Here is a 288,358-nt window from a genome sequence, read left to right as displayed (position 1 = left end):
TTTCATCTGCAGTCCCTAGACAGATGGTAAAAAGTCACCCCAAAAGGGAGTAAAATTACATATTTACATAACAATATAAAAATTACAATACATTTAGTAAGAAATACTATTATGTTAAAATATACGATCGAAACACAGCAAACCAACAATCAAACGAACATCAGACAAAAACATGACACATACACACACACACACACAAGGCAAGAAGCCAGCAGTGGGCAGCGAGAGCAGGTCTAGAAGTAAGCACACTATGGTATAGTAATATGGAGCACACTTTAGGCTGAGATTATCTACAAAATTAAAAAGTAATCTAGTTTTTTTCAATTTCAGAGAGGCTAGCAATAGCAAGCTAGCTTTGAAAGCATGAGATCCAACCCTCCCTTTAGAGTGTCTCCAAAGCCACGCCTTCTTCAAAACACATTTATGCGTATAGAGTCTGCAAAGTGTCATGCAGTGTTACATTACCTCATGTCTCAAAGCACATAACATTACAATAATAATGAATGTAAACAACTTACAGAGATCTTATTTGTACCACCTGACTGCTGCAGATTCGCTCCAGGTAGAATGTTAAGGTTTGCCATCTCGTAATTACACTTATGACATGGCGTGAACGCAGCATAAGCTCATTATTTTGGTTCAGGAGGAGCTGTAAAATGTGGCTGCTCAGTGACTGTTTATTACAACTCTGCAGCCTTATGCTAGAAGGGTGCAAGGAGGTATGAAAATACATATTACAGGCAGGTTGCACATCCTATTAATTGATTTGGACCGAATGCAATGATTGGACGAATATTTTTTGGTAATGAGAATTCCACAGTAGTGTTAGGTAAAAAATATATATATATTTAGACCATATTGATCGTTATCAGGATGTGAAAAGAGTTTCAACCAGGATAACAAAAAGTGTCTATAAAAAATTGCCTAGCTTACCTTTAAGTTTGCTTTTTGAGCTGAATTGTAGATGAAAAAGTGGTGAAAGGAATTAAAATACAGCACTGTCTTGCAAAATCTATAATAAATCAAAACACAAAAAGTGCAAAAGAAAAAACAGCAAAATGTTCCTTTACCCTGGTCATATAGATTAGAAGCTTTTGCACAAATAAACAGGCATGCGGCTATAAGCAAGCCAAGTCAGCACTTCCATTAACATTATTTCCTCCCTGGAAAAGCGAACCACAGGAAATAGATTTCTGACTGCACTAGGTAGTGTGCTGCATACAAACAGACCTCATCATCCAGGGCTCTATGTGTGTGTTTGTGTATATTATATCAAATTATTTTAAAATAATCTGTTTTTTTGTCTTGTTTTGCAGTAAAAAACATACAAAAAACTAAACATCCTTAAAACAAGATAGTACTTGAAAAATAAAACTAGTTTACATATAAATTAGTTTTAAGCATAAATCTATTATAATGTTGAGATGCAAGGGTAAAATACCTTAATTCAGATTGCATTCATAATATCTCTAATGTCTTGTTTTGAGTCAAATAATATTTTTTTTCTGGTCAACAAGACAAAACATTCATTAGGAAAATATTTTTTTCCCAGCGTGAAATACACTCATAGTGTGGACCAAGTGTGACTCCATGTGGACACTTTTTTTGTGGGACACATGATGACAGAAGACCGAATCCAGTCCAACTGAAATTTTTCATTGGATGAAATGAGGAAGCAGAGCTTTCCATCCACCCACAAACACACACAGATTCACTGATTTCATCTGCCCTGGCGCTGCCTTTAATGCAATTTTACCTCTGATCTTTTCACATCATTATATCAAAAGCATTAAAATCACCATAAAGTAACACACGGTTATGCAGTTGTGTGTGAAAATGGCTCGTCTGGATGAGATTTTTCTTCAGTAGCTGTGCCGTGGACTCTGTAAATGAAGGTCTGACGGGGAGGAACTCGCTTTGCCTCATTCGTGAGGGGAGTGTTAAAAACGCTATAAAGTTGGTAATGGAATGAAGGGAGCATATGAAAAATAAATGGAGGGTGAGAAGGAGAGGGAGTGAATGCCAGTACTCTTGGGGTGTGACGGTTGAGATATGAAGGTTGTTGTTCGTTTGTGTCTGTAAGCCATAGAGGGTCAGTTTCATTAAAGGCAGTGATGCATTGAGGTTACATAGCCATGAAAATAGAAAATATACTGATCATACACACAAATACAGTTTATCACTGGAGATGCAGAAGAAAAAAAAATGTGCAGTGACAGAATTAAAACATGATATACTGTCTGCCATCAGATGATACAAAAAAATAGATAAGTTCAGATAGCTGGGAAAAACCAGAAACTGAACAGGTAAGGAGTGTGTGGATCAAAAGTTGTTTTGAAGAATATTCAAGTTGAAAGCAGCAGTGACCAGAGGCTGTCAAATTCAGAAAAGGACAACAAATCATCATGAAAGAATCATGAAAGTAAAGTACATGTCTATTGCTCTATATTCCAGAGCTTTGCGTGAGGAAAAGACTGAAATTTATGTAGGGATGGACCAATATGTTGATGTGAAGGCAAATATTCAAGCAAAGTTCCTGATCGCATGGATTCCTGAAATGATCATGAAAATTCTGCGAACAATGGTAAATGTGACCGTGTCATGGTTGGTTGTGGCAAGGAGACAGATGTAAGATCTAATGCAGCAGTCATTTTATTTCACAATAACAAACGTATGAGAACTGGAGGAGCGCAGCAGCACAGGATAAACTCAGGAGAATAGGACAAACAAAACCAACTTAACATTGATGTGAGAAAGGACAGGGATGAACTGAAACTAATTAACTGGGACAGAAACAGGTGTGTACTATTTAGGAACCATGGAAACAAGCAAGAAAGGGAACAAAGACCACAACTTTACTTCATATAACAGACAGAATCCCAATTTACATGACTTCAGACATCTTGAAATAATCTTCACAGAGCAACACGCTAACTTGGCTAAAAGCACTCTCTCTTTCCGTGTCACATTTACATTCACTGAGACACGTGATATTTGTTCTGCATTTTCACATCAATAAATCAATAACATCTATATTTTCAAGTCATTAATATTTAAATTATTACTCACTGATAAATCCCTCTCAAATCTAATTTGTGGTGAGTCTGGTGACTGAAGATTGCACCAGGTTTAATATTACTGCCACGAAATGCCATCAGTTATCACATTTCTAGAGACCAAACATGATGTGCCAAGTTTAAATATGTCGGTATAACATTTGAGCGCAATCGAGGAAGCAAAGTTTAGCAACTAAATTTAACCAACTATTGAAAGAGGTAATTGACCTAATTTATACTATTTTTAACCTTAAAGTTCAAAGGAAACACTGATAATCCATTGCTACATCCAGGGCCGTAGCTAGAGGTTTCAGGGCCCCCTGAAAAAATATTGATGTGGGCCCCCACCACCCTCCACCAATATCATATACTGTAAATAGATGAGCATGGAGGCCCACATATAACAGAAGATGGTGATGTTGTTGTAAAAAATTATTTTAAAAGTTAAATGTTTATATAAAAATTACAACAAATAAAAACTTAAAAAAAGCAAGAAATTGTTAAATAATAAAACCAATTTAAAAAAAAGTAACAGCAAAATAATGTTTTTTCTTTCAATCAGTTCAATTCATAAATCAAAAAGTAAACATTTAGAAATTGACAAGAATGCAGTCAAATTTTACAAATAAAATAATTTATTGTCTTATTTTTTAATAAAGATCATATGGAACTTGTAATATTATTAAATAAAGCTAATAAATGTATTCATCCAAGTGCAGTGGATGCATCCAACGTGCATTTGACTCACCGCTTGTATTCCTGTTTTATTGATGTAATAAATACATCATCAGCTGGCACGTCAGGTGAATAATGAAATGCGTCGTGACTGGTGTCATTTTTTTTTAACTCTTTTTACAATAGTGTAAAAAGACAGGAATTTTGACCATGTAATCATTGGTCGACTGTGGTGCGCGCCGATAATGAAAAGTGACAATAGCCTACCCGGCAGACTGTAGACGGTATAGTTTTCTTATTCCCAGCGAAATAACAAAACAACCTGTCTTTAACGTCTTGATCGACTGGGATACAACAACTCTCCTGGCCTCCCTCTCCTTCTTTTAATGGCGCTTCTGGTGCCCTGATTTATGTTTTCTTTTCCCCGAAATTTTCAGTCAGTTAGTCGCCTGCTCTTCCACAAAGTTCATCGTTAACTTCAGGCACTGCCGCCTCAACTCTGATTGGTTCTGTTCACGAGCTGGGGTGGGACTTAAAATCTTATTGGGTCCATCTGATGTTTGTCACTGACTGAATAATTAATAAATACTTTAGATCGGACTAAACCATTTTTAGGGAGGTAAGAGAAGCAGATATTTGGAAAAAATATTTAACCAAATTGCATGTTTTTGTGGTTTTCATTTAAATCTCAGGCATACAACTAATATAAATATTAGAATTGTTCATACAACAGGGGCCTATATAGTATAACTGCTGGATTTTGTGGGGCCCTCTGGGCAGCGGGGGCCCCTATAATTGTCACCACCTTTCACCCCACTAGCGACGGCCCTGGCTACATCAGATCTGGCCTTGATTAAGAGCTGCTGCTGAGATATTTCTTTCACAAACACGACAGCTCGCAAAATGAAATATTTTGACAGCCCATGGCTGAATGTGACACACAAGGTTTAGTCTCTTTGCATTACAAATGTGTCTTTTCAGAACACTCACTATAGTCGCATTCATGTGGAAAACACTTGGCGATGAAGTGTAGGACTTGTAATGTAGAGTGTGTGTGTCTTTTTAGGGTTGACGAGCAATGTGAGTCTGTCCTGTTGCATGTGCTGTCATCTAATATGATTTCATAAGCTGTCTGACACACACACACACACACACACACACACTAAAGAAAATGTGGCAGTGAGGAGTTAAAATTTCCTCTAATTTCTGTCCGTCTATGGAATAAGAATGTGTGTGAGACCAATCATTACTTAACCATGACATTTTTAATATGACAGTTATCAAATATGCATCACTTCCTTCAGTAGCCATGCATTTGAGTCCTGTGTGAATTAAATCAAGGCTGTCAATTGGCAGGTCAAAGTAATATGTATATAAATAAACTATAATTATATAATAATTATTTTCATGTTTTAGCTTTAATTGTAATTAATTAAAAATAATTAAATGAAGATAAGAATAATAGAGTAACTTGTGGCCATTAGATGACAACAAATGTCATTTAAATGTAAAAACAGGGGAAATGCATGCAATATCCAATATTGGTCAAGTATATACACAATAACCGATGCATAAAAATAAAAAAAATAAAAAAAAAGTAAAATAACCAATGTGGTTTGCTTTGTATGTCTTTCTTATTAAATCATAATTTCATCAACCTGCTACAATCATGTTTTCTCATATCAGAAAATGAAGCATTGTGTTATGCTTCTTTCTGCACTTTATTCAAATTTGTTTCAAACTGCTCTGAAATTATCACTGAAAGCACTCGAGCTGAAGTCTCCGTTCAGTGGGTTTCTATACAACTCTGTCTAAGTCTCACTCTTCAAAGTGTGAGTGATGAATGGGTCTGTTTACCAATCGCTGTAAACAGTGGAGCGAGGGAGGGCAAGGATGAGCAAGAAAGAGAGAGATAGAAAGAAAGACTGTCTAGCAAATATGTGAACTCTATCGCAAAACAAAACCATCAATCATGCTCTGAACGCTCCACTCACTCACTCACACAGACACTTAAGTTATGGCAGATGAATGACTATCCTTATCAATAAATGACAGTGCTTTTATATTAAACTTCATTTCACTAATTACAGCATTACATTATTTTAGCTTTAAATCACAATCTGATTGTTTGCATTTGAGATCTTCATAGTGCATCTACACAGGTTCACTTCAGAGATTGTTTATGCTAAAAGATGCACAGTATTTGGCAAGCTCGCAGTATTTTGCAGAAACCAAATCCAATAACCAACATCAAATAACAGTATACAGCAGTAAAACAGAAAAACAGAAATGAAAGAAACTCAACACCAGTGCACAGGGAGACTGTAAAGAGCAGAATAGCTGCAATAATATCTCACATGGGCCATTGGTTGGCATTGACCCTATTTTCAATAGGTTGGGCTGAGAATGGAGAAGAGAAATATAAACCTCCTCTGTCTTAGTTTTTTTAGCTAATACATTGACACAATAGCTAATACAAAAGACTAAAGGTCTTGCTCTTTGTGAATAAAACTGTTCATGTCTACAGTGAACAGCTGAGCGTTTCAAAATGTGACATTGTGAAATAATAATTATCACTTCATTCTGTATGTTGCACTATCATATATAAGTTTAAAGAAATTAATATACTTTTATTCAGCAAGGATGCATTCAACTGATCAAAAGTGGCAGTAAAGACATGATGTTACAAAATATTTCTATTCCAAATAAATGCTGTTTATTTGCCAAAGAAATCCCAAAGAAATTTCTGTTCATCAGAGATTCCTAAAAAAAAAAAAAATGTATCAAGGTTCCACAAAAATATTAAGACATTTTTCTTGAGCAGCAAATCGGCATATTCAAATTATTTCTGAAGCTATGGCTACTAAAAAATGATGCTTTGTCAGCACAGAAGTACATTACATATTCAAATATGTTAAAATAGAAAACATTTGTTTAAAATGTATGTTAATATTTCACAATGTTACTGTTTAACTGTATTTTTGATTTTTTTTTAAATGCAACCTTGGTGAAAAATCTTCCCAACCCCAAACTTTCAACGTTATATGTAAAAATGTGAGTGTGTCATTAGCTGAAATATGATGTACAGATTTATGAGTCAAAGCTCTTTGCACCTGGAGATGACTTTAAAGTGTGTCTAATCCCCTTATGGTTAGCGCACTGCTAATCAGCGCCTCAGAATGTACGAGTAGGCGCTAACACTTAAAAACTGCCACACAGGAGCAAAGGTTAGCTCTAAATACAGACTGAGTTTGATTTTAAAAGGATGAACTGTCAGTCACAGCTTTAAAGAAATGGCATTTAGAAATGTTAAGTGTTTCCTCTTAAACCAAAGGACACACAAACGCGCGCACACACACACACACACACACACACACACACACACACACACACACACACACTTTGAGTCTTTGCTATTCTCTCTCTTGTTCAGGCACATTCACTCCAGACACTCATCTTTTCTCTCAGCAGGATGTCTCAACAAAGACTGATTCTTATAAGAAGGGCGGTCAAAAGTTTCCAGCAGCAACAAGGAGGACAGGAAAAATGAGAACTGAAGAGAGTGAAAATGATGGAGAATTATACTCCCACATTGCTACACTTCAGTCACTTAGGAGTTTAGGATCAACCTTTGTTCTGTTCCAAAACCTAGTGCCTAGGGAGCTATCATAGGGGTATTCACTTTTTCACTGCATTTACGGAAGTGCAAAAGCCTTCCAAGACACATCTGAAATGGATAAAAATCCTTAAGAGGTGGTTTGAGACAAAAGATGACTGGGTAGTAAGTCAAAAATGTATCAAGTTAGATCAACATGAAGCACATAATGAATCAGAGTTTTATTCCAGTGACAGTACCATTCGCACAAACAGACATGCAAAAGGCTTTAAAAAGAAACAATCATGCAGGACTCAATAGCAAGCAGAGACTGCTGGATCAATGAGATACATGCTCAGTTATAATCCAATACACTCACAAACTTCTGTCAAAGGTAGAGACATTTATATTTAGAGGAATACAGATGTCAGAAATGGTTCGACTGAGATCAACACACTGTCACCAAGCATTGGATGGTTTATTTCTACATGCAGTAAACAAACTGTCCATTTGCTGAGATCCACCCCTCTTGGTTAATGCTGCTTGTTCAGAGAAATCTTCACAGAACGGCCCACAGAAAAGAACTAGAGATTTCTGTGCATGTTTTTTGTCAAATTAATTGATATTATTCTTTTGTGGACTGGAATTGAGTGTGAAACTACAAAGCATCTTTTATCTGCCATTTTGTTAAATTACGCAGTAATGTGATTAAACACTGCAAAGAATCGAGGCAAATTCTTATCACAGTTAACTGAAAAGATAGAGGCCTAATTTGAAATTGATTACAACTGATAACACTGGTTAGTGAACAGAATTGCTCCTAACGTTTCTACAACACACTCAATATGATAATGTGAACGCTCTTTATTGTCACCCGAAAAAAAAGAAAAAGTTTTATCTTAAGATTTCAGTAAAATGCCATTTAAAATCATCCAAACACACAGGATTTCAATAGATTAATATATATATAAAAGTTTGTCTGATAATATGGCAACATTAGCTAAAGAAGGATTGGTCAGTAAGGTTATTAAAATAGCCATTCATATAGCCATTGATGTATCTGTGACCGATGGACCATGGAGAATTCAGCTACATTATTTCCATGACTAGATTACAATACATTTTTGACAGAAAATCTTTGTTTTCTCCCTCGTCTCGGTTCAGTGATGTTGTGCCATTGTTAAACTGCAGCTAAACTCTATTGATTTTGTTTCTCAGCGCATAAATATTGATTTTCGCCATGACTTTTCATTTAAACACTCGCTCAATGACCCTAAACTTATCCTGTAAGCAATAATATGTCCTGCAAGCAAATATATGTGATGTAGCATAAAGCTGTTTAAATTCATCTCTTCAGCTTTTTCACAGTCTGTAATTTTAGTTTGAAGCTTTCAGTGTGTGACATAAACTACCCTGTGGCTTTCATTGCTGTCTGTCTTTATATCAACCACACAATGCATACATTGCATAATCAGGGGCTACTACAATGTCAAAATCTTCATAATAGTCTTTAGCAAGAACTTATAGCAAAGGCTGTGCAAAACATAGCTGAAATGCCCTGCTGCTTTGTTGCGGTCCCAGGTACTGAACATCAGCTTCTAGCTGGTAGCTTCATCTCTGGGAAAACAGCACAGCAGAAATCTAATGCCTCTAACGCAGCTCAATCTCAGAGATGCGCAGTTCAGACTCAGAGCTGTATGGCCTAGAGTCTTTAGAGTGAACTTCAAAACAGGAAAGAAAAAAAAAAGAGAGAAGGGAATAAGGAAGGAAGGAAGGAAGACCAGTTTCACATCCTTTGTCAACAATCTCCATTTAATATTCATTAAAGACCTTTCACATGACCACATCAAGGCTTTAACAAATCTCTTAATGCCTTTGACTTTGTGCCATAAAACTCAATGTAACTAGATACACGTCTCTCTTTTCTGAGGCTTGTGAATAACACTGTTTGACACTTCGCTCTTTGAGTTCAATGTAATCTGACAAGATGCATGAAAGGGCATTTGTCGCCTTGTAACCGAAGTAGCAACAAATCATTTCTTCCGTATTGTGACTATACATTTGAGTGCAATGGATTACCCAAAATAATAAAACATAGGGCGGGAACTTGGTTCTATCCATCAGTTGTTGATTGTATGGAGGCAGTATAGCCTATTTCGCTGGTCATGTGATCTCAACATGTCTGACATGAAATAGTGTACATTTTTAAGGGGATAGAATTTGAAATACAAGCAGTAAGAAAACAGCTATTTGAGGAGTAACCAACGGCTGTTGCCAACAGCATTTACTGTACTTAGAAATCTGCCATTTCACACTGCTGTCATTAAACAATCACAGTAATAAAGCTTACAACTACAAAACTTACCAGATATACAAATATAAAATGTAGGATACACACAAAAAGTAGGCCTATACTGTAAATTTCGCATTGTTAAAAGCATAGCGCTTACTGATGTTGTATAATCAATGGACCTAAACAAGGGTTTTAAACTTTGCCAGCTTGGATTATTCCGGATACATTTGAAAACGGCTTTTTCGTTTCAAAGCGCTCTCCGTCCACAATAGCGTTTCAAGCATTTTCCAAAAGTTTCTCATCCACACTAACGTCTGAAAACGCAAAATTCACCTTATCGTGAATGCGTAAACCTTCACAAAAGCTCAGTGAGATGATACGGAACAGACATAAAAAAAAGTTATCAAGCAATTCTTCTGGCAGGATCATTTTATTTAGCAAAATATCTCACCATTCACTGAAACATCCAGGTTGCATTCAGTCACCATTATATGTTTGGTCTAAAACGCAACTGCTCTCATGTTTTGACACAGGACAGCAGATAGGTAGATTATGCGTCACGACTAAACATGCGTCATTGTTTTCAAACCCCACATTTTCACAGTCCACACTACAACGCTAAAACTGCGTTTTCAAATTCATCTACTTTGGAGAGCGTTTTCAAAAAGCTAATAAAAAACGCCGTCTCAGTGTAGACGAAAGGCCAGATTCACAGAAAAAGATGCGTTTTCAGTGTGGACATGGCCTAGAAGACTGTTACAAATGTTATGCTATTTCACTATGTGAAGCTGTATACTGTCTTTACCAGCAAACAAAACCCTTAAAAGTTTGTAACATTCAAGAAACATCACACAAGAGTCATGTTGTCGATATTCTAATATTTAGATTGCGGGGGTCATATTGCTCTTCAACATTTAATATTTGTACATAAGTTCATTTTGAGTAACTTTCAACATTCCCAGAATCCCAGGTAATTTGCTGGTTTTGCTTCACCAACAACGAAAATAGTCCCAAACGAAGGTAGAGTTTCGGAAGATAGAAACCGTCGTGCATTTCAAAGCAACACCTTGAATGAGTGAATTAATTATTTTTTTTATTTTTTTTGCGTCTGTGTTTTGAAGGAATCGTTTGAGTGAATGATTGAACGACTCACTCACTGGGTGCTTCTTAAAAGGAAGGCTGCGTCCTGCCAAGGATCGAATGAAATTATTGAACATTTTATGGTCCTGCTCCTTCCACTTTCAGACCGCTTAATAGTGATTGCTATCAGGATATGAGGAGACTTTCAATCAGCATAACAAAAAAACATTTCTGTAGAGAATCTTCTATATTGCACCTTTAACACCATACCACTGAATACCTGCCATTAAGTTGTATATTCATTTTTAAAAAAAATCCACATTATGTTATTTTTTACATTAACAGAAATAAAATAAAATATAAAAAAACTGAAACTTTTTTTTTCTGCTAGTTTCCAAGGGAACATGTATTATTTTAGTTTAACTTGATGTAATAAAAAAAGAATAAAAAACGATTTAAAACTATTAAAAATGAAAAAACACACTATAAAATTACTAAAACTTTAAATAAAATTACAATGAAAACAGAAAAATAAAAATGGATTCAAAATATTAATAATGCTATAATAGTATCAGTGATCCTAAAATAAAAAAACAAATTCCTCCTGTGTTTATGCATTTTATGGAACTTTCTGTGTGGTAGTAAAATCTGAACCTAGTGTCTAGTTTGTGTGTGTGTGTGTGTGTGTGTGTGTGTGTGTGTGTGTGTGTGTGTGTGTGTGTGTGTGTGTGTGTGTGTGTGTGTGTGTGTGTGTGTGTGTGTGTGTGTGTGTGTGTGTGTGTGTGTGTGTGTGTGTGTGTGTGTGTGTGGAAGGTCCTCATCCAGTGATGTGGATTGAAGTCCGTCTCAGTGGCGACATGCTTGATGGACGTTGGTTTTAATTTGGCACCTTGTTTGTGGCTCTGATTGATAAATGGAAGTGACTAGACTAGAGCAAACGCACACATCTATTAGAGGACGAGCATCACGCCACTCTCTGATCCCTCTCTTAGATACACACAAATATATCACCCTGCTCGCACTTTTCCTTCCAGTACACCCTCCATCTCCGTTTATCTCTCCCACACAAACGTCCCTTCTTCCTTCTGTCTGGTGAAAGCTAATGAAAAGTGTGTGTATGAGTGTAGTAAATAATAGAGTATGTTTGTCTGCTAATTCATTTCCATGGTAACTAAGTGATAGAGATTACCAACACTTTGTAGTTACTTCAGTTACCAGGTGTTTCTTGGCAGACTAACTGTACACTTCGTTTTTCTGTAGATGAATTTACTTGTGAAGCAAAATCGCATATTAAAACTTATTTTCAGAGACCATATCTTGGTTTTCAAATTGTAATTATTTGTATTTATTTAAAGCATAAATGTATCACAATTAAGTGTGGTCTACGATTAACATAGTACTAAAACTATTTGCCAACAGAGTAAGAAAAATAAAAGTTAATTCAAGACAAATTTTACTGCACTTGTACTTAATTGTAAGCTAATTTTTGTTTTGAGGGTCGGCTAAGTAAAAAAGCTAATTGATTAGCTTCCTAACAATTTGTTTAAGATGCTTGCAAATTAGTATCACATTTAAAAAATGGTCCATTATGCAATTATGTTTCATAAAGTGTATTATATTATGCAAATTACAAAGTTCATAATATTGTGATTTCACATTAGACTGACAGTCGTAGCTGCTAATGGGTCAACTGAGCTAACAAATTCATATTTCAGGATGCATAGGATTGACATTCCTGGTCACCATGCAATAACCTTTGCTTTAGCCGCCCAGTAACCTACAGTAATATAATTTTCCTCTTTGTATCTGCTCATACTCCTACACATTAAATTATAACCCTATACATATGGACTCTCATTAGCATTGTTTGTGCATCAACAATTAAATATTGAGGAGAAAATGCATTAAAATGTACATTAAGTTGAAGAATTGACAGGTACTGTAGATATTTACATCAGGATAATGTCTGGAAATCTGGCTTAATGTATTTAAATTCACTGTAATGACAGTGTTGAATAATGCATGAATTTTATTCAGCTGGTTGACATATGTGCTGAATAATCAAGTAAATATTTCCCACAGCGATTAATGCGAAAAACGATAGAATCTGGAAAGAGAAATAAGAAAAATAACTTTCCACCTAATGCAGTTAAACAGTCATGAAGATGCATATCCGAACTGATTTGCACACGCTATTTCTCTCACATACACCCTCTCTCCCTCACACACATTTTCACACGCACACACCGGCTTCTGACACATTGCTCTGGAGATTCATTTAGAAAGGTGCTCATAAGCACATATACTGTTATGAACTGCTCTGAGACAAGAAGGTTGAGATCCAAATGCAGTATTTATTGAACAGGATAATCCAAAAACATAATCCAAAGTACAGGCAGGCAGTCCATACAAACAAACACAACAAAGCAGGAAACACAGGCAAATGAGTAATCCACAGAACAGGCAAGAAATCCAAAACCAAGAGACATGAAACCAGGGAAAATGCTTGGAATTGCAGTGTGACACTAAACAAGACTTTGCAGATAATGAATGAGAAAACCAGGCTTATATGGGGTGAGCTAAACAAGATAATGAGACACAGGTGAATGTGATAATGGATGATGAGTTATGGGAAATGTAGTTTGTGAGGGAATGACAATAGTCTGATGTGGAGTGCCCTCTGGTGGCTCTCAAGGGCACTCCAGCTGGTGACGTTACACATACACACATGTAATCTCAGAGGAGTTGTTGTGGGATCTTTGCTCCGCCTGATGCAGCACTCGTTTAGCTAAGTGTGCTCAATGTTAATGCTGAACCATTTTTATGTGACGCTAAATTATTAAGGTTCATTAAAAATTCATAAAACGTAATAACCTCTGAATGCAAGCTTGAATAATGGAGGGGGGAATCGTTTCAAACTAATTTTTTTCCCAGCTACAACTTTGTCTGGGCACCAGTATTAAAATAGACAAGTACAGAGAGAGGAAAAGAAAGAGAAAGAGGTGCACAATATATTATATCAGTCAACATTGGATATTGCTTGGGTGTTAACTGTTAAGTTTATTCACTATGTTGTTATTTGAGATGTTTTACAATGGAAGAGAGTGATTGGATTGAAGATTCGGGGGGAGCAGTTGATGGAAGCTTGGAGAAAGTGGGATGACATAAGCAGTGTGGAGAGAGAAATGAGGGACACACTCCTCATCTGCTCCAGGCTTTATGCCACATGCTGAATTACAGTGATTTATATGCCGATATATCCTACAAATCCATCTCTCTCTGACATTCACACCTCCATCCTGTCTGTCATTCCTTTAATCTTGATGTTTTCTCCTCCCCTCTCCTCCCTCATGTTGTAATCTCTTTCCATATGTTTAGAGGAGGAACCAGGGAGGAGCAAAAATAATGTTTGTCATGCAAATGAATAATTCACAGTGTAGCGTCTGAAGGTAAAACCTTAAATCACCTACAGTACGTGGTGATAATATAAAAAAGGGCTTCTAATATTATTTATTTGCTTAGCAACTTTCATACAAACGCAGCTCAAGTGCTTCAAAGGTCAGGGTATAAAATGTTTAGAAAAAAGAAAAATAATACACAAGAACGACTATGAATGTTAGCTAATGCAAGCTAATGAAATGTAGTAATAATTAAAAAAATTATTAATTCAATTCAATGATTTGGGGGGGAAGGCTCAAAAAGCTAATTTAAACATTTTCTTAAAAAAATGTCTTAATAAAAAATTAAGAAGCGAGAGTTAGGCCTGAAAATATGCAATAGGATATACTCTTAAAAATAAAGGTTCTTTATTGGCATAGCTTCCATGAAGAACCTTTATCATCCATGGAACCTTTCCAGGTTCTTTATAGCGGAACAAGGTTCTTTAGATTCTTAAAATGTTCTTCACACTGAGAAAAATGGTTCTTTTAAGAACTGTTCACTGAAAGGTTCTTTGGGGAACCAAAAATGGTTATTCTATGGCATCGCTGTGAAAACACCCTTTTGGAACCTTTATTTTTTATAACAAAATAAGTCAATGGAAAGTCCCAACCATGACAGAATAACATACACATGAATGTGCGCACACTACAGGGTCACCACCTCTCCTGTTCATTTATCTGTGCTCTGCTCGCTGTCAATTCGAATCTGCTGTAATGGTCCGCCTTCCTTCACTCTTTTCTTTGCTCCCTCATTTGCTCTCTACAAGGGTCACCTCTCTAACTGCATGTCTGCTTCCATTTCACTCCTCTTTTCTCTCTTTCCTTTGCTCTCTCTTTCCCTCTGTAATAGAGGTTGTCTGTTAGTTGGCCTAATTCATAGCTATAGAACTTTAAATTGGTTTGAAAGAATAGAAACAGAAAGAGCTCTGTATGCAAAATCTAGTTCACTTTCATTGATAATCAATTCTATGCTCAAACTTCCTGTTCAAGTTTATATCTTCCGATATTCTCTCGGCCAACCTCTTTTGGAGGTCAAGCTTTCCACTTAAAACTCCTACCAATTAAAGTTAAATCATCTGACCTCATAAATATTTCATTGAACACAATCTTTTTCATTATTCATGTGCCTTCTGCAATTTTCTTAAACTCTTTTTTAATTATTCAGAACTATGTACTATTTTAGTGCATTGTTACAGTTGTTAATTTCATTTTTGTTTGACTGAGACATTTAAGTCATCATGAAGTCAAAAAATTATACTATTTACTTTCATAATACACATACCAGGAACTATTTTGCCAGTGCATGTTATTCGAAGGGGGGTGTTTCCTTAATCTTTTATCAATATTTAATAACTTGCTCTGCAACCACCTTTTTGGCCCTTGCACCAATCTCTTTTAGGCTCTGTCCCAGATGACATTGATGATTTGCAGCATTAAAGGGATGAGTAAATCATGGGCTAATTTAAATTTTTGGGTGAACTATCCCTTTAAATACTTTATCTCAAAAAAAATTTTTGGCAATTGCTGTATGAACACAAAAAAGTCATGGACATGACTTGAACAGGTTAAAAGGTCTTTAAAAAATAGTCACACCTAGCGGTAAAAAATTACCGCATTGGAAATGATTGGGAGAATTTCACCTAGTGAAAACTTTAAACGCACGGCCAAATAAAATCATACTGAAAACTAATTTTTGAGATATCAGGCTCAAATTTTGAACATGGTTAGATTTATGGCTTCGATTTTCTCACAGTTCTAGAGTAAAAAATGTTTTTGAAAATATATTTCATATAAAAATACATTTTTCATAACAATAAACGTAAAATTCCGTAACTTTTTTTTTTATGTTCACTTTTTACAACTTTTTTCACTTCAGCAATAAACTTGCCACGTGTCATCTTTGAAAAGAGATCAAACTTAAGTCTGTGCTCTAAAGCATTCAATATTTACGACAGTTTAAGTTGGACATTTAATTTCAGGTCTATGCTCAAAGTAAATAAATGGATTATAAATACAGCGAAAATATAATTTAGTACCATACAATCCCCTAAACATACAAAATATTAAATAAAAAAAAACATTATCGAACTTAAATATAGTAGACTAAGTTACATTAATTTCAATGAAAAATAAAAAAATAAAAAATAAAAATAAAAATGCAGGTCATTTTTGACCGACACGCGAAGAGGGTAAATAAAGCTCTCATATTTCAACAGGGCATCTTGCTTTATTATTATTTTCTTAAATAATCAAACTTCAACATAAGGGCATGCAGATTCCTTAAGCACAGCTGATGACGCTTATTGCACGTAACGCAAATGTTTTAAAGAAATTATCCATATGAAACCATAATTTAGGCCTACAAAGTATTATGAAATCATTTACTTACGGTTTGTGATGCTGCTGTTGTCAATCCAATAACTACATTTGGCTGCTTCATATTTTAGGCTACAATGTACGGTGGCCCAGCGCACAACACAACGAAATTTAAAAAGCAAAAATAAGTCACAACACAATGGAGATAAGCCACAACACAACGGAAATGCTCCCGACCACTAGAGGGCTCTCGGAGCGCGATTAAGTTAGTTTTCCATGCCACTGTTCTATAGAGTCAGCAGTCTTAATAGAATATATCAACACCACGATTAGTTTTAACAGTATGCTAACCATTGTATATGGACATTTATTCATTCAAAATCACCTACTTGCATTATAGTTGCATATTTATACTCTAGAATGCTTTGACGCGCTTTCACGGCGCATGATCCCTAAGAGATCCCTAAGTTGTTAAAACGTATAATTTGTATTAATTAAAATTACTTTTAACATTCAAAAACAGACATGTTCAAAATCCAAAGCTTGACTGTATTGGTAGTAGCCTAGACTGACTTACTACAGGTGACTCCCTTCATGTATTTACAGTAAACAATTATGTTTTAGGAAATTTCTGTAATATAATAAAGTTTTTTTTCTTTTATCATGTTTCAAAGGTTGTAGTTCCTATTAACCAGACTGACTTTCAACAGGTGAAATTGTGCCAATACTGTACAGTACACAATATGTTTTTTATAAAAACATTAGGCCTACTGTAATTCACCTAAAGGTTTTTTTTTTTCATGTCCAAAAGCTTGTGGTAGGTTCTGTTGTGTTTGGTAAGGATCACACTGACACAGAGAGTAGCATCAACTTATCGTAACTTTTAACTTAAATCTCACTGTCCTTTCAGACCAAAGTAAATGAACGCGATTAGTCAGGCAGAACAGAATGCTACCAGCACAATCAAACTCTATGCATCACTGAACACTAACTTAATGCATTATTAAACCCCACTTGAGAGAACACAACAGGTTCCTAGTGACCAGACTGACTTATTAGTGGTGAAATTGTGCCAATACCTTCCTGTAATTCTGCAATTCACCAAATGGTTTTTATTATTATTTATCAAATTATATTGTGATAAAATTATACGTTTTAACCACTTGTTGGAATTGCCAGACGTTTCCTTAGGAATCATGCTATGTGGTAGCGTGTCAAAGCATTCTTGAGTATAAATACGCAGCTATATTTCATGTAGCTGATAAAACTAATCGTGGAAGACTGCTGACTCTATAGAACAATGGCGAGTAAAACTAACTTTACAGCGCTCCGAGAGCCCTCTAGTTGTCGGGAGCATTTCCGTTGTATTGTGTCTAATTTCCGTTATATTGTGGATTCATTTCGTTGTGTTGTGAACTTATGTTTGCTATTTAAATTGCATTGTGTTGTGCACTACTGGGCCACCGTAATGGGCCTCGCTTAACAAAATGCTCCGAACAAACTAATCATCCGACGGGACGCAATTAAAATAAACCATCCACTTGTTTCCGATGATGGGATCCTTCTGAAGTCAGAACAGAGATGCAAACGAGCTGTTTAAACGAAACGCGTCAAAGCGAACCTTCTTTCACTCTTCTATTTGTCCTGACCATATAAAAAAAAAAAAAAAAAACTCCTGAGAGACTCGAGTGCGTGGAGCATGTCAGAAACTGAACGCTCAACTGTATAGGCTACTGTATCCAGTGTAGACAATGTCAGTGACAGGTTCTATTTTCTTTTGACGTGGCACAATGCTCACATCTAGGCCTAGTGTAGGCAAATTTTAGGAATTAAGCGAATGAATGCCATGGGGCCAATGGGGCGATGGATAGCCTAGTTATTCGTCAATGTCTTTTATGTCTTATGATGTCTGGAGGCAGGCATATAAAAATGTATTTGCCCGTGTGACGTCAACGGTCACTATCAAAACTAGCTGTTTTTTGAGCTTGATTAAATAAATGCTTTTTTATTTTAATAATGCATTTAACTTGCAGGATGTTTTAATGGTAGCCTACAAAGACCTCAAAGATCAAGGTAAATTTTGTTTCTAATGTCATGTCCCCTTTAATATCCAATAGCCTATGACTCATAATGAAATGAGTTCATTTCACATATTACTCAAAGTTCATTGTACTTAAGTATTAATTGGTATTAATGTTTTTAATAAGTATTAATAACTTATTAAGCTGAATTTAAACTGAATGAGTTTACAGAATGAGCAGATTTCTAGTTCCCAGCATGTCAGAGGAGAATAAATGTTGAACTTAAGTGATACGTTGTGTGTTTTTGCACAAGATTAATATTGATAGAGACATGTTATTGTTTTAATGTTCTGTTATGTGGTTAGTTAGGTTGAGGATGGGCTTCAATTTTTTTTTAGCATATGCTGCATATTGCTTATAGCACATGCAAGTGTACAGTGATAGTCTCTTTGGTATATGCAAATGTGCTTTTGCTTAGCAATTAATTGGAAAGTTTTGAGTTCAAGGTAGGGTAGGCAATTTCGGAGAGGCTAGCAATAGCAAGGTAGCTTTGAAAGCATAAAGATCACCCTCCCTTCAGAGCGTCTACAAAGCCACGCCTCCTTCAAAACACATGAACACGCACAGCCAGAGCATTGTCTGCAAATTACCTCATGTCTCAAAGCACATAACATTACAATAGATGTGTTCGCCTTGAAGCGGTGTTGTGCAAACCGATCGGTGATGCACTGTGAGAGCGTTTAGAGAGCAGACGGCTAAGCATGCTTTAGAATCGCTCTCAGTACTTGATGTCATACACCAATCGGCCTGCACAGCGCTGCTTCAAGTCAAACACACCTATTGCAATTTTTTGACCAACATTTTTTGGTCCTGAGACCTCCACAGAAGATATATGTTGGCCAACATTTTTCAATATTTAGACCACTTCTGTTATTGATTGCTATCAGGATGTGAAGAGAGTTTCAACCAGTATAACAAAAAGTGTTTATGAAAAACATTGCCTACCCTACCTTTATGATGTTTAATTGTACAAGTTATTTTAGTCAATTTATATCATGTAAATTGTAATTAATATGTTTGTGTAGTATAAAATCCAAATTTAAAATTTTACTGATTTAATCCTTGAACTTAAAATTTTTTAAGTAACCTATTACCTACATTTTTTTGAGTCATGCCAACTTATTAGGGTTTCATTGAACAGAATTAAACTATAAAACAACGAATATATGAAGTCATTTTTGGAAACTTATAGAGGAAATCAAATGTTTTGTGCTTTGTTTTTACGATACTCCTGTTCCATTATAACCAACTGAACATTGTTTCTGCATATTTATGGGCTATTGAGTTTGTTATGGTTGTTTTGCTCTGCAGCTGGATATAAGTCAGTCTATTATCTACTAAGTAGAGGACAAACATCTCCTTCTTTGTCCCTCTCTCTATGCACACAATTACAGCTGTTCCATAAATTGATATCCTCAAAACAAGTCTGAAATGCACTTTGTGGTAAGCCCAATTTGTATTACTCAGAATAATATAAAAGAAATACATGAGTGAAATCGAGCATCTATATTTGTGTGTGTAGGAGATTGAAAAGCTCCAAAGGCAAAAAACTCACTGAGAATGAAAATGTCCGTTTTTATTTACACCAAGACGCCCTAGGTCTTTCAAGGATGTTCTTTTCCATGGCAGCCTTGTAGAATTTATGCTGATGAGAGCAGCTCTGCAAAAGGCCCATCAATATCACACTAGAACACATTCTCAAACACCACGATACTTTCGCCTAGAAATATCTCCTCTCCTCTGAAGGCCAACCTGGAAATTCACAGGTTGTATATTTCTTTTACAAGTGACAGGAAAAAGCCACAAATTATCATAAATGCAGACAGCGAAATGCATTAAGCAGTAAAAGACCCATTCCTGTAATTTCCAATTGAGTTTAAGTTAACAAATTTTAATTAAATGCCACCATCTAAATGAGGATGTTGTAATGTGTATCATCAGTGTGATTAGATCCGACTGATAATTTATGGATGTTTGGGAGTTTGTACGATGTGTTGCCATGTGCCTAAATCTCTCTAGATTTATCAAATCACATACTTTTGATCCTCTCTATCTGTGGTCTGTAGATTGTCTCCCCGAATCTGATTGCTGCTCACAGGTGAAGTAAAATTTCAGAGATTGCATGGACCCACAGGTGTGAGAACACACTTTTGGCCTCCATCTCAGATGATTATGTAGCCTAGAGGCCGCCAATTACGTTAGGTGGCACTGGTGAGAATGTGATTGCAGACCCAAGTCCCTGCAGAGATGCTTCACCACAAGAGCCTGAAGACACACTGGGTTATGATGTTAATGAAAATACCAACAAAAAACAAAGAAGGTTACTTAAAGATGCTTAATGTTTTGACTGTACTAAAGCATAAAAACACCATAATATGTTTTCATATTTAGGATGCTAAGTTCACATAAAGCTACAGCCAGTTATTTTACTTTGAAATGTGCGTTCCGTGTCGGAATGTTTGTTTTTGTTTTCGGTCTGTGTGATTTCGCCTGCTGCCAATTTACCCAATAGTATGTCGACACCCGGGTTGCCAAGTTGGCGGAAAAAACAGTGTATTGCAGCCATGGAAGCCAGCGAACAAACTAGGTCAGAGATCGCAGGTTCTACCCGACCTAAAAATCCTCAGCATCCATCTAAAAATCTCTATGAACGGGAGCATATTGTCAATTGCGCTCACTCCTATTGCTTGTCCTCAATCTGGAAACTCGCGTGAGCATCGAGTCTTAGGAAGAGGGCAGGGGAAACAACCCTTTCCAATATTTTGAATTTGGGTTAGAGATACTGCACCTTTAAAACAAGTAAGGTTGGGAACTATTAAAAATAGAGAACAAGTGATGATCGCTTTCTCTTTGGACATGCATTCTAGCACCATAACAGATGGAAAACTTAACTAAAATACATAAAATCACTGCTTTGCTGCTGCTGAATCTATACACGAAACAAATTTTTTTTTGTCATTTTTACTTTGTAAAAAAATCAAAAACATACAGCATAGCCACTGTAGTCTGATTCCTGAATGGAATGATTATTTTTATTGAATCAAAAACTGTGCAACGATTCCCAAACGAATGACTCTCATGAGACTTTTTTTTTTACTTAATTAACTTAATAAGCACGAGAAGTGTAGTCCAATTCCTAAACAAATTAATCTTATGAATCTGTTATTTTTGTATATTGAATTAAAAATGACAGAGCATCCGAATAATGTTATGAGTCGGCACATATTGACCACAAAGGGGGCACTCAAGCACCCTTCTGAAACCTAAAATGACAAATGGGACACCCTACGGTCTCATGGACTTAAAGGACACGCGCACGCGGCAGCCATTGTAAGTCCACAAGCCAAGTGCATGAAGTGTGCCATTTGGGACAGGGCCCATGAACAGTGTAGTCTCGAGCAAATTACTCTAATTAGTCTTTCACCGGAATCAAAAACAGCATGAGCATTGCAGTCCGAATCCCAATTTTGTTTTACTTCTGCTGGATCTTTTTAGTGAATAAAATTTACTGTGTTTTCTTGTACTTAATGCTCATGACTCTTGAGACTCAAGTAAACAGTGTTGGTGGTAACGCATTACAAGTATCGTGAGTTACGTAATTAGATTACTTTTTAAGTAACTAAGTAATGCATTACTTTTAAATTTAAATTGGTCATTTGGCATAAACGTGTGTAAACATTTGCTAATGAAGTTCTAGACTAAATGTGAGCATGCATTTATTTACTCATCTTACTTGCATAAAAACAGATTCAGTAATAAAAACAGTGAAATGTAAGAGTATTGAACTTTCTCCTGCTGCAATTCAGAATGGCAGCACGGCTTATTCATTTCACTTTTGGAGTTACTAAACAACAAACAAACAAACAAGCCCAGCCAAGATGATAAAAAGTAACACAAAAGTAACAACACATTGCTTTCTATAAAAAGTAACTAACACAATTTGTTACTTTTGTAAGGAGTAATACAATATTGTAATGCTTTACTTTTAAAGTTACTTTCTTCAACTGCAAATAAGTGTAGTGACTGGTGGTTCATATGACGTTATGAGTTTTGCTGTGGTTAAAAAAAATATTTAAATATGTAACCACATTTTTTGTTTGATTATTATTAGTATGTAATATAAGACCAAATATTGGACTGTGTTTATGCAGTGGACTCAGAGAAGTCATTGAAAAGTATATGTAAACATTAAATAAAACATTGGAGATCCTCGAAGTATTCCTTCCACTCAGCCTCCCTGGGAAAGTCTATGCCAGGGTACTGGAGAGGAGAATCCGGCCGATAGTAGAACCTCGGATTCAGGAGGAACAGTGTGGTTTTCGTCCCGGTCGTGGAACACTGGACCAGCTCTATACCCTCTACAGGGTGCTGGAGGGCTCATGGGAGTTTGCCCAACCAATCCACATGTGCTTTGTGGATTTGGAGAAGGCATTCGACTGTGTCCCTCGCGGCGGCCTGTGGAGGGTGCTCCGGGAGTATGGGGTCCGGGGCCCTTTGCTAAGGGCTATCCGGTCCCTGTACGACCGGAGCAGGAGCTTGGTTCGTATTGCCAGCAGTAAGTCAGACTTGTTCCCGGTGCGTGTTGGACTCCGGCAAGGCTGCCCTTTGTCGCCGGTTCTGTTCATAATTTTTATGGACAGAATTTCTAGGCACAGCCAGGGGCCGGAGGGGGTCAGGTTTGGGGACCACACACGATTTCATCTCTGCTCTTTGCGGATGATGTTGTCGTGTTGGCCTCATCAAACCAGGACCTCCAGCATGCACTGGGACGGTTTGCAGCCGAGTGTGAAGCGGCTGGGATGAAAATCAGCACCTCCAAATCCGAGGCCATGGTTCTCAGTCGGAAAAGGGTGGTTTGCTCGCTTCAGGTTGGTGGAGAGCTCCTGCCTCAAGTGGAGGAGTTCAAGTATCTTGGGGTCTTGTTCACGAGTGAGGGAAGGATGGAACGGGAGATTGACAGGCGGATCGGTGCAGCTTCTGCAGTAATGCGGTCCCTGTACCGGTCTGTCGTGGTGAAGAAGGAGCTGAGCCGCAAGGCGAAGCTCTCGATTTACCAGTCAATCTACGTTCCTACTCTCACCTATGGTCATGAGCTGTGGGTCATGACCGAAAGGACAAGATCCCGGATACAAGCGGCCGAAATGAGCTTTCTCCGCAGGGTGGCTGGGCGATCCCTTAGAGATAGGGTGAGAAGCTCGGTCACTCGGGAGGAGTTCAGAGTAGAGCCGCTGCTCCTCCACATCGAGAGGGGTCAGCTGAGGTGGCTCGGGCATCTTTTCCGGATGCCTCCTGGACGCCTTCCCGGGAAGGCGTTCCGGGCATGTCCCACCGGGAGGAGACCCCGGGGAAGACCTAGGACACGCTGGAGAGACTATATCTCCCGGCTGGCCTGGGAACGCCTCGGTGTCCCCCCGGAAGAGCTGGAGGAAGTGTCTAGGGAAAGGGAAGTCTGGGCATCCCTGCTTAGACTGCTGCCCCAGCGACCCGGCCCCGGATAAGCGGTAGAAGATGGATGGATGGAAATAAAACATTAACATTTATTTAAATTTATTTACCAAATTTATCTCATCATTTGTATTTCAACAAAACTTTACACTTGAAACGACTTCCATCATAAACTTCATTTTTCTTCATTCTACATTTCTTATTTTGTTTTAGAAACCATAAGTACGCCTGAAAGAGACTGTCTCCAACCTGACCTCCAACCTCAGATGTGCTAAAGCTTCTTAAAGCCAGGACCAAAACTCATACAGAGTGTGATTGGCCATAAATAAGACATTCCGGTGCTCTGATTTGACGTAACATTGAAGCATTTTATAGCACCAAAACTCTGAATGGATTTTACACATATATAAACACAAATGTTTTTGGGTGCTGATTTGTGGCTGTTTATAGTCTGTTGGATCGGAGAGATGAAAGCAATCAAACCCACAGGTTGGTTTATTACTGGCTACTCGCCTCCACCCCAACCAATCACCTCTCCTTCCTCCCGTATAATCCATCAAGATTATTCCACTTCTGCAGATATAATGATTAATAAACATCCACAGCATGCTGACAGAGCCCTTCCAGAGGCTCCTTAATCTGTTTCCTGTCGCACTGACGACAGCTCGGGCTGTCACACAGGAAATTGGAAAAGCTTGTGTTTGGATGCATGCAGGAACACCTCGCTAAGATTTTAGACAGCATTTATCAGCCCGACAGCTCTGCAAACTCTCGTCCTCTCCTTTTCTTTCTACTGCTTTTTCCCATCAGCTGCCTTTTTCTGACAGCCTGGTTCACACTGTCACTTCCACTGAAGCAAGTCTGTATGTTCTGTATGAGTTCTTTTCCCTACTTCCCCTCAATCCTGTCATTCATGCCTCTACTTGCTGTTATCTTGTGCCGTCCCTCTCTCCTGCTGAATTGAATGAGTGGTTCTTCACCCTCCTTGCCCCCTTGCTCTTCTCTCTCTCTCTCTCTCTCTCTCTCTCTCTGAGTACGTCTCAGTCAGCTCCCAAGGTCAGTAGTGCACTGCCTACGGAGTGACCCAGCATGGCTGTCCCAAGAATCATGTTTAAAAATATTGAAATGTCCCTCAAGTTGCCAGAGGACAATCACTTTTTCTTCAGATTTTAATATATATATATATATATATATATATATATATATATATATTTCCTTCCTTATGTGCATTATAGGTAAACAATCCTGCAAAAGCATAAAATAATTAGAGCAGTGTTATTTTAGTAGTGTAGTTTTGTCAATAGTTATAGTTTGATATTATTTTTATATTTTCTGTTTTCACTTTAATTTTAGATAAACGTTTTGTTTTGTAGTTTTTTTTTAAATGTGGCTATACATACATTTTTATTTATTAATTTTAGTTTATTTATTAGTTTTATTTATTTTAGTAATTCAAGTTAAACTACACAAAAATGAGAAATGTTGCCTATAAAATAAAACATTGCAATTTATTTCAGTTAACGTTTATTTTATTTCAAGTAGCGGAAATGTTTTTATGGTTTTAGTTTTAGTAAACAATAATAACCCTGAATAAGAGTTGATAGAAGAAGATTAGAAAGACCCCATTTTATCTCTATTTATTTGTCAATTTATGTTCAGCAATTTTGTACTATTTGTTTTATGGCTTGCTTTATTTTATTTGTGTAATGTCTGAATTCATTTTAATTTGCAACCTCATAATCATGCCACTTAACCAAGTCACCAATGTACCATGCAAATTTTAAAAGAAGCCGCTTGCTAGTGCCCAAATTTGTGCAATGAGATGCAGCCTCTTACACTTTTAATTTCCCTTGATATCCACTCTCTGTTTTCCTGTTTATGAGCACTTTTGCAATGATTCAGATCCTCTAGTCACCTCTCTTCGGCTGGTTCCCCCAGACGCAACCTGAGCAGGACAGAGTCTGACTACAGCTGATAATGGAGCTGCTGATAGAGGATATGAGTCTAGGCTGTGAGCATGCAGGTGTCAATCCTCCACTCTAACGCTGTACCACAGGCAGAGCGCAGATGGGTGTAATGTCCCAGAAGACACAGCTTCAGATCATAGCCCTGCAGCTCTTCACTGCCAATGTTGCATTTTTATCTTTTGATGGGGTAATTTCATGCGTGGGCTTAAACATCCAAAATTAGGCCCATAGCCTACTTATAACATATGCTTGATAAAATAGCCATAAAAAAGGATTAGGCTACGTTATCCAAAAATACTCACTTTCATGTTCCAAAACCATATGACTTTATTTTCTGATAGGGGTATTGTCGACATGTCTAAAACTATATCTAGGCTAACGTTATGTAAAATATCTATAAAATCTGTTGTTTTGTGGGCTACTAAACTGTGGTTGTCATACTCACTAAGTGTTAATAAAGGCACGATTGTACATTAATCTGAAAATAATGAAGCTATTAAAAATGTGAAATGTTTTGAATCAGATACTGGCTGCTACAATAAATTGTATATTTCGGATATATTCCTTATTGTCTTTGAAAATTCCCTCTTTCAAAAAATAATAATTGTATTTTTTTGTAATTTATCAAAGATCAACGATCTCTTCTATAATTTTGGTCAGGCACAAGTTTGAACAGCCCGCTTACGCTTAAGGACCCCTCAGCATCCGAACATGGCGGCGGTCACAAGGCTGTGCAGTGTCCTCCGGTTGTCATTTGAAGGTGCGTTTTGATTAGAACTCTTGTTGAATTAACTTTTTTTTTATAACTCTATTGAGCGTATGTCTTTATGTTTGGTGAGAGATAATGTAAAGAGTGTGTAGATTATAAGAGGTTTAGACATCCCTGCCAGAGCTGTCAGTCAGTTGTCATATTGACCACTGATATTTGATGCATGTGTTACTAGTTACAGTATGTGTCATATTATCTTCAGTTGTTATATTGTGTACACTATGTCTTGTCTATATTATTTTAAATAAGTATGAGATGACATTATGTGGAGAACTTCATGTAAGCAGTTGCTTAGTATGGGAAGTGTTCATGTGATATACCATGACTAGTGTATTCAATAGCCGTTTCAGAAACTTTGATATCATATCTTTGGGCTTCTTTGTTTTTATCAGAAGTGTAAAAAGTACCTAAAAGCAATACTTGAGTAAAATTACAGATACCTTAACCTTACAGTGAAAATGACTACATTACAAGTTACTTAAAAGTCATTATTCTAATACGACTTAAGTCCTATGCCCAAGTTCACAGACAAGGCTTAAGCCTAGTCCCAGACTAAATACATGTTTGAGTCTTTATTGAAAGCAACCTTGCACTGTATCTTAAAATGTGTCAGTGCCACAGTTTTTCCTACTTAAATCTACTTAAATGTCGTAATTTAGCTAAAGCTTAATCCTGACTTAAAGGCACACTATGTAAGATATTTGCATCAAAATATCCAAAAAACACTAAAACAATGTTATATATTTTGTTGATTTGTGTACTTGCATTATCCGAAATGTTTCTAAGAATCCAGATAAATAATCCGTTTTAAACAGAACACGGACTGTGTCCGTGTGTCGCCTATCAATGACATAATACCCACGTTACACTCGATTTCCACCAAAGACGGTTTAATATATTATGTGTTTTATTAGACAGGTGAGCAACTGTTTGGATACATTCATCGACAGAAAGCGAATCATTGTTATACAGCTCAACACAGTTAGTCTTTTGTTTAAATCTCGTTTTCTTGATTTACAGCGAGTACCATATTTACCATGCCTAATATCGATCTAGCTCACTGCAACAAGTGTCTCATATAGTAGCCGCCGAGCGAACGTACAGAGTAGCATTATAACAGCTTTTATCACACTCAAATGTATCTAATATGATAAAACAGCGCTGCGTTACCTCACATACGCATGGCCGGAAGAAGCGGAAACGGTCGTCTGCGGGATAATAAAAGCTCCACTGCTCTCGAGCTGTGTGTCGTGCTTGTCTCTCATTAGCAGTTGCTCCAGCGGCATTGTTCCGCTCCAACGGCTTTCGTAACGTTAATACATTACCAGTCATCCATGAATTTGATTTCTGCCTGATGCCTGTCATATTTTCCACTGGCTTTAGAGGTGAAGACAACAACAAGACAACCATGATTCAGCAAAATCATTACATAGTGTGCCTTTAATCAAAGCCCTTTCTGTGAAACCGGGCCTCAGGGTATCTGATATTAACAGTACTTAAATATTTTACTTGTACTGAATATAGGCTCAAAGATGCACTACTCAACACCTAAGAGACATGCCTGTGAAAAACAAGAAAGCAATCATGTTTATTTTCTAAAGTCGAAATAAAACTGAACAATATTGCAATTGACTTAACAGCCTGTTAAACGTCTACTACGAACACTCAAGTCTCAGTTAATGATGTTGTTTGTATGTAATCTTTTTGACTGAATATGTTTGCAGAGATTTAGTATGCACATTGTATGTTCACATTTTTCTCTGAAAAACAAAGCTACAGCCAGTTATTGTACTTTGAAATGTGCGTTCCGTGCCGGAATGTCTGTTTTTGCTTTGGTCTGTGCCATACCGCACTTTGTCAATTTGCCCAATAGTATTTCGACAGCCGAGTTGCCAGTTGGCGGAATACGCAGCGTATTGCAGCCATGGAAGCCAGCAAACAAACTAGGTCAGAGATCGCAGATTCTACCCGACCTAAAAATCATCGGCATCCATTTAAAAAGCTCTATGTCCAAAGGCATGTTAAAACGCTGATAAATTAACTCATCAACTTGGTGTGTATGGCTCGTCGCCCTACATTGTCACCTGCGCTCATTCCTAATATTTCAACTCAATATTACATACTGCACCTTTAAGCTCAAGTGCTCAAAAAGGGCACAAGCAAACCAATATTCTTCAAAAAGGTTGCTTCAATATAACGGATAAAAAAATTAATGTTAAGTAAAATTAAATAGTCAAAATTAAAGGTGCAGTATGTGATTTTTAGTGGCATCTAGTGGTGAGGTTGTGAATTGCAACCAACAAAAGTCACAGTGGCTGACAGGAAAATATGTCGTCGTCTGAGACAGCAGAGAGTAGCCAGTTAAACAATGAGGTTTCTTTACAAAGATAAATTAAGACATTATGTTTACTTAATTATTCAGTAAAACGATATGTTATTGCTAATATTATTGTTACTTGTTCATCATTGTGTCAGTGTTTTATTCGCTGACTTTAGCTAGCTTCTTTGCACGAAGAACAACATAGTGACGAAACGCATTTGTCCATTTAGGGCTACTGTAGAAACATGTCGCCGCAAAATGGCTATTTCAATGTAAGGGGACCCGCGGTGTATGTAGATAGAAATGGCTCATTCTAAGGTAATAAAAACATAATGGTTCATTATATAAGATCTTTATACACCACTGAAAACATAGTTATGTATATGATATTGCATTTCTGTCAACAGATTTCTCCTAAATATTACACAATGCACCTTTAAGTAGTCAAAGCCTACTTGCACTGGACATGCTGGTTTCGGCCTCATCACCGGCTGCAGCCATGTACATCTCCATGCATCTCATTTATGTCATTTATGTCAGTCAAGATACGTTAAAAACGGACACGCGAATAGAAATGGTGGCTAGCGACAAAAAAAAATCTGTCGCGTTAATTTTGATCATGGCTTTTCTTAAAAAAGAAAACTGAAAAATAAAACAAAGATGTGTGTGGAGCAAGTGGTGGTTTGTTGTTGTCTCACTAATTGAGTCATCAGGTTTGACAGTCCTATTGGTGTTTTGATTTGACGGTTGTTGTCGAAGTCACTGCAGCACTGTGTGTCAAATCTTCTGACACTGCCAGAATTTTAATGGAGATAAAATTTTATTGCAATGGTCATTAATGGGCTGTCTGCGAAAACGTCAAACTAGTGATCAAAGACTACATATTTTAGCCTAGGATCAAAAGAATCTTTTAGGATTCTCATAATTTGTATCAGACTGCCAAATCATGGCTAAAATTGTACAGTGTGAAACCTGCTTTACTCATCAAGGCAAGGCAAGTTTTTTTATATAGCACATTTCATACACAAAAGTAATTCAAAGTGCTGTACAAACAGGAAACAAATGAATAGGAATAAAAATGGCCTAAAAATTGTCTAAGAAATAAAAATATATTTTTTTATTGTACATCACAAATGTACTGGAGCAAAGAGTACTTATTCAAAAATGCTAATATCTTTGATACTCAATCAAACTACAAAATAGTTATAAATATATAGAGTGTAGTAACTAATTACATTTACTTAAATACTTTACACCACTGGTTTTTATTGTCTTTGGAACTCAGTAATTTCTCTGTATCTTAGGTGATCTGATGCAGTGATGGTTAACAATTTAAGTGTTTGGAGTAGATAGTGAATTTTTTTTTTTTTTTATGTCACCACAGTGAAATCAAAATTGACGATTCTGTGCACATTATTATTATTTTTTTAAGTCATGATGTGCCTTTGTCATTTTTAATCAAAATAACTTCCCTCTTGCAGAGACATCTCTTCTCTATTGATGTGTTACTGCTGCAACGGCGGGGCAACCTGTCATTCACATGTCACAATAGCAAACCACAGTCGTTTCCCAATGGACTAAATCAAGACTCCTGCCCTACATTTTCTCTTGTTTAAGAAGCTGCTTCACTCTGATATACGCCACAATAGGGAAGAAAAGACTATTGAAACTTCCGTTTTACGCCGACTTTAAGAAACGTCCTGTCCTCTGTCTCTCTTGTCACCAGGTGTCGGAGCACTGAGAGCTCTAGGGGACGCTGCTCACCTCTCCCACTTGGCCAGACGCAGTCCCACCCAGTATGCTCCAGTCACTGCCACCCTGCAGCAGAACAGACATTCAAGCTTCTTCAACAAATGTAAGCATGCTATTATATGCTTTGTTTAGATGATTTTAGACGATCCCTGCATGTACTGTACCATATTGGCTTTAAGTGTCTGCTAAATGACAAGTTTCCAATCCTCATAGCGCAAAACATCTCAGCATCTGTCGGGTTCGGGTAAGAAGTGATTCGGGCCGGCTACAGATTTTAGGACTCTAGAAGACCTCTAATCTGCAGTCCACAGCAATTCATTTATGGACTATGAAGTTTTAGATTTTATTTTAAACTTATTTTTCCGATGGTAGCAAAATTACTTATAGATCATGGGGCATGGCTTGCTTCTACATGAATCTTGCTAGTATGGAGAATATTGTAGAAGTGATGCACAGACAGTCTTTTGCGAGTTAACAAACCATCTTTGCTGGACCATGAAATCTGAATATAAATATGACTCTTAATTTGAGTGAATTAAAAAAAACGTCTGCTTAAGAGCCCCTTTATTCTAATATATGCAACATCGTTTGTTCCCGCATCTCTTTTGCTTGTCTGCTTTCATAAGGACCTGCTCCATGAACAGTTTTTCATTAAAATAGTGCAAGCTTAATATAATTATACAATTATAAAGAAAAATCTGTGCATCCAAAAACTTTTTGTTTTGTTTTAAACTTTTAGAACTGCATAGGGATGTGCCTTCAGCATCTCTCTTGCAGATGGTGTGGTTGAGTCTACCAGCATAAGTGCGTTTTTGAATGCTTCGGTTTTATGTGCGTCAGTGTGTATTGGGGATGTTTGGTTGTCAGATAGAATTATGAAATTTCTTGAACTGCTTTTGTTAGAATCGGATGCTTCATTAGGCCTGGCAGGCCTCTCGGTCTCATCTAATTAAGTCCTAATTAAATCAAAACAACATCAAACAACTCCCAATGTCCCAGATTACCAACCCCTCTCCACACACACACACACACACACACATCCACACATCATACTTGCATGGTAAAACCAACAGCTGAAATTTACATTTTAGTGTGCAGTTGTTAAATACACAGGTTAAAATGATACCAAGGGTTTATTATTTATTCTTTACCTTATTTGAGCATGTTCGAGTGCTAATAGACTGTGATGTGTTGCTGTAGGTGTGTGTTGTTTTTTTGTTTTTTTTTATTTTTTGTTTTTTTATTCACATCCATTTATTCCCTTAGTGACAGCGGATGAGCTTTGGCGGGGTGTCTTAGCCGAGTCCGGTGCTGGTGCCAGAAAGGGAAGAGGAAAGAGAACCAAACGTAAAATGAAGAAAGATCTCAACAGAGGCCAGAACCTTGGAGAAGGTACATCCCACTTTTGATCAATTTACTACTTCCTTACTAAATAAACATTTTAAAATCTTACTGACCCTTAGCCAGTTTAACAGTAGTGTACATGGCCATTTTGCCACTCGAAACAGGCTGTTTTTGCTACTGTTTACTACTTTAAGACTTTAAGAATTATCTCTGTTATGATTATCTAATCCTCACCATTGTAGTTCACACTACCGTTCATCAGAAACACTGTATAAGCATGCATTGATATATAAGTGTGGACAAGTAAATGGCGATATACCATTTTATGACATGTTTTTGCAGCATACAAATGATCTGAGTGAACTGAGTGAGCTTGTGTAGTGAACTTTTAAGGCAATGTATGTCTGCATTAGAGCTGTGCTATTCTGGATAAACTGAGAATCAAAATAGAGATCACTATTCTGAATAGACAACTAAACAAATGTACTAATGGTTCTGACATAATGTTAATTCTTTTTTAAAAATATTTAATTAATTTGAATTCATTAAAAAAAGCAGTTTGAAAGAATGATTCAATGATTCGCTCATAAAGACTTTACTTGTTTCATTTCTTTACTTGTTTCATCCGGATAATTAAGCATTTTGGAACAGTCACTTGTTGCTACCTACTGGTGTAACAATTTAATTGATACAATATTTATTTGAAGTGTCAAGTTACTTTCAAAAGGTGATTTACTCTATTGCTATCGTAGACATCAGTGTTTATGTCTGGACTATAAACTTTTATCCAAGTACTTGATCATTTGAATGTTTTTAACACATAATGATATTGCATTTTTGAAAAGACTGTTTGTGAAGACGTTTCATACCTATACATGACAACTGTTCTCTCTGGCTCAGTGGCAGCACCAATTCAAATTTCGAAGTTCGCTGCGATCATACTTGTCAGGTTTAAAAGACATAGCCGAATCATCGTCATTTAGGAATAAAAGCATGTGGGTGTTTGAATCAAGACTGTGATTTTTTTTTAACGATTAATCTTGCATCTCTGGTCTGCATAGTACATCAAACATTAAGGAAAATGCTGTTTAATAATAAACTCTAAAAAAAGAACTACTTTTATTACCCACACCAGATTTGTTTTTCTCTGGACAGATTTAAGGCCAACACTAGATTAAAATGGCTATAAACAGCAATAACCATTAGCTGTCCATTTCTTGAGGTGTTTGCGCCCACCATTCCAGTTAATGAATATCAATCACGGCTTCAAGTTTAGAGGTTTATATCTCCCGTTGGAATCTAACCATCTTCTAAGCTGACATCACTCACTGAGTGCCACAGTTATCGAGTGCCATTATTTACTTTCACTTAAAAATACCTCAGGGGAATCTATCGATTTATTTTTCTCCCTTTCTTACACTCTCTCATGGCGGCTTTTCTTGAAAGAAGGTAGAAACCTATAGTAACATTAAGTGCATGCACTTAAATGGTTTCTTGTGTCCTCTTCAGGTCGTGCTGGCTACCTGTGGCCCGGTCTGAATACTCCGGTGTATAAGGATGGGTCCGTCCAGAAACCCTCGCAGCGGGGAGAGGTAGAGCAGAAGGAGCTGGCAGCAGCCCTGCAACGCCAGAGGGATGAATGGGAAAAACGCAGGAAGACCAAGATAAAGAAAGAGAGAGGCTGGACCGGCTACTCCTGGGGTGGGATAAGCCTTGGCCCGCTGGATCCGGGGCCCAACGGAGGTGTGTACCTTTTTGATTTGTCCCATTCTACTGAAAATTCTTGGTCAAGGAGATGTATAGCTGTATACTTGATTTATAATGAATGTATCTGAAATGGGCAAACGCTTTTATTAAAAAGGGTGTGTACACAATCTTTGACCATATAGTAAGATGTATGGCGCAACACCTGCATCTACACGCTTCGGTTGCTTTAACACTCAGACACTGTGAAACGAGATGCAGAAAGTGCAATCTCCTTGTAATTTACACAGCTGTTCATCTCTGTTCTGCCGCTCACCATCTTGCCGCGCAAATGTATTTCCTGCCGTCTGTTTGGCCGATGGGATGTAGTAGGTGCAATCTCTAGTAGTCGTGGTGATGGATTGCCCAGCGACGGTGAGGCCTGGAGTCTAAATCATGTCTAGATCTGTTCCAACAACTTCTCACCCCTGAGTCACAACAGCAACACCCCCTCCTTTAAATCGAGGAAATATGCTTGTCTCAGAGGCAAAATGAAACACCTGTAATGAGTTACTGCAGCAACCGAAGAGCCCTGGGGTTAGAGGTCATAACAAAACACTCACCTAATCTCATTTAACACGTTTGCTGTCCCTGATCAAAAACAAATAGGCTGTGTGAGCCCTTTTCACAATCTCAACCTGTGCTAATGACTTTTGGTGTTTATTGTCTTTTATAAAAAGGTGTGACTGTGCTTTGTCCTTTTTTTTCTTCTTTTAGAAACTTACGAAGATTTTGACTCGCGCGTCATAGAGGTGAGTACGAACTGAACCATGTATTTTGTAAACATGAAACTGCATTAAAATGTACTTATCCCCCCCCCCCCCCCCCTTAATTTGTTTAACATTTTTGTAGTTTATAAAGGCCGTTCTACAGATGAATGTTGCAAATTAGCTTTTGTACAAACACTATGATACTTGCATTGAATTGCAATGGTAATTTTCCAGTTGTTTTTATGTGTATTGCATCTCTCCCTGTTCAAATAAACCATAAATAAATTCATGAGTGAAAGGGAAAATACTTCATCAGGATTTGATTTGATTGTGAATTGTTATTATAAGTTAATATTATTTTCCCCTACCAACGACAAGAGATTGAGTTTTTGTGCTGGTTTGGCCTTTCTGGTTGATTTATCTACACAGCAGCTTGTTTTTTTGTTGTTGTTTTTTTAGAAATCAATACTTTTATTTAACAAAAATGTGTTAAATTGATCAAAAGTGACTGTAAAGACATTTCTAATGTTACAAAAGATTTGTCAAATAAATTGTTCTTTTAAACTTTTTATTCATCAAAGAATCCTGAAGAAATATGGTCACTGTTTCCACAAATCTGTTTATAATTAAGCAGCACAATTACTTGATAAAAGTAAGAAATGTTACTTAAGCACAAAATCAGCATATTAGAGTGATTTCTGAAGGATCATTGAAGACTGGAGTAATGATGCTGAAAATGCAGCTTTGCCATCAGAGGAATAAATTACATTTTAAAACAAATTTAACACTTACATTTTCCCTTGGCTTCTCGTCACAGTGCATTTTTGGATTGCTTTATCCACAAAGGATACACACTGTGTTGCCTTAGAATTGCCAAAAGGAAGTAAAATGCTTCAAGAGGCAGCATCATTTTGCCTACTATTTGGAAACAGCCTTTATGTCGAGAAAAGGCCTTAAAATGCTGCCTAGAAAAGTAGCTAAATAGGTTTTGGAACAGAGCTAGTGTGTTAGTGATGATGTCAAAGAGATGTTCTTTGGAGATATTTGCAACATTTCATCTTTTTTGAATTCAAGAGAATCAAGAGAAAGTGTTTATCGTTTGGTGTGTGTATCTCCCTCGTGTATGTGATTGCATGTGTGTATTTCAGAGCTTCTGAACCAGTCTCTTGAACTCCTAAATGGGAGGCAGTCGGGGCACAAAATTTGCTCTGCACAAAATTATCATGTAGTGTGTAGTATCAGGAGAATTATCTAATTATACACAACAATGAACGTTTGATAAACAAATCTCTGTGTAGAGCCCCTGGCTGGCACCACAAGACTCATTTGGCAGAGAAATGTTGCTGAGTTTAGAAAGGAAATCAGAACAACAATTCACCTCGGGTCCTCATCTCTCTTTCACTCTTTTTTTGCTCTACTGCATTCTCTGTCTTTCTTTTGTCCTCTGATTCTTTCATTTACATAAAGCTTTGTTGGCAAAGAAGTGGACAGCTTTACAGCCAAAGCTTTTTCTTCCCTATCTGAACACTGCAAAGGAATCAAAATGAAGGCTGATGATTTTGGGGAATTGTCCTCTTTTTTTCTTTTCTTCTCTTCTCTTTTTAGCTGTGTTTCAAAACCTAGGGATCTGCCTCGGTGCTGTGGTAGATTTTCCTTACGCACCTGCCCTAAGTTACCTGAGGGCGTCACCTTATCGACACCCAAGCGTCTCTTAATCGACACTTACAACTTTATATACTCTACTGGGCGTCTCCTCTTCAATACCTGCTTCAAGTCGGACAACGCCTTGCCCCTTTTGAACACTTGGGAGTAAGGTCTCTAGTGTTCCACTTAAGCACCATCACTTCAGAATGGAAATAAGATCTTTAGTGCTCCAGGAAACACTGTCACTTGGGAATGGAAGTAAGATCTATAGAGTCTAGTCAGCCGTGCAGCAGTAATCAAACAAACTCTGAACAATGCCTTTGAATATGCTTTAATCACAGAGAATGCCTCAGATCAAAAGAGTACAACAGTTTTTATAGAAGTGTATGGCAAAGGTGACATGATTCATTACATTATTTTATCTTATATGACTGGTTCTTATGTATAAGTCTTTGTTACTTGGTAAAAGCAAATTTGGATTCCTTGATACTCAAGCTTGTTGCTAGGGTCATGAAGTTTTATATATTATATAGTTTTTGTATTTACGCTGCCGTTCAAAGGTTTTGGATCAGTAAGAAGTCTTTTCTGCTTACCAAGGCTGTATTTATTTGATCCAAAATACAGTAAAAACTGTAATATTGTGAAAAATTATTACAATTTAAAATAACTATTTTCTATTTGAATATATTTTAAAATGTAATTTATTCCTGTTTTGGCAGAGCTGAATTTTAAGATTCTTTACTCCAGTCTTCAGTGTCTCATGATCCTTCAAAAATCATTCTAATATGCTGATTTGGCCTTCAAGAAACATTTCTTATTATCAAAATTGCTTCTTTTTTTTCAGAATTCTTTGATGAATAGAAAGTTCAAAAGAACAGCATTTATTTGAAATAGAAATCTATTTATGAGTGTCTTTACTGTCTTTTTTGATCAATTTAATGCGTTTAATGCTTGCTAAATGAAAGTATTAATTTCTTTCAAAAAAGAAAATCTAACCCCAAACTTTATTTTTTGTGCAAGGTGGAAACATACTTCCATGGTGTTTAATTAATTCAATAATTACTGAATCAAATCCACCTTGGATTTATTTTTTCCACTGAGCTTGTCACCGTGCATTATAGGATTGCTTACTCTATAAAGGTTGCTTGCGATGCTGCCAAAAGGATGTGTTTTAAGAGGTTGCGTAATTAAGTTTTTTTGAAACAGAATTCACGTCAGGAACGTTGCTGTGATGCCTTAAAATACTGCCTACAAAGGCAGCTCTCAGGGGTTTAGAACAGAACTATTCTGTTGCTCTGTCTTTTCCCATCTCTCTCGTTCTGTCATTTTGATTGACGTTTTAGGGCCGCTGGCAAAAGTGACTAGAATGAACCACCACATACTGTGAGTCAGACCCCCTCAGTCTTTTGCAATGTCCAGCACATTAGCTCTGAGTCTGGAGAACAACATATCGCATGTGACCGGGCACATGGTGGCGTGTTGTCCTCACATTACCCCCAGAGCTTATGAGAGAACCCAGTACACGCACAAGTGGGCTTGCACAGAAATGAAGAGTTTTTGCTGTTCTCCAGGACCTCCGTCTCTGGATGCAGATTAATTTGAAGTGGTTTTGAAAAGCTTGGTGACATTATCAGACATGCATATAAAGTGCTGTGTTTTTCCTTTCCTCCATTTCGCAGTCTCCTGGGTGTCCTAGACAAGGCACAAGTAAAGTCTGAAGGGCCCAAGTACTTATAAAGCCACATTAATTAAGCCAAATATTTCCTGTAAACCCAAGAACTTCTCCCAAGGACACACAATGTCTGCCAAGAGAGAGGGAAGAGAGCCATAGTGCTCTAGAGCGGATGATACATGAGCAAGACTGAGAGAGCGAGACAGACAGAGCAGGGCAAGAGAAATGGCTGATAGTTAAAGGAAAGTGATAAAAAGATTGAATGGTTATGAAGATAAATTAAAGCAAGAGGAAGAATTTTACAGTTTTAGGCTCCCATATGCAGTTCATCATGTCTTGTAATAGTTAAATGATCTCATTCCCCTTTACCGTATCTTACACACCATTTCACAGTCACACTTAACATTGTCAAGTTAATTACATTGTTATTGTCATACTACTCTTATATACTACTACATTTTACACCTTAAAATTGACTTGGTCTAATGCATTTAAAAACCTAACAAACAACCAATTTTAGATGTAGCAAGGCCAATGAATCTGCAAATAATGCAATGCTTTTTAACTTTCGTTGCAATTATTATAATTCATTAAACAATGGCTACCATCAACTGTTTGATTACCAACATTCTTTAAAATATTTTCTTTTGTGTTCAACAGAAGAAAGAAACTCATACAGGTTTGGAACAACATGAGGGAAGGTTATGGAAACTAACAGTTGTCATTGTAAATACACAATACTAACAAGAACTGTTAATAAAACATATGGACGCTGATCCTGATGAATAGAATGAACATCATACCTGCATTCAAATCCTAGTTTATTGGTACTTTTTGATAATTTCATGACTCACTAATGGACAACGTAACTGATGTTGCACTCTCGTAATTTAACCGCAAAAAAAAACATTCATTGTGAATTGGCCCTAAACAAGTTAAGAAAATATTGTTAGAATAATGACACTGTCCATAATAACCTGTCGTGTTTTTAGAATGCCGTGTCATGCAAAAGGCTTTGCAAAAGACTCTAGCGCATCGGTAAAAAACATCCTTCTAGCGGGTTTACATAGAAAAGTACACTGTAAAAGTAGCGCAGTGGAATGGAAAAGTGTGTTCTGTCTGACAGAAGAGCAAAGTCTTTTCAGAAGAGGCAACAGCTTTCATGCACTTAATTCTAAATGTTTTTTTTTATGCAAGACTTTTATTTTGAAAGGAGTTTTGTTGTTGTTTCTTTGACTACACTCCATGACCCACTCAAAACAGTCTTGCGACCCACTTTGGGGTTGTCCCACCGGTTGAGAAACACTTCTTTATTCTGTAGCCAAGGTTACATTGTCTACATATTTTTACACTGTAGTCCAGATTACTTTCTAGACCTACTTTCCACTGCTCAGTCCCATACATGCATCATTTCATTACACATACAAACAATTTCTCACCAAAGTGGTTTACATTGTGCTATGCCCTCTTTAGCATGTATTAAAAGATACAAAATGAGCACTGTGACACCCAAATTTGCAACAGTATAGGAAACAATTGGAAATTATTTCTAATTACAAATGGGATTTGAGAAGAGCTATATTATATAATCTTGGTTCACTAATATGTCTGACATATCTTTGTTATGAGGATGTAGTACATGTAATTTATAATGGCTGATTAGCAAAGATAAACACACTCATGTGCATTTTCTTTTATCTCTGAGCAGCATACAGAGGTGTAGTTGTTGCATTTCATTAAAATGATAATTGCGGGTTAGGACAACGGTTGCAGTGATTACATAATGACATGACCTAGACCAAGTACAGCTAATGAGCAGATGTGTACAGTTATGTGTCCATGCAAACCTTTGTGTTCGGTTTTCCTTCAGATTAACTTTTTGCTTTTACTGAATGTGGTGTGTATGTGTTTGTCTAAGCAGTCTGAACAGATGGCATGTGCTTCAGCATCACACTGACCAAATGCAGGTGGGAGTCTCCCCCACCCAACTCTCCCTCTCTTTTTAAGTAAACATTGTTGTTCTTTTTGTCCCGTCATCGTTTTTGTTTAGTGCTTCCATTTGAATAGCACAGTGTGCCATTACTGAGACCTCAGTGATCTAGAAAACGAGCAAATGACTACAGTGGATCTTAGAGAGAGTGTCACCAATTATAATATCTAGCGATTTAAGTAAGTGTGAGATAATGAAGTAGTCACATGTATTTCATTGGATGCACAGTGGTTCTCAACCTGGGTGCACTAGAGATGCAGATTGGGTTGTAGGTGATTGTTTACATACTTGGATTCTAGAAATAACCCATTTATCGATAGACCTTTTACTGGCTTGTATTGAGGTAAAAAATAATGACTAAGTAGTAAAATTAGTTAATCTTAACAGTGTAAATGGATCATTTGGGGTCAGTATGATCTTACTGACCCTAAGCTTTTGAGCAGTGTTGTAGTTTTTCAGTTATGCACTTGTAATGAGATCCCAAAGTGTAGAGTTTAATTGTATGAAGTTGGATTTCAAAAAGTGACCAAAAGTGTAGAGAAGAATCACTGATAAACAGAAAAACAGCTGAACATGGGAAATTAAATGATACTGAAGATTTAGGACCACCCTTGGCAATCTTATGCATGTGTGCCACCATTGGCATGAAAATTTGTAACCACTGGCGCAAGAGAGATTAATACTGTTTTTTTATTTAGCTGTTTACTATAGAGATGTTAAACTCCCTTGTGTTTGCATGTGGAAGTACCTCTTGTGGTAATCCTTATCCTCACACAACTGTATGAAAGCCAAATAATCCAAATGAACCATGCAGCGTGGATAAACCATGTAAACTGGCCTAGTGGGTTGCACAGGGGCACTTTGAGTGATGTAGTTATTTTGCTGTCAGAATAATACTTTATTATAAAAAAGAGGAGACTCTACTGCAACCAAGGGTTTAAAGCAAGGCTTTACTGCAACCAAGGGTTTAAAGCAAGGCTTTCTTGCAGAATATGACGAGTATGTATCGATACGAATATAATAATGAAACAAGATATGGCACTTCAAAGGGTTGCCGACTGCTGGTTTAGAACATAATCAGCTATATAACTTTTGTGCTTGAGCTCTTTGAACAGTCTTAAATCCACCCTGTAACTTCATCTGAACATGTTTAGTTCTTGCCAGTGGGTGGCTTTTTCTTTCAGCACAAAGATCTCATCATATCAATAATACTCCTACAGCAAACCTTACATAACAGATTTCAGTAAGGAGCGGGAGCAAGAATGCTTTTATTCTGTATTACTTTATACTATACAATTACACACACATCTACAGCAGAGAGAGAGACTGAGAGAGAGACTGAGAGAGAGACTATGACTGCAAAGTTTTTAACACAAGGTTTGTGTTCTCGAGCCACCAGGCACTGTTGTTGTGCGGATGAGCGGGCCGGAGCGCGTTAAGGGTTTTCTTTTAGAACGGTGTCGTGTTAGCGGCTCCTAAGTTAATAACTGATGACAGTCCATATTGTTAAAAGCACTATATAAATGAAGGTGACTTGACTTGACTTGCAGTATTTCAGATGCGTTTCAATGGAACATATTAGCCTTTTCTAATAGGTTTGTACTGCCTCCTGCTGGTTGCTTTAAGGAAGTACACTTAACAGAAATCGAGCCCCTGCAGCTATTGGCAATCATGTGTGATGTTTGTTATTTGATTGACAGGTCAAGAGCGTGTTTAACGTCACAGCCAAAGAGAGCAGGAAGAGATCCATCAGTGCTCTGGTCGCTGTGGGCAATGGAAATGGAGTCGCAGGTAAATCCGGACATGTGCACCTTTAATGATGATTCTCTAGCCTGAATTTCTTAATCTAGATTCAGGTCCTGTATACATTTTGTGTTGTTGTTTTCAGCATTTTTAGCAATAAATTCACTCATATGAAAATAACACAGCAATCCATATCTTAAAAATTGATTATTATTTATAAACAAAACATAAGATTAATGCAATTCCTGTCCTTCATAAAGTTAGAAAGCCTTGTGTGTTCACAGCAGGTGTTCTTTATTAAAGTAAAGTATGTTAAGTGTTCAGATAACTCACTGACTAGTCGGTTTTGAAAATATGCACTTGTGCACTTCTTAAGTCTGGAGTATATGGAATAATGCAGTAGTTTAATATGAGGCTGGGAAAAATACAATGGCCATAATCAGTGTCGATGAGCTGTTTTGTTCTCTGCTTCTCTGCAGGGTTTGCACTGGGGAAAGCAGCAGACAAGAACACCGCACTTAGAAAAGTAAGCCACAAGTCACATGCATACATTATTTCACGCCCACCCAAAGTCACATAACGGACACTCATTGGAGGCACAATTCTCCTCTCAAACTACCTGAGGTTAAATGACTTGCTCAAGGGGACAATAATGACAGAACTGGGCTGTGAGCTCAAGAACTCCTCAGTTCCCATGGCACATTTTGAACCTTCAGCATTTCAGTGTTAGAGCTACCAAATCAGGTTACAGTGAAATCATCTTGACATTAAATACGCTGCTTTGTTTTACAGGCAAAGAACCGAGCCATGCATTATCTCTTCTACATTGAGAGATACAACAACCATACCAGTGAGTCACACTCTACTCTGTGTGCGAGTGTTACACACGTGCGTCACTGTCTATCATATAACAAACAGACATTGTAAATCACTATATGTGCTCTTGTGCAGTTTAAGACGATTCTAGCATCATTAAGGGGGGAGGGATATTAAATTCATGTATATTGAATTCATAACACTTTGAAGTAATACACTTTAATAATATTTCACAATGTTACTGCTTTTATTGTATTTTTTTTAAATCAAATTTGGTGAGCAAAAGACTTTTTCAAAAACATAAACTAAACTTTTCAACAGAGGTTTATACTCGAGAGAGAAAGTGTCATATGACTCTGAGTTTGCAGACTTCTCTTTCTATGTGTTGTCAATGTCTATCTTTTCATCCTCATGTGCAGTATATCATGACATGGAGTCTAAGTTTAAAAGGACCACACTCAGAATGAAGAAACAGAACAAAGGTAACTCACACACAATCAATCACAGTTTGCGTAATAACAGAGCTGTGTGCCCAGTATGTTAGAGCTTATCTTGTATGTTTTGCAGTATGATTCTTTTCATATAAGAGAATCTGTTTCCACATACATCCATCACATTTTCAAGTCCAAAACCTAGTAGCATGCTACTGTGCCCACATTGGATCAGATTTTGAGGGGAACGATCTCTGATTTTGTGACTGTGTGCGTCACTTGTGACGTCAGTCAGTACTGCATGTTAATAGTGCAAAAATAGCAGTTATAAAAAACTTTGTCATTTCAAACTGTCAAGCACATGTATCAGATTTTCCTTCACGTCTAGTCTGAGCCACAATGGATTTAATGATTTCAGACATCAGAGCTGAAATTATGATGTTCGTATTTGAGATGGAGTTCTGAGTTCAGCTCTGATGTGACTCAAATCCTCAAGAGTCCACGTCTTACCTCTGACACTTAAGTAATGAAACCTGGCGGGAACTGTTATGATTGGACCTGAAACTCACAGAGAACCTGATCTGCCACCTTTTCCATCTGTAGACTCTGTCTTGTAATGTGTTTAATATTTTTCCTTGAACACAGCCGTGGGATCACACTTACTCTGGATGTCTGTTCTTTTGCTTTCTCTCCTCCAGTGTTAATCTCACCCATGAAAATGTCAATTGACTAAGGTTTTTTTGATTTCAAGATGAAACTAGATGTGCAATGTGATGATAAACAATTTTAATAAAAATGTACCATTAATGAAAATGTCAAGATAAAAAATAGCAAGGTATTAATAATGCACATGGTCTGTAATGTACTACCTAACCACATACAGTATAATGGTCTTAGTTAAAGAAATAGTACACCCAAACAATTGTATTCCACCATCATGTCATTCCAAACCTGTTTGACAATTTTTTTCCTTTGGAATATATTTTGAAGAATGCTGGTAATCAAACAGTTTCGGTTACTGTTGACTTCCACTGTATGGCCCAAAAAACAATGGAAGTCAATAGGACCTGAAACTGTTTTGTTACCCACATTATTAAAAATGTCTTCTATTATGCTTCACAAAAGAACGAAAGGCATAGAGTGACATGAGGATAAGTAAATGATGACAGAATGTTCATTTTGGGTGGACTATCTTTAGATGTTATTTTTGTTGAATAAATTTTGCCATATAAGTCTCAATAAAATTACCTGATATTAATGAAAATGACAGTATTGACAAAGTCTTGACTAAATTTTGTTTTCAAAAGTAAAAAACGAAATAAATAAAAACTTTACCTTCTCCCTTTATTGTTTTCTCTCTATCAGGTTATGGTCTGCATTGTCATCGGGCAGTGATCACTCTCTGTAAACTGATTGGGATAGAGGATATGTACGCAAAAGTAGACGGTTCGGTCAACCTCCTCAACATCACCAGGGCTCTCTTCCATGGCCTGGCCAATCAGGTGAGAGATAATAACAGTACCATAACCTATAAGATCAGTCTTTGTACACGTCTCAGTGGCTTGTTTGAAATAGTGACTGATTTTGCCAATTATGGTGTGTCCCTGCATCAACATCTTTGGTAGCCTATTTACTGACTATTTGCTTAAAATATAGCGTTTACTTGTTGAAAAATACTTGCCATTGTTGTAATTTTTATGATAAAACTTAACTGGTTTAAATAAGTAGCTGTAGTATTATTAAAGGTACACTATGTAGTTTTTTTATTTTATTTTATTTTTATTTTTTAAGTATTTTATTAGCTAAAATCAATATTCATAAATATGTCCGCATTGGTGTAAAATTCCCTCTTCCAATGATCTGACTTATCCTCGTAAGCGAAGAATTTCTTATCTTTATTTACATTGGACGGGTAAGTCCTAGGAGGCTTCAATGTTGTTCCGCCATTTTAACCAACTATAATAGCAGAGATGGACAAAAAGCATTAGCCTACCTCAACGCGTTTCCACAACGCGTTTTCGTTCGGAACCAGCATCACGTGACTGAAACCAGCTGAAGCGGATAAGGAGATCAGTGAGAGGCGCTTGTCACTGCCCCAGCAAATTTGAAAGGCTGCACTGCACGGTACTTCATAATGCAGGATCATACTTATGCCGAGCCACAGGAGAAGGAATTCTCGTCATCAAAAAAGCATGACCAGCGAAACCTCATCACCCAACAGAAAACTTGATGAAGTGCTATTGGAAGACATGTTGTCATAGCTTCTTGGTACATAACAGCTACCGTTAGCGAGGCGCTAGAGAGCACTATTCGTCTGAATGCAAAATACAATTTCACCGCTAGATGGGAAAAAATCCTACACAGTGTACCTTTTAAGATTACTGAGATTTAACTGGTATATGTAAATATTGACTAAAGAATTTTTGGCATCATGATGAACTTAACCCTACCTCTAACCCAACCATTAAAGGAGAACTCCACAGTAATCGATTGTCGAGTTCGCGCGCGTGATCATAGGTAACTAAACATATGCGCGTGAACTCGACAATCGATTACTGTGGACTTCGACCGAAAACAGGATGTAAATACAGGTATGTGCGCTGGCTGAAATAACATAATTTTTATTCATATCTTTCACATCTACTGCAGTCAGATTCACCCGTGTTCACTCTGAAGGAATCACTCACAATGGCTGTGCACTTGTAATGACACATCAAGGATGTTAAGAGGCTAAAAGCAGGTTTAAAACTTGCCCCATTGAAGTCAACAGGGTGCAAATTTTAAAAAGAGGATAACACGGTGTAAGCAACACTGATTTTTGTTGTTGTTCTCTGTATCAACAGCACTCCAAATTTACAAAAAAATGAGCTCAATGTTAAAATTGACCGGAGTTCTCCTTTAATTACCTCTTAAGTCAGAAAGATATTATGGGTAAATAACAATGTTGTTTAAGCCCCTACTCCATTCTTTATTCTCACACTAAAATCAGATTGATGGTTGATGGGACTGTTCTTCCAGGAACACGTGGTTGCGCCAGTCATGTATTTGATAGTATGTAAGCTGTCACAACAAGATGTTACTGTCTTTTCAAAGTAATTTACCTTAAAATAAACTAATAGAAGATGAATTATTTCATCTGAAATGCTACTCAAATGTGCAATCAAAGCAAAAAAGTGCTAGTATCCTTTCTCTCCAGTGGGCCAGATGTTGTTTTTTTGTGTTTTTTACTCAAATGATGTTCACCTGCAGCATTTGTGCTGTGTTTGATAACCCTTTTTTAAAGTAATGGAAAAGCAATCAGGCTAAATCCATGTAATTCCAGTCATCACTGCAATCCCGAGTCCTCTCTCATTGGATCCCAGAAGAAGTGGGAATTGTGCAGAGAGAGATCACTGGTATAGACTAATCCATTGTTCACTAGGACCTTAAGTATGCATGATCACAAACTAAGGACACTCTAAACTGGCTTGGAACTGACGTCCTCTCCCCTGTCCCTCTACAGGAGACTCATCAGAATCTATCTGATAAAAAGCAGCTGAATGTGGTGGAGTTCAGGGCCGAACAGGGCCCTCTGCCCATCGTGGTGGCGCGACCGCAGCTCGGTGCCCGTAAGGAACCTGAAGCGGAGGACGATGTGCCCAACCCACGTCTGCACTGGGCTGATGTGAAGGCCGCACAGGGTGTTAAGAGATCAGTGTGGGCAGAGGTTAAAAGGACCATCTGGTGATCTGAACGAGGATGTCCAGCTAAAACGCACTGCAGGCCGACTCTCTAGTACGGAACTGACAACCGTTTGCTGGGAAGAGTGTTGGGGCATGTGCTTGGATTGGAACCATGCTGCTAAACTACCATTTCACCAAACAGTTAAAGTCCAGAAGGAGCCCCAGAAATGTGTTGATGTGTCCATATACATGAACGAAGAGCGTGGAAGTGAATGTAGACTTTGTACTGTAAATGCACCAATAAATCTACATTAAAACCCCTTTACATGTCAGCTTTTTTTATATATATCTATCTATAAATTACAGAAACGTCTGTCTGTCTGTCTGTCTGTCTGTGTGTGTGTCTGTTAACCACATATCTCTCGAACCGTTAGTCCGATGGATTTCAAACTTGACAGGTGTCTCGCTACGGGCACGAGTAAGTGCAGTGCCAAGTTTGACGTTGTTTGGATGAGAAATGCTAAAGATATCGTTAAAATATATCATTTTTAAAAGGTTGTGGTTTAAAAATAAACATTCTGACATAACCACTCAGTCAGCTACACTGTTTACTTCTGAATATTATAGTTTGGTTCCAGAACGTGATAAATCCATTTTGATTAATTTGAGTAAAAATGTGTTTTCTTTACCAAGAAAGTGTCAAGATGAAAACGACTATTTTCTATTTCAAACTTTCACATAGCATCTTTAGGTTATAATAACATAAAAAATTCAAATCCAGATTTTGATTTTCAAAGATCTATTATAAAAACGGATTATTTTTCCCCAAAAATGCAATAAATTCATGACACTTTTTTTTTCAAAATGCAGTTAATCCATTGAATCAATATAAAAGTTATTTTTTATCATATTGAAACTGTTGAAATCAGCCATCGCTAAGAAATATCTCCTGAACTTTTTTGACGGCGATCAGCTCACAAAAACTGATTTTGCACGGGCACTTTGCACTGCTCCCTGAATTGACGCGCTTATTCATTTGTGGATGTTAATTGAATCTGTAAGTCAGCTATGCTGTTTACTTCTGAATATTATATTTCATTCTGGTGTGCTTAACGTTATCGCTACTGTGTAATAGTAGCCTATGCTATTCACCAACTAAACATATCCTATTCAAAGTGTTCACAGTCTCTTTCACGGGCATCATTTGTAGTAGCCTATTCACAAACTGTTTCCTCAAGCATAGCGTTTTCTCGGAGTTCACTGTGTGCTTTCTACCATGCACAAATAAAATGTCACTGAACTTTTGCTGTGTAATTGTAACAATGAGCACTCAAACACACCAAACCAGCAATTACTAAAAACACACTCAAAAACTGATTTTGCACGGGCATTTTGCACTAGCACTTAGAAGGTTGTGGTATACATAAACACTCAGTCAACTACACTGTTTACTTCTGAATATTATAGTTTATTCACAGCCATCATTTGTAGTAACCTAGCCTGCACCCTGAATTCAATGCATTCACAGTCTCTTTCACGGGCACCAAACCAACAATTACTAAAAACACACACAAAAACTGATTTTGCACGGGCATTTTGCACTAGTCTATCTATAAATTACAGAAACGTCTGTCTGTCTGTGTGTGTGTCTGTTAACCGCATATCTCTCGAACCGTTAGTCCGATGGATTTCAAACTTGACAGGTGTCTCGCTACGGGCACGAGTAAGTGCAGTGCCAAGTTTGACGTTGTTTGGATGAGAAATGCTAAAGATATCGTTAAATATATCATTTTTAAAAGGTTGTGGTTTAAAAATAAACATTCTGACATTAGAGGGTTGTATCGGTCAAAGAAGGCCCCAAGAAGGTTGTGGTTTAAAAATAAACATTCAGTCAGCTACACTTACTTCTGAATGTTATAGTTTGGTTCCTTCTGAATATTATAGTTTTCTTTACCAACAAACCAACAATTACTAAAAACACACACAAAAACTGATTTTGCACGGGCACTTTGTACTGCTCCCTGAATCGACGGATGTGGATGTAATTCATTGTGGATGTAATTCATATTCATTTGTGGATGTAAATTGAATCTATAAGTCAGCTATGCTGTTTACTTCTGAAAATTATATTTAATTCTGGTGCGCTTAACGTTATCGCTACTGTGTAATAGTAGCCTATGCTATTCACCAACTAAACATATCCTATTCAATGCGATCACAGTCTCTTTCACGGGCATAATTTGTAGTTGCCTATTCACAAGCTGTTTCCACAAGCATAGCGTTTTCTTAAATATCATTCTGACATAAACACTCTGTCAGCTACACTGTTTACTTCTGAATATTATAGTTTGGTTCCAGAACGTGATAAATCCGATTAAGGTTGTGGTTTAAAAATAAACATTCTGACATAAACACTCTGTCAGCTACACTCTTTACTTCTGAATATTATATTTTATTCACGGCCATCATTTGTAGCAACCTAGCCTGCTCCCTGAATTCAATGCGTTCACAGTCTCTTTCACAGGCACCAAACCAACAATTACTAAAAACACACACAAAAACTGATTTTGCACGGGCATTTTGCACTAGTATATATAAAAAGCTTTTTGCACAGAATGCGTTTTTGCGTTAAAAATGTGTGAGATTCTGCACAACGATCACATTGATCGAACGTGTCCATTAAGCACATATTAACAGACAATTATTGAAAAGCAGCACTGTGGAATGCAAAATTGCATTCTCTGTCAATGGTCCCTTACATAGTACATCACTGTGTTACTGTATATGTAAAGATTTGCACTCAGCTTTATAATTGAGTTAGCTGACACAATAATCAAATGCAAAGAGGACATTATATTGTATTCCAACATTGGTGATCTTCATTGGTGTGCAGGTAATAACAGCTCAGTTTCTATATCATCTCATACTCATAGCTTTAATAAAGTTAGTTTTGTTAGTATTATTTTGAAAGCTGGGGTTAAAAGTTCAAATCCATATTTTCTGTGATTTTTCAGAGGATGTGCTTCACCTTCACTCATTTTAAATGAGTGCATTTGTCTGTTTTTTGGAATCCATTTCATTGGGTTGCTTTTTGTTTTATCCATACACAGAATATGAATTATTAGGACTTGCCTTACTTGAACTTGTGAAGGACAACTGCAGCATTTGTGTGTGAAAAAGCAAGTTGTGACACTTGAATGCTACTCTCAAAATCTGGTCTCACATCATGCAAGCAAATTACACTTTACAAAATGCATTCAACATCAGAAAATATTGAGACCATGTAACTGACATAATTTGCCTGTATGTATCAAAATGCATAATTTACTGTATATAGTCATATTTACAGGCCAAACATTATCAGACTCAGGAATTAATTGCACAGGGAATTACGTCTAGTTCATATTCTTTTATTAAAATATTATATTGTTCATAATGTGTGTAGTAGCTAAATATACAAAAATTGATTTATCTGTTACAAGAAGTATACAAAAAAAAAAAAAACTCATGTTGTTTCTTCATCTGCATCTACACAGGGAGTTATCATGCTAGTACAGATACCATTTTAAAAAGTTTCCCTTCTCCCAAATATAAGAAAGCATCATCATTACAGAAGCAAGAGATTCATCTCTTTCAGCCCCCAGTAGTTTTACAATGTTTTTCGATTTATGTCAAAATGATTTCCTTTCTTTGATTAGAAGGACTTCCACCGCACAGCAGAAAGGATGCAGTGGATGAAGTAAAGCAATGTGGCAATATAAGAGAACACCTGAAGGAGAGAGAGGGCAAAAATTCAGTCAAACATTTAAACTTTAAACGGCTTTAAAAATCATTTTAAAAATGAAAAATGTACATTCATTTTTGGATTTGCTAAAGATCACCTTTAACAGTGTTTATAAATGATTAGTGTTCCCTCATCCTCTCCTCCCTTACCTGTAACCTTACCTCGTGGGTCAAAATGACCCGAAGCCCGAGTTTGTTGTCCAGAAAGCTTATATCACTTCATTTGGATATCTGTCCTATTTTGTAAAGCAATTTTTTGGAGATTTTTATAAATTTTATTTACCTCTAAATTACAAATATAAATTTATAAAAACGGATAGTTCCAGTCCTTGACTCTGATTGGTTGAGCCGCGTTCAAAGCCAATGTAAATTCGCCTTTACTCAACAAACATACACCTGACCCGCATTACATTAGTATTACTGCGCAACTGCCATTTGTGATTCTTTGTTGCTGCATGTGTTGCTTAGCAACCTCTTTGGAACTACATTGCTTGGCTGAGGAATAAATGTGTTATACACTGATCTATATATAGATCAGTGGTGTTATAACATATTTTTTGTTGCTGGTGTTTATTTTATGAATAAAATAAATATTAAAATGAATATTTTTATGGAGTAACCGTCGTGCCTAGCAACGCCCCTTAGCTGTTCTAAATCCACTGTAAAACACGGCTTCAAGGGACTTATTGCTTAATTAAGCACATTCTTCACATTATTACAACTTAAATACAAAATGCAATTGCAGTATTTACTATGCAAAAAACTTCTCAAAAAGTCTCACACTGGGTGTCTCTGCTGAAAAATATTATTTCATGACTCTTGCCACTAGATGGCCTTATAGCTCTATATAGAGCACATAAACTGTTCCCCCCTAAAGTCAGTTTGCTTCAGTATGCATTCAGGTATATATTTAGACATTATTAATAGTAAAGTTTTTTGCATTTTTAGTAATAATAAGAATGTAATAATTCAAGTTAGTAATGTGGACAGCAGAAAAAAAAGAAAGTAAGTAAAACCTTGAAGAATATTTATTTAAAAATGCTGTTACAGCTTCAAAAAATGCTGTCATACTTTCACCATTTATTTTGCATTTGGGTGGAGGGAGTGTTGTTCTGCATTGTTAATGTGTTCAAATCTAACCACTTCATATCTGTGTGCAGTCTGCATTGTGATTTTTATTTTAAAACAACAACAACATTGCCCCGTTATATGACCCCCCCCCCCCCCCCCCCCCCCCCCCCCCCCCCCAAATTCATTTTAAAGGGATTCCTAGTTGTGTGAGTGTGAGTGTGTGTGTGTGTGTGTTTGTATTGAACCACGAGTGAAGGATTTGTTACTATTTTTATAAAACCACATAAACTCCTCAAATTAATATTGAAAATATTTTTTTCAAAATGAAAAGAAAATTAGTTTTGGGTCAATATGACCCGAGGAGAGGATGAAGATTAACTTTATGTGAGCGCTAGATGACGTTAATCTAAATATAAAATGGGGGAAATGAGCATAAAAAACAACAACAACAACAACATATAACAACAAAGTGTGTGTATTTTGTGCTTACCACAGCTGCAATGTTGATTTGATAGTACTTAAAGAGAAAGCCCGTAAATTGTGGAAAAGTTGGCATATGCACGTTGATGGTCACAAAAGCCAGGATCACTGAGGCGCTCAGATAGAACATAACAGCAATAAGGTGATAAATAAAGTCCTGCACACAGAAGACATCATCAAAGCCAGTTTGTTTATATATATATATATATATATATATATATATATATATATACACACAGTATATATATATATATATATACACACACATATATACATATATACACACACAAAAGTGATTACTAAATAAATTCGATTAATTAATTGATTATTAAACTTTATTTTTGGTTTCCATTTTGGGGAGGGTGTTTCAGTGTTTCGGTTTAAATAAAAAGTCTACTATTAATACAATTATACAAGAAAACAAACACTATACCACTTTTGGTTTCGTTTTTTTGAATTTTCATTTTAGTGCATCACTAGTATAAATGTATTAATGTGATTTAATGTGCCAAATTAATGTGACAACTTCTAAATTAACTGGTTTCAAGTGAAAAATGTCACTTAATTTGAATATCAACCTGACAAATTACATTAACGTCGTTTTTGTGGGTTAGATAAAGTAGAAATAGATCCTTGAAATTATTCCAGATTACCACTTTTTTCCAGTGTATGTTTTAGTGTGTAACTGTGTGTGTATATTTTTTAAGGCCCCCCTCTGGACACCAAATAAAAAATGTCCTAGAGGCCCAAATGACACACATACACACACCCACAAACTCGCACTATAATCTGCTCTCTGCTCACCGCTGTAGCCCAGGCGCTGCTGTTTTTGTGCCCTCCACATGCGAAGATGATGAGCCAGAGGAAGGTCATCACAAAGCAGAAGACTGATACAAACATCACCCATCCCTGAGGGTTATTAGGAGCCACATATGTCGACGCCACCAGGATCCATACTAACCCTCCAAACACCTGTAGGACAAACACACACACACATGCAAATTCAGTATAGTAATTTGCGCATGCCCATGGTTAGTGCAACTAACCAGACTAGACCTTTCAATTTAGGACCGGTTAACACACTTATTCTTATTAACACACACGTTAATGATAAACTCACTCCACATAACTTGTACACAAGACAAACCCTGAGAGAGTCTAGAATATACTGTAAAACAAAGTCTGTAAAAGACTGTCTCTAGTCTCACATAGCCTGCGTCCAAAAACTGTAAAAACAAATAACAAAGTGTAATTGTCAAAACATTTGGTAACTAAATAGAATTTTATGAAGTTTAGTGACAACATGTTACAATGTTTACATTGTACAGTGACTGATATAGGATACAGTTTTTATTATTGCTTGACAAAAATTTCAAGATTTCAATTCCATTCTTCAATACTGACTAATTTGGATACATGTTTATTTAAAATTTTATTTAAAAAAAATAATCTCACCTAATGCTGTAAACATAGAGGGCCCAATCTGCTGGTATTATTAAAAATAACATTAAATTAAATATAATGCAGTTTTTGTTATAATAACAATTATTTAATGACATAAGTAAAAATATAATAAATATATAATATAGTGCTCAGCAAAATCTCCTCTCTAGCTATTTTTTCTATTCAATTAACATGCTATGGTCGTTAAATGGCTTTCCTGTGGTAAATGTAACGTTATGTGACATAATTGTTCTCCTGCTGTTATATTGACCTCTTTCCGTGGTTGAAAAACACTAATTGGTCGATATTATGTATACTTTCGGTAAGTTGTACTGCATCTTTAAAAAAAAAAGTAACAGATGATCGGTTCATGTGCACTTGAACTGAGGCGCTCAGCGATCTGTCACGTCACATTTACAAGCGCCAAACGTATTTTTGTCTGAATTTCGTAATAAAATTGACGGAATCTAAGAGCTGAGAATTAGTTTAATATCAAAAGTACCTCTTTGCTCCACAATTTTTCTGTGCGTGAGAAAATGGATGTGTGGCGTGAGAGCGTGTGAAAAGTGTCAATTGCGTGAGTCTCACGCTCAATGCGTGAGAGTTGGCAGCCCTGATAATATACAGCAAAATAGAGCTAGCTTTATAACTACAATAGTAATTTCTCGCTAGAAATGACATCGTAAGTGGAAAACGTTTATCAAAAATGTAGCTACATTTACACACAAAATGATGACCAGCCGCAACATTCAGACGCCATCTTTATTTTTCTAGCTCAACTGTCACAGAATGGAAAGCACAGGATTGTGGGATATCAAAGGCAACCAAGGATAGATCTATGCTGCCTTCAATAATCGATCAAAATGAAGGTATCTCAGGAGACAGGAAGTGAAATTAACATTGCATTCGGACGTGCCTTGACCTTGGTATGCGTCCTCTGAGGGCAGCATTTACCAGTTTTCGGACGCAGCCTCAGTGGAGGTGACGTCTGAGGCAGAGGGTGTGTGACTCCATCAACTCCCTAGCTTCCTAGGTCGTGAATCTGTATATTGTGGACACAAATTCAGGCACTGGTAATGACAGTAAGGATGCTGGCTCACTACACATTGGGACACTGATGACTCATTTCTGTCGACATTACATCCTCACTGTACATCACTAGGCCTACTGGCAATTATGAACTGACATTATGTTTGAGGGCAGGGCCGGCGCTAGCCATTTGGGTGCCCTAAGCACAAATGCTTGGCGATGCCCCCGCTCCCCCAACCAACAAACACCAAAGGAATAACAACCATTCCGATTTTCTTAGTTAGGTTCTCTTTACTTCCAAAATAACTGCTGCAAAGAAATAATTTTACATTAACAATGGCACCAAACATGAAAAGAAATAAATAATATAAAGGTTAAAATTATAAATACCAAAAACCACCACAATTACTAAAAACACAGATTTGGAACTGAACAATGTAAACACAGAAAGTTAAAAGTGCAAAGGTCTGATGAGGCACAATATAATAATTCTGTACATAATTTGACAACTCTGTGAATATGAAAATATACAAACACTGAGATTGTGGGGGGGGGGGGGGGGGGGTTTCTTCTAATTGCAGTTTCAAAGTTTTTTTTTTTTTAAAAAGAATCAACATGCAGGGCTAAAGCCCCGGATCTTTTGCACTACTAGCGACGCCCCTGGACAGGCATACACGCATAGGCGTAATTTGCGGGTAGGATCATGTCCCCACCACTATTTTCTAAGGTCGATATTGTCCCCACCACTTTTGAAACATCTCGCGGCACGAATGTACCAATACAAACAAACAAAACATCTCCAGTTAACCAGCAGAGCATTCATTTCATTCTTTTTTTAAATAAGAGGCGATCTAACGCTGAAATGTGTTGTTTTTTTAAATCAACTGATCAAAGTGCTCGTTGCCGCTGCGATCAGTGGCGCGGATACTATGTTTGTTTCTGGCTCGCGCACAGCCTTCACTCAGACGCGCGTTTCAATCCGTTGTGGAGACTCTCTATTCGTTCCGGTGCAATTAGAAAACAAAAAGCACAAAAAAGTGTCCCTACCTGATATACAACCACTGAAAAACATAATCGGTTTTGAAGAAAAAAAAAGAAAAAAAAACTATATGAGTGCGGATTAGAACTCAGAACCTCTGATACGCTTGGCAAAAATTCTACCCCTGGACCACTTAAATACACGCTTAATTTTCGTCGGATCAACATATAATAGGCCTCATTGAACGACCACTTAAACCCAATCAATGTACTATTTAAATCGATGGTAGTGTTATATCTGTTTTATGATTAAGCATTGCGTCCGTCCCCGCCCACCCTCCCCCATCCCATAATCGCATAATCGAACAGACCACTGGGAGGTGGGGAGGGGGGGCACCAGAGGGAGACTGGCACAGGAGATTCACCTTTTTCTCGACTAATTTGGTCTAGGCCTATATTAGTTTTGTATTGCTTTTGTATATTAACATGCTTTAGACATATTTTATTTGTTATTTATACTAGTAGCCTATTGTGAAGATTTTTCACGACCCAGATTTTTTGGTGCCCCCCCAAGCACTTGGTGCCCTACGCGCAGTGCGTGATGTGCGTGTGCGGAGCGCCGGCCCTGTTTGAGGGTACGTTTACATGACAACGATATGCTTAAAACGTAGAGTTTTAAAAAATAAGTTTTTCCTTTGAGTTTTCCACGTACAGACAACACCATCAAAATCCGTGTAAACAACAAAAACTCTAATCTGTGAAAACGATGACGTCATGCACATGCATATTACGCATTCAGTCTATAGTGTTTCATCGCCATCTAATGGCCTAGCAGCAGAATACAGCATTTTTAGGCACTGATTAGCTAGCCTACTATTAAAGTCCATATCACCGTCTGTTCGTATTGCTATTAACATTTTCTCAGACATTCAATCTGATGCAATGAGACGTTGAGACCCGTTTTCAGAGGTGGACAAAGTACACAACTTCCTTACTTGAGTGAAAGTACAGATACTACTGGTCAAATATTACTCCGTTACAAGTAAAAGTTGTAAAGACCGATTTTTACTTCAGTAAAAGTACAGAAGTACTCGTTTTTAAAAGTACTTAAGTTTCAAAAGTAAAAAGTAAATGTCAATGCATTGTTTTATTATTGTTACATTGTTGTATGAAATACTTGTAGCCTACCTTATGCCTCTGAATCTATGCCTGCCTACCCTCATATCAATATTAAATTTATTTCTAACACAGTTCCAGTGTGATTGAATGTGAGATTGCATAAGTGCATTCAGTAACGTCCACAATGGTTGTTATCTATAAGCTATAGTGTGCCCCAAAACAATGACAAAATTCGCATTTATAAGACCAAACCCAACGTTGAAAATGAAAATCAGGTTGATGTCAGAATCCACCGTCAGATTGACGTTAATCTCCAACGTTGGACAGATGTTGTATTGTGGTTGAAAATGAAAATCGGGTTGACGTCAGAAACCAACATCAGTCGGGTTCCGACGTCAACCCGACTTTCATTTCCAACCAAAATGCAACCCCTACAACCAAAATCATCCCCTGACTGAGGTTACTTTATACTCAAGGACCTTGACCTTGACAGAAATGTAGTGGAGTAAAAAGTAGCCTACAATATTTGTCTTTCAAATGTAGTGAAGATAATAAAATAATACGAGTTCAAGTAAAATACAGATACTCAAAAAGTGTAGCCTAAGTAAAGTAGGCTTACTCAAGAAAATGTACTCTGTTACTGTCCACCTCTGCCTGTTTTCCTGTTTGTTCACGTGCTCGGTTGATCTTACATTTATTCTAATTTATTGCCCCGCGCTCATCAGTATTCCATGTCCACGCTTTTTTTTTTTTTTTTTTTTATGTAGGCTATTTGGTATTTTTTAATCTCTAAAAAAAAAAAAAAATAGGCTAGCTTACATTATGTTGTCTGACAGTGACAGGCTAACTGTGCATCACTGGTCCACGTATTTATGTTTACCATATGTGAAATTATCTAAATGGCCAACTGTAACAGAGAATCAAAACAAAGAACAAAAGATGAACAAGCACGCAAACTCACCGTCTGTTTTCTCTGTGTCTCTTGCACATATCCTCCAAACAGACAGACTCATATCGCCTTTCATTTGAGCTACTGAATCTGATACATGACCTAAACTCACATTCATGCCCTTCATAGCTTCTACTGAGCTCAGACAAGAACCACAACCACAAAACAAACTCCTCTTTTTTAAACACCATTCTTTGATCCATCGTTACAGGTTAATTCTGGAGTATGGGTTCCGTAAGTGTATTGTGTGTCCCTCATTAACCTCGGTGTCAAATGCTGCTGTTGTGGAGGTGCTGGGCTGAGACCTCATGTCACCAGAAACCCGCAGTCAATTACAGTTTGTAGTAAAATATATATAAAAATAAAAAAATAATTAGAGAAATAGAATAGAATAAAATTCTAATAATTAAAATGTAATAATCGTAAAATAATTTTTATTTGAACTTCCCTTCTCCTACCGTTCCATTCTCCTATTTAATATAAATAAAACTAAATAGGCTATATAACTATATAGTATATATCAAATTTTACCTTGAACTGTAAGCTCTAGCCTAAATATATAAATATTTACGTTTCGCTTTAGCCTACTCTTTTTCCATTTCCATTACCTTCAAATGTTAAAATAGAAAGAAAAAAATGCTTCATTAAAAATAAATATAAAAATAAATAGCTAACAAAATTACAGAAATATTCTGAAAGATTATTTTAATATTTACCTATATTCATCTGATATGCTAGCTTACAATAACTGGATAAAAAAATAAAAAAATGTTCCGCATTAAATGTTCCGTTCACGCACCAGTTCGGGCAGGTAGAGGATGTCCGGTGCGGTGGTGCAGATCCGGAGTCCGCTGGGCAGGCTCGACATCTGCTGCGTGACCGCTGCCATCGTCGCGCTCCCGCTATCCTCAAGAGGAATGAATGGAGTAACGGAGCCACGGGCGCGTCTTTTCAATGTCCACTGGAGACCTGAAAAACCTGCTCTGTGTGAACACACCCTACGCGAGGAGAGCAGCGTACCTCTCCACTTTCACTGAGCGGGCTGTGATGTTGAGGAACGCGGGTTTCGTGTATGTGGGTGCAGTTTGGCAACGGGTTGAGTAATACTGAACTCAGGTCAATCAGCTCAGTTGTTCGCAAACACACAGACACACTTGACTGTGGAAGGGAAGATGTTTAGCCTACTACTTAGTGAATAAAGTTAAAAACAGTCAAAATCAGTTAACAATGTGGCAAAATTATTGCTGTATAAAACAGTTATAAAGACCGATAAGGACAAGGAGTGTCCTTTTTCTTCAAGGACATATAGTTTTCAATTATGTCGGCATCATAACTTTAAATAAACATGTATAAAAATAGGGTGAGGTCCAACATTAATCAGTAGCCTAGGCTAGGCCTTAGCCTACTGGGTGGAACACGATTCTTGATGCCCTTACGAAATATATAGCTGGGTGATTCTTAGACTATGGCCACTTTTATGTACTTTGGTCATATTTTTAAAAATACATACAATTTTGGACAAAATCCTCTTTCTTTTTCAAACTAACAATAAAACCTCCTTAAAAACTTTTTACTACCTTTCTATTATGATTTTTTCATACTTTTCAACCTCCTTATAGGTGTCAAAATCACTGTTTTATCCTTGTCGCACACCCAGACTTTTTAACTTCAACAATGAAAATACAGTTTAAAAGTATGACTTATCTGGTAACTATTAATATACCTAAATTAAGCACTAGTAAAATAATTAAAATACATTATAGTATTTAATGTGAGACCACCATCAATATTACTTTTTATACAAAATATAGCTGTCGCACAGTATTGGTGTCATTTCCACCACAACACTGTAATGTCCCTTTAAAAAGTTTGTGTGAAAGATTGTTTAGGTGGTTTCTATGGAAATGTTCAGAGACATCAGAGCACATGTTGGACATGGAGGCAATTGTAAATTTTCATCAAGAACAAAATAAGAAAAATCAAGGTAAATATTGCTTGATCAGTTAATATATTTATTCTACGTCATTTCCAAACATGCTGTACCTTCAAGGGTGTTTTTAAAAAGTTAAAAATTTTAAGTTAAATAAGAGTATTTTACATACATGAAATGCTAAGTATTAATTCAAAGCTAATCAGTGAAGCTATCTTCGATTTTTTCACAAAAAACTACAGAAATGTCATTTCCACCACAGTCATTTCCACCACACTGCCCTCTGTGGTGGAAATGACAGCATGTGGTGGAAATGACATTTATGATTACAAAGTACAATTGATATAGATTGCAAGAGTAGATTGACTTTGTGAATTGAGTTTACTGAGTGTGATGAGTTTAAGAGTTTTTCAAATAAATATTTCTCTAAATATTACTGTTTCTCTACATTAACGTTAATTCATTGTCATTTCCACCACCACCCTGTCATTTCCATCACCACACATTTTTTAAAACATTTAAAAAGTTCTCATCACACATTAAAAATGTATTCACAATTTACGAGACCATGCTCTACTTAATATAAAAATTCAAGTTATTTTTTTTTCTAATAAGCTCTTGCCCAAACCAATATTAAATTTCAGAGTGTGACAGGTGTACAGTTCACCATTTGGTCCTTAGGTCAGTTTAATTTCAATTTATCTCATTGACAAATGTATAATTATTGTACATTGTGGAAAAACTGATAAAACTAGTTACAAAAATGATCTTAGACAATTCTTGAGTGGCATAAGTTATTCTGTTTTTAAATAACAGCTGTATATAGAGATGTGGTGGAAATGACATTTGTTCATTGCAGGTCGGAAAAAATGTAAAATATTAACAATTTCTCTTGTAATCTAAGTTTGTCCTCTTACAGACCTTAAAACTAGACAAATTATTTAAACTTATGAGACTGTGTTACGTGACTTTTGAACAAGTTTTTTTTATTCAACTTCACAAGCCTAAAAGTGCCCCTAGTTGAAGAAACGCCCAGCTACATCTTTTGACTCGTGATTTTCTTAAACATCCAGGTTGTAAAGTGTTTAAAAATGCATTTTGTAACTTTTTTGGGTTAAAAATTATCCAAAATAATTTGTGCCAGTGTTCAAAACTACCTGCTTGGCTTGCCTTAGCTCGATTCAAAACGGTAAGCTTGTAATAGGCCTAATGTTTTTAATTCCAGAGGTATGGCTATGGATTTCGGTGGGAAATTCGAGCATATCTTTGTGTCATTACATCACATGTCATCTGTACACAAAGAAGGTGTCCTGGCAAGTAGGCTATATTGCATGTGAGGATGTTAGAGGTGGAGATTTATAGCCTTTTCTCACAGCACTTGATATAATAAAACTTATCAATTTGATGGCGGATCCAGAAAGGTTCAAGACAATCACCAGTGACAACTGCTATTCACCCGTTGTAAAATGCAAAAGACTTTGTTCGGAGTGGCTACAGAAAAAAGAGACTGCAACCGGGCCCATGCGAAAACAAGGATAAATAGCCTATCGAAGGGCATTAAATGTAGTCACGCAATGCTGATGTTGTTAAAATTAACAATTTGAGAACAAAGTAGCCTATAATTTGCACGGTTTGATGTGATATGAGCTACCGTTATATTTAATCAGCGCGATTTACTGAAATGCTTTTTTTCCCTTAGTTAGTCAGAACAAAAGTGGATGTTACTTGTTCAGATGACATTTTGATGACATGAAAATTCTATGTTGGTCATACTCAGGGGTTAAAGTGGGCCGGAAATCTTAATGTTAATTCATGTTAACACCCCGTTAATGTGGGCCGGACAGCATTAAATAGCTGTCAGTGTAGCACCCCTGAGCCATCGTATTTAATCAAAAAATATCTTAATTTGTGTTCTGAAGATGAACGAAGGTCTTACGGGTTTGGAATGACATGCGGGTGAGTAATTAATGACAGAATTTTCATTTTTGGGTTAACTATCCCTTTTACATGATGAATATGTATATGGTATAGATCTTCTCAATAAACATAACAGGAAAACAGCAGAGGTTTGTGATGTATAAAAAGGCAGCCCTCACTAGGCAAGGTTGCCCTTCGCTGAAGAAAACTCTGATGTCTGTATGTGAATGGCCTTCTTGCAAGAATAAAACTCAAGAAAGACATGGTTTGGTCTACCTGGTGTATTGCAACTCACCACAAATAACTGTATATTAAAATTTCCATAACTATTGGTGCAAACAGGGATAAAAGTAACCCATGCCCAAATATAATGCTGGATTCTGCCTAATGAGAAATGTCTGCCCATTCCGTGTCAGCCAAAAGTGTCATTCTTGAGAGATTTGTCTGTCCTGGTTCATCCTATAGAGTTATTTTTGAAATTCTTGTCTGCACTGCCCAGTACTCCAGCCCTGTGTACACTGTCTCCTCTCAGCCCTTCAGCTCCTCCCGCACTGGCTCCACCTCCCCGCCTGGATATGTCTTGGGCTTTGTATTCACCAGTCCAGCCCTTGAGTGTCTACCCACTAGACTACCTGCCCTACAGGACCTTCGTCATTGCCCGGTTCCTACAGTCCCTCGCCTCCACCTGGGTCTTATCTCCAGCTGGCTTTGTCTCGTTCTGTTCAGTTTCATCTGGCAAGGCTCCCCCCATGGCTCCTCCATCCCTCAACTCTGCCTTGGGCCTGCGTCCTGGCCCTTCTGCTGAGGGTTCCACCCTGGCTCCTCCCTCCTTCATCTCCACCCTGGCCCTGCTTGTCCCATGTCCCTGATCTGTGTCCGCTGCTTAGGCCCCCACCCTCCCTCCATAGTTGGACTATAGTTTCAGCATGGGGACGCGCCTTCCGGGAGGGGGCATGGGACTAGGTCAACATACACAAGCATGGAACAGAAACAAATCAAAACAGAATATACACGTTACATTACACTAACGTGTATATTCTGTTTTGCTTTGTTTCTGTTCCATGCTTGTGTATGTTGACCTAGTTTCCTTGTGTGTGCCAGTTAGCCTAATTAGGTTCACCTGTTGTTCATTTAGTTCCCTTGTTTACCTGTGTATTTAAGTCCTCAGTTTCCTTTTTTCAGTTGTCCGTTCTCCATCTTATGTTTGGTTGTTTTGTTCCTGTGGTTCAGTATAGTAATTTCTGAGTGTTTTGTTTTGTTTAATAAAGAGAAGACTGCTGCAACCGGATGTGACACCCACCCATACGGATCAGTATCTTCTGTTTGATTCACACCACTTGTTAGAACATTCACACCTTGCAACATTGAGCAGAGAGTGTACCCACATATCCTGAGGCCAGAGAACAAGAAAATAACTACATTAAACATGCTAAAGGAATGTGGTTATCCAGATCCAGGGAATTTTATTAAAACCAATATAAGATGAAAAAAGGAGGGAGAAAACAATCAAGTGAGAGGGTGCGTACTGTCCATAAAAAACATGTGGTCATTCCTATGTGACTGGAGTATCTGAGAATTCAGAAGGGTATTCTCCAGGCATAGCATCCCTGTGCATTTTAAACCAACGGCAAATGTCCGGTCCATCGAAAGGACCAGATTCCCAAACACCTGTTGTTGTTCCCAAACACCAAACTGTGTCACCCCACTGTATGAAGAGATCAGTGTTCTCCACAGCAAGAGGAGGAGGGGCACCACTCTAAGCGACAGGGAATACTATAAGCTCTGGCAAGAATATTATGTGGACAACTTGGTAGTCATGTGACTTCGACATGTGTGCAGATCATGTAACGTGTGTATATTTGCCAGAGTTACTTCCTGTGTTTTCAACTGAAGATGGTGTTTGGATAAATATAAAAGTGACTATAAACACTTCATAATCTTTAGACCAAAACTATTCTTAAAAGATCATCTAATTCTCAGTTTTAATCTGTTGCAGAATGCTCTAGAAGCATTTGGCCATGCAGAAGCGGTGCGAACATGTCTCTCCTCCCAGTTTTATACTGAGCACCTCCTCAAAAATCCCATTGTTGGTTGATTAAAAATGGGTGGCTAGTTAAAGTAGGAGGTGTGCTCCTGATGTTCAGCTGGTTAGTTGGCTGGTTAAGGTAAGGATCTATCCCCAATATTCACTTGATTGGTTTGAGGTTGGTTTGTTTGCTTTAGAGATAATCGTTTTGACTGATACCCAGCTAACAAGGAACGATCTCAGAACTTTGCTAATGTTCTAGCAAGGTTCTCTCAAAGTTATGAACAAACGTTCTTCCAGTAATGTTAATAGAACATTTGTTCAGAGTTATCTGGTCTTTAAAAATATTCTCAAAATGTTAGCACAAAAATGCTTTTTTTATACATTGTTCATGCAAGATTCTGAAATGGTTTAGTTAGATGTTCGTATAATATTTCCCATAGCCTTCCCATAATGTCTGCAAAATGATCAAATGGAATGTAAATAAGGTTTTTGTAACTTAATGGGAATGTTAGCAAAATGTTTATAGAACATATTTTTGTTACCTGCGTATTTTTTTTTACAGAAATTCACACTTTTTCACTAAATAGGGTTATCGGCTCTTAAATATCTTGTTTACCAAAAATGGCACCATCTGGCCATCTAAGTCTTGAAAAACAGCATCAAGCAGTGTCATTACACCACTGTGCATTCAACAGGAAACAACATTGTTTACAGGTAAAGTAACTTAATATTTAATGTGCTATTTGCATAAATTATTTGAAATTCAAAGCAAAAATATTAGTCTCCTAACTCCAGACTGTTCACCTTCAGACTGTTCACCTTGGCTATTGTGTCAAACACCAGAAATGGAACAATAAGTAAAAATCTGCATATCTTTCATAAAAACAATCTCATCAATATGTAGTCTGTTATTTAGTTCATTGAGGGTTTGGCGGTGATGTTCTGTTGAATGAGTGTTTTAAAGGGCTTTAAATTGGACTACACAAGTTCAAGAGGACTTCCATCGGAGAGCAGAGAGGACTGCATGAATCAGTACAGTAATGTGACAATGAAAACCATCACCTATAAACAAATGAAACACACCTTATGCTGCCCTCCAGTTAATTCACATCAATCATTATAATTACATTTAGGCCTTGAATAGTCTGGCACCTGTAATGTTTGATCCAAAAGTTCCAGGCTACACACTAGGCTACATAAAGAGCCAGGGCAATGTAAACTTTTGAACAGGACAATCAGTGTAAATTGTTATTATTTTGTTCTAAAGGCAGTACTAAATAATTTTGACCAAAATAAGAACAATTTACACTGATCATCCTGCTCAAAAGTTTACATCTCCCTTAATGTAGTATGTTGCCTTGAGCATCAATGAGTGATATAAAGATTTTACTTTCATTCTGTGATGAATGAGTCTTACCACAGCAGCAATGTCTAGCTGGTACACTTTACCCTGTCCTTGTTTTGAGATTGTGACATTAGCCAAAAGCACTCAGATAAAAGAATGCGGCAATGCCACGATATCCAACATCCTAAAGAGAGCAGAATACAGAACAAAAGTAAGAACCTATTAAAATGTCTAGGTCTACATTTGAATTAATGTTGGTCTGAGAAACCAAACTTTGATCAAAAAAGTACTGTGGTGGAACCATGGTTCAGTAATGGTACCGTATGATAATATTGTGGTACTCCAGCGAATACAGTAATATTACTATGCATGCTGTCTCCAAAATTAACTATTGTCCATGAATTTTCTTGGCGATGATTTTTACGTGGTAGGTCGCCAGGTCTTTCCCCGACCCTCCACATTACGTGGTTTGGGACTCATACCCAAACACACATTTACACTCTTCATGTTTTTGGATTGTGGGGCAAACTGGAGCCCCCAGAGGAAACCCACACTGACACAGGGAGAACATGCAAACTCCAAACAGAAAGGACTCCTGGATTAGCCGGGGCTCAAACTGAGGACCTTCTTGCTATGAGGTGACAGCGCTACCTATAACAGCTAACAAAAATACATTCTACAGTTGTAATTGAAATTATTCAATTCAGACTTTCAGCTGTTTGCAATGAACAAATGTGATTGAAATTTTCAATTCTCAACACAACAAATTTTTCAAGTGGTTCCAAATTCAACTGAAAATGCAACTTTTAATGACTTCTGCAGTCTCAAAATTATTCAACCCCTTCAAGGCAAGCATCTTTAGTATTTAGCAGAACACCATTTTGCTGTTATGACCTGCTGCAAACGAGATATGTAACTAGACACCAGCTTCTGGCAGAGTTTCCGAGGAATCTTAGCCCATTCCTCATGAGCAATGGCCTCCAGTTCAGTAATATTCTTGGGTTTGCTTGCTGCAACCGCCGCCTTCAAATCCCACCAAAGATTTTCTATGGGGTTCAAGTCAGGTGACTGTGATGGCCATTGTAGAATCTTCCAGGACTTCTTCTGCAACCAAGCCTTGGTGGAATTTGAGGTATGCTTGGGTCCTGTTGGATGGTCCAATGATGCCTAAGCTTTAGTTTCCTCACTGTCGGCATGACGTTTTCTCCTAGAATTTCCTGATACTTCAATGAATCCATCTTGCCTTCCACACGCTGCAGGTTTCCAGTGCCAGAGGATGCAAAGCAGCCCCAGAGCATCACTGAGCACCACCATGCTTAACTGTATAAATAGAGTGTTCTTTTCAGCATTATGCTTCAATCTTCTTCCTCCAGACATACTGCTGATCCATAGGGCCGAAATGTTCCAGTTTTATTTCATCGCTCAACAGAACAAAATCCCAAAATGTCTGTGGCTTATTTATATGATTTTGAGAAAATTTCATCTATTGGGTCAGTAGTGGTGTACGACTTGAAGTTCTGGCATGCGTTTAGTACGCGCCTTACTGTGCAAGCTGAAACCTCATTGCCTGGCGCCACCAAGTCTTGCTGCAGGTCTTTTGCAGTCACTCAAGGGTTTTTCCTGAACTCACCTTCTCAGAAATCTGGTTGCAGCCGCTGATAGCTTCCTTTTTCTCATGTCCAGGAAGTGTAACCACTGTTCCTTTAACTTTAAACTTTAAACGAACTATGCTTCCAAAGGTGTCTCTATAGGAACATTTAGTGCCTTCTTACATTTTTGTATTCTGTTCCTTGTTTGTGAAGGGTGATGATATCTTCCGTTAACTTTTTGGACCATTCTTTTTACTTAGCCATATTTGTAACATGCAGTCAAACATGACACTCAACAAACCTAGCCAGTTCAGGTATTTCATGTGTTCTAGCTCAAACATACCTAGTGCAACTAATGAAGCCCTTGATTAGTTGCATCAGGTGTGCTTGAGACAACACCTGTTTTGCAGATTTTTGCTGTTGGGAGGGATTCTATTCAGGGGGTTGAATAATTTTGAGACTGCAGAAGTAATTAAAAGTTGCATTTTCAGTTGAATTTGGGGAAACTACATGAAACATTTGTTGTGTTGTGCTATTTCAATTACTTTTGTTTGATTTGTTCATTGCAAACAGCTGAAAGTCTGTAAATTTTGCAAATAAACCTAATTTGCAATGGGGGTTGAATAATTTTGATTACAATTCTATATTCTAAGAACATAGAAGCATTTAGCTAATGTTCCCATTAAGTTATGAAAACATCATTTTGGAATGTTTTTTTTCAGGTTCAAAGCATCCAGTTTTTCAAATGTTTTAATACAATTTTGAATAACATTTGAACAATTTAACAATATCATTTCTTTTTTTTTTTAAGAGTAAGCATTTAGGAAACTTTCAATTTTAGCATTTTGCAAACATTATGGAAACTTTTAAATAAAACTCTGTATGTTCTGAAACAAGAAGCAAGTCATGTTTTAAAAAAGTTTCATGAACATTGTATTAATACAATTTTTGAGAACATTATTAAAGACCAGACAAGTTTAAATTAACATTATATTAACGTTACTGGAAGAATGTTCATAACTCTGAGAGAATCTTGCCAGAACATTTTCCAAAGTTCTGAGAATGTTTAATGTTTGCTTGGTATATTCAAGGTATTAACGATTTGTATAACAGTATTTTATAACAGATGTGAATCTCATACTGTTCCATTCACACAGCAGCTGATGAGCCGTTTAAATGTAAATTCCAGTGTCTCTGCCCTCATCATCCGGCTCTGGCAGGATACTTCTGTGAATCCTGCTGGTGTTTTAATTAATTTAATAGGTGTGGCAGGCAAATAATAGGCAAATTATGTCACTTGTTAGCTCCAAAATAAAGTAGCCAGAGATTTTTACTGGATAACTTTAGGAGAAAATGCTCTTCCTTCAATATGTGCATCAATAATCTGTCGCTCATTTTTGTGTGGATCTATCAGGTTATTCAAAAATACATAAAAAATGCTGAAATACTTTTTGAAAATGCTGAAATACTTAATATAAAAAGTCGAATTAAAATTCTGATTTTTATTTTGTTTTTGTAAAACACTAGTGGTTCTCAAGAATGAGAGACTGTCATGTTACCTGTCCATATTGGCATCCATCTAATTTGGTTTCTACCAAATGGAGGATAATTTGCACCAAAATACCATAGAATAGCATTTTATTGGACAAATGGGAAGGTTTTTCTCCTTCCTTTTAAAAGCTGATATGGCTATTAATTTTGCTATCTTATAGGCACGGTTATAACTAAGGTTAGCTGCAGTTTATTACTTGCATTTAACATTGTTTTTTTCCCTGCAGTTCACCAATAGACATGAGAAGCCCTGTAATTAGCACAATGAGCTCTATAAACGAACAAGTTCCATCACCATAATATATTTCACTATAATTAATTTCTTTCTCAGTATTAAAAACTTGTTTTGTGTCTTACATGGCAACTGGGTTTAATGCTACTAATGAAACTGATGTTTAGTCCTGACACAAATCCTTAGCTATCTGCTTCAGCAACTGTCAAAAACACAATACATGCCATTTCCTGTAAGTCTCTTGTTTCATAGTAGTTACATATAAGAAAATAAAATATAATTGGTCACAAGGTGTGTCACACAATAAAGTTTGATTAGCCAAGTTAATCCAAATTGTTTATAGGAAATAACTGCCTTGACTCATCTGACACATGACAAATTTATTTGAAATGTAAAAAATAAATTAGGTTGTAGATCATTAAGGCATCACGCTCACTGAAGAAGCCATTGCTTGTGTGTGGTAAGATTGAAAGTTGAAAGGAATGAACTGAGACTTCATAAACAATTTCCTTATTCATACTGTCCCTCCCTATCCTGTTTTCTGCAATATTTGCACTTCTCATTATTCAAACCTACGTGTTCCATTGAACACTCTATGTTGAGAAAAACTGGTCAGATTAGATCTTCTAAATCTAGATCTTTTTATTAAAAATAAACATTTTCTCCAAACTCAATGTTTCAACAACAAACTAAAACAAAAACTAAATCTTCTGAAATTAAATGTAAAATTTTCCCTCATCAATGCATTTGCAGTACAATGTCCTTTTCTTAGTACCAATATATTACAGATAAAAAAAAGCTGAAAAAATCTATTAAATATTGCACATATAACAACACTAGATATACGTTTAGATTATGAAGGTCTAAATGGCTGATTTGAATAGTAACATTGGAATACATAAAGCAAGCAAAACAAATGAAAATATATAGTCTAGATCAACTTTAAAATCCTAGAGGCAATATTGTAATATTAGCAATTCTGACAAATGGGTGTTTGGTTGCCTTCTGTTGTATTGTATTTTTGTAGTATATTTCTTTAACAAAACTATTTTGACCAAAACTAATCACAAACTGAAAGTAAAATAAGTTACGTAAGTCCAAGAACTGTCCAGGTGCTGCAGGACATAATGCAAAGCCAGATTTACATCATTAACTACAGCAAGTGAGATGTGGTTTTGATTGGATGCAGGAGGATGTTGGGAGCCATATTAGAAACCTAATGAATGAATGTGTTGGTTAAGCTTTTGTGTTTCTTATTTTCTGCATGATCACACCAAATCAATTTATTTCTCTCATTTGAGTGAATTGCAGCAGTAAGCATTTGTGTGAATGAAAGTTTGGAGATTTGCACATCTTTGTGTATTTGTAAATCATGTATGCACGAGTGGACGAGTATCTGAGCAGCAATGTTCAGTTTGAGATGGTGAAATATATGAGCACAAACTAATGATTAGTTGTTGTTTTTCTCAAAGGTGACTAACAGCTCATTACTAAACAAGTTCTCCTTGAGTAACCCGCTGACTTAAATGCACAATAGTAAAAACGCACACTGCAAAAATTGTATCTAAAGCCTTCCATTTTGTAACCTAATTTTTAACCACCAAGCTACATCACCTTCTGTTCTGTCTAAGACAAACCCTGTTTTTCATACCCCATTAAGATTTAAAAATTTTTAGCAATAGATTTAATTCTAGAACACTCTATGGTCATCTGAATTCAACTGATTACTGGCTGCCTCCCTCAATATCAGCTAAACCTTAAGCACTCATCTAGTCTGGTTATACCAAGAGGAGTGATGCCATAGCTGGCAAACATTCTCAACTCTGGCTTAGGCATGCTCTCACACTCCCCATCAAATCCTGATCCAGACCCCTCAGAATGTACATCTTAATGAAAGGTAGATACTGCCGTTACATACTGGTACAAACTGGCCTGATGTAAAGCATCTACTGTACCTACCCAACCTCAGGTAGTGAATGGCAGTGTATCACTGTAAACCCTAGCGCTCAAAATAATTAACTGGTTTGAGTAGGACAAACTTAAATTAAGCTAATTAGTTCAGTCAGATTAACTTTTATAAGTATTTAGCACTTTATTTTTCTTTCAAGTTCACAGAACTGATATATTTTAAGTAAACTGAACTGTTTCATTGTTTTGAGTTTTATGAAATTATTTCTTTGAACTTAGACGAACTTAAGCTCAACTGAAACTGGGCTGGGATTTCTATTTCCCAGCATGCTTTGCCCATGGCACTCGAAAGGGAGAGTAAATGCTGTAATTAAGTGTAATATAATGTTTTTGTGTGTGTGTGTGTGTGTGTGTGTGTGTGTGTGTGTGTCTGCAAGATTAATGTTAAGGGGGAGATTTAGTATGATTAATGTTTTGTTATGCTAATTTAGAATAATTTTTGTTAATGCATTTTAGGAGGGTTACCGTCATGATGACAAGTGGTGCATGCAGCTTGGTTTGAGAGCATGTCAATGCTTAATATTGCAGCATTCATACAGCAAAGTTAAATGCATGTGTCCTGTGTTAATAGTAAAACTATGCTATTGTTAACATGTTAGCATTTATTGAACTAGTTTGTTATGACCAGCTAAGTTTATAACAACAACAATTTTCACATTGAGGTTATATTACATTTTTAAGTTAAATGTCTGGCTTAATGTACTCAAACATTTCACGATAAGAACTAGTAAAATGTATGAGTACAAAATAAAAATCTGCAAGTTCTGCTTACTTAAACTTTGAATATTTGAAACTTAAATATTTTGAGGCAACTGATTGCCTCAAAATGTGTGTGATATCCACAGGCAGAATTGTATACTGCATTGATGCTCAGAGGAAAAATACATTTAGAGCACCATACATTTGAGTGAGCCCTTGAGCAAGTTGAAAAAAGAGAGCAAATAGAGAGAATAAAAGGAACTCCCTTCAGGGCCCTCTGTTTCAGATAGAAAATATTTACCATGTGGAAACAATTCAGGTGAATGTTTAACCTTCAGATCCAGAGAGCTCAGTTAACACAAGAGCAGCATGCCTGTGTGTGTGTGTGTGCACATGGTAAACATGTTTCACTGATAAAATGTTAGGTTTCACTAGCTTTTGCAATCCCAGACTTAAAGAGATACACATCAGCTGGCTCAAGAGAGAGATGTCTGCAAACACGCACACACTTACAAACACTCTCTCTCTTTCCTCAGGGTGAGAGGCTGTGTGTCGGACAGACCGGACAGAAACTTTTTTGTCTGAGTGGCTGGCGGATCTTGTGTCTGATGAAAACACACATACACACCTGGTTGCTCATGGGAACACTTGTAGCGTTGCACAGCTCCAAACAATACTTGTTTGTTTCTCTTCTGATCTGGTTACCTAAGGTAACAATGACATGAAATTTTTATGAACGATAATGGTTTTCTTTTGCTTCCTGTGGTAGCCATGGTTCACCATCACTTTTGTGTAAATATTAATAGGACTTTCAATCGATTAAAACACTGAATCAAATTAATTACAATATGCTGACCAAGATATTGTGAAGATATTTTAAGACATTACTGTGACACATGAAAGTACTGAATAGATACAGACTCCATTAATACAGGCTGCACTCCACTGGAATCTTTTCAGTTTTTGAGATATGGAAGTCTGTTGTGAGATAAAAATGTAAAATTAGTTATAAAGTCACAATGTGAGTATTAAAGTCCCAAATACAAGATATAACGAGAAATACAGTTGCTGTAAGAATTTTTTGTCCTGGCTCAAAATTAACTGTACGTTTACGTTTAATTTTACATATCCTTCAACCCTAAAACAGAACACGCATATTCAAAATATGGGTGACATGAAAAATCAAATGCAGAAAATGCCTTAAGATTTAAATTGTGAATTGGGCCGTATTTTTAAGGACTTTTCATAGTACATAATTACACTGTGAAATATATTCACAATTACAAGAATTAAAACAAAGTCCTAAAAACTTTTTACTATTTTTTTTTACTCTGATGATGACCTACGAACCTTGTGACCTTGAGCATTGCTCCATGGGAATTGTGCCTGCAAATAGTACACCGTAATGTATATATCGCTAAAAGTGGAGTAATTTTGCATGTCTCTTGTTCAGGGTTTGGGGATATTAGCTATAACAGATCAAATGTGATTTTGGGGCCACAGCCACTTCTGCTTTTTTTTGTTAAAGTTAAAAAAGTTAATTTTGACTTCAGCTAAAGTGACTATCAACACACAAACACATATTCACAGATACAGACAGTATTCTCTTTAGATTGATTTAGAATTAGAATAATTATCTCCAGCATCTATCATCTCTGTGTCTGTGTCTGTGTGTGTGTCTGTGTGTGTGTGTGTGTGTGTGTGTGTGTGTGTGTGTGTGTGTGTGTGTGTGTGTGTGTGTGTGTGTGTGTGTGTGTGTGTGTGTGTGTGTGTGTGTGTGTGTGTGTGTGTGTGTGTGTGTGTGTGTGTGTGTGTGTGTGTGTGTGTGTGTGTGTGTGTGGACTTTGGGCTCAAATGCTTTTCTATCACCACAGCAGCAGGTCACCCGGGCGTGTCATCTTACTAACTCGGGTTTCATGAGCAGTGGTGAAATGTGAACACTCTGGAATCCCTCCCCTTCAGACAGTCCTGAGACACACCTGCACACACATAAACACTCAATCTTCCCCAACAATGTACTGATGAAATTAATCAACTTATTAAAAGGCTTTTCTGTCTTACAAATTGAGGATGGAAGAATTATTTTAACTTCTGCCTTTACAGGTAACTTCCTCATGATTGGAATAAGCGCTGAACTATTACTAAAGAAACTCTGCTAATGGAGAGGGTGGAATTCTAACTGGTTAATATTAAAATATGGAATGTGGTCAGACTAGTCTCTATTATTTCTCTATAAACACTGGGAGTGTGGAGACAGAAACCAACTGGGAAAAATACATTCCTGGTCAAACTTTTTTTCAGCACACACAGACAGACTGTTACAGCATAATTAATTATGTAATGTAATATTTAATTATGTACATAACTTTTTACATTTAAGATTATGCATGAAATATTGTGAAAATATAACAGATAAGTGTTCATTTTTGTCCTGGAATGTCAGAACCAGAATGTCAGAGTTATAATAATAAAAAAAATCCTCATTTACTCACAAAAAGATAAAAAGAAGATATTTTGAAGAATGTTTCAACTTTGTTTTAGATGTTCAACAGAAAACAATAAGTCATACAGGTTTAGAATGACATGATGGTGAGTAAATTACAGCATTTTCATTTTTGGGTGAACTATTACTTAAGGCGCAAATAGTGGATTCTGACGTTAACAATGTTGCATTTTGGGTAAAATTATCACATTTTGGATACTTTGAACTATTTTTATAAGTTCATCTATTTTGAAAGATTCCTCTGAACTTGTTGAAGTGCTTTCTGAGATTGCCTTCTTCAGGCAGAATCATGTGATTCTGATGCCAAAAAAGCATCTTAAAGGTCAGCATAATTAAGTTATCTACCTTTTTGAACAGTCTTTGCATCAGAAGTGTGCCTATGACACCTTAAAATGCTCCCTTTGTAGGCAGCACACTAGTTCTTGGAATAATTTACAGCAGAATCAAAGTCTCAAAGAGTAACTAACTAAAAGTAGTTAATGTAGCTAAAAGCTAATGTAGTTGAAATTTACATTAGCTAATAAGCAAATTTTTCAGAAGCATATCTGATTCTTTAGCTGCTCTGATTGAAACTATATCATGTTTAAAAAGATATTCGAAGAGCTTCAATGTAATTTGCAATTTTTGTTACTAGCTTGTAATGTTAAACAGTAGCTTGCCTGTAGTTTAACTACCGATTGTAAATTCTAAGTAGTTTGTAACTCATATTGATCAGTCTCTACTGGAATATTGGTTGCAGAACTATAGTGTACAGAACATATAATTACTTATTACAGCACAGAAACATGTTACGTGTGAGCTGCAGCTGACTTATATAATACAGTATAAGAAGACTAAAATGTATCTGGCATGCATGAAACCTCTTCCTGTCAGTGATAATACGCTAATCTTTTTCAGAACAATAAATGCTGATTCATGTCTCCATCTTTGTAAGCATCTGACACCACACCTCGGGATGGCTGGGTGAGGCGGTGAGGCAGACACAGAGAGAATGGGTACTGTTTTCTAAGTGTGCAAGATGTTTTAAAGGAGTGGCATGTTTAAATAAGAGTCTTCTATTGAAGATGGAGGGGTGTGTACTTAAACCATGGAGTTATGCTTATGTGTGAGAAACAACAAGAAAAAAGAAAGAGGGAGGAGCTGTACTCAGGAGGTGTGGTACTTAAAATTAGGCCATTATTTAAGGTACAGAACACACACACATACACACACACACACACACACACACACACACACACACACACACACACACACACACACACACACACACACACACACACACACACAATGTTTGGCATGATTTCCCCATCAACAGAACTATGAATAAGCTTTCTGGCCAGAGAGTGAAAGATTAAATAGTTTTATTTATATTTTTAATACTTAAATACATTTTGAAAAGACACTTATCTTTTGGAGGACCATGTGATAGGTTTGTCTCTAGAGTCAATGCTGGGCTCTGCTGATGAGGTCATAGGTGACCTGTGTGATGTCAAAGGCTTGATGTGAACATTGGGAGGACAGCATTGTTTCTACTGAGATTTTTTGGGAAGGGCTGTAGATGATACGAGCACGTTGAGACTCCACTTCCTCATCCGCCCAGCAGGGAGTGGGCATCTCCGCAGAGTACAACAATGGAAACACACTGGCCATATAAACGCTCACAAACATCTGCTTTAACACATTGATATCCCTCTGCAATACACAGAAACACATTGTATGCAAACAGCATGAATAAACTTTATAATCCTAGTACTGTGGCAATTGTGTGACATTCTCACACAAAATCACATACACCTTTACCTTATCAGATCTTCTCAGGTTTCTCTCTGATTCAGTCCATGATTTCTGTAAAATCAGGTTCAAGTTTAATACTTTTTAAAACACCTACCCCATATTATACTCCCATGTACATGATGATATAGTTTTGTCCCCAGAAGTTAATTTAATCTGAAAAAAAAAAAATTCCCTTTGGTTCTCAACTGGAAAATCAAAAAAATATAAATGCATTTTATAGTTACATTTTATATTTCATTTTATTTTCAATTATTATTAATAATTGAACATACTATTAGTATGTTAATTACTTACTATTATTGTTTTTTAAATCATTTATATTTAATTCTTAATAATTCAAATAATTATTATATTTAATGATAACACATATTTAATAATTAATTAATTTAATAATAGTATAATATTTTAATCAATTCTAAACATGCAAAAAAAAAGTTCTTTAAGGGTGGGGTTCAGGTTAGATTGTAGTAACTATACGTATATAGAAACGAAAATAAATAAAAGGTTTATGTTGAAATGAAAGTTTAGTAAATGCTAAGTAAACGTGTTTATGTAACCAGCCTCACCCTAAACGCATCCATCAGGTCTGGCTGATCTAGAACATCAGGGAAGGAGGCTAGAACTGAGCTGCAGATCAGATCTGGGATGGAGAACACAGAACCAATCTAAAGTTATTTACATTCACTTTTACATTCACATTTTCATTTCCATGTGTGTTTTACATTTACATTTGCTTTCATGCCAGACCCTTTCCTACCAAAGAAAACACATATAGTGTTGTGATGTGACAGGAACCTTAGATACACATTAGATACACGTCAAGCACAAAGACAAAATATGTTTATGTGTGTGTTACCTGCATTACACATGGTGACTCTGTCAAGTAAAAGAGCATCAGCGAGTATTTGCCTGTATGTTGCCAGGAGGTGCACTGTGGACAGACTTCCTACAATAGTGTCTGGCAGCAGACTTATGAAAAAAAAAACATTTAGGGAAACAAATATTTAGTTACAAGAACATAATTGCTTTTTCATGAATATTTATCAAAAAACAATGTGGAATCCTACAGCTGGCAATAAAAATTAAAGTATACACACTACTGTTCAAACGTTTTGGATCAGCACGATTAAAAGAAAATTAATTTAAAGTAATTATGCATTAAATTGTTTAAAAGTGATAGTACAGACATTTATAATGTTACAAAAGAGTTCTTTTCTGATTATGGTTTCCACAAAAATATTAAGAAGCACAACTGCTTTCAACATTGATGATAATAATAAATGGTTCTTGAGCAGCAAATCAGCATATTAGAATGATTTCTGAAGGATCATGTGACACTGAAGACTGGAGTAATAATGCTGATGCTAGAGTAATAATTCGGCTTTGTCATCACAGGAATAAATTACATTTTTAAAATGTATTAAAAAAGAAAGTTATTAAATTAATATTTCCTAACATCACTGTTTTACTGTATTTTCAATAAAATAAGTGCAGCCTTGGTGAGCTAAGGGACTTATTTCAAAAACATAAATAAAAAAATTGGTCACACTTTAGATTAGGGTCCAATTCTCACTATTAACTATGACCTTTGCCTCAAACTCCTAATTACCGCTTATTGATAGTTAGTAAGGTAGCTGTTAAGTTTAGGTATTGGGTAGGAATTGGGTAGGATTAAATGACGTAGAACATGGTCATGCAGAATAAGGCATTAATATGTGCTTTATATGTACTAATAAACAGCCTATGTCCTAATGATATAATTACTAGTAAGCAACTACTTAATAGTGACAAATTGACCCTAAACTAAAGTGTTACCAAAAACTCTTCTGAACATTAATGTATACTCTGGTGTGAAGGCATTCTTACTTCAGAAGCACTCTGTTGCGTGTGTTTACTGATTTGAGCTTAACAACAAGCTTTGGCACCTTCCTGGACAGCAACATCTGCTGAAACACACCAGTGGGATAACCTGAGGAGAGAACAGAAGAGAATGGCTTGTATGTGAGAGAGTATGGGTATTTTTGTGAGAGAACGTTACCTCTTTTGGTAGATGTGGTATCCATATCGGTGTCTCTCTCAAATGGTGTGCCACCATGAATAGTAAGTTCTTGTGTCCTGCACACATGCATATACACATGCATATGTAAACAAGTATGTAAGGAAACAAAAGAACTAATGTGCATCAGTCAAATTGTAATAAGGGAATGTGTGCGTACCGTAAAGTAATGGGTGCTCCACTTTCATCAAACAGTTTAAGGAACGCCCAGCCACAGCTGAGGTCTCCTCTCTCCCCTGTGGACTGAAACAGAGCACATATACTTTTACACCCTCAATAGAACCATTGAGAAAAACAGAACCCTCTTGTCGCTCCAAACCTGTATGACTTATAAAGGTCTATATTTTTTATAAACCTCTCAGAGTTTTTGTCCATACAATGAAAGTCAATGGGCTCCCATGTTGTTTGGTTCCCAATGTTCTTCAAAATATCTTCTTTCGTGTTCCGCAAAAGAAAGAAAGTAATTCAGGTTTGGAACAACATGTTGGTGAGTAAATGGCAGAATATTTCATTTTTGGGTGAACTATCCCTTTAAAACAGAGGTCTTCAATCCTACTCCTGGAGGGCCACTGTCCTGCAAAGTTTAGTTCCAACCCTAATCAAACACACCTGAATCAGCTCATCAAGCTCTTCAGAATCGCTTGAATATTCAAAGGCAGGCGTGCTGAAGCAGGTCGGAACTAAACTCTGCAGGACAGTGGCCCTCCAGAAGCAGGATTGAAGACCTCTGCTTTAAAAAGGACCTATTATGCTTTTTACTTTTTCAAAAAATTGTATTGTATAATTTTGCTATTTGGGCATGTAAAAGGTCTGCAAAGTTACAAAGCACAAAATCCACTCCAAAGGGAGATAGTGTCTATATCAGTAAGCACTGTTTCTGAACTCCTTGAACAACCTCAATTGTAGTCTTGAGTTTTCTTCCGGTAACATACACATCACAATATCCCTCATTTAAAGCTACAATATCTAATTTTTTTCGCAGCTAGGGGTCGCTAACCTCTTACAATAACAAAGGCGTAGATTGATGACGCAGTGATAAGCGGAATCATGGAACTTGCCGTCATGCTGATCTAATAATGTTTATGGATGAGTGAATACATTAATGTTTTTTAACATGACTGTGGTATGAAGCAGGGCACGATTGCTAATGAGAGACAGATATCAGCACCACACGCGAGTCCCGCGTATATAAAGGAATGAGGACATTTAATTCTACTGAACTACCCGCAAGTGCTGAATTACTACTCACACAGGTCAGTTTATTTGACGAATTTAACTTGTGAGGTAACGCAGCGCTGTTTCACTTGGTCTAACGTTACACTATCATACTAAGCATTTGAGTGTATTGAAAGTTATAATGTTTTTCTATGTGTTAGTTTGTTGGCTATATGAGACTAGCAGTAAGCTAGATCAACATTAGAATAACATACTGATCATATTCTAACATTTCATCATGTTAGGGTTAGCTACTGTATATAAAGCGGAAACCAGGGATAACACGGATATTACTTCAAAATTGTCAAAATTGACTATTTAAAATTGTGAATTTCTCTGAATTTACAAATTCTTGGAAACATGTAGGATAGTATAAGTACATAATTGAAAAAAATATAAAACACTGTGCAAGTGGTTTTTGGATATTTTGATACAAAATTCGTACATATTGTACCTTTAAATAATTCGTTAAGTCCGTGAGACCGTAGGGTGTCCCATTTGTCATTTTAGGTCTCAGAAGCCCCCTTTGCGGTCGATATGCACCCTCGATGCGCACTTCTACCGAGCCCGCACTGAAGCGAGCTCCGCAGCAGACTTCTTCCCGACAGTCAAAGCGCACAAAACGTCACAAAAGTGCGGACTCGTAGGAAGACCGAGAGTGCTTAGGGTGCCATTTGGGACAGGGCAGTTATGGTAAGGGACATGACATTTCCAAAACACACTTGAAGCGGTTGACCAATCACAACATACAGGTCCAACTGACCAATCAGAGCACATTGTGTTTTTGGAAGGAGGGGCTTCATAGAGACAGTAACTAAATAGAGTGTTATTCCAAGACAAACTGGGAAGAGGAAAAGGTGCTGCAACAAATGTAAAATATGTGCAAAATGTAAAAAGCATGAAAACCTATTCCAGTAGACCCTGAAAATCTAAATCAAGACTTTGTAAAAGGGTAAGGCCTCTTTAATAGAGATAATTGTGTGCGTTTATGTAAATATATGAGAGGGTAGGAGAAAACAGTTCTTTTGTCTTTCTGAGGTTAGATCAAGGCCATGTCCTCTGTGGTCAGAGTTTGCCATATAATTGTTTAAATGATAAGATTTTTTTTTGCAAGGAACTATTGCTTACATTTCTTATGTAGGTCACACCCAATTCAAACAGAATTCCAAGATCAGGAGATTCAGAGTCACAACGCAGGAAACAGTCTCCATCCAGTAGACAGGGAAGCATCCCAGTCATCTAAAATACACACATACAGGAAAAATACAGATAAAAAAAAAAGACAAACTGTTAGATTCCAGAACTGTATTTCAGATTATATTACCATTATAACAATTTGATTGTAAAGTTGAATTGATAAATGAACATGAATTTCAGAATGTTTTAGTATTTGGTTTGCCCCTCTTGTGCCTGCTGCCTTCAAGCTTGCATGAGCTTCACAAGTGTGTAAAACCTGATGATCATGTTCTCCAGCATCTGTGCTTCATTGGAAGCAAGAATATCTGACTGTCAGTACAAAGAGTCACATTATCAATATCAAATATTTACTTCTTTGCTTACTGACCTAGATATAGTATTTTAAATTATAAAAAAAAAAATTCTTCGAAATGTCAATATTAAAACCTTGTTTATTTTCAAGTTTAAATAAGATTTCAAATCCCAGATTTTTAATGTGGCCTCAGAAGTTTGGACATGTGTTTAAGTGTACTTTAGTCTTACCCGTGGAGAAAAACTCCATGTCTTTTGGCTCTTGAAGTTATAAGTGGCTCTGACTGTGTGAATGTTACTCAAAACCTGATGGGGGGGGGAGAGAGAGAGAGAGAGAGAGAGAGAGAGAGAGAGAGAGAGAGAGAGAGAGAGAGAGAGAGAGAGAGAGAGAGAGAGAGAGAAACAAACAAACAATGGCACCATGTACACAGCATGTCACACAACACCTGTTTACAATAAACATGGGGAAGACAAATGGGATATTTTAAGGTACCTTTCATGACACCCAAGGTAACATTACAAGCAAGTAAATAACAATAAACAATACAACACCACAGACGCAGGTTACATAAAGAACGTCATAAAAAGGCCTGAATAAAAAGTCTTGAGATGAGATTTAAAAGTATGGAGACTATCACTATTGTGAATATCAAGGGAGATACTTCACTGGAAGCCAGCGCAATTGCTGTAGAACTACAGAAATGTACTCCATAGAAGGAGTTCTAGAAAGAACCATTGCTGAACCAGGTGAAGTTTATAAAGGAATTTGGAAGGGAGACCAGCACTGTAAAAAGTGAACAGTTGGATCAACTTAAAAAAATTACTTCAATTGGTAACACCTAAAGAAATTAAGTTTTCTCAACTTAAATTATCACGTTTTTCACGATAAAATGTGATAATTTAAGTTGAGAAAACTTAATTTCTTTAGGTGTTACCAATTGAAGTAATTTTTTTAAGTTGATCCAACTGTTCACTTTTTACAGTGAGTGAGGAGAGCTTTACAGTAATCATTACATTTAGTAACCAGTGCATGAATAAGGATTGCAGTGCTATTCATTGTGAGAGAGGGACGAAGACTATTAATATTACATAGATGAAAGTATGCAGTACGTGTGATGTAATTAACATGAGCTTCAAAGGATAGAGTGCTATCGAGGATGGCACCCAGACTCTTATAACCTGTGGGGGAAGAATTGTTTTTTGAGTTTTCAATAGCCACAGAAAAGCAATCAGATTTTGTCAGAATAGATTTTGTGCCTACAAGGAGGAGTTCAGTTTTATCACTATAAAGTTTTAGAAAATTAGCTGAAAGCCAGTCTTTAATTTCAGCCAAACAGCTGGACAGAGAAGGTGGAGGAAAGGAACTTGAAGGCTTAGAAAAAAAGAAAGATGATTTCATCAGTTTAGCAATGAAAATAGATACCATATTCCCAAAATATAAGTAAACGAGGAAGTAAACAATGAAAAGAAAAGGGCCCAAGACAGAACCCTGAGGAATACCAATTGATTTTGACTTTAGATGATTTTAATTGGAAATTTTAAAGTTGAACGAACTGTGTATGAATACTTTAAATTCTTGACGATAAGTAATCAGATAGAATTCACATTCACAGAGAATTCATAGAGTTGTGAAAGACAAATATTGTAGAGATACCAGGAATAAAATTATTAAATTGTTAACACTCAAGACTCAAATATGCGGTCTAGTATTTTACACTCATACTTTTGGATTGCACCTGTTTTAATTCAAGCACCCAAGCCATTAATACAATGGTTCTTTATTATTTGTTTTTTGTTACAAATAATCCACCCTGATTACTGTTCCACATGAGTAACACATGATGTCAGAATCATTACTCAAGCTTTTCCTCAAAACATTAGTATGTAAATATCTCTCTTTTAAGGTCAAAATCATTTAAGGGCAATCATTTTGGTTGTAGATCAACCAGTATGTATGTGTGTGTGTTACCTGGGTTCCATTAAATGCACAGAGCCGAACGTGCCTGCTAAGCACCTGTAACCCGACCCCAGGGGCTGGGATCATTCTACAGCTCCACAGGGTCAGGGTTAAACTCACTCTAGATGGGCGCCCGTGAACCTGGACAAACACACACTCACCTTATAAATGTATAATAATATTAATAATAATAATGCATTGAATTAATATAGCACTTTTCTCAACACTAAAATAGCTTTATATATGGTCGGGAGGAACCTCCTCAACCATCCACTTGAATGCCCATCACTATATATTTATATATGCATATTTAAAAAAACATTATAATGTTTTTTTTTTCCTTCATATAATTAAATAAATATTTTTAAGGCAAGACACCCCAGGTGAATAGGGTAAATATTTAAACTAACACATATCACCATACTTCCCCAGTTGGTTGATTACATTAAGAATTGCAAACATTGTTGTGCTGAAATATTGTTTAAATATGCAAATGAGGCAGTATCTAATTAAATATGGACTATTTTGCATACATTTCCAGAACACTGAATAAGCAAGGTTCAAAATTCCTGTTTCATTTTATTGTCATATCAGAGTTATTTGGATATCTCATTTTATCACTCCATAAATCAGAAAATACTGTCAACAGACAGAAAAATCAAATAAAAATCACCATGGTTTTAGGAATGAAATGTTGTATGAGATCAGGCAAATGATATATGAACAAATCTGTCTGTAAAAATCGCCAGAACATAGATAGGAATAAAACTGTAAAGTTTGGTGTAAGTGCTAATGAAGTGGAGATTTCTGACTCAAAGCGCAATAAAATAAACACATAAAAGTGTATTATGGATGTTTTCCTTCCACTACTACAACACTTCATAAACAGCCAAATAGCCCAAAAATCACAAAATTGGCCAGTGCATGAAAAAAATATGTTTATGTGCCTGTAGTGTCTTGCCTTAAATGAATGTACATATTTTGTTATACATAACATTTTGTAAATGTAGCTAGTGTTTGCTTTGCAGTTAGGTACCTTGCCTGTGTCTGGGTCCATATGGAGATCTTGAAAGGAGAGTTGTGATTGGCTAAGCTTGGGCTGAATGAAGTGACTTGCTCTGTAAGATGTCCCTGCTCAACACAAACACACATACAAACAGTACATGTATAATACAAGTATAATATACGATTATAAAATCTGAATTCTTACCAGATGTTATAATGTGGTATAAATCACACAAACTGCCTTCTGGTTAACTAAAAACTGTAAATGGCCTTCTATCTATAGGTTTTGCAAAATATAGAGACAGATAGTGACCTTCTTCTAGGTGTCTGGAGAGATTGGAAGGTCTGAAGCCTGGAGGGATGGCACCCATCGCTGACAGCACATCAGTAGCATCTATCTGCAGACACAACATACAAGCACACTTCAGTTTGTGTCTGTTAATAAAACATGGGTGCATTAGTATTTAGATGATTAAAGGTGGTATAAAAATGGAGGTTGCGATTTTTCTACCCCATTGTGACGAATATATCTGAGTGAAATTTTTTTTCTTGAACAAGAAAAAAAGTAGGGCAGGACTTGATTTCTTTTTTTGGATCTCATGTGAATGACAGGTATTTCCCACCCACGTCAACAAAGAAGGGAAGAGATGGGGAATGAGGGAAATGAATGTATGTTTTTAAATCTGTATGTAGGTATGTATAAACACAGTATATTTATATACATTTCACTCTTTCCTCTCTCTCTCCCCCTTTGTCTCATGTCTTCTTCAAACACTCTGCTTTACATATATACTTCAGCACATACAAGATCGAGGTAAACATGCACAACACAACCTAGCACCTACACTTCACATCTAAAACCTACTTTCTTTTTTGTTTGTTTATTAATTTGTTTGTTTTCAGGTTTGTTTTGTATTTACGGTGCTGTCCTCATTTATTTTGTCTTATGTCCTGTCCTACAAATAAAAGAAAAAAAGAAAAAGAGAAGAGATGTCGTTGTAAGAAGGAAAGTTATTTTGATTAAAGATTACGAAGGCAGTTCAAGGCACAATAATGAAAAAATTATGTGCATAGATAAATTATTTATAAATAATACTGAAATATTCCATAAAAAAATAAGATTAGTACATTTTGATTTCATTGTGAATTTAAGGATAAAATTATCCAAATAGAATATACCTCAGTAACAGCCTTCCGGACTGTGTTCCAATTGGATGTTTTGCTAGTTGGAAAAGAGACAATATTTAATCATTTTCTTTAATAAAGACTTTATTTTAACTTAAACTTGTGTTTAATTCATTTCAACTGGAATTAATTAGGAACTATATTCAATGCACTTTAATAAAGAAAAAGAAAAAGCACAGACATGCAAAAAACATTTCAACAAATTGTGAAAACAATGCTGCTCTCTAGTGGAGAGAGAGGGGACATTACCTGGACTTTATGTCAGACTCCTCCTGTTCCTCCTCACTCTCCACCTCATCTTCATTCTCTCTCTCACTATCCTTCTGAGAAGACTTAAAGTTAAAATACATCTGCAGATGTAATTCATCCATGTTAATTATCTAAACACTGGTCTGGTTTCCTATGTGATTGCAAAAATATATATAAAAAAAGTTTATTTTGTATTTTTATAAAAGTGCACAACCTGCACCAATCCCTAACTGTTCTGAAACATGATTCAGACAACGTAAAAGTACAATATAAATGTTATATAAATACTTTAAATGCATAATGTTAACATCTCAATCAAATCGGTAATAAAACAGTATAAAAACCATACACTGACTGCAAGAAATCAGTGTTTACATGAGATCTGAAATGCAGTTTTTCCTCTAATCTTGATGTCCACATTTACACTAAATAAACTGACAAAATGCTGATCTGAAAAGCAAAACTGATCAAATATGATACCTCATCAGGCTTTTGAAGAATGCTTAATTGTACATCTCTCAATCATTATCGCATTGCATTGATCATAAAATGAACATTTAAATGCATGGATGATTTCATTTAAATACAATCTTACTAAGACATATTATTGGGAGATATATAGTTACAACTGATATTTATATGCATTTTATGGAAGAACTTATAAAAATCGAATTGATTTACATTACAATCCATCAGAATTTAATCTTACCTTTTGGCCATACAAATGTCAGCAACTGCACCAAATTGCACATTTTTGCTTCTGAATAAATTGGGGGTTTTTTTCCTCCTTGAGTATGAGCTCCACATTCTCCTGAATCATACTATATGAGTCATAAATGTCTGATGTATGTATGACTCAACAAAAAAGACAAATGTAAACTTTTTAAAAGATTTTCTTTTGTCTGTAGGTTCAACAAACTGATCCTTTTCAAAATATTAGATTTTTCTGACAGGCTTTACAGGGTTAAACCATTTATGGCATTTCCCAACACTAAAAAACACAGTTTACGGCCTATATGTTTATGGTCACTGTTTATATGACCTTACACGCTATCAAACATACTCACTGAGTATCTGTGATATTATACAGACCTTGAGGAAGGTTTTAGGCACCAGGCCCTTCTGGCCACTTGAGTTCTGAGCCAGCCACCATCCATCCTTATTCTTAGAGAGAACTTTCAAAACCTCTCCTTTCTGACACAACACAAAAAAAGAAATTTCTCAGTGCAAGAAAATAACTATTTAAATGTAAGCATTTAATAACTAAAATAAGATGCATAGATGATTACCTGGATGCTGAGGTCCCCTTCCTCCTCTCCTGTAAATGCACTAAGAGCAACATAGGAAACAGTCTCCTGTCCTGTGGCAGTTTGACCGATATCTGTATCCTCTTCATCACTGTCAGCATCATCATCATCATCTTCATAATCATCATGCGCTTCTTCTTCTTCTGTATCTTCATCTTCAGAGCTCTCATCTTTTTCATCACTATTTTCCTCATCGCTCTTCTGTTCTGTCTGGGAAGAACTAGGTCCGGCTATCCTATGGCCAGGAAACAAAGACACCAGTACTGTTTGAAAAGAATCCTTAAATATAATTTTATTTTCCAATGCATAAAGGTATATCTAAAAATGGTTTGCGTAATAGAATGTAAAAAAAGGCTGTAAACTCTGTTAGAATTAATTTACGAAGTTACTTACTCATCCTGAGGTTGCAGCTGAAGAGCTAGAGACTGTAGACGCTCATGCAAGTTCAACAAACGCTTCTCCTCGTCCATCTTACACTGGTCATAGTTCCCCACTGGAGCAGGCTCATCTGCCTACACACATGAAAAATTATATTATATTATATTATATACCGGTAATATATATATATATATATATATATATACACATACAATTCATGTAAGATGTATTGACAATACAAGTACACAGACATAAAGATTTACTTTAGATAATTTCTTCAGAGTCTTCGTCATTTCCTCCACTGCGCGCTTTAACTCTTTGCACCTGGAATGCAAACAACATTATAAATCACATTGGATATATGCAAAACAATATAGAACACAAGTACGCATAATTCAACCTGGTTAATTTAACGTTAGTAACGTTAGGTGTTCAAAAACAAAACAGATAGAAGTCTTCTGTACCTCTCAAAGGTCTCAGTCCAATCTGACGCATCTGGTTGAGCAGCCTGCTGTACCAAAGCATCCACCTACAGGACAGAATAGAATAGAGATATAATGTAAAACTCTAATGCGCACCAGCAAACGAACAAACATTCGCTTCAATCAGTTCAACCTTTCTCTTGATGACATCCGTATCTCTTTGGACCGTCTGAAGTGGTCCTCTCTTTTTCGGAGGCATCTTCTATTCGTCTTCAACACAATACGACAGCAGGTTTGACACAAACTGTATTTTAAATGCGAGATTTAAACAAACGTCCCACTCGTGCTCAGATTTACTGAAACAAAACGCAACGGCGACGCCATCACAGACACAGACGCTCCGGATAAGTTGCTAAGATACTTTACGTGACGTTTTATTACCTCATCACTGCGCGCGCGAGAAGACGTCTGCGTCTGTGAATTTTATTTTGAAACTTATTTTATCTGGTAAATTTCACATGACTTGTCTAAATCACGTTTAATGTTTTTATAACTTAATCCTTTAAAGCATTTTCAAAGTCGCTTTTGCATTTGTATTCATTATAAACTTGTTTTGCGATGCAGAAAATTTCGGAGGACCTAAACATCCTGCAGTATGGTTTCATTATGGCTGACACTGACCCCCCTGCTTCATTCCTGCTTTGGGCTGTGATTGTCTAATCTGGTAAAACAGGTTTCCTGGAAAAGCAAGTGGTGCTCACTGCTCACTCACTGCAGAGCCAAAATGGCGTCCAGCTCCACCTCTCTGGACGTCGTGGGTTGAGCTTGACCTAGTCCAGCTCTGTGGATCTAATGGAGAATGTGGTTGGACCTTCTATCTAGACCCACCCATTACACCCAAATTACATCTAGAGAGGGGGAGCTGGACTTCAAGTTCACACTAAACCCATGGTTCTGTCTCTCAAGAAAGTGCCCACACATGCTCACCGAAAATGTCTAGAGCAGGGAACCTATGCAGTTTCTACATGAACAGTTTCCCTAGTCCTAAAAAACTTTAAAATATCAGGGAATTTGAACTGTGTGAATTCCAGGTCTGAAAAGTTATGTCATAAAAAGTTACCAGCTTGCTGAGAAGATATGGAAATCTATATAGACAATATAAATAAGCAAAGATATCCCAGAAACACATTTCTTGATTTGAGGTTCGGTCAGTTCAATAAATGAATGTAGGAAATATAGTTGTTTACTTTTCAGCTTACTTTTATTGGATCTTGATGTCTCAAAAGTGAGCAAACGTCAGAACAATAATGTGCATATTACATTTTGAGTCAACAGTTAATAAAACATTTTAATTATTTTTACGGTCACAGAAAAGGAGAAGGCACAGACATGGAAACACTGATTTATGGCTTTAACAAACAATTTTTCTCAGTGTTTGAAGTCCTTGAAGGTTGTATTGCTGACTGTCCTCCAGAATGTAGACTAGACTGTCTTTGATCCCAGGCTTGCTCCTGCTGAGAGCTCCAAAAGAGGTGCTGTTGCAGACTCGTTCTGTTTGAGAAATCAGTGCCTTGATGACCAAAGTCACTAGAAAACGAAAAAGAAAACCGATTATAGCTACCAACGAAAGCCATTTATCCTAAAATTATGCAAGGCGCATGTCTCATCTCACCAGGTCGGTTGCGTGATATTTTGTATCTGTCATGACAGGTCTAGCTTCTTCTGTGTTTCTGCGAGTTTGTCCTGTAACCGCTTTTTCCGCCAGTCCAAGAACCTTCTTCGCATTCTATTTGCCTGCCAGCCTGCAACAAATCCCGCCGCAAATGAAACGACTATAGCGACCTGTAACGTCCTCTCCGACAGATCGGCCATGTTCACCTCAGCTGCTGCTGCTGAAGGAAACACGCGTGTGAATGGATCACGTGACATGGCCGTAACCTGCTGCGCGACCGTGACGAAAATTTGTAGGCCAACTAAATAAAAACTACATCTACCACAACGATAACAATTGTAGGTCTTGTTTAGAAAACACATCTGCTCCAAAATTCTCGTTTCAGGTACGACTGTGCACCATTTATATTGTAGAACAAGTAGAACGTGAAAGTGTCTTAAAGAGATGTTAACTGAAGACCTTATAAACAAAAAACCCACTGAAAATTTCAGGGGGTAGCCGCCTACTAATTGCAGAAAATTGCTTGGCCTAATTCTCTTCCAGGTTTTGAAATAAAATGTATCTACCAACTAAAAGTTGAATATGTTCAGTTAGGAAGGGCATCTTTTTATCATTATTTTTGTAATGTCTGTTGCCTGAGGATAAGAGATAAGAGACATGGCTGCATCAGTAGTGTGAACTATGCAAAAGTGGGCCAGTTTTTGGTAGATATGTTACGGAGGACTGATAAAAGCTTAAAGGGTTAGTTCACCAAAAAATGAAAATTATCCCATAATTTACTCACCCTCAAGCCATCCTAGGTGTATATGACTTATGTCTTTCAGCCAAACACAATCTGAGTATATTTAGAAAAATATTCTGGCTCTTCCAAGCTTTATAGTGGGAGTGAATGGCACCATTTTTTTAAGCCCAAAAAAATTACATCATAGGCGTAATTTACGGGTGGGACACTTTTTCTCAGGATCTATATCGTCCCCCACCACTTTTTTAAACATTATAAGGAAAATAATGAGGAAATAAATTTCACATTTTTAGACGTGAAAAATCTCGACACTAACAATAGTAGATCTCATTACAAGACTAATTAAACCCAATGTAACGTTACTAAAAAAAAAATTATTTACAGACATCGTAATGTTATTTTTTTCACACACCTGTCCCACCCACTTTTTAAAACAAACTTGCGCCACTGGCTTCCATCCATCATAAAAGTAATCCATACGGCTCCAGGGTGTTCATAAAGGCCTTGTGAAGCGAAACAATGTGTTTTTGTAAGAAATATATAATTATGACTTTAAAAACTGTAATCACTGGCTTCAGGGAACGATCGGTTCACTTCAGAAGGCCTTTATTAACCCCCTGGAGCCATATGGATTACTTTTATGATGGATAGATGTGCTTTTTGGGGCTTCAAAATCTACCATTCACTCCCATTATAAAGCTTGGAAGAGCCAGGATATTTTTTAATACAACTCCGATTGTGTTTGGCTGAAAGAAGAAAGTCATATACACCTAGAATGACTTGAGAGGGTGATTAAATTATGGGTCAATTTTCATTTTTTGGGTGAACTAACCTTTTAATTCAGTCAGGCCTTGTGTGTTTTTAATACCACAACCCCATGCACATTGATGTATAATTTAAATGTCATTTAATGCAATGGTCAGCTTGATAGATCAGTTTAGACCAGCTAAAAATTGATCAACATAATCTAGCTAGAATCCAAGTAAAGCCGGGTAACCATCAGAAGTGTAACCCATAAGCTACCATATTTATTGTTAGGTTTCAAGAATTAATTTGATTTCTCATTTGTCTGTGGATTTTCTGTTTGCTGAGATCAGTTAAATATTGAAGCATGACCTGATGATTTTAGACAATTATTACAGACTGCTAGATTTTTTTTTTTTTTTTTTTTTCTTCTTCATATTCAAGAGTCAATGAATCACAAAACTCATTTGTCTCACTCGAAAACTAATTTGTCTTGCCTATATTGATAATTTTCTGTATTCTTCTGAAGGGCATTTTTCAGGATCACCTTTCAAGAGCACGTTAAAGACAGTAGGCTACATCAACTAGCATCATTTAAAATCATTTTCATAACATTTATTTCCTTAACAATGATTATTTCTTCTTCGTTTTCATTACAATTAGTATTTTTTAGTAATAAGACGTTTCCGAAGGAATTTCCTCAATGGCTGAAGCCTGCAGATGAGGGGGATTCACGCCTTGCGGGTTGCTACGCAACAGCCGTCCTCTGTCACGCATGTGCGCGGTGCATAGTGGGAGTATCCGTGCGATGCTGAATCAGTGCAGGAGCGGAGGAGCAGAGGAGGCTGAAAATGGTGCAGCATCAACCAGGGGAAGAGGCGCAGCGGTCGCGCCAACGGAATTATGCGGCTCTCCTTAAACTCTCACTTTGAGATTTTACTCCGACGACAGAAGAACAGGTTAGTAGATCGTTTTTTGTTTGCCAAAAGATTTTTTTAAACAAAGCGCTGCTCAGTAGCAATCAGCTTGTCCCGTGTATGTTGGCACCTTGTCAATTAGTGATGCTGCGCTGGCCCAGGTGCCCAACCGGGCACGCGAAACAAAATCTGTCACGGTCTTGACAAACTGTTAAGGCACTCGGGCCCGAGTCAAAAATAGAAACTAACCCATATTATATATATATTATTTATGCTTAAGAAAAATCATGAATAATTTACATTACATGCCACATAATGCAGCTGTACGTCAACAGCTCACGTGGCCTGTCATTGGGAGTTGTAGTTTTTCAGAGTTGACAATGACCAGTTCCGTATATGTCTATTGTCTCATTGATGAACGACATATCCCAAAGTGCTTTTCGCTTCAGGCTCGAGCAGGGGAATGTGCTGATGATTGTTAGGCATTGCCCCAATGGACGGTGATCAAACGACGGTTTGGGGGCGGGGCTTAGCCTTCAGGGCTGCTCATTGGATGAGACCGTGTTTGGGTGGGGTCCGTGCAGACGGGTCCTTTTGGCACTGCGGAGAAAGAAGCTGAAGATGTCAGGAGACTGAGCCCACGCAGTCCTGTGCGCCTGACATTTAGTTAACTCAGAATAATGAAGTGCTCTCAGCAAATTCTTATGCAATCAGAATGTCATTATCATTTTGGTAAAGTGTAGGCTACGAGTTGTCCAGGCAAACAGGTGGAGAGCCTGCTGCATGATGAGACTGAGGTTTATCCTTTGGACCCTGCACTTAATTTAATAATAAAGCCAGGTTTTTTTTTTAATCAGGTGTCTGTGTATAAGATATTCAGCATGAAACACATTTAAAGATATTTCAAACCATCTGACTGAACATTATCAAATGATCTGTTAAGCATTATATAAAGTAATGGATTTAATGTAAGTTGGGCCTATTATGTAGCCTAGGCTACTGTAAAAAGTGTTATAGAATATGAGTAATTTTTATTGTACAATACTGAATTAAAAAAAAAAAAAAAAGTATGAATTACTTTATAGTGATATTATAACTGTTATATTCTTGCAATAAATTGTTAAAATTATGTTTTTAGTAAAAAGGTACAAATTAACTTATAATTTATGATAAATAGGCTTTCCCACAATTCTTTGCATGATTGTCTCAGTTGTTTAGATTTTATTTAGAGAGTTTGTTTTTGATTAATCATCATGCTTTTTGTTGCAAGCTTATTTGTTATGTAATGTTTACTATGCTTACTATAAAAGTTATTTTATATAATGACATATATAATTAGGGAGAGTAAAATACAGCGAACAATATGACATCCCTTAGTGCTTGTAACATCCCTTTTTATGTTTGTAAATGTTCTGGCAACCACAGCTGCCAGTTTTTACTGTACATTGCCATAACGTTACTATGCATTATTTGTATAAATGATACATTTATCTGACATTTAAAGCATTTACCTTATATGTGTTTTTGAGCATTGCATTGTAAAATAAGTTGATAAATTTTTTCTGATGGTATAATTATGAATAATTATGTATACTGAAATACCATCCTGATTTGCTGTTCTGGATGTTAAGGGTGGAGAATAAGACGAGGTATTCCCTAAAATACCTAGGCCTACATGGCTATGCATTAACTTTCTCAGATGAAGGTGTCAGAAGTGTTAAGGTGAGAGTCTTTTCAGTTTTAATTAATTAGATCCATTTATAACCCATTGCATTCTTTAGAGAGAAAATTCAATTTAGGTGAGAGTGATTGTGTTTTATAACGGTAAACAGAAAGAAATGTCTGAAATATGTTAAGGATTTAAGCATACTCAGAGTATGCGAATATAAACTAGAAGCATGTGAAAAATAATCGCTGTTTCCATTTTTATATGGTTAATAAGTGCCTGTAACATTATGAGAGCATGCTTAAGGGTGTAGTCCAGTTCTGACAGACAGGGCCTCTGTGTCTGACCGGCTCTAGTGGATACCTGATACTCTGCTGCAGACATTACAGAAATCTTGAAGAGGCGGTAGAGGATTTATTTTCTTGTTCAGGGTCTTTGAATATGTGTGAATGTTTGCAGAATTCTCTGTTTTTGTAAACAGCATGTTCAACAATGGTTTAAGACTGTTGGAATGAATGAAATGTATGTTATTTTGGCCAAATGTATGACCTTAAAAAGGGTTCATTGATTATGGAAAAAAGCCCAGGCCCAGATTATGACCTCCAGAGAAACATATGTCTGTTCCTTCTGGTGTCTGTATTGTATTCTTCATTCTGATAGACACAGTGCTATTTTTGTTGTCACTTGTCTTGTGTTGGGTTGGTTTTGTAGATACTTCTTTTGTGTTTAGAGCTTAAAGATGATGATTTTCCTTAAGCTATTCATTTGCATTCAAGTTTTTTTTCTGAATGTGTCAGTTCATTATTATTTTAGGGGAATACTTTCATGTCAGGATTTAAACCTGGAAAGTTTAAGTTAAAAAAAATAGAAAGGTTATTACAAATGAATGAGGAATATGTACGATTTTGTAAGCAAAATGAGAATATACCAAATACGAAAGCATTCTCAAATCCCTGTTATTTCTTTCAGTTTTTTTTTATTATTTTCACTCATATTTTTTACTCAAATTATAATTAATAATAAAAAATAGTTGTATTTGGACTCCACAGTGCAATATTTTAAAATGCAATATTGTGGCATACTAGTCTAGCAGTTGTGTGACTGTGTTTCAGGTAAATGGCAGGGTTTGGTAAAGTTCTGGCCAGCCGATGCAGTGCGTAGGGCCCGTTGTCCACGGCGACGAAAACATGAACGGGGCGGGGGAGCAGGTCGACATCTTGCCCCCCAACTGCTTGGTGAAAGAGCGCTGGAAAGTGGTAAGTGTGTGTTTGTCTATATTTAGGTGGGAGTGTGTTCATGGAATAAAGATGCCTAAAGTGTCTGTTGCCTTTGTGGCCTAATCGCACAGGACAAAATGGTCCACATATGACAGCAGATGCTTTTAAATCAACTCAGTCTGGCTTCTCTCCAAAATTATCCCAAACCATTTGGTTGTGGGCCAGTTCATAGCACTTCTCCTTCAAGCAGATGTCCTCAGAAATGATTTGTGACTGTTTTACTGTAATAATATCTTTGATGGGGATGGTGGTCCGTAAAACAGAGTCTGACTCATTTGTTACTGGCTTAAACTGAATCCTGTCATAACTCACGTGATAACGCATGTTTAAGCCAAGATTAATCGATATGTTCAGCGCATGCTACTAGAATTGAAATGCAGGAATTGAATTAAATCTTTCTTGAGTTTAGTAATATGCTCAGAGATCGGAGCAGCTCAAATAACTTAGGCAATCAAATTGTGTGATACAATTTACTGCATGTAAAACAAATCCTGCCTGTTACAATCCACAAAAGCTTTTCTCTTCTGTGAATTTAGCTGTTTTAGCTGAACTTGTCCTGTTTAGCTAAGGGACTTTCTCAGGGCATGTTTATTTACGATGTACATTCAAAATAAAGGTTCTTTATTGGCATCTTTGAATCCAAGAAGGAGCTTTAACATTAATTTTCATTGCACAAAAGGGCCTTTATAGTGGAAAAAAGGTTCTTTAGATTATTAATACGTTCTTCACACAAATTTCTTTGGGGAACCCAAAATGGTTCTTCTATGTGGCATTACCGTGAAAACCATCTTTGGAACCTTTTTTTTTAAGAGCGTATATTGTGCGAGACCAGCTCTGACTCAAAGCATGTGGAAATGATGACACACAGGTTAAATCAATGCTCTGCTATGACTGACCTTGCTATTGTTTGTGCATTCAGCTGAAGAAGATTGGGGGTGGAGGGTTCGGGGAGATATATGAGGCCTGCGACCTGTTGTCACGGGAGAATGTGGCTCTTAAAGTGGAATCCGCCCAACAGCCCAAACAAGTGCTAAAGATGGAGGTTGCTGTGCTAAAGAAACTTCAAGGTGAGGAGACTGAGAGGATGTGTATGCATTTAGTGTCATATTCAAGTTAGCTAATCAGTTAGCTGTTGACGAACAGCACAGGTCATTGTGTCACTTGCAGCATCAAACTGTATTTGAGTTAAGCCATTATCCATCTCATCCATCTCCAAGACACTAAGGGCCAGATTTACTAACAGCTTGGCGCCAGTGCAAACCCTCTTTTGGCGTTAAAAAACTACTGTCAGGATGTACTAAAGACACACAGGGAGAAATTAGTGCTGAAAAGGCGGGGACAGGGTTGTTTTTGTGGCTGACCTTATTGCACATGCATTTGTAGGAGTTTCCCTTTTAGATGCAACATTTATGGGAGGGGAGTATTTAAATGAATCACGCAAGGTGATTTACTATGGTTTGCGCTAGTCAATTTACTGGTGTTTGCGCCATTATTTAACCCCCCAAAAAAGCTTGGTAGATTGTGTTTGTCATTATGTAAATGATCCGGCTGCATCTGTGTTCTTTCATTTGCGCATCATCAGTAGATCATGCGCAGAACTTTCCACTCCCATCGCGCTTTTATGGGATTGAACTCTCACACTAATTTGCCCTGTTTAGTAAATCTGGCCCTTAGTGATTTTGTTCCTCGTATTTTTGTTTTAGTGGCTTAATGCAAGGAATATTCAACAAATGTGTCATAAAACAACATTTAGGTATCCTCTATAAACTTCTGATCAGTGTTGATCTTCACTGAATCAGTGTTTTCTTTAGTAGGCATATTAGAATGATTTCTGAAGGATCATTTGACACTGAAGACTGGAGTAATGATGCTGAAAATTCAGCTTTGCCATCACAGGAATAAATTATATTTTAAATTATATTAAAATGGAAAAAGTGATTTTAATTTGTGATAAAATTTCACAATATAACATTTTTTATTGTAGTTTTAATCAAATAAATGCCGCCTTGGTGAGCATAAGAGACTTCTTTCAAAAACATTAAACATTAAATATGGGGTAGTGTACAGTACATCTTTGTATTTAGATAACAAGGCATCAAGCAGGATCTGGAAAAATATGTGACAGTTCATCTGTTGTTAATATGCCCATCATAATGTTTTCAGATGTGCACATATGAAACACACACAGAGACACACTGTGACTTTCATGCCTGTCAAGGCAGTTAGCCTCAGCTGTAGTTCAGGCATACCACTGGGAGTCTGTATGACTAATGAGCATGAAGAATTGAAGGAAAGTGAGGTTACCACACTTTTTCTCCCTCCCTCTCTTTTTCGCCGCTCTCACATGTCTTTATAACCTTCATGGAGGACATGCTGGAATTCCTAATGTCACCGCCTCTGTACCTGCTTGCTGAATGTGTTTCGTATGTGCGAATTAGTGAAAAAGCTGTAATATGTGTGATTTCAGTGGAATATCTGCTTTCATTTCTTGTGCAGGAAAGAATCATGTTTGCAAATTTATTGGATGTGGAAGAAATGACAAGTTCAATTACGTTGTCATGCAGTTGCAGGTACGGTATTTTTTTAAACTTCTTATTCTTGTGTGTGTGTGAAAGAAACTTCAGCTGATTCTCTCTTTCTGTAGGGAAGGAATCTGGCTGATCTCAGGAGGAGTATGCCTAGAGGGACGTTCAGTATGAGCACGACTCTACGGTTGGGGAAACAGATCTTGGAGTCCATTGAAGCCATTCACTCTGTGGGCTTCCTGCACCGAGACATTAAACCTGTACGTCTCACTGTTTCCATCTCTTATCTTTCCCAATCCATTTACCTGGCTTCTGTCAACTGATTCTGGTCTCTCTCTTATCCTTAGTCTAATTTTGCCATGGGCCGATTGCCGTCTACCTGTAGGAAGTGTTACATGCTGGACTTTGGTTTGGCACGACAGTACACTAATACAAATGGGGAGGTGCGGCCAGTAAGTATTGCTTTTGCTTTATTTTGTGGTACATTCTTCTTCTTCCTTCTTTATATTCACTCAAATACTATTTGTGTTAGTTTTTAAATGTTTTATTTCAATGGAAAGTACCTTATAAGCAACATTTTTCACATTTGTTTCTTGCATGTGCAGATTTTATATTTAGTTGTGATGCTTTATGTTTCAGGAGTTATTTCTAGGGATGCACCGATAGCACATTTCTGGCCAATTCCATTAAAGGGTTAGTTCACCCAAAAATGAAAATTATCACATAATTTATTCACCCTCAAGCCATCATAGGTGTATATGACTTTCTTCTTTCAGCCAAACACAATCAGAGTTATATTTAAAAATATCCTTGCTCTTCCATGCTTTATAATGGGAGTGAATAGTTACTGAGATTTTGAAGCCCAAAAAAGTGCATCCATCCGTCATAAAAGTAATTTGTATGGCTCCAGTGGGTTATGTATCATGCATCCCTATTTATTTATTTATTTTATTTGCCTTTCACTAATAAATGTTATTATTTGTATGTTTGAATTCATTTTTATGTTTCACTTTTCTCAGTTTTGTTTTGCAGTTCTGTTTTGGCTCTCATGTTGAATCGCATGCTCCCCCGCCAAAGATGTTTGTCCCTGTTACCATAGCGACAGTCATATTGTGAGTTTTCCAAAATTTTGGAAAGATTCCTTCTTTACCCTCTGAAGGCTTTTAGAAATTACACAATCCTCCCTAATGGTTGTGCCCTTAAATTTCAAATGCTGAATCCTGCAACGTACCCCTTTGGACATATCCACACACCCCTGCCGTACCTTCTCATACTGTACCTGCATCGAACACCTTTACTATCTCTATGTAAGAAACTTCCTGTGTCTTAAATTAATTAGACTCAATCAGGCTAAGAATCCCAAAAAAGGTCAAAAAGTTATGAAAAGTAGCTATACATAATTCCTGTTGCTCCACCCTTCCTTATATTTCCTTTCCATGTTTGCTTTGTTTTGATTATGTATTTACTTATTCCAACCAAAGTGTTAAAGTATAAAATGAAAGTGATATGAATTCTTATTATGAGACTCTTTTAAATGTTCTGCTTTAGCCCAGGACGGTGGCTGGGTTCAGAGGAACAGTACGCTACGCTTCCATTAACGCTCATAAAAACAAGGTAAGTGTAGTGTCAGCTTCAGAGAGGACGCCCACTGACCAAGCACAATCCAAACATATTCATGAAACATGTTCATTTGGCTTTATGCAATATCTAACTGTATGATTCTTGGCCAGAATAAGATACAATGAGATTTATTTATTATTTTTTTTAAAGAAGACCAATTTTTTCCCCTTCTTAACAGGAAATGGGTCGTCATGATGATTTGTGGTCGTTGTTTTATATGCTGGTAGAGTTTACTGTTGGACAGTTACCATGGCGTAAGATAAAAGATAAGGTAAGACAGTTGTTTCACACTCACATTAGCCAGGGACTATGAAGAAAATAGAACTGAATTGAGTGAATTAACCCTTGTTGTACTCAGTCTTAAGAGCTTTTGTTTAAAATATTTAAAGCCTTCAGAGTTGTTAATTGTGTCTATAATGTGTGTCTGGTGAACAGGAGCAGGTGGGACAGATTAAAGAGCGCTATGAGCACAGGATGCTGTTGAAACACATGCCTGCTGAGTTTCATGTCTTCTATGACCATGTTCTGGATTTGGATTATTTCACTAAACCTGATTATCAGGTAAACCCTTCACACACACCTCTAATCACCCACTTCCTGTGCTCTTACCTCCTTATTGAATTTTTTGTGTGTGTGGCAACAGTTAGTTAGACCAACTGCTAGATGTTTGTACATAGCTTAATGAGCATATTGATTCAATTTGGGAAATATTTTTTGTGGTTGTCAGAGAAAAAAGATGAAGGAATATATATATATATATATATATATATATTTATATACATCAAAAGTGACAGTAAAAACATTTATAATGTTACAAAAAGATTTTTACTTCAAATAAATGCTGTTCTTTAAAACTTTCTATTCATCAAAGAATCCTGAAAAAATCATTGGTTTCCACAAAAATTTTAAGCAGCACAACTTTTGTAAGAACACTGATAGTAAGAAATGTTTCTTGAGCACCAAATCAGCGTAATTTAATGATTTCTGAAGGATTATGTGACTAGTAATGCTGAAAATTCAGCTTTGCCATAACAGGAATAAATTACAATTTTCAAATATGTTAAAACAGAAAACAATTGTACTGTATGTTTAATCAAATACCTGTAACTGCAGCCTTGGTGAGCATTAGAGACTACATTACAATTACATTAGAAAAAACATTACCAACCCTAAACTTTTGCACGGCATATATATACAATATATATGAAGACTTCAGATGCAAAAGCCTCTAAGTCTGTCTAAAGTTTTTGTTTAATATTAACATTTTTATCAGGCTCCTATAGGTTTCTACCCAAGTACCGGCATTTCTGAATGGGTTGAGGCTGGGATTTAGTGAGTCTGAAGTGAAAGTATTTGATGAACGTATACCATGTGCGGAGAGCATTCACTCAATATTATTATCTCATTTTTGACAGAGGTGACTTTCAGAGGCTTTTGCATCGGAGGTCTTCATATATATATATATATATATATATATATATATATATATATATATATATATATATATGAAAAATTAATTTTCTTTCTTTTCTTCTTCCTGGTCTAGTTGCTAATGTCAGTATTTGAAAACAGCATGAAAGAAAGGGTGATAACAGAAAATGAGCCGTATGACTGGGAAAAATCTGGAACAGATACGGCCCTCCCCACCAGCACACACACACCACCGCAACAAAACACACGGCAAACTGCTGCCATCGTGGGGTAAGATTACGCTTATTACAACAGTATCAGACCATTTCCACAATGGGATTTGAAATGACTGTGATTCTTATATGGTTTTGAATGATATGGATGCCATTTTGATATGGCTTTGAATGGTCTCTCTCAGGGTGGTGAATGTGACACTGGTACCTGGTGAATTACCGAGGGAAAACACTGATGATGTTCTGCAAGATGAACAATTAATTGAAGATGACCAAGAGAACGCCCCACCTGCTTTGATACCCAGGAGGCCTAGCGAACCTGCTCCAGCCCCACCTGCTGGTGAAGGATGGGATGAAACTGACTTCAATCGTAACAAACTCAGGATCAGCATCAGTAAGGTACTTTTTTTTTTATGTATAATGCCCAATTATTCAAATTAATTGGATTCTAATTAGTTTGAAACATGCTTTTAGATCAATTAAGTGTTTAAAACGACTTTTCCTCCTAGACACAAGTAGCATCAGAGGATGGGGAAGAGCCTGCCGGAGGAGGGAGGTCAGTTTCCCCAGCGAGGGGCGGAGAAGCAGACGCTCAGGCCCGCCCTCCAAGGTACCGGAGAGTAAACAGCCCAGAATCAGACCGCCTGTCTGCTGCAGAGGATAGAGGAGATGGTGCAGATAAACGGTAAAATTCATCACTCTATCCCTCTGGCTGACATTTAGCTTTCTAAAGGACACTCGACCTCATGTGTCTTGTTGGTAATAAAAGCATTCAAAAGTGGCTTTCTGAGAAGAAATCATGTAAGGTTTTTGTTTTGTACTATAACATTCTTCACTGACATTTCGGGTGGCATCTGGGAATTTACTGAAAGGAAAGTGCATGCTTGTCTTATTATGGAAACATATGGCATTTTTAAAAAATCAAAATGGCTTGGCATGCCAAAAAAAAATTCTTAGGAAAAGTTAAATTAAAGATTAACGCAGTTTTTAATGGGTATAATGAAGTATAATCTTAAGATATTTTTTTTTTCAACCCTTTTTGTTGACATGTTTGACTAATCTATCATTAATTATATAATTATGAAATTATCTCATAGGACTGTTAATTATTATTAGAGATAAATATTATAATATTTGATATAGTAAACATTTGACCATATTTATTGGTGTCTAAATTATTAATTATTAAATGTAATATTAAAGGTTTACAGAAATAATAGCACATTGTAGCTAATTATGCCAAACAACATTTGAACACAGTAAATTTCAGAAAATTTGTTTTAGGGATATAGAGATTAAAGCGTCTGACTCGATGAAACACAAATATAAATTTATTATAGTTATTTTGCTGTAATTTTATTCAAAATTTATTTTTATTGTGGATAAACATACACTACCATTTAAAAAATTGGGGGTAGGTAAGATTTTTTGAAAAAAGTATTTTGTGCTTCTCTTAAGCTACATTGATTTTTTGAATATATGTAACATTGTGAAATATTAATAACATTTTAAAATAACAGTTTTCTATTTTAATAAATGTTTTATGTAATTTATTCCTGTGATGGCAAAGCTGAATTTACAGCGTCATTAGTCCAGTCTTCAGTGTCACATGATCCTTCAGAAATCATTCTAATATGCTGATTTGCTGCTCAAGAAATTAAACACCAGTACTTTTGTGGAAAGCATTACACATTTATTTCAGGATTCTTTGATTAATAGAAAGTTCAAAAGCACAACATTCATTTGTTCCTTTTCATTTGATTACCTGACCTCCATTGAAAGACCAGGTAACCATAACTTAAAAGATCAAATGAATGTTGTATTCTTTTATAACATTTTAATTGTCTTTACTGTGACCTTTGATTTATGAAATTTAAATTAAACACAATTTAATGCATCCTTGCTGAATACAAGTATTACTTTCTTTAAAAAACAAAACAAAATAACAGTAGTATTCTGTAGTTAAATACTTTTAAATACATTGTTGTTCAGTTGATTCTGTATCTTAGTCTTTGTGTGTTTTGTGGCAGCTCTCGTTTGGACATGCTGGGTTCTCCATCCAGGCACGTCTATTCTTCCCAGCCTGCTCAGATGTTCTCTTTAGACGCTGGACAGGGAGAAAGACTGGCCGGTGGCCGCCATGATGTCTCTGCAGACGGTGACCAGGAGGCCCACAGCAATGCCTTCATCCGCTCAGTCCCGCTAGCAGAAGAGGAGGACTTTGACAGCAGGGAGTGGGTGATGATTGATAAAGAAACTGAGTTGAAAGACTTCCATCCTGGGGCAGAGCCCACCACCTCAGGCACCACAGATGAGGAACCAGAGGAATTACGCCCTCTTGAGGACCATGAGGAGAGAAGAAGGAGAGGAGCGGTGCACGGGATGGGTGGAGCTGAGGCTGTTGTACGGCCCAAAACTCAACGTGGGGTGATGATTGTAGCAGAGGAGCAGGGTCTGGGACCAAGCCCCGCCCATTCACCTTGTCACTCGTTGCCTCAAACCTGCCCAAGAAGGAGGGAGTCGGAGCCGTTTGGACCTGATGGCCCGGTAAGTCACACCTGGGTGTGTATGTGTGGGCAAGTGTGTGTATTAATGAACCTTATCACTTTATATGTTTGATGATCTTTAGCACCCTGATAACAGCTTTTTGAAAGCTTAAAGGGATTGTTCACCCAAAAATGAAAATTCTGTCCTCATTTACTCACCCTCGTGTTGTTCCAAACCCATAAGACTTTGGTTAATGTTCACAATACAAATTAAGATGTTTTTAATGAAACCTGAGATGTTTCTGTCACTCCATTGAAAGGCCAGGTAACCATAACTTAAAAGATCCAAAAAGGTTAAGGCGTCGTAAAACAAATCTATATTAATCAAGCGGTTTCATCCAAACCTTGTGAAGAGATATGATCGCTTTATATGATTTTACAGATTTAAATTAATTTTAATGTATGGGTTTTCATGCATCACGCACACATGAGAACCAAGCGCGTGAATTTATATGTGAATAAAAGCCTGAATAAAATCTTTAATTAAAACTATCTTAATTTGTTTTTCGAAGATCAACCAAAGTCTTATGGGATTGGAACAACATGAAGGTGTTTTTTTGGTTGACCTATAATTTTAAGTCTAGTTTGAAATATAATTTATTGCATGTTATAATTTTTTCACATGCCATTGGTCTGCGAGTACATGCTTGTTTTCCACAGTCAACATGAATTTTACTACACAGCTCATTTTAGTTTTGTAATGTGACAAATCTGAGTGAAATAGGATATTCAACAACAACAAAAATTACTGTAGCAAATGGGCTGAAAGGATTGTCATTTCAGAGGAAGAGCAATTATTATTTTTTACTTTTTATTTGTTATTTAGGCTTTTTAGAATAACGATGAATAGATCAAATTAATAGTTTACTTTATTAAAAGTAAAGATGGCCATTTTTGATTTCATGTTGTCTTTATAAGCCTTTTAGAGAAAGACTACATGCTTCTAAGGACCCAACACCTGTCTAATTTATGTCTGTACTCGGTACACTGGTTTGTTTTTTGGTTTTGTTCCATCTTTGTGAATAAACACAATAAACAATAAATAAAACGGTAACAGCTTACAACAAGGGTGAACATTAGTACATGCATTTGGTACAGAATTTATTAATATTATATTTATAATATATTACCTTTTTGGGGTCGATAAGGTTTTTTAATGTTTTTGAAAGAAGTCTCTTCAGCTCAATAAGGCTGCATTTATTTGATAAAAAAAATATATTATTACAATAAAAAAAAAAACAGTTTTCTATTTTAATATATTTTAAAATGTAATTTATTCCTGTGATACAAAGCTGAATTTTCCAATAAATAAATAATAATAATTGTGTACATTTCAAGTTGTATTCATTAATTTAATATGAACGAATGTACAAGTGTTGTTGTACATGATATCCCTTACTGGGTGCTCTAGTGTGTGTGTGTGTGTGTGTGTGTGTGTGTGTGTGTGTGTGTGTTTAGGTTGTGTTTAAGTGTTAGGATATACTACTAGCATTTGCTCCTAGCTGCTGGGTGGGTTAGGGTATTTTATTTTACATTTTATTTTTATTGTACAATGTCATATTTTACATAATGACATTACCAAGTCAAGAAAAAGTAAAAAAAAGTCTCTTTTAAGATACTCATAACTTGTATTGCAAGATAATTAGCATACATTGTTTGTAAATGAGTGTATGTACGCCCCCCTGATGTATATGTGAGTGTGTTATGTAATCCTATACATTTGTGTTTAGTTGCATATTTTAGGGTTCTATGGGTGTGTGTGTGTGTGTGTGTGTGTGTGCACGTCATGCTCAACAGTTTACAGCCAAGCTTAGTTTGCTCATTGGTCATACGGTCGCCGTGATTTTGCCAAGTAAGACATGTTCCTGGATCAACATATTTTGTTGATCCTGGAATATCATTTCTGTCTGAAAATTTTGTCCTAATCCCTATCTTTACTCAGAGGGATCAAAAATGAGAGGTAAATGATAGGTGAATAACACTGATGTAGAAGCACCTAACCCTGGTTGTAAGCCTAAACTAGACATAAACTGTAATCTTGTCCCCAAAAATCTGATTGGTTGATCGGAATGTTGTTCCAGGATCAACAAAGACGTTGATCAAGGAACATGTTGTACTTGGTGAAATCACGTTCACCTCGGTGGTCCAGGGGTCTGTGTGCACACGGTGGCTCCTTCACAACATGTAGAACATACATTCACTCACACCTAAGCTTAATCAAGCCTGTCTTTAGCGTTTAGACAGATGTGGGCTGGTCTTGTCCTCTGAACGAGTTACAGCACATCTATGTGTTTGTACCACCCATTTGATATAATGTATCGTATATCACTTGTTTTTTATTGGTGTGCTTTTGTGTGTGCATCACACATCACACACAAAAAAGACAAAAAACACGATTTTTTTCAATACTTCGCGTTTTAGTTTTTCCTCAGCCTGATTCCTCTTTTCCTCCACTCTTATTGGTCTTTTTCAGTTGGAGGAGGACAGGCCACACCCACATCACTCATTCCCGAGGCCCGCCCATTTGAGAAGACTGGCGTCGTACGTGTTTTCCTCCAATACCATGGACACGGAGCACTTCCCCCACGACCCCGCCCTCGGGGCAGCGGCCATTCAGCGCAGCCGCTCAGCTGAAAGCAGCCCCGCCCACCGTCACGCCCATCGCAGACACATGCCCCTGTTGCAGGGCAACCCCAGAGCCCGGCATTCTGTACTAAATATACCACGCCTACACATTCAGCAAATGCTGGCCAAACTTATGAACAAGACATGATTCACCCACCATCAACGTACACAGATGCACACGTGTGGTGCCGTTTTAATAGAAGAGGAGTACGGTGCCCGCTTTTGTGCCCATAGATGAAAAGAAATCATTATGGAAGCTTGGGCAATAAACTTGGTCTGTGATTGTGAGATCCGTGTGCGTGTGTGAGAGATTGTGTGTGTGTGTCAGCGAGATATGAGATCCTCTCTAGCTACACTGAAAGGTTTATTGGATATTTTAAATTAAACGGTTCACCCTAAATTACAATTGTGTTATCATTTACTCACTCTCATGTTGTTCCAACCCCTATGACTTTTGTGGAACTCAAAAGAAGATATTTTGAAAAATGTCCAAAAGTCAGTGCTGTTTTTGGACCACATTGTTCTTCATTGCATGGACGAAAACAAATATCTTCTTTAATGTTCCACAGAAGAAAGAAATTCATACAGGTATGGAATGACATGATGACAGAATTGTCATTTTTGGGTGAATTTTCCCCTTACTTGGGACAATTGGAGAAAGATAAATTATTCTCCAAAACAAAGCAATTATGTACAATGCTGTAAGATGTATTTACTCATAAAGACACTGTACACTAAATATTTTGTAAAAAAAAAAAAAAAAAAAAAAAAAAAAAAATCATTTTTACCTCCTTAGAGGATGTTTGCAGAGCTGCTGGTGTCAGGTGGGACGGGCACATTGACTAAAGTGATGAGAATATAATTTTTTGTTGTTGTTGTTGTTGCTTTGGCCTCTTAGAATCTCATAACACCATCATGTTCTGTGTAAGAGGACAGATGTGATATTGGCTGATAGTGTGATTGCGTTTTCAATGTTGAATGTCGGCCAAAAGCAGTTACTTAAAAAGGGTGCGTTCACCTGCTGTTTGTTCGTATAGGACACTAGAAGGACAGTGAGTGCTTGCTAAGCTATTTTTGCACAGTCTGTTCGCATCAATATGATCTCAGCATATATAGAACCTGTCAAATGCCACAACATGCACCTCCAGGCGGGATGAATGGCTTTCTTAAGCAAGCATGACAGAATTTAAACTGATGGATCTTTTTATATAGATTCTCATTGGGGTCTTTCGTAGCCGAGAGAAAGTGTGACATTAATCATATACAGCATGTGCAGGGTTCAAAGGCTTTGGACCTATAAAATAATCCAGTTGCTTGGATCCTCTGGCATTTCAAGCAGAGTGTTTTCAATTTATAGAAGAGAAAATGAGTAAAGAAAGAGAGAATGAGTTGTGTGTACACATGTCCAATGTGTGAGTAATAGGCCTGAATTAAATGCTGTGCATGGATAAAAGTATGTGGACACACATTTCTATTTAATGAATTTGGCTGTTTCAGCTACATCCTTTACTAACAAGGCTGCATTTAACTCTACTTTTTTTATGCCCTTCCCTTGCTAACTTTCCCCCATCTCGTTTACACGGATGTGCATCATTGCTTAAGTTGCGCGATTGCCCACCACTGGCGGAACCCTTGCAATGTGTTTAAATGCAATACTTCTTCTTCTTGTTCTCCTTCTTCTTCTTCTTCTTCTTCTTCTTCTTTCTTCTTCTTCCGCCTAATTTTGCACACAGATAGAGGACAGTCTGAACAATAACGACAGCAATTTTAGAGTCTCTAACTCAATCCCTCTAGTGCCACCAACTGTCCAAATTTGCACTCACATTTATGCTAATACTGTTTGAACCTTAAGGGCTAGAAACTAAAAATCTGCCATTTTGAACTTTTGCGAACTCCTCCTAGACCGTCCGTCCGATTTTTACAAAAATCGAACCAGATGATCTTTAGACGATGCAGACAAAAATTCAGTTTTTTTCAATTCTGAATTCAAGTTGATTTGTCAAACCGTTCTCGTATAATGGTCAAACAGATTTGACGAAGAATACGCCAAAATAGACATGAGGCTGTATCTCCGCAATGCTGTTTCGTATCCAGACCAAACTTGGTACGTATAATCACAAGCATAACTTGAGGGTATGTGCGGTGTTTCGCCACTGTGCCACCTAGTGGTCAGGAGATAAGAAAATGGATATTTTTGCTTATAACTACTGAAGAGTTTGACCAAAAATCAAGAGACTGGTCTCTTATGATTTGGTGCAGCATGCCTATTGTAATGATACTGCTCTTAATAGATTATCTGAGTCATGCTGAGAAGATAGATACCAATTTTGTCAGACTTCACTTTTTCCTGTCCTCCATTTTGATTTTCTTTAAAAACTTAATTTTTCGAACTCCCCTTAGTTCATCCGATTTTCACCAAATTCGAGTCAGATCATCTTAAACCTATGTCGGCAAAAAGTTGTGGATTTAGTGTCAATAGACAAAACCATTTTCGTATACTGCATCAATGCATTTGATGGCATAATTCCAAACTGCATCTGAGGCTGTATCTCTGGAAAATATTTGACATATTGACACCAAACTTTATGTGTGTAATTATCACTCAAGACTGACCACACCCGATCAATTTGGTGTCAGTGCCCCCTATTGGTCAACAGTAGCAATTACGTTACATTACAAGTGATTGTATTTATGGGCTTTGAACAATTTTGCTTAAAATCATCTACATGGTCTATGGATCTGCCTGAAGCGTACATATTGAGTAGATTTACTCCCTTGGTAAAATTAAGGAGACGATTGTCTGTCCAAATAAACTTCCCTCGCCCACTTGACAAAGTTAAACGCATAATGGCGATGGGGATCCCAAAGAGGGGAAATGCTTAGGGAAGTTCACGAGTATATGTCTAAAAGTGGAGTTAAACGCAGCCCAGGTATACAGCCGTACAACCTCCTCCTAAACATTTTTAGGTAAATGGCCATGGTTTAAAAAATGATATGCTTAACAATTGAATGTCGGTTTGGTGTGTGTTTACATACTTTTGGTCATGTAGCCTAGATTAATTGTGATATCACATTGTCTTCCATATTAGCTATAAAAATAAATTTAAAGATGATTTTCTCTGCCATAATTATTTAAGTCGGTATTACATAAACATATGCATATTGCTTTCAGATAGAGGGATATTAGGTTCTATGTGAACTTAAGCAGTGTTTATCTGAGGGCAAGAAAGACATAAACAACATCCTCTATGTCAAGACATCTGACTAATAGTTAGTGAGTTGAGAAATTTCTAAAGTTCTGGAATAGAGATATATTATATATATTATATATCAAAGTGCAATAGAGATCAAGGCAATAGGAGCGTAAAAGGAAGACTGAGCCTCTTTCTTTGGTTTTGTCACACATGCATTAATGGTTTGATGCACACATGCAGATATTTGAACTTGACTATAATTTATCATTCAGCAAATGAATGTTGCCATTTTTGTTCCTGGGCCTAGACTTGACATTCTACGTTAGTGTTTAAAGTCACAATAGTCACATAAATCAATGCATAAATAAGCTTTTGAATGCAGAAGCGCAGTATCGGTGTCATAGAAATTAGATAACATATTGTGTAGTAATCAAGCACGATGCAATAAACTGACAAGTGTTAAGTTTTTTTTACAAATACATACATACTATTATAATTTTTATTAATGTTTTGAATTAGCTTTTATTTTTATACTTGTTGTCTTCTTTTTAATTTTAGTTTAAGTTTTAGTAATTTTGTTATGCGATTTTGTAATTTTTATTTAACTTATTTTTTTGGTAATTTTAGTACTTCAACTTAAACATTTATTTCAGTTAGTTATTATTTCAGTAACATTTCTAATTTTTAATAGTTTTCATTTTAGTTAACAATAAAACACTGGTTCTGATTGGCTGATTGTGTCAGACAGACAAGTTGGTTGTGCCTGGTTAGTGCACAAGTGTTAGATATTTCCTATGAAAAATTAAGTAGCATTCACACATTATTGAAATTATCGCTTTAGCCTCAGTTCAGTTGAGATATGTACATATCTGTTGGGAGATTGACTTTTTGTCAGTGTGTTAATGTTTCACTTAAAATTCATGCTGTAGAAATGCTATATGACTCAATGCTGGATATCAATGCATATGCGAACCATCTTGCTGAAGATGTAGAATTTCTTCTTCTTAATCTATAATTTGCCTTGCTGGGCCAACTGCACCAAACTCTGAGTGGTAAAAAAAACATTATTTATGTAATATTGGTTTGGAACTCAGTGTTCATAGCAGTTGGCTCCTGGCATCTGTGCTGCTTTGCTTTGGGTGTTTTAATGCAATTTACACCAACCACTGTTTATCTGGAATCACCAATGTACTGTAATGTGTATTTTCAGAAGAGTTTGTAGTCTGAATTGTGTGAAACAGCTGATCCAAATGTCTTCCTAACGGAGAAGAGTAGCACAGACTGAATGAGTGTATATATGTATACAAAAGCTCAGCTGTAAATGAACCCGGGTTTTTATTTGTTATGCAGGATAATAGTACCTGTAATAGTAAGGATTTCTGCATCCCAAAGATTGTTAATTGATGAGGCATCAAATACACTACTGTTTAAAAGTTTGGGGTTGACGATATTTTTAATGTTTTTGAAAGAATTCTCTTATGGTCACCCAGGCTGCATTTATTTGACCAAAACATAAATACAGTAAAAACAGTAATATTTTGAATTTTTTTTTATTATATTAATTGTAATGTAATGTAATGTAATGGCAATGCTGAATTTTCAGTAGCCATTTCCCAATGTCACAGGATCCATCACAAATTCTTCTCCTTTTTTCATCAGAAATCATTCTAATATGCTGATTTGGTGCTCAAGAAACATTTCTTATTATTATCAATGTTGAAAACAGCTGTGCTGCTTAATATTTTTGTGGAAACCGTGATACATTTTTAGGAATTTTTGATGAATAGAAAGTTCAAAAGAGCAGCATTTATTTAAAATATAAATATTTTGTAACATTATAAATGTATTTACTTTACCTTTTGATCAATTTAATGCATCCATTCTGAATAAAAGTATTAATTTCTTTTTTAAAAATCCAAAACTGACCCCAAACTTTTGAAAGGTAGTGCTGATACACATTTGATCAGATTTAATCTTGACAAGACAAATATCTTTTTATTAGTATATTTAAATTCTTTCAATTTCTTATGAAGAAATTTTGTGTTTCCACGCTGATAAAGATTTAAAGAGTCACAAATTTCTTCTCTGCTTTACTGAGAGACTGTAAATAATGATGTCCATTACTTCTGAATCTTAGTGTTGTTACATGTAGTACCATGTTTTATGCTAAATTCATTATAAGCCGAACAGCTTTTCATTGCAGTCCTGCTTCATGCCATTCAACATTCATAACCTCTCACATTCTCTGTCTCTAACTGGGTCAATCTTTGAGCTTGTCTGAACTCCCCAGAGACAAACCTTGAGCAGCGTGAAACAGCGTTTAGCAACGTCTGTTTGTATAGAAAAACGTAAAAATGTATTCTTTCTATCTATTTAATAACGTGCTGGGAAAAGTCTAAAACCATGTAGATGGCTTCTCACACATCAGTATTGTTATGAAGAAATTTGAAGACATTTTTTGAGTCAAAATTTATATCATACGCTGGACTTTTTATTGCTGATAAATGTTACTCGTCATCATCAGCTAATCCCAGACCTGCTCATAGAAGCGTTACACGTGTGAATCAGGGTCAAACTTCAACTGCAAGAGTCTTTCACAAAATAGCTAGTGCAATAAACACCATAGGGACTATATAGTAGACTTAATAGTATTATGTACAAGCATGTATTTTTGGCTTTTGTAAAAGTATAAGTCTTTGGACAGATAGCTGAACATGCTGCTGTACTAACACATTCCTCTGTCTCATTCTCTCTGTTTGTGCCCATCGCTGTACATACTGTTGGCTGAGCACTGTCTTAGAGTCTACACTTGAAATCACAAATGGGCTAAATCATTTAAAAAATATTACACTGTAAAATGGACTTTTGTGCCTTTTTAACTATGTATGTCATTCTAAAAAGACAATCCTGCAAAGCTTGTATACAACCAAATCACAAGTAAATAATCAGAAAAATGACTAAATTGTGGTCTCTTCTCTCACAATGTGGTCCAAAATTGTTTTTTAATTTCTGTATTCTTATTGTGCATATAAAATTATATTTTAATTACTTTTATTTATTTAAATATATATATATATATATATACAGTTGTGATCGAAATTATTCAACCCCCATTGCAAATCAGGTTTATTGGCAAAATCTACAGACTTTCAGGTGTTTGCAATGAACAAATCAAACTAAAGTAATTGTATGTATGCAGTATGCTTCATTCTTCTTCCTCCAGACATACCGCTGATCCGTAGGGTCGAAAAGTTCTGTTTCATCGCCTCACAGAACAGAATCCCATTACTTCTGTGGCTTATTTATATGATTTCGAACAAATTGGAGCTGACTTTTCTTGTGCTTTTGGGTCAGTAGTGGTGAATGTCTTGGAGTTCTGGCATGGAAACCGCATGCGTTTAGTATGTGCCTTACTACCTAAGTCTTGCTCCAGGTCTTTTGCTGTCATGTCAATGCATATTAGTAACATGCAGTCAAACATGACACTCAACAAACCTAGCTAGTTCAGATATTTCATGTGTTCTAGCCCAAGAACACCTGGTGCAACTAATGAAGTTCTTGATTAGTTGCATCACGTGTGCTTGAGACAACACCTGTTTTGCAGATTTGTGCTGTTGGGAGGGATTCTATTCAGGGGGTTGAATAATTTTGAGACTGCAGAAGTCTTCAAAGTTGCATTTTCAGTTGAATTTGGGGAAACCACATAGCTGAGCTATTTCAATTACTTTTGTTTGATTTGTTCATTACTGCAAACAGCTTGAAAAAGTCTGTAAATTGTGCCAACAAACGTGATTTGCAATAACGTTCTGTTGTTCAAAGGTTTAAGCTTTTTTTGGAAATGAATACTTTTATCCAGCAAGGATGCATTAAATTGATCAAAAGTTCAAGTTTTAATCACTTTTTATTATAATTTTCGAAATTTTGAACTTTTGATCAATTTAATGATACATTTTTGATCAATTTTCAATACATACTACCATTCATGATACTTTTATTCACCAATAATGCATTAAATTGATCAAAAATCAATCGCAGCATTAGTTCTGGCAGGTTACATCAGTCAAGCTCGCTTACCCTAATTAATTACCCTCCTCCATCCCCAGCTCCTCCTCTCATCCAGTCAGGACTTGGCCTTCTGATATTCCTCTTCGATTCAGACTCATTTCTCTTGAATCATGTTGTACATTACATTATTGAACATTAATGATTTCTGCAATACATTTATGTTGGTTCTGTTCTGTTTACCCTAAGGGGGGTTATTGCTGCTGTCCCTTCTCTTGTCCTTGCTAGGCTGCAGGGAGTTCTTCCCAGAACAGAACCATACCACCAATCCAAACTGTATGCTAATTTTCAATCATCTTTGATGATAGTGGTCCTGACAGAAGTTGTATATGAAATTGCATTAAGCAAAAAAATATTTATTTTTCTAATACTAATACTAATTTGAACTTATCCAGCTCTTTTAACATTACTTCGCTCATTTCTTTTCTCTTTTTCTTGCATTGTTACAGGAGATCGCAGTGGCCGAACCTTCACCGTCTTCCTCTCAGACGCGTATGAAGCGAGTTGACTTTGTGTCCGGTGTGTTGATGTTTGACGATCTCAGAGATGAGGGTGCAAAGGATGGAGGTTCTGGTAGTGAAGGAAGCCCGCGCAGTAGTGAGGGAAGTCCGGAGGGCGCTGCGTCTACCCTACTCGCCCCCGCCCACCGGGACCACGACCAGGAAGAGGGCTCACGCACGCTGGTGCTTGTGTCTGCTGGTAACGGGCAAGTCTCACCTGGAGACGGGCAGGGAACACTCGCCGCATTGACACCGCAGGGAGAGCGGCCCATACCAGAGGAATCCGAACCTGGGACTCTTTCCTCTGTTATTAGGTCTGAGCCCAGACCTATCATCATGACATCTGCAGCTGTAATCACCAGCGGTTCTTGCTCGCCGCCTTTCACCAAGGTGGAACGCACTTTCATCCACATTGCTGAGACGACACATCTCAATGTCATGACAGCCAGACATCGCCCGCCTGGACTGGATGAGTTGATACCTAAGTGTGAGGTGACGGGTGGAGAGAAAGAGGAGAGGGAAGGGGTCAGTGAACGAGAGCAAAAGGAGAGCAATAGAGAGAGGATTACAGTAGAACGGGAAGAGGATGAGAGGAAAAAAGAAGAAAGTGAAGCTGAAAATGGCAGACAGGCTGAAGAAAAAGTAAATAAAAGTGGCAGAGAGGAAGCAGAGACTGTGTTTTTAGCTGAGTCACATGACCAGCCAGAGACTACAGCCATTGAGGAGGAAGTCTCCAGAGAAACCAAAATGGAAGTCGGACCAGAAGGTGTCGTGCCAGAAGTCGACCTGCAAAGGGAACAGGAGCAGGAAGAGTGTCAATCTCCGACCCCTGAACAAAACAGAGATACAGAGGTGGAGGATGAGAAGGACATGTCTCCACCGGAGGGAGAGTCACCCAATAGAAAGCCAGTCCCACAGAGGCAGAGCCGTATTCCTGTTCTTATGTCGGAGGAGGAAATGGGCTCAGACAAGTCATCGCAGAGCCAGGAGCAGTTGCAGCGAACTCGCAAAAGCCGACAACAACAGCTGGCCCGCTTTGTTCTGGAGCGCAAACAAACACATCTGATTCGTTCTCGCTCCGCCTCCTCGCCCTCCCCTACACTCTCAACCACTGCATCTGAGGATGAAACCCACCAATCAGACGACTCTAAGAGAGGAGAGAGAGGAGCAGATGGGAGAATTAGGAGCAGAATCCCTCGGCCTGTCACACCCATCAGGGGGTCTTCTGACCAACTGGGGGGCACGACCCTCCTGCCAACCCAGAGATCTGTGTCTTTCATTCAATACAGGTTGGTGGAACAGAATTGCAATTTAGAAGTCATTCATTTGAATCTACACTACCAGTTAAATGTTTGAACACACTGAATTTCACTGGATTTACGTTTTTTATGATCTTATAAACCTTTCCATCTAAAGGCCTAGGGATATGTGTTTGTGATATATGTATTTATATATCAGTCAAATATAAAATGTGCCTGCCAGAACCGATAGACTTGTGGGCAGTGCAGTTTGAATCCCATCTCGTGGTCCACTATAATATATAATGAAGGAAAAAATGCAAAAATATTTTTTTTGATAAATTAAATAAATATATATGTAACAAAATGATGTACATATATATTTTTTTATTATTTTTTTAAGCTGGACCTTTTTTTTTTTGTTAATACATAATTCCCTTACTCCCTCCGTGGAAAACAATTATAAAAGAGTATAAAAAATAAGTATAGCAAAATTTAATGAATTATAAATATACATAACAAAATAATTATTAGCTATAGTTTTTATGATTCTTTCCTGGTTTAACAGTACTCTCTAATTGTGGGTTATAACGCACAGAAAGTAAAAAATTTAAAGGATATTAAAAAAACTATATAAAAATATACAAAATACATAGCTGCCTGTATATTTTAGGACAGAGGCATCATCACATTTGGATGTCTGTTTATAAAATCTACTTACTTTCTTGAACTTTCTTGCTCGTAATGTGAAATGTAAAGTTATGAAAACTGAACCTCAGATTTAGCTTGGGACTTTTACTGACTATGTAAGGAAAATTATACAGACTATCCTATAATAGCTCTGAGTGATATGACTCATTCTTTCCTCTCTCCAACAGAACCAAAAGTTCTGTCAATCCCAGGATTCAAAAGTCTGCAAGTCTGCACACAAATATCCATCAGCAGCCACCTAAACCTCAGCTCCGCCCCTCAAAAACACTTCCACCCCGTCCTCCATTTTCAGGCCCCTCCCACTCACAGGGAAGTCGGACCGCCACACGTACTATTACTCGTACCTTAACTCTTAATTCCACTCGAAGCATAAGCACCTCCCCTCGGAGCCACGCCACCTCTCGCACCGACAGCCCCTCGCCTCAGCGCATTCGCCGACAGCCTATAGCCAATGAAACGCAACGACAGCCCCAGCAGCCCAGACCTCCTTGCCCGTCGCAGTCCAAATCCAAACCTCAGGACTCCACCCCCAAAAAGAGCAAAACCCACCCATCAACCTCATCTCAAAAAGCGAAGAAAGACCCACCGGACTCAAAGACTACAACGAGATAATTACACTGCATTCCTCCAGATGATCTTCATCCTCAGCATCATCATCATCATCACAATCATCAGTGTTGGACTGCACCTCTCACAACACACAACAGATTCAACCAAACATGTTCGTTATTCAGCCAAGTGACTGCAGCAGCTACTGAAATACCTCTGATGAGGAGAACCTCTGACATTCATTCACACAGTGAGTGTACAAAACTGTGTGAGGGGAGGGCGAGTTGTCATTAATGAAGTGTGTTGGACTGATGAACACACCTCACATGCCTTAAACCTGCAAAGGAAATAATTGCTGCCATCACAACAAAGCTTCCACAGGCTCTATCCTTCTGTCCATGGCGCTAATGTCACTATCATGTTCAATAATACAATCAATCCCATTGTACAAGTTAGAATCGGGTTTTACTGCAGCTTTAAAGCTTTTAAATGCATTACTGTACATGCCATTTATTTTATTTGAATATCACTTCCCAAACTGTTTTTGACTAACATCACAATATCAGAAACTGGAAAAAAGATAGCTTTATTTAAACTTACAAAAATCTAAAATGTATCAAAAGTCCCAAATTGTCTAGTTGGTGTTTGGGACAGCCTCAAGTCAATTACTGTGTGCTAAAATTTGTATTTATCTCAAACATAATTATAATAATCATATGCACCTAGACTTGGTAGTTCTGTGCAGAATATACTGGGGGGAAAATGTCATATGGTACATAAATCTGGTATTAATACCTAAATGTAATCTTGATGACTAATGTTGCTGCTACAGTTTGATGTCAATCATTATAATCATCTTGGCCCCGCCCACTGTATGTGTTTCTCTCTCTGATCAATCCACCCGTGACACCCGTCTGCTAAATTTACTTATAACCGGATCCCGGACCAGCGGTATGCATTTGGAAATGCTTGTTCTGTTTATCGTCTTTTGCAAAACTGTAGATAATGTAAGCAGTACTTTTGAAAAACAAATTTATATTTTTGTTCCAAAAAAACAACAAAAGATGAATGGATGAAAATAGGATTAACTTAGTTGCATTTTTCTCAGTCTCAGACTGATCTGTATGCAACTTTTGCAGTTCAAAGAACACTGGAGGAAGCTGAGTGAAGGTCAAAGAGAACATCAAAGCTTCTCAAAAATGACACACACCAAGGAGAATAAAGCAGCATGTCTGGGGTGTGTAAATGTGCTCTAGGATGTTATTTTTTATGCAGTACTGTTACTCCCGAGTGTCTACAGCATGTGTTCAAAGGCCGGTAATCTGACGTGGAGTTTAAATGACTAAGGTGCTATAAGAGTTTTCCTTCATGCCTGCTCTAGTCATTGGTGTTTTTCCCCATCCTGTGCTTGGAATAAAACCCGAATATTCATGAAGATTGTCAAATCAACGGAGGAGAGGAGAAAAATGTCCTTAGTGCACACTAGCCAGTGTTATATGTGAGTTAACTTAAAGGGAGTGCTTGATTTGAACCATGCCCCACTGCAAAACCATTGCATGCTGTTGTTTGGATGAAATAAAAGGAAAATACTTTCTGCTGTACAGAATGTTCCATCAGCAGAGAACTTTGAAGACTCTCTCTGCTCTTAATACAGGCAAGATGTGAGGAAAGACATCTCCTCGTGGTTGGTCATCTCTTTTCAGAGTGTCGCTTTAAGAGAATAATGCATGAATGTGTTTCATGAATCATGATTGACTAACTTATACTAAGGAGCAGCCTTTCTGAGTTATACAATTTAAAATTATTACAAATTATCAATGATGCCATTCAATAAACGCAAGTTTCATCACTGTTTCAGTTGATGGTTTTGTATCTTTTTGCTTTCTTTTCAGAAAAGAATAGTGGATGTTCTGCATAGGGAATCTGCATGTCCTGGCTGTGTGAAAGTGAGAGTGAATTGAGAATCATCTGCACAAGATTTAAGCAATAACAGAGAAGCCAGAACACTATGTGATCACATCATCTTTGATCTTATTGTCCTTAAGACTAGAGCAAGCATTACTACAGTATTCAAGATGTTTCTGTTAACCATTTCCTGAAAATCATTAATAATGGTGGGGAAACAATAGGCTAGCAATTAGGTTCAAAAGTTTGGGCTGCATTTATTTATTCAAAAATACAATAAAAACAGTAATATTGTGAAATATTAATGCAATTTAAAATAACTGTTTTCTATTTGAAGGTATTTTAAATTGTACTTTATTCCTGTGATGGTAAAGCTGAATTCCCAGCAGCCATTACTCCAGTCTTCTGTGTGCATACCTCATACCGATCCAAGCTACATGCATCATCTAATTTTATACTAAATGTCAATAATAGTACAGTTGACAACATTATGTAATCGCATCTGATCTTTGTGTCCCTCAGACTGGTTCAAGGATCACAGCCAGAAACTGTTGGATCTATTAACCTTTTTTAACCAACACTTATAACATTCATTCATTGAAAATGTCATTTTAAAGTCTAATCTCTGGACAGAACAACCTTTTCAAGCACAAACAGTTGTTAAGATGGGATTTGGGCAAAAATAAACTTTTAAACATTGTCTAATCTTGCCTTTACAGGTTTGGATTCCGTCTGCTACTTTACTTGGTCAGTTCATGTTGCTGAAGTGGTTTTGTGTAATAATTTGATTGTATAATACCTGTCAGTGGTCATTACAGTGATTGCAGGTTAACTGTTCATCATCATATTCCAGTGTGATTACTCTGATTGGGATTTCAGTGTGAAGGGTTTTACAGCGAATCCCTGTGGTTAAATGTCTCTCTCGGTTTCCTGTGAGGATTTTACAGAAAAAGCTCTAATTCTAAATTCTGATTGTGCTTTGTGTTGTATATCATCATGACAGTATTGTAGAGACATTGTACCGTACATTATACTGTAGTGTAAACGGATGGATAGTGAGCAGAAATGACTGGGAAAAAAGGTTACTCAGCCAAAAACAGCATATCTCTCTGTGACTGAAGGAGGCAGAGAGGGAGGAAAGATGAAGGGAGTTTGGGGAGGGACTTCATTTAGCCTTTATTTGAAGTACTGTTCATTGTTATCCTCCAATATCATTCTGTCTGTTTTGACTCTGCTTGTTGAAGCTCTTCACCATCACGGCACTCTACAAAGATCATCCACCCACTTCGATAGTCAAGCTGAAGAAGAGGTGAGTGTGAGTGTTTTTTTAACATTGATGGAATAGTATCATAGTGCTTTTAAAAGCACAAAAACACAAAAATTATAATTTATTGAATAAAAGTCAACATCTTCACAATGGACCATTTTTAAGAAAATATTCTTTTCGTTTTAAGTCCTGACTGAAGCTGAAAGTGTTGATTAATGTGAGGATTTTTTGTTGTTGCTGAGAGGATAAGCAACTCGAAACATTAAAAAACTAATACATATTTGCAGTGTCTGCCATTATAAATAATGGAATGAAACCATTTACATCGAACAACTACTATTCTAAACTTAAAATCAAATGTGTTCAGCTGGTGTGTGTCTCTACAGCTGTTCTCAGCATTCAAACAGAGTTCTGTACCCCCTGCGGTCCATTGCCTGCTATGAGGGTAATGTAGGGTGAAGGAATGGACTTCAAAAGAGTTCATGCTTCACAGAGTCCAACAACCCAAGTAATAGTTTATTACAGAGTAATTGAAATGGTCTGTGATGAAGTTGTATCACAAACAGTCTCAACGATTTACTAATGGATTTATGATTAAATGATTTGTCTCTCTATATAGTCAATGATGTAACCTATATTTGGGATTAGAGGGGTATATTTTAAGAATGCATCTAACAATGATCCTTGCTCTGAATTGTTCTTACAAATATCTATTAATAAATATCATTTTATTTAATGACCCGGGACGTCATTCACTGCCCTTCCCCCTCATTCATCTTTTTAAAGATAGACATCAACCTTCTTAGTATTCTTCAATCAATTCATTATAAACAATATATATAAAAAAATAAAAATAAATAAAAATTAAAAAAGAATGCCTGTTTTCTATCGACCCGAGGTGTGTAACAGTGTAAGTATTATTTTTTCTTCTGCAAAACAATAATTTAATCTTTGATGACTGAATAAGTGCAATTCACTTTTATTCCACAAGGTGGCAATGTCTGATACACAATGATGAAGTGACTTTTCACTCATAGTTACCTCAGGCAGAAAACAAAAGAATAGGAAGTGTCATCTGCAAAACTTGAAAAAATGGCTCAGCGATTTACTGTACAGCAAGTACTGAACGCAATCAAATATAAGTGTCACTGTCACTTGATGGTGGATCTGGTGAAGGAGCTGTCAGCTATCCAAATATTGATTTTGAAGATGTTAGTTTTAAGAATATGAGAAAGATGCTGTATGTACTGGGAAATGAGCTCTGATGAGGACAGTGGTGATTGTATAAAACATCTGCTCAAACTGAACCTTTCCAAGATCCAAAAGGTAACAAAATATGCTTTATTTTCTATCAGGAGAGTTTTATATCATCGTGACAGGTAGAGATCTGCCCATGATTGAATATAGATCCGGGTCGATAAAGACCCAAATATGTAATAATGATTGGCAAAACATTCATGCATTTAAGGGTTAAAAAAGTTATTATTGTAATTATTACACACACATAAATGTATATATAAATAAATATACACTACAGTTCAAACGTTTTGGGTTGGTGAATTATTGTTATGTTTTTGTAAAATGTCTCTATAACTATTTTATTTTAAGATGTAAGTTAATTTATTCCTGTGATGGCAAAGCTGAATTTTCAGCATCATTACATCAGTCTTCAGTGTCACATGATCCTTCAGAAATCATATATGCTGATTTGCTGCTCAAGAAACATTGTTGTTTTTATCAAAGATGAAAACATTGTACTGCCTAATATTTTTGTAGAAACCACAATACATTTTTTTTTCATGATTCTTTGATGAATAGAAATTTCAATAGAGCAGCACTCATTTGCAACAGAAATCTTTTGTATCATTTAAGTGCCTTTACTGTCACTTTTGACCAGTTTAATGCATCCTTGCTGAATAAAATTATTATTATTATTATTATTTATCTCACTGATTCCAAACTTTTCAAATAACATGAACCTTTATTCAGTTATATCATATTGATGTTTAATTGTCTGAGATTCCAGGTGACAATGAAGTTTGACAGTATTCTGGACAAGGCAGATGGGTTTGGCCGTTACCAGATTGCACTGGCCTTGCTGCTGTTCATACCTCGCATCACTATCCCATGTCACTTCCTGCTGAACAATTTTATAGCCGCCATCCCGTCTCATCACTGCAACATCAGCTCCCTGGATGCTGACGGGAACCTTGGGAATCTGAGTCGAGAAGAGAGACTGACTGTCAGTATTCCTGCACAGGAGGATGGGACTCCTGCTTCCTGTCACATGTTCTCGTATCCTCAGTTCCACCTGCTGATGAACTCCTCCAGCAGCACAGAACTTCCTGTAGTGGAGTGTCAGAATGGATGGGAGTATGACAACAGCACATTCATCAGCACTTTCGCCACACAGGTAAAGTCTCATGACGGTGTATACCATAGATCCTTCTCTGCCCTCTCACCACTCACAGTTTTTTTCCTGTTTCTCTCTCTTTAATTTCTCAATCAGTTTGATTTAGTTTGTGACAAGAGGGGACTGGCGAAAACATCAGTCACCATTTTTTTTTTGGGCGTCATGACCGGAGCTGTGCTCTTTGGAGTGCTCTGTGATAAGTAAAAAAACAATATCCTCCTTTAAGAATCTTTCTGCAGTGTGATATAATAACACAGAGAGATAGTTTAATGAAACATTTCATATTATGAATGCAGTATTAATGCTCTGAAGGGTCATTGCTCATGTATGTGTTGTTTTCAGGTATGGCCGTAGGAGCATGTTGCTGGTGTCCTATGTGTTATCTATAGTGTTCAGTGTTGCTAGTGCTTTCTCAAGCACCTACATCATGTTTGCTGCCTTCCGCTTCCTGACTGGATTGGCATTGACGGGAATCGTCAACATACCTGTTGGGCTCAGTAGGTCTTCTCTGAAACCCAACTGCCTTAATTCTTCTTTGCGCTGTATTTTTCCCTCTCCATTGTATCCCTTCCTAGGACTCAGAGACATTAAGCCGTTTGTCCAGTCTGAACACTTTAGGGTCCAAAATGAAAAAAGTCCAATCTTAACAAGGTCAATCATTTGACTGCACTGACATTATCGGATAAGTGAATTGAGCTGGATGATGACCCTTCTGTAGAGCTGCTTTATAGCTGAATCAAATTTGTCGTGATGCTGCTTTAAAACTATCTGTATTGAATATATGTAACGGAGATTATCTACTCTGTCTGAAGATGCGTAATAGCGCCCTCTACCCTATAACAGTGGAAGCGTTGTCTCATAAATGACAAAAATTTCGTCATCGGCGAGGAAAGAGTTAATGATTACATTTGATCTGTTCTGCAGGTATTGAGTGGGTGGACACTAAGCACCGTACATTTATCGGGGTGTTCGGCAGTATTTCCTGGAGTTTAGGCAACATGCTGCTGGCCGGTTTTGCCTATATGGTCACTGATTGGAGGATGCTGATTATTACTGTCACTTCTCCTCTTCTTCTTGCTACAGCAACCTGGTGGTAGGGGAACACCATTATATCCTGAGTCTTCCTCACAGTCAGGGCCTGTTTGTAAGGTCATGACATGTTTTTCCTCAGCTGGAAAGATTTGTCTTTTTTTCATTAATTTAATCTTTTCATTAAATTATTTTTAAATGTAATTAAATTCATGAACAAAATGTCTTCACTGTCACTTTTGATCAATTTAATGCATTTCTTTCAAAAACATAAAAAAAATGTATGTTTCCAAACTTTTGACAGGTACTGTACATACATACACACACACACACACACACACATATATATATATATATATATATATATATTGGTTAATAAAAGATTGGTTAATACTTTAATAGGTGGATCCCTGAATCAGCACGATGGCTAATAGCCAATGGAAAGGCAGAAACAGCATACAAGTATCTGCAAAAGTGTGCTACTTTTAACAAAAGACGAGACTTCAGTTCTAGAGTCAAGCCAGAGGTAAACAGGGTCTCATTTGCCATCCATGTTTGCCATCATTTAGATATTTGCAAAGAACTTATTTCAACAGTAACACCATTATTTCTATCTCAGTCTCTGTCCACTGCAGCAATCATGGATCAACAGGGTCACAGTTACACTTACTTAGACCTAGTCAAAACCCCACAGCTGAGGAGACTCACACTCTTTACTGGAATAGTGTGGTAGGTTTTTGTGTGTGTACTAATTTAAGTATTTTATTTTTCGAAATGAAGAAAGTGCCTCTTTTTAGTGAATATATGGAAGCAACAAGCCTACGTTCATCTTCCCTTTTTGTAGGTATGGAGTTTCTTCTACATACTACGGCATCAGCTTAAACATCACCGGCTTTGGGCTTGATCTTTACCTGACACACTTCATTTATGCAGCCATAGAGGTGCCGGCAAAAATCCTCATCTACTTAAGTCTCAACAAAGTCGGCCGTAGAGTCACTCAGAGCGGGACACTGGTGCTCACAGGATTTTGCATACTCATCAACATCATCACACCTACAGGTTGAACACCTTTAGTTGCAAGTACACTTTAAATCAGTGGTTCTCATCAAAAAATAGTTTCACGACTATGGTTCCAATAGGGTTAAGGTTAGGATACCAAAGTTGGGATACCACAATACATACGTGCTATTAAATTTTAATTTCTCAATACATACGCTTTTAAAAGGGGTGAGAAAACACTTGATGATGATGTCAAAAGCCAGTCAAACTATTAATTTTGATACAAATCATAGAAACTGGCCAGATGGAATGATTATCCATCCATGAAAATCATGAACAAAATTCTACAAGTCTAGATTTAATGGTGCTGTATGTAAGTTTTTGACTGGTCTAAAGCATAAAAATACCATAATATGTTTGCAGATATTTAGGATACATGCTGATTTCACATACTTGTTTCTCAGAAAAACAATGGTACGGACAGTTATTCTACTTTGAAATGTGCATTCCGTGTCAGAATGTCTGTTTTTGTTTTGGTCTGTGCGATATTGCACGTTGCCAATTTACCCAATAGTATTTGGAAAACACAGCATATTACTGCCATTGAAGCCAGCGAATAAACTGGGTCAGAGATCGGCACCTCAGCACCCATCTAAAAAATCTCTATGAATGAGAGCATATTAAAACGCGATAATCAACTCATCATAAATCGACTCATCAACTTATAAGTGAGTATAACTCTTTGCCTTCCATTGTCAATTGCGCTCGCTCCTGTTGCATGTCCTCAAACTGGCGACCCGCGTGAGCATCGGGTCTGAGGAGGAGGGGGCGGGGGAAACAACACTCTCCAATATGGTCTGCAGTACCCATTTCAACCCCTAGCTGTCAATCTTACATACTGCACCTTTAAACACAGGTACACTCACAACAAGGATATACATAGTTTATCATGACCACAGTTCTTTTTGTATGGTGAATTAGTTGCCTTCGAAACCACTAAAATGCAAATCTTAAGATATTGCAGGTATATTAATACATTTAAATGCTTAGTTTCAAGGACATTTTCTTTTTAAGGACAAATTTTGATACTGTTTTGAGTCGCACTGTGGATCCATCATAAAATCTAGTCTTAAAGAACCACTGCTTTGCCCAAAACAGTTTTGCCCATCTTTTATGAATGGCATAGTATGACGTGATTTGGTTGCCTGATGATTTTCTCTGACCTCTTCTGTGTGAATGTCTGTGGGTTTAGAATTCTGGACTTTTCGGACTGTGATTGCAGTGTTGGGTAAAGGACTTTCAGAAGCTTCGTTCACAACTGTGTTCCTTTACACCACTGAGCTCTATCCTACAGTCATGAGGTTAGAATCTACCATGTCTCTTTTCGAATTATTAATCACTCTCGTTTTTGAAAATGCTTCTGTTATCTCCCTTTCACGTCTATAGGCAGAATGGGCTTGGCTACACCAGTTTTATGGCACGTTTGGGTGCATCCATTTCTCCTCTCATCATACTCTTAGAAGACAAGTGGACGCTCCTCCCAGAGGTCGTTTTCTGCACATTGGCCATCTTTTCTGGTCTCATCGCTTGGCTTCTCCCTGAAACAAACAACGCAAGATTGCCAGAAACAATAGAAGATATTGAAGAGATGAGGTATAAGAAAAAGAAATGACAGCAAATACAAGACAAAATGTTTTCAGCTTTAGTTTGTTGAATTGTATTCTGTTTGTTTTTCTCATTTTTAAATTCACAATCATTTGCTTTTTTATTGCAGAAAGAAACCTTTTCACAACAGAGGATCAGAGTAACATTCCTTTAAAGTTGCCCATCTCTACAGACACTACGCAATGATATGCAAATCACTTCAAAAGCACAAATCACAGTAACAAGTCTCATAAGCTGTACTTGATATCATATCCCACCTTTTGTATATACAGTGCTATGCATAAGTTTAGACACCCATGCTAAAGTTGACTAAAAAGAGGAATAAAAAATCATCTTTCGGAAATTGAACTTAATGCCTTAATTAAAAAAATTAGGAAAAATCCAACCTTTAAGGACACCAATTTTCTTTGTGAATGAATAATGTATTGTAAATAAATAAATGTTCTTCCTTAAAATACAGGGTGCATAAGTTTGGACACCCCTATGTTAAATTCCCATAGAGGCAGGCAGATTTTTATTTTTAAAGGCCAGTTACTTCATGGATCCAGGATACTATGCATCCTGATAAAGTTTCCTTGGCCTTTGGAATTAAAATAGCCCCACATCATCACATAGCCTTCACCATAACTAGAGATTGGCATGGAGTACTTTCCATAAGATCATCTCTCAATGCAAATCAAACCAGCTATTAGGCTAACTGAAATAAAACCATGCCAATCTCTAAGTATGGTGAAGGCTATGTGATGATGTGGGGCTATTTTAATTCCAAAGGCCAAGGGAACTTTATCAGGATGCATAGTATCCTGGATCCATGAAGTAACTGGCCTTTAAAAATAAAAATCTGCCTGCCTCTATGGGAATTTAACATAGGGGTGTCCAAACTTATGCACCCTGTATTTTAAGGAAGAACATTTATTTATTTACGATACATTATTCATTCACAAAGAAAATTGGTGTCCTTAAAGGTTGGATTTTTCCTATTTTTTTTTTTAATTAAGGCATTAAGTTCAATTTCCAAAAGATGATTTTTTATTCCTCTTTTTAGTCAACTTTAGCATGGGTGTCTAAACTTATGCATAGCACTGTAACTAATAAAACTTGAGTCATGGTATACTGTTTTACTTACCTCTAGGAATTGAGAAATCTAGATACAGTCTTTTTTGCCCATGCATTACCTATATTTATATACATATTTAGTTAATCTCTTTCTTTTTAAAGAGGACCTATTATGTTTTATTTTACATTTCAACTTTCTTTAGTGTATAATGTTCCTGTTTGAGCAGGAAAAAGGTCAAAGTTACAAAGCACAAAGTCCACTCCATAGGGAATTAATCTCTATATCAGGAAGCATTGTTTCTGAACTCTCTGAAATGCTTTGTTGTAGTCTTTCTTCCAGAGTTTTCTTCCAGAATCATACACGTCACAATATCCCTCATTTAAATAATTCCTGCCCAAGTCATACGCAAAAAAGGGGAGGCCTGGTTGAGTTGTGTTAGTAGTGTGTTGAAACTAGCTGTTATAGTAAGGGGTGTGGCATTTCTGAAATAGCTCGAAGCGGTTGACCAATCACAACACACTGGTCCAGCTGACCAATCAGAGCACATTACGCTTTTCAGAAGGAGGGGCTTCACAGATATATGAACTTAACAGAGCGATACAGACAGACTGGGAAACCAGGTGCTGCAACAATGTAAAATATGTGAAGAATAATGTGATTTTTGAACATTCAAGCTTGAAAACCTTTTTTAGGAGACCCCAAAAACAAAATCCAGACATTGAAAAAGGGCACAATATGGCTTATTTAAGTCTGTTTCCCAGAACCATGGACAGCACCCACTCAGACCAGGATTAGTATCTGGACTCTGTGTGACAAACAGCACCCTGGACAGCGCCACATTTTCCAGACTTCTGTTAGTTAATGAGCTGTGGAAGTGGCAACACTCTCATGTAATTGACAACTGCCACCAAAAACCAATACATCACACATATTCTCTTCATAAGTTATTATACAGAGTGAACACAGCTCATGTATCCATGTTTATCATTAGAAAAAAACATACTGTGATTAAAAAAAAATGTTTTTTAAAAAAACATTTTTGCTCGTTATCTAAACTTTATAACAAGTGATACTGCTATAAACATGAAATTATAGAGAAAAGACCTGAAAGCAGACAGGCAAAACATGCACCCAACTTTATGCAGTCATACACAGTTGTTTAATTAGATTGTATTCAATTCTAATGTTTCATGGCAGGGAGTGAGAGCGGATATTGTGTTTTTCACACCTATAGCTTTCTGCATTTGAAAAACTTTGATGAATCTTTGCTGGACCTGAACATAACTTATGTGAGTTTATGTTGCTATATATTCAGTCCTTCTAATAATGGTACGGTCACAGAACCTCTAGATGGCAGTAGTGACAGAGAAAGAGTAATCATTCTTTACATGTGGCTTACAGTGCTGTCAAAAGGTATGGATTATAATAGGCAAGAACTGTATAATGTACACTACTGTTCAAAAGTAGTATTATTATTTGAAAGAAATTCATACTTTTATTTATGCTTTAAATTAATCAAAAGTGACAGTAAAGAGTCTCACATATTTTATAAAAGATTTATATTTCAAATAAATGCTGTTCTTTCGAATTTTTGAAAATGATCACGGTTTCCACAAAATTATTAAGCAGCAAAAATATTAACATTTTTAACATTTAAAATTATAATAAGAAATGTTTCTTGACCAGCAAGTCAGCATATTAGAATGATTTCTGAAGGATCATGTGACACTGAAGACTGGAGTAATGATGCTGAAAATTCAGCTTTGCCAACACAGGAATATATTACATTTATTTTCAAATGGAAACCAGTTATTTTAAATTGAAAAAATATATCAGAAAGGATTGCTGGTTTTACTGTAGACTATATTTGATCAAAATTTTACATTTAAACTGTAATAATATAGTATAATATAATAAATATAATATAATATAATATAATATAATATAATATAATATAATATAATATAATATCTGCCTTTGTCCCCAGTTTGTCTATGTATTGTTCAACACTGTTGTCATTTATTAAGCGGGCAGTCAATCCAAATGAGGTCAGGCCTTAAGTTCCGCCACTGTTTAATCACTGTCTGTGTTAGATGTTAATTTACTAAAGGAAAATGCTAATGATCTACATGCTTAATGATCTACATCAAATCAGTGAATGTGTAAGTAGACTTACTGTTGGACGAGCTCAAGTCCATATCACCCTCATTGCTTCTTTTGAGCCACATCAGAAGTTTAGATCAGCAAAGATGAAGTTTGAGAACCTTTTGGCTGAGGTTGGGGGGTTTGGAAAATACCAGATCAGTATCATCGCCCTTTTGGTGATTCCGAGAGTCACGCTGCCGTTTCACTTTCTGTTAAACAACTTTATCGCTGCTATCCCATCTCATCACTGTGACATCAGCTCTCTGGATGCTGACGGGATCCTTGGGAATCTGAGTCGAGAAGAGAGACTGACTGTCAGTATCCCTGCACAGGAGGATGGGACTCCTGCTTCCTGTCACATGTTCTCGTATCCTCAGTTCCATCTGCTGATGAACTCCTCCAGCAGCACAGAACTTCCTGTAGTGGAGTGTCAGAATGGATGGGAGTATGACAACAGCACATTTAAATCAGCCTTGGCTACTGAGGTAATTCACTTCATATGTTTTTTATTCAAATGCATTTTATAACTATACAGTATACTTTAATTTTAAGATTGTTAAATATTGTTTTCACAGTCATTCTCGGCCTAAATAAATGTTAAAGCTGAAGTGTATGTTTGTTTTATGTTAAAATTATAAGTAAGCCATTTTGGGGGTTTCCCTAAAACATTGGCTCAACAAATGGCATGAGTTTGGGGCGGGATTTTTTTTTTCTCTGGCCAATGGCAGATGAGGGGTGTTTAAATTCTGTTTGGTGATGATAGCAGTGCAAGAATTACATCAGCTTTTAAAAATCATGACAAATGCAAGTTTTGAATAAAGAAGAGTTGAACATCTGAATTAGACATTAAGCAGAATTATTTCACTCATCAAAAGGAAAATTATATCTCTCTGATACTGTGTGTGTCCCTCTTTCAGTTTGAATTGGTGTGCGACAGGAAAGGTCTGAATAAAGCCACAGCCACTATCTTCTTTGTTGGTGTGATGGTTGGAGCAGCTATTTTTGGCTGGCTGAGTGACAGGTGAGACCTTAGACTAAGATCTGGCCCTTCAAGAGATGAAGTAAATGGCGATGTCACATAATCATTATTTGAAGCAGTTCAACTACAGTCCATTGTTTTGTAAAGGCCACACCACAAACAAAAAGTATCTATGTACATTGAAGTTAGTTAAGTATTTATAGACACATATTGTAAGTAAACAATATGAGTTTATAAATAAAAAATAACTGTTCTTAGTTACAATTTAATCAGAAAAATATTTTGCACAAACACAATGAGGTTTTGAATAAATTGTCATCTCAATTAAGGTTGAAAGTTGAATAATACATTTATGCAACAAAAATGCTTTATTTAACATAATGAGTTAAATGAAAATCTAGATATATTGCAGGAATTCAAATGACTCATGATTCATGAATCATCCGAATAGAGCAATTCACTAAAAGGGAGGTTTAGGGAGGATTAGCCTATTCACTAAAACAATGAATCAGAATTACATACTTACGGAATGAATTTACTGTTTAGGTGACAGGTTTGTTGTTTCCTTAAAGCTATTTAAAAAAGCGATGTGGTGTTTTGGTCACTTAATGCAGTCCGTTAGAAAAAGTAACTCGTTCTGGAAAAGCTACACTACTTTAAGAACAGCTGAACTACTGTCAAGCTACTGAAAAACAATAATAATAGGTAGCATGTTTTTTTGTTTTTTTTGTCACTTCCCAACACTGTAGGCTACTTAAGTATTGTGGTATATCTCATGGGTTCCACATCTGTCAGTCACTACAACGTTATGTCGACTGACAAATGGGGTCTCACTTTGGAACCCCAATCACCTCTGAGATTTAGGAAAATGGCCAATGGAATTGGTGAGTGGAATTTGCTTTGGAACCGAGTGGTTGCACAGTGATCACTCTTCCAATGACCATGCAATGAGTGTGTTACGGAGATCATTCTATGCTGGTGGAGAGGGGGCATTCAGTGGGTTTCGCCATTCTAAAAGAGCAGTGCACAGTTAAGTGCAATGAAATCCCCTTGGACACTTCAGAGCAAAGAGCTGATTTTCCTAAAAGAGCAATTACGTTCGGTGAGCGTCTTTTTAAAGATATCTTTCTGTCCTTGTGTTTCTGGATGCGGTGGTTTCCTGTCTTCATCTGATGAGAGCATGCTGAGGCAGCATTCATGGATGGCTACCTGTGAGGGCATGACCATGTCGACACTGTGGTTGCGACTCTCTTTCCTCATGAAGACTGGAGTCCCCTCTGCTGTTGCCCATGCAGAGCCATAGGCATGGCTGACACTCTGGTTACAGTGGGAGCGTTTTCTGCCGGGCCAGTCCCCACGGAAAGGTTGTCGAGCTCATCCCCTCCTGGGATCTCTCTGTGGTCCTTTCTGGTCTGCAGAGAGCTCCCTTTGAGTAGTCAGTTGAGCTTAAGAGCCAGTCTCTAAATACAGCGCTCCTGACCGCACTCACTTCCATCAAGAGGGTGGAGGAACTACAGGCATTTTCTGTCAGCGAATCATGCCTTGAGTTCCCCAACCCAGATACGTTGCGTTTACGTGCCCTGTGCATTTACGTGGACCACACACAGAACTTCAGAAGCTCAGAGCAGATCTTTGTCTGCTTTGGAGGTCAGCAGAAGGGAAAGGCTGTCTCCAAGCAGTGGTTGGCCCACTGGATAGTGGATGCCATCACCTTGGCTTACCAATCCCAAGACGAGCCATTCCCCCTCGGAGTGAGGGCCCACTCCACTCGAAGTCTAGCCTTCTCCTAGGCATTGGCAGGCAGTGCCTTTTTGGCAGAGATCTGCAGAGCTGTGGGCTGGGCGACACCTAATAACTTTGCAAGATTCTACAATCTCCGGGTGGAGCTGGTTTCTTCCTGTGTGTTAGGTACAAACAGATAATGTGTAGGAAGGCTGGCTCGGTGTCTCACTTGCAGCGCCTGTCCCCTCTAAGGGGGGGATACGAGCGCCATTTTGGCTCTACAGCTGAGTTCCGTGCTTGGCAAACCCTGGATTGAGTTTCCTCAGAGCATCCTTCGGCAGTCAGACCAACGCCGAAGGTGTTGAAGGTGTCCAACGCCAGGTCCAGTACTCGAGTGCATACCCGCTCGGTCAGCCTCTGTACTGGACTAGATGCCTCATGTGTTGTGATTCCCCCTTGGTAATCCCATATGTGTATTCTTCCACGGTACGGTTTCCCTCTCTGTAAACCCTTGTCTTTCCCTGGGCAGATTTACCATGCCCCGTCTCTGTGTTTGTATTAATTCAATCCCTGTCTAGGCAGGACCTAACGCAGAGGCCTTTTCCATATGTTGCATGGCCCTGGCCTTGTCCCTTCTATCCCATTGGCATGGAGGACTAATATTCTGGGCTTACGTGGCATGCAGAGTAGGTTATGACCTACGCTAGGGCACGCTACAGCTTGCCAGCATTTGCATTTCCATCACTTGTAACAAAGTTCAGTGGTTGTGGTGTTTTCCATATAGACCCCATTTAGACCCCATAAATGGCCGGTGCCTTTGTCTCTGCTCCTCAGCATAAACCTGAATGAGTGGATGCATGCTGCCATTTTATTTACCCTTATGTGCAGGAGAGTGGCTCAGCATGCAAATTCCACTCACCAATTCTATAGGCCATTTTTGTAAAAATTTAAAGGTGATTGGGGCTCCCAAGCGAGACCCCATTTGTCAGTCGACATAACGTTTCTGTTCCCTCCACCAGTGAACAAGGGTTATATCAGTAACCAAGATGTTCTGTTTACCTAATTCCAGGTACGGTAGGAAACGAATGCTGATGATGTCTTACTTAATATCCATATCATTTGGAGTGGCCAGTGCATTCTCTCAGTCCTTCATCATGTTTGCTATAATGAGATTCTTCACTGGAATGGGCCTTACAGGCATCAGCATAATCTCCATTGTCCTGTGTGAGTGCTCTAGATGCCCGGACTTGGGCGACTAATTAATATGTATTTTATAATTAATATGTTTATTTATTATATAAATATAAATTTATTCACAATCACAATTACCAGATTACTTCACAATTATACAGTGGCTCTGTCTTTGTTTCTAATTTGCTTTTTCTTAACGCTCCTTATGAATCAAAAAAATGTAACAAGTCAGTTATATGAGTTAATTAATCAATTAATCAATGAATAAACGTTTCAATGACTCGCTCATAAAGACAGTCACTGTGTCCGAATATGCTTAATTCCATACTGTAAAGTATGTGAATACAGTCCTGCAAAAGAGAGTAGTATGTCCGAATTTGAAAAACAGTAGGCAAAATTACGCGGATGACTTAATACTCCTGCTGAGATTCTGGAGTGTGCATTTGATGGACACTTTACTATTGTATTCCATGTAGCCATGAAGGAGTTGTAAGGAAAGTTCCAAAAGTAAGTTTCAAACTAAATGTTGTACCAACTAGACAGTATGCAATTTCAGTCAGCTTGACACTTGTTTAATATCTGAATGAAGCAGCGTTTTTGAACAAATTGATTGAATGAATGATTCAATGACTCGTTTTGTTCCTGTATGAATCAGTGTTTTGAGTCGATTGAATGATTGAAAAGGCACTTGGTCTAAAGATGTAACTTTGTAGAAAGTCACTTAAAGATCTTCATCTCTAATGTCATATCTGACAGTCTATTTTAAATAATAAAACATTATTGTTATTGTTCATCAGGCGTAGAATGGGCTGATATTGCACACAGGACGATTGCTGGTGTTATAATCAGTCTTGATTGGTCTGTCAGCACTATGATATTGCCTGGCATTGCTTATCTTGTCAATGACTGGAGGAGTCTGATCATCACGGTAACAGCTCCCCTCGGACTGGCATTGATCACATGGAGGTAAAATGTTACTATGATTGATTCTCATGTCCACTTGTCCCAAATCACATAATTCTTGTTTGCTAGGTGGATCCCAGAGTCAGCACGATGGCTCATAGCCAATGGACGACTGGAAGAGGCCCATCTTTATCTGAGCAAATGTGCCTCAGCTAACAACAGGCAACACAACCTCAGAGATATCAAACCAGAGGTAACTTTTTAATATGTGACATTGAGAAAGATCCAATTTTCGGCATCTTCCTAATGCTTTTGAGAACATGACTTTCAGACCCTTGCTAATGTTATAATTGCTGAGGACAGAGGTGACAAGAAGTACTCATATCTGGATCTTGTGAGGTCTTCTAAGATGAGGAAACTGGCTCTGCTTACAGGAATCACTTGGTGGGAATGTTTTACCTAGGTTATAGACTTTATGATGGCTAAAATTATGGTTTGCTCTTTAAAATAAAATCTGAACAACCTGGTTTACTAAGAGAAGATATTGAGGTAAATTGTTTTTGCAGGTTTGGAGTGGCATTCACTTACTACGGTATCAGTTTGAACATCAGTGGATTTGGGCTGAACCTGTACCTCACCCAGTTTATTTATGGTGCCATAGAGATGCCATCAAAACTGGTGGCCTATGTGTGTCTTGATAAACTAGGCCGCAGGTACAGTCAGGCGGGAACGCTGATTACAGCAGGGGTCTGCACTGGAATCACTGTCCTTATTCCCAGAGGTAAAGGATAGAGAACAATCATTTATTAGGATTCTACAATCATGTGTGACTGTGAATGTTTTATTTAGTTTATTCAGTTACAGAACAACAATATATTGGAATGTCACAGTCATAAAAGACTAAAAGTCATCCATTGTGATATCACAGTCATGTGTTCAGCATGTCAATCATTTAAAAAATTTACATTTGAGTGAAACGGCTTTTTGAACAAGAAAAAATGTAGGGTGGGGCTTGATTTTGTCCACCAGGAATTGATTGGATTGTTGTGGTTTGCTATTGCTGTAATCTCATGTGAGTAAAAACATCATTGGAGAAGAGAAGAGATGTCGCTGCAAGAGGGAGGGGAAGTTATTTTGATTAATCTAGGGCACATGATTTTTTAAATAATGATGTGCATGGAAAAATCATTTATAATACATCCTGCTATATTCCTACAAAAAAAAAAAAAAAAAAAAATTCCATTTTGATTTCATGGTAACTTTAAAAGGCTTTTTGATTTCAAAATGAATTGTGTCAAGTTAACGTTGAAGTATGTATTTTTTCTAGTGTTAAAATGCTTTATCTTATCCCAGTTTAATTTGCAAAGGCAAATATAATTTAGCCATTTATGGGCTGATTTTTCTCCCAATTTATGCCAAGTAGCTTCGTATTTAATAAAACACATTTTCCTGTGGCTCTCAAAATATTAGTTACATTTTAGTTAAACATTTCAGTTATGTCATTTATGGTGAATGGCTCAGGAGATGGCACAGACATTTCACACTGAACTTCACCTATGTAAGAGTCAGATTCTCCAGCTGTCTCTGTTTCTGTCTCTAGATTTGTTGCTGGCTCGTACAGTGATTGCTGTGCTGGGTAAAGGATTCTCAGAGGCCTCCTTCACATGTGTTTTCCTCTATACCACTGAGCTGTACCCGACTGTGTTACGGTCAGTTTATCATTTGCAAATGCTCTTGATGTTTGTGCATAATAAAATGCGATTTAAGCTCAAATTTGTTCAGTAAAGAAATAGGTTATTAACACTCTTTCTCTTTTGACCATAGGCAGAATGGATTAGGCTATAGTTCATTTGTTGGTCGTGTTGGTGTCTCTTTAGCACCTCTTGTGAGCCTCCTGGACGAGGTGTGGCTCCCTCTGCCACAGGTCCTGTTTTGCTCTGTAGCCGTCACTGCAGGCTTCGTTGCGCTGCTCCTCCCTGAGACCCACAATGTGCGGCTTCCTGAGACTATTGAGGACATTGAGAAAACTAGGTGATTGATCATTTTCTACTATACTACTACTACTAGAATGAAAGATAATAAAAATGATTATCATAATATAGTTTTCATGATACTTAAAATATCTCACTGTGTTTAAAAGGAACTTGATATAAAAATATTAAATACATATTTTTGTTTAATTAACTTAAACCACTATGTTTTTTCTCAGGAAAAGATCAGTGTGTTCACAACTTGAATATCAGCTTGGAAATGAGCTCTACAAGGAAACAAAATGAATCTAACCTGTAGAGAAGATGAATCTAATAAAAATCAAATTCATCACTGAAGTCTCTTGGTCTTAACTTACTCTTAACTACTCTTCCGACAATCTACAAAGCCTTTTCCTGTAAATAAACTCAAGAAAAAAAAAGAAATGTCCCTTTTTCAGGATACTGTACTTTAAAGATGATTTTGTAAATATAAGTTTATACGTTTTTATAGGGTTTAAACAATTTTTTTCATGCTTATTCCATGAACCATGAAAAAACAGAAGGCATGAGGACTGCAAATGTAGCCAGAGCAATAAACTGCAATGTCCGTTATGTAAGACGCTTAAGACAGTGCTATAGGGAAAAAGGAAGGACAGCAGCTGATCGTCCTTGCAGTGCCAAACCACATGTAACCATATGTCCTCCCAGACTTGTTTGAGAACAAATGTCTTGGTAGAAGAGTGGGCAGTGGGAACTGGCAAATCTGGCTCAGCCCATGAGGATGAGATGCACTGTACTTAAAGCAGCTGGTGGACACACCAGATACTGACAGCAACTTTTGATTTTGTAATTGACTGCTACCCCTGCCCCCTGTTCAGTGACTTATTGTTCCATTTCTGTTTGTCAAATGTCTGTGAAATTTGTTCAGTTTGTTTCATTTGTTAAATCTTTTTTTTGTACATACAAATATTTACACATAATAAGACATTTGCTGGAAAAAAGGCAGTTTAAAGTGGGAGGACATATCCTTTTTTTTTGTTTATATACAATGCTGTTCAAACATTGGTTTTAAGTCTCTTATGCACATGTTGAATTTATTTGATCAAAACATCAGTATTGCAAGTATTAGTAAATATTAAAATAACCTTTTTATTTTAGTATATTTTTAAATATAATTTATACCCTACTCCAGTCACATGATCCTTCAGAAAATGTTCTAAAATACTAATTTGATGCTCAACATTTCTTATCAATATTGAAAACAGTTGTGCTGTTATTATATTAAGATTTTGTGGAAAGAACAGAATTTATTTGGAGTAGAAATCCAACATAAATGCCTTGTAAGATAAATGCCTTTTGATCAATTTAATGCATTATTGCTGAATAAAATTCATGAAAAAATTCATGCTAAACAACTTGTCAGTTTAAAGAATCAAAGTGAACGGACTATGGCTGCCAAATAATTTGAAAGAAGCAGTTAATGTGTCCGAGTACAAAGTCAGCATGAGCTCAGAATGACAAAGCAAGAATTAACTTATTTTATAAAATGTAAAGATTCAACCAAAGGGTTTAATTTTTACAAATGTTCCACAAAGCTTTAGACATCCCCCCCTGTTAACCATTTTCTTCCCTTAGAGTGTTATGATTGTGAGGTATGAACTCAACGTCCAGGTGAGACAGATCCACAACCAGGTCAAGCACAACAGAGCACAAAGATGAAGTTTGAAGATCTTCTCTCAGAAATTAATGGATTCGGAAGGTTTCAGAAGATGGTCCTGATCATCAACTTCTTTGGTCGATTCAGTCTCGCGTGTCATTTCCTGTTAGGCAACTTCATTGCTGTCATCCCGTCTCATCACTGCAATATCGGCTCTCTGGATGCTGGCGGGAACCTTGGGAATCTGAGTCGAGATGAGAGACTGACTGTCAGTATTCCTGCACAGGAGGATGGGACTCCTGCTTCCTGTCACATGTTCTCGTATCCTCAGTTGCACCTGCTGATGAACTCCTCCAGCAGCACAGAACTTCCTGTAGTGGAGTGTCAGAATGGATGGGAGTATGACAACAGCACATTCATCAGCACTCTCGCCACACAGGTAGTCTCTTGCTTTTTATGTATCGCTGATTTATTGTACTCTATTCTAGTTGTGGCCTCTTTCTCGCTCTATCTTTCTGTTCAGTGGGATTTAGTGTGTGACAACAGAGCACTGAGCAGATTGACAACCACCATCTTCTTCATTGGGGTCATGTTTGGAGCAGCTGCTTACGGGAGCCTGAGTGCAATGTTAGTGCAACTAAACTGGATATAAACATTGATATGGGTTTTTACCATCTCAAAATGAATAATTTACTTATGACGCTCCAAACCTATATGAGTTTTTTCTGTGGAACACAAACAGTTCTGGTAACCATTCATTTCCATTATTTGGTCAAAAATAAAATCCACAAAAATATTCCAAAAGTTCCAAAGAAGAAAGTCATACAGGTTGGGAAACGACATGGTGAGTAAATTCTGACAGTAAATGCTGACATTTTTGGGTGCATTTTGGCGACCCTTTAATTTCCAGTTGCATTAGAAACACACTGGCTTAAAAATGATGTGTTTGTACTAGCACTAGAGTGTTTCTAAATGGATACGTCTTATTCTACACAGGTATGGGCGTAAGCCGATGTTGCTGGTGTCGCATATATCAGGAATGGGTTTTGGATTGTGTAGTGCTTTTTCTTCCTCCTTCACCATGTTTGCAGTGCTGAGATTCTTCACTGGATTCACCATCACTGGCAGTGTCATCATCTCCACTGTACTCAGTGAGGAGAACCTTTCTATTTTAAATTGTTTTGTTTTTGTTGTGGTTTTAAAACAGCACGTAGTGTTTCTAAAATGAAGACATGTAAGTGATGAGTGTGTGTGTTGGTTCTTTTGTTCATTCATTCTTTATCAGATGTGGAGTGGGTGAGCATTGAGCACAGAAAGATTGTAGGGGTGATAGACAGCCTGTCTTGGACATTTGCCTTCATGAGCTTTTCACTGATTGCATACTTTATTCGAGACTGGAGATGGCTGACAGTTTCCATCTCATTGCCCACCATTATTGCCATAATCACTTGGTGGTGAGTATAAATAAACCGATACTAAGTAGATGTCTTAAAATATCTCTAAGTCATTTGGTACATTAAATATGCCTTTTCCAAGAAAGTCGCTTGCAGATCAAAATAAAAGCAGTACATTCTCAATATGAAATAATCATAAATGTGAATAATGTTATAGGTGGATTCCAGAGTCGGCTCGGTGGCTGATTGCTAATGGGAAGGCAGATAAAGCTTATACTTATCTTCATAAATGTGCTGTCATGAATCGTAAAAAAGAAGCCACTGCTAGGATCAAACCTGAGGTAAGAGATTCCAGAAAGAAATCTAAAATGTCAGTAAAAATATCAGCAACATTTTTTGCTAGCAATGAATGGTACAGTATAGGGTCATTCCGAGTAAAATCAACCACATTTCAGAAACTTTCTTGGCGCAAATTTTTTATTTGATTAATTTTTTCTCTGTAGAAAGACCAAAATAGTGATGAAAGCCAAACTATTAAAAGTCACAGATGTACTGAGTAATCCACTATTTTGTAGAAGAAAATGACAATTATTTTCACCTGAGATTTGGAGCCAAATTAGAGCCAAATTCCTCAATTTTAAAGGCCCCCAATGGTTCAATCCCAGAGATTTGGAGATCTTAATGCGGCTCCATGAGTAAATTGGTAAATTGTACACACTTTCAGTGGTCAAAAACCAAACGTGGGTTACTTTCCATACAGCTGATACTTGTTTTCTTTTAAAGAGGAATATCTGAACATAATGTTTGTTCTTACTCAGTAAATATACATCTGTGACATTTAATATTTTGGCTTTCATCACTATTTATGTTTGTCTTTAAAGCAGTGAAACATAACATTGAAAAAGGAAAAAAAATGAAGAGTAGGTTGTTGATTAGATGGAGGCAGATCTGAATGCGAGCTTGCAGTCGAAAGGGGCAGGTTTAAGCTTATGAAATAATTGGAGAAGTCCAGCATACATCATCAGAGAGTCTGTCATTTCTAAAAAATAAAATAACACATTGTTTACAATGGTGTTAATAGGGTCTGTGTTTGTTTTCTTGCTTTTACTTTAGCATAGTTTGTTTTTCCTCTCTCTGTCTAGGAGTTGGCTAAAATCGTAGTTACTGGAAGAGGAAACAGGAAGTATTCATACCTGGATCTGATCAAGACTCCTAAGATGAGGAGACTGGCTTTACTCACAGGAATCACCTGGTGTGTCAAATCACAATCACAAACACACACCACAGTGGCATCAGTAAAAGGGTGTTCAGATTAATCTAATTTTGCACGTTCCTTCTGCTTTCTAACTGCCAGGTTTTCTGTCGCCACTGTTGCCTATGGAATTAGTTTTAACATTTCAAGCTTTGGACTAAATATGTACCTCACTCAGTTTGTGTATGGTGCAATTGAGATTCCTGCCAAATCGAGCATCTATTATCTGCTAGATAAGTTTGGAAGACGCATAACTCAAGCTGGATCCTTGCTATTGGTTGGAATCAGCCTCATGATTAACATATTCATACCCAAAGGTGAGAGACTTACAACTTATTGACTTTTTGACATGAAGAATTAAAAATAACAATGTAGGTTTGATGAAAAGATCCAGTGCAACAATGATTTCTCTTGCTATTCAGATAAGACAGTGGTTCGTACGGTAATAGCCGTGCTGGGAAAAGGCTGCTCCGCCACGTCTTTTGGTACAGTCATTTTATACAGTTCTGAGCTTTACCCCACTGTTTTAAGGTAGGAAAACGAACTTCATGCTCAGTTGTACGCAAGTAAAACTATATCCAGCATCAGCTATCAACTAATTATTTATGTATTTATTGAAATGTTGCGCTGCCCGTAGGCAAAATGGGATGGGCTATAATTCCTTCGTGGCACGTCTCGGTGTGTCTGTGGCTCCTCTGATCTTGCTATCGGATGATATATGGAGCCATTTCTCTCAAGTCATCTTGTCTTCTATTGCACTCTCTGCTACTTTCGTGGCTTATCAGCTACCAGAGACACGAGGCAGGTGTCTGCCGGAGACTATAGAGGATGTTGAGGGAATCAGGTAAGGTTATGTGGAAAAACCATTTAGTCTATGTATTGTGTTTCCATGAAACTGAACCCTTAAGATTTAACATGTGCTTCTCATCTCAGGAAGGGCACTGATGGCTCACCACTACAAGATCGAAAAATGGAGGAAAAAGAAGGTAGTCGGGTGAAATGGAAAGATGATTTAATTTTGCAGAACACATAACTATAGCATCCATAGATCCATAAAATTTCCTATTTATGTGTTACTCTATCATTTAATTAAACAATTTTAAGAGAAATTTGAAGGGAGGTGTTGCATGTTTTCTCATTGTGTTTACTGTTTTAGTCAGAATTGTGTGGACTCATTATTCCACATGGGCATATCATAGAAATAGCTCAAAGGCTTTTCACTCTGTCATTCTCACACCTTTATTTTGATAAATTAATTCATCAACATAATTTGCTTTAAAGCAAAAATTGGTTTCACAAAGCGAGAACTTATTCCAGGATAAATTCAATTTTGTAAATTTCTAGTAAATTTCTACAGGACAACAAATAATTGGTGCCTATAGAAACATGGTTTATAAAATCAAGGCTTGGCACTGGTTTACTAACTTCATAATTAGTTTATCAAAATGCTTCATCTTGTATGATTGCGAAGACATGTTACACAACTTGAAGCTTGAGTTTACTGTTTGTTAACCAGTAATCTGGAATGCTGCCCTAGTGATTATCAATAAGTGTTTATAAAATGCAGAATGTTAGTGTTTATCTATAGAGAAGAATATTAATAGAAGTGATTTCTTTCTTTGAGTCTATTTTTTTTTCTTTAAGTACACACAATGTTAAATGTCCAAAGGCTGCAACATTGATTTAATCCTCTTGATACAGAAGTTTTTTGAACCACAAATTCTTTGCACAAGAAGCATGTTGGATAATAGCAAAGGTAACATGAGAAGATGGTGTTTTATAACTTGCAATCAGAGACAAAGTTTGCCTTTTTTCTGAAAACTCATCAAAAACAGACTGAAATTGTTTATGACATATTGATTCATGCATGCACAAAACAATAATGTATACTAGCCAAACTGTGCTAGTGTGAATGCCAGTTGCTGACAAGATACAGTAGGCTATCATTGGTAAGGAAAGGTGTCAATGTCCGCACACATTAACCATAAGCGAACTGCACACATGGCGAGACACTCTTTAACAACAACTTACAAATCATTCACCACAAGCTACTATGGATGAAAGATCATATGAAGATATGGACACACACACATTTCAAACACAGACATACAACCACAGCAGTTTTATTAATGACCAAAGTACAAGCTGCATCTGACTTCCAGTTACCAACCTTTGATATCCCATAAAAGCTCAGCACTTAAACCAAGCATTTTGTAAGACGACACAGAGGGAATTCTGTGCATCAGTAAAAAGCATGAAGTTTGATGATATAATTGCGGAGATCAATGGCTTCGGCAGGTTCCAGAAGATGATTATTTGCATCAGTTTTGTAGGACGATTCACTATACCGTGCCACTTTCTACTAAGCAACTTTATCGCCGCCATCCCGTCTCACCATTGTGACATTAGCTCTCTGGATGCTGAGGGAATTTTTGGGAATTTGAGTCGGGAGCAGAAACTTGCTGCCAGTATTCCAGCGCAGGAAGATGGGACTCCTGCTTCTTGTCTCATGTTTTCTTATCCTCAGTTCCATCTGTTGGCAAACTCCTCCAGCAGCACAGAACTTCCTGTAGTGGAGTGTCAGAATGGATGGGAGTATGACAACAGCACATTCATCAGCACTCTCGCCACACAGGTTATACTTATACACATTATACTTCCAATTATTGATTATTGTGATGTTGTATACCAAAATGCATTTAACTCAGACCTAGTTCCACTTAACACAGTATATAATAGACTTTGCAGATTTGCTCTTGGATGCCCTCATCAATGTATAATGTATAATGCATTTAATTGGCCATCTCTAAGTACAGAGTAGAAGAAGACACACTCATTGGCTTCAATTTATATTTAAATGCATTTACTTCAAGTATCCTCCTTACTTAAAACAGTATCTTGTACCTTATACACCAAATTATGAGGTGCAGCACTCTACTCAACTTTATTTCACTGTCCCGCGAGTTAAAAAAACAATTGGCAAAAGAGCTTTTAAGTTTAAGGCTCCAGATTGGAATAATCTATCTGTGGAAATAAGATCAATTTCTTTACTTGGTTTGTTTAAACATGCCTTGTCTGCTCACTTTAGGATAAATTGCCTTTGTTACTAAAGATGCACACAATTTTCAGATCTACTGCGCATACCTAATGTTTATATCCGACTGTCACTCTCAGAAAAAAAGGTACAAAAGCTGTCGCTGTGGTGGTACCTTTTCAAAAGGTACACTTTTGTACCTAAAGAGTACATATTAGTCCCTCAAAGGTACATATTAGCAGAGGTGGGTAATCCAGGGGCCAAAGAGTAAAAGTCCTGCCATATGTTTATTCCACCCATAAACTCAGTCAGCTGATTTCACTAATTAGTTCTCTCTCCTGCTGAAATAGCAAATACAGTTGATTGGAATAAAATACTGAGGAGGACTTTTACTTTCTGAACCTGGACTTTACACCTCTGCATAGCAATGCCACATGTCAGCCAAGAGCAAAGAAATAAACCAGAACTGGACATTATCGTAGCCAAAAAATCTGTGTATATTAAATATGGAGTAATTTCAGCCACAGCCTCAGATGAAATCAACTGAAGAGAAAAGAAGACATTAAATCTGTGAAGATCTCAGCAGAGGAGGATTAAACAACTCCACAAACAGCATTACCAGCTTCACTTATTACTAACCAGACTGACTTTATTTCTGTCAGACGTCTACAAAAGTTTTATTGAGAATTAACAGGGGTTTAACTCTAATGTGTTTCATTTGAAGTCACCATAACAGTGATTAGTGTTTCCCTTAGTTGGGCTCTTAACTCTTATTATATCTTTTGTCTTTGTTGGCTGTTGTGACAGTGTGTTTGTCAATCACATTTACAGCAGCAAAGAAAGCTAAATTGACTTGAGATCAGATGAAGATAGTTTCCTGTTGATGATTTGATAATCATCATGAAACGACCTGATTCACTAAGGTTTTTATAATTTAACAATTGTGTTGTTAAATGAAAACACAAGAGCTGTTAGTTTAGAATAATGTGTCAAATGTAGAGAACTGTGTTTAGCATTTTGCAAAAAAATAAAAATTAAATTGTTTTACAATTGCAAACTAGTGTAAACGATATAATGTGCTAGCAGTTTTGCAGACTTGGTCTGAAGATTAGGTATATGAGTGACCACTTTTAGTGTTTGGAATTCTGTTTAGTGCTAGGAATTCTGCATGTGCAAGTACAATAAAAAATAAAAAATAAAAATAATAGCAATAGTTTTTCAGTCATTTGCATATTCTTACCTTACCTTTAAGTTTTTTCCCCTGCCCTTGACATCCAACCAATAAATAAACAAATGAATCTGTTAGTTGGGGAATTTGAGGGGTAACGTGACACATTAATGGTTGCAGGTTCATGCACATCTACATTTAGTTTTCAAAGTCTTTTAGTTCATGAAGCAGTTCATCACAACAGTTACTGTTTAAGAAAAGTTATTTCCCATCTCTCTTCATTTCACAGTGGGATCTAGTATGTGATAACAGAGGTCTGAATAAAGCTGTGGCCACCATCTTCTTCGTTGGAGTGATGTTCGGAGCAGCTTTTTATGGAGGCATGAGTGACAGGTGATGTTTCATTAAAAATAGAACTGTGTATTATAATAAATGATGTACATTTTATGAACACAGCCAAAAGCATGAAATGTTCTGTATAAAAAACATACTCTGTTTGGCATGTAGATTTGGGCGTAAGCCAATGCTGCTGGTGTCGTATATATCAGGAATGGCTTTTGCATTGGCCAGCATCTTTTCTTCCTCCTTCATCATGTTTGCAGTGCTGAGATTCTTTAGTGGATTCACCATCACTGGCATCGTTATCGTCTCAACCGTACTCAGTAAGAACCTCTCTCTCTCTCAGTCTCAATGCCTCAGATTATGATTGAAAGAAAACAAAGGAAAAGGGCCTTATCGTATATACGTGTTTTTCTCCAGATGTGGAGTGGGTGGACATTCAGCACAGGAGACTAGTATGTATAATTGACAGTATGGCATGGGCTTTTGGGAGCACCTCATTGTCTCTTATTGCGTTCTGTATCAGAGACTGGAGATGGCTGACAGTGGCCGTCACTTCACCTTTACTACTGTGCACAGTCCTCTGGTGGTAATGGGCCTTACATATTCTTTCTGTCTAATTTAAAGCACAAATTAGTCAGTACAGCCTACGTCCAAGTACCCAGATTCTGAAGTGCGCATGGAGACTTTACAATCCCATGAGGACACGGGGTGATTTATGAATGGCAGTGAAGCAATGCAAATCACGCCATAGGTTACATGAATTTTACATCTGAATTTCATTCCTACTACACACATTCATCCTATAAAACACACTTTTTTAAGTACATTTCAAACCAAATGTAGCACCTACTTAGTTTGCGCTTTCGGACCCAGCATCGTTTTTTAAAAGATGAACATTTAACTTGAGTGCCACGTTTTTAGAATGGCGTGTCAAACACGTCTGTCTAGTATAGTGCATGTTTACTTAGAAAACTATGAAAAAGCAGAGGATTGGTTTCTTATCTAGGTGGGTTCCAGAGTCAGCTCGGTGGCTGATAGCCAACGGGAAGGCAGAAAGAGCTCATTATTATCTTCATAAATGTGCTGTCATGAATCGCAAGGAGGAAGTTATCTCAAGAATCAAACCTGAGGTGAGAGAAAATATATATTTTCGATTTTACATGATGGATTGACAAATGGTCACTTTAAAACAACTGTCTGTCAGTAGGCTAACTATAGCTCTGTCTTTCTTCTATAGGCTCTCTCTATCATAATAACAGATCAAGGAAAGAAAAATTATTCGTACCTGGACCTTGTCAGAACCCCTAAGATGAGGAGACTGGCTATGCTCACAGGAACCATTTGGTGTGTAACTGGTTTTGCGCAACAAACTTCCGTATTCTGTAAATCAGTTTGCATCGCTTCCATTCGTTTGTGTGCTTTATTAAATATAGAGAGCTGTTTTACTCAAAATGTCTTCAAATAAGTGAGCAAAGATAACAGATGTCCATCCCATATGCAGATTGATATCTAAATGTTCTATATATATATTTCTTCTTCTCACTAAAATTCGGATATTGAAATTGAAGAAAACACCAACAATGAAAATAACTAGGTTAGCTGATTACCTTAAAAGCCCATAGAATCCGCCATTAACACTTTCTCAGACAAGCTGATGCGATGAGATTTGTTTGCGCATGTGACGTTCGACTTAAAGCCTAGTGAATCCTCTAATGAGCATGTGCTAACTTAGTGCAGTAGTGCCCGCCCACTTTTTCAGCAGTCTTGGTTCTGGAAGTAGTTTTTTAAAACGTTTTCATTAAAGAGGTAGGCTATAAGACATGTACCAAACCAACCAGCTAAGAGGTGAATCACAACATTAAAAACATTGATTTTAAGGGGAAAAAAAGTATTTGAAAAGACAGTGTACTTAACGGCTTTAATGAGGGAAAAAAAATAGAATTGCAAGAAGCATTGCAAATTATATAATCCAATTAAAAATGATGGAGAAATATAACAGTTTTTGATCTTTCTCACCAGATAAAGTAAGTTAAAATAAAGCGGGTTGGTGACTTCAGTGAAAGCATATACCATCAATTAAAGGAGAACTCTGGTCAATTTTAACATTGAGCTCATTTTTTTATAAATTTGGAGTCAATACAGAGAACAACGACAAAAATCGGTGTTGCCTGCACCGTGTTATCCTCTTTTTAAAATGATATAAGTTATATGAGTGATTCCTTCAGAGTGAACACGGGTGAATCTGACTGCAGTAGATGTGAAAGATATGAATAAAAATGATGTGGACTGAAATCGACTACTGTGGACTTCGACCGAAAACAGGATGTAAATACAGGTATGTGTACTGGCTGAAATAACATCATTTTTATTTTTATTTATATCTTTCACATCTACTGCAGTCAGATTCACCCGTGTTCACTCTGAAGGAATCACTCACATTGGCTGGGCACTTGTAATGACACATCAAGGATGTTAAGAGGCTAAAAGCAGGTTTAAAACTTGCCCCATTGAAGTCAACAGGGTGCAAATTTTTAAAAGAGGATAACACGGTGTAGGCAACACCGATTTTTGTCGTTGTTCTCTGTATTGACAGCACTCCAAATTTACCAAAAAATGTTCTCCTTTAACAACCAGGTTGTTCACAGAAAGTCTGTCTTTAAAGGGATAGTTCACCCAAAAATTATCCCATAATTTACTCATCCTCAAGCCATCCTTGTATATGACTTTATTCTTTCAGCCAAACACATTCAGAGTCATATTAAAAATATCCTGGCTCTTCCATGCTTTATAATGGGAGTGAATGGTAGGCCTACCTTAATTTTTGAAGCCCAAAAAAAGCACATCCATCCATCATAAAAGTAATCGATATGGCTCCAGGGGGTTAATCAAGGCATTCTGAAGCGAAGCGATGCGTTTTTGAAAGAAAAATATCAATATTTATAACTTTATAAACTATAATTACTGGCTTTCGTTAACGACTGTATGCAAGTCTAGTTCCAGCCCTGCGTCGGGTCAGAGGTCACTCTTCTGCTAGAACTCGACTTGCGTACGGCCGTTACTGGAAGCCAGTGATTATAGTTTATAAAGTTATAAAAATGCATTGCTTCCCTTCAGAAGGCCTTTATTAACCCCCCAGAGCCTTTTGGATACTTTTATGATGGATATTCACTCCCATTATAAAGCTTGGAAGAGCCAGAATATGTTTTAATATAACTCCGATTGTGTTTGGCTGAAAGAAGAAAGTCATATACACCTATATGGCTTGAGGCTGAGTAAATTATGGGATACTTTTCATTTTTGGGTGAACTAACCCTTTAGCAGTTGATAAGTAATTGTTTAAAATCCATTTCTCTGTTTAAAAAAATAAAAATTAAAAATTAATGGGATTTTTACTTCTGGAACCTGGCTGTTGAACTCTATTAGCCTTCAGTTGCACTAGATTAGAGAACATGGACAGACTTTATTGTTTGAATAATAAATTATCTTTAATGACTTTTCACCTCTTGCAGGTTTTGTGTTGCCACTATAACTTATGGTATAAGCCTCAACATCACTGGCTTTGGACTAAATATGTACCTCACTCAGTTTGTGTATGGTGCCATTGAGGTTCCATCCAAACTGATCGTATATTACCTGCTGGAGAAGATTGGCAGACGTAAAACTGAAGCAGGAGCTCATCTATTGGCTGGAATCAGTCTTATGATCAACATATTCATACCCAAAGGTGAGACTAGCAAAACCAACCCATGATTGCACAATATCACACGAGCAAGAGTCCTGTTGTTCTCGCATATCTAAAACAGCACGACTGCTTTTATGCAACAGATGAATAAACAAGATGTTAAGTCTGCATTAGGCCTACATTTTAGACACCATATTGACAGTTACCTTGTTTTTTGCTCCGCCAACGAAAACAGTTCCAAACAAAGCCAAAGTAAAATGTTGCAAAGTACGAGCAGAGTAGTGGTGTTTTGTTCCTGAATGAATCAGCAATTTTTGCCTTTATTTTTAATAGGATAGTATAGAATGGACAGGAAGCAAGGTGGGAGAGAGGGGGACGGGATCGGGAAAGATCCACGAGCCAGGATTTGAACTCGGGTCACCCGAAGCGCAACGGCGCTATATGTCGGCGCTGCCCATGAGGCTATCGTGCCGACGAATCAGCGTCTTTACATTAACCTCTCTCATAAAGACATTACCTTGTTACGTTCCTGAATAAATCAGCAATTTCAGCAGTCGGTTGTACAGTATGTACATGTGATTAAATGACAGTCACTTAAAAATCAACATGGTAGGCTGCTCAGTCGATAAGATAACTGTATAGCCTATGAAAACACTGTAATTGTTCAATGGACACTGTAGAAACGGCATAAGCGTTGGACAACTTGAACTCATTAGGGAAACTAACCACTAGAGGGATTACATTTGTTTATTCAGTCACACACACTGTGCTCAATTTCATCTCTTTCACACTCAGATCAGTGGATTGGTCGTACTGTGGTGGCAGTACTGGGTAAAGGTTTCGCGGTTGCTGCTTTTTCTACAATTGTATTATACAGCTCGGAGCTTTACCCCACGGTTCTCAGGTAACAGAATATATGATTAAACGTGTATTTTACACTTCAAACTAAAATCTTTAAATTACTTAATTGTTAGATTACTATTATTATTAGGCTATTATCTAAAATTAAATTATATTTGCATTATTTGATATATAACTGCACTAACAATGTTGAAAACAGTTTTCGCTGCTTAATTTCTGTAATAAAATTTAAAAGAACCGTATTTATTTGAAATAGAAATTTTGTAACATTATAAATGTCTTTACTGTCATTTTTTATCAGAACTGAATAAAGTAGAGCTTTTTTTTATTATCTTTCTTACCCCAAACTTTTAAATGGTACTGTATAAAAAAAATATTAAGCAGCACAACGGTTTTCAACATTGATAGTAATAAGAAATGTTTCTTGAGCAGCAAATCAGCAAATTAGAATAATATCTGAAGGATCATGTGACACTGAAAAGTGGAGTAATGATGCTAAAAAAACAAAACAATCAGCTTTGCCAACACAGGGACAAATTGTATTTTTAAATATATTAAAATATAAAAAGTTCTTTAAAATTTCAGAATATTACTGTTTTTATTTTTAAGTAAATAAATGCAACCTTGGTGAGCATAAGAGACTTCTTTAAACAACATATATACACACACACATACATATAGATATATTATATATATATATATTATATTATATTATATTATATTATATTATATTATATTATTTTATTTTATTTTATATATATATATATATATATATATATATATATATATATATATATATATATATATATATATATATATATATTATTTTTTTTTTTTTTTAACTTTTGACCGCAAAGTACAAAATGTATGTCAATGCATAGTATATAAATAAAGAATTTATTTGATTGGGTCCTATAGGCAAAATGGGATGGGCTATAACTCGTTCCTGGCCCGTCTGGGTGTGTCTGTGGCTCCTCTAGTCCTGTTATTGGACAGTTTCTGGGGTCACTTCTCTCAGACCATCCTGTGTTCTGTGGCATTCGTCGCTTGTCTGGTGGCTTGGCAGTTACCCGAGACACGAGACAGGTGTCTACCCGAGACTATAGAGGATGTCGAGGGTACTGGGTGAGTCATAACCTGTATTTTGTTTTGCAGCTAGAAGACTTGTATTTAACACACTGCTGAACATTTGAGTAACTCTGTCGAGTCAAGCATGTAAAACACAAACCACTCAATTATTTTAAGATTATTTTCAAGAGAATTAGCTTGAATATTGGGATCAATATAGGTACATTTAATCTCTATTAAAAACACACTAAAAGGAAACATACAAGGAAAGTTGAAGTTGTGTTCATTAACCAAATCAATCATGTGTTTTTATCATATTGAATAGGAAAAATCTCATTAAACATCATGGCAAGCAGGAAGACGTGGAGAAAATGAAAATGAACGAACCCACTGAAGACCACTGAGATTTGTGTACTTTCAATCCTTTTACCAAATTTATAATACAGACTGATGTTCTGTTGCTTAGTGTCATGTTCAGATTCCAAGAACAAGTGTCATGTTCAGATTCCAAAAAATGAAAGAACAATTCTAAAGTTATTTTAAAATAGTTTTTATTAGTTACAATTTTTTTTTAATAAGATTTACAAATTTCTCCAGTGCCATGTAATAATTAGAGACTTCCTAAATAAGATTAAATGGAGTTGTGAATGAATACACTGAAATTGTGAATCTGTGTTTGTGAAAGAGAAAAACAGAGAGAGAGAGAGAGAGAGAGAGAGAGAGAGAGAGAGAGAGAGAGAGAGAGAGAGAGAGAGAGAGAGAGAGAGAGAGAGAGAGAGAGAGAGAGAGAGTGTGTGTGTGTTTGAGTGGGGACTGTTTAATATGAATTAATTTTTAAGATGCCAGTGGCCATTTCTGATTATCAATTAGAATACATGCATATGCAATGACATTTGCATATATCAAATGAACCTTTACACTTTACAATTTTACTCATGTAAAAAAAAACAACAACAACAACACTTCAGTACCAAATTAAAAAAGAGCTTTTTCGTTATGACTTAATGCTCACTTGGCATTTCATTCTCTGCATTTTCTTTCTCGTATATGTAACAGCCCACCTTTCCAATGTTCACACCTTTTGGTCCAAAAAGGTACCCATAGCAGGGCACATGGCAGTACGGGCTGCCCTCATGCTGCAGAAAATAGAGAAAATAATAGAATATTATTAGGGAGTCCGAATTAATGAAGTAATCATTATGGTAAATATTCTACAAATATTACACAATATATCACTTATCAACATTATATAAGAAGAACTCAACTATTGATCACATAACTTTGAGTTACATTCCAGTGTTAGCTACTATTTTAATTTTGAATATGAATTTAATATGAAATAATATAAACTTTAAACACTTTTAATAGAAGCAGTAGGCTGAACAATGCGTTTATAAGTACCTCTGCATGACCACCAGGGGTCAGTGTTTTCTTGCACCTCACACAGCGAAGGCAAGGCCTGTGCCAGTTGCGACCCAGTGACATCACCTTCTCAGCTGCAGCATTAGACCATGACATCACCACAACACAAATGACATCATATCAATCTATCACAGCGGTTTTTAATAATTATACATTAAAAACTAAATAAGATGTGTATATTCTATAAAAAAGAAAAAATATATATTTAAAAACATTATTTACAATTTGTAATATTTTTTTATTTTAAATATATATTAATTTATTTCAAATATATAATTTGATATATAAAATATATGTAATAAACAAAAAAAAAATATATATATATATATCATTTTAAATAAAATTTGTAAGTGTCATTTTGTGTTTGAGACAAAAAATATATGGCTAGAAAGAACCACAAAGTTCAAATGTTGCACAAGTAACCACCATAAATCAAAAATTCTTGCTGTTCCCTTTTAAATAGACTTAAAATCTTAAAAAAGACCAAAGAATGGTCAGACAGAATGCTTGCACACGTACAGTATCTACCACAGAAGCACAAAACCACACACACACACACACACACGTTTCCTTCTTTTATGGAGACTTTCCCTAGACAATGATTTTCATATGTGCAAAACTGTATATTCTATACCCTAATGCTAAACCTAAACCTACCTATCACAGAAAACAGAAAACATTTTTAGAAATTTAATTTTGTATGATTTATAAGCTGTTTTCCTCATGGGGACCAACAAGTACTGGTATTACTATTCTTGTGGGGACATTTGGTCCCCGTAACATAGGGAATACCAGGTACTCACTCACTCACTCACTCGCAAACACTCACACACAACACAGACATTCCTGAAAGTTCTCAAATGTCTGAAAAGTCATAGTTTTGATTCACTGGACTCACCGAAATAAACTGCCTTTCCACAGCCGGGACACGAATAAGTTTCTCCAGCAAACATGCGTGTAGGAGCATTGGAAGCTACAAACGAAAAGCAAACACTTTATGGTTCTGTATACATACTTGTTTAAACTTTTATTTTCGTATCTGTGTGTATGTTAACATTTTTCTTTGGAGGACTGGTTTGTTGCTTTTGAATGCCAGATCCAAATCTGTTCCGTATGATCTAGCTTTGATAAGGATCTTTAAATCAACACTTCTGTCTCACATCAAAGATGACAGACTGTTACCAGTTTTAGATCCTAATGTCTTCTCCTGTGTTATATTTAACAAAGTGAACCCATGGCGCTTGGCTCACAGGAAACACGTTACATTCTGAGACATTTCTCCAGACGTTTCCACAGCAGTCCTTAAAACCCTCCCCTTACATTCCTGCAACGTCCCGCCTGTCGGAAAACACCTATTAAGGGGAAATATTTCAGGAAAGGAGCCAATCAACTAAAGCCATTAAAATTCCACTGCATAAAATCCCAAGGGGGTCACTTCAGAAAACAATCCTCCCACCCCTCCATTACAACACACACATGTAAGTATTTCTATCTCCCACTCAGTGTGGAAATCTCTGTGTGTGTGTGTGTGTGTGTGTGTGTGTGTGTGTGTGTGTGTGTGTGTGTGTGTGTGTGTGTGTGTGTGTGTGTGTGTGTGTGTGTGTTAAAAAGTGCTGAGGAAGTGTTAATATATAAAAGGAATGTGTGGAACAATGCAGCTTGGAAGAGTGTGTCTATATATACATTGGCTAAAAATAGCATATGGACACATTTGGACACTTAAATCACACTTAACCATGTATTTAACCATGAATGTCATTTCATTACAAGACAAAATATCAAACCAAGTGGCATTTACAGTCAAATTATGCTAAAACTTTTCTCAGAAATAACTTTTCCTCACTTTTAACCAATTAATGTCAAGAGATTTTAGTAGATGTACAAATCAGTTTCCCTCAAGTTCAACAGGTGTCCTAGCAAAGTAGCCACATTAACGAAGGACATATTACACTAACGTTTGACAACCGAAAAGTGTTCAAATACTTGTTTTAATTTTTGACAGTATATTATAGAAACCATTTCAGCCTCAGTGTAGAAGAATAAAAAATAAAAACTGCAATAGGGAATCAAGGAATAAATATTTACAAAATTGATACACATAAAACAACAAAACTTGTGAGATATAATAATGACAATGAGATATAAATTTAAAAGAGCGACTTTGTTTTTTGCAATTGATCTCACAAAGTGATTTTTTTCTTCTTTTAAACCATTTCATAATAACTTTTTTTATGTTTCTCTTTTATTCTAACCTTTTTTCACAGGCGTCAATAAACTTTTTGTAATATTTTTGCTTAAAAAGTGTGTTTGTGATGCAGCTTTTAAAAAAAGCTGAATTTGCAGCAGCCATTACTTAAAGAATCATTATGTTCAACAATTTTAACTAAAGCACAGTCGATGGAGGAGTCAACTTGATCACTTTATGAGCCAAGCTTAAACAGTAAGGCCAAAAACACTTATAATAAGTGGAAATGGCAACACTACAAGAGCGCGCTCTGTGAAGCTGCCTTTCCAAGCAAAGGTGCATTTCTCGCACCGCACATAAAGAGAAACATTCATTGCATGTTAAAATATGTCATTAACAACTAGTTGTTCAGTTCAGTTCTGTACACACAGAGTAGAAGTTTTGAGTTTGTGACAACCAGCATTTTTCGGGAGTTAATTCGAATGTAGAATGCGGTTGGTTGTCACTCCCGTAAAATACTGAACTGTGTGTGTACAGAAGAGGATTAAGCACTCACAGGTGAGTTGACAGCCAAATTTAGCTGCAGTGTGTACGTGGCCATTGAGATCCCAGTTCAGGATTCTTTGATAAATAGAATTTTCTAAATAACAGTATTAATTTGAAATAAATATTTTCTGTAGCGTTATAAATGTCTTTACCACACATTTGATTAATTGAATGCATCCTTACGGAATAAAAGTAATAATAAAAAAAATTTAAAAAATAATAATAATAATGTATTAATGACTTAAAACTTTTGAACAGTAGTGTCTAACCTTTGGGTTGATTATAGTTGATCTGTGAGTTGGTCCAAGGTGTGGTGGGTGCTCCGTCTGGAGGGCTGTTAAATGATTTGTCAACCGGTGTTTGAGGAGGCGTGTCATATATGTAAGACCCTGCCCCTCCGATATTTACACCTACCAAAGAGAAGACAGAGCAGTGAGTACCATTCCATTACTGTGTGAGTGAGTGTTTGGTTGATAAAGCTCATATCTAAGTGTTCAGACTCTCCTAATGCAGATAGCATTTGCCAAAAGTCCAAAATAACCTGTTCAGATCCTGATAAAATGTACCTCTTCCGAATTACACACTCACTTGGATAGTATAATACAAACTGAAACAAGCATATTCTAAATTCTGGAAGTGCATCAACAAGCTATAAAAATAAAACCTAGCATCTTACCGAATGCACGCGTGCGTGCGCAAACACACACACACATAGATGTAGGACTCCCCATAGATGTAATGGTTTTATACTGTCCAAACTGTATATTCTGTCCCCTTACACTAACCCGACCCCTAAACCTACCAATCATACACACACACACACACACACACAAAAAAAAAAAAAAAAAAAAAAAAAAAAAAATTGCATATATATATATATATATATATATATATATATATATATATATATATATATATATATATATATATATATATATGCAACTTTTGGCCCTCTATCATTAAAAAACAAAACTGCATGCATTTTGCAGAAGAACATTGTTTTGGTTGTGCTTTGGCTCAGTGTGACTACAGCTGAATATGGTTCTTTCTCTAAAAAGAGAGAGAGCGAGATTATTCAACTGCTCATAAAACATTCACTACTGAGCTTAAGAGATATAACCAGTTTGGATGGAAAGGATCTCAAGCTGACTAGCTGAAGCTAATGGGTGTAGCTACAGTAGCTACACCCATTAATAGACACGGTACTTCCTTGAAAATAAATTCCAGCACAGCTTCATACACTGTTCGTTTGTTTGCTGTACAGCCGAAATAAACTTTGTTGATTATTTTCCTGCCATCACTGTAAAGCTGTTTTAAAACAATCTGTACTGTAAAAAACGCTAGGCTATTTGGATAAAGATGACTTGACTTGACACAGCGCTACAACAACCATAATGAAATTACCCTTCAAAATAGATAATGCTTTACAATGAACTCTGTTAGAGAGCTACTGTACACATGGCAATGTATTCATTCAATAAAATGCCTTACTCACTTGTTCAGTAATAAAATCTTCACATCACTTTTACAACATTTCAAATCCCTCAGTTCTCACTATCTCCTAAAGCCAAGCCAATGTTGATTGATGTTTTATTACGAGCTCGGTTGCGTTCTCTTTTTGCCAGCAGACTCTCCTCTGTTCAGGGTCTTTTTAAAATGGGTGATTATCCGGAGGTTCGAGATTCAGTTGCTTCATCTCAACCTTTCTCACTCATTGGGACAACTAACCTATGCCACTCACACACCATATACGCATCAAAGTAGCAGGAGCAAGTTTTCGCCATCTACGTATATGATCTGGTCCAACCTGGAAGACCTGCTTTAATCTGGCTTCAATCAACAAGAAAGTAGCAGATATTAAGGGAACGTTTACACGACAACGATGTACTAAAAACAGAAAAGTATTTCCTACGCGATTTTTGCATACAGGTGACAACGTAGTCAAAACGATCCCCGTTCACACGGATCCACAAAAATGACTAAAAACAGGCCAGTTGTTGGTGATGTCACTTTGTAAAGAGACATTACGCGCCTATAGACTGAACATGTAATAAGCATGCGCATGACGTCATCGTTTCACATATTCACGTTTTTATAGTTTACATGGAGGTGATAACGGTATTGTTTTCAAAAACTTGCACTTTGAAACCCGTTTTCAAAAGCCCAAAACACCATTGTCATGTAAATGAACGGCCAAAATGCATAAAAAGTTTTCAGTTTTTAGTTGAAATGGAGTTGTGTAAACGGCCCCTTGAAAGGCCCACTGAAGTGCCTTGAAACGCGCAGCATTATTCAATGTGTTGACATAATTTCCACTGAAACAGGAAGACAGGGTGGGACATAACGAAGTGAGAGACAGTAAGTTTTGAATGTTTACAGTGGGGAGAACAAGTATTTGATACACTGCCGATTTTGGCCCACTCCTCCATACAGACCTTCTCCAGATCCTTCAGGTTTCGGGGCTGTAGCTGGGCAATACGGACTTTCAGCTCCCTCCAAGTTTTTTTTATTGGGTTCAGGTCTGGAGATTGGCTAGGCCACTCCAGGACCTTGAGATGCTTCTTACAGAGCCACTCCTTAGATGCCCTGGCTGTGTGTTTCGGGTCGTTGTCATGCTGGAAGACCCAGCCACGACCCATCTTCAATGCTCTTACTGAGGGAAGGAGGTTGTTGGCCAAGATCTCGCAATACATGGCCCCATCCATCCTCCCCTCAATACGGTGTAGTCGTCCTGTCCCCTTTGCAGAAAAGCATCCCCAAAGAATGATGTTTCCACCTCCATGCTTCACAGTTGGGATGGTGTTCTTGGGGTTGTACTCATCCTTCTTCTTCCTCCAAACACGGCGAGTGGAGTTTAGACCAAAAAGCTCTATTTTTGTCTCATCAGACCACATGACCTTCTCCCATTCCTCCTCTGGATCATCCAGATGGTCATTGGCAAACTTCAGATGGGCCTGGACATGCGCTGGCTTGAGCAGGGGGACCTTGCGTGCGCTGCAGGATTTTAATCCATGACGGTGTAGTGTGTTACTAATGGTTTTCTTTGAGACTGTGGTCCCAGCTCTCTTCAGGTCATTGACCAGGTCCTGCCGAGTAGTTCTGGGCTGATCCCTCACCTTCCTCATGATCATTGATGCCCCACGAGGTGAGATCTTGCATGGTGCCCCAGACCGAGGGAGATTGACCGTCATCTTGAACTTCTTCCATTTTCTAATAATTGCGCCAACAGTTGTTGCCTTCTCACCAAGCTGCTTGCCTATTGTCCTGTAGCCCATCCCAACCTTGTGCAGGTCTACAGTTTAATCCCTGATGTCCTTACACAGCTCTCTGGTCTTGGCCATTGTTCAGAGGTCAGAGGTTGGAGTCTGTTTGATTGAGTGTGTGGACAGGTGTCTTTTATACAGGTAACGAGTTCAAACAGGTACAGTTAATACAGGTAATGAGTGGAGAACAGGAGGGCTTCTTAAAGAAAAAGACGGAATTCTTACTGGTTGGTAGGTGATCAAATACTTATGTCATGCAATAAAATGCAAATTAATTATTTAAAAATCATACAATATGATTTTCCATATTTTCCATTCCATGTCCCTAGAGCTAGATTCCGCGTCCAGGGATCGGGTTGTCTAGGCCCCCGCCTTCGACTGCCGCCCGATCCACTTAGCACCGGCCCCTTACGGTCCCTCCTGCAGGTGGTGGGTCCACGGGAGGGTGGCCCCACGTCACTCCTTCGGGCTGAGCCCGGCCGGACCCCATGGGGGGAGGCCCGACCACCAGGCGCTCGCATACGAGCCCCAACCCCGGGCCTGGCTCCAGGGTGGGGCCCCGGCTGCGCCATACCGGGCGACGTCACGGTCCTCGTTTTTTTTGACATCATAAGGGTTTTTGAACCGCTCTTAGTCTGACCCGTCGCCTAGGACCTGTTTGCCTTGGGAGACCCTACCAGGGGCATATAGCCCCAGACAACATAGCTCCTAGGTTCATTCGGGTACTCAAACCCCTCCACCACGGTAAGGTGGCAGTTCAAGGAGGGGAAAAAACCTGGTGGTGAGTTGGATCCGATGGCGGGGGAGGAAGCTGGACAGACTCGGCAGACCCAAACGTACTGTGAGGGTCTGTTGGGAACGTTTGGCCGAATCTCCTGTCAGAGAGATCTTCAACTCCCACCTCCGGCAGAGCTTCGACCAGATCCCGAGGGAGTCTGGAGATATTGAGTCCGAGTGGACCATGTTCTCCACCTCCATTGTCAATGCGGCCACTCGGAGCTGTGGCCGTAAGGTCTCCGGTGCCTGTCGAGGCGGCAATCCCCGAACCCGGTGGTGGACACCGGAAGTAAGGGATGCCGTCAAGCTGAAGAAGGAGTCCTATCGGGCCTGGCTGGCTTGTGGGACTCCTGAGGCAGCTGATGGGTACCGACGGGCCAAGCGGACTGCAGCCCGGGTGGTTGTGGAGGCAAAAACTCGGGCCTGGGAGGAGTTCGGTGAGGCCATGGAGAAGGACTATCGGTCGGCCTCGAAGAGATTCTGGCAAACCGTCCGGCGCCTCAGGAGGGGGAAGCAGTGCCCTACCAACGCTGTTTACAGTGGAGGTGGGCAGCTGTTGACCTCGACTGGGGATATCACCGGACGGTGGAAGGAATACTTCGAGGATCTCCTCAATCCCGCCGTCACGTCTTCCATTGAGGAAGCAGTGGCTGAGGGCTCGGAGGCGGACTCGTCCATCACCCAAGCTGAAGTCACCGAGGTAGTCAAGAAACTCGTCGGTGGCAAGGCACCGGGGGTGGATGAGATCCGCCCTGAGTACCTCAAGTCTCTGGATGTTGTGGGGCTGTCTTGGCTGACACGCCTCTGCAACATCGCGTGGTGGTCGGGGACAGTACCTTTGGACTGGCAGACCGGGGTGGTGGTCCCTCTTTTCAAGAAGGGGGATCGGAGGGTGTGCTCCAACTATAGGGGGATCACACTTCTCGGCCTCCCTGGGAAAGTCTATGCCAGGGTACTGGAGAGGAGAATCTGGCCGATAGTAGAACCTCGGATTCAGGAGGAACAGTGTGGTTTTCGCCCCGGTCGTGGAACACTGGACCAGCTCTATACCCTCTACAGGGTGCTGGAGGGTTCATGGGAGTTTGCCCAACCAATCTACATGTGCTTTGTGGATTTGGAGAAGGCATTCGACTGTGTCCCTCGCGGCGGCCTGTGGAGGGTGCTCCGGGAGTATGGGGTCCGGGGCCCTTTGCTAAGGGCTATCCGGTCCCTGTACGACCGGAGCAGGAGCTTGGTTCGTATTGCCAGCAGTAAGTCAGACTTGTTCCCGGTGCGTGTTGGACTCCGGCAGGGCTGCCCTTTGTCGCCGGTTCTGTTCATAATTTTTATGGACAGAATTTCTAGGCGCAGCCAGGGGCCGGAGGGGGTCAGGTTTGGGGACCACACGATTTCATCTCTGCTCTTTGCGGATGATGTTGTCGTGTTGGCCTCATCAGACCAGGACCTCCAGCATGCACTGGGACGGTTTGCAGCCGAGTGTGAAGCGGCTGGGATGAGAATCAGCACCTCCAAATCCGAGGCCATGGTTCTCAGTCGGAAAAGGGTGGTTTGCCCGCTTCAGGTTGGTGGAGAGCTCCTGCCTCAAGTGGAGGAGTTCAAGTATCTTGGGGTCTTGTTCACGAGTGAGGGAAGGATGGAACGGGAGATTGACAGGCGGATCGGTGCAGCTTCTGCAGTAATGCGGTCCCTGTACCGGTCTGTCGTGGTGAAGAAGGAGCTGAGCCGCAAGGCGAAGCTCTCGATTTACCAGTCAATCTACGTTCCTACTCTCACCTATGGTCATGAGCTGTGGGTCATGACCGAAAGGACAAGATCCCGGATACAAGCGGCCGAAATGAGCTTTCTCCGCAGGGTGGCTGGGCGATCCCTTAGAGATAGGGTGAGAAGCTCGGTCACTCGGGAGGAGCTCAGAGTAGAGCCGCTGCTCATCCACATCGAGAGGGGTCAGTTGAGGTGGCTTGGGCATCTTTTCCGGATGCCTCCAGGACGCCTTCCCGGGAAGGTGTTCCGGGCATGTCCCACCGGGAGGAGACCCCGGGGAAGACCTAGGACACGCTGGAGAGACTATGTCTCCCGGCTGGCCTGGGAACGCCTCGGTGTCCCCCCGGAAGAGCTGGAGGAAGTGTCTAGGGAGAGGGAAGTCTGGGCATCTCTGCTTAGACTGCTGCCCCCGCGACCCGGCCCCGGATAAGCGGTAGAAGATGGATGGATGGATGGACAATATGATTTTCTGGATTTTTATTTTAGATTCTGTCTCTCACAGTTGAAGTGTACCTATGAAAAATTACAGACCTCTACATGCTTTGTAAGTAGGAAAACCTGCAAAATCTGCAGTGTATCAAATACTTGTTCTCCCCACTGTATATCTACTAAATGCTAATTTTGTCATTGTTTTGGAGCACATTAGCTTATAGACAACAGCTTATTCATACTAAAACTTCAATTTTGATTTCATGGGGACTTTAAATGATAGTTCACCCAAAAAACAAAACAAAACTGAATCATCATTAACTCTTGTTGTTGCAAACCTGAAAGCTGAAAGACTTTGTGATATTTTTAAGGATCTCTTCAAGTGATGTTCAGCTCCAAAAGGGATAAAAAGTACCAAAAAAGCTGGTCAACCTCTGCTGACATGAGGGTAAAAAATGACCCCTCTGTTCTCTCTCTCTCTCTCTCTGTGTTCTCTCTCTCTCTCTGTGTTCTCTCTCTCTCTGTTCTCTCTCTCACACACACACGAACGATAAGGTTTCTAATGGTGAGTGAATGGTCTTTGGTTGGAAGGTTATTCTAAAAAAGTCACAGAGAGTCAGATGTCTCTAAATGAGCCCTGGTTCAAACCTTTATTTCCTGTACATGGATACAGAGAGCAGCTAGAACAAAAAATCCAAATACCCATTAAATACCTGTTAGCACCTAAATTCTTACATAGCTTTGTATGAAGATGAAAATGCACTATATTTCCAATTAAATGTCTCACATTTTTACACGACACGTACGCACAAAACACCTTACAAACTCCAAATTCAATTTATTGTACATACCTTTTGGTCCAAAGAGAGTTCCGTAGCAGGGTTTATGACAGTAAGGCAATCCATCGTGCTGATAGAGAAAAAGAGAGAATATCTTTATTAGTCCATTTTAACTTTATTTTACTTAATTTGCTAAATTTCCCACTGTACAAATGTATAGTTTTTTTTAAAAATCACATCAATAAACCATACTAAAACTAAAATGAGAAAAATATTCTAATTGCAGAGTGCTTACACATTTAGTTCACTACCAATAATTAAAAAAAAAATTCTATAAAAACGTGTATTTGTAAATTAAATTAAAATTTGTGCTAGACACTCTTCTACTAAAACCAAAATTTTCAAGCAAGGTAATATTTTCAGAAGTGTGTGTGGGAGACAGAATGAAAGAGAGAAAGAGGCTTGTGTTGTGCTGGATTCATTAGAGGTCATTGTTTATCCTTCTGTTCCTTCCTGCTCCTCCCAGACTGCATAAAAAGACCCAGTCAGGCTCAAATCAGAGTGAAATTCAAGCCTCCTTACACACACACACACACACACACACTTTTGTACATCTATCTTTATGAGGACATTCATTGACACAATGCAATCTCTAGCCGCTTACCCTAACCTTACCCATCACAACTAAGTGCCTAACCTGAACCCATACCCTAATTCTACCCTTAACTTAATTATAACCTTATCCCTAAAACCAAGTCTTGACCCTCAAACAGGCCTTTAAAGGGGTCTCAGAAAGTGAGGACCGGCCAAAATGTACTCACTTTACTCTTTGTCCTCACTCCAATGGTCTAAAACTCAAACTGGTCCTCACAAAGATAGTTGTACAAGTACACACACACACACACCCCTCTATTTTAGTGTGCAAGCGTTTTAGTGCATGTGTGCTCAAAACATTAAATCCAAAATAACATGCTAAACTAAACAAACAGATATTTACTCATTTATTTTTATTACCATCTTAATCAGGCATTTTTTTATATATATTTTATATATTATATTAAAAGCAACATCTAACTCAGTGTCTCTGTTGTGACAAGCTAAAAATACAGTTTGCGTTCCCACTGAGAGCCATTTCCCAAAGAATAGAGTTAGAAAAAAAAGGCAGTCGACACCTGCAGAGAGTGAACACCAAACAACACAACCTCCTGCTGTTTTGAACACAATAAGAGAAAAAGAGCACACACAGTTCTCAAAAGAAGGGGAAACAGTAACTTTAAAGACTAAATATATCTTTCAGTGCGACAATGAAGAGCTGTTTGTCCATCCATTTTTATCAACACAACTGAAAAGGCAATAGAAAAAAAAATAGAAAAAAAACCCTTCCTTCAGTCCAAACTCACCTTATAATTAAACTAAAGCTGTATGTGACTTGTGTTTGTGTGCGTGCAAGCGTGAGCGTGATGAGAGAGAGAAGGAGGGAGAAGGAAGAAAGGAAGAGAAGCAGAAAAGCAGACGATTGTTTTCTGGTTTGAATGAACACTATCTTTGTCCCTACATTGTCCTTGTAATAGTTCTGGTAAAAACCTACAGTAACACTGTGTGGGAGAGAAAGTGCATAGGCTTACAGATACCTACATGTTCAGTAAAGTTATCTGAAATGTAGCAGCTGGACCGGACTGAACATGCATTTGAAAATGACAGATTACTGCCATTTCTCCATGAATTTCATTGCGGTTAAGAATATTATGATTTACATTTCCTGTAAGAGGCAAGCAGTAGTAAAGCCCAAGACTAAAAGAATTTGTTTCGCTTCCTGTTAACACAGTCAGTCATTCTTCACCCTGCTGTGTCTGTCAAACTCTTTTCTGTTCATACTGTAAAAAAATGACAGAATAAAGCAAAATCAAATGCTTTTGTAAGGAGTACTGAGGATATTTATACCTTATCCTTTCGTTCTTTGCTATTTTGATGTTTAGGGTTCAAATGAGTATGGGAATGGTCTTATGTAACCGTTTCAAGAAAACAAACATGCTACATTTTTTCCATTCAATTTTAATAGTGAATGTAATTGTAATCTCTCCCTGACAGTCAAAGAGCATTCCAGACAGATCCAATGAGGTTACTATAAATACTGATTATCTGTGCTTAAAGTCATTGTAGGACTTTCAATTCCTCCATAAACTTCTACTCCTGATGAGTGACAAGTCTACGGGTGGAGTGTAGACTTACAGAGGGATGGATGAACAATCAATTAACCCAAACAGGGACAAAAGACAACTCAGCTCACTGAACTAGAAAATGTCTTCTAATGTATCAGACAAGACCATCGAACATGTCAGGACCATAAGAAGGAGAGAGAAAAGAAGAAAGGAAGAAGAAAGTGCAGTGAGGGGCACTGAAATAGGCAAGGACATGGATGACCTAGAATCAGTGTCAACCCAATGGCTTGAGCTTTAAGAGTCGGTTGTGTGATCTCCTGCTAAACTGTGCAAGCCTGAAACTCTACAGACCAACATACATACAGACCAAGAAGTAGGACATCTAGAATCCCATTTATCTGTCATCAGGGATCATGTCTGTGCTGTCTGATCAAAGGAGAAGGAAGGAAGGAAGGAAGGAAGGAAGGAAGGAAGGAAGGAAGGAAGGAAGGAAGGAAGGAAGGAAGGAAGGAAGGAAGGAAGGAAGGAAGGAAAGAAAGAAAGAAAGAAAGAAAGAAAGACATCATTAAAATAGTCCAAGTGACTAGTTTTAAGTTTATAAAGCTACGAGAATACTTTTTGTGCACAACGACTTTATTCAACTATTCATTTTCTTCCGTGTGGGCCTCTGACGTGAACGCCATGATGCATGCGCGAGAACTGAGAAGATGCCGCTCATGATCATTTGATGGAAAGTGTGAAAGGTAAGCCATTCATTTTGCAGCATTGGTAAGGCACTTTTACGTTTTCTCGTTGGTTTCTCACGATTCGGACATCCAGGAAATGCTCACTTTAGAACCATTTTAAACCCTACTTCGAGACCCCTCTGCGCCATCTTCTCAGTTTTCGCGCATGCGTCGTGGCTCTCTCGTGAACTCACGTCAGAGGCCCACACAGAAGACAATGAATAGTTGAATAAAGTCATTATTTTGGGGGGGTTTTGCGCACAAAAAGTATTCTCGTCGCTTGATAAACTTAAGGTTGAGCCACTGTAGTCACTTGGACTATTTTAACAATGTTTTTACTAACTTTTCTGGGCCGGCAGAATGAAATTATATAGAAGCCCATGAAGGAGTAAGACAGCTCTCAGATTTCATAAAAAATATCTTAATTTGTGTTCCGAAGATCAACGAAAGTCTTACAGGGTTGGAACAACATGAGGGTGAGTAATTAATGTACTGACAGAATATTCATTTTTGGGTGAACTAACCCTTTAATGGCATCTCAGCCTGCAGTATCAGCTTTAGTTCTGCTTACCTCCGCATGGCCTCCAGGAGACAGAATCTTACTACATCGTTCACATTTCAGACAGAAGCGGTGCCAGTTTTTCCCCAGAGAGCTCACTTTTTCAGCTAGAACAGGGAGAGAGTGTAATGCGTTATCTGATGAGTGTGTGATACCGTATATATAACTAGCAGTGATAGCTTTAACTGCAGTGATGTATCTCTAAATTACACACAATTAATAAGATCACAATTGTCCTGTAGTGATATTTCTATGTTTGGCCACATTACAGCTCAGTCAAATGACATTGTTCTTTCTAAGTGAGTGGTTCTTGGTCAAAAACACTGCTAAGTGGACCTGACTATATGTCAAATGTCAAAAGCCTAAAAAAAAAAAAAAAAAAAAAGGAAATATCTAGTATATACACTACCATTCAAAAGATTAGGCTCAGCAAGATTTAAGAAAAAAAAAAAAAAAAGTTAATTCAACAAAATTGCATTCAAAAGTGACAGTAAAGACAGAAAAGTTTATTTCAAATAAAACTTTTATTTATCAAAAAAATAAATTTATCACGGTTTCCGCAAATATATTAAGCGGACACTTTTTACAACACTGACTGATAATAAGAAATGTTTCTCGAGCACCAAATCAGCATATTAGAAGGGATTAATTAAATAATTAATTAAAAAATACAGTTATTTTTAAATTGTACAAATATTTCACAATATAACTATTTTACTCTTTTTTTTTTTATCAAATAAAAGCAGCCAAGTGAGCATAAGAGAAATCTTTCAAAAACATAAAAAAAAAATATCTTCTGACCCCAAACTTTTGAATGGTAGTGTACTTAAAGTTCCCCTGTGGTAAAAATCAAGCTTTTAATGTTGTTTATATGTCAATCTGGTGTTTTTAATATGCTTTAAGACAAACCATTTGCAAATTCAGAAGTTATCACCATTGCTGAGTATTTTCTCCTGCAGTGAACCAAAGACATTCTCAAAAACGCGGTTTGAAATCGCTGGTGTTTCTGATGTCACAAACTGTAACCAATCACGTCAACGAGTGGCTCTCTGAGCTGGTGAGAGTGAGTGGAATTTGCATAATCATAGAACCGCGTATACTAAACGAGGCAATGTGTAGAGTTAAATTCAAGGCATGACGGATTTTTTTTTTTTTTTTTTTTTTTGGTGATCAAAGGTGAGTTTTAAAGGATACAATTATTGACTAAAGCGGGACTTTAAAATCTTTATTTATATAACTTTTATAATTACTGTTACTGTAAATTCATATTTCTTTTCAGGTGTGCCCAGCTCAGCAAATGCTGAAATACAGCTTAACACAGCAACTACAATTGTGTGCGTGTTTGTGCGTTTATATCTGTCGAGATATCTATAAACAGTACTTACAAGAGCTCTGAGAAAGACTTTCCACACAAAATACTAATTCTAATGGGTGGAGTCTGTATGTGTGTGTGTGTTTGCAGCTGAACAATGCAGCATCAAAGGAGAGGAAGAACAAACTGGACCATCTGAAGAAAAGCTCCAAAGGGAGATCCTGTTACAACGCAAACCCTGCTGAGTCAGATCTGCTCCTATCAAGAGGATGTTGAAAAGTGCATCTTATCTCTGACCTTCTGATCTTCACAAGCAGTTATAGTGCATAATCAATTGAACAAGAATTTTACTGATATTTCAAAAGAAACTAAGCAATGAAAAAATAGAAACACTACCATTTAAAAGTTTGGGGTCAGTAAGATTTTTTTTTTTTAATTAATACTTTAAATGTTCTTTTAAACTTTCTATTTATTAATTAATCTTTAAAAAATGGTTTCACAAAAATATTAAGCAGCACAGCTATTTTCAACATTCATAGTAATAATAAATGTTTCTTGAGCAGCAAAATCAGCATATTAGAATGATTTCTGAAGGATCATGTGACTGGAGAAATGGCTGATGAAAATTCAGCATTACCATCAGAGGAATAAATAATATTTTAAAAAGTATTCCAACTGAAAACAGTTATTTTAAATTGTAATATTATTTCACAATATTACTGTTTTCACTGTATTTTTGATTATATAAATGCAGCCTCTTAAGGACCCCAAACTTCTGAATGGTATTGTATGCTGATTTTCAGCCTTCTTTAGTAATGTTTTACAACTTCCATTGCACAAAACTGCTTGCCTGTGTTCTCTCATTTGTCTATCAGCTCCTGAATTTAACATAACTACGAGAAAAAAAGAAAAGAAAAAAAAAATCAATAGTTTGCTATGAGCAAATACACAGTAAACAACCATGGACTTTGGAGCACAGGAATGAGAAATACAAGCGATTTAGAGAAAGACACACGTCAACATTCCACACAAAAAAATGAAATAAAAGTACTTTTATATTTTCAGCGCTCTTAAAAATAAAAGTTCTATATTGGCATTGATGGTTCAATGAAGAACCTTTAACATCCATTGAACCTCTCAATTCCACAAAAGTTTATTTACAGTGGAAAAAGGTTCTTTGAGGAAGGGTAGGCAATTTCAGAGAGGCTAGCAATAGCAAGCTAGCTTTGAATGCATAAGATCCCACCCTCCCTTCAATTCAGTTCACATTAATTTGTGGAGTGCTTTTAACAACATGCACGTATCATTTCAAAGCAGCTTTACAGAAAATGCTTTACTTCTCCATAACATGAATGCGCATAGCCAGAGCAGAGTCTGGAAAGTGTCATGAGAGACGGCGTTAAATTACCCCATCTCTCAAAGCACATAACATTACAATAATAATGAATGTAAACGACTTCAAAGCTCTGACTTGTACCACATGACTGTTTTTTTAGGAACTGTTGACTGAAAGGTTATTTGGGGAAACAAAAATGGTTCTTCTATGGCATCGCTGCGAAAACCACTGTCATTTTTAAGATTGTAGTGATAAAATACCAAGCGAAAGAGCTATAATATGGTACAAAAAACATTTGCCAGGTTAACATTGTGCATTGTGCATATGGGGGACTAAACCCACCATCCCAGAACCTCACACACTAACCAGCCAACATTCCTAAGTCTGTCTTTCTCACACACACATTCCATCACACAAAACTAGTCAGGTCAAACAGAGAGCACACCGAGTCAGACATTTTCAGAAGTCTAGTCTCAATGGGGATATCAAATCATCAAGCTAACATCTCCTCTTCAGCGCAGCCAGAAAGACCGTTACTCCATCCGCTAACCTGCAACAGTAGCACAACAGATCCTCTCACTTTGTTCCAAGAGTCCCTTGCCAAATTCTTACGTAACACTGTCACCCAATTCTCTTTTCATGGGCTAAAGCATTTACTAACCCTGTGGCTACTGGATTCCGGGACAGAATACTAAACAGGAGCATATAACGTGACAAAAACGGGACAGACTAGAGAACATTCTCCAATGCGGTTGTGGGAGCGTCTGGGTCACTTGTGCTTGACCTATTAATAAAAATACTTAGTTCTGCACAGACTGCAAGATTAGACTTCTTCTTCTTGAGACTGACAGTTTGGTGTCCCATATAACCCTATGCCGTATGTGAGAAAATTAATAATAACAATTTTGAAATTAACCTATTATTTTACCCTACATCTTTTCCTCAGACCCAGTTCAAATTACTAGACAGATTAATTTAACCATTTACAAAGCAGACACATAGCCTAATTTTCAGAATGTTTCTCAAGGACAGGAACACCACTTTTGTTTGGGGCTGAAGTACTGATGTGTAGGCTAAAGGTAAGAATATTAGTAGGCTATATGGAAATACATTGCATTTATTCACATAAATCCCAAACAGACGAAGAACTATAATGAAGCAAGCTGCTTATAAAACATAATTTGTTATAAAGCATTTAAACACACACACATCATAAAGTATCTATCCGATGCTACACCAAATATTTGGAACTATTAAACTGGATATGAGGTCTTCAATATCCCAAAAAGAAAACATAAGTGTTCAATTCCCACTGCTTATAACCCAATGACTCCAAAACCAACAAATGCACTTTCCAAACACTTGTTATGTAGCCTAACGTTAACTCTGCCAAGATTTGCAAAAGTTTATTCCTTTAAAAAAAAAAAAAAAATACCTTTGACCTTTCAGAACATCATTTAAATGCCCTGCAATTTGAGTCAATTAGTCCAATCCAATGATATGATAACAATGAAATGAACTTGGCTTAGACTTCTGCTAAGTGATAATTCTAGAGGAAAACTCTCACCGAAAAACACAGTCTTATCGCATCTTGGACAAATGGACGTCATTCTCTAGAAGAATCTTTTTGCCACGCAGGTTCGGGTCTGTTCGTCTCGGTTCGTTGCCTGTCTGTCTCTCAGCGCCTCTGCACAGTGTGTGCAACTGCAACACAAGTCACGCGCGCCGCGGCGTTTATTTAACTTTAAAGAGCCTCCGTGCTTGTCTCATGAATAATGAATACGTTGCGTGACGTTCGACCAGTAAACTGATTGACTGAAAGTTGGCTAATCCTACTATGGAGAAGGAAGACTTGTAAATATTAAATAGGAAACGTGACTGAACGCTCCAAGGTTACCAAGCAACGTTAACTTGACCTCATTAATATTCATAGCCTTCGCCATAGTAGGATCCGTTGTTTCGCCTAGAGCTGCGTGGCACCGTTACGCCACGCCTCCGGCTTGACCAATGAGGAATGTTTCTTACTTGTCAATCAAAACAAAAACGTACAAAGCTACCCATCATCAAACCTTCCCGGTTTTTTATTTAATCCCTACTAGTTTATTGTCAAAAAAATCAAAAGGTATTATAAGTCTGTTGGTTTTTTTGTTGCTGGGATTATCATTAAAAACAGACGAGTTTTGTGTCTCAAAAAATTAAAAACGAAATATTCTTGGGAAAAAATACGTTAGGATTCTTAAAGGGTGTATTTCTAAGGCAATGTGGTTTTTACAAATTCTATTTTCATCATCTCGATAAGGTTTCATACTGCCTCCTGGTGTTTTAAATCAAAACAGCACTGATAGAACTGGCAGAGCTTTTCATTTAAAGAACTTAAAATTAAACAAGATTTTGAACCTGGCTTTATCTTCTGGTCAGATTTCTGTTATGGAAATGTATGCAAAATAGTGCATATTTAATTAGATAGTGCATAATTTAAACAACATTTCATAAAACTTGTAAAATAAAGCATTTGTTTTAATGAAATGTGATTAACCATATGGGGAGGTATGGTAATATCTATTAAAATGTGTACTTTACCCTATTCATCTGTGCTGTCTTGATACGCTATGAGGTTCTTTTTAAAATGAACCACAATAAAACACACATTGTTCCAAACATGTGTGTATTTCTCTCTTCTATATGGAATACAAAAGGAGATATTAGGCAAAATGTTATGGGCCGACAGCTTCGGGCAATATTCATTTTCATTGCATCTTTTTTTTTTTCATACAATGAATGCTATTCTGTGAAAGGCTGTCGTTCCACCTAACATCTCCTTTTGTGTTCCACCGAACAAACAAAGACATATGTGTTTGGAACATCACAAGGATAAATAAATAATGACTGAATTTTAATTTATGGATGGACTCTGTTGAATCCAAACTTTGTTGTTTACTGGAGCAGAGAGCCTTTCCAGTGCTCTCGTAAATTCTTCTGACTGTTTACAGTAAAGATATTGTAATTAGTACCAGTCAGATGGCTATGAATGATGGAGGCCTCAGTAAATGCACTTGCAGCCACTGGCATCACCACTGAGATAATAGATGACCTCACACACATGTCCTTAGATTGGGTCATAGGTCACCGCATGAGAGACAGCCATCCTTGGTACCAACTGTTTACGATACAACTAAATCTCACATGGTCTATTACATAACTGTGTCTCACTGTCCATGGGCTTTATACCCTCAAATATGTGTTAAATTACTTCAGTATCATTTCGGAATCATGTTTACTGCAAAAATCAAACAAACAAACAGACAACAACAATAAAAACAGCCCAAAACACCTACGCAAGAATTTATACATTAGCCTATATTTGTGGAGAAAGTTAAACAATAATAATAACAAAACCTGAAGAATATTGGACAAAATGGATTGATTAAATAGCTCCAGTTTATCCACAAATATTATATTGTATAATTTGTCTCCCTATTTTTGCTTGGTTTATATTTTATCTGTGTATTCATTTCTGTTCCCCCGTCCTTTATTTATTAAAAAAAAAAAAAAAAAAGGATGGCGCTATAGTGAAATATGGATACACTTTGTCATTTGTTGTATCTACAGACTGCTCAAAACTGGGGTCTCTTATGGTCACCAAGGCAAAAACAGTAATATTGTAAAAATGTCACAACTGAGACAGGTGTTATGTTGAAAATACTGTATTTTCTACTTGCATTCATTCATTATACATCAATCTACTTTGGTATAATATCAGTGGGATATTATTATGACATATCTGAATGGATTCATCTGCAGTAGGCAGTGGGAGGAGGATGCTGGGACTCTGAATGAGCCTATGTCTGCTCTCACTGTATGATAGCGCCCTCTACTTGCGTGAAATACATATGGGAAGTGTGTGTGTGTGTGTGTGTGTGTGTCTTGTTTTTTATTTTATTTATTTATTTATTTATTTATTTATTTTGGGGGGGGGGGGTACCTTTTACCTTACTTGTCTTAGTTTTGCCCTTTTCCTTATTTATCTTGGTATTTGTGATTGGAAAAATAAAGAGCACATGCACTATTTTGTCTGATTATCACACAAACACTCTCATCAACATCCTTATTAAATTCACATGAAGTTCACTTTTAATATGTTGTTGTTTATGCCTGTTGTTTATGTGAGTGTTGTTACACACTATCACCACCAGATGGCGTGTGTTCACTTGAGTTTACTGAACACAGGACAATAAGGTCAAAAGGTCGCTGGTTCATTTGGTTCATTTAGTTCATTTATGGGGGGGGGGGGGGCGCATTTATTGTTGTTTTCACAACAATACCGTAACAACCTAGATTAGTGCTGGTTAATTTATGAGTGATTGTTATTAAACAAACTGTAGCTTAATCAAACCTTTCAGTTATTTTCTCATGCTGTAGAGAGAACAATCTGGAAGTATTGGCTTGGGTTCTGGGCTTGTTATTCCAGACTTTTTTTTTTGGCACCTGTTAGTGCCAGCTGAAAGCTGTGTGCCATGCATGACATACACTGAAAGTTCGTGATTTCGGCCAATTCTGTAAAGTGCACAGCAAAAAAAAAAAAAAAAAAAAAAAGAACAACATGATCGTATTTGATCTGATTTTGTTTTTCTTCATGTAAACAGTTTGAGCTTGGCTAAACAACTGGTAAACAGTACAAAATATTGACAAAATCGTTTTATTGTCTGGACAAAGAATGACTTTGTTTTTTCATGTACACAACTGTTCTAAAGTTTTTGAGATTTTAAATTTTTTTGTAAGTCACTTCTGCTCACTAAGGTTGTATTTATTTGATCAAAAATACAGTAAAACAGTAATATTGTGAAATATTATTACAATTATTACAATAAAAAACAACTGTTTTCTTTATGAATATAGTTAACATGTAATTTATTCCTGTGACAGCAAAGCTGAACTTCCATTATTCAGTCTTCAGTGTCACATAGTTGTGCTGGTTAATATTTTTGTGGAAACCGTGATACATTTTTCTTTCAGGATACTTTGATGAATACAACGTTCAAAAGAACATTACTTATTTGAAACTGAAATCTTCTGAATCATTATAAATGTCTATACTGTCATTTCTGATCAGTTGAATGCATCCTTGCTGAATAAAATAATAATAATTATTATTTTGATCTTACCAACCCCAAATTGTTTAACGGTAGTATAGACTTCAACAGAATCTAATATTGAGATGTAGAGGTCAAAAGTACCACCTTTTCAGGTGCAATTGTAGTCTTCAAATTATCCAGTAAAACTTTTATTTAAAAAAACATTTGAAACATTTTTGCTCTAGAAAAGCGCAATATCAAAAAGTTTTTAATCTTTTAAACAACAAAAATTTCAATTTATATTACAAAAATTCCAAACAACTCCAAAAAACTCTTTAAGCTGCTGTGCACTAAATTGTTGGGTAATGGAAGAGAAAATGTGTATTCTGGAAAATCTAATCCTATCCAATGGCTTATGTCGAACAATAAACAGTAGTAGCATCCTAAATCATTCATTATGATTAAAGTAAAAACATTAATAAATGTGAGTCTACATCAATGTGCTCTGTACAGTCTAAAATCTCAGGCTGAGCTTTCACCCCGCCCGTCATTTCAAGAGCAGGGACAATTGGCCAGACGTCCCTCGTTGGGGCGGGACAGAGGACACACCCGGTAAGTTCATTGGTGGGGCCGATGGGCACCAGCTCAAGGGTCAATCTCCATGGGAATGATAGTGAGGATGACGTCCTCGTTGCCACGTCGAACCACCACACGTAAACTGGTGTCCTTTTTGATGGCCGCGCTCACATCCGTTGCTGTAGAGATGCGCTGACCATTGATGGAAATAATGACGTCGTGTTCCTTAAGTCCACCTCTGCAGAAGAAACAAGAGAAGAGGGAAAAAGCATTTGAGGAGGAGGACTAAAGAGGACTAGAAAATTAATTTTGATGAAGGTTTCTTCATCTTTAGAGAATTTACATCACAAAGACTGAAACCTCTCCAGTACAAATCTAATATTGCTGGATTTCCCAGAATTACTCCAAAATAGCTTCCAAAACCAACGCTGAAGGCTGTACGTAATGTATTTTTAAAACTGTACGCTTCATCAAAACATCAACATTCAAAAGCGTAATGGCTCTATAATTCAGACCTTATCACTTCAAATGGCTTTTTAAGCCATATTTCAGATATATACTCCTACATCTATATTAGGTCAAACAAAACACATGAGATCGTATCCACATGCTCTGACAGATTAACCACCTAGACTTCACAAATACTTCCTGTTTGTTGGACTGCAAGTGTGACATTTGGTGATCATCTGTTATTCAATTGTGAATCATAACCGTAGTGATGTCGCACCGAGAGGAAAGAAGCAGTTGTTTGTGTGTCTGGGTGCCATCTGAGCTTGTTCTTAACATGTCCAAGCTTTCAGGAAAACTAAAAATGTCCTGGATCAGGATGTGGTGGGCAGTGGATTGGACTGTGGTTGTGGAATTATAACAAAACAGTGTTTCATGCACAAAGAATTTCATCACACGAACCTGCAAACCATAAATTTGCCTTTGTGTTTGCTTTTGTTTTTAACAGACATGTATTGAAGACAAAAATGCTAACGGATGTGATGTGGCAGTGACAGGACCTGAGTCACATGATTTGGGTGACTAACTGGAAGTTCTTAGTCGAATTTAAAGGAATTGTCCACACGAAAATAAAAATCTGTCAACATTTACTCACCCTCATGTTGCTCCATGACATTTTCTCTTTTCTTTTTTTTTGGTTCTGTAGGAATATTTTAGCTGTTTTTTTTTCTGTCCAATGAAAGTTTAACCGAGAAAAAAAGAAGAAAGTCATACAAGTTTGGAACGACGTGAGTTTTCATTTTTAGGTGAACTATCCCTTTAATTCATTTATGTATGCATTTTCAGCACTTTAGATGCCTCTCTCGCTCTTACGCACATAATGCTTTTCAAAACAGATTAAGAGGTTTTTTATGAGAGTCAATAAACATGTCGGGCTGAAATGATGAACATCAGCAGGTTTTTGTGCGAGTGTGTTTTGATGGGGCTCTAACATAAATTTAAAACATGTGGAGACAGATGGAGCCAAAGGCAACATCCCTCCAAGCATGACGGCAGAGAGCATGTGGCCAGTAAAAACAGCATGCGAGTGCTGCCAAACGAGTTGACCTGTGCTCTTGACCTGCTTGGCATTATGGGACTTCGAGTTTTGGTGACTCACGCTGCAGCTGGGGTTTTGGAGATGACCTCAATCACATAGGCTCCTGAAGTGATGTCAGGGAAGTCTCGCAGTCGACCTTTCAGCTCTTTGGACAGTCTGCGAGCGGGAATGAATACAATTACATCAGATCTGTTGCCATCAAAGAATTAAAGAAAATATTAAAACTAACACTCTGCGTAATATGGTACTGTAAATCATGCAGAGTATAAAAACAGAGACCTCATAGGATTACAAAATCATGTAAAATCTTTCATGATCATGACATTAACCTTAGGTATTCATTAGTTTGATGCATGGAAGTGGTTATGTACTCACGCAGGAGTGAGGGTCATCATACGAACACCGATGTATCTTTTTTTGGTCGCTCCTCTACCTGTAAAACAGCCAGATGAACAAAATGTAAGTTAGTATAAAGAATAAAGTAACACACCGATACTCTATGTCATATATCAGTTCTGGATATGTCGTACCTCTGGCCAGTCTGTCATACGACTCAGCAAGAAACTGACGTATCTTGTCTGAAGGAATAGCAAAGGAGATTCCGGCTGTCACCTTCAATGTGTTGATCCCTATCACTTCACCATCCTACAGGAAAAAGAATGATCAGGTATGCACATGATTATCCTGCTGCTGACATACTTTAAAAATGACTTTTCATGTCCATGTAATGTACATCATGTAGTAAGTAACATCTAAATAAACTTCATTCAAGTCAAGTTGCCCCTGGAAACCAATCAAGAACACGACTCTCATATTATATTAGATTCTAAAATAATTTGTGATCATTTTAACCCAAAACAGTATTTTTATTTTAACCAAAACTATTAAAAATGATTTTCTGTCATTTAAATTTAGCTGAAATAAAATAAAATAAAAATTGTTGAAACTACCTGAAACTAATGAAAATTAGAAATGATGCCTTATCATTTGTAATCATATAATTACACACAAAAGCACATAACATAATTGCTCAAATTTAAAATGAAAACTGAAAATAAAAGCCAAAAGAAAGTACTAATAAATAGTATAATAGTACATAAATAATACTTAAGTAACTATGACTCAAATAAGTATTTCATGTATAATTATTTATTTATTTGGTAAGCCATTTAATCGGATTATGTACGGATTAAATGGTCATTATCACAAAAACACCTTTGGGATGATATAAGACCCCTCCACTGCAGGTTTATCTTTTGATAATGTACATTATCCCTTACGTATTCACTATTTACTGTAATCCTTGGGACATGAACTTCACATTTGACTGAGGGTTAGATGTAGGGTAATGTCAAATTACACTGGGTCTCACTGGGTAACATTACTGTAACACCAGACACATTCATGAAAATGGGTCCTGATGATTACCACACAGCCATGCTCTGTGCAAATACATAATGTATATTCATACATGGGATTTTATTGAAGAATGAGAAAATGCTCACCAGATTGACTAATGGTCCTCCTGAGTTGCCATACTGTAAAAGAGAGATTTCATGTGTTAGGACATGCTTAGGTTAAGTGTCTTGATTTGTGCGTGCACATGATGTGTGAGCCTCATGGTAAGACCATCAGATGGAAAGACAGACATAAAAATAATAAAAAAAGTAATAAATTGCTTAAATTAAAAATAAAGCAATAAATAGAATTTGCAGTTAGAAAGAGTAATTATTCAATTATTCACTCACATTAATGATGGCGTCAGTCTGAATGTAATCCATATCTGAGTTTCGTAGACCCAGCTCTTTCCCGCCTCTCTGCGTGGTGCTTACTATCCCTGTGGTAACCGTATTCTGGAGGGAAAATGGGCTGCCGATGGCAACCACGAATTCTCCTGGTCTGAGGTCAGCCGATCGGCCGAGCAGAAGCACAGGAAGCTTACTCTGTTGGCCAGAAAGAGAAGGAAAAAAAACTATTACACTGGAAATGTAGCCTTTATTTCAATATCTGCCCATAAGACAAGAATAAACCAAACTTTCACAATCTTAAAGCCTGCAAAAGTTTATAAAAGAACTTTAATTGATATCCAATAGTGGCCACCCAACACAGCTGTTTTTGACATTCTAGCAACTTTATGACATTGCAAAGTCAGTCATGTGATAAATGCTAATGCAGACGTTCCATAATTCTACCCTTCAGTTTCCTGAACTGCCCAGAACTGGTATACAAACAGTCCTATTCTAACACCTCTGTGCGTCCACTATCAAGTGTCTGCTAAACAGGAGTTTGGATTTTAAATTCAGACCTCTGAAACCTTATCGCCAGGCAACCTATATGACATCATGGAAAAATAGGCACTTAGGACAGGACGGGACAAATCAGAATGCTGTTTTGCCCTTCCTGTGGGGAATCATTTACGGAATCTCCCCTCTCATCACAGGGGCTTGACTAGGACGATCAACGTGACAACAGAATATGCACGTTTAGCTACTGCACTGGTGTCTAGTTTGTTTACTGACAGTAAAAATAGAGTCAGAGAGTGGATAACAGACACGCTGAACTTGATATGCACACATTCTCATTTTGCCTCGCATATATGGGCTTTTTATGAATAGCGCCTATTTTGAGGATCGCAGTGTGAGATATGTCTTTACTGAGAAAAGGTTATTGAAAGGTTAATGAGGGAAATTTTCAATATTGGATTGTTTAGAGGTCGTGTAATGTCTGTCTAAGCTCCCTAAAGGCCTGCTCACACCAAGAACGATAACTATAAAGATAACTATAACGATAACTATATTTGTGTCCATACCAACAAACGATGACAGTCAGTTTAAAGCTGCAGTTTAAAATGTACAACATGCCATTGAACATGTTTTTGCTGTTCTTGTAGCATATACACGGCTGACCTCGGCTATTAACTGTCGATTATTTTTTCCGTTTGCCTGTCCTTTTGAGTTCTCATTAGTTTCCTTAGTTATTCTGTTCAGCTGTGAACCTGATTACTTTGTTTGCCTCATACATTTATACCCTGAGTTTCTGTCTGTTCCTTTGTCCGTTCTCGTTTATGCAAGTAGCTGTGTATCCTTATTCTTCAGAGTTTTCCTGCGTGTTATATTAAAGCTTGTTGTAATTTAATTCCTGTCGGCGTGCGATTCATTCATCACAGCTAACCCATGACATCCGCAATGTCGTCTGCCATTTTAAATGCTCAAGCCCTTAAATCTGAATGGATTATGATTGGCTGTCAGTGTTTTATCATTCAACCGCTGGAAAAAAACTCGTTCTGAAAGTGATCCCAACGATTTCGTTCCTCTATATTTTTATAGCTGTGGTGTGGACTCTGCTATTCTTTTATCATTTTATCACTATATCATTATCGTTATCTTTATAGTTATCGTTCTTGGTGTGAACGGGCCTTAAGGCCTGATTTGGAAATTACAGGAAGATGTTTCACAATATAACCACTATATCCTACCATAAAATGTTAGGCTGGAAGAATCTTTGTTGGTATATCTGAACTAACACCTTAAACAAGAAACAAAATGGTTGCCTTGTTACTGCACAGTTTCTACTCAGGCTGTATCTACCTGATGGAGAGGATGGAAACTGTAAGTCCAGAGTAGTAAACTGATCCTGAGCATTTATCACGAGGTGAACTCTCAGCGAACTCGACCTGCGCTACCGGGGTTTTAAAAATAGAAGAGGATAAAGATGATGATGACTGGCAAACAAGACAAAGAAATGTATTACTCCCTCCTCCCTAGAGGGCAAAATGATGCACAGCAATGGGCTAAATTAATGTCATGACAATATGATCCTGTGTTCTCGAAATTTGAATTCACAACCTTATACACTTAAATGTAGTTTATTATTGTTTATTGCACTTATTGCACAGTTTAAATTAAAAAGCAATCTTAATCAACATTGTGTGTATACCACATTTTATATTCATATATGTGCGTGTGCCGGAATCAAAGATCAGCCGAACACTGCCCATGCTCTTGTTAGAACATCAGAGCTCTATTGGGTTACCATTGCAAAAAGATGAGATCATGCTTCAGACACAAAGGTCACATTAGAACTTACACCACTTATTAGCCACAATGAAGCTAAGTCAGCCATTTTGAGTCAATGTGGCATTTTGGTCAACCATTTTGTGTGTGCGTGTGAAATTATAGTTTCCATTTAACATCTACAGGATTCAACCACCATGAAAGCTTCACTCTTTCCTCACCACAAAGATGACTCAGTGTTCATGTCCGAACTCAAACTAGGCTATTATCAGTATATTAGAGCAGTGATTATACATTGGCAGGATAACAAAAATGGTGCGAGAGCTAAAAAAGCTTTGTAATTAATGTGTGTGTGTATCTATATATATGATATATGCACTAGGCACAGCTGCAAACAAACAAATAAACAAACTTTTAAAAAATAATTAAAAAAATAACACAAATTATATACATACACTGTATATACACATTTAAGCTTGTATGTATGTATCATATATTTATAAATACAATTTTGTCTACATTATTATTATTACATAAATTGCCTAATTAAGTGTATATACACTTGTATATACCCAGACAGCATGGTAACATTGATACAATGTTGAGTTTTGATTAGACAGAGATTTCTTTTAAACCGAGCATGTGTGGACGGGATTTTTTTTTAAACACAGGAGGAAAAACTCCGGTTATAAAAATGCCCATCTCCGCGTGGACTAGGCGATAGTTAATGGCTATAGCTCATAGATGTTTGTTCCTCTTCATGAAGAGTTTAGCTCCAACACCTGCCTGGAAGTTTTCATTGATCCTAATGACCTTGATTAGCTGCCTCAGGTGTGTTTAATTAGGGCTGGAGATAAAATCAGACACCCCTGCCATAGTGCTTTCTTTTGATATTGAAGCGTTAATATTTTGTGTTCAGCAACTTTTTTTAAAAGTGAATCATATTGTGTTTAGTATATTAACATTCTTGAATTTCTTGAATGTGGCAACTGAATTGACTTGTTTGCTTTCTTTTTCTGATTTCAGAGAACCCAAAGGAAAAGAGGCAGTCTGATGTAAGACAGATTTTTAAAAACCTGAACCGTTGGAACACCTGTAGTTATGACATCAGACTTCTGAAGCCAATTTTATTTTTAAAGGTTGAAATGCTTTTGTCCTATTTCTCCCCCTTTCTTTTTTTTAAAGAATGATCTCTTAATATATTTGCGTCATTGATTGATTGAATAAAATAAATCTACTCAACTGCTGGAAAGGTGTCATTTATATTTTAAAAGGTTTTCGGCAAATTTTGAAATGGTCAGGAATTTGTTGACGCATCATTGAAGTGTAGTTGAAATATTAATATTGTTTCAAGATTAACTTGGTACATAAGATGGCAACATTGTTTGACATTCCTTTTCAGTTGTATTTTCAGTGTTTCAACTAAATGTATTTAGAATAAACATCACATTGTAACATTGATCAAACCATATTACCATATTAGATTCAACATCTTAGTGTAACGTTGATTCAACAATATTACCACTGATTATTTTTGTTAATTTCAGAGTTGATTCAACAGCAGTGATGTAGATTCAACAATATTACCATGGATTATTTTTGTTAATTTCAGAGTTGATTCAACAGCAGTGATGTAGATTCAACATCTTAGTGTAACGTTGATTCAATATTACCATTGATTATTTTTGTTAATTTCAGTATTGATTCAGCATCGGTGATGTAGAATCAATCATAGTATCATTATTGGAAAGTGGAAGCATTTAGGAACAGTAGCAACTCAGCCACGAAGCGGAACCAAAGACCACTTAAAGTCACAGAGCGAGATTACCGAGTGCTGAGGCGCATGGTGCGTAAAAGTCACTAACGATCTGCTGATTCCATAGATGAAAAGTGTATATATATAGGACAAATAGCCTATATAATTTTGTGTATATGACAAGCTACTCTGACATACAACATACTGTATGATGGTGACCAGTTACGTTGGTCATTTCAGCAGGTTGTGAGGTTACCATAACAGGCCATGAACTCTAATGAAGCTCTGCTATGAGAGACTACAGGTCAGCAGTTCCTTATAAACATTTACCAGCAGAAACACCTGCATCCATCTGGCCTATAAAAGCACCCAGTTACCCAGGTGTCTTTGTTAATGATACCGCAGTCTGAAAATACCAGTCAGTCTGGGACATGTAAAAACAGTCTCACCCTCACCCGATGCCAATGAAACACTAGTAGAACTTTGAAAAAGAAGACTTTGTTGTCCCCATAAGACCTCCAAGATAAGGTGATAGGGATCTCCAAAAAGAGATAGAAGACATGTGTCACAAGAAAGGAAAAGAAAAAAAGCTAAACAAGAATGATATACTTTCAGTAGAGATATACTATGTTCACATACCAACCAGACTCATGTCAGACAGAGAACAACACAAAAACAATAATAAAAACAAATACCACTTGATTTTCTGTAAAGGGTAAGGACACCTCTCAAACATATATATAATGATATGGAGGATGTGAACAAAAAACAATAAATGATTGTCAATTTCCTCACCTAAAACATTGGTAGTGATATATTTTATTTCTTAAGGTGATTTTAATTTCCTTTTGAGTTAATTTCAATCAAACCGCATTTCCACTGCATACATCTGTAAAAACTATTCCAGTAGCTACACTTTTACAAGCACTTATGCAGGTGCAAACTGGGTAACAGTCTGACGAAGGTTTAGTTCATTATCAGAGTTTCCACAGGTTTACATTCCCATGCAGTACTAAAAATGAGTGTCTGCTTTTAAACATCAGTTTTCAGTTAGTCACATTCTGAACAAATGCAGAAAAAGAAGCATTCAAAAGACACCATTAGACTCGTGCAGTAAAAACTGACTAGGAACCGGAGTTACTGAGATCACCGTCCCGCTCTATCATCATTGTGCCCTTCAGTAGGCACCTCGTCCCACGTTGTGCCTCTAATTACTGCCTTGTGAGTGACTTTAGAAGATAAGCGCCAGTTTAATTGCAAGCACTGGATTCTCCACTTGGTGGGTTTGTGTTGGATGTGGCTGCAAGATATTTTCAGTGAGTGAGCTATTGAAGGTTCTTCCCAGAGGAAACCTCAGAGGTTTCTCCATCAAAGCTCAGTAGACTTAATAGAGTTCTCAATTATGTTTCATGTAAGTATAGCACACTCTTTGTCTTTGAGATTTCTCCAAAAAGTCCCTATGAGTAATAAAAATAAGCACAGATAAGACAATTACTGACATACAGTAAGAGTATTGCTTATAGCTTCCCTTTTATTGGCTCACTCACTCAACTTGGTCTTAGAATATGAGAAATGTTTGAATCAAATTGATTTTGTTAAATTGGAAATCTCAAATTTTCTTAAACAGTGCTCATTTTTGAGATACAGCATCAGTGACATTAAGCGTATTTTCATGCACACAAAGTGTCAGACTAAAACAATAAGTCTTTTGCAATAAGTGCTGAACAACCTTTACTGGTGTGCCATGGATGTAGAATTCAGGGGGTGTGGACCGTGGTCTGTGCAATGATCTCTTGGTTGTTCACTTTCAGATCAATGGTCTTTTGGATGTTGACTTGTAGGCCACAATCTTGGTAGACTGCACATACATCATCCAGTGTGTGCTGCATTGCGGTAAGGCTGTGGGATAGCAGGGCACAGTCATCAGCGTATTGCAGTTCATGAATTGTGATGGTGGTGGTCTTAGTGATGACTTGCAGGCGGCGGAGGTTAAAGAGATTCCCGTCCAGATGAAACTGTAGGCAAACACCCTCGTTGGGGCTGAGGGAGTTGTGGGAGAGGAGGGTGACTGCTGCCAGGAAAAGGCTGAAGATCACTGGAGCCAGTACACACCCCTGTTTCACTCCTGCCTGCACAGGAAAGGAGGGGGATTGAGATGTACCCACAATAACACGAGCCTGCATGCCAACGTGAAACTGTTGTAGGATGTCCAGAAACCTTGGTGGCACCCCAAACTTCTCCAGAATGACCCAAAGGACTTGGCGGTCAATGGTGTCAAAAGCCTTTGCCAGGTCAATGAAGGCAATGAACAGGTCTTTGTTCTGTTCTCTGGCCTTCTCCTACACTTGGCGCAGGACAAAGATCAAAGACAAAGACAAAGACTTTTAGCAGAGCTGACTGCTACCAACCACGTCCATAGGTGGCGGATAATGGACAACCCTTCAGATATGAAGGTAAGCTACGAAATAAGCTGGGGGCTCCGTGCGGTGGTTCCCAGTCGAATAAGTAGCCGGGGACCAACAGCGGCGGTCTATCAGGTATGGAGGGACTAGATGAGTGGCATCACTAGATCCGCTGCAAAAACTCAATTTATGCCAATGATACTCCTCGACATGGCGAGTGCAGTCTGCCATCAACTAAGACTGCTGCCCCCACTGCTCTGTGGGTCGTCTTCCGCGAGCATTTTGTCTCCTCAAGACAAGGCTGCGTTGGGGACACGCGAGAGGCCGGTTCAACAGACAGAGACCTGGCAGCCCCCTGCAACTCCACCGTCCATCTGGTTGTCTAGAGTTCATCTCCTGCCACTGGAAACTGGATTCTGGAGTGAAGCTGTGGAGATAGGGTCTGCGCACCCTTCTCTTCACATAAATCCACTCTCTGCGTATGCTATCACTTACACAAACTACAACTGGCCACACACACTGAATTGTGTGATGAAAGACAGGAAACATGCATTATGTATTAATGCTTAAATTTTAACATTGTGTAGGCGTATATGCATTGTCTCATGTATACTCGGACAAATGAAGACTGTCTCTTATATGCAAAAAACATACTGACTGGTAAGATCTTATTTAAAACTCTAGAGGAGACATGTACGCTTAAATTGGCCTTTTCTCCAACTGAGAAGTTGCAGACTTATTTGCTTCATTTGCTGCTCTCGTTGCATTTAACAATTGCAATATAAAAATATATGATTTTCCTTCCTTCCAATGTGTTTTTGGTGTATTCAATCACAGAGCAGATGGAAATATCAGCCTGGGACCATGGGATACCGTATACTGCAAACCTGAGACGAGTTCAGACTTGTGAGTTTCTGAGTGTGTGTTTGGGGGGAGGGGGGTGGTAAAGGGGATTCAATGACATTCTATTTCCACGTTGCTGTCACACATGGTAGATTATACCATGTATATCGTCTATGCCTTTCCATACTTCCACTCTGACCAAAACTACTGCTCTTTTCCCACGTGTGATTCACATCTTACCCAGTAATATTAAATGACTCAATTGGCCCAACCAGCAGTCAGCCACATTATAGTAGGACTGGAACATCGATAATCCAAAGAAAACTGTGTGTGTGCGCAAGCACAGCATGTATTAGCCTTAATGCTCTTATGCTAAACGGGAACCTTTCTCTTTGCTTTGGCTCACGACCAGAGCAGAGGAATGGAAAGGAAGACAAATGGGAGATTTACAAATGAGTTGATTATAAATGTGTGATGGGCTGAGATATGAAAATGATTCATTTTCCTGGAGCTTCTGAGTTTGGGAACAGGAATGATGGGAAGTTCAACTGAGTGTGGAGGTTGGACCCTTCAGAGCTCCTCATCCGTACAGCATCGCCTTGAATGTGGGTTAAATTTGTGCACACACACACACATGCACACACACACACACACACACACACACACACACACACACACACACAGACTCATTTTCAGTCCCTAACCACATTTTCTCTCTCTGAGAGGGAAACTTTCCCCTCTTTTCTGTTTCTGAAGTCTGGCTTCTGCAGTCAGAGTAATGATTTCCCAAGAGACAGACAGCCACCAATAAAGGGAGAGAGAAGGAGGGAGAAAGACTATGTGGAGGACAAAAGATTGGGAAGAAAATAAATAATCTGCTTTATGACTCCCCTCTCAGTTCATCCACCATGTGCTGCCCATTTTCTGCATAAGTGAAACTGTGTTGTGTGATATATAAGCTCATTTTTTCTCATCAAGTCAAGGCATGAGCATACTATATGTTAGTGAATGTGAGTTTAGACTTGCAGTGTTGTGTAGTAAATAACAAAAATGTGTGATAGAACTAACATTTTTAACTACAACTACAACAAATATTGGACTAGCATGACAGAATGTTACATCACTGTTTTTTGCCTAGCTGTAGCCAAGCAAGCTGAGGAATAATCAACACTCTCTGTTTTCTCACTCATACAAACTCTCAAATCTCAGTTTGTTTGGCTCGATTCAATGAATTACATGTTTCCTGGTTTATATTAGTGAATCAGTTCATTCGCATTGTTCAGTTTTTGTAGTTGTATTTTTCAAAAGGATAGGTAGTTTGCTACTTCCAACTAGCATTCCTGAAGCTCAAATAATATAGCATGGGATAGCAACACCAAGGTCAAGAGTTAAATTCCCAAAGACTGCATGAACTGAAAAACAGTGTAAAATACTTTACATGAATTTTAAAAGTTTGATTTCAGTTGGACTTAAGCAGTAATTTATATTTTGTAAAAAATTGAAGAAAAAAAAATTTGAAAAAAAATTTAGATTCCACTCCAAATTATATTTTAGAATGAGCTCATCCCTAAAATGGCTTAATTATCATACAGAAGAAGAAAGTCAAGTTATATTGTTTCTTAACCATTTGGGTTGATCACATCCTGAACAAATGGTCATCATCAATTGTAGAATGGGAATGTGGGACACAGAGAACCATCTCAGACAATAGGGTGTCAGAACTTCATTAAAGCCACAGTATGGAATTTTTCTCCACTAGGGGTCGCTTACAATAACAAAGGCGTAGTTTGATGACGCAACATTTGCTAAGAATTATGGATGTTGACGTCAACGTCAAGCCGACCGATCTAATAATGTTTATGGATGACTGAATACAGATGCTTTTATCATGACTGTGATATGAAGCAGTTCGGGATTGCTAAGAGACAGCTATCAGCTCCACACGCGACGCGAGTCCCGCGGATATAAAAGGAATATGGACATTTCATTCTACTGAACTACACACAAGTGCAGAATTACAACTCACAGGTCAGTTTATTAGACAAATTAAACTTGTGAGGTAACGCAGTGCTGTTTCACTTGGTCTAACATTACACTATCACATTAAACTGCATTTGAATGTGTTGAAATGTATGTGTTAGTTTGTCTGTATGAGACTAACGTTAGCAGTAAGCTAGATCAACATTAGAATAACATACAGATCATATTATAACATTTTATCATTGTTGAACTATAAAACATGGATTATTTTTATGTAAATGTGCTCACCTGTTTAATAAAGTACATGTAGAAGCGGTCGAAGTCTCGGACGTGGAACTCTCGTTTATATACTGTCTATGGGAGCTCTAGCATCTCGAAAACACCGCGCTGATATTGATTCTCGTTTTAGTTCTCCTTTTTTTATCCAAAGTCTGCTTGCCATGGTCCATAATGTTTGAACGAAACAACAACAGCGTGCAAATAGACATTGCGAACTCCACAGTTGTCTGCGTCTGTCGCTTTGGTTAATCAGAGGGCTCTGGTTCATAGCTCTGGTTGCCATGGTAGTACGAGCGGAAACCAGGGACAACGCGGATATGACGCCATTGACTGCGACAAAACGGAAATAAAGAAACGTGCCGTGTCTAAAAATTAAATAAAAATTTCTCCTGGTTTGAAAGTTGTTGGAAACAGTCGGGATAATGTAAGTACACAACTAAAAAATATATATAACATAGATATAGTGATTTTTGCTAATTTTAAAGCAAAAAAGTTACATACTGTGTATGTTGCCGTTTGGTCAAGACCCGTCAGTACGTGACGTTTTGGGGTGAGACTGTGTTAGTTACAACAGGAGCAACTTCATTTACATTAAGAGAGGTAAACTGTAACAGGGTAAAAGGTTTGAGATTTGGATGTTCTTCTTCAAGATCCTCGTCATTTTTTCCAACACAGACTACCAGACCTATAGATATAGCTCAGCTTTATCCAACATGTATACATGTTAATCAGACACAGGCAGCTCAGTCTGTAGCTGGACTACTCAAAAACTCAATTATAACAGCATATGTGCAAGCGTACTTACTGAAAGTGCTGACCTACTTAAAACCTCACAACATGCATCAGAAAAAGGGAAGAAATTGCAGTAATTGCTTACAGGGATGCAGGCACACACAAGTTCTCTCAAACACACACACACACACACACACACACAAACTCAGTCTCCCCAGGGTCTTTGCGGTGCCTGATCCTTTTCCAGAGCATGAACTCTCACTTACTTGTTGTGCCATTCAAGCCAATGCCCTTTTTTGATCCACTTTTTATTTTTCCCAATGTCCTGTAAGTTAGAGGCTAGTCTTATATCAGAGACAAGTCTGAACTGTCTCTATTAAACTCTTTCACTGTAGCTCACACATACACACATGGTCATGATGTCATTCAAGATCACTCACTCAAACTGGGGCAAACTCTTTAGCAGCTGGCCATTAAAGAGTCACTGATTCAATTCAGCAGCATCCGAAACACCAGCTGAGAGACAGAGAGAGAGAGAGAGCTACATAACACATCTCAGACTGTAGGCACTGCCATGGGATACGTTTTGACTACAGGGATCAGGATAAGAAGCAGTCGAGGAATCTGATCTTGGAGCAGTATGCATTCTTTGGGAACACCGGATCAGATTAAACTTGCAGTCTGGGTTTGTGTGTGCTTTATTTCTCTGGAGAACATATGTTATAAGAGCCTGAGTGATTGTGAGGTTAGGATTGTCAGCCAAACATGCTGCCTGGTGTCTATCAGCTCGCATTGACATGTATTATAAGAGTCTGCACAGTGCACTGCACTGACCTGAGTGAGCGGGGGCTTGTGGGTAATAGAAAATTTTCGCCTAAGACGCCTTATAAGGATTGCATTGGTCATTCTGTATTTATGGGGTCAGTAATGTTCCTATTTTGGTTGCATGAAAAGTCTCCTTTCCAAATATTACTAGGTTATGTGAATGCGGTAATTGCTGAAATATAGTCAAGTTTGAATTCCTGCAATCTTTAGTTTGCCTATCTGGGTTTTTTTTTTCTGTTAATGAAACAGAAACATATTTCAAATGTAATGAACTTGGTTTTTGATGTTGCACTAATAGTAACTATATTCTAAAACAGAGACTGGCATATTTGCTGCATCGCAGTACGTAGTCATTCTTGAAACTTTTTCAGTATAAACAATCAGGATCAAAAATAAAACCTTCGCTTCCATTTATAAACCACGGTGAGGTGGCTTCCTGTGTAAAAAAGACATTATAAAACTGTTCAATCTGTCCACCTCAGTAAACAAACCACACCGATGTTTGGTCTGTGGTAGGCTAAACATGCTAAGTGCCTGCTGAGAGAATAATGGTCATTAAAACAGTCAACTGCTTTTTGGAGCATTTCTTTAGCATTCGAGTCTCTGTGTGAATGTATATGTGCTCAAAAACACTTTTATGCCTAATGAAGAGAGTACAACATCTGTTCCTGAGGCCTAGTAAACTTTTCCTCTCTCTGTAAGTCAACCTTCCTCAACCTCATTTACCCTTTCCTCTGGTCAACCTAAAATGGGAGAACAGCTAAAGGATGCTATTGAAGGGAAGTCAACCTGAATGTTGCCATTATTGTTGCCAGTAAGAGGCTTGGATTTGTTGTAGAAGGATATATGGCACTTTCCATGAATAGAGTACAAAATAAGATCTGAAATTCTTTACTTTTTGTATGGGAAAAGAGATGCTGAACTTTCAGAAAACATTGATTGTCATCCCCAGTAGGTATTTAAAAATAAATAAATTAATATTATATAAATATTAGCAATACTAGCAATAAACATTAAACACATAAAAAACTAATTCCGTAAGAATGTGTAAGAGGGTTTGCAAGGATAAGGGGTGAAATATTAATCTAAATTAATATTAACTCAATAGATTTCAGAATGCAAAAAAACAGTAGGTTATATACAATAGTTTTCACAACAACAACAACAAACAAACATGGGATTTGTGCTTCTAATGCTCATTCTACTGCTAAAAAAGCAATGTGTACCATAAAGTGCTTGACCAAAGCGGTGAATGCGATTTCACCAAGTACCCGTTCTTGGATCAACATCTTTGTTGATCCTGGAATAATATATAATATAATAATAATATTCCAATAAATCAATCAGATCTAAGAGACAAGTTTACAGTTTATGTCAAGTTTAGGCTTACAACAAGAGTTAAGGCTTCTGCACCATTCTTATTCACCATCATTTCTTTCTGATTGTTAGGGGTAGGGTTAGATTTAGGGGTATAGGGATAGGGTTAGTACTAAATTTTTGGACAGGAATGCTGTTCCAGGAACAACAAAATATAATCCAGGAACATGTCTTACTGGGCAAAATTATGGTGACTTAAAAGCAGTGTTGTGTTGATTCCTCTTACCGGTGAATCAATCTTTATAAGGGCGATGTCTGCTTTTTCATCGACATCTTTGATCTTAGCATCATAAGAGACTCCGTTTTTAAGCTCCACCTTCACACGGTTTTTATTGGCTACCACGTGGGCGTTTGTCACAATGAGGCCATCATCAGACACCACAAACCCTGACCCGCTTGCCACTGCCATCTCACGCTTTGAGTACACCATCCTAAAAAAAGAGGCAAAGGGCATGAAAGAGAAAGAGAGATGGAAATGGAGGTAAAGAAAAATACATTTGGTCAAATGTTCCTCTGTCGAACTTATAGTCTAGTGAAAGCTTATGTGAAAACCTTACTTGCGGTAGAGTTCAATATGAACCACAGCAGGGGCGATCTTCTCTACAACGTCTGCAATGAAATTGTACTTGTATCTCAGGCTGTTGGGGTTATCATGGATAGCTAGAAAAAAGAAAAGAAAAAAAGAACAGAAAATGAGATGTAATGAGAATGTATAATGGAAGAAATGGACAGTAGAGGACAAACATCTAAAAATATCAAATGACATCACTGACACGGAAAGGAATATGAGACTAGTCGTTAACTAAAAAAAGACAAGTGGTGGGATTTTTCTGTGTAAATATATATATGGGACTTCTGTTGCTTACGTAAGTCAGCATCACACTCACACACACACACACACACACACACACACACACTCACACATGAGGAGCAAGATCTGAGGAGTCTCTTGGAGGACATGTCTGGAAATGTTGACTCTCGTCCTCTGTAATTTCAACATGAAGGGAAAAGAAGTGAGAGATATTCTTTTCCATTTCAACCAAAAGAGTTTATTATCAGCACTCAAAAAGCTCATAATAAACATACACAAAGTGTATGAAAATTGCTCTTTTAATTTTCTACATTCTTTCGTTCCATCGCCCTCAGGGTCAGACTGTTTAGCATCACAGACACAAAGGCACAGACGATAGCAACTGTCATTTGATCAAATCAGTAAGACAGTCGCTGCAATGATGGACTAGTCCTTTTAATTATACAGGATCACAGGGACCCCAAGAAGACCTGGCAGTTGGAAAGCATGTAAGTTCAAAAGATAAATGTGTCTGAGGCCAGATAAATTTGTGCTAAGTAAGGGGACATTAAAATTAAAGAGTGGAGTGGTTTATGAACAGTTATGATGTTTGCTCAAGTGTAATTAAAGTCATATCCAGCGTGGCGCTTGTGTGCATTCTGACCTGAGAAATTCAACCTAATTATAGTTTTAACACCAAGTCTTCTCAGTTTTGCAGGATGACAATGTTCGGGATCACTTTCCTCAAATAAATATATATGTATAAAAACACCACCATTCAAAAGAGTCTGTAAGCTTTTTAATGATTTTGAAAGAAGTTTGTTATGCTCAACAATGCTGTGTTTATTTGATACATTTTTTATTACATTATATTTGTCAGGGATATTCTGCTATTTGTTCGTTTTGTTTCATTATGGACTTTTAGTTTGTTCACAGACTTTCCTGTTTCCTTAGTCTTAGTTTCCCACCATTAATCTGTTACTATGGACACTCATTTAACAATCACACCTGCTTGACATTTATAGTTATTCGTTATCTTGAGTATAAATGCTCTCTGTTTTTAGTTCCTCATTATTGAATTATTTAATAGACCTTGTTTTATTTTCATCCTTTTGGCATTAATTTTCATCATCATCTGGACCTAATTGTTACATTATTATTATTATTATTATTTCCTATTTTAATAATTTTTCCATTTAAAATTTTATTTATTCCTGTGATAGCAAAGCTTATTTTTTAGCAGCCATTACTCCAGTCTTCAGTGTTACACAATCCTTCAGAAATAATCCTAAAGATAGTTTTAAATATGGATATTTTTCTTACACGAACGCATCGCTTCACTTCAGAAGGCATTTATTAACCACCCAGAGCTGTGTGGAGCACTTTTATCGTGGATGGATGCACTTTGATGGACTTCAAAACATAAACGGCCATTCACTCATTATAAAGCTTGGAAGAGCCAGGACATTTTTTTAATATAACTCTGATTGTATTCGTCTGAAAGAAGAATGTCATATACACCTAGGATGGCTTGAGGGTGAGTAAATCATGGGGTAATTTTCATTTTTGGCTGAAATATTCCTTTAAGACTTTTGTGGAAATGTAAAACCTTTTTAACATTAAAAACATTTTACTGACCATTTTACTGTTTAATGACCTTAAACTTTTACTGTAAATGTCCATCATGAAATGTCATCATATTCTGCCAAAAATAATTTAGGACACTAAATTGTGCTATAGAAGACTGTATGTACCGGATTGCAAATAAACTCTTCTGTCATTGACTGTCTAAATTTATCTTACATTTACAGAATATCAGTCTGACTGGACTGGAAATTTACTCTGGGAAGTTAAAGGCCAAAGAATTCTAAACAAATCCTCCCTTTTTTTCCTCTTTGAAAGACAGACCTATGATTAGGTCAAACACACTGGCAGAGACAATAGAATCAGATATGCTTGAATCTTGGCCCAAGCTCAGGTTCTGAAACCCAAGAGGATCACAAAGATTTAAACAAATCCATAACCTCTTATCTTTGACAGAACAAAACCTTTCTGGACATTTGATGAATTATTAGTGTGTATTCTGGCCACAATTCTACTATAACTTTCAAAATGATTTAACCAGTGCTACTATTGATGCATTTATGGTTTAAGACTCCATAACCTTTGCTCACAGTGCTGTAAGACTGAAACATCTGACAGTTAATCACATTACCAACCCTGACAGAACCAAAATCACTGTTGACATTCACACCTGCATGGTTTTGTGCAATTGCCGACTTTTCATCTGATGATACGCTTGAACACACAGTACTGAGCACAAAATTCAAACCATCACAACTAACCATCCTCTTCAAACCAAGAGGAAAAGGAAACAAAAGTTTATTTTATGGCGACAGAATATCCAGTGTGGTGAGACTGACCAGATCCAGACCATCATTAAACAAGGGACAGCATTCAATCTAAAATCACATGTTTTGAGAAAAAGCTCAAAACAAAATAAAACAAAATAAAAAAAAGCTCATGGTCAAGATGGACAAAGTATACCTTTCACATGAAGATGCTTATCACGTTGCCAATATAAAAAGATGTATCAGTAATCCAATAATGCAAAACACCTTATTATAAAATGGAGAGTTCAGAGTTTTGACTCTAAATTCTGATTGGATGAGCTATTTGTTTAAAGTCACCATGAAATCAAAATGGGCAATTCTCATTTTTTATGGAATATGGAGGTATTTATTATAAATTATTTATCCGTGCACATACATTTTTTTTTTTCATTTCAATTTATTTGTCCATATAAACATAATCAAAATAACTATTGCAAACCAATCGCAAACCACAATAATTCAACGATCCAATCAATTCCCGATGGACAGAATCAAGTCCCATCCTAAATTTTTTCTTGTTTGAGAATGGGTTTCACATAGATATGTGTCACAATAGGAAAGAACTGACTATGGCAACTTAATCTCAGCCTCAGACGTCACGCCCACGGACCGTCGGCTGAACCGTCAGTCAGTCTGAAGGTCTGCCGTCAGTCTGAAGGTCTGGCTACCCGAGACTAATGGCAACTTCCATTTCATGCAAACATAAACATAGTGCAATTAGGCTAATGAACATGGCAGAACAATATTGTTTGTCCTTATTTTTGTCAATAATAAATGTAACTATTTATGTTTATATTTATTTAACATTTATTTAAAAAAGCCACATGCTTACACACCTTACCTGTGGTGCAATCATTGTAATGCACAACCTGGCTAATTTCTTTAGTAAAATATAAGTAAAGTTACAGTTTTACAAACTATATTGGGCTGGTATCCAAACCTGCCAAGAATTTGCTAAGCTCTGACCTAAATACATCAAAGTCTACGTTTAGGCTTCAGGAATATGAGGCCTTTGTGTTTTTACTGAACCGCTGCCAGATTACAGCATATGGTCTGAGTGAATGAAATTACATTTGTCCTAGAGATCCTGGGTGTCTCTCCAGAGGGGTAGAGACATACAGACTCAAGAAAGCAGGTTACACAATCAATAGCACCACTTTTCAGCTTGTTTTCAGAATAAGTCATCTTGAAATTTAGTGTATACATTATTCCATACTTTAAAAGAAATAGCAAGACATTTGGACACGGATTAAATGCCATCTAAGAGTGTTCAGTGAAAAGTTTGACTTTACTGATCATGTTCCAATAGCTTTATCTGAATTTGGAAGACTCTAAGAGCATAATTATTTAACCCATAAGAGTTTGCATTCCGTATATCAATAATACTCATGTGAACTCAAGAGAGTATTGCAACACAAATAATTTGTGTTCACAATGGATTGTGTAAACAGTATGGTTAAAAAGTTTGTGGTCATAATTTTTTTTTTTATAACTTAATTATTTTATTCAGCAAAATACTTTTATTCATTAAAATGATTAAAAGTGACAGTAAAGTAATTTGTTATGTTATAAATGATTTCTATTTGTATTTTCTATTCATGAAAAAAATCTATCCATCACTGTTTTCATAAAAATATTAATATGTTTTCAACATTGATAACAATAATAAATGGTTCTTGACTTGAGGACCAAATCAGCATATTAGACTGATTTCTGAAGGATCATGTGACACTAAAGACTAATGATGCTGAAAATTCAGCTTTGCATCACATGAATAAATTACATTTTAAAATATATTAATATAATATATAATTATTTAATATAATCATTGAAAACAGTTATTTTTACATTTGACATTTCACAATATTACTGTTTTTACTGTATTTTTATCAAATAAATGCTTTGGTGATCTAAGAGACTTCTTTCAAAAACATAAAAAATCTTACCAACCCAAACTTTTGAATGGTAGTGTAGGCCTATGTGGATAGAGGAGAGGGGGACATTTTTCTATTCTATAAACAAAATGTAAAATATCAAGCAGAACATTTCAACATTTCCTCATTTTTTCCCATTAATTTCCCATCATTACTATTGGTCACCCTTTACATCTGTCTGTGGGTTTTGCAAATACTTAACCAATGAAATAAAGAGCTTGTGGCTAAACTTCGTAATTACACTGGATCCTCAAACTGTCAGTCAAACCTCATTACTTCACCCACCTCAAATCATGAATGAAGTCTCTGCTTATTTGCATTGGGTAAAAAGAACTGGCTGTTTGAATACGTACAGTGTTGTCTTTATTCAAGCAACTCTCTCTGTATATAAAGGCTAATATTTTTTGTATTTGAGGAGCAGAGAAGTCTAGCAAGTCTAGCGTTTTGAGTCATTGTCAATACTGTCTTAAATAGCCTGTGCGTAGCACTTTATCTTTTATAGCATAAGATTTTGGGCAAATTTAAGACTGAGCGGCCACATAGCTACAATAAACTAGATAACCTGTAAGTTGATGAAAACGTAATGCGATGCACTTACTGCCTTGGAGCATCCATTTCAATGGCGGATAAAACATGTCCAACATTCACTGGTCAAAAATAATTAAACAAAATGTTTAATTATTTAAAAAATACAGTATTTTTTTCATGTCTTAAAAAAGTAGCGGTTTTGGGCATTTGAGGTTTCCGCTCAACAGCAACAATATGGGACAGTATTGGGGGGCCCAAAAAATTATTTTTCCTACGTCACAACATGAGGTAAATCCGGTGTTCTGCCCATTTATCCTATACCTTGTCAGATTTTGCTACCTCCCATTAAAACAGTAAGTACCACAATTCAACAACGAAAAATGTTACCTATCAGATTGTGCTACCAGAATCATATTCATGTGGTTTGAGGCTTTATGAACATCCATACCTACCACAACCCTAAACCTACCATTAAAACAATGCAAATGTTTTAAAAATAAATATTAATTATTGATGTGTGCATGCGCAGTAAGCCCTGGTAGGATAATCTAACGGGTAGGATGAAATGTCAGGACACCAGCCCTGATTCTATTCTATTCTATTCTATTCTATTCTATTCTATTCTATTCTATTCTATTCTATTCTATTCTCTGAAACAGCTTCTGCTCTGTTCAGGGAGAGCTCACTCATGGCTAGCACAATACTAACAAAACTCAATAGAACTGGTTAGGGATTGAAACCTTGTGAACATGAACAGGTCATGCCTGTGGCTCTGAGTTTTAGTTATGGTGTCCAGTTACAGTTGTGTAAGCTCTGTCTGAGGCCTCTCTGCGGGGTTTGTGAAGGCTTCAGACTCGAGAAGTGTGTTTATTTGAGTTCAGTCGAGGCCTATGTAGGTGAGCAGAGAGAAGGAAACGAGTCCTTATTGTGGGAAAGTCCTACTGGCCTATTACACTACAGACGCACAGAGATTATAGGAGAGATGGCTGTTGGAGAAAGATGGCTGGAGAAAATGTATTTGCAGGAGATGGCAGGATTTTAAGGAAAAGGAGAAGCTCTAAGCTCCAGGGCAGTGAGAAAGACATCGCTTAATATGACAAATCATGAAACATTAATAATGAGTCCCTTCTTGTTCATAACAGAATTCATTCACACTTACGTGCCTGTCTGTTCTTGTTCTCAGATATGCTAATTCCTAGACTGAACATCCACACGTAGACGTTTTTGTGTTAGTATCAGTAAAAAGAGTTCAAGCACTTGACTGCACTCATAAACAAACATGCCTTTTATAACATGCTAATTGAAAAGAGTTAAACAAAGACCGCTTCTGCACAAACAGAGCGCACATACATAAATACAAAGAACAAAACCTTACTCAGAATTGAAACAATACACATTAGTGGAACAATGAGGCAAATAAAGGATGAGATCTTTTACCTCAACATGCATACCGTCACTGCTGTTTAGAGTTTTGGAGAAAAGGTCGTCAGTAAAGGATTTGAGAGACTGTGATTCATTATTTTGCAGTTAGCAGGAGAGTCCAAAAATATACATAGGAATGGGTGAACATAAATCAGACTGGTGGAGACAGTGACAGTGGAATATAAAACAGTAGAGACTGATGTAAATTAAGTCAAATTCCCATTACTATAAGCTTTATTTTCTTAATGACGAAAATAAAAATTTTGATTTTACAGTGAAATGTGATTTGAGAAAGAGAAAGAGAAAGTCAGAGACTGGAGAAATATGTGCCTCATCAGCATTTGTAAGGCTACTGAACAAATCTGCAGAAGTCTGGACAGGACAAACCTCTGAGTGCCAATGAAAACCACCGAACAAACACACACAACATATAAACACTGATAAAAGCACTTTAATCACTGCACAGACATACTACAGAGAGCAATTAAAAGCCTGATATGCTGAGTGTGTGTATCCTGAGAGAATTTTAATGCTCTGGTTATACATAAACAACTGTGATTCTTGAATCTTCATACACACAAATAAACTGGCGTGAGCAAGAACAAAGACAAAATACACAAGTAAAATTGCCAGCAGAAAGCAAACAAATGCACAAGACACAACATACAAAACACTCTGGGAAACAAGCCTGAAATACTTAAATCCTTAATGAAAACCATGCAAAAGAAGAACAGAGAACACTGACTTAAACTTAAACACACACACACTGCAAACTAGTCTTTCCAGCTCAGGGCCCGTATAGAGATTTCAGTATTACAGCTGATCCCAAAGATCCAGTATTAATAAACTACTCACAAAAACACACACATTTACAAACACGTTTCCTCTTACACTAACTCCTTTTTTCTCACTCCTTATATAAAATGTTCCAAAACCGAGTGATCTGCCTACAAAACTTAATTATGCTATGTTTTAAGATGCCTAATTTCAGACAAAGTCTAAAGCAGCATATCCTTCGCAGTGAGGTAGGTGAGGTCATTTGTTAAATACATTGCGGCAAACAAATAAACCCAAGATTGTAGACTAAGAAGAAAAAGCATGAGAAATGTCAATTAAACATTCTATTCAATTCACATTAGACTAGATAAAAAAATTAAAATGTACTATTTTACCCAATATGTATGTGTATTTTAATGATTATTAAAGTACTGCAGTGTTCATGCAGAGTTCATGCTGCCTCTGCAGAGCGTTTCAAATCATGTCAGAACAGTGTTTTAGAACAGTGCTAATATAATAGCTCAAGGTGCAATGTGAGTCAAGAAAGCATTTGGTGGCGTAGCTCCCATTCCCCTCCTTGGGTCAACCGTGTGCAGGCCATTTCCTTCAATCACAATTATTAAAAACCCCAAACAGGCTAAAACATCTAGTCTTGCAGGAGGGTCTAGATGACTTTCTTTCTGCTTCAGTAAAAATATGTTTCCTGTTGAATGCATAAGACTCATAATATGACCTAAATCTGCAGCCAGCGAAGGAGAAGTGTGCAGAGATGCAGGCAGGCCTTCAGTCCAGATGCAAATGACATCATGAGCTCTGCAGCACAGTGTGTTTTCTTTAGGTGAGGCCAGGACTTGGAAGCCACAGACCTCTCATAGCTTGGCACTTTGCTTAGAGCCTTTATTAGTCCAATATGCAGAGACAAGACACGTCAATGGTTATGCCAAACATATCCTTAATATTTCAGCTTCTAAAGAAGAGGCTTTGGAGTGCTGATACTCAACAGCTGATGCAAGGAGTGTTTGTGAGCCAAAAAGTGTGTGAGGATTCACTATCACAAATCCACTATCCGGACCAAGGCAACTATCCACTTTCAGACACAATTTAAGTTTCAATGTGTGCCAAAATGAATACATTGAGGCTCTTTCAGTAGGAATAATGAAGAAGCAAGGAAAAAGATAAAGAGAGACCACGTTTCAACTTAAAACAATAGAAACTTTTTCATAAAAGAGCTATCGCATAAAAGCAGACCCCTTACAACCTGCTCAAATTCAACTCTAAAAACCTATCTAACACAAATATGCACAAACACAAAGTAAGATGTGAGGGGCTTCATTTCAAGAGGTGTAACTGTATTCTGACAGCGCACACACACACACATACTGTATGCAAAAAAGAGCACCCAAGCTGCTCTGTTTTTTCTCCATTCACAATGGTTTTAATGGGTCAGACTGTGTTTGTGTATGAGCAAGTGCTATGACCAAACTGCACATGATGGTCAAAATGCATTAAAATGACTAATTGCGACTGAGTGCAGAGACTTAAGCGACACATAAGATGCATGGCTTGGGCTGTTCTATCATTGATCACTTTAAACTGAACACTCAGTTTAATAATGTCGCAAGAATTAGCCCAATAAACCCATGCATGACTCAAACACATACAGTAGCCTAATTTGTTTGTTCATCAACAGAAACATGACATTAAAATTGTAAAGTCTGTCTGCCGTAAAATTGCATGAAAAGAAAGCAACATCCTCAACCAAGAGGGTTTACAAAGGAACAAGATCATAAAAATGGGGTGCATAGTTTTGCAGACGATGATGAATATACCATCCAGCAAAGATCTGCATCTGCTGCCAGCATCTGGACAATCTATCTTTGTCTAAGTCAAATTAACTACATATTAAGGTGGACATTGCTCATTTAAATGATGTACCAAGGCTATGTAAAGAGTTTAAACAAACATGTACAGTTAGTTTTGGTGATGTACTCACCCGCCCCACAACCTCCCCGCTGTATGAAGAGCACCGGCGGCTGCTGCAGGCTCTGCGCTCGGTTACTGACCCGCTTCAGTTCGCAGATGTTCTGATAGGAGACTCCATCACTGCCGCACACCGGGTCGCTACTTTTACACACGCAGATGCCGTGTTTCCCTCTCCTCCTGACGGTAGCGGAGAAGCCCACTCCTCCGGTAACGGAGCACTCCAAACTCTCTCCACACACCGGGTCCCCCAGCTTACCCACCCCGCCGCACGCCTCTCCCTCTCCGGATGCGCACACCAGGCAGCAGTTGCAGTGGTCCATCACCTGCCCTGTTGGACAGTCCTTCGGCATTGACGGACACATGGACTTATCACATTGACTCGGACATCCGCCGACCACATAGGATTTACTGAGGCGCGCATCGGCTTGCAACGTTGAAACCAAGACGCAGATGCAGAACAAAGTTACCCAAATCATATTTGTCAACGTTAAATAAATAAGGAATGTAAATTGAGAATTATGCGGCTTTAAATGTCTCCTTCAAAAACCAACAGAGCTGCCTCCTGGCGGGAATAATCTTTGGACCGAGCTCTGTAAATTTGGTGCGCCGCGGGAGCGAGCACAATGCGCGTCTCTTGAGTTTCTGCTGGCGCAGCGTTTATAAAAGCGCTCTGGATTCCACGCGCACACTTCACCACAATGACAACAAGCGCTGCGATTGGTCTGGATGTGGGAAAACTCTCTCAGACTGATCTCTCAGATTCAGATCGTGAAATTGTAGTGAAACCCTAAGGCTAACTAACAAAAACGTACAGTAGCCTATGTTAACATTATAATGGGATATTTTAGGATGTTTCTGTAATTGTTGTAATTGCATTTTTGACTAGCCTACTGTGATGTCTAATAAGCCTACTAATTAGCCACAGTTTTAACAACATGGGAAAGTAAATGTTTTAAACAAATGAGACGTTTTATGATGCAATAACATGCACTCAGGAGGCCGGGGAATGCTGTAACAGTTTCAGTAGGCTACCTGTAAGTTACTATTATAGAACAGTGATATTAATATTAGCTAGAATCAGAGGTGGGCAGTAACAAAGTACATTTACTTGAGTACTGTACTTAAGTACACTTTTTGTAGCCTATTATTTTTTCTGGAAACTTTTTACTTTAACATCACTACATTTGAAAGACAAATATTGTACTACAATAATGTGTACTTCTTTTGTTGGGGTGGTAGAAGTGTTTAAAAAAAAGAAGAAAAAAAAGGGAGATGATTATGGCTGTTGTTCAGTTGTTAAATTTCTATAGGTTTTATAACATTCTAAAAGCTCTTAATTCCACAGATACTAACTGGTAGGTGTATTCTATGTTGCTTCAGAGGCATAATGTACTGTAAGTAGGTTACATACAACAATGCAACAATAATAAAACAATGCATTGACATTTACTTTTTACTTTTGATAGTTAAGTACTTTTAAAAGAGTGTGGAGTAGCTAAAAGAAAGCAGCAAAAATGTAATGTTTAATGGAGTAAGTTTTTCAACTTTGCAATCTCCCGAAACTTTAAGCATCTACACAAAATTATATTGAAAAATGTGTCAAAGGAGACAACTGATTCAACATTTAAAGTGTCACTATATTTAAATGTGTATAAAAACCCACAGGAAGACAAATACACTAATTCTTATCTACAAACCAGCACATACACACAGTAAGAATGTGTATCTGGGCCTCTTTATGTATTTCCATTGTTATGGAAAACTGTCACATTTATGAATATGATGGTAAACAGACCTGACGATCCAAATAGCAAATTAATTGAACACATAATTAAACGATGCAGCAAACAGAGTCACTTAATTGTGGCCGTGCTGAGCTTCAGCTTCCTGCCATAATTTACAGGCGCTTGAATTAAGCCTGATAAACATTTTTGTGGTAACACATGGACTGCAGCGTTCACGGATGAGAGTGAGTCCAGGAATTTTACAGGCCTATAATGTGTCTCACAGAGCTTGTTCGCACACAAACTACATGTCTGAGATGTTAGTGGTAGGTCTATATATTTATGATGCTGCATGCAAAAAAATTAATTAAAAAAATAAAAATAATTAGACTAAATACTGACTCTAAATTATTTGACTGACCAGACTGTTGGGCTGTTTTAGTGCTAGCGTCTTTATGAGGGGTGAGGCCTGAGGACTAGGGCTGGGTTGTTATTGTGGTTAAATGGAACTGAGAAACTCAAAGTGGGTGATTTTATGGTATTTTCATTAACAAAACCTTTTAAGTCTGACAGGTCTGACTAATGGTTTAGTTATCCTTTCAATTTCAATGACAAAAACAAAATGTTAGGTCAGCACTATACTAGCTTGAACTAACTAGAAGAAACTTGAAACTTGTGTGTGTGAATCTGTTGATTCACTTAACAGTGGTAGTAACTGTTATGCATGAGCCTCTAAAATAATTACAACATAAAGTGCTTAAACCATCCAGTGTTATTCTTCTATTATTTTTATACTATATTCATATTTTGAATTAGCTTTTTATTTTCCAAATTTTTATTTTACGTTTTAGTAATTTGGTGCTTTTATAATTTTTTTATCATAGCTTTTTTATACTTCTATTTAGTTTCATTTCAGTTTTAGTAATTTTACTACTTCAACTCAAACTTATTTTTCGGTCAGGCAATTGTTCTAATTTTGAAGTTTATCTAATATTTGTATTTCATTTTTTAACTAAATTATTTCAAAATATAATAGTTTTAGATAACAATAACAACACTGGAACTACCAAAAGAGCTTTTGATATTTTTGAGATGTTCCAAAAAGCTATACCTCATGCAAATGAATTTAAACAACCTGCCAGTGACAACAAACAGCATCAAATCTGTAAAAAAAAATGAATTTCACTGTCAATAACTGTAGCTTGGTTTCTGGTTTTCTGACGCAGTTTTGTTCCTGCAAAAATAATACAAAGAATTAAAGAGCATAAATGTCATAAAAAAAAAACTTTCCATAACTCAATACACCTTCTCATTTGTCAATTTACATTTACACTACAAATTCAGGCCAATGATTATGACTTAAAGTGACAGTTTACCGAAGAAAGTTTCGGAGAAGATTACAGGAGTCGGTTTGGAACGACATGTGTAAATAATGACAGAATTTTAATTTTTGGTTTTGAACAGTCCTTTTAACCGTTATTTGGACTGCTGCTCTACTTTAAAAACTCCCTTTCCCAAAGGTCTTGTGAAATTGTGACAAAATGTTCGCCAGCATTATCCCAGCTGATGTCATGATCTAATTTTGGTGACATCACATCCTTAATATGACAGTCTCAGTGAGGTCAGTGAAAATTTACATGAGACAAAACACAGAAGACATGCAAAACCACGGATGTATTTTGACAACTGGACATATTATAGAGCCAAGATGAACTGTTTTTATATATTGGGTGAATTACCTAATGTGTTTGAATAGTATTACAATTAGTGAGTCATGTGTTAAGATATTTATATCAGTTTAGCAGGTGTTTTCAGAGCCGCAATGAGCAAAACAACTATTTAGCAGTTCAACAGTAACTTTAAATGTCCAACAGAGGGCAATAAAGCGTATGCTTTCTGATGGCAACTGAAGGTCCAGCAAAAAAACAATACCAAAACATTTCACATATCCCAAATTATTTTCTAGCTTGTATGGGAAAGCCAAAATATAATATTCAATCAACAGCATAAATTCAGACTTGGTTTATTGCTTTTTCTTATAATAAATAATATAAACAAACAAGATTAAAATGGTTACAGCACAAAATGACACCAAAAAAAAAAAAAAAAACCCCAAAACTGAGGGTTAAAACTGCCGGACCTTTAAAAGAAAAAGATGCAGGCGCTTTTTTAGACATAGGGCAAAAATGAATCCGTGTAAAACAAACACACTGAATGCATTTCATAGTAGTCATTCACAAATCCCAACAGCTGAAAAAAAAGAAAAGAAAAAAGGAACAATTCAACAAACTCTCACTTATCTGGTCAGACATATACAGTAATACCCAGAATGCCAGAAAATTACAGGGATGTAGGCGGATTATACAGCAACAGTCTGCTCAATTTTACTGTATCCAAACCATTGAGTGATTAAGCTGTGGATTTGATCAGTCATTTAGTGGAGCAATAGACAAAAAACAGTATTACAGCAACAAGATTTCACCCATATGTATACATGCGGATAAAAGATGAAAATGAACTGTCAGTCAAAATAACCCCCAGCTTAGTCCACAGGATCAATTAGTCACATTAACAGCTCATAGAAAACTTTTAAAAATAGGAAACTGCACAGAAAGAAACACAAATGAAGTATGTTCTATAATGCTCAGTGTAGGGGGGATTTTTGGATATTAAAAAAGGAATCACTTCTTCTCACAAGCACTCGAACAGCCTTTCCAACTCCAGTCCGTGAGTCAGTGCGAAACTTTGCATCCTCCAACACAGTCCCAGAAACCACTTGAGTTCAGGTAACATTGAATCCATATTCCATGAGTTTCTTTCTGCACTTTTCGGTAAAAGCTCAAAGGTTAGGAGGTTAGGAGATTCTTTGGAATCATAGTAGAGTTTCTGATCTAGATGAAGCTCTTTTAAAGTTCAAAATTTGGTTGACAGGTCGGGTCGAATCAGTTTGGATCCGAACGCCCAGGTTATCTTTCCTCCAAAGATCCTTCCATCCCCTAAACTCTGCATACCCATCTTAATATTTCTGGGTCAGAGGTAAAAGTTTAATGTAAAACAGTCAGACTTCACTAACAGGAAGATCTGCACTCTCCAGATCAAGTTGGGGCAAAGGAGCATCGCACATTCCAAAGCTGCTGCGTCGCCGCCAAGGTGATTCGTGAGTCACTTGGAGAGGCGGGTCTCTTGCAGTGACAGGCGGGCATGTGGGCGGGGCAGGGGCAGCAGGCTCATGAAGTGCTCGCTGTCCCAAGCCAGACCTCGTGGGACCACGGCATTCTGGGTAGGCTGACACGGCAGGGCTGGGCGTCCAGGGGACGGCGTGACTCGTGAGCTGGCGGTAGAAACAGGAGCTGCCAACAATGTGCTCCTAAATGGGAAGAAAGACGGAGAGAAAGTTTAACGATGTTTAAAGTTCTGGTCTGAATAAAGCGTTTTTTTCAGGAAAGCGTTAAGACTGATGCAGTGTGGTAAAGATTGAGAGCAGTCTCAGCTGTGAGTAAGAACATCCGAGAAACAGGTTTTTTTTGGATGAGCTTAGCAGTAGAAGATGAGAAGTACCAGAAACCAGAGCCAGCAGAGCACCAGATCAGAAGTGTTAGTACTCAGAGAGCCCAGCTATTCCCCTCACTGGAAAACACAACATGAGAGAGAACGTGAGAAGGAGAGAGGTAGAAGCAGGCCTGGACGATACATCAAATATTCATTTTATATTTAGCTGACAATAAAAAAATAATAAAAAACCCTGAGGAAATGCTTTTCATTGGTCTGATAAGTTTCTGAAAGACAGTATCATCAAGACAAATTTTGACACATGCCATTGTCACAATTCTTGAGTATGTGAACATGGTTAAAGATGCATTAATAGCATCTCTAAATGGAATCTTCAGTAACAAAAAAACATATGAATTGCTTGTCTTATTAATTTCCATGAATCAGTTCAACTGGTTCATAAATGAATCAATTCAAAAAACATGAATCATAGATTTATCATAAAAAAAATTCAAGAATATGGTATTTTACATAAAATGTAGTAAACTTGCACTTCTGGTCAAAAGTAAGGTTTGGTGTCAGGAAGATTTTCAGTAAGGATCATGTGACGCTGAAGTAATGGCTGTTGACAATTCAGCTTTGCCATCACAGGAATATCATTGCTCTGATTTTAAATAAACAATCATTTAAAAAACAACAAAAAAAACAACAAAAGACCCTTAAACTATTTAAGAGGAAATACAAAAATAAAGATGCATATTATTACCGGTAAATCAAGTTAAAGCCTTAAAAATACTGAAGCATTATTATTAAGCTACATCGCCCAGCCCTAGGTAGAAGATGGGAGGCAAAAAGCAATATAATGAAAGAAAAGAGTGGAGAGAGAATATTGAACGACAGAATGAATGTAAGGGAGAGACGACAAATATTGTGACAGTTAGAACTGCATTCTGTGTTTAGATACAAATTTACACAAATATAAATGTATATTATGGTTAGTTTGAGAACGGCAATAAAACCGAGGAGAAGAAAAAAAAGCATCTTAATCACTGCTCCAGAATGTCCACAACATTTTACCTAACAATCATGGGAGAAAGCACAGACATGTCTAATCTAATTACAGCAGTGATTGAGAACCTGATGTCGGAGACTCGAGGGTTCACCTCACAAAACAAAAACCTTACTGCAAGTCAGTACTGGGAAATGTGGATAATGTTTAAAACACAGGCACAACAATGCAACTCTCAAACATTAAAGCATGTGTAACCTCATCATAAGAACTGACACAAACATGTTTGTATGGCTACCAAGTCTTAACCCCCTAACAGTCTGTTAAAGGGGTGTCAGAAAGTGAGGACCGGCCAAAAGGTCCTCACTCCAATGGTCTAAAACTCAAACTGGTCCTCACAAAGACGACTATCCAAGTACGCACACGGTTTGAAAATGTGTAAATAAAGCAGTTAACATGCTGGAAAAATAACATTGCTTTATTACATAATCAAAATCTTTTATTTTTATACAATCAATCTCCAAAGGGTAAGATAAAGTTCTATTCTAAACTTCTATATCAATAAATATCCTTTTTCAAGACAAGCAAAATGGGCTGACTATGGGCAATGTTTTGAGTTTATTTTAAATCAGAAATGACTAGTTTGCGTCATTTAGGATGGCAAAACAAAAAGACTTTGTCAAAAAAAATGTATGAACCATGCTACACACAACAATAAAGAATAATTAAATACAGATGAGCAATCGAAACGTGAAACATGCGTTTTTGGGTGTGTAGCAGGAGACTGCAGTGGGCTGGCAGAGAGGCAGAAGCATTAGAAATGGAGAAGTGCATCAATATTACCCGTTAGTTTAAATGAGGGAGCCACAGTGTTGAGAAGAAACAGATGAGAGAATTAGCGGGAAAACATCAGGTCAGCGGAAAACTGAATGCATCTCGTTAATGAACTGTTGATTACGTTTATTTTCTGCATTTGAATCTAAACTGTTAGGTGTGCATTTGTGTGTGAAGTTATTCTGGAAAAGCGAAATGGAAAAGATCAAGCTAGGTAAGTACGTTTGTGTGCGTATTTGCGTTAGCAACTCTAAAGCGAAGCGAGGAAGAGGAAACAATGGGCGGTTCAAAGGGGGCGGAGATCACATACGTGCTGCCTTGAGTGACACGTGGTGTATATCTCTGAATACAGGGGCTTGAATGCCTTCTGGCCTGACGCATCTGAAACAACAGTGCAAAGCTACATTAGAGGAAGAAAGGGAGAGAGTGATACAGGAGCCCCGAAAAGTATTTGGACACTTAATATATGAATGTCATTTCATTTACATATATATATATATATATACACAACAAAATATCAAACCAAACAGCTTCAGTAAAAAAAAAAAATCCACTAACATACATCGTCTTACAATATATTGTTTTATTATTTTAAAGTCGGCATGAAAAATACATATAATTGATCTTATTGTAAATCATTAATTCATGTATATGTTAATCAAACTGTCATAACTCCATCTTTCAGTGAAATGGTGATGTGTATAGACTTCTTCAATCATTCAGTCCGCTTAAACCAGCTTCTATCTTACAATCGACTGCAAACTCGAATTCAGATCATTCACATCTAATCAACAACCAACTAAGCCCCTGCTCTATTTTGTTCTTCGATAATCTGTTTTACTCAGATGTACTGTACGTCTCAATGCCAAAGAAAAGGTCTGTCACTACTTCCCTTAAATCTAGACTTCTTCCATCTTAAATAAATGCTACTTAACTTGATATTTGTCGTCAAATGCAATGACGTCCATACATTAAGTGCAACTAAAGTGTCCAAATACTTTTTGGGGTCACTAGGTTCATTGGGAGTGGGAGAAAGAGTATGAAACGAACAGACTGCTGCCCACATTTACATGAGTGCACTCTTGATTCCAGAGTGCTTTAACGCTTCTGAACTATTACCAATCTTAAACCCAAACCACTGCAGTCATATTATTGTTCACTCCTCTTTTTGTTTGTTTGTGTACATGTGAGAGAGAGAGAAAGAAAGGCACATGATTGGATATATGTGAGCAGATAAACACCCGAGGTGTTTCCTGAGGCTGAGAATTCATGCTCCACTGTTTTGCTCAGAGGAGTGACTACCTGCTTTTGAATGCATGTGTGCGTGTGCGTACATACAGAAGCTGCGGACCGGCCTGGGCCCCTCTGAGCCACAATGGCTCCTGAAATAGCCTTGATCCAGCTGTGCATCTCCTCTGGACTATCAGCCTGGAACAGAATGGTTGAAAGAAATGGAAAGTTTTTACATATGGAAAGTTTTGAAACAAAGAGATAAGATGCTACAAAGGTAATAAATGCACACGAACTGAGCCTAATGACGTCTGAGATACAGTGTAGCCTAAGAACTCACATATAATACACTAATATTTTCAAGCACTATTTTCAATAGTTCGATTTTTGGAATGTGGGGCCATGTTAGAAGTGCATGTTGATGCATGTCAGGACCTCTCACCTGGATATAGAATGTTCTGGAGGTTGTAACGACTTCAAAGAGGTTGTCTCGCATCATTATTTCACTGAAAGTGAAACCGGGAAGAGAATAACTCGTATAGTTAGTTCAATAACTATAAATGCACCACTGCAAATCTAAATATACATAACCGTTCAAAAGTTTGGGGTCAATATGATTTTTTTTTTTTTAAACAAAATAATAATTGTATTCAAAAGGGAGAAAGGTAACAGAAAAGACATTTATAATTTTACACAAATTTCTATTTCCAATAATAATAATACGTTACATTTATATAGTGCTTTTCTCTGCACTCAAAGCGCAATGGAAGGGGGAATCTCCTCAACCACCACCAGTGTGCAGCATCCACCTGGATGATGCGACGGCAGCCATATTGCGCCAGAACGCCCACCACACACCAGCTTACTGGTGGAGAGGAGACAGAGTGATGAAGCCAATCAGTATATGGGGATGATTAGGAGGCCATGATGGACAGAGGCCAAGGGGCAAATTTGGGGAATTTCTGGGATTTTTAATGATCACAGAGAGTCAGGACCTCGGTTTAACATCTCATCCGAAGGACGGTCCTCTTTGACAGTATAGTGTCCCCGTCACTATACTGGGGCGTTAGGACACACACAGACCACAGGGTGAGCACCCCCTGCTGGCCTCACTAACCAGCAGCAACCTCTTCCAGCAGTTTTCCCAGGAGGTCTCCCATCCAGGTACTAACCAGGCTCAACCCTGCTTAGCATCAGTGGGCAACCAGTCTTGGGCTACAGGGTGATATGGCTGCTGGCTATAAATGCTGTTCCTTTAAATTTTTCATTAATAACAGAATCCTGAGAAAAATGCATCACAGTTTCCATCAAAAAAATTAAGTAACAAAAGTTTCAACATTGATGCTACCAAGAAATGTGGGGTCATGTGACACTGAAGACTGGAGTAATGATGCTGAAAATTCAGCTTTGCGATCACATGAATAAATTACATTTTAAAATATATATAAAAAATAAAACAGTTATTATGAATTGTAATTGTAATTCACAGTATCACTGTTTTAACTATTTTTGAACAAATAAACCAGCCTTGGTGAGCATAAGAAATTTCGTTTGAAAACTTACCAACCCCAAACTTTTGAACGCTATTGTGAATGCACAATGTAATCATTTCTTATTGAAAAAAAAATATATAGAATGATTCTTATTTATAGGAATTTTCATTCACGAATTCAAAGCATTTGATTGGTAGACATTCTGTTTGTTGTACCCGTGTTTGCACTCCTGCACCTTATGGACCTCCTTCAGAAGAATAATCTTCAAAGGCTCCTTCTCCTGAAAGTGAAGTGAAAGGAGAGAGAGAGATTAGTTGGTAGTCTCACAGAGCCAGATCTTTTGGTATGGAGTGCGGTCCACTTTGGATCTTATTCAGGCCTGGACTGGACAGGAATCTTAAATGCTTTTTAAGACCAGTGATTTGCATAATGTTTCACTCTCTAACAAGCAGACACACATGTACATATGCAACAGAATCACACACAACTGGCAGCCGCCTGGAATTTCACAGGTATAGTGCCGTTCATGTTGAGACAGACCGCTGGTATTTGCTTTATCTTTTGTTCGGATTTAAAAAAAGAAAACCTTTAATGCAAAGAGATTAACTTTTCAATTCATATTCTTTCTTCTAAAAAATATCAGTCTAAGGTCATCTGGCATTAAAAAAGCCATATTTTCCTCCAATAAATAAATCTGCTTGTACAATCCAGACAATTCAGTGAATGCAACCATTCAACCTACATTTTCAACATGATTTATTGGGCACCTTAATCTTTGTTTCAGAATTCTCCACTGACCAGGGATGATGGTGTGCATTTAATACAAATCACTCCTGCATAAGTGGCAAATTAACATACAACATACCAGATCAGACTTGAAGTAACTCATCGAGTTCTGCTCCAGAACAAAATATCTCCGTTTCCAGTTCTTCATCTGATATAAGAGGAAAACGGTAACATGTAATTAATTATCTCCAGTAGTCACACAAAGCTTCATACATTTTTACAATTTAGATTTTAAATATAATATTTTTGTACGCACAACCAGGCAGGGTTCCTACACATTGGTTAACTTCAAATTCAAGGACCTTTCAAGGGCTTTCCAGTCCAATACCCTCAAATTTTAATGGACTTAATGTGGGGACACATTTCAAGTGAGAGCAAGGTTACATCGTGTTACCTTGTAAGATACATTGTTACAGTTTTGCCCGCGTGAACGTCATGGCAATGTACAACACAAAGTACCTCACGCAGGAAACACTTAACGTAACGCGTAAATGCACGTAACTAACCTAAACTTCTTGCACAAAATAAATTCAAACACTTTTAAGGACCTGTATCTATGTTTATTTTCAAAAACTTTCCAAGGGACTTGAAATCTTTTTTTCAGATTCACAAATCTGGGAACCCTGACCAGGGTTACAAAAGACCCACGCTAAAAACAGCCTCTCAGACTCACCAGCGCCCCTTGTTTGACGCAGTATCCTGCTTTAATAACGGTCTGATCCAGCCCTGCTCTAGTGTGCAAATATGGCGGATTGTTCTGAGCCTTCCTCAAGCCCACCTTCTCTCCTCCAACACTGTGTGCCACCTCTCCATCCTGCTAAATAAATCAGACATACATGAACATGCAGAAAAAAAAGAGCTCTGCAAATTAAAAACTAGACAATGTTTGATTTATCTGTTCTTAATACAACATTGCTTAATTGAGAAATACTGGGAGGCTATATATTCAAATAAAACATTAACTATTAGCATATCAGTTGCAGAAGCTGTATTAAAATTTTATGACACCGTTATTCCATATTTAAGGGATGCACTGAAATTTCGGGCACCGAATTTCGAGACGAAATCAGTGACCAAAACATCTAATTAGTGATTTTCCGATGGCACGTTTTGACTGTGTTCCGTGTCTATTTTGTGCACACAATGAGGATAAGCTTCAACAGTTAAACACGTCAGATGTGTGGATACTAGCTCTGGATTTACAATATTAATTTTTCAATTTTATCAGTAATGATATGATTTCTTGAATCTAAAATCGTTTAGTGTGTGGTTTTCTGTTGATGCGCAGCGTGAAGAAAACATCTGTACAGAGGTGGACAAAGTACACAACTTCCTTACTTGAGTGAAAGTACAGATACTACTGGTCAAATATTACTCCGTTACAAGTAAAAGTTGTAAAGACCGATTCTCACTTAAGTAAAAGTACAGAAGTACTCGTTTTTAAAAGTACTTAAGTATCGAAAGTAAAAAGTAAATGTCAATGCATTGTTTTATTATTGTTGCATTGTTGAATGTAATACTTACAGTACCTTATGCCTCTGAATCTATGCCTGCCCTCATATCAATATCACATTTATTTCTAGAACACAGTTCCAGTAGTGGGATTGAATATGAGATTGAATAAGTGCACTCAATAACGTCTACAATGGTTTCGGACACCCAAATGGCTGTTCCCTCAAATAGTGCCCTTGGCTTAGTTTTTTGGCTTTGATGTCAACCCGACTTTCATTTCCAACCAAAATCCAACGTCTGTCCGACGTCGGGTTCTGACGTAAATCTGACGTCGGGTTTTGACGTAAATCTGACTTTCATTTCCAAACCAAAATCATCTCCTGACTGACGTTACTACTTTCTACTCAAGGACCTTGACAGAAACGTAGTGGAGTAAAAAGTACGATATTTGTCTTTCAAATGTAGTGAAGTTAAAGAAAAAAGTTTCCAGAAAAGATAATACTCAGGTAAAGTACAGAAACTCAAAAAGTGTACTTAAGTACAGTACTCAAGTAAATGTACTTTGTTACTGTCCACCTCTGCATTTGTAGCACCTAATACCTGTGTCTGTGTGACGACAGCCACTCCTGCAATGATCTCGGTCTTGTATGGGACCTGTTTCTTGTTGCCATTTGAAGCCAACCTCTGACTCTCAGAGTGAACGGTATCAGAGGACTTAGGAACCTGTGAGAGAGAAAGGGAGAGACAAAAAAAAGAGAGAGAAAGTAATGACCAGGAAAGACTGAGAGGGGGTTTTCAGAGACAAAATTGGGGCAGCAGCAAAACATTGAAAATGCAACGTAATGAAAAGACAGAGGGGGAAAAAAAAGTGAATGAGGCACAGATGAATTAATCATCGATTGTGAGACTCACAGGATAACTCAACAACGGCTTATTGTGTAGCCCTTCAAATCCATCAGCCCACGCTCCAAGAGTGTCTGGCCTATAGACAGAGCACTTCCTGCCATTGCATGTGGAAGTGTGATATATTAGTGATACAGGGAGAGTGAAAAAGAGTAGAAGAGAGACAGAGACATTCTAGGGTACGTGTGTGTGTTTGTACGTGTGCATGTAATGTGATGTGTGTGAAGGCCTTCTGAATCGCCGATGACTCAGAGGTGAAGGTCGTTCAAACAATACAACTTCCCATTAGTCAGCCAAGTGACTCGCACAAGGAAAAAGCCATCAGGAAGAGGAACACACGGCTTAAACAGGACAGGGTTTTTTTGAGAAACTTTCAACTTCCCGTGCGTATGTTTGTATGTGCTTGACTGCACATGTACTCAGAGAGGGGACGAAGACTGCAACTCCAATAAGGAAACTTGCTTTTTTTTTGTGCGGGTGTATTTGCTTATGGTAATTTGCTTGTAAACTGCTTGTACTTTGTAATTTGGGTTACTTTCAATAGTTAAACTCGCAGAGAACACTAAGAATAATTTATCTTCCAGTGAACTAATCTGTAGTGTTGACAGAACCACTGACACTGACTGAATGAACTCATTGAATGCTTTCATTGTTTCTTTAACTGTTCCTGTATGCAGTAGTCTGGGATATCAGATTAGCATGTGAGCTTGTTTAATAGCTAGATAACTAATGCAAACAATCCAGGATCCTAAAAAATAGGATGTCTTGGTGAGCAATGAGAAACTTCTTTTAAAAACATTTAAAAAAAAAAAAATCTTGCCAACCTTAAACGTTTTCACCCCAAAATCAACAGGAGAAAATTACATTTTGCATAAAGAAAAATAAAGCCTAATATTGTACTTAAAATGTAGTATCAATAAATATTCAAACATCATGGTCGGATTTTTTGTACTGTTTATTTATTCTGATATAATTAAATGTACTGTTATATTACAGTACATTTATACTGCAATACCGAAAAAAATATGTTATTAAATTCATTAGAATTAGGGCAAATTATATATCAAAAATCATAATTTGATTATTCCTTTTGATACTGTAATCATGATGATTAACAATTCAGATAAATATATTTATAAATATATTATAATTATACATTTATTTTGTTTTACCTAAAACAAGCTGTGACTGGTTACAATATACTATACTTATATATTGTGTCGCACTAATGAGAAACACCTTTGAGAAAGATGGGAATTACACACACACACACACACACACACACACCACAACAACACACACACACACACACACACAAACAAACACACACAAACACACACAAACACACACAAACACACACAAACACACACAAACACACACAAACACACACAAAAAAAACCCTGAAAAGTAAAACATCCAGATCCATGAAATTTGGGGGAGTTACAATGGTAAAATTGTGTATGGGGGTTCAATGGATATAGATGCCTGCATACAGCACATTCACACTTGCATTTTTGCATGCGTGTACTCACTGTGATTTTGGTTGCATTGTTGAGCGCGTTGACCCATTCCACAAGATCCTGCTGATCATTAGCCTGCAGAAAGTATTTCCTCATTCCTGCATTGATGACTGCACACAGACAGAGAGAACGAGCTTAACCCAATTTCCCATAATTCAATGGCAATTTTGCTGAGTAATTCTGAGAACTATCAGTGTATCAGAAGGAACGTGTCAGTGCATTTTAAAAAAGCCCATTAATCCCAAAAGCACACAGATAGCCTTGATTTGAGCCTAGTAAACTTTATGGATTACCATACTCAGCTAATGAAGTCAATAAGGCAGTGCAAAATCAATTTCAGACTAAAAAGCTACAGCAAAATGGAGCTTGACTCAATTTTTCCCGCAATGTCGGTTAATTCAGTGGCTGTTATCTGGAATGAAAAGATGAATGCTAGAAATCATTGCATCACAATAAACTCCATTGTGCATGTGCAATGTTCATTATGTGCAGCTGTACTGAAATGGTCTGCCTTCCACCAATAGTTCTCACTCATGCAAGTTGCAAAGTTGCATTGTATCCTTGTATGGTTAAAACAGGGGTTTCCAAGAGGTCTGGGTCCTGGAGGGCCACTGTCCTACAGAGTTTAGCTCAAACTTGCCTCAACACACCTGCCTGGAACTTTCTAGTATGCCTAGTAGTGTTTAATTGGGATAGGAGCTAAACTCTGCAGGACAGTGGCCCTCCAAGAACCGGACTGAACACCTCGGGGTTAACATTTTTAATATTTAAAATATTTCTGGGTGTATATGTAATTTTTTCCTATCAATGAGAATTTGAAAATTATTACTTTGTGTGTGTGTGTTTTGCGACTCAAAACAAAATATAAGTCATTGTTCACTAATAACCTTTACCTCCAGTTGTTAAATGTTTCCAATGGATAGCTAAGTTGAACCTGAAAATCAGATCAGACTGGTTTTGTGTTCAGGATGTTGTCTGACCCAAAATAAATTATGTTCACTGATGAGGCATTTTTGTCATTTTGGAGCTTGACAGCCCCAGAGTGGCAAGTTTTTACTTTTTGTTTTCTTTATCTAATTTTTCATGCCATTGAAGAAATATAGTTATATGGGTTTTAACAAGAGGGTAAATAAATAACTCCTAAATAGTAAATAATGTGTGAACTATTCCTTTAACCTATATCTGGATAAAAGCATGAAAAGCAATGAAAAAGTTTGCCAAGAAGCACTGGTTGTTATTTTTGAAGAAAAAAAAAAAAACGATGAACAGGAATTCAAAAACACTTCAAAATGAAGTTCAGATTTCTACAGAAGCATCCTGCAAAAAGCACGCACACCAACTCACTAACACTCATCTATCAAGTGACCAGACCACCGTTTCCTGTTTCCACTCATGTTGTGCAGAAGGTTACCATGTGCAGTGCAGTGCAGTAACTGTACATGCAAAGCAACACAGAAGTGTGTGTGTGTATAAGCTGTAAGAACGAGTCAAAATAAGCTCAAAATGTTCTTGAAAAAGAAGTATTGAAAATACTTTTTTGCTTTTCACTGCATCAACATACTATTACTGTACAATCCATTCACAGAGTACAAAAGCAGTGCTTAAAGCAAAAACATGACCTAAAACCAAACTTATAAGCTTTCTATATAGCGCCCAGTCAGGATTCAAACCACAAACCTTTTAGTCAACAATTGAAGCTTGAGCTATTCCTTTAAAGGGATAGTTTACTCAAATGAAAATTCTGTCATAATTTACTCCTTTTCTTAAAAATATCTTTGTGTTCAGCAGAAGAAAGAAATTCATACAGGTTTGGAGCAACTTGGGAGTGAGTAAATGATGACAGAATTTTCATCTTTGGGTGAACTATCCCTTTAAGTACTGTTTACACTACGTGATATGTACAAAATAACATGAAGTGAGTGTTATAAAATAGTAAAATTTTCATTATCTTCCTTCTCAGAAAGCTTTTCACAAATTCTAAGCAATTTGAAAACAAATAAATAAAAATATTACAAAAAAAACCATTTAGTTATGTATAGACAAAAAATAAATAAAACAAACAATATCAGGCTTACACCGAGACAAAAAGGACAGAAAAATGAGCTAAACCTCATCATGCCATTCCAAAAGATGGCAATTTATACTCTGACAACTTTGTATCAAAATGATTGTGAACTGATAGTGTGTTGATGTGAAAAGGTCTTACCAAAGCAGTACTCAGCCTTTGGCCTCTGTTTGGTGGCATCACTGACCTAAAACAAGAGTGGTGGCTTTGTATTAACTTCTCAAAAGGCAATGATGCAGAAATAGCAGAACATGTGAAAAGGTGGGAGCTTACCTTGGATATGTAGGTGAGACTGAGGGAACCCACATGTTTGGCACCTACAGGCAGGTTCTATGAGACCAAGAAACAATATCACACTCAGATAGCTAATCAGAACTACATTACACAGAAAGCATTTGCACTTTAGTTAGATGCTACCTGAGGGTTGTCCATGTACCAGACCAGATTCCCCTGTTGCGTGTCCAGGATGAAATACCGTCGCAGGAACTTGCCACTGTTCTCCACATCTTCGATATCCAGGAAACCGCATATGCGGTTCTGCCGGTCCACGTAAGGCATGTCCCCCTCTCTTCACACTACTCATTCCCCTTCTCTCTGATATCAGAAACTTCTATGGACAGAGACAGAGATAGAAAGGGAGGAGCATGGGATAGGATACAAAGATTTAAGAGAGAGAGAGAGAGAGAGAGAGAGAGAGAGAGGGGTTAGTCAGACTAACAGTAAATGAGCTGATGCTGTTTTGTGGTTGTAAAAATCCCCCCCCCATCCTTGATGACCCCTCACGCTTTCTTTTCTTGTGCTCTTTCAGCTGAAAACTATTTTTCTTTCTCTGATGTCTCAGTTTTCAGCACAGGATCTGAATCACCGCGCTGCCCTGCATTAGTAACTGACAAGACTTTCTTTTTTTTTTTTTTTTACTTTGCAACTACGTCAACTAACTCTCATTAATTTGCAACTAAATGTCAACTAAGGCCTGGGACACAAGACGATTTTCAAATCTTAATCGATTTTAAAACTGGGAGACCACAGACTAAAGGGCAGTTTCAACTGATTTTTAGCATTATAATCCTCCGAATGCACACACTAGAAGATTCGTCCGGACCGCGAGACCACACACCTGTCGATTGTAGTAACATTTACATACAGAGTGAGACGAAATCTCACGGAGACTCGCGAGATCAAATGGGACTTGAGAAGAAAAACAAATGGAGGACAATCGACATTGTCAGTTGGTTCTGCTGGCATGAGTTTTGTTTTAGAGGTATAAAAACAAAGGAGAAAAAAAGAATATGGATGATCTTTCTCAATACTCCACTTTCGTGGCATGTTTGTGGCTAGTGAAGCTTGCTAGCTAAGCTCTCATTGGCTATTGCGGGTATCCCGACAGAGGCAGCACAATCAAGATTTGGGATCGTGCGGGCTCTGACGCGATCGGGAGCAGAAAAATAATTGTAATGACACCACACAATTGAGGATTTTTTGGGACAAAAAGTCAGTTGCAAAAAAGCCTCGAATCGGGCCACACCCCCCAGTTCGTTGGGGGTTGCAAATCGGCCCCAAAATCGGGCTTAAAATCTTCAAGTGTGTGGCCAGCCTAACTCTTAGAACATTAGAAGATTGTTAGGTTAGGGTAAGGGTTAGTAGAGTAAGTTGACATGTGGCAAAGGTACTTATAGTAAATAGAATGTCTGTTGGGGCATCAAAATAAAATGCTACCAGATATTAAGCAGACAGTCTACTAATACTCTAATGACTGGTAGCTGGCATGTAGTTGCAAAGTTACTTATATTTATTAGAATATCTAAAGTGGACTACCGAAGTGTTACCATTTTTTATTAGGAGGAAGAACAAAGAAAGAAAAAAAGAAAAAAAGAAAAAAAAAAACTATCTATGGTAAATGACCTAAACAATTAAAAAACAAAATCTAAGAAGTACATTCAATAAAAAATGTAATTGTTATTATAATTATATATTTAAAACACTAAGTTTTGTCCTCAGTTAATTATTCAACTTCACTTTACACGTTCTGGGTCAGTATGACATTTTATTCAGCAGGGATGCATTAAACTGATAAAAAAAAAAACATTTATATTCTAACAAAAAATGTTAGATTTCAGTCAAAAACTTTGTTCATCAAAGAATCCTGAGAAACAATGTATCATGTTTTTTCACAAAAATATTATTTTTTTATATATAATTTTTATTTTTTTAAATATTCAATTGATTTCAACATTGATGATAATAAGAAATGTTTCTTGAGCATAGGGATGCACGATATATCGGCCGATATATGTTAATTTTTAATGTTATCGTTATCGGCCATATAAGAAAATTTGGTCGATATATAACAGCCGATAAATAATGATTATTTCCTTCAGCTGAGACACTTCAGATGCACGTTGTTTGCCATGATGGTTTTGAATTGCTTGAAATATGATTGGAAAAAGGAAAATACAGTTAAGTGCAAACAAGTCTGTCATATAAGCTACATAAAATTATAATGAGACATAATAAATAATTGTGTACTTAGGACATGGCTTTTAATGGCGAGACTTGTTTTTGTAATCAGGCTCTCAAAACTTTCGGTTTTCAAATATAAAGAATTATCGGTATCGGCCAAAATGTTCATATCGGTGCATCCCTACTTGAGCACCAAATCATCATTAGAATAATTTCTGAAGGACTATGTGACACTGAAGACTGGAGTAATGATGCTGACAATTCAGATTTGCCATCACAGGAAAAGAACTTACATTTTAAAATATATTAAAATATAATTTTTTTTTTATAATAATATTTCACAATATTACTGTGTTTGATCAAATAAATGCAGCCTTAGTGAACATAAGAGACTTTTGACTGGTAGTGTAGATAACTACTATATATAGGTTTTTGAATTTTTTTTTGAAGCATGCACTCTCAAGCAGTATTATATAACATTCAGAAATATTCTGAGGCAACACGTGAATATGGGACATAATGTGCCGGAGTGGCAAAACCAAGAATAAATCCACAATTCTCCTCTTCTACTCCGAGGACAGGGGCATTAACGGCATGATTGTAAATCATAAACAGACAAAGGCTGTGAAGGAAGACAAGGCCTGCTGTGTCATCGGCCAGCAGAGGCAACAATGACCATGAGTCACTTGACCAATTAGCATGAAGCGCTGTTCAGCCCCGCCCTGAGTTCCAGAGCACAGAATCAGCCTTCTGTTCTGCAATGCTCATAGGTTCTAGAGGAGCCCTGTTCTTCTAAGTCTTAGAGTATGCAGGACTGTACTGTCATAAAGCAAAACATGACCTATACAGCATTTAGGTTTGAACAAAAGCACACAGATATCACATTCTGAGCTTCTAAATGCTGCTCATCAGAGTCTACAAACGCAGCTTCCGATCCCTCATTCTTGCTCTCTTCCTCCTGATTTTAGATTGGGCAGATAATCTTCAAGACAGGTCTGGTCACGTTCTAGACAGGATTCATTTTGTTCTAGACTAGGCCAACCGCATTAAAACAAACACACACAAACACACACACACACACACGGCACAACTCCTTATCTCTGGATCTTAAGATGTGTCTATAACAAGGTTAGAACTACATTTTGATCTTAATTTTTTTATGAAATTTAACACAAGCAGACACACACACACAGGAAGAAACTTACTACACTAAGTTTAGGTTGGTTTGCATGCATATCCTTCTTTGAATCTCTGATTAGAAAACAAATCTGCTGTTTCACTGACAAAGACGAACGTCGTAGATAAGGTAGACAAAACAACACTTTAACCCGGACTGTGTTTGGGTGCAATTCAGTCTCGTATTATAGCGATTCAGGCAAAAAAGACAAGCACACACACCTAATATTTGTTGTGAAGCAGATAAAGTTGCCAGAGAGGTTGTACCAAGTTCTTGCCCTCGAGCTAGTTTCAGCAAATGCAGACGTGTACATAAACACACACACACACACACACACACACACACACACACACACACACACACACACACACACACACACACACACACACACACACAAACACACACAAACACACACAAACACTAAGGTTATTATAGTTTTACATTTTCAAATTGGATTATTTTAAAGAGATAGTTCATGCAAAAATTAAAATTGTTATCAGTGACTCAACCTCGTGTAGTTAACCTAAAGACTTTTGTTTACATTTGAAACACAACAAATTAAGATATTTTAATGAAACCTGAAAGACTTCTGTGCCTCATATAAAGTCCATTCCACCAAAACTTTGAGACTTCAAAAAGAACATAAAGAGATGACTTGGATTAAATCGCTCAAATGACTTTGTACTTTTTGAAGTGTCAATGTTTTGGTGGAATGGACGTTCAGTGGATGGACAGAAATCTCTAAGGTTTTATTAAATATTTCTTCATTTGTGTTTCGAAGATGAACGGGACATCTTATGGGTTTGGAATGACATGAGGGTGAGTAATTGATGACAGAATTTTAATTTATGTGTGAAATATCCGTTTAATCCTGTTTTACAACTGACTTTACATTTCAGTTTCATTTTGGTTAGTTTCAATTAGTTTAGATTTCTTGGTATGGATACATTTAATTTTCATTTTTATACTTTAAGTTTTGGTTATAGCTGTACCAATTAAGAATCAGGAACGAACACGGTAGCTAAAATCATTTTTCTTCCTTTTGTTCAATTTTAGTTTTCTAGTTACTTTCATTCATACTCTTATTTCACTTTACGAATATACATTTTTAAATTATAGTATACCATAATAAGCATAAACATACCAACATGTATGTAGACTGTGCATACAAGTCTCTCAAGATAAATAATCTCTCGTTCTTTCCCTGATTTATCTGGTTAACTAACCAAACATTAATATAATGGAAACAAATGAAGTGAAGACTAGAGTAACGTGGTAAAAATACACTGAAATCAAATAATGCTTCTCACATTATGCAGTATGAATGTAAAATTAATGCATCTAACAAATAAATCTGCAAGTCATGTCTAATAATCTCTATCTATAAAACAGTATGATCATGGAAAGTAATGTTGTTGGATGTCTTCACTCTTCACCATACTGTCTGTAAACCAAAGTCAATTTAATGTTTGCTGACCGATCCACTCATCATGTCTGTTTATAAACACACCAACAAAAAGTGATGTCCTCAAACACAACGACCTGCTGTTACGCAACATTTCAACACATTTTAGGTCAGGTGTCCATTGGTTGGCCTGCGGTAAGGGCAAGTCAAAAACAGAATGCTTAGAATAACACAAAACCATAACTCGGTACAACATCAAAGATGTTGCCACAGTGGTTGAGGTCTCATTTACCATATTTCCAGTTGTTTGTGATTACTGGACAAGGATTTTAGTAAAATATTCAACAGAAACTGTAGTCACAAACAGCAATGAAATGTCTGACATACATTATCCTATAATTTATTCAAATATATTACATAATATATGTATACAATACAAGCAAAACAAAAATATCTTCATTTTTTTAAATACTTACATAAACTGCCATCTTTAAATGTTAAAATGAATGTAAACATACAGTTTAAATGAGATAAATCACAAAAGGCACAATCAGACATATAAGACAGAACTACAACTGAAAATCAACCCATCAACACACAACGTTACGAGACCAAATGTATCCTTGGTTGAAGAGATTAACGTTTATGATCTGATATTATTATTGTGGCGATGGAAGCGTACACACAGTTATGAAGTCTATACGATGCTCTTGGTATATTATCTTTATTTAGATAAACATTGTAATTGTATTACAAGGGTAACATCCACGTCTGTCAGTTAGCAACAGCGCGGAAAAGCCCAACCTCGCCCTGTCTCCATTTAATCCTGCCATTAATCAACAGCAGGATCCGTGTTTACATTTTAACATAACCCCATATCCATAAACACACTCATATAGAGACAGATGTGCTAAAAAGGCTGATTTCTCAAACTACTCACTCGGTTTATTATCGCTGAAGTGATTCGGTTCAGCCCATCTCCAGCTCGTGTCCCCGTTCACAAACTTCACGAGTGTTTTTCCTGCAGGAGCGGAAGTGGCTGTATACGTCACTGCGTCAGGTTAAACCAACGTGTCTATGGTCTGCTCTCTCTCTCTCTCTCTCTCTCTCTCTCTCATTTTCATTCTTTCATATAGGAACTTTTTAAATAGTAATTTTTTATTTTTTTTTGTAACAAACATACAAACATCACAATTCGTAAACAAATAGTACACAATAAAAAAATATATATATATATATATATATACAAATACAAAACAGAGCCATCAAATACAAATTAATATTAAATAATAATAAAAAAAATAAAAATAAAAATAAAATAAAAAAATATTACATAAAATATAAAAATAAAACAGACTTACAAACTTTATTATTTGTAAAAATAAAAGTATTTTCATATTTTCAATTGAAAAGTTTGGAATATATATCAGTTGCTGACATAGCTTTCTTATTTTTTACCAATTTAAGAGACTCAAAATATATTTCATTTTCAGTTTGGAAAAATTTAAAGCATGGTCTTGATTTAGAAAATTTAGCTTTATGAATATGAAACTTACCTAATAAAATAAAAATATTTACAATATTTTTTTAAATAGTAATCTTTATATTTTTGTCATGTTGCTGACGTATTTTCATCAGTACAAAATGATCTTACGAAAAATCCCCATGGTAACCATAGTTTTCGTCAAAATAGCGGAGTTACTCTCAAATAAAACTGGACATTTTTAAAGGGAACTTAGCATTAATAAAATATTAGCCCCCACGGTAATCACAAATAAATAAAATAAATGACTGATAATATTTATTTGTTTGTTTGTTTGTTTGCTTGAGCTACTAATTGGCTACTTTATTATTTTAATGGCTTCTCAATGTTTATTAATTCCCTCAGCCTGACAAATATGGAAAGTAGTGAAAAACAATGAAAAAACACTGTTTATTTCTTTTGATGTTTAATTCTGGCTTTAAATGTCCTCCACATTGAAATTATAGACAGCTAAATCTAGTTATGTGAGTGCTGCTATTGATTTTTGAAACATGGGACAAAACAGGCTGCAAACCTGAAAAAAAAGGTTAAGTAACAAATTATTTTGGATACATTTTTAAACATGTTTACAGGTGCATTCAATGCAATAGGCATTTTTTATGGTGTTGCAAGCTAACAGGGCCTACTTAAAATTAAGGGGAAAAAACTGTGATTACACAGATCTACAGGTAAACCATAATTCGCTGGAGACAGATTATGAACAGTATAAGCGTTCTTTTGTACTAGCTATTTGAATTTAGAGAATTTTTCATTTTTCATTTACAACTGAAAACTGTGTTTTCCAACTGTATAATATGAGTAATTAATCAAAACATTTGTAATCTGTTTTGACACTCTTGCACTCTGACATCTGTGTCTTAGATCTAGGAACATAAATAGAAAATTAGATCTGTTCTGGGCACACAGGGAAGTGCAGCTGTGTCCTTTTAGCCACATCATCTATGCAAATTTGCAAAAGATTTGACGTGTCAATTAGGAACAGGAGCCTATTTTACAACATAGTCAGCTGTGTCTTTTCCACGCTTTTACATTTATGTTCTTGTCAAATGTTGCAATCTGAAGCAACTGCGTGATACTATCATGTCATTATATTGCCCATTGCCATTTTTTCAGTGATGGACCAAAATCTCTGAGGAATGTTTCCAGCACCTTTTGAATATGATATGAAGAATTAAGGCAGCAAAAGGGGGTCCAACCCAGTACTATCAAGGTATACCTAATAAGGTGCCAGTGAGTGCATAAAAAAACGTGGACTTCTATTGAAGATGCTATATATACAATTATGTTATATTTACTATAATTATGACATTCAAAAATCATGTAGTGCCCCTGCTGTATGAAAAAAAAAAAGATTTAATTTGATTATAAGACCAAATTATGTTATAATTCAGTAAGTGGCCATGCTTAGTGAGCAAAATATGATACTAAATTTTCAAGAACTTCTAGGCTCATGAGGATGTCTGCTGGGATTCTTGGACCATCAATCGCCTATCGTTATAATAAAGCTGTATTTTCATGTCTCTTTTTGTATGTGCACATTTGCATATGTCTCTTTGTGTAATTTCTTTATGTGTGTTATGATAGGAAAGTAAGCCACATTATCTCGTCTCAGGTTTGTTGAGGAAAATCTCTTAACCATGTACAATAAGTACGTTTTCATATTTCCATTCCCTAATCTAAATGCCGTAGCAAGGAATGGTAATGAGAGTAAGTATGTGCAAATGTTTAATTAGGCTCTATTGCAATCTATGATCCTCTCAAACAACTGTGTCAACAAATATACCAATACATTTACACAAAGTGTTATAAAACACATCCAGCTGTGTCTTTTCCACAGTTAAGCTGCTTTAAAGCTTTTTCCCAGCACGGGCTCCAGGATATTGATGTGTCATAAGGAAATCCTCCTTAGGATGGTTTTGACTATATAAGTGATGACTTAAAGTCTGAAGACAAACTTGATCAGAAGAAAAAGATGGAAACTCTGAATTTCCTTCTCTATCTGTTTCTAACTGCCTATCAAGGTAAGACTATCATTAATTGGCAATGGAAATTCTTTGGAAAATTTACAATTTATGGAAAACTGTTAGTATGAACATCAGATGTTTCACTCAGATTTACGTACATAATTTATCAGTTCAAAGAACTGACTTTCTAATACATTGCATTACATTAAATGTCATGTATGTTTGTCACATTACAGCAAATACTATTGGGTCATGGACAACATGTAAATATCCTTCAACATTATTGTGGGACATGGGTTTATGCATATTTTCATATAATGTTGAAACAGCAATTCACATGATATATTTTAATTTTTTTAATTGTATTTTTTTAATAGATGACTGGCTGTATTCAACGGAGGATCCTTCATGTATCTATCTATCTATCTATCTATCTATCTATCTATCTATCTATCTATCTATCTATCTATGATTAAATTATATTTACTTTCTCAGTTCATTAATCTGACATATATTAAAACCTTTAGTACATAAGACACTTATATTACATGTCATGTCTATGTCGCATTACAGTAATAAATGTTAACTCATCATTAATAGAACCATTAAGAGGAATTGAAACCAGAGAAATAATTGTTAAACTTATTACGATTTCCACCCCTGCATATTATTATGGCATCATGGCTAACATCTCTTTCTCTGTTCTCTACTAGATGCCCATTCATGCTGGAATAACTGTGGAAGCCATTTTGGCACATGTTCATGCACACACTCCTGTCAGGACAATAGAAACTGCTGCTATGACTATGACAGTAAGTTTATCTTTATCTTCAAGATCAAATACTATTAAATATAATAAATAAAAAGATTCTCTTGTAGTGAGCATATTTCCAGGACTGAAGTTTATTTCTCTTCCCTTTGTACAGACTACTGCTCAATGACCACCCCCTGGCCAGATACAACAGGTGCACCTACATCGTTTGTATCTTTCTGTCAGATTCAGACCATTTTCTGGTTTCCTGAGTGTAGATTAAGGCTGATTTCCCTGTTTCTCTCTTTTCTAGGTTTTCCCTCCTGCAGGCATAACTGTGGATACAACATCGGCAGCTGCTCATGCAACTACAACTGTCAGAACTATGGCAACTGTTGCCCTGACTACGACAGTGAGTTCCTCTTGATCAGACACTTCAAGATATAGATATACACTCGTAGAATAAAAAGTTCTGTGTATAGCATCTTAAAGGGTTCGGTCAGGTGCTTCATTTATAGCACCTTTCATTCTTTGTAATTCCAGAAATAAAATTGATCTCTTGAATTTTTAGCATAGTTTTATTTCTTCCCTTTATACAGACTACTGCTCTATGACAACTGACTGGCCAGCTACAACAGGTGCACCTACGACTTTCTTGTCTGTCTGTCAAATTCAAAACTTTTTCTCTTTTCCTGGGTGTTGTGGGAGGCTGATGTCCCTGTAGTCATACATCACACCAGTGGTGTAGTCTACGTGATACGCAGGTATACGCCGTATACCCACTAGAAAAGGCCAAGGATTTGCGTATACCCACTTAAAAAAGCGTGAGGATACGTATCAACTTCGTTTTGTGTCAGAACTTTCACACTTTCATTCATAAATTCAACCTGTCTGTGTTTGCGAAGCGACGGATCGAATCGCGGAATCCAGTCACGAAACGTCATGGAATTTGGCTATTTTTGAATGAATAAATCAGGGCTGTACAATGAATCAAATCTCGATATGGACTAGTGTCTATGAATATTAAAGCTAAAAGAGACTGCAGTTGTTCTACACGTCTCTGGGAATGAGCGCTCAATGTGTGCTCCACTAACTGTTACACACACACACACACACACAGAAGCACGCGTGACTCACGCTCGTGGTGTTTTCAGCGTTTCACTGTATTGAGACATGATGTAGGCTACACATGTGCATTTCATCGCAGAGCTGTGATGAGTAACTTGACGAGAATTTCACCATTTCACTTGATAAAACTATCGTCATTCATTCGTTTCATACACACAGAAACTGTCTTTACGACAACCTGTCAAAATAAAAGTTCGGTATAACTTGAAGAAATTATACCAGAAATATATTACTATTGCACAGTAAAGTATACTTCAGGCCTAATAATAATAATAATAATAATAATAGTTTATTAAAACACACAGAAACTTAAATGCCTACAACCCACCAAAATAAAAGTTCGGTCTAACTCAAATATATTAGAAAGAAATTGCACAGTAAAATGTGTTTTAAAGTAACACCATTTTTTTTATTTTTTTTTTGAGTGTGTGTGGGGGGGGGGGGGATTTTGGATATTACAGTATACTCACTACAAAAAACTAGACTACACCACTGCATCACACCCATATTAATAGCTCTTGTATACATGTATTAATGGCTTTATGGATAATGTTTCTCTCTCTCTAGCTCCCTCCTGCAGGTATAACTGTGGATACAACATCGGCAGCTGTTCATGCACCTACAACTGTCATGACTATGGCAACTGTTGCCCTGACTACGACAGTGAGTTCCTCTTGATCAGACAGACATTTCAAGATAATATACTCTTCGGCCGCATTTACATAGCAAGGTTCAAGTGACCCAATTCCGATTTTTTCCTCCCATGTGGCATAGATCGGATATAACCCATGAATGAGTAAGCAGGAAAAAAGCACATGGATTCTGATATTCTCAGATCGGTTTCAGGCCTCATAGACATTGTTTAAATAAATCTGATATGAATCAAATACATGCACTATATCAATCGAATACATGCATTTGCGTCTGCCGTGTCAATGGACAGATCGGATATTCCCCAATCAATGCGAGTCGTTCATCATTGAAAAGCGAAAGTGGCGAATGACTCAATCAATCGACCAGGCTGCAGCAAGGGCTCTCGTCTTTTTTTTTCTCCGCCTTAAGAGACCAATGTTTTGTTGACCTTTAAAGATGGTGCAGAAAGCAAAAGCTTGTATTATCATTTCGTATGTGTCCACTGCAAATTGCTCCGTTTTTACTTCCTTTTCGTCCTAAGCTTTTCCAGGTCAGTACATCTGCCTTTGGTTGTTTCGCCAAGTGTTTAGTGTAAATGCAGATTTATGGGTCACTTTCAAAATGATGTAAGCTAGATATATAGTCAACAAATCGGAATTGGGCATCAAGACCTGCAGTGTAAATGCGGCCTCAGAAGAAAAGGTTCAATATAGAACCTTAAAGGGTTCTGTTTAGGGGTTACCATCATGGGATAATTTTATGAATTCAGTTTTAATTAATTCATTTTGATTTAATTAGATTTTGATTGTAAAAACATTTTATGAATTAAACAGCTCGTAAATATATACTTTATAACTAGACATTTTTTTTTATTACTAAACATAAAAGTATTATGCAATTATTTAAGAAATGTCTCCTTATAGAACCTTTTTGGCATTAAGGGTTCTTTAAAATTGAGGAATTTTAAATTCTATATAGAACCCCACTGAAGCTTTTGTTCAATGATTCTTTGAAATTCCAGAAATGAAACTGATTTCTTGAATTTTTTTGAAAGTAGTTTTATTTTTTTCATTTATACAGACTACTGCTTTTCAACTGCCACGACAACAGGTGCACATGACTTTCTTATCTATCTTTGGGATTCAAACTGTCCCTGGTTTCCTGATGTGGAAAGCTGATATATTCATACATCAATCCACAAACATATTCATGGATTTTGTAGTCAAGTATAAATGGTTTTGTGGATAATATGTGTTTCTCCTTCTAGGTTTCTCCTCCTGCAGGCATAACTGTGGATACAACCTCGGCAGCTGCTCATGCACCTACAACTGTCAGAACTATGGCAACTGTTGCCCTGACTACGACAGTGAGTTCCTCTTGATCAGACACTTCAAGATATAGATACACTCGTAGAATAAAAAGTTCTGTGTATAGCATCTTAAAGGGTTCGGTCAGGTGCTTCATTTATAGAACCTTTCATTCTTTGTAATTCCAGAAATAAAATTGATCTCTTGAATTTTTAGCATAGTTTTATTTCTTCCCTTTATACAGACTACTGCTCTATGACTATGACAACTGACTGGCCAGATACAACAGGTGCACCTACGACTTTCTTGTCTGTCTGTCGAACTCAAAACTTTCTCTCTTTTCCTGGGTGTTGTGGGAGGCTGATGTCCCATACATCACACCCATATTAATTACTCTTGTATACATGTATTAATGGCTTTATGGATAATGTTTCTCTCTCTCTAGCTCCCTCCTGCAGGTATAACTGTGGATACAACATCGGCAGCTGTTCATGCACCTACAACTGTCATGACTATGGCAACTGTTGCCCTGACTACGACAGTGAGTTCCTCTTGATCAGACACTTCAAGATATAGATATACACTCGTAGAATAAAAAGTTCTGTGTATAGCATCTTAAAGGGTTCGGTCAGGTGCTTCATTTATAGAACCATTCATTCTTTGTAATTCCAGAAATAAAATTGATCTCTTGAATTTTTAGCATAGTTTTATTTCTTCCCTTTATACAGACTACTGCTCTATGACAACTGACTGGCCAGATACAACAGGTGCACCTACGACTTTCTTGTCTGTCTGTCAAATTCAAAACTTTCTCTTTTTTCCTGGGTGTTGTGGGAGGCTGATGTCCCTGTAGTCATACATCACACCCATATTAATAGCTCTTGTATACATGTATTAATGGCTTTATGGTTTCCTGATGTGGAAAGCTGATATATTCATACATCAATCCACAAACATATTCATGGATTTTGTAGTCAAGTATAAATGGTTTTGTGGATAATATGTGTTTCTCCTTCTAGGTTTCTCCTCCTGCAGGTATAACTGTGGATACAACCTCGGCAGCTGCTCATGCACCTACAACTGTCAGAACTATGGCAACTGTTGCCCTGACTATGACAGTGAGTTCCTCTTGATCAGACACTTCAAGATATAGATATACACTCGTAGAATAAAAAGTTCTGTGTATAGCATCTTAAAGGGTTCGGTCAGGTTCCTCTTGATCAGACAGACATTTCAAGATCAAATAGGCCTACTATACACAAATACAAAACTTTATAGTCAGTACATGGGTCATTGCATTTCCTGTGATGAAATGGATTTTGCTGAGTCAGTTTTCAAAAACATGGCTTTAATTTTACTTATTTAATATATTTTAAAAAGGGTATGCTCAATCAGGGTTGCCAAGTTAGGTAACTTTTAAACTGTTGCCAAGGGTTGATTTTGCATTTTGATATTTGGGATATGGTACTTCTGGGGTATATCTTTGATTGGCCAGTGGGCTAGTTCTGTTACGCAGGCCTGGTAACCCTCAATTACAACAACACCAGAACAAACAGACACAACCAACTGAAACTTCGAGATAAAATACTGTAAACACAAATATTAATCTTTCCTGTCGTGAGCACATGGGTCAGTGTATTTCCTGTGATGAAATGGATTTTGCTGAGTCAAAGTGGAATTGTGGCATTAATTTTACTCCTACTTATCTCTTCTTTTTAAACAGACTACTGCTCAACAACAGATTTTACAACAGACATTTCAATCTTGCCGGATACAACAGGTGCTGCTGCCATTCAGTTGAATTTAAGGGACACTAATGAGATTAATGACATGAAATGGATCAGTTCAGTGTATAACAATTTCCGTAAAAGGCATTGAGTCCAGTTGAGACCCAATAATGTGTACATCATCACACACATATTGATGACATCATGAGTAAAATCTGTTCCTCCCTCTGATACAGAATCTCTCTCCTGCATGTATAACTGTGGACACAACTTCAGCAGCTGCTCATGCACCCACGACTGTCAGTACTATGGCAACTGTTGCCATGACTTTCACTGTAAGTTCCCCAAAAACAGATGCATCGGCCCCCAACCACAGCTCAGGATAAGATAGTACTAGATTATGTATAATGCATAAAGGTACAAATTATGTTTTGAAGAATATTCACAGTGCTCCTTTGCATAGTCAGATTGTACTGTGAGCAGAGGCTTCATGTAAATTATAATTATAAGACTCAAATAATGCACTTCTGGTTCATACTCATATAGTTTTAACTTCTGCCTTCTATTCAGGGTATTGCCCATCGTATACAACATGGCCAGAAATAAAAACAGGTATTGTAGTTTTTGTAATGCCTGAGGCTAAATTCTCATACCACTTGTATCTGATATTAATTACACTTGTTTGTAACTTTAAGATTTAAGACACATTTCTTGCTTTAGATCCAGTTTCTCACCCTCAGTGTGGAGGACACCTGTATGGTTCTGGGCTGTTTTCCAGTCCAAACTACCCAAACTATTACCATGACAATGCTTACTGTGTGTGGTATATCTCTGCTCAGCAAGGACAGAGGATCTTCCTGTCATTTGTTGATGTGCAGTAAGTGAGAGACCAGCGGTGACAAATCCAGTGCTGATGAAATTTGGCGTTTAATGTTTGTTATATAAGAAGTAGATGCATTTTTTTTATTTTTGCTGTTTTTTCCTGCAGAACCACTAAGAACCTTCAGGGGGAAACATTTCCAAATGGCTCTTTTAAATTAAGTGTTGTTTAAAAAGTTCCTCTTTTTCAGATCAGCTCCCTGTTTCTTTCAGATTGGAGCGCTGCTGTAACTGTGACTACATCTCTATACATGACGGCTCTTCCACTGGTCATTCACAGCTGGGAAAGGTCTGCTTCAATGACACCACCAACCAGGTGTTTCACTCTTCATCACGATACCTGACTGTTGTCTTCAGGAGTGACTACTCTGGTGTCAGCCATGGTTTCAAGGCCCATTTCACAAGCTCTCTGACTGCAGATAAAGGTTGAATAGCTGTCACATGCATTCCATCCCTTCTCTGACCATATAAGAGTTTTCTCTTTATAAAATTAAATGTGCTTTAAAAACAAATATACGCAAGCCAGTTAAAACATGCAGCACATTTGTCTTTCATGAATTTAAATATAATTTAAAAGTGCAAAATTACATTGAGGGGATGAAACTCTTTGCTTTGCAGGTCGTGTGGATTGCTCCTCAGACAACATGGTCATTGTCATTCAACGTTCTTACCTGAACTCACTTGGATACAGTGGAAATGATCTTTATGTGGATGATCATCTTTGCAGACCCAGTATTACCAGTACTGAGGTTGTGTTCAGGTTCTCTCTCGACACATGTGGAACCGCCAAAAATGTATGATCTACATGAGTGTCAGATCCAGCATTTAATGCTTGAATTTGCTGTGTCGGGCTAGTAAGCATCATTGAGAGGCATGTTTACCACACAACATCACCTGCCCTCTGTCTCTCTCTCCTAGATGATGAACGGTTATGTGTCCTACACCAACAATGTGCGGGCATCTCAGTCTCAGTCGGGTGAGATCACTCGTCAGTCACATTTCCTACTACATGTGGGCTGCCGAATGGAGCCGGACACTATGGTCCAGATATTCTACAGGGCCAAGGAGATCATCAATGCCAACATCACAGGAACGGGACGCTTCAATGCCAGCATAGCCTTCTACACCTCCAGCAGTTTCTACCAACAAATTTATGACTCTCCATATGAAGTGAACCTGAACCAGCTTCTGTATGTTCAAGTCAAGCTAAACAGGCCTGACAGCAGCCTGGATCTCTTCCTGGACACCTGTGTAGCATCTCCAAATCCCAATGACTTCAAAGATCGTTCCTATGACCTGCTGCGTAACGGGTGAGACCTTTTCATTTTTAAATGTGACGCCCTCCAGAATGGAATTAATTGTGGAATTAATTGAGATCAGAAAAAATGATTCTGTTGCTTTTAGTTTAAATATATTCTTGTACTCATTTGTAGTAATAGTGAAACCAACTCAGTGTGTGACTGTACTTTTTGTACATTTATTTTCCAAATTCTAATTTTTATCTCAATTTCCCTTCCTCGGTTGTAGATGTCCCAGAGACAACACATATTATTCCTACACCAGCGGTCAGCACTATTATGCTCGGTTCAAATTCCAGGCTTTCAAGTTCCTCCGGACTCATGCCTACGTGTACCTGCAGTGTAAAGTGATCATCTGCCCCGGTAACGATTACAACTCTCGCTGCCGCCAAGGTTGTCGCTTCCGACGCAAGAGATCCCTTGACAGCACCTACCACACCAATACTGTGACACTGGGGCCAATCAAACTCAAAGGTCAGAGGCCAGTAGCAGGTTTTGTTCTAATGAATATTCGTTCCAGATTTTGATGTAATAATACTGAGCCTTTCCTAATGACATTTATTTCTCTGCCTGTCAAGGTCGAGGGCATGATGTGGAGTCTGAGAAGTCAAAGGAATGAACTGATCATCTTCTCAATCATCGCCATTAATCATTACTATTAATCAATCATTAGTAACCACCCAGCAAATTATTCAAAATACAAATTGTATTTTTGCAATTCAATTAAAGCATTATAAACAGTTGGTTTTGGTGTCTGCAATTGTTTATATATTTACTTTCCATTCTGAAATGAAAAAAAGATAATACAAGGTCAGGCCCGGATTAAGGAAGGGCACTGGGGATATAGCAAACCTAAGGGCCCTTCACAGTAGCCTATCTTGCTGCCACAAAGAAATAATGACAGTTTTTTTCAATTGCTAACATAGGCTACTTTTGTCCAATCTGTTGTCACATTTTCAAAACTCTAAACAGAATTAGCACAACATCCGTCTGTTGTGAACATACCATTAACAAAATTCATGTTGTTTTCACACAATACACAGTCAATTAACACTTTTGTAAAATATTAAAAAATTATTTTCACACAAGCTTACCCAATACCAAAATCATGGATCTTTCTGGTCTTATTTACAAATGCTTAAACACAGCATGATTTAACTATCTAAGTGCATGGTCTAAAGTAGGGATGGGCATTTTTCTAAAATATTGTATTCGAATATTCGGGCTCATAAAAATCGAATATTCGTTTGTTTAAATGACGTTTAATGAAAAGGTTTATTTTTTTCGTCACCATTTCTGAACAATCTTACGATTAGGCAATATACACAACAAGCTTACAATATATGTTAAAGTTTTCTTTTAGTTGAAAACAGGCCTATATGTCTAAACAAAAACAAATATTGTAAAGTTATCACACACACATACACTCGAGTCAGCATATGATTATCATGTTTATATTGTTTCACGTTTATGTTGAGAAAAACATTACAGTTTTTTACAGTCGCTAGGACACATTTATCAATACTTAAGTCACTTTTTCAAAACTCTTCACACAGTTCTCCTAACCAACTTTCAGCTCGGCACAGCAGTTCATTTCACATTCAAAATGCACTAAAACTACCAAATCACTTCATACATGTCTCAAATCAACACATTCTTCCACAACACTAGCAAAGGTTGACAGCCAACAAACACACTTTGTTACCCAAAAAAAAATGACCTAAAAAACACTAACAACATGTAGCATAAGCATTATACAATGTTTTCTTGTGTTAAACAAGGACACATCTCTGTTTATAATTCACTGCAATATATGTTACTGGAATGAATCAGACAGGATGCAGAATGCTTCAATATATTTTATGTTTTTTTTTAATTTTTTTGCAGTGAGTAATTCCAAAATACAAGAAGTTGTATAGCCTACACACCATCCACTGATACATCCAGCATTCATTGCGTCCAGGAGGGACATTTGATCATGTGGATGGTGGTCATAAACCTTCCACCTCCATGAGGAAAATAATTCCTCAATGGCGTTGAGGAATTGAGAGTAAGGTGGGAGGAAAAGTGACACCATTCTGGGATGGGCTGCAAACCACTCAGTGACAGTGGCCCCCTCCCAGCCACTCTTCTTCCTCTTTCAGCCACTTCTCTATTTCTGGCTGGGTCCATGTTTACATCACAATACAAAACTATTCAGCAGTTGTCTCCTTTTGTAATGAAATTGAAAGAGTAACACCTGTGTAGATGTTCATCTACAATACAGTTTTTCTCAATTGCTTAAATACATTTGCCCACTCTGACATCACATTTTCAAAACAGTTAACACACAGGATAAAACTGAAGCTCAATGGCCAAAATGACTAATTTTGTAAGCAAAATGCTCCAACACTCACAAAACATTAAAAGCATGCAACATAAGCAAATATTTCCATCAAACATCACAACTTGTGGTCAAATTAATTTATTCTTTCAGTCAGTCAATCAATACACAATGGACAACAAAATACAGCCATCAATATGAAATGACACTTTACAAACTCAAATGGATACTAAAAAAAAAAAAAAAAAAAAAAAGCGCTACCAAAGGAAACTTATGGGTGGAAATACCTTTTTTTTAAAAAAGAAAAGAAATAAAAGATTTTCTTTCACATTTAGTCCATTCGTTCTTGACGATTATGCCACAGGTTCTCATCAACATCGCATTGAATGTTTTCCCTTGCAATGCACCGAGGGAAATACCTCCTTGCATGGCGTATCCATCCCTGGCAGTCCTCTGCACCTATTGCCAGGCAACCAGCATTCATTGCCTCCAGGAGGGGCATCTGCTCATATGGCCGGTGATCATACACCTTCCACCTCCAAGCAGAGAAGAACTCCTCGATTGGGTTCAGAAAAGGGGAGTATGCAGGAAGGAATTGCATCATAATACAAGGCTGTGCTGCAAACCATTCGTTCACAAGGCGAGAGTGATGGAAAGCCACATTGTCCCAAATGATGACATACAGAGTCATGCCAGGCCTCAACAGCTCTCTCTCTCTTCGGGTGGAATCAGTATTTCTTTCAATGAATCAAGAAATGTGATGAGGCGTTCTGTATTGTATGGGCCAATAGTTGGTATGTGGCAAAGGACCCCATCATTGGAGATGGCAGCACACATGGTGATATTGGCACCCCTCTGACCTGGCACTGTGACAGTGGCCCTCTGCCCAATGATGTTCCTCCCGCGTCTCACTTTACAGAGGTTGAAGCCGGCTTCATCCACAAAAATGAATTTGTGATGTGATAAGAAAAAGAGCAAATTCATAAAGCAAATTACAGTATTCCAGTCGCATGTAACTATGGTAAACAAGGTATTACAATAAAAAAATCTGTACCTGCACATACTGGAATCGTGCCTCCTTTATTATGTCAGAGTTTCTTTGAAATGGAACTCGGTACAGCTGCTTCATTCTGACATGGTTTCGTTTAAGGACTCGATCTATAGTTGCCAAACTCACACTGTTTATATTTCTAAATGCTCCCTGATCTGCAATTACTGCTGCCTGGATTTCACGCAGTCTGATTGCATTGTTTGCCACTACCATATCTACAATGGCAGACTCCTGTTCAATACTAAATATCTTTCTTCTGCCACCAGTGTATGGTAATGTGTGGATCCTATAAAGTAAAAGCAAAAAGCATGTCAAAATTGACATTACTGTATGACAGTCACATAAATGGGATTGATAAAACATCTGCATTACTGTAGGCACAGTTTGTTCTGCTAACAGGGCAAAACAGTAAAGCTGAAATACATAGTGGTATACATTACAGTAACACTGTGAATTACCTGTTCTCATTCCGAAAAAGCCTGACAATAGATGCCACAGTGCTCCGACTCAGAATGGGCTGGACCCTTTGTCCAGCCTCTCTAAAGGACAAGCCATGATTGATGACATGGTCAATAATTGTTGCTCGAATTTGTCCTCTTGCTGCTGCAGCTCCTCCACCACGCATACAGGCCCCTCTTCCTCGGGCCCCTCTTCCTCGGGCCCCTCTTCCTCGGGCCCCTCTTCCTCGGGCCCCTCTTCCTCGGGCCCCTCTTCCTCGGGCCCCTCTTCCTCGGGCCCCTCTTCCTCGGGCCCCTCTGCCATGGCCTCTTTGATCCATGTTTGCAAATAGCAACACAGAGGTGGCATCTTTTATAGATGGATGAGGACTGATTGCTGATTGAAGAGTTGTGCAAATGAGTTTCACACAGGTGCATAGAGTTTTATAATTATGCAAGTACTTTCTATCAGCTGTGAATAGATGTTTTCCTTTTGTTCAACACAGTGAATCCAATAGAGTTCGGGGTCTTTCAATGAGATCTGTGATAACTGTTTTGACAAAGGGTGTGAAAAATGTGTGAAACAAATGAAAAAGTGTTAAAACATTTGCAAGAGAAGACTTCTTCTGTGCTAATAATGTGATGATGAAGATCAAGCGGTTCCCAGTTTCATTTAGTGTGTCTTAGCAAATGAGAAAAACTGTAAGAATCAGCTGTGGTTGGTCCAATTGTTTTTATAGCATTTACAGTAATTTTAAGATTTAAAATAAATTTCATTAAAATATTACTGTATAAATGGAGCAAATTGCTGTCTTATTCAGTTTTGTATTATGTTATTGTTTTGAACATAAGTTTAACAGTTTTGAAAACAGTATGTAAGCATGTGCAAATTGGCCTGTAGGTACACAGAGTTTTGGCGGTTGTTGTGTCGAAGTGAGAAAAGAGTTAATGTAATTTGAAAGATGTAGTCATTGAATGCATTTTGTGCCAAAGCAATGATAAATGATCCACAGTTTAGCCCACATATACTTCTGTTGTGCTCACTGTGTGAAGAGTTTTGAAAAAGTGACCTAAGTATTGATAAATGTGTGTTCTAGCGACTGTAAAAAACTGTAATATCCACATGCAGGGGCGCCGCCAGCAACTTATGCTTGAGTGAGAAAACTTATTTTTTACAGTCTATGGAGAAAACGCGCTGCGCTGACAGACGTTTCAGAGACACAAAGATAAGTGTTCTAAGTTTCTAACAGCACTTTGCGTTTTCTGTTCTTAAACATGTCTCCCTCAACGAAACTTAAAGTAAGTAGGCTATTGCCCAGTTTCACAGACAAGGCTTAAGCTAGTCTCAGACTAAAATGCAAGTTTGAGCTGTTTTAACTGAAATCAACTTGTACTGACGTATCTTAAATTATGTCAGTGCCGTTGTTTTGTCTCAAGATGCACATCAGTAATGTTTTTTTTTCTAAGGCCCGTTTATAAAAGCTACTTAAATGTCCTAATTGAACTAAGGCCTAATCCTGGCTTAATCTAAGCCTTGTCTGTGAAACCAGGCCTACATGTCTCAAAATCATTTTGCTGTCAGTCATAAGTTGTCATCTCGGATCAAGTGGGGTCCAGCTGCGCTTACCTGCAGTCGTGAATGCAGTGATGGACAGCTGTCTTTCCTTCGACTGGTGTTTGGATTTCATGTGATTTCTCATTGTGGTGATGATATTATAGCTCAGATTCATTAATTAATTTGATCAAAAGTAATTCAATTTTGTAAGATCATTTAGTCAAGATCATTTTCATCATTTTCAAGTAGCCTAATTCCAAACTTTGCGAGGCAGACAACAAAATTATGTGACCAAATACAAACAACTTGTTAACACGCTCCACAGCGCCACCCAGTTTATTTAATTATAACTGCGAGTTAGTGCTTGGGATTTATAATGGATTCACTGCATTTACGGCCAGGAAAGCAACGTAGTAAAATTCGAATAGTATTTTATTTTTCGTTATAAGAATTACAGATCAAATATTCGAAAATTCAACTTAGGGTGTCCGAATCCACATTTGCTAGTTTAACGACTGGAAAAATGGTCGGCGTGGCCAGGCATGGTCTAAAAGGGATGTCCCCATTCTTTTAATGAGTAATGGGTGTGTTCTGGGTGTAATGTCCAAAAATCAATCAGAGTGTAATTTCCCATTCCCTTTAAAAGCCAGTTGTGCTTGCGCCATGGCGGATTCGCTATTTACATGGCGGAATTTGCAAGCAGAAAAACTGAACGCTTCTCCAGAGAGCAAACGGATCTGCTCATGCGTGAGGTAAAAGCGTGTAAGCAGACCATCTACGGGACAAGCTGAATTCAACCATATTTTATGTACACAATATGAATCTTTTACATTGTAATTCTTTTATTTTTTAATATCTGGCTAGTTTGTGTGCCCATGGCACAATATTTGGCTAGTTTGTGTGTCCATTATGTGCCCTGGACCTGCCTATAGGCGCACATTACTAGTGAGCTCATTAAATAACAAAAAAATATTGCGCCATTGACTTTAGACCAGGTTTTTGTTGGTCAATGGCGCAGTCTATAGGGATAGGAGTAGTTGATGGAGGGAGAGGAGTAGATGGATGAGGGAGAGGAGTTGATGGATAAGGGAGAGGAGTTGATGGAGGGAGAGGAGTAGATGGATGAGGGAGAGGAGTTGATGGATAAGGGAGATGAGTAGTTGATGGAGGGAGAGGAGTAGATGGATAAGGGAGATGTGTAGTTGATGTAGAGGAGAAGATGGGGAAGCAAGAGAAGTAGATGATGGAGGGAGAGGAGTAGTTGATGGAGGGAGAGGAGTAGATGGATCAGGACAGAGGAGGAAGAATGTGTGCCGGGTTGTGTGGATCATTTTAGAAACGTGTTAATTGACTGCATATTGTGTGAAAAACATGAATTGTTTCAATGTTATGGTCACAACAGGTCGGATGATGTGCTTAATTGTGTTTAGAGTTTTGAAAATGTGACTACAGATTGGACAAAAGGATGTTAGCAATTGCAAAAAACTGTAGGATAAACTGATTCACTTGAATGAATCAGACTTTTCAATGCCACGGAGATAGCAGTTTAGAACAAACCGATTCCCTATAGGATGAATCAAACTTTCCAAATGAGAGAAGGAAGACCAAACTGATGATTTACAAAAATAAATCTGACTTGAAGTGTCATCAACAGTGTTTTGTGTTGTACACCACAAGCTGAATCTTGCAGAATGTCAATGTCACTTTTATTTGTAGCACTATTAAAACAACATGTTGACCAATGTGCTTTACATCATCTCAGTAAGATAGACAAAATAGTACAATAGTAATAGAATAAAAAGAATAAAAAAATATCATCAAAAGGATGAATAGGCCATGGCAAACAAATGTGTCTTAAGTTGTACTTTAAGTACAGAGTCGGCGTCCCTAACACGTAATGGTAAGCTATTCCAAAGTATTGGCGCTACTACCCCAAATGCACGATCCCCTTTCTGGCTTAACTTGGTCCTTGGAATTTAGTGCAGCAGATTAATGGCATATTTCAAGAGAATCGTTCAAATTGGTATAAAAGCATGAAATTTGGCACAGATACTCTCTAAGGGTCACTTTTTGGGAAAAAGGTGTTGGCCATCCAAAAATTCAACATGGCAGACATTTTTTCAAGATGGCCGCTATTTCTGTCAAATGCTCATTATGTCAATCGTTCAAACAGTGATGTAGGCATAACATTTTGTGAAAATACTCTCTTCAGAATGTTTTTTTGGAAAACGGTGCTTGTCCCTCAAAAATTCAAGATGGCAACCATTTTTCAAGATGGCCGCCATTTTTCTTAAATCCTTAAAAAAAAAAATCAAATGGTGATGCTATCATGAAATTTGGTACAAATATTCTTAAAGGAACATTATCATGGAAAAAGATGTGTGCCACTCAAAAATTCAAGATGGCGACCATTTTCAAGATGGCCACCATTTCTGTCAGAGCTCAATTTAATGTGTTAAGGAAGGTTTTGTTTAATAGAGTGAACGTCATTACACAACCAGGGCACACTGGTGACTTCACTGCTGTGGAACTCAGCATGGGGTTCAGTGTCAGCTGATCTAGTTTTACTTACACTGTAGTTCTTGACTAGTAGTAATAGTATAGCTAAGTTTAGTGTCCCAAATGCTGTCTAACAGCCCCTCATCAATTAGCTAGTAATAGATGTAGTTAGATAGCCGCACCTGAATTGACAGGTTGTGCCAGCGCGGGAGAGCCGAGCCAAGGATAAGCGGGGCAATACATGTCTTGTTCATGTATGCTTACCTGGAAGGTGTACAGATCACACGGGACTTAAATGGCACTGGATGAATGATTGGGCTAGGTGTAGGTGACCCATACCTAGTTGTATCCCATAACTGAATGTGTACTATGTCTATGATTGAGGTGGTAAAAGGATAACCCCTCGGCCTTAATCAGACAACAAACCTCCAAAATGGCAAATGAAAATCCCATGTCAGCCAAGAGGTCAACTGATTGGATGAAATGTTGTCTTTGTCAGACAGACACAAAGGAACCCCTCCAATCACCACCTACCCATCATGTTTGGCATGGACCTAAGATAAGATGGCGGCGCGCGCAGACGCAGCGGCTTTGAGCTCTCGGTTTCAGTGTTTTGTTTTTGTAATGCTATGGTTGTTAATGTGTGTAAGAGGGAATATGAGAGAGATAAAACATTCCTACACACTAGCTATGCTGAGAAAAGTGGGATTCTCATCTCGGGTTGATATCACATTGGAGTTCCAGCGGCGTCACAACATTCCACTGGGTATAACGAGATCGCCGGGCTCACCCTGGATTGTTGTCGGGTCTGTGAGACGGCGGAGGCGGCGCAGAGAGCGGAGGCAGAAGCGAGGCTGCAGGGGCGGTCTATTAGTTCGACTAAGGAAACAGCCCTACAAACCCTCACTGCCAAGCATCTTCCTTACAAACGCCAGGTCTATCGTCAATAAAACTGACGAACTGGAGTTATTAACGGCAAACAACCAAAATATCAGGAACTGCAGTGTGATGATTGTCACGGAAACCTGGCTTCACCCGCTCATCCCGGACTCGGCCGTTCAGCTAACCAGCCGCTGCATGCACCGATTTGACAGGACAATAAGCTCCGGTAAGAGCAAAGGAGGGGGGCTTTGTATCTATGTTCATTTGGATTGGTGTACTAGTAGCAGGGTCATACATACACAGTGCACACCGGATTTAGAAGTAATGACTGTACAATGTAGACCTTTTTACATGCCCAGAGAGCTCACAACAGTGATTATAGCTGCCGTGTACATTCCACCTAATGCTAATGTTAGCACAGCGCTCTCTCAGCCATATATCATTATAAATAAACAAATGCAGGCTCATCCAGAGGGAGCTTTTATTGTGGCAGGGGACTTCAATCAAGCCTGCCTCAAGTCTGTGCTTCCTAACTTTGTACAGTATGTACGGTGCTCAACTAGGGGGAATAACATACTAGATCACGTCTATTCTAACTTGAAGCAAGCCTTCAAGACAGTACCCCTCCCACATTTGGGCATGTCGGACCATCTTTCACTGTTCCTGGTCCCTGCATACACCCCCCTTAGGAGGAAATCAAAACCTGCCATAAAGAATGTTCAAACCTGGCCTGATGGAGCACTCTCTCAGCTCCAAGATTGCTTTGAGCGTACAGAGTGGAGTATATTTGAGCAACTCGATTTACAGGAGAGCACAGAGACTGTACTGTTCTACATAAAAAGCTGTACTGATAATGTCACAGAGGAGAAGCGCATCCGGATTTATCCTAACCAAAAACCTTGGATGACTTCGAACGTCCGGACACTCCTGAGAAACCGTAACTACGCTTTCAAGTCGGGTGATAAAGATCAGTACAGGTTGGCGAGGGCAGAGCTGCGGAGAGGCATTAAAGCTGCTAAGATGGCCTACAAAAGGAAAGTGGAAGAACATCTCGTCAATAACAACTCAAGGATGGTGTGGCAGGGGCTACAGAGCATTACCAACTACAAAGGCCCCTCACCTGTCGCTACCATCACCGATGTATCACTGGCTGAGGAATTGAATATTTTCTTCTCCCGCTTCGAGAGTGAGGCACCACACACAGCAGCGCGATCACCACAGACCTTCAGTCACAGCACACTCACGCTCCAGGAGCATCAGGTGAGGCAGGTGTTGAAGACTGTGAACACAAATAAAGCAGCTGGTCCGGATGGGGTACTTGGTAAAGTACTTTTTGCCTGTGCCGACCAGCTAGTGGGAGTTTTGACTAGGCTGTTCAACCTCTCACTGTCCCAGGCTACCATCCCTCAGTGCCTGAAGTCATCTACCATCATACCTAGGGATGGGAATTGATAAGAATTTAACGATTCCGATTCCATTATCGATATTGCTTATCGATCCGATTCCTTATCGATTCTCTTATCGATTCTTATTGGGTGAGGGAATAAGTACAAATTTGTTTGTATTAACTCGCTTTAATATCTGATCAGAAGACACAGCACAGAGTATACACAAATTATGTGTAGCAACCTCAGAACAAACCTAAAAGTAGGTGAGCTACTTCTCAAAGTAAAGTCCAGGGACCTATAGCCTAGGGCAGTGTTTCTCAACCAGTATGCCATGGCACACTAGTGTGTGCCTTGAAAGATTATCAAGAAGAGTGCCTTAGGATTAGGAAATTGACAATTTTCACATTCATTGGTCCGGACAAAAAAATAAATAAAACTGCCATTTATGTGCCATAAAAACTAAAAACACAGACTGAAAACAGTTTAGGAAGAGCTTGTGTCTTTTGGAATATTAACAGTGCTCATTTGGATTAGGCTATTGAGTTACTAAAACAATCTTTGTCAAATAATACACGGGTTTTCTTCACATTTTGAACGTTTTTGTTTCCATTTGTTTAATTTCAAGATCTGATGTGACTTATCCATTGTTGTTTTTACAGCTACAAAGCTGGGAGCACTAAATGATATTCAGTCACATTATACACGCTTTTAACATTAAATAAAGCACAAAAATAGTACCTGATATTATCATAGCCACACTTTGAGATTGTTGTTCCAGCGCGACGTCGCAGTCAAATAGGATCCGTTTCAAATAGAATCGTCGCGTGTCGCGGCTGGTTAAACTTTGATTAACATGGAAAATTATACTTTTTTATCGCGTGTCGCGCCGTCGCGTCGCATGTAGTTAGGACGCGGTCAGAGCACTTCTGCCTCGATGCCATGTTTGCTCATAGTGTTTGCTACGTTCTGAACCAAAACAACGCAGCACGTGTGTGACGTCGTGTCACATTTGAACGAGCGGAATCGTTAAGCAGGTATACTAACGGTTCCAAGGAATCGATTCACTGGGCACCGGTTCTGATGAAGAACCGGTTCTCGGTTCCCATCCCTAATCATACCTGTTCCAAAGTCCTCGGTTCCAAAGTGTTTAAATGACTATAGACCTATCGCTTTAACATCAGTTGTTATGAAATGCTTTGAGAGGCTCATCTTGCAGCACATCAAGTCCTGGCTTCCCCCAAACTTAGATCCATATCAGTTTGCATACAGAGAAAACAGATCGACGGAGGATGCCATCAATACAGCTCTACATACAGCACTTAGCCACCTGGAGCAGCCAGGGAGCTATGTCAGGATGCTGTTTATAGATTACAGCTCGGCATTTAACACCATTGTTCCTGATATCCTAGTGGATAAGCTGATCACCATCGCTATCCCCCCTTCCATTTGTGCCTGGATTAAGAACTTCTTGACTGACCGCCCTCAAACGGTTAAGGTAGGCACCACCTGCTCCTCTACCCTGTCTCTCAGCACAGGCTCTCCCCAGGGCTGCGTGCTGAGCCCTATCCTGCATTCTCTGTATACGTTTGACTGTACATCTATACACTCCTCAAATACCATCATTAAATTTGCCGATGATACTACGCTCATCGGTCTCATCAGCGGAGGGGATGAGTCTGCATACAGGGACGAGGTAAACATGTTGGTTGACTGGTGCTCTGAACATAACCTACTGCTTAACACCAGTAAAACCAAAGAAATGGTTATAGACTTCAGGAAAAACAAGGGGGAACCAGATCCACTGATCATCAATGGGGATTGTGTTCAGCGTGTTTCGTCTTATAAATTCCTAGGTACACACATAACCGACGATCTCTCCTGGTCTGCTAACACTTCTGCTGTGGTAAAAAAGGCTCGGCAACGACTCCATTTTCTAAGGATACTTAGAAGAAACCAACTAGAAGAGAAACTGTTAGTGGCCTTTTACCGCAGCACTATCGAGAGTGTTCTGTCATATGGTATCACGGCCTGGTATGCCAACTGTAAAGTGGCGGATAGGAAAAACCTGCAGAGGGTCATACGGACGGCACAATACATCACTGGCAGTCGCCTACCCCCACTGGAAGATATCGCCAGCATGCGGTGTCTCAGAAGAGCTAAGGCTATTACTGCCGACTCCTCACACCCAGGTCAACACCTGTTCAACCTCCTGCCCTCTGGCAGAAGGTACAGGTGCATTAAGTGCAGGACCAACAGACTGAAAAATAGTTTTTATCCTTGGGCCATCAGGACACTGAATTCATAACACATGTGGACAATATGGAGTGAGCTGTAGTCTCTGTCTTATATATTCTTATATTTTGTCTTCTTATATTTTTATATATTTATTATATATTGTTTTAACAATTTTTATATTTATTATGCACTGGCCGTAGAGCATTGCAATTTCATTGTATACTCGATATACATTGACAATAAAGATTCTTATTCTTATTCTTATTCTTATTCTTATTCTTATTCTTATTTTTATTCTTATTCTTATTCTTATGTTTCTCAACATGATGGCTATAAAATGATTGCCACCAACATTCCACTCTTTCACAAGATGAACAAAATGCCAATGACCCTGGACCTGGAACGATTGGATGAAGGTGGTGGTATAGAAGCTACTTTGAGAAGGAACCAAGCGAAGTATCACTACAATTGTCGACTTCGGTTCAACAACACAAAGTTACTTCGTGCCCAGAAGCAACAATCCGATGCTCAATGTAGTGAGACAGATGAAGGCCAAACAAAGCATTGCAGAACCATGATGCAGAAAAGTCTAGATGATCAGGTTTGCTTTCTTTGTGATAACATATCTCCTGAATCTGACCTACGTCAGGTAATGACACTGCAACTGAATGACAGACTACATGAATGTGCACAAACACTGAATGATGCTAAATTATTGTCTCAACTAAGTGGTGCTAATGCCATTGCACAGGAGCTGAAATACCATCATTTGTGTCTCATTCATCTTTACAAGAGAGAGAAACACCACCTCAGAAGGCTTGAGAAAGAGTCACAGAGTGAAACGATTCAACCAGCCATCTTTCTTATGGCTCTTTCTGAACTGGTCACCTATATTGTTGAAACCAGTCTCAATTCTGATGGTCCTTCCGCCTTCCGTCTCGCAGATACAGTGGGGAGAACAAGTATTTGATACACTGCTGATTTTGCAGGTTTTCTCACTTACAAAGCATGTAGAAGTCTGTAATTTTTATCATAGGTACTCTTCAGCTGTGAGTGACGGAATCTAAAACAAAAATCCAGAAAATCACATTGTATGATTTTTAAGTAATTAATTTGCATTTTATTGCAAGACATAAGTATTTGATACATCAGAAAAGCAGAAATTAATATTTGGTACAGAAACCTTTGTTTGCAGTTACAGAGATCATACGTTTCCTGTAGTTCTTGACCAGGTTTGCACACACTGCAGCAGGGATTTTGGCCCACTCCTCCATACAGACCTTCTCCAGATCCCTCAGGTTTCGGGGCTGTCGCTGGGCAATACGGACTTTCAGCTCCCTCCAAAGATTTTCTACTGGGTTCAGGTCTGGAGACTGGCTAGGCCACTCCAGGAACTTGAGATGCTTCTTACGGAGCCACTCCTTAGTTGCCCTGGCTGTGTGTTTAGGGTCGTTGTCATGCTGGAAGACCCAGCCACGACCCATCTTCAATGCTCTTACTGAGGGAAGGAGGTTGTTGGCCAAGATCTCGCAATACATGGCCCCATCCATCCTCCCCTCAATACGGTGCAGTCGTCCTGTCCCCTTTGCAGAAAAGCATCCCCAAAGAATGATGTTTCCACCTCCATGCTTCACGGTTGGGATGGTGTTCTTGGGGTTGTACTCATCCTTCTTCTTCCTCCAAACATGGCGAGTGGAGTTTAGACCAAAAAGCTTTATTTTTGTCTCATCAGACCACATGACCTTCTCCCATTCCTCCTCTGGATCATCCAGATGGTCATTGGCAAACTTCAGACGGGCCTGGACATGCGCTGACTTGAGCAGGGGGACCTTGCGTGCGCTGCAGGATTTTAATCCATGACGGCGTAGTGTGTTACTAATGGTTTTCTTTGAGACTGTGGTCCCAGCTCTCTTCAGGTCATTGAGCAGGTCCTGCCGTGTAGTTCTGGGCTGATCCCTCACCTTCCTCATGATCATTGATGCCCCACGAGGTGAGAGCTTGCATGGTGCCCCAGATTGAGGGAGATTGACCGTCATCTTGAACTTCTTCCATTTTCTAATAATTGCGCCAACAGTTGTTGCCTTCTCACCAAGCTGCTTGCCTATTGTCCTGTAGCCCATCCCAGCCTTGTGCAGGTCTACAATTTTATCCCTGATGTCCTTACACAGCTCTCTGGTCTTGGCCATTGTGGAGAGGTTGGAGTCTGTTTGATTGAGTGTGTGGACAGGTATACAGGTAACAAGTTCAAACAGGTGCCATTAATACAGGTAATGAGTGGAGAACAGGAGGGCTTCTTAAAGAAAAACTAACAGGTCTGTGAGAGTCGGAATTCTTACTGGTTGGTAGGTGATCAAATACTTATGTCATGCAATAAAATGCAAATTAATTATTTAAAAATCATACAATGTGATTTTCTGGATTTTTGTTTTAGATTCCGTCTCTCACAGTTGAAGTGTACCTATGATAATATGACCTCCACATGCTTTGTAAGTAGGAAAACCTTCAAAATCAGCAGCGTATCAAATACTTGTTCTCCCCACTGTATGTGCAACCTGTACCAGCAGCATATCCTTTTTTCTAACAGTGGCCCTTCCTCTCTGTGGACTACACCTTGCCGTGGTGGAGAGGCTTGTGTATGAACTCCAATGAACCTGAGAGCTATGCCGGCGGGGCTTTTATATCCCTGGCAAGTTTAACTAAGCTGGACAGGTCAAAGGAGAGGAGGCAGACAAAGCAGACATTATGACTATTTGACAGAAATGGTGGCCATCTTGAAAATGGTGGCCATCCTGAATTTTTGAGTGGCACATACCTTTTTCCAAAAGAGTGTTCCTTGAAGAGTATTTCTGCCTAATTTTATGCTTGCATCACCATTTGAACAATTTAAATAATTAATATTCGACAGGAACGGTGGCCATCTTTAAAAATGGCGGCCATCTTGAATTTTTGAGGGACAAGCATCTTTTTCTATTAACATGTCCTTTAGAGAGTATATTTGTATCAAATTTTATGCTTGGATCACTGTTTGAATAATTGATATAATAAGCATTGAATAGCACTGGCGGCCATTTTGAAAAACATTTTGAGTGGCCAACGCCTTTTTCCAAAATAGTGGCCCTTAGAGAGTATCTGTGCCAAATTTCATGCTTCTATACCAAAGTGAACGATTTTTTTACTAATCTGCTGCACTAATTTTCAGCTAATTTTGAGTTGATGATCTCAAAGTTCTTCCTGTCTGATACTCCATTAACAGAGCTGATAAATAAGTCGGTGGAAGGCCATTAAGAGATTTATATACCAATAAAATAAGTTTAAAATCAATCCTATATTGTACAGGGAGCCAATGTAAAAAGACAGGACAGAGTGATGTGTTCACGTTTTTTAATATTCATTAATAATCTTGCTGCTCTTTAGAAGCTCTTTACCCACAGATCTCAAGGCTATGTTGTTATTACCGTGGAAGAAATCATCACTCTAATGTGGACAAATTATCTGTGTGGATCAGTGACGGCGCTGGACGCTGCATAATATTGATCTGATTCATTCTAGCGAAAAGGCTCGTCCTAGACCCTGCCCTTATATATAGCTTCCTCTAAGTAAAACAAACGTGACATTAAAAATACTGATCATTGGTTTGTTTTTACCCGTACCGGTCACCGGTAATCGTTCCGCACGTTGCATTCATAAACAGCAGGCACAACTTTTGAGAGCCAAGCGGAATCCTCTACAGGAGTCATGGATGGTTTCAGGCAGAAAGAAGAAGAAGGAAGAAGAAGAAGTTTCAGAGATGAAGTTTAATGACAAATATCCAAAAAGCATGCTAATAGGCAGGGAAACACACATAGGGTAACGGTGATTGGACAGAGAATGAATGTGTGGGACCAACTTATATAGCAAACACAAATGAGGATTATTACAGTTTTTCTCGATTGCTTAAACACTATAACCAGGCTTTTGAACTAAAATTTCAAAACCATAACGCCATTTATCAAAAAGCACACCTATTTCACTAAACTATAAACACTATTCCCTGTTTTGACACATGAGTCAGATTTGTTGAACTGTCACTGCAAAACTCTACACACAAATCCCTTCATTTCTCATTGCTTAGACCATGTTGTCATTTAGAAAGCACTAGCATTCAAAATTGTTCACTCAAGTCAGCACAGCTTCAGCTCAGTTAGCACACAATTTCCCAGGTGGAAACAGTAAGAGTCAAAATTTAACACACATCAATCAGAACCTTCAATAGATATATAAAAGGGCCCAAATCAGTTTATTGCGTTTTGGAACAATGGATCCAGAAAGACATGAAGGAAGAGGGATAAGAATGAGGAGGAGGAGGACGAAGGGCAAGGACAAGAAGACAAGCAGTCTCAGATGAAATTCAAGCCACTCTAGTTGCCCATGTCTTTGTCAATGGTATGACTATGAAGGAGGCTCGGCTATGAGTAAGGCCAAATTTGAGTCGCTTTACCGTCGCCTCGAGAACCTTCAGGGAGGTGTGGTGGCAAACAGAATTCTATCACTGAATAAGAGACAAACATTTCCAATAGTCTTTGATGAGGTTTATTTTCTTGCAAGAAAAGGCCAGCAGTCGTACAGTCACACAGAGTGGCTGCAGAGTGTGACAGTGAAGGGAGGGCATCCTTTCTCCTTTATAGTCTTGACTCCCAGAATGTTATCTTTCTAGGCCGATGATGGTATTTCAACCATATGTGGAACATTCTTAGACGTATCCATCATTGTATCCTTGAGTGGAAACCCTCCTGTCACGTACCAACACTCTTTACCATTCCAATACAATTCGAATTCCATATTAGAATATGGTTTGTGTGTGCTCTTTTGGTCACACACATGTTACTGTAAGTAAATATAAAAAAAAAAAATTAGAGGAGAGAGTAAAACAAGTAATAAAAACTCGGTGAGTGTTTTAGCGCAATTTTCTCACCTCATGGGATCACAACACTAAGAGATAGTAAATCTTTTCCTGGATTTTTTTTGTGCGTTCCCGAGATTAGACCTTCCTTAACATAATGCCGAAAACCCGAAGTCTCTAGGTGGTCTGGTTGAGGAGTAGATAGAAGTGCAAGATTGGTGCGCACAGACGCACAGAACAGAAATCATGAGTTAACAAGCGCAATTTTGTCCGGTGGAAAATTGTGCTAAAAAAAGAGTAAAAAAAAAACAGTGTGTTTTCTGTGTATGAATAAAAATGTGCCAATGTATCCACTGGTTGTGTCTTTTGTGTTCATCATGTGAAAAGGTTTGTGATGGGGGGAACCACAAGCAACATAACTTACCAGTTCTGGAAATGTTGTTTTGAATTTATTGCACCAGTGTCTTAGACTATGTTGTAGTGTGTGTGATTTTGAGGGCTTGTGTGTCCTGTCTGAGGGCAAAGTTTGTTTTTTCAGCAAGACTGAATGGTTTTGAGTGTAGAGCTTCATTTTGACCTGAAAATAGGATGTTTGGGGAATTGGGTGAGACGTTATGGATTTGTGTTTATAGTTTTGAGAATACGAGGCATAGTTTCAAGAAATGTGTTTAAGCAATCGAGAAAAACTGTAATATAACACAGCTGACACATATGACCTAATAATGAGGAGCGGGAAAACTGAACAAAGGAAGACATGATGAACATGAAAAGAAAAAGTTCATGATAATGAAACTAACTGAACATAATGGTGACAACAGGCACAAAATAAAATTATAATATAATATAATATACTCTTGGTAATGGGAGAATATCTTTATGATGGATCAATATCCTTGATCCTGAAACTACATATTGTGGAAATGACACAGCTGAAAGTTGTATTAATTTATGGATATGGCCTATCTGTTGACACAAAGTTTGTGATAATGGTGTGATCAGAGATTACAGTATAGGCCTTATAGATAATTAAAAATTGCATTTACTTCAAATAGTGCTGTGGCAGTTCTTAGCTGTTCAAAACATTTTTTTATAACTAGAAATATGTTTTGAAATCTACTTCTTTACTTATCTCCTTATTCATATTTTTGTAAAACTGTAAGTATTTTTGTAAGGTAATGAAAACTTTAAGTATGTTTACAATATCTTTAACATAATCACTCCATAATCTCAAACTTTGTGTCAACAGAAATATCCATAAATTAATACAGTCGAGAGTAATAATGAAAGTTGCATAATATTCAGCTGTGTCTTTTCCACGATTTTGCTGCTCTATAGATTTTATTGCAGCACAGGCTCCAGGATATTAATGTGTCATAAGGAAATCCCCCTTAGGATGGTTTTGACTATAAATGTCATGATTGACATTTTGAAGACAAACTTGATCAGAAGAGAAAGATGGAAGCCCTGACTCTCCTTCTCTGTCTGCTTCTAACTGCCTATCAAGGTAAGAGAAAATCACTGGAGAAATCTTTGGTAACACTTTAGTTTACAGTTTACATATGTACAAGGATTGTTACATATGTTACATAGTAATAACAGTAAATTATGCATAATTACATGCAACTAACTCTCAACCAAATCCTAATCCTACCCTAACCCTATAGTAAGTACATGTAGTTGCTTAATATTACTAAGTATTTAAATATATAACTGTAACAATGACACCTTAAAATAAAGTGTAACCAAATCTTTTTATGGAAAACGCCTGCTTGCTTGAACATCATGTGTTTTGCTTAAATGATGTATAATTTCTCAGTTCGTAGAGCTGGCTCTGCAGAGATTACATGTAATACATACTGTGCAGAAAGACAGAAAGTTTTACATTACATTAAATGTTATGTCTATATGTCATATTTTAGCAGATACGTTTGGTTCATGGACAACAGGTCTATCTATCTATCTATCTATCTATCTATCTATCTATCTATCTATCTATCTATCTATCTATCTATCTATCTATCTATCTATCTATCGAAATAGGTCATCTGAGGAACATTTGGGAGGAGTGTGGTAACAGAGTACTGTCATATAACATATAGTACAAATTATAATAATGACAGTTCTTTGAAATAAGATTATTTTTTATTATGCTAGATAGAGAATAGCTTTTTGCAATGATAGTCTGATTTGTTACCACCATTGTGTCATGGACAACAGGTAAATGTCATTTAACATTATACATTATATTGTGTAGAACATGGCTGTCTTATGCATATTTTTATACAATGTTGAAACATCAATCAACATTATATTTTTATTTTGTTTTAGGTGACTGGCTGTATTCCACCGAAGGTTCTCCTGGTATCTGTCTGGGTTTTATTCTAGATAATTGTATGTTTTAATTTGTGACTGTCCTTTTATTCTCTTGTTTTCCATGTTTATGTTCAGAATCATGTGGTGGCAATCTGACAGGCTGGATGGGTGAATTTTTTAGCCCCCGGTACCCAAATAATTACTCTAATAATGCACAATGCACGTGGACCATTCACAGCAGAGGGAACAGGACCGTGGGATTGACCTTTGCCGATGTTGAGTAGGACATCGCTCTTCTCTTTTTCTTATTTGTCATTGCTAGTGTCAGAATGTTTTTAAAATGTTTTTGTGAAGTATTTTGTAAACACTTAAATATTCTTAATTAAAAAAAAATAATAAAAAAAAACGATTACATTTGCATGTGTTTCTCTCTCGTATCTGCTTGCTAGTTTGGAAACATGCTGCGATTACATCAGAGTATATGATGGTCCTTCTACCCTCCACCCTTTACTGGGAGAAATACGAGAGTACAGGAACAAATCAAGCTACTTCAGATCAGGCAACAATGATCTGACTGTGATTTTCTACAGTGATGCAAGTGTACCAAGTAGAGGATTTCATGCAAACTGGGTCTTTTTGGGTAAGTGGTTAAAAGAAATGAATAGAACTTGATCTATGATATACCATAAATTTCAACCTCTCCTAGTTTGTGATATGAAATTTCTAGTTATTCTCTTTTTATCCTGTTTTACATCTCTAGGTGAAGAATCATGTGGTGGCCATCTGACAGATTCGATGGGTGAATTTTTTAGCCCCCGGTACCCCAATAACTACCCTGATTATTCACAATGCACGTGGACCATTCATAGCACTGGGAACAGGACTGTGTCACTGACCTTCACTGATGTTGCGTAAGACATTTGAATTTTCTGATATTGAAACTGAGAATACTAAAAATGTGCAACTTTCAGATTTCCATTTTTTCAAGAAAACATTGCTACACTATATGGTGGAGAAAGTAATACATTTGCATGTGTTTTTGCTCTCTGCTTGCTAGTTTAGAGAAGTGCTGTGATTACATCAAAGTGTATGATGGTCCTTCTACCCTCCACGCCTTACTGGGAGAAATACGAGAGTACAGGAACCAGTCTTTCAAGTCCAGCTACAATGATCTGACTGTGCTTTTCTACAGTGATCACGGTATAACAAGTAGAGGATTTCATGCAAACTGGGTCTTTGTAGGTATGTGATTCAAAGAGATCAATAGAACTTCATCAATGATATTATTAATTTCGGTAACACTTTATTTTGATGATCCCTTTTAAACATTCTGTTGACTATAAGTAACTTTGCAACTACATGTCAACTAACTCTCATTAGAGTATTAGTAGACTGTCTGCTTAATATCTGCCAACTCTTTATTGTGATGATCCTCCAACAGACATTCTACTGACTATAAGTAACTTTGCAACTACATGTAAACTTATTTTAACCCTAACCCTACCAGTCTACTAATACTCTACTGACACTCTAATGAGAGTATAGACATGTACTGTAGGTGCAACGTTTCTTATAGTCAACAGAATGTGTTAAAGGGACCATCAAAATAAAGTAAAACCTGAATTTCAATCTTTCCTAGTTTGTTATGTCATATTTTGAGTCATTCTCTTATAATAACAGTTGTGACTATCTATTTATCCTGTTTTACATCTCTAGGTGAAGAATCATGTGGTGGCAATCTGACAGATTCGATGGGTGAATTTTTTAGCCCCCGGTACCCCAATAACTACCCTGATTATTCACAATGCACGTGGACCATTCATAGCACTGGGAACAGGACTGTGTCACTGACCTTCACCGATGTTGAGTAGGACATTTGAATTCTCTGATATTGAAACTGAGAATACTAAAAATGTGTAACTTTCAGATTTCCTTTGTCAAAGAAAACATTGCTACAAAATACTAATATGGTGGACAAACCATAATTACATTTGCATGTGTTTCTTTCTTTTCTGCCTGCTAGTTTAGAAAAGTGCTGTGATTACATCAGAGTATATGATGGTCCTTCTACCCTCCACCCTTTACTGGACGAAATACGAGAGTACAGGAACCAGTCTTTCAAATCAAGCAACAATGATCTGACTGTGCTTTTCTACAGTGATGCAAGTGCAACAAATAGAGGATTTCATGCAAACTGGGTCTTTGTAGGTATGTGATTAAAAGAGATGACCAGGACTTGATCTATAATATTATGAATTTCAATATCTCCTAGTTTGTGATGTGAAATTTCTACTCATTCTCTCATAGTTACTGTCATGACTGTCTTTTTATTGTATTTTCCATATGTGAAGAATCATGTGGTGGCAATCTGACAGATTCGATGGGTGAATTTTTCAGCCCCCGATACCCTAATAACTACATTAATAATGCACGATGCACGTGGACCATTCATAGCACAGGGAACAGGACTGTGTCATTGACCTTCACCGATGTTGCGTAGGACACTATTTGATTTTCTTAATTTTGGAACTAAGAATACTACAAATTTGTAACTTTCAAATTTCCCTTTTTTTCAAGAAAGCATTGCTACACTATATAAATATGGTGGAGAAAGTAATACATTTGCATGTGTTTTTGCTCTCTGCTTGCTAGTTTAGAGAAGTGCTGTGATTACATCAAAGTGTATGATGGTCCTTCTACCCTCCACGCCTTACTGGGAGAAATACGAGAGTACAGGAACCAGTCTTTCAAGTCCAGCTACAATGATCTGACTGTGCTTTTCTACAGTGATCACGGTATAACAAGTAGAGGATTTCATGCAAACTGGGTCTTTGTAGGTATGTGATTCAAAGAGATCAATAGAACTTGATCAATGATATTATGAATTTCAGTAACACTTTATTTTGATGGTCCCTTTTGAACATTCTGTTGACTATAAGTAACTTTGCAACTACATGTCAACTAACTCTCATTAGAGTATTAGTAGACTGTCTGCTTAATATCTGCCAACTCTTTATTGTGATGATCCTCCAACAGACATTCTACTGACTGTAAGTAACTTTGCAACTACATGTAAACTTATTTTAACCCTAACCCTACCAGTCTACTAATACTCTACTGACACTCTAATGAGAGTATAGACATGTACAGGTGCAACATTTCTTATAGTCAGCAGAATGTGTTAAAGGGACCATCAAAACAAAGTGAAACCTGAATTTCAATCTTTCCTAGTTTGTTATGTCATATTTTGAGTCATTCTCTTATAATAACAGTTGTGACTATCTATTTATCCTGTTTTACATCTCTAGGTGAAGAATCATGTGGTGGCAATCTGACAGATTCGATGGGTGAATTTTTTAGCCCCCGGTACCCCAATAACTACCCTGATTATTCACAATGCACGTGGACCATTCATAGCACTGGGAACAGGACTGTCTCACTGACCTTCACCGATGTTGAGTAGGACATTTGAATTATCTGATATTGAAACTGAGAATACTAAAAATGTGTAACTTTCAGATTTCCTTTGTCAAAGAAAACATTGCTACAAAATACTAATATGGTGGACAAACCATAATTACATTTGCATGTGTTTCTTTCTTTTCTGCCTGCTAGTTTAGAAAAGTGCTGTGATTACATCAGAGTATATGATGGTCCTTCTACCCTCCACCCTTTACTGGACGAAATACGAGAGTACAGGAACCAGTCTTTCAAATCAAGCAACAATGATCTGACTGTGCTTTTCTACAGTGATGCAAGTGCAACAAACAGAGGATTTCATGCAAACTGGGTCTTTGTAGGTATGTGATTAAAAGAGATGACCAGGACTTGATCTATAATATTATGAATTTCAATATCTCCTAGTTTGTGATGTGAAATTTCTACTCATTCTCTCATAGTTACTGTCATGACTGTCTTTTTATTGTATTTTCCCTATGTGAAGAATCATGTGGTGGCAATCTGACAGATTCGATGGGTGAATTTTTCAGCCCCCGATACCCTAATAACTACATTAATAATGCACGATGCACGTGGACCATTCATAGCACAGGGAACAGGACTGTGTCATTGACCTTCACCGATGTTGCGTAGGACACTATTTGATTTTCTTAATTTTGGAACTAAGAATACTAAAAATGTGTAACTTTCAGATTTCCCTTTTTTCAAGAAAGCATTGCTACACTATATAAATATGGTGGAGAAAGTAATACATTTGCATGTGTTTTTGCTCTCTGCTTGCTAGTTTAGAGAAGTGCTGTGATTACATCAAAGTGTATGATGGTCCTTCTACCCTCCACGCCTTACTGGGAGAAATACGAGAGTACAGGAACCAGTCTTTCAAGTCCAGCTACAATGATCTGACTGTGCTTTTCTACAGTGATCACGGTATAACAAGTAGAGGATTTCATGCAAACTGGGTCTTTGTAGGTATGTGATTCAAAGAGATCAATAGAACTTGATCAATGATATTATGAATTTCAGTAACACTTTATTTTGATGGTCCCTTTTGAACATTCTGTTGACTATAAGTAACTTTGCAACTACATGTCAACTAACTCTCATTAGAGTATTAGTAGACTGTCTGCTTAATATCTGCCAACTCTTTATTGTGATGATCCTCCAACAGACATTCTACTGACTATAAGTAACTTTGCAACTACGTGTAAACTTATTTTAACCCTAACCCTACCAGTCTACTAATAGGCAAGGCAAGGCAAGTTTATTTATATATCACATTTCATATACAATGGCAATTCAAAGTGCTTTACATAGAAGAAATTAAAACAATAAAAATAAATAAGAATAATTAAAACAGTTTAGAAAAATAAAATAAAATACAGTACAGTACAAACAGTCGGACGAACAGTGACACAGTGCTCATTCAGTAAATGCATAGCTAAACAGATGTGTTTTGAGTCTGGATTTGAATGTGACTACTGTAGGAGCACATCTGATCTCCTCTGGAAGCTGGTTCCAGCTGCGGCTGGCATAATAGCTAAAAGCAGATTCGCCATGCTTAGAGTGAACCCTTGGTATTTCTAGCTGATATGATCCTAATGATCTGAGTGATCTGTTGGGTTTTTATTCAGTAAGCATATATGCAATATATTGAGGTCCAAGGCCATTGAATGATTTATATACCAGTAATAATACTTTAAAATCAATCCTAAATTTAACTGGGAGCCAGTGTAAAGACCTGAGGACTGGTGTGATATGTTCATATTTTCTGGTTCTGCTCAGAATCCTGGCGGCAGCGTTCTGTATGAGCTGCAACTGTCTTATGGTTTTTTTGGGAAGGCCAGTGAGGAGTCCATTACAATAATCCACCCTGCTGGTGATGAAAGCATGAACAAGTTTCTCTAAGTCTTGTCTGGAAACAAAGCATCTAATTCTTGCAATATTTTTCAGATGATAGTATGCTGATTTAGTTATTGCTTTGACATGACTACTGAAACTAAGGTCTGACTCTAGTGTCACACCAAGATTCCTGACTTGATTTTTAGATGTTTGACCCCTAGAGTGAAGGTATGCGTTCACCTTGAGAACTTCATCTTTGTTTCCAAATGCAATGACTTCAGTTTTGTCTTTGTTTAACTGAAGAAAGTTTTGACACATCCAACTGTTGACTTCATCAATGCATTGGCACAGGGAGTCAATGGGGCTGTAATCATTAGGCGATAGGGCTAAGTAAATCTGTGTGTCGTCTGCATAGCTGTGGTAAGCAATTTGGTTCTTTCTCATTATTTGGCTCATTGGGAGCATATACAGGTTGAACAGGAGTGGCGCAAGAATTGAGCCTTGAGGGACCCCGCATGTCATGGATGTCCACTCAGACTTATGGTCTCCTATACTCACATAATAACCTCTCCCATCTAAGTATGACCTGAACCATTTTAGGACTATCCCAGAAAGCCCCACCCAGTTTTCCAGCCTGTCAAGAAGTATGTTATGATCGACAGTGTCAAATGCAGCACTGAGGTCGAGTAGGACCAGCACTGATAATTTGCCTGAATCAGTATTTAAGCGAATATCGTTTATTATCTTTATGAGCGCTGTCTCTGTGCTATGGTGCGGTGATCTGTCTGACCTCAGTGCAACTCAAGGATGTGCTGATCATCAGTAATACTCTACTGACACTCTAATGAGAGTATAGACATGTACAGGTGCAACGTTTCTTATAGTCAACAGAATGTGTTAAAGGGACCATCAAAATAAAGTGAAACCTTAATTTCAATCTTTCCTAGTTTGCTATGTCATATTTCGAGTCATTCTCTTATAATAACAGTCGTGACTATCTTTTTATCCTGTTTTACATCTCTAGGTGAAGAATCATGTGGTGGCAATCTGACAGATTCGATGGGTGAATTTTTTAGCCCCCAGTACCCCAATAACTACCCTGATTATTCACAATGCACATGGACCATTCATAGCACTGGGAACAGGACTGTGTCACTGACCTTCACCGATGTTGAGTAGGACATTTGAATTCTCTGATATTGAAACTGAGAATACTAAAAATGTGCAACTTTCAGATTTCCTTTGTCAAAGAAAACATTGCTACAAAATACTAATATGGTGGACAAACCATAATTACATTTGCATGTGTTTTCTCTTTTTTCCGCCTGCTAGCTTAGAGAAGTGCTGTGATTACATCAGAGTATATGATGGTCCTTCTACCCTCCACCCTTTACTGGACGAAATACGAGAGTACAGGAACCAGTCTTTCAAATCAAGCAACAATGATCTGACTGTGTTATTCTACAGTGATGCAAGTGTAACAAGAAGAGGATTTCATGCAAACTGGGTCTTTGTAGGTATGTGATTAAAAGAATAGAACTATCATAGCCGAGACTTTAACTCGGGTCTCCACCATGAGAGTCAGACTCTCAATCCTTGAGCCACTGGAGAATGGTGAACCCATTAGTAAGATACACTTAGAAGAAGTTGAGATGCATAAATTTTGTACATTTTTGTAATAGTTCAAGCATACAAAATCCATAGCTGGAACAAAACAACAACAACAACAACAACAACAACAACAACAGTAAAACAGCAAAATGTAATTCTCAAATAACAAAACCAGTCCAAAAAGGGCATTCCACAAAAAATTCCAATATTTCAAAGATCTTAAAGTAAAAAAAATCCAGAGAAAGTCCACAAAAAATAAACAGAGAAAGGTATAATCCAAAGGCAAGAGATAATAAAATGTCTCAGAGTAAGAGAACACTTACTCAGGCAACTGGCTTCAGAACAACTAAACACCAAGCAAAGAAACTAGGAGACAGAGTCACTTAAATACACACAGCTGAATAATACACGAAATCCATGGAGAGGTGTGACCAGGGTCTTTTAAGTATAGAAAGAGGATGGAGCAACCCCTGAGTTGAGCGATGAGAGACCTTCCCCTGATTGCATGTGGGACGGACACTTACAAATATTTTGGTATCCTCCTTGATGATCAGCCACCAAAACCGTCCCTGGAGGAATTCAAGGGTTGCGAGTAGTGCCTGGAACAGCTTTAGGGACACACAAGCGGGTTGGCTGGCTTGTCTGGTTCCCGGGCCTGGGCTTGTCTTACTGTATTTTCAAGTTCCCATCATACAGGGGCCAGCTCGAGATAATGGGTAAGATAGGATCTTCTTGGTTACTGATTGCGTATACTCAAAACAGTGCATTAGGTTTAATATTTTTGTAGCCAAAATAAACAAACTGGTTGAAGAATAGAGACAGGCGTGCCTGATGAGGGTGGAGTCGATTGACCTGCAGAATGTACTCTAGATTAATGTGGTCAATGAGTACTTGAATTGGGTGTTTGGCCCCCTCAAACCAATTTCTCCATTCTTCCAGCACCAGTTTAACAGCCAGTAACTCCCACATGGTAATTCCCCTCTGTTGGTGTAAGGCAGTATGAAAGGAATACACATGGATGAAGTCTGTTATCCTCCCCCTTCTGGGAAAGCACTGCTCCAAACACCCACATCCGAAGCATCCACCTCCACAACGAAGAGTTTTTCTGGGTCAAGGAGAGTAAGAATGGGTGCTGTAAAGTAAAGTGGAGTTTGAATTCACTGAAGACCAACTCTGCTTCAGAACCCCAGCAAAACCCAGCATTGTTTAGTGAGAGCTGATAGGGGAGCCACCACAGAGCTGAAGTTCAGAATTAATTTTTGATAAAAGTTGACAAAACCAAGAAATCGCTGCACCTCCTTCACAGACGGGCCAATCCGTGACTGCTTTAACTTTCCAGGATCCATTTGAATATGGCCAGGCTTAATGATGAATCCCAGGAACTGTACTTGGGTCACATGGAATTGACACTTCTCAGGTTTGTCATGAGTATGTCTCTAAGGATATAATTTATCAGAGCCTGGAAAACCATGGGAGCATTGGTATAGTGCCCAATGGGAGTGTTAAATGCAGTCTTCCACTCATCACCTTGTCAAATGCACACAAGATGGTAAACATTGCGCAAGTCGAGTTTGGTGAAGATGGAAGCTCCCTGCAGTATCTCAAAAGCTGTGGGCATAAGCAGCAGTGGGTAACGGTTTCGGATAGTGATCTTGTTGAGGCCTTGGTAATCTATGCATCTATGCATCCATCCTTTTTTCCCCACAAAGAATAAAACAGCACCAGCAGGAGAAGTGGACTGACGAATGATCCCTGCCGTGAGGGCTCGGGAGAAGGGGGGACAGGTCCTCTGGGGGACAGGTACCTGGTGGCTTTCTTTTTACTGAAGACTGCCTTGAGGTGGAGGTAATGAGTGGGTACTTGAGATAGGTGTAGGGGTTCTTGAGACTCGGGAATAGGGTCAGGGGAACTCTGGATCAAATAGGTGACATGACAAGTGGCACCCTAATTGAGGATAGTGCCAGTGGACAAGTCAAGATGAGGGTTATGGTGAAGAAGCCAGGAGTGACCATGGATAACAGAGAACTCTGGAGACTGTATCATATGGAAACACAACTCCTCCTGGTGTGGGTGAATAGAGAGGTGAAGGACAGAGATAAGAAGGGTTACCTTCCCAGGACCCAGAGGTCTTCCATCCAGTGCAGTAACTATCAAAGGGGTAGCAATTGAGTCAGTGGGGATCTGGAGACTCTTAGCAAGACATAAGTCCATAAATGTCCTGGCTAAGAACACTTACTCAGGCAACTGGCTTCAGAACAACTAAACTCCAAGCAAAGAAATTAGGAGACAGAGTCACTTAAATGCACACAGCTGAATGTGAACACATGTGAAACACAGCTGACACATGTGAAAATACTAACACTAATTAAAAGTTGAGTAAGCTGGGCACGAGAGCACAATGAGGACCTCTAGAGGCCAAAACATACACAAGCAAAATACTGACAAGAACTTGAACTATATGATATTATGAATTTCAACATCTCCTTTTTTGCTATGTCAAATTTCATAATTACAGTTGTGACAGTTTTCCATCTCTATGGGAAGAATCATGTGGTGGCTATCTGACAGATTGGATGGGTGAATTTTTCAGCCCCAAATTCCCTAATAACTACATTAATAATGCATGTGGACCATTCATAGCGCAGGGAACAGGACCGTGTCATTGACCCTCACCGATGTCTTCACTAATCTGATTGTGTGCGAACTCGTGAATGCTAGTTTGTTGGGCCAAGTAGCTGTTATTTGGTTTTACTGTGCAGGTAAATGTTTATAATGTGACCTTAGTATATGTATGAGTAGAACATAGCATTGAATAGGTATATGAGTGTGTTTGTGCCTTTAGGTAAAGATTATGGGTGAAAAGTGTGTGTGAAATGTGTCACATGCAGAGTATCTTTAATTGTCACCTGTGAAGTGCCATAGATAATTGGAATGGATAGTGTCACTGCGCTATTACATATTTATTGTAGAACAGATTTGTTAAATTTCGTAAAATATCACCTGGACATCTTTTTGTGAGAATTGGCTACACAAAACCTTTCAAAGTTGATCAACAACTCTCTCCACAGCATCTATTGTGCAAAATTTACCAATTGTGGTGTTTTTCTCCTCTTTTCCTACATGCCTTGACACTGCTGATTACTGCTATGCCATGTATTTTGGGGCATTATGATCTCCAGTTTCTCAACCTCAGTGTGGAGGACACCTGTATGAATATGGGGTGTTTTCCAGTCCAAACTACCCAAACTATTACCATGACAATGCCTACTGTGTGTGGTATATCTCTGCTCAGCAAGGACAGAGGATCTTCCTGTCATTTGCTGATGTGCAGTAAGTGAGAGATCAGCTGTGATTGATTGAATTTTGGTGGAACTAGAGGTGGATCTTAAGTTTGGTGGAACTACTAGTGGTACTTATGTTTGCATCTACAAGCAAACATAACATTTTATTGATGAAAACATCATATTTATACCATATTTTACATATATAATAATCAAATTTTCTTTTAGCATATAATTTAATATATAATGAATAAATTATTGTGTACTGTTACGACCAGTGTTATTATTTGGGGTTTATTAGAGTTTGTGCAGTACCACTAATGACCTGCGGGTGGGACCAGTTATATGGCTTGTTTAATTCAAATGAGGTTAAATGTCTTTAAAGATCTTTTTCTGATTCTTCCAGATTGGAGCGCTGCTGTAACTGTGACTACATCTCTATACATGACGGTTCTTCCACTGGTCATCCACAGCTGGGAAAGGTCTGCTTCAATGACACCAACCAGGTGTTTCACTCTTCTTCACGATACCTGACTGTTGTCTTCAGGAGTGACTACTCTGGTGTCAGCCATGGATTCAAGGCCCATTTCACAAGCTCTCTGACTGCAGATGAAGGTAATACCATGTTAAATAACTAAAATATAACAACTTTTAGATGCTAAACAGCTATAACTATTATAAAACATTCAACACCTTTGTCTTTCCCGGATTTAAAATATATTCTTGCACAAACATTACATTGAGGGGATGAAATTCTGTGTATTACAGGTCATGTGAATTGTTCCTCAGACAACATGGTCATTGTCATTCAAAGGACTTACTTGAACTCACTTGGGTTAAGTGGAAATGACCTTTATGTGGATGATAATCTTTGCAGACCCACTATTAACAGTACTGAGGTTGTGTTCAGCTTCCCTCTTGACACATGTGGAACCGCCAAAGAGGTATGATATGTGTGTCAGATCTAGCTTTTAATGCTTGAATTTGCTGTGTCGGGCTAGTAAGCATCATTGAGAGGCATGTTTACCACACAACATCACCTGCCCTCTGTCTCTCTCTCCTAGATGATGAATGGTTATGTGTCCTACACCAACAATGTGCGGGCATCTCAGTCTCAGTCGGGTGAGATCACTCGCCAGTCACAATTCCTACTACATGTGGGCTGCCGAATGGAGCCGGACACTATGGTCCAGATATTCTACAAGGCCAGGGAGAACATCAATGCCAACATCACAGGAACGGGACGCTTCAATGCCAGCATAGCCTTCTACACCTCCAGCAGTTTCTACCAACAAATTTATGACTCTCCATATGAAGTGAACCTGAACCAGCCTCTGTATGTTCAAGTCAAGCTAAACAGGCCTGACAACAGCTTGGATCTCTTCCTGGACACCTGTGTAGCATCTCCAAATCCCACTGACTTCAAAAATCGTTCCTATGACCTGCTGCGTGATGGGTGAGACAGTATTAGTAAGAATTATGTTGCTACGTACTATAGTTCTTGTACTCATTTGCATTAATAGTGAAACTAACTCAGTGTGATTGAGTTTGACTATAGTCCAAATTTAGTTATCTTTCAAATCCAAGTAATTTCTCTTATTTTATCTTTTGTAGCTGTCCCAGAGACAACACATATTATTCCTACACCAGTGGTCAGCACTATTATGCTCAGTTCAGTTTCCAGGCTTTCAAGTTCCTCCGGACTCATGCCTACGTGTACCTGCAGTGTAAAGTGATCATCTGCCCCGATAACGATTACAACTCTCGCTGCCGCCAAGGTTGCCACTTCCGTCGCAAGAGATCCCTTGACAGCACCTACCACACCAATACTGTGACGCTGGGGCCAATCAAACTCAAAGGTCAGAGGCCAGTAGCAGGTATGTTTTCGAATGAATTTACCTGTCAGTTTTTGATGTATTAACATGGAGCCTTTTACTAACAACTGTCCGGTCACTGTCATTCAAGGCTTGGTGTGAAGGAGTCTGAGAAGTCAAAGGAATGAACTGATCATCTTCTCGATCATCACCTTAATAATTACCAATCAATCTTTATTAACCAATCAGCAAATTAATCTAAAGACAAGTTGTATTTTTGCAATTCAATAAAGCATTTCTAAGCAGCTGTTCTTGTCACTGTTGTCTGCATTCATTGTGCCTCTCTGAAATGAAACAAGATAATGCAAGGTACAAAAGACAATTAAAAAATTATTTCTGTATTAAAATAAAAAAATTTGAAGACATAAAGTAAAAAAAATATACATATCAGGGAGATACATTTAGTTTAGCATAAACTTTTTAAATTATTTCTTTCTCTCTCGCCCAAGTTTTTTTTTTTTTTTTTTTTTTTTACTAAACTCCATTGTTAATCAATAGGCCTATTTGAAAACTGTTATTCTTACTTCATTGCTATGCCTTTTTTTAAATGGTATGAAACCACATGAAAAATTCAAAACCAATGCACAAATAGCGCATAAGATACATTTCTAAGAAATGAATGTGTTTTAAACTAGATTTGAAACAATATTTGGTAGAACAGCCATTTGTAGTGGTGTCTGAAAACATAGTGGACATTATAGAATAACTCTGATTCCTGAACAGATAATCAATCCCATACTCAATCCCATAATGCACCGCAATACCGAGCTTACATGTAGGGTGCTTCTCAAACGGAAGGTTGAGCTTCCCTGCAGCATTGCTGGTCACCAGCATAAGGTATGTTTTGCATGCTGGGACCAGCTTGGGATGCTGGTTTGCTGGTGAACCAGCATATGTTGTCTTTTGAGTACTGGTATGATCCCAGCAAGACCACAACAAAACTTGCTTATGTGTTACATAATATGTTTCCTAGTTTGTGTTCATAGTTACAGACCAAGTCAATTTTCCAAATTAATTTGAATCAATTATTTAATAAAGAAAAGCGCATGTTGCTGGTACACAGTAAAATCCTCAGTATTAAACAAATGTATTTGAGGCAGCTCCGAAGGACCTCAACGCTTACCTTTGCGGAGGCTTGCGAGGAGGCAAAAGCATTAGAGCGGGAACTGGGCCACACAGAAGAAGCCAACGTTTGCCCAACCGTTGCTGAAACATCATACCCACGGCCTACTCCCACTGTCACAGAGTTGCAGCAAATGAAGGAAGCTCTGCGGGCTGAGTTGTGCCAAGAGTTGAAAGAACAGGTATGATCCCAGCAAGACCACAACAAAACTTGCTTATGTGTTACATAATACGTTTCCTAGTTTGTGTTCATAGTTACAGACCAAGTCAATTTTCCAAATTAATTTGAATCAATTATTTAATAAAGAAAAACGCATGTTGCTGGTACACAGTAAAATCCTCAGTGTTAAACAAACACTGTTTAATTTTCATATGGTCCCAATCTATAGAGAGTAAAAGTAACACCAAAGCAATGTTGCAGTAAGTGAAGTAGATTTACTCTACAAGTGATGATTGAGCAGTGACGAACACCTGCAGTTAATAAGCAGAATCACTGAAGATAAGATGAACAACAAGTCAAGAAAAGAGAAGAGATGAGCAGAAACACAACAACTACAACTGACTTATACAGTCATAATAAATAATGGAGGATACAAGATGCAAGTAACAACAGTTTATTGATAGATAAAGTGTCAATGTCAATGTCTAAACAGTCTGGAGCAGGAATGGTCGAACTGAATGACGCAGGGTTGACAGGCAACCCGATCGGTGATGGCAGAAGTGAAGAGAGGATCCACGAGAATACCGGCACGAAGCAATATAATCCGGATGAGAAATAATCCCAGGGCAGAGCGCCGAACAACAGGAACTAGAATCCAACACAGGCAAAGATAGCAAGGCGAACAGGAAGCAGGAAAGGACACCAGGAATTCTCACAACAATCTGACAACACAAGACACCAGGCAATGAACATAGATAATTACGGTGATTGGCAATCACCCTCACATACACACACACTGACATACTGGAGGAAAGATAGACAGTGAATAATGAACCGTGACAGTACCCCTCCCCCTAGGAGCGCCTCCTGGCGCTCCCAGACGAATTTACCTGTCGATTGTAATCGATAAGAGAGTGATCCAGAATGTCTCTAGCAGGTACCCAACTTCTCTACTCTAACCTTCCCAGTCCACCAGATACTGAAATCCGCGTCCCCTCCGTCTTGAGTCCAGAATATGATTGACCGAATTTGTTGGTTCCCCGTCTACGAGTCGCAACGAGGGGGAACTGTGGTAGGCGGATTAATGTGTGAATGAAAAACGGGTTTTAATTTAGAAACATGAAAGACGGGATGAATTCTCCTGTACGCAGGAGGGAGTTTGAGTCGGACTGCCACCGGACTAAGGACCGGTCTGGTCCACTGGTGACAGTGAACAGGCCAATGATTTTGGGAGCTAGCTTGTTAGAAACGGAGCGGAGCGGAATGTTTTTGGTAGAAAGCCGCTCTTTTTAACCAACGACGTACACGGGAGGCTTCAACCGGTGGCGATCGGCCTTAGCCTTGGTACGCGCCCCCACCTGGAGAAGAGTCTCACGGGCTCTGTTCCATGTGTAGCGACACCTCTGGACGAAGGCGTGGGCGGAGGGGACCGTGACTTCGGATTCCAGACTTGGAAAAATTGGTGGCTGGCTGGTAACCTAAGCTACACTCAACCGAGAGAGACCTGTGGATGACACTGGTAACGAGTTATGAGCATACTCAACCATTGAGAGTTGCTGACTCCAGGAGGAAGGATTCTTAGATACCAAACATCACAACACTCTCTCCAAATCTTGGTTGGCTCTCTCAGTTTGGCCATTGCTTTGGGGATGAAACCCTGAAGACATTCGCCCCCAGTAATTTACAAAACTCTTGCCAAAATTTGGACACAAACTGGGGCCCCCTGTCGGAAACCACTTACATTTCATAATACAATACAATACAATACAATACAATACAATACAATACAATACATAATGACCTCAGACAAGCTCAGTGCTGACTCGTTTTCTGTCAGTACATTTTTTTTGTATTGGAATGTATGCAAAGGATTGAGGGCAATTAAAGGCCACAAAGGATACATTTGATGCATCCTTCAAAATGGGCTGAATGAAGGATGCAAAACTAAGGCAATCGAGTCTCCAAGGATCCTTCAAATTGAGAAGTCCTTTGACAGAGCTTGATGACGTGGCAGCCGAGATATGCATGTTAACTACAGCGGTAAAACTCCACTCAGAAAACATAGTTCCATACAATAAGTTTCCAATTTGTTAATTTGTTAATCATGTAATTTGTTAATTGCATTCAAAAATTAGATCAGAGATGTCTATTCTTATAAAAATATTGTACTTCATAAGATTTTAATTGTTAGAAGCAAAATAAATAGAATAGTTACAGGAGGATATCCTTGTGACATATCAATATCCTGGAGCCTGAAATTACGTAGGCTAACTGTGGAAATGACACAGCTGGATGTTGTTTATCAATGGATAAATCTGTAGACACAACGTTTGTGATAGTGGTGTGATCTGAGACAACAGTAAAGATAATGTTATAGCCTATTCATTTTTAATACACTATTTTGTTCAAATAGTGCTGTGTCAATGCGACTTTGCTTCAAAACACATTTTTGTTTTTATATCAATAAATATATAATCTTCTCCTTTACTAATCTCCTCTACTTATTCTGAAATAATGTTCTCATTTCTTTGGCATTTGCATCACAGAACAGAGGATGGGAGTGTGAACCCATAGGCTACATTTTTCTGAGAGAGAGTCAGCAGTGTGGAGAGACATGAAGCATTTAATATTTCTTAAAATTCTCTGTCATTCATTGCAACTGGGAATGTCAGACTGTTTATCTGAAACTGGTGCTACTTTCATGTCTCTAGTGTCAGACCATAGACTTGATCATTTTTGCTTCATACATTAATTTCACATTTTGTAAAACTGTACATATTTTTGTTATGTAATTGAGACAACTTTGGCTAAAAGTATGCATACAATATAACATCATTAACATGATCACTCCATAATGCTAAACTTTGTGTCAACAGAAATATCTATAAAAATCACACAGTCAAGAGTAATAATGAAAGTTGCAGCTGTGTCTTTTCCACGATTATGCTGCTATACTTTTTATTCAGCACAGGCTCCAGGATATTGATGTGTCATAAGGAAATCCGTCTTAGGATGGTTTTGACTATAAAAGTCATGATTGAAAGTTTGAAGACAAACTTGATCAGAAGAGAAAGATGAAAGCTATGAATTTCCTTCTCTGTCTGCTTCTAACTGCCTATCAAGGTAAGATTATTATTCACTGGAGAAAATTGTACAATATATGAAAATCATCTGCTTGCTTGAACATCATAAGTTTAGCTTAAATTATATATCATTTCTTAGTTCATATGCTGACAGTAATCATCGTGTAATCAACATGTATTGATACATACATATACATTAGAAAGATAAGCATTGCATTAAACGTTATGTCTATATGTCATATTACAGCAAATACCATTGGGTCATGGACAACAGGTAAATCAATGAACATTATACATTAGATAGTGTATAACATGGCTGTTTGTGTTTATGCATTTTTTATACAATGTTGAAACTTCAATTTGCATGATATATTTATTTTGTTTTTAAAGATGATTCCACTGAAGATTCTCCAGGTATCTGTCTGTCTGTCTATCTATAGTTTTTATCAGGAGTGAGTGCATTAAGTTGTTGTGATTTTGTAAAATTATTATTATTCTCTGTTTTCCCCCTTTGTATTCAGGACCATGTGGTGGCTCTATGACAGACTGGATGGGTGAATTTTTCAGCCCCCGTTACCCTAATGACTACCCAAATAACGCACGATGCACATGGAGCATTCATAGCACAAGGGCGATAACTGTGCTATTGACATTCACCGATGTTTTGTAGGAAGCATTCATTATCTATCATTATCTCTCTCCGTTTTGTCGCTTGATCTCGTCAAAGGAATTTGTGTAATTTAATTTCTTAATTTATGAGATGAAACAGAACACCTGAAGTGTGTGCCTTCATCTTCTCAAGCAAAAATAAAGATTTTGTGAAGTATTTTGTGAACACTAAATGTATGTTTTCAAATATTCTGAGGCAATATATTAATTTGCGTTTGTTTTCTCTCTCCTCTCTATTTGCTAGTTTGGAAACATGCTGTGATTACATCAGAGTATTTGATGGTCCTTCCACCCTCTACCCCTTACTGGAAGAAATACGAGACTACAGTAACAAACGCTACAACTCCAGCAGCAATGGTCTGACTGTGCTTTTCTACAGTGATAGCAGTGTATCAAGAAGAGGATTTCATGCAAGCTGGGTCTTTGTAGGTAAGCAATTAAATAAAATGAATAGAACTAATTTTATTTTTAATACAATGCCAGACTGAATAAAAAATATTTAGCGCAATGATTCAGAAATATACAGCGCAACTGGTGTAGTCTAATTCCTGAACAAATGACTTATGAACAGCTTCTATTTATTGAATCAGATGCACACCTTAAAATGTATTTAAGGCTTAAATGAATGTGCTTACTGACTGCAGTATAGGCTAAATATGAATATTGTCAGTAGTATTTTTTCATTAAAGTCATTAAAAGCCTGTGTAAACACCTTTTGAATCATTACGATTCCCATTCCTACTCATAATCTAATGGCTGAAATCTACTTCTCTGTTTGTTAGATTCCAATTCATGCAGGCATAACTGTGGATACTCCTTTGGCACTTGTTCATGTGATGATTCCTGCCAGGACAATAGAAACTGTTGTTATGACTACGACAGTGAGTTCCTCCTGATCAGACACTTAAAGATCAATCAGTATTCACAAATCTCTCTTGTATCCATGCGTTCATATATGTAACTTTAAATTTACAAAAGGCTACATAATGTACAACAAAACTCTATCACTTTACTTTATACAGGCTACTGCTCACAGACAACGACTTGGCCAACTACAACAGGTGCACCTACATCTAATCTATCAGATTCAAACCTTTTACTGGTTTCCTGGGTTGAGAGAGACTGATGCCCCTGTAGTCAAACATCACACACATTAGAATGGCTATTGTAATCATACATTTATTAAGGGCTTCATGGATAATATCTGTTTCTCTCTTTCTCTCTCTGCTAGATTTCCCCTCCTGCAGGTATAACTGTGGATACAACCTCGGCAGCTGTTCATGCACCTACAACTGTCGGTACTATGGCAACTGTTGCCCTGACTATGACAGTGAGTTCCTCTTGACCAGTTACAAATACTATACATAAATCCCTCTAGTATTGAGTATACGGTTTGAAAATATGGCAATGCAGTGTATTTCCAGATATTACATTAATTTTCACATTTTTTCCCTTTAGACTACTGCTCTGTGCCAACTACATGGCCACCTACAGAAGGTACACCAATGACTCTCTTATTTGATAATTCCTTTCTCTACTTGCTCAGTCAACCAGACATTAGGCTAAGGAATAATTGACGACGTGTTGAATTATTAGAAAAATAATGCACGTACGAATTATAGGCCTATAGGCTACATTGTGCGTTAATTTTCAAAAAAATGTAACGGAATGGAGTCAATTACTCCGCTTATACTACGGTTACCACACCTAAAAACATGTTCAGATTATGTATTTCGAGACATTTGTCAGGTTTTTGTCCTTAAAGCGCAATTGTGTTCGGGACTCATTTCTTACGCATCTAAACAAGCCTCCATTGCTAATTCCAAAACGTCATTTTAGAGCTTCTAGTAACGGAGGCTTGAGCCACTGAGAGCAGGAGTTGACTACACGTTTCTGTGCGAGTGTGTCTGTACTGTATGTGTGTGCGTTTGAATGGAAGAGAAAGCGGGAGAAAGACAGTATGCTTTCCGTTCATAATAAAACGTAATTTTGTGGCAAAAAGCATGCAAATCATTTGTCCCATTTTTATCCTATTGTTAATTGTTTACTATATTTATTTGCTTGGTCAGTGTTGTTGTGGGTTTTGGTTATTTTGCTGTTGTTGGCTGTAAGGACCTTTGAAATAACTGAAATCGTCTGGCGAAGTAATAACTGTAATGCAGTCAAGACCTGCCTGTAACGTTAGTTTATAAGATATTATAATGCCAATAGATGATCATCTGAAAAGTGCAATAATTTCTCAAAAACATATTTCTCATATATCAACAGATGAATATTCCTCCTGTGAGAATAACTGTGGCCAAAGTTTTCCTCTCTGTGGATGTGACGACCGCTGTCAACATTATGGCACCTGTTGCCCTGACTACGACAGTGAGTTCCTCTTGATCAGGACAATTTAATTTTAAATAGCCTACTATAAACAAAAACACAAACCTTTCCTGCAATGATCACATGATTCATTGTATTTAGCCTACTATGATGAAATGGACTTGGTAAACCAAATGAGGCAATGTAGAATTACTTTTTTTCTTCAGTTTTATCGCTTCTCTTTCCACAGTCTACTGCTCAGCTACAACAGCAACAACAACAGAAACAACTTACTGGCCAGATACAACAGGTGCTGCTTCCATTCAATTACATTAATCATACATTGATGACATCATGAGTAAACTCTGTTCCTCTCTCTACTGTAGCTCCCTCCTGCAGGTATAACTGTGGATACAACCTCGGCAGCTGTTCATGCACCTACAACTGTCGGTACTATGGCAACTGTTGCCCTGACTACGACAGTGAGTTCCTCTTGACCAGTTACAAATACTATACACAAATCCCTCTAGTATTTAGTATACGGTTTGAAAATATGGCAATGCAGTGTATTTCCAGATATTAAATTGATTTTCACATTTCTCCCTTTAGACTACTGCTCTGTGCCAACTACATGGCCACCTACAAAAGGTACACCAATGACTCTCTTATTTGATAATTCCTTTCTCTTGCTCAGTCAACCAGACATTATGTAGGCTAAGGAATAATTGACGACGGGCCGTTGAATTATTAGAAAAATAATGCACGTACCCAAAGGTGGTAATGTGAATTAGGCCTACATTGTGCATTAATTTTCTAAAAATTTAATGGCCTGGAGTCAATTAGGCCTGCTCCGCTAATACTACGCTTACCACACCTCAAAACATGTTCAGATTATGTATTTCGAGACATTTGTCAGGTTTTTGTCCTTAAAGCGCAATTGTGTTCGGGACTAATTTCTTACACATCTAAACAAGCCTCCGTTGCTAATTCCAAAACGTAATTTTAGACTAGAGCCTACTGTATGTGTGTGCGTTTGAATGGAAGAGAGAGCGGGAGAAAGACAGTATGCTTTCCGTACGTAATAAAATGTCATTTTGTGGCAAAAAGCATGCAAATCTTTTGTCCCATTTTTATCCTATTGCTTACTATATTTATTTGCTTGGTCAGTGTTGTGGGTTTTGGTTATTTTGCTGTTGTTGGCTGTAAGGACCTTTGAAATAACTGAAATCGATTGGCGAAGTAATATAACTGTAATGCAGTCAAGACCTGCCTGTAACTTTAGTTTATAAAAGACATTATAATGCCAATAGATGATCATCTGAAAAGTGCAATAATTTCTCAAAAACATATTTCTATACATTCAACAACAGATGAATACTCCTGTGAGAATAACTGTGGCCAAAGTTTTCCTCTCTGTGGATGTGACGACCGCTGTCAACATTATGGCAACTGTTGCCCTGACTACGACAGTGAGTTCCTCTTGATCAGGACAATTTCATTTTAAATAGCCTACTATAAACAAAAACACAAACCTTTCCTGCAATGATCACATGATTCATTGTATTTAGCCTACTATGATGAAATGGACTTGGTAAACCAAATGAGGCAATGTAGAATTACTTTTTTTCTTCAGTTTTATCGCTTCTCTTTCCACAGTCTACTGCTCAGCTACAACAGCAACAACAACAGAAACAACTTACTGGCCAGATACAACAGGTGCTGCTGCCATTCAATTACATTAATCATACATTGATGACATCATGAGTAAACTCTGTTCCTCTCTCTACTGTAGCTCCCTCCTGCAGGTATAACTGTGGATACAACCTCGGCAGCTGTTCATGCACCTACAACTGTCGGTACTATGGCAACTGTTGCCCTGACTATGACAGTGAGTTCCTCTTGACCAGTTACAAATACTATACACAAATCCCTCTAGTATTTAGTATACGGTTTGAAAATATGGCAATGCAGTGTATTTCCAGATATTAAATAGATTTTCACATTTCTCCCTTTAGACTACTGCTCTGTGCCAACTACATGGCCACCTACAAAAGGTACACCAATGACTCTCTTATTTGATAATTCCTTTCTCTTGCTCAGTCAACCAGACATTATGTAGGCTAAGGAATAATTGACGACGGGCCGTTGAATTATTAGAAAAATAATGCACGTACCCAAAGGTGGTAATGCGAATTAGGCCTACATTGTGCATTAATTTTCAAAAAATTGAACGGCCTGGAGTCAATTAGGCCTGCTCCGCTAATACTACGCTTACCACACCTCAAAACATGTTCAGATTATGTATTTCGAGACATTTGTCAGGTTTTTGTCCTTAAAGCGCAATTGTGTTCGGGACTCATTTCTTACACATCTAAACAAGCCTCCGTTGCTAATTCCAAAACGTCATTTTAGACTAGAGCCTACTGTATGTGTGTGCGTTTGAATGGAAGAGAGAGCGGGAGAAAGACAGTATGCTTTCCGTACATAATAAAATGTCATTTTGTGGCAAAAAGCATGCAAATCATTTGTCCCATTTTTATCCTATTGTTTACTATATTTATTTGCTTGGTCAGTGTTGTGGGTTTTGGTTATTTTGCTGTTGTTGGCTGTAAGGACCTTTGAAATAACTGAAATCGATTGGCGAAGTAATATAACTGTAATGCAGTCAAGACCTGCCTGTAACTTTAGTTTATAAAAGACATTATAATGCCAATAGATGATCATCTGAAAAGTGCAATAATTTCGCAAAAACATATTTCTATACATTCAACAACAGATGAATACTCCTGTGAGAATAACTGTGGCCAAAGTTTTCCTCTCTGTGGATGTGACGACCGCTGTCAACATTATGGCAACTGTTGCCCTGACTACGACAGTGAGTTCCTTTTGATCAGAACAATTTCATTTTAAATAGCCTACTATAAACAAAAACACAAACCTTTCCTGCAATGATCACATGATTCATTGTATTTAGCCTACTATGATGAAATGGACTTTGGTAAACCAAATGAGGCAGTGTAGAATTACTTTTTTTCTTCAGTTTTATTGCTTCTCTTTTCACAGTCTACTGCTCAACTACAACAGCAACAACAACAGAAACAACTTACTGGCCAGATACAACAGGTGCTGCTGCCATTCAATTACATTAATCATACATTGATGACATCATGAGTAAACTCTGTTCCTCTCTCTACTGTAGCTCCCTCCTGCAGGTATAACTGTGGATACAACCTCGGCAGCTGTTCATGCACCTACAACTGTCATAACTATGGCAACTGTTGCCCTGACTACGACAGTGAGTTCCCCTTGATCTGACAGACACTTAAAGATAAAATACTGTAAACAAAATTAATAATCTTTCCTGTAGTGAGCACATGGGTCAGTGTATTTCTTGTGACAAAATGGATTTTGCTAAATCAAAGGAGACTCGTAGTGTTGTTTCTTGCCTTTTCAGTTTTATCTATTCTCTTTAACAGGCTTGTGCTCAACAACAGGACCAACAACAGCAACAACTTACTGGCCAGATACAACAGGTGCTGCTGCCATTTAGTTGAATTTAAGGGACACTGATGAGATTAATGACAAGAAATGGAGTAGTTGAATGTACAACAGTTTACTTAAAGGCAGTAATGAGTTTTGCTTTTCTAACTAAATATACACACCAATATGTGACCCAATAATGTGTAATCACACACATATATTGATGACATTATGAGTAAAATCTGTTCCTCCCTCTGATACAGAATCTCCCTCCTGCATGTATAACTGTGGATACAACTTCAGCAGCTGCTCATGCACTCACGACTGTCAGTACTATGGCAACTGTTGCCCTGACTTTCACTGTAAGTTCCTCAAAACCAGATGAAAGATCTGTTAAAACTTGCCGTGGAGTTGAAGCATCTATTGCTGAATAACACAAATGTGTCAGAATATGGTATTTATTCCAATATGATAAATGAAAAGAAAAAGAACCCACATTTCTGTCTAGAGTTGTAGAAGTTTAGTAAAATATAAAAGTTTATAGAAAAGTGGTATTAAATTATTCTATTATCACCACATAACATAAACCACAGAAATAATAAAGGAAACTCTTATTCACAGCTTGTTATACAAATGATGTTTTGAAGAATGTCCACACTGCTTTTTTTTATTTTTTGAAAGCATTCTGTGGCCATGGGCTTCATTTTGGTCTAAACCACTTCTTTCAGTTTTATCTTCCTTCCTTTAATCAGGGTATTGCCCATCGTATACAACATGGAGAGACTCAACAACAGGTACTACTGTCACTAGTTTTTGTAATGCCTGAGGCTAATTTCAGATAACATTATAATCTGATTCTTATGAAACTTGTTTGTAACCTGTAAAATTGAACACATTTTGTTTCTTTATGATTACCAGTTTCTCACCCTCAGTGTGGAGGACACCTGTATGGTTCTGGGCTGTTTTCCAGCCCAAACTACCCAAACTATTACCATGACAATGCCTACTGTGTGTGGTATCTCTCTGCTCAGCAAGGACAGAGGATCTTCCTGTCATTTGTTGATGTGCAGTAAGTGAGAGACATCTATCTATTTATCTATCTAGACATCAATCTATCTCTCTATGCTGGGTAGACTACTTATAATTTGTAGTCGGTTACTGATTCCAAAGTACATCTCAAAAATTGTGTGAAGAGGAGTGTGGGGGGAGCCAGGAGCAGGAGTAGTCAGGCAGGGACCCAGGTCACAGTCAGTACAATGATCCAAGGAAAATTCGCTGGAGGGAACCATGGTGGAGGCCTGGGAGGAGGGATCAGGTATATGCACTCTCTTGCGACAAAGCCGGTCGTGGTGGAGACACAGATCCAGGGTGACACCACAGGTCTGGAGGGCCAAGGTGGAGCTAACGGCTCATGGGAGCGAGGCAGAGGCAGCGACCCGGAAGATCGTGGTGGAGCCGTGGTGGAGCCAAGGCAGAACTGATGGGTCGAAGTGCCGAGGTGGAGTTTGGGGCTCGGTGGCAGGAGGCGGAGACGGGATGCTCACGCCAAGGCAGAGCTGGTCCGAGGCAGATCCACACCACTGGATGGAATCAACTAAGGATGCACCGAGGGACTGACAGGAACCAGCGGTGGCAGGGCTGGGGAACAGGCTGGCTTAGGCTAAGGAGGTTGGAGAGGGAGGTTGGAAGGGAACTCTAGGGACACAGGAAGTTCTAAGCTAGGAGGGACCAGCAGGGGCAGGGGAAAAGGGGTATCACCTTTTCAAATATCTCCAATTCATAGTCAGAGGCCAGTCGCAGCTCACATCAGTGGCAGGGCTCCATTCCATGCCCTCGTACTCCACAAGTACTCCCTTGGGGACAGGCAATGTTGCCGACTCGCGCACCTGGTCAGATGTATCGCTGGGCTCAGGCTCCGGGGCGGGGTAAGGCTCAGATGGTTCTACTGGCTCATTGTCCGTGACTGGGCTCTGGGTCTGGAGTAGGGGTGGTGTTGTCCTCCGAAGGGCAGATGGTGAACGGCATTGTTCAATAGGGTTCCTCTTTTCTGGTTGGGGTAAAATTTAGTCTGTTTCTGTTTCTTTCAGATTGGAGCGCTGCTGTAACTGTGACTACATCTCTATACATGACGGCTCTTCCACTGGTCATTCACAGCTGGGAAAGGTCTGCTTCAATGACACCACCAACCAGGTGTTTCACTCTTCTTCACGATACCTGACTGTTGTCTTCAGGAGTGACTACTCTGGTGTCAGCCATGGTTTCAAGGCCCATTTCACAAGCTCTCTGACTGCAGATAAAGGTTGAATAGCTGTCACATGCATTCCATCCCTTCTCTGACCATATTAGAGTTTTCTCTTCATAAAATTAAATGTGCTTTAAAAACAAATATACACAAGCAAGTTAAAACATGCAGCACATTTGTCTTTCATGAATTTAAACAAATACTTTAAAAGTGCAAAATTACATTGAAGGGATGAAACTCTTTGCTTTGCAGGTCGTGTGGATTGCTCCTCAGACAACATGGCCATTGTCATTCAACGGTCTTACCTGAACTCACTTGGATACAGTGGAAATGATCTTTATGTGGATGATCATCTTTGCAGACCCAGTATTACCAGTACTGAGGTTGTGTTCAGGTTCTCTCTCGACACATGTGGAACCGCCAAAAAGGTATGATCTACATGTGTGTCAGATCCAGCATTTAATGCTTGAATTTGCTGTGTCGGGCTAGTAAGCATCATTGAGAGGCATGTTTACCACACAACATCACCTGCCCTCTGTCTCTCTCTCCTAGATGATGAATGGTTATGTTTCCTACACCAACAATGTGCGGGCATCTCAGTCTCAGTCGGGTGAGATCACTCGTCAGTCAGAGTTCCTACTACATGTGGGCTGCCGAATGGAGCCGGACACTATGGTCCAGATATTCTACAAGGCCAAGGAGATCATCAATGCCAACATCACAGGAATGGGACGCTTCAATGCCAGCATAGCCTTCTACACCTCCAGCAGTTTCTACCAACAAATTGACTCTCCATATGAAGTGAACCTGAACCAGCTTCTGTATGTTCAAGTCAAGCTAAACAGGCCTGACAGCAGCCTGGATCTCTTCCTGGACACCTGTGTAGCATCTCCAAATCCCAATGACTTCAAAGATCGTTCCTATGAATTGCTGCGTAACGGGTGAGACCTTTTCATTTTTAAATGTGACGCCCTCATCATATCGTATGTGACAGTGGAATTAATTGAGATCTAAGACATCATTAAGAATTCTGTTGCTTTTAGTTTAAATATATTCTTGTACTCATTTGAACTAATAGTGAAAACAACTTAGTGTGTGACTGTACTTCATTTATTTTCCGAATTCAAATTTTTATCTCAATTTCCCTTCCTCGGTTGTAGATGTCCCAGAGATGGCACATATCATTCCTACACCAGCGGTCAGCACTATTATGCTCGGTTCAGATTCCAGGCTTTCAAGTTCCTCCAGACTCACGCCTACGTGTACCTGCAGTGTAAAGTGATCATCTGCCCCGATAACGATTACAACTCCCGCTGCCGCCAAGGTTGCCGCTTCCGTCGCAAGAGATCCCTTGACAGCACCTACCACACCAATACTGTGACGCTGGGGCCAATCAAACTCAAAGGTCAGAGGCCAGTAGCAGGTATGTTTTCGAATTAATTTACCTGCCAGTTTTTGATGTATTAACATGGAGCCTTTTACTAACGACTGTCCGGTCACTGTCATTCAAGGCTTGGTTGTGAAGGAGTCTGAGAAGTCAAAGGAATGAACTGATCATCTTCTCGATCATCACCTTAATCATTACCAATCAATCTTTATTAATCAATCAGCAAATTAATCTAAAGACAAGTTGTATTTTTGCAATTCAATAAAGCATTTCTAAACAGCTGTTCTTGTCACTGTTGTCTGCATTCATTGTGCCTCTCTGAAATGAAACAAGATAATGCAAGGTACAAAAGACGATAAAAAAATGATTTCTGTATTAAAATATATTTTTTTGAAGCCATAAAGAAATGTTAAAATATAAAAAATATATATAAAAAAAAAATATATATATATATATACTGTATATATATATATATACTGTATATATATATATATATATATATATATATATATATATATATATATATGTATATATACATATCAGGGAGATACATTTAGTTTAGCATAAACTTTTAAAATTATTTCTTTCTCTCTTGGCCAAGGTTTTTTTTTTTTTTTTTTTTTTTTACTAAACTCCATTGTTAATCAATAGGCCTATTTGAAAACTGTTATTCTTACTTCATTGCTATGCCCTTTTTTAAAATGGTATGAAACCACATGAAAAGTTAAAAACCAATGCACAAATAGCGCATAAGATACATTTCTAAGAAATTAATGTGTTTTAAACTAGATTTGAAACAATATTTGGTAGAATAGCCATTTGTAGTGGTATCTGAAAACATAGTGGACATTATAGAATAACTCTGATTCCTGATTCAATCCCATACTCAATCCCATAATGCACCGCAATACCGAGCTTACATGTAGGGTGCTTCTCAAAGGGAAGGTTGAGCTTCCCTGCAGCATTGCTGGTCACCAGCATAAGGTATGTTTTGCATGCTGGGACCAGCTTGGGATGTTGGTTTGCTGGTGAACCAGCATATGTTGTCTTTTGAGTACTGGTATGATCCCAGCAAGACCACAACAAAACTTGCTTATGTGTTACATAATACGTTTCCTAGTTTGTGTTCATAGTTACAGACCAAGTCAATTTTCCAAATTAATTTGAATCAATTATTTAATAAAGAAAAGCGCATGTTGCTGGTACACAGTAAAATCCTCAGTATTAAACAAATGTATTTGAGGCAGCTCCGAAGGACCTCAACGCTTACCTTTGCAGAGGCTTGCGAGGAGGCAAAAGCATTAGAGCGGGAACTGGGCCACACAGAAGAAGCCAACGTTTGCCCAACCGTTGCTGCAACATCATACCCACGGCCTACTCCCACTGTCACAGAGTTGCAGCAAATGAAGGAAGCTCTGCGGGCTGAGTTGTGCCAAGAGTTGAAAGAACAGGTAACCCTTCTAGGCAAGTCTATTGTAGAGGAGCTACAAGGACGCTTGAAACCACTGCCGGAGATGGAGACTTCCCCTCAACCATCCTGGCAGTCACAGTCCAATGCCCCTCAACGCCAACGCCTGGGATCAGCCCCTCCTGGGCAGTCGTACTACCAATGGGATGCTCAAGGCCAAGCTATCTGCCGTGACTGTGGGGATGCCGGACACATCCAGAGATTCTGCCCACGGTGACGCCCAGCCCAGACGGGTTTTCGGTACCCCCGGTCACAGCAGGGCAAGTGAACCGGGAGGGGCCCTTAACCGCCCCCCAACAAAGACCCTCCATGGTTGGTAGATGCCCTGAAATCGAGGTGTTTGTCCAAGGGCAACGAATTCCATGCATACTAGACACTGGCTCTCAAGTCACCCTGTTTAGCCAAACACCATTCCAGCGCCACTTCGGTGATGAATGTATACAAGACCCTAGCCGTATATCATGGCTAGCCTTAAAAGCAGCTAATGGCCTTTATATTCCCTATGTAGGCTACGCCGTCTTAGACTTTTGCATTGGGGGATTAGAGGTAAAGGGGAAGGGGGTAGTTATTGTCCGCGATGACTGCATTAACACTGAATATGGACTCTTGGGGATGAACATTGTGGCAGATTGCTGGACCAGGGTCTTTAAAGGTGGCCATCCCGGAGTTGTTGCATTTAAATCTGTGTTCCCCCCTTCCGCAGAAAGAATATGGGATACAGCTTTTGCTGCCTGCCGGAAGGCTGAAGCGTCCGTGACTCGAGTGGAGCTTCAAGGTGTGGCTAGACTCCAACGACAGCCCCTGGTGGTGTTGCCCCCCTCCGCGGAAATGATTGTCTGGGCCCATGTACCACAATCTGCTGGCCTGCCTGATTGCCCTGTCCTGATTGAAGATATGGAGAACGATGGGTGCGAATGGCGAGTGGCTCGATCGTTGAGCTGGACCAGGGGAGGGAAGGTTCCCCTGCGTATCTGTAATCCAAACCCATTCCCCATGGAGCTGCCTCAACGATGCTCCCTGGCCACAGTCACCCAAATCGATCAAAAGGACATGCAGGGACGGACGAGACTAGTGTTACGGAATACTGGCCCCCAAGTCATCGAGGTCGATGTACAGCAGGTGGGACGGACCCTAAGTGACGATCACCCAGCCCTAGCTCTGCATGATGAAGGGCTGGACGATGGACGATGACCAACAGGCCCAATTGAAGGCCCTCTTAAAGAAATGGTCTCATGTGTTTGCAGCCCATGAAGAGGATTTTGGCAGAAAAGCAGTGGTTACCCATCAAATCCCCACTGGCACGGCGCCCCCAATCCGGGAGCGCTATCGAATAACTGTGGCCAAAGTCTTCCTCTCTGTGGATGTGACAACGACTGTTACATTTATGGCACCTGTTGCCCTGACTACTACAGTGAGTTCCTTTTGATCAGGACAATTTCATTTTAAATAGCCTACTATAAACAAAAACAAACCTTCCTGCAATGATCACATGATTCATTGTATTTAGCCTACTATGATGAAATGGACTTTGGTAAACCAAATGAGGCCATGTAGAATTACTTTTTTTCTTCAGTTTTATCGCTTCTCTTTTCACAGTCTACTGCTCAACTACAACAGCAACAACAACAGAAACAACTTACTGGCCAGATACAACAGGTGCTGCTGCCATTCAGTTACATTAATCATACATTGATGACATCATGAGTAAACTCTGTTCCTCTCTCTAGCTCCCTCCTGCAGGTATAACTGTGGATACAACCTCGGCAGCTGTTCATGCACCTACAACTGTCATAACTATGGCAACTGTTGCCCTGACTACGACAGTGAGTTCCCCTTGATCTGACAGACACTTAAAGATAAAATACTGTAAACAAAATTAATAATCTTTCCTGTAATGAGCACATGGGTCAGTGTATTTCTTATGACAAAATGGATTTTTCTAAATCAAAGGAGACTCGTAGTGTTATTTCTTGCCTTTTCAGTTGTATCTATTCTCTATTCTCTCAACAACAGGACCAACAACAGCAACAACTTACTGGCCAGATACATCAGGTGCTGCTGCCATTCAGTTACATTAATCATACATTGATGACATCATGAGTAAACTCAGTTCCTCTCTCTAGCTCCCTCCTGCAGGTATAACTGTGGATACTAGCCTGGGTTTCCCCATGCTGCCTTGCTCGCAGCGCGATTTTATTCACGCTGCTAGGCAGTATGGACACCATGGACCAGATTTTCCCCTGAAAAAGGGAACCAATCACAGAACGGGGAGGGAGCAGCAAGACGATGACGACACTGAAGCAGTTTGTTTATATCTATGGATCCAACATGGCATCAGACTCGACTTTACCTTCTACCCTCATGTTTATCTTGCACAAACGGTAATATTCGCTAAACGCCATCGTGTACAAATAAATCTTTGACCCATCGTCTTTTTCCTCGTCGAATTTCTGTCGCTCTACATACGTCATCTGATCTGGTATAATTGAAGCGATTGGCTATGAGCTACGTACAGGCGCATTTGATAGACATTCATAGCGCCCAATAAACGACTCTGGGCATTCGTAAACCACGCCTCAAATACGAGAAAATTAACATGTGGTTCCCAGACCAAGTCTCAAATGAGACTTGGTCTGACGTTGGCAGCTGTTCATGCACCTACAACTGTCATAACTATGGCAACTGTTGCCCTGACTATGACAGTGAGTTCCCCTTGATCTGACAGACACTTAAAGATAAAATACTGTAAAAAAAAATAATAATAATCATCTTTCCTGTAGTGAGCACATGGGTCAGTGTATTTCTTGTGACAAAATGGATTTTGCTAAATCAAAGGAGACTCGTAGTGTTATTTCTTAACTTTTCAGTTGTATCTATTCTCTGTTCTCTATTCTCTCAACAACAGGACCAACAACAGCAACAACTTACTGGCCAGATACAACAGGTGCTGCTGCCATTTAGTTGAATTTAAGGGACACTGATGAGATTAATGACATGAAATGGAGTAGTTGAATGTACAACAGTTTACTTAAAGGCAGTAATGAGTTTTGCTTTTCTAACTAAATATACACACTAATATGTGACCCAATAATGTGTAATCACACACAGATATTGATGACATTATGAGTAAAACCTGTTCCTCCCTCTGATACAGAATCTCCCTCCTGCATGTATAACTGTGGATACAACATCGGCAGCTCCTCATGCACCCACGACTGTCAGTACTATGGCAACTGTTGCCCTGACTTTCACTGTAAGCTCCTCAAAACCAGATGAAAGATCTGTTAAAACTTGCCGTGGAGTTGAAGCATCTATTGCTGAATAACACAAATGTGTCAGAATATGGTATTTATTCCAATATGATAAATGAAAAGAAAAAGAACCCACATTTCTGTCTAGAGTTGTAGAAGTTTAGTAAAATATAAAAGTTTATAGAAATGTGGTATTAAATTATTCTATTATCACCACATAACATAAACCACAGAAATAATAAAGGAAACTCTTATTCACAGCTTGTTATACAAATGATGTTTTGAAGAATGTCCACACTGCTTTTTTTTATTTTTTGAAAGCATTCTGTGGCCATGGGCTTCATTTTGGTCTAAACCACTTCTTGAAGACTCAAACATGATACTTCTGGTTCATACTCATTCAGTTTTATCTTCCTTCCTTTAATCAGGGTATTGCCCATCGTATACAACATGGAGAGACTCAACAACAGGTACTACTGTCACTAGTTTTTGTAATGCCTGAGGCTAAATTCAGATAATATTATAATCTGATTCTTATGAAACTTGTTTGTAACCTGTAAAATTGAACACATTTTGTTTCTTTATGATTACCAGTTTCTCACCCTCAGTGTGGAGGACACCTGTATGGTTCTGGGCTGTTTTCCAGCCCAAACTACCCAAACTATTACCATGACAATGCCTACTGTGTGTGGTATCTGTGTGTGGTATCGGGTGTGGTAGTGTGGGGGGAGCCAGGAGCAGGAGTAGTCAGGCAGGGACCCAGGCCACAGTCAGTACGATGATCCAAGGAAAATTCACTGGAGGGAACCATGGTGGAGGCCTGGGAGGAGGGACCAGGTATATGCACTCTCTTGCGACGAAGCCGGTCGTGGTGGAGACACAGATCTGGAGGGCCAAGGTGGAGCTAACGGCTCATGGGAGCGAGGCAGAGACGGCGACCTGGAAGATCGTGGTGGAGCCAGGGCGACCAAGGACAACTGCTGAGGTGGAGGGAAGGCAGAGCCTGGTGGAGCCAAAGGGATGGAGGGCAGAGGCACAGCTATAAGCCAGAAAGCCTGTGGCAGAACCAGGGTGACGCATGACCTAGGCGAAGCCAGAGGGACATGGGAGCCCGGCGGAGCTGGTGGCATGACGGGCCATGGTGAGACGAGTGAGCATGGAGCCAAGGCAGAACTGATGTGTCGAAGTGCCGAGGTGGAGTTTGGGGCTCGGTGACAGGAGGCGGAGACAGGGGATCCTCACGCTGAGGCAGAGCTGGTCCGAGGCAGATCCACACCACTGGATGGAATCAACTGAGGATGCACCGAGGGACTGTCAGGAACCAGCGGTGGCAGGGCTGGGGAACAGGCTGGCTTAGGCTAAGGAGGTTGGAGAGGGAGGTTGGAAGGGAACTCTAGGGACACAGGAAGTTTTAAGCTAGGAGGGACCAGCGGGGGCAGGGGAAAAAGGGGTAACACCTTTTCAAATACCTCCAATTCACAGTCAGAGGCCAGTCGCAGCTCACATCAGTGGCGGGGCTCCATTCCATGCCCTCGTACTCCATGAGTACTCCCTTGGGGACAGGCAATGTTGCAGACTCGCGCACCTGGTCAGATGTATTGCTGGGCTCAGGCTCCGGGGTGGGGTAAGGCTCAGATGGTTCTACTGGCTCATTGTCCGCGACTGGGCTCTGGGTCTGGAGTAGGGGTGGTGTTGTCCTCCAAGTGCAGACGGTGAACGGCGTTGTTCAATAGGGTTCCTCTTTTCTGGTTGGGGTAAAATTTAGTCTGTTTCTGTTTCTTTCAGATTGGAGCGCTGCTGTAACTGTGACTACATCTCTATACATGACGGCTCTTCCACTGGTCATTCACAGCTGGGAAAGGTCTGCTTCAATGACACCACCCACCAGGTGTTTCACTCTTCTTCATGATACCTGACTGTTGTCTTCAGGAGTGACTTCTCTGGTGTCAGCCATGGTTTCAAGGCCCATTTCACAAGCTCTCTGACTGCAGATAAAGGTTGAATAGCTATCACATGCATTCCATCCCTTCTCTGACCATTTTATTAGAGTTTTCTCTTCATAAAATTAAATGTGCTTTAAAAACAAATATACACAAGCAAGTTAAAACATGCAGCACATTTGTCTTTCATGAATTTAAATAAATATTTTAAAAGTGCAAAATTACATTGAAGGGATGAAACTCTTTGCTTTGCAGGTCGTGTGGATTGCTCCTCAGACAACATGGTCATTGTTATTCAACGTTCTTACCTGAACTCACTTGGATACAGTGGAAATGATCTTTATGTGGATGATCATCTTTGCAGACCCAGTATTACCAGTACTGAGTTTGTGTTCAGCTTCTCTCTCGACACATGTGGAACCGCCAAAAAGGTATGATCTACATGTGTGTCAGATCCAGCATTTAATGCTTGAATTTGCTGTGTCGGGCTAGTAAGCATCATTGAGAGGCATGTTTACCACACAACATCACCTGCCCTCTGTCTCTCTCTCCTAGATGATGAATGTTATGTTTCCTACACCAACAATGTGCGGGCATCTCAGTCTCAGTCGGGTGAGATTACTCGTCAGTCAGAGTTCCTACTACATGTGGGCTGCCGAATGGAGCCGGACACTATGGTCCAGATATTCTACAAGGCCAGGGAGATCACCAATGCCAACATCATAGGAATGGGATGCTTCAATGCCAGCATAGCCTTCTACACCTCCAGCAGTTTCTACCAACAAATTTATAACTCTCCATATGAAGTGAACCTGAACCAGCTTCTGTATGTTCAAGTCAAGCTAAACAGGCCTGACAGCAGCCTGGATCTCTTCCTGGACACCTGTGTAGCATCTCCAAATCCCACTGACTTCAAAGATCATTCCTATGAATTGCTGCGTAATGGGTGAGACCTTTTCATTTTTAAATGTGATGCCCTCATCATATCGTATGTGACAGTGGAATTAATTGAGATCTAAGACATCATTAAGAATTCTGTTGCTTTTAGTTTAAATATATTCTTGTACTCATTTGAACTAATAGTGAAAACAACTTAGTGTGTGACTGTACTTCATTTATTTTCCCATTTTAAATTTTTATCTCAATTTCCCTTCCTCGGTTGTAGATGTCCCAGAGATGGCACATATCATTCCTACACCAGCAGTCAGCACTATTATGCTCGGTTCAGATTCCAGGCTTTCAAGTTCCTCCGGACTCATGCCTACGTGTACCTGCAGTGTAAAGTGATCATCTGCACCGATAACGATTACAAATCCCGCTGCTGCCAAGGTTGCCGCTTCCGTCGCAAGAGATCCCTTGACAGCACCTACCACACCAATACTGTGACACTGGGGCCAATCAAACTCAAAGGTCAGAGGTTTCACAGATTTAAAGCAATAATTCACCCAAAAGTGACAATTCTGTCATTATTTACTCACCATCATGTTTTTCCGAACCCATATTCTGTTACTGTCTCCGTGGAGCACAAAAGGAAAATTCTGAAGAATCTTAGGAACAACCTGAGGATAAACAACATAAGTAGAGTGAATGAAGTCAGAATTGTCAGCTATCCATTTAAAACTGTATTTTAAAACTGCTTATTAAAAATAATGTTAATTAAAAATTCAATATTTTAAATGTTATTAAAATGTTGAGCTAGTAAATTTTGATAATTTCCTGTACATCTCTTACTGTCCAAGTTTGAATTATTAGTATTCTACTTTACTGTACAGGGCAGAGACGTGTTTTCAGACAACGTGAGAAGATTGAGGCAGAAGAGTGATTTGATCATCATCAGCATTTCTATTTATCATCTGTATAATTAATCAAATCATATTATCCTTCCTAAGCAAATTGATTTGAATGCAATTTTCTTTTATTCATTAAAGCAATCCTTCTTCAGATGCACTTCTTTGTCTGTTTCAGTGGAATATAATATATATATATATATATATATTTATTTTATTTTTCCATCATTGAACCAAGCAAGTCACTTATAAATACTCTAGGATTCTTACAATTGCTATAACAAACTATAATCAACGCAAAACATTTTGCATTGCATTAAAACATAATATGGAAAATACTATGGTGAAATGGATGCAGGGATGACATAAAGGTACAGAGAGAGAAACAAAAAACTAAACCAAAATACTGGCTATATTCATAATGGACACCATAATCATATCTCTTATCTAAATTTATTTATTTATTTATTTATTTTATTTTTTGTGTCATGTTTTATCCCAGGGATGAAGAAGGTGGGCAAAGTAGACTCATATAACTTGATTTATTTACATGGAAAACAATGCAATAACAAGAACGCAAACAAAGCAGCGCGCCATGTACAAACAATACCGAACAATGACCGTGAGAAACAGAGGAACTTAAATACACATGGTGACAAACTTAATTACAAACAGGTGTTTTTGTTAAAGGGGTGGTATAATGCCCCCTTTTACAATATGTAAAATAAGTCTCTGTTTTCCCCAGAGTGTGTATGTGAAGTTTTAGCTCAAAATACCCCACAGATCATTTTGTACAGCATGTTAAAGTTGTCCCTTTTTAGGGTCAGTAAAAAAAGCATTGTTTCGTGTGTACCATACCATACCATACCATACCATCTTCTTCCACTTATCCGGGGCCGGGTCGCGGGGGCAGCAGTCTAAGCAGAGATTCCCAGACTTCCCTCTCCCTACACTTCCTCCAGCTCTTCCGGGGGGACACAGAGGCGTTCCCAGGCCAGCCAGGAGATATAGTCCCTCCAGCGTGTCCTAGGTCTTCCCCGGGGTCTCCTCCCAGTGGGACGCGCCCGGAACACCTTCCCGGGAAGGCGTCCAGGAGGCATCCGGAACAGATGCCCGAGCCACCTCAGCTGACCCCTCTCGATGTGGAGGAGCAGCGGCTCTACTCTGAACTCCTCCCGAGTGACCGAGCTTCTCACCCTATCTCTAAGGGATCGCCCAGCCACCCTGCGGAGAAAGCTCATTTCGGCCGCCTGTATCCGGGATCTTGTCCTTTTGGTCATGACCATAGGTGAGAGTAGGAACGTAGATTGACCGGTAAATCGAGAGCTTCGCCTTGCGGCTCTTCAGCTGAGCTTCGTCAGCTCTTTCTTTACCACGACAGACCGGTACATCGACCGCATTATTGCAGAAGCTGCACCGATCCGTCTGTCAATCTCCCATTCCATCCTTCCCTCACTCGTCAACAAAACCCCAAGATACTTAAACTCCTCCACTTGAGGCAGGAACTCTCCACCATCCTTCCCGTGGGCTCACCACCTACAGGAGGGACCGTAAGGGGCCGGTGCTTAGAGGATCGGGCGGCAGTCGAAGGCGGGGGCCTCGACAACCCGATCCCTGGACACGGAAACTAGCTCTAGGGACGTGGAACGTCACCTCGCTGGCGGGGAAGGAGCCTGAGATTGTGCGTGAGGTTGAGAGGTTCCAACTAGAGATAGTCGGGATCACCTCTATGCACAGCTCTGGAACCACACTCCTTTAAATGCAAATGAGCTGCTGCTCCCGGAAAAGAGGACGGAGCTTCAACAGCTCCTGTGTGTGTGTGTTTCTGGGACGTTTCTGAATGGTTAGTTGATGAATTTATGTTGCTGATGTGGAGTTAACTATCTTCAAGTCATTGATTAGGATATTCTGTCATGATAATCTATAAAATCGCTTGTGTGGGAACTTTTGTAAGAAACATACAGAGTGACATGCTATTGCATTTGTGTTAGAAACATACAGAGTGACATGCTATTGCATTTGTACTTTTCATACAGTACGTATTGCATGTGAAAAGACGGATGCGACAGTTTGAGCAGACTCAAAAATGTGCTCGACTACAACAACTCTTCCTCTTCTCAACATCTGAATTATTTGCATCATTGCTTATTCATAATTTTGAATAGACTTTGGTTAGCTAAATTCCGTAAACCTCATTTGCTCATTTGACCCCCAAAGTTCAGAGACTTCCTCATTTTGTGATATTTATGTTAACCAATCTTGCACTGTGGGCCTTTACAATGATGTGGATCATGTGCAATTTACTAAATCTGCTTTGTGGTTGCTCTGACTCTACTACTTTATTCCCCCAGAAAGTCTTAACTGTAACTATAAAGCTGGCACATATGGTTCTGCAGAGCCAAATTCTGGTCTGAAACTGCTGGCCTGAAACTGCTGGCACGTATGGTGCTGAGGTTCTGCAGTATCAGTAGCTATATGATACAATAAGCATCTACCCAACAGTATTCCTGACCAGAATTTAAAAGCATGATTATACTCTTCTAAAAAAAATGTAAATAAGAAAATAGACTACACTATCTTCTTACTGAATAAATTGTTTTGTTGTTGAATATTTGACACTGTCATTGGTTTGTTGAATCATAACAGTTCAACTGGATTAAAAAAAGGAAAAAAAATATTTGAAAAAATATAGGCCTACTTGGCCTTCACACGCTGACCTCCGTTACAAATTGCATCTGCATTTCTAACATTGTCAAAGTCCAATCTTTACACTTCAAATGTGGCTTAATGAAGGTTACTGCAATTGCGGAGGCAGGATACTATTCTCATCAGTGTGAGAGCGCATGTGCGAAAGGACACAAGTGGCATCTATGGGTTTTTTACCTGTAAGAATAGATAGAGAGAACATCTCATGAACTTGGTAAGCTGATGAAGAGTGCAAATAGACTCTTCAAAAGACTCTTTAATACAAGACATTAAAGCAATCAATCCATGCCAGAAAGATATGAATTGCTTGAGGGTCTTGGTTGTTGGTCCAAATGGCTCAGGAAAATCAAGTTTCATAAACTGTTAACAATGCCTTCAAATAATGGATAACAAGCAGTGAAGAGTGACAGAATCGGTGGTAAAAGTTTCAAAGTTCACATCAGCATTTCCACATTTAAAGCTGGAAATAAAACCAGCTTTAGCAGTTTAGAGACAATTACATTATAGCCCATATGCATTTAACAGCCTATTGCTCCAGCATTTAAGATGTTGCATTTCCTTGGAGGTAATTTAATTATCTTAAGCACATTTATAGTAAATGTTAAAACTGTACAAGACAAAAAAGGCACCGTGGAAACATTTCAAATGAATGAAATTTCCTTTTAGAAAGCAGATTAATATGAAACTTTATCCCCAAGATTCACAGACAAGGCTTAAGCTTGTCAAACTAGAGTGCATGTTTGAGCTGTTTTAACTGAAAGCATTTTGCACTGAAATATCTTATAACATGTCAGTGCCATTGGTTTGCCTCAAGATGCCTGTGACAAGTGTTTTTTCTCCCCCTACGTTTATAAAAGCTACTTAAATGTCCTAATTGAACTAAGGCCTATTCCTTGCCAAAAAGAAATATATAAAATAAATCAGAATATACAAACCTGATTTTGCAGCATTGCCCCTGGTCAATTCAGGGGCGGACTGGCCATCGGGAGCACCGGGACATTTCCCGGTGGCCTGACGGTCGTTCTGGCCTGCCGGCTGCCGCTGTGCAGACCATCAGCCTGGCATGTGATAGGCTGGTGTGCAACTACGAATGCAGACGCAGTGCAGTGCTTTAATGCCTTGTCGGTTAAACATTTAATTCGCGTGCTGATGCGCTGTTCTAACGTGTGCGTTTCTCAGCGCGTACATGTGAAGTTCACATGCACTAAAAGCCTGTCTACCAGCGCCTGGATACTGGAGTAAGTTATCTTTTGAGTCTTATTGTGCTAATACTGTCAAATACACACAAGGTTTACATAAACAAAGTCGGTTATGTCTAAAGTGAACGCAAACTTGAGAAAATTGAGAGAAAATCTGCTTGTCAAATGCGTGTATAATAGACGCGTCGTGCGCAACTCTTAAAGAGACAGTAGTAATAGTAGTAATAGTAAACACGCTGCCGCTTCTCCTTAAAGGGATAGTTCACCCCAAAATAAAAATTCTCTCATTATTTACGCACTCTAATGTTATTCCAAACCTGTATTAATTTCCTTTTGATATTTTCTAATATTTTTCTAATATTAATATTTTGAAGAATGTGGCTATCCAAACAGTAGCTGGTCCCCATTGACTTCCATAGGAGAAAAATATACTATGGAAGTCACTGGGGTACATCAACTGTTTGGTTACCCACATTCTTCCAAATAAATTTTATTTTCAACAGAAGAAAGAAACTTATTCGAGT

The 288,358-nt window shown here is 37.9% G+C and overlaps 11 protein-coding genes across 19 annotated transcripts; 5 read left to right on the top strand and 6 right to left on the bottom strand.

Annotated features, from left to right (window-relative positions):
- Window positions 1-26,637: 26,637 nt before the first annotated feature.
- mrps5 (mitochondrial ribosomal protein S5) lies at window positions 26,638-46,869 on the top strand. Its single transcript, XM_084096383.1, has 11 exons — window positions 26,638-26,708; window positions 30,764-30,892; window positions 32,056-32,181; window positions 33,643-33,876; window positions 34,594-34,628; window positions 41,593-41,683; window positions 42,115-42,161; window positions 42,428-42,485; window positions 42,871-42,933; window positions 44,248-44,384; window positions 46,385-46,869. The coding sequence occupies exons 1-11, from the start codon at window positions 26,660-26,662 to the stop codon at window positions 46,607-46,609; spliced, it is 1,194 nt and encodes a 397-aa protein (XP_083952509.1). The 5' UTR covers window positions 26,638-26,659; the 3' UTR covers window positions 46,610-46,869.
- Window positions 46,870-49,938: 3,069 nt separating this feature from the next.
- Window positions 49,939-58,424, bottom strand: LOC311072337 (myelin and lymphocyte protein). The gene is made up of 4 exons (XM_084097301.1): window positions 58,196-58,424; window positions 52,683-52,850; window positions 51,889-52,035; window positions 49,939-50,313 (listed from the first exon to the last, which is right to left on the bottom strand). The coding sequence occupies exons 1-4, from the start codon at window positions 58,283-58,285 to the stop codon at window positions 50,239-50,241; spliced, it is 480 nt and encodes a 159-aa protein (XP_083953427.1). The 5' UTR covers window positions 58,286-58,424; the 3' UTR covers window positions 49,939-50,238.
- Window positions 58,425-74,503: 16,079 nt separating this feature from the next.
- Window positions 74,504-86,890, bottom strand: nphp1 (nephronophthisis 1). 3 transcript variants are annotated; one of them, XM_084096656.1, is made up of 20 exons: window positions 86,409-86,890; window positions 86,258-86,322; window positions 86,057-86,117; window positions 85,809-85,927; window positions 85,398-85,650; window positions 85,201-85,302; window positions 84,109-84,191; window positions 83,854-83,896; window positions 82,988-83,072; window positions 82,706-82,800; window positions 81,682-81,810; window positions 79,944-80,018; window positions 79,353-79,463; window positions 77,170-77,252; window positions 76,992-77,068; window positions 76,820-76,922; window positions 75,810-75,922; window positions 75,520-75,593; window positions 74,960-75,004; window positions 74,504-74,851 (listed from the first exon to the last, which is right to left on the bottom strand). In XM_084096656.1, the coding sequence occupies exons 1-20, from the start codon at window positions 86,472-86,474 to the stop codon at window positions 74,603-74,605; spliced, it is 2,031 nt and encodes a 676-aa protein (XP_083952782.1). In that variant the 5' UTR covers window positions 86,475-86,890; the 3' UTR covers window positions 74,504-74,602. The 3 variants fall into 3 exon arrangements, with proteins under 3 accessions (XP_083952782.1, XP_083952783.1, XP_083952784.1); XM_084096657.1 differs by having other exon boundaries at window positions 84,109-84,182; XM_084096658.1 differs by having other exon boundaries at window positions 84,109-84,179.
- Window positions 86,891-87,454: 564 nt separating this feature from the next.
- Window positions 87,455-88,131, bottom strand: lnc.lemp (lncRNA encoded micropeptide). Its single transcript, XM_084097506.1, has 2 exons — window positions 87,888-88,131; window positions 87,455-87,802 (listed from the first exon to the last, which is right to left on the bottom strand). Exon 1 carries the CDS (start codon window positions 88,085-88,087, stop codon window positions 87,917-87,919), a length of 171 nt encoding a protein of 56 aa, XP_083953632.1. The 5' UTR covers window positions 88,088-88,131; the 3' UTR covers window positions 87,455-87,802; window positions 87,888-87,916.
- Window positions 88,132-90,186: 2,055 nt separating this feature from the next.
- On the top strand, window positions 90,187-116,299 carry ttbk1b (tau tubulin kinase 1b). Of its 3 annotated transcripts, XM_084096259.1 has the most exons (17): window positions 90,201-90,332; window positions 91,922-92,012; window positions 93,069-93,212; window positions 94,153-94,300; window positions 95,730-95,803; window positions 95,878-96,018; window positions 96,106-96,210; window positions 96,791-96,870; window positions 97,312-97,372; window positions 97,557-97,649; window positions 97,814-97,939; window positions 98,925-99,079; window positions 99,207-99,420; window positions 99,531-99,706; window positions 101,052-101,568; window positions 111,898-113,237; window positions 114,065-116,296. In XM_084096259.1, exons 3-17 carry the CDS (start codon window positions 93,105-93,107, stop codon window positions 114,507-114,509), a joined length of 3,783 nt encoding a protein of 1,260 aa, XP_083952385.1. In that variant the 5' UTR covers window positions 90,201-90,332; window positions 91,922-92,012; window positions 93,069-93,104; the 3' UTR covers window positions 114,510-116,296. The 3 variants fall into 3 exon arrangements, with proteins under 3 accessions (XP_083952386.1, XP_083952385.1, XP_083952387.1); XM_084096260.1 differs by lacking the exons at window positions 91,922-92,012; window positions 96,791-96,870 and having other exon boundaries at window positions 90,187-90,332; window positions 97,307-97,372; window positions 114,065-116,299; XM_084096261.1 differs by lacking the exons at window positions 90,201-90,332; window positions 91,922-92,012; window positions 93,069-93,212; window positions 94,153-94,300; window positions 95,730-95,803 and having other exon boundaries at window positions 95,880-96,018; window positions 96,778-96,870.
- Window positions 116,300-119,650: 3,351 nt separating this feature from the next.
- On the top strand, window positions 119,651-134,041 carry LOC311071771 (uncharacterized protein; the record flags this gene model as incomplete). Its single annotated transcript, XM_084096310.1, has 19 exons — window positions 119,651-120,031; window positions 120,128-120,231; window positions 120,374-120,528; window positions 120,956-121,124; window positions 121,463-121,586; window positions 121,680-121,789; window positions 121,905-122,119; window positions 123,312-123,420; window positions 123,506-123,712; window positions 126,892-127,411; window positions 127,844-127,947; window positions 130,697-130,851; window positions 131,616-131,784; window positions 131,851-131,974; window positions 132,053-132,165; window positions 132,288-132,502; window positions 133,322-133,430; window positions 133,546-133,752; window positions 133,931-134,041. 19 exons carry the CDS (start codon window positions 119,651-119,653, stop codon window positions 133,995-133,997), a joined length of 3,357 nt encoding a protein of 1,118 aa, XP_083952436.1. The 3' UTR covers window positions 133,998-134,041.
- A 1,365-nt stretch (window positions 134,042-135,406) lies between these two features.
- On the top strand, window positions 135,407-148,485 carry LOC311071770 (uncharacterized protein; the record flags this gene model as incomplete). The annotated part of the gene is made up of 19 exons (XM_084096309.1): window positions 135,407-135,787; window positions 135,872-135,975; window positions 136,345-136,499; window positions 136,634-136,802; window positions 136,960-137,083; window positions 137,885-137,994; window positions 138,097-138,311; window positions 138,417-138,525; window positions 138,632-138,838; window positions 138,928-138,980; window positions 140,184-140,629; window positions 142,486-142,589; window positions 142,704-142,858; window positions 142,956-143,124; window positions 143,545-143,668; window positions 143,776-143,882; window positions 146,048-146,262; window positions 147,016-147,124; window positions 148,000-148,485. 19 exons carry the CDS (start codon window positions 135,407-135,409, stop codon window positions 148,208-148,210), a joined length of 3,267 nt encoding a protein of 1,088 aa, XP_083952435.1. The 3' UTR covers window positions 148,211-148,485.
- A 357-nt stretch (window positions 148,486-148,842) lies between these two features.
- On the bottom strand, window positions 148,843-167,185 carry crip3 (cysteine-rich protein 3). The gene is made up of 7 exons (XM_084096075.1): window positions 166,970-167,185; window positions 162,767-162,861; window positions 159,384-159,441; window positions 152,572-152,712; window positions 150,470-150,544; window positions 149,551-149,645; window positions 148,843-149,285 (listed from the first exon to the last, which is right to left on the bottom strand). The coding sequence occupies exons 1-7, from the start codon at window positions 167,010-167,012 to the stop codon at window positions 149,151-149,153; spliced, it is 642 nt and encodes a 213-aa protein (XP_083952201.1). The 5' UTR covers window positions 167,013-167,185; the 3' UTR covers window positions 148,843-149,150.
- A 2,897-nt stretch (window positions 167,186-170,082) lies between these two features.
- On the bottom strand, window positions 170,083-197,330 carry htra1a (HtrA serine peptidase 1a). Its single transcript, XM_084097835.1, has 9 exons — window positions 196,641-197,330; window positions 187,361-187,463; window positions 187,030-187,234; window positions 174,345-174,539; window positions 174,102-174,134; window positions 173,127-173,241; window positions 172,972-173,029; window positions 172,657-172,752; window positions 170,083-171,288 (listed from the first exon to the last, which is right to left on the bottom strand). Exons 1-9 carry the CDS (start codon window positions 197,104-197,106, stop codon window positions 171,120-171,122), a joined length of 1,440 nt encoding a protein of 479 aa, XP_083953961.1. The 5' UTR covers window positions 197,107-197,330; the 3' UTR covers window positions 170,083-171,119.
- A 3,031-nt stretch (window positions 197,331-200,361) lies between these two features.
- On the bottom strand, window positions 200,362-219,237 carry plekha1a (pleckstrin homology domain containing, family A (phosphoinositide binding specific) member 1a). 5 transcript variants are annotated; one of them, XR_014604019.1, is made up of 13 exons: window positions 219,118-219,237; window positions 213,553-213,745; window positions 213,409-213,465; window positions 213,277-213,322; window positions 211,083-211,180; window positions 209,248-209,370; window positions 207,869-208,012; window positions 207,275-207,343; window positions 206,625-206,689; window positions 205,359-205,422; window positions 205,025-205,114; window positions 201,913-201,981; window positions 200,362-201,721 (listed from the first exon to the last, which is right to left on the bottom strand). XR_014604019.1 is itself a non-coding variant. In XM_084097526.1 (13 exons), the coding sequence occupies exons 2-13, from the start codon at window positions 213,691-213,693 to the stop codon at window positions 201,517-201,519; spliced, it is 1,173 nt and encodes a 390-aa protein (XP_083953652.1). In that variant the 5' UTR covers window positions 213,694-213,745; window positions 219,118-219,237; the 3' UTR covers window positions 200,362-201,516. The 5 variants fall into 5 exon arrangements, 4 of the variants coding, with proteins under 4 accessions (XP_083953652.1, XP_083953653.1, XP_083953650.1 ...); XM_084097526.1 differs by lacking the exon at window positions 201,913-201,981 and adding an exon at window positions 203,997-204,067; XM_084097527.1 differs by lacking the exon at window positions 201,913-201,981 and adding an exon at window positions 203,997-204,067 and having other exon boundaries at window positions 207,869-208,009.
- A 38,570-nt stretch (window positions 219,238-257,807) lies between these two features.
- Window positions 257,808-261,280, top strand: LOC311071769 (CUB and zona pellucida-like domain-containing protein 1; the record flags this gene model as incomplete). Its single annotated transcript, XM_084096308.1, has 7 exons — window positions 257,808-258,036; window positions 259,058-259,208; window positions 259,566-259,774; window positions 259,928-260,103; window positions 260,224-260,615; window positions 260,774-261,036; window positions 261,125-261,280. 7 exons carry the CDS (start codon window positions 257,808-257,810, stop codon window positions 261,133-261,135), a joined length of 1,431 nt encoding a protein of 476 aa, XP_083952434.1. The 3' UTR covers window positions 261,136-261,280.
- Window positions 261,281-288,358: the final 27,078 nt, after the last annotated feature.

Source organism: Abramis brama (genome assembly GCF_963993115.1).
Source record: "Abramis brama genome assembly, chromosome: 21".
NCBI lineage: Eukaryota > Metazoa > Chordata > Actinopteri > Cypriniformes > Leuciscidae > Abramis > Abramis brama.
Note: the sequence above shows the minus strand (reverse complement) of the source record. Positions and strands in the feature narration are given on the sequence as shown.

Excerpts from the sequence above, each read along its gene's own strand:
- LOC311072337 (XM_084097301.1), bottom strand. The coding sequence starts at position 58,285 with ATGGCAGCGGTCACGCAGCAGATGTCGAGCCTGCCCAGCGGACTCCGG. Across the intron at positions 52,851-58,195 it reads TCCTCTACCTGCCCGAACTG|GTGTTTGGAGGGTTAGTATG; the intron begins GTGCGTGAACGG and ends TTTGTCCTACAG. Across the intron at positions 50,314-51,888 it reads AAATCAACATTGCAGCTGTG|GTGTTCTCTTATATTGCCAC; the intron begins GTAAGCACAAAA and ends TCTCTCCTTCAG.
- lnc.lemp (XM_084097506.1), bottom strand. The coding sequence starts at position 88,087 with ATGGCCGATCTGTCGGAGAGGACGTTACAGGTCGCTATAGTCGTTTCA.
- htra1a (XM_084097835.1), bottom strand. The coding sequence starts at position 197,106 with ATGATTTGGGTAACTTTGTTCTGCATCTGCGTCTTGGTTTCAACGTTG. Across the intron at positions 174,135-174,344 it reads AGACTGACGCCATCATTAAT|TATGGCAACTCAGGAGGACC; the intron begins GTGAGTGAATAA and ends TCTCTTTTACAG. Across the intron at positions 171,289-172,656 it reads TCCAAAACCCCAGCTGCAGC|AGGTGGACTTAAGGAACACG; the intron begins GTGAGTCACCAA and ends TTTCTTCTGCAG.
- mrps5 (XM_084096383.1), top strand. The coding sequence starts at position 26,660 with ATGGCGGCGGTCACAAGGCTGTGCAGTGTCCTCCGGTTGTCATTTGAA. Across the intron at positions 26,709-30,763 it reads CCTCCGGTTGTCATTTGAAG|GTGTCGGAGCACTGAGAGCT; the intron begins GTGCGTTTTGAT and ends TCTTGTCACCAG. Across the intron at positions 42,486-42,870 it reads GAGATACAACAACCATACCA|TATATCATGACATGGAGTCT; the intron begins GTGAGTCACACT and ends CCTCATGTGCAG.
- nphp1 (XM_084096656.1), bottom strand. The coding sequence starts at position 86,474 with ATGCCTCCGAAAAAGAGAGGACCACTTCAGACGGTCCAAAGAGATACG. Across the intron at positions 86,118-86,257 it reads TGGACTGAGACCTTTGAGAG|GTGCAAAGAGTTAAAGCGCG; the intron begins GTACAGAAGACT and ends TTTGCATTCCAG. Across the intron at positions 81,811-82,705 it reads TGGACCCAGACACAGGCAAG|GTTCACGGGCGCCCATCTAG; the intron begins GTACCTAACTGC and ends GTGTTTGTCCAG.
- ttbk1b (XM_084096259.1), top strand. The coding sequence starts at position 93,105 with ATGCAGTGCGTAGGGCCCGTTGTCCACGGCGACGAAAACATGAACGGG. Across the intron at positions 99,080-99,206 it reads CAAACTGCTGCCATCGTGGG|GGTGGTGAATGTGACACTGG; the intron begins GTAAGATTACGC and ends GGTCTCTCTCAG. Across the intron at positions 99,707-101,051 it reads GGAGATGGTGCAGATAAACG|CTCTCGTTTGGACATGCTGG; the intron begins GTAAAATTCATC and ends GTTTTGTGGCAG.
- plekha1a (XM_084097524.1), bottom strand. The coding sequence starts at position 213,693 with ATGCCTTACGTGGACCGGCAGAACCGCATATGCGGTTTCCTGGATATC. Across the intron at positions 208,013-209,247 it reads CTGTCGTCACACAGACACAG|CAGGATGGAGAGGTGGCACA; the intron begins GTATTAGGTGCT and ends TGATTTATTTAG. Across the intron at positions 207,344-207,868 it reads GCGTCAAACAAGGGGCGCTG|ATGAAGAACTGGAAACGGAG; the intron begins GTGAGTCTGAGA and ends CTCTTATATCAG.
- crip3 (XM_084096075.1), bottom strand. The coding sequence starts at position 167,012 with ATGACGTCCATTTGTCCAAGATGCGATAAGACTGTGTTTTTCG. Across the intron at positions 152,713-159,383 it reads AACTCTCTTTGGACCAAAAG|GTGTAAATATCGGAGGGGCA; the intron begins GTATGTACAATA and ends TCTCTTTGGTAG. Across the intron at positions 150,545-152,571 it reads CAACTATAATCAACCCAAAG|CTTCCAATGCTCCTACACGC; the intron begins GTTAGACACTAC and ends TTTCGTTTGTAG.